This window comes from Lycium barbarum, chromosome 8 (assembly GCF_019175385.1).
Source record: "Lycium barbarum isolate Lr01 chromosome 8, ASM1917538v2, whole genome shotgun sequence".
Lineage (NCBI taxonomy): Eukaryota > Viridiplantae > Streptophyta > Magnoliopsida > Solanales > Solanaceae > Lycium > Lycium barbarum.
In genome coordinates this window covers 3,360,039-3,648,396 of record NC_083344.1, presented here as the reverse complement: position 1 = coordinate 3,648,396, position 288,358 = coordinate 3,360,039, and the positions used below count along the sequence as shown (strand labels likewise).

At 35.2% G+C, this 288,358-nt stretch overlaps 16 protein-coding genes, 1 long non-coding RNA gene, 3 other non-coding genes and 3 pseudogenes across 37 annotated transcripts; 7 read left to right on the top strand and 16 right to left on the bottom strand.

The window, feature by feature from the left end:
* Positions 1-67,129: 67,129 nt before the first annotated feature.
* On the bottom strand, positions 67,130-71,710 carry LOC132605729 (pentatricopeptide repeat-containing protein At3g22470, mitochondrial-like; annotated as a pseudogene).
* A 1,060-nt stretch (positions 71,711-72,770) lies between these two features.
* On the bottom strand, positions 72,771-76,935 carry LOC132605727 (pentatricopeptide repeat-containing protein At1g62670, mitochondrial-like). Of its 5 annotated transcripts, none has more exons than XM_060318925.1 (4): positions 74,933-76,935; positions 74,284-74,344; positions 74,091-74,191; positions 72,771-72,908 (listed from the first exon to the last, which is right to left on the bottom strand). In XM_060318925.1, exon 1 carries the CDS (start codon positions 76,869-76,871, stop codon positions 75,084-75,086), a length of 1,788 nt encoding a protein of 595 aa, XP_060174908.1. In that variant the 5' UTR covers positions 76,872-76,935; the 3' UTR covers positions 72,771-72,908; positions 74,091-74,191; positions 74,284-74,344; positions 74,933-75,083. The 5 variants fall into 5 exon arrangements, with proteins under 5 accessions (XP_060174908.1, XP_060174907.1, XP_060174909.1 ...); XM_060318924.1 differs by having other exon boundaries at positions 72,779-72,908; positions 73,846-74,191; XM_060318927.1 differs by lacking the exon at positions 72,771-72,908 and having other exon boundaries at positions 73,233-74,191; positions 74,933-76,753; positions 76,847-76,891.
* A 3,230-nt stretch (positions 76,936-80,165) lies between these two features.
* Positions 80,166-86,945, bottom strand: LOC132605725 (pentatricopeptide repeat-containing protein At1g62670, mitochondrial-like; annotated as a pseudogene).
* LOC132606088 (uncharacterized) lies at positions 83,947-85,013 on the bottom strand. The gene is made up of 2 exons (XM_060319421.1): positions 84,949-85,013; positions 83,947-84,316 (listed from the first exon to the last, which is right to left on the bottom strand). The coding sequence occupies exons 1-2, from the start codon at positions 85,011-85,013 to the stop codon at positions 83,947-83,949; spliced, it is 435 nt and encodes a 144-aa protein (XP_060175404.1).
* A 7,747-nt stretch (positions 86,946-94,692) lies between the features above and the next one.
* LOC132606087 (uncharacterized) lies at positions 94,693-111,660 on the bottom strand (annotated as a pseudogene).
* LOC132605724 (uncharacterized) lies at positions 104,658-109,752 on the bottom strand. Its single transcript, XR_009569417.1, has 2 exons — positions 105,267-109,752; positions 104,658-105,138 (listed from the first exon to the last, which is right to left on the bottom strand). It is a non-coding gene; the product is annotated as an uncharacterized LOC132605724 (long non-coding RNA).
* A 2,235-nt stretch (positions 111,661-113,895) lies between the features above and the next one.
* LOC132605723 (vacuolar protein sorting-associated protein 2 homolog 3) lies at positions 113,896-119,830 on the bottom strand. The gene is made up of 11 exons (XM_060318922.1): positions 119,711-119,830; positions 119,054-119,098; positions 117,341-117,375; positions 117,121-117,171; positions 116,874-116,978; positions 116,709-116,780; positions 115,932-116,003; positions 115,750-115,830; positions 115,076-115,111; positions 114,898-114,953; positions 113,896-114,154 (listed from the first exon to the last, which is right to left on the bottom strand). The coding sequence occupies exons 1-11, from the start codon at positions 119,742-119,744 to the stop codon at positions 114,103-114,105; spliced, it is 639 nt and encodes a 212-aa protein (XP_060174905.1). The 5' UTR covers positions 119,745-119,830; the 3' UTR covers positions 113,896-114,102.
* A 3,143-nt stretch (positions 119,831-122,973) lies between these two features.
* Positions 122,974-124,402, bottom strand: LOC132604944 (large ribosomal subunit protein eL14y-like). Its single transcript, XM_060318297.1, has 2 exons — positions 123,787-124,402; positions 122,974-123,475 (listed from the first exon to the last, which is right to left on the bottom strand). The coding sequence occupies exons 1-2, from the start codon at positions 123,893-123,895 to the stop codon at positions 123,345-123,347; spliced, it is 240 nt and encodes a 79-aa protein (XP_060174280.1). The 5' UTR covers positions 123,896-124,402; the 3' UTR covers positions 122,974-123,344.
* A 301-nt stretch (positions 124,403-124,703) lies between these two features.
* LOC132608533 (small nucleolar RNA SNORD34) lies at positions 124,704-124,784 on the bottom strand. Its single transcript, XR_009570444.1, has one exon. It is a non-coding gene; the product is annotated as a small nucleolar RNA SNORD34 (small nucleolar RNA).
* A 13,578-nt stretch (positions 124,785-138,362) lies between these two features.
* LOC132605722 (large ribosomal subunit protein eL14z) lies at positions 138,363-142,892 on the bottom strand. Its single transcript, XM_060318921.1, has 5 exons — positions 142,758-142,892; positions 141,733-141,834; positions 139,277-139,406; positions 139,031-139,143; positions 138,363-138,606 (listed from the first exon to the last, which is right to left on the bottom strand). Exons 1-5 carry the CDS (start codon positions 142,758-142,760, stop codon positions 138,550-138,552), a joined length of 405 nt encoding a protein of 134 aa, XP_060174904.1. The 5' UTR covers positions 142,761-142,892; the 3' UTR covers positions 138,363-138,549.
* Positions 140,025-140,105, bottom strand: LOC132608532 (small nucleolar RNA SNORD34). The gene has a single exon (XR_009570443.1). It is a non-coding gene; the product is annotated as a small nucleolar RNA SNORD34 (small nucleolar RNA).
* Positions 142,893-144,844: 1,952 nt separating the features above from the next.
* LOC132605721 (rab GTPase-activating protein 22-like) lies at positions 144,845-162,476 on the top strand. 3 transcript variants are annotated; one of them, XM_060318918.1, is made up of 12 exons: positions 144,845-145,101; positions 146,022-146,109; positions 147,397-147,492; positions 149,508-149,611; positions 150,871-151,088; positions 152,541-152,663; positions 152,746-152,834; positions 158,337-158,442; positions 159,614-159,711; positions 161,435-161,674; positions 161,756-161,839; positions 162,221-162,476. In XM_060318918.1, exons 1-12 carry the CDS (start codon positions 145,067-145,069, stop codon positions 162,233-162,235), a joined length of 1,296 nt encoding a protein of 431 aa, XP_060174901.1. In that variant the 5' UTR covers positions 144,845-145,066; the 3' UTR covers positions 162,236-162,476. The 3 variants fall into 3 exon arrangements, with proteins under 3 accessions (XP_060174901.1, XP_060174900.1, XP_060174902.1); XM_060318917.1 differs by having other exon boundaries at positions 144,846-145,100; positions 146,018-146,109; XM_060318919.1 differs by lacking the exon at positions 144,845-145,101 and adding an exon at positions 145,299-145,323 and having other exon boundaries at positions 146,018-146,109.
* Positions 162,477-164,114: 1,638 nt separating this feature from the next.
* Positions 164,115-166,728, top strand: LOC132604943 (CRIB domain-containing protein RIC6-like). The gene is made up of 4 exons (XM_060318296.1): positions 164,115-164,407; positions 164,575-164,678; positions 165,077-165,176; positions 166,135-166,728. The coding sequence occupies exons 1-4, from the start codon at positions 164,350-164,352 to the stop codon at positions 166,518-166,520; spliced, it is 648 nt and encodes a 215-aa protein (XP_060174279.1). The 5' UTR covers positions 164,115-164,349; the 3' UTR covers positions 166,521-166,728.
* A 6,264-nt stretch (positions 166,729-172,992) lies between these two features.
* On the top strand, positions 172,993-182,662 carry LOC132605719 (protein NPGR2-like). 3 transcript variants are annotated; one of them, XM_060318914.1, is made up of 7 exons: positions 172,993-173,537; positions 175,917-176,152; positions 176,815-177,067; positions 178,468-179,082; positions 179,458-180,056; positions 180,249-180,402; positions 182,012-182,662. In XM_060318914.1, the coding sequence occupies exons 2-7, from the start codon at positions 175,940-175,942 to the stop codon at positions 182,320-182,322; spliced, it is 2,145 nt and encodes a 714-aa protein (XP_060174897.1). In that variant the 5' UTR covers positions 172,993-173,537; positions 175,917-175,939; the 3' UTR covers positions 182,323-182,662. The 3 variants fall into 3 exon arrangements, with proteins under 3 accessions (XP_060174897.1, XP_060174899.1, XP_060174898.1); XM_060318916.1 differs by having other exon boundaries at positions 180,249-180,341; positions 182,012-182,195; XM_060318915.1 differs by lacking the exon at positions 172,993-173,537 and adding an exon at positions 174,492-175,266.
* A 5,520-nt stretch (positions 182,663-188,182) lies between these two features.
* LOC132605718 (BRCA1-associated RING domain protein 1) lies at positions 188,183-196,630 on the top strand. Of its 2 annotated transcripts, none has more exons than XM_060318913.1 (13): positions 188,183-188,335; positions 189,992-190,045; positions 190,180-190,250; positions 190,991-191,086; positions 191,185-191,489; positions 191,916-192,233; positions 192,993-193,093; positions 193,701-193,887; positions 193,972-194,081; positions 194,259-194,349; positions 195,058-195,223; positions 195,736-195,854; positions 195,961-196,630. In XM_060318913.1, the coding sequence occupies exons 1-13, from the start codon at positions 188,244-188,246 to the stop codon at positions 196,306-196,308; spliced, it is 2,058 nt and encodes a 685-aa protein (XP_060174896.1). In that variant the 5' UTR covers positions 188,183-188,243; the 3' UTR covers positions 196,309-196,630. The 2 variants fall into 2 exon arrangements, with proteins under 2 accessions (XP_060174896.1, XP_060174895.1); XM_060318912.1 differs by having other exon boundaries at positions 191,185-191,501.
* A 793-nt stretch (positions 196,631-197,423) lies between these two features.
* On the bottom strand, positions 197,424-208,100 carry LOC132605717 (protein PHOSPHATE STARVATION RESPONSE 1-like). Of its 4 annotated transcripts, none has more exons than XM_060318908.1 (8): positions 207,856-208,100; positions 203,193-203,849; positions 202,310-202,517; positions 202,154-202,230; positions 202,014-202,053; positions 200,500-200,557; positions 198,663-198,732; positions 197,424-197,980 (listed from the first exon to the last, which is right to left on the bottom strand). In XM_060318908.1, the coding sequence occupies exons 2-8, from the start codon at positions 203,760-203,762 to the stop codon at positions 197,660-197,662; spliced, it is 1,344 nt and encodes a 447-aa protein (XP_060174891.1). In that variant the 5' UTR covers positions 203,763-203,849; positions 207,856-208,100; the 3' UTR covers positions 197,424-197,659. The 4 variants fall into 4 exon arrangements, with proteins under 4 accessions (XP_060174891.1, XP_060174894.1, XP_060174892.1 ...); XM_060318911.1 differs by having other exon boundaries at positions 207,895-208,100; XM_060318909.1 differs by having other exon boundaries at positions 207,913-208,100.
* Positions 208,101-226,438: 18,338 nt separating this feature from the next.
* LOC132605716 (large ribosomal subunit protein uL14) lies at positions 226,439-230,150 on the bottom strand. Its single transcript, XM_060318906.1, has 4 exons — positions 230,012-230,150; positions 228,164-228,448; positions 227,343-227,384; positions 226,439-226,695 (listed from the first exon to the last, which is right to left on the bottom strand). The coding sequence occupies exons 1-4, from the start codon at positions 230,022-230,024 to the stop codon at positions 226,613-226,615; spliced, it is 423 nt and encodes a 140-aa protein (XP_060174889.1). The 5' UTR covers positions 230,025-230,150; the 3' UTR covers positions 226,439-226,612.
* Positions 230,151-241,722: 11,572 nt separating this feature from the next.
* Positions 241,723-242,513, bottom strand: LOC132606086 (uncharacterized). The gene is made up of 2 exons (XM_060319420.1): positions 242,052-242,513; positions 241,723-242,007 (listed from the first exon to the last, which is right to left on the bottom strand). The coding sequence occupies exons 1-2, from the start codon at positions 242,511-242,513 to the stop codon at positions 241,723-241,725; spliced, it is 747 nt and encodes a 248-aa protein (XP_060175403.1).
* Positions 242,514-248,114: 5,601 nt separating this feature from the next.
* On the top strand, positions 248,115-254,784 carry LOC132605715 (protein FLUORESCENT IN BLUE LIGHT, chloroplastic-like). The gene is made up of 4 exons (XM_060318905.1): positions 248,115-248,464; positions 250,335-250,503; positions 251,998-252,321; positions 254,440-254,784. Exons 1-4 carry the CDS (start codon positions 248,285-248,287, stop codon positions 254,640-254,642), a joined length of 876 nt encoding a protein of 291 aa, XP_060174888.1. The 5' UTR covers positions 248,115-248,284; the 3' UTR covers positions 254,643-254,784.
* A 1,854-nt stretch (positions 254,785-256,638) lies between these two features.
* LOC132605714 (uncharacterized) lies at positions 256,639-263,247 on the bottom strand. 2 transcript variants are annotated; one of them, XM_060318904.1, is made up of 6 exons: positions 262,720-263,247; positions 259,629-260,453; positions 258,962-259,231; positions 258,767-258,877; positions 257,350-258,217; positions 256,639-257,316 (listed from the first exon to the last, which is right to left on the bottom strand). In XM_060318904.1, the coding sequence occupies exons 1-6, from the start codon at positions 262,981-262,983 to the stop codon at positions 257,024-257,026; spliced, it is 2,631 nt and encodes an 876-aa protein (XP_060174887.1). In that variant the 5' UTR covers positions 262,984-263,247; the 3' UTR covers positions 256,639-257,023. The 2 variants fall into 2 exon arrangements, with proteins under 2 accessions (XP_060174887.1, XP_060174886.1); XM_060318903.1 differs by having other exon boundaries at positions 256,639-258,217; positions 262,720-263,246.
* Positions 263,248-264,739: 1,492 nt separating this feature from the next.
* LOC132605712 (probable inactive histone-lysine N-methyltransferase SUVR2) lies at positions 264,740-272,203 on the bottom strand. 5 transcript variants are annotated; one of them, XM_060318901.1, is made up of 7 exons: positions 272,055-272,203; positions 269,603-269,753; positions 269,400-269,471; positions 267,523-267,755; positions 267,151-267,186; positions 266,716-267,037; positions 264,740-265,455 (listed from the first exon to the last, which is right to left on the bottom strand). In XM_060318901.1, exons 4-7 carry the CDS (start codon positions 267,703-267,705, stop codon positions 265,049-265,051), a joined length of 948 nt encoding a protein of 315 aa, XP_060174884.1. In that variant the 5' UTR covers positions 267,706-267,755; positions 269,400-269,471; positions 269,603-269,753; positions 272,055-272,203; the 3' UTR covers positions 264,740-265,048. The 5 variants fall into 5 exon arrangements, with proteins under 5 accessions (XP_060174884.1, XP_060174881.1, XP_060174883.1 ...); XM_060318898.1 differs by lacking the exon at positions 269,400-269,471 and having other exon boundaries at positions 272,055-272,202; XM_060318900.1 differs by lacking the exon at positions 269,400-269,471 and having other exon boundaries at positions 272,031-272,116.
* On the top strand, positions 265,809-265,913 carry LOC132608406 (U6 spliceosomal RNA). Its single transcript, XR_009570330.1, has one exon. It is a non-coding gene; the product is annotated as a U6 spliceosomal RNA (small nuclear RNA).
* An 8,624-nt stretch (positions 272,204-280,827) lies between the features above and the next one.
* LOC132605711 (uncharacterized) lies at positions 280,828-288,192 on the top strand. Its single transcript, XM_060318897.1, has 9 exons — positions 280,828-281,319; positions 282,917-283,227; positions 284,385-284,597; positions 284,690-284,890; positions 285,569-285,676; positions 285,773-285,910; positions 286,002-286,253; positions 286,554-286,874; positions 287,799-288,192. Exons 1-9 carry the CDS (start codon positions 280,986-280,988, stop codon positions 287,964-287,966), a joined length of 2,046 nt encoding a protein of 681 aa, XP_060174880.1. The 5' UTR covers positions 280,828-280,985; the 3' UTR covers positions 287,967-288,192.
* The last annotated feature ends 166 nt before the right edge of the window (positions 288,193-288,358 follow it).

Sequence of the window (288,358 nt, the reverse complement as noted above, 5' to 3'; positions counted from 1 at the left end):
TAAACCTAGGAGGCTTAATACCCTTGGTGTATTAAGTTCATTAGTCAACCTTACCAAATGTCCAAAAGAGTCCATGACTCTAAGTGACACTACTCACTATCTATGTGCATTATTTGAAGGACAAATATGTGGAATATGTAGACCTAGTACTCTATAGATAAGTATTTCAAGAAAAACTGACCTTTTGTTGCAGGTTGACGTGGAGCATCTAAAATTAATGTCGGAGGTTGAAGACAATTAAAAGAAATTAGTGGAGATAAAGCGTTAGATATCCTAGATCAACTTTAGATTGTATTATTAAACTAGCATGTAATAAATTTTATTTTCTTGTAAATTAGTTGTAAGAAGAGTTATGGAATGATACATAAAAGACAGGTTTGTCCTTCAATGTTCGTTAGGCCTACCTCTGGCATAAAGAGGTCCCTTGCATTATAAAACGCGATGTATTATGTGCAATAATGTGTTTATATGCAATAATATTATCCTTACCGTATACTGACTCATTTTCCTTTTCTTTTTCTTGTTTTTATCTTTTTTCTTTTTAAACTTATTTTCAAAACAAAAAAGGTTGACTTGTGCTAAAAGGGAACTGGCGGAGCATCCATATTTCACACGGTCTAAAGCCAAGAAATCAGATTCTGACTCATCACTAATCACCTGGTTAACTAAAAGGACTCGTTCTAAAATGGAGCAAAGTTTGATCAATGCAACCACTTCATCTGAGCCATCTCTTAGTTTACCAATCACGAGTGATCCCACATCCTCTAATGAACCAGAAACACATTTGGAGACCATTGCTCGTCTGGAGCGACGAGTTGCCGAACTAAGTCATATGGTACTTCATAACCGGTCATTTTCTCAAACACCGCCACATATGACTCCGTCCCAGGGAGTTCGTCAAACTTTGCCTGTGCCACATCCATTCCCAAATTTAGACGAATTTAACCAAGCAAATTATTTCACCACTTCTCAGCCAGTTCGTTCCGAACACCTCACTCAAAATGCTCCCTTTTTATTTACAACCACCTCTTCAAAAGCTCAATTCATACCGCCAGCACATGACACACATCAAGTTCCGCCGGTGTATGCTTATACCACAGCTCCACCCATGACACATATTCAAGGACAATGTCGCACAGATGTTGATCATTATGTCGAAGTTGAAAATGAGGCACGGTCAGTTAATGATGAAATGATAAATAGAAAGCTCAAAAGTTTGGAAGATGCCATGAGAAGTTTGCGTGGACTTGGTAGTAACCAAAGCGTGAGATATGAAGAATTATGTGCATTTCCTGAGGTAGAATTGCCACCAGGTTACAAGATTCCAAAATTTGAGAAATTTGATGGGTCGGGGAACCCTTTCTTCCATTTGAAGGTCTATTGTGAAAAGTTGATTGGTGTGGGGAAGAATGAAGGGATAAGAGTCAAACTATTCAATCAGAGTTTGAGTGGAAAAGCCTTGGAGTGGTATTCTAAGCAAGATACAACCAAATGGCGTACTTGGGATGATTTGGCAAATGCTTTTGTGGATCACTACAAGTTTCATGTTGAGATCGCTCCTGACAGAATCTCAATTACAAAGTTGAAGAAGAAGTTCACCGAATCATTTCGAGAATATGCTATACGGTGGAGGGAAGAAGCATCTAGGGTACACTCACCCATGGAGGATACAGAAATGGTTACTTTCTTCATTCAAGCACTAGAACCGGAATACTATGAACGTTTGGTGACAATGAGTGGAAAAACTTTTGCAGAAGTGATCAAAGCTGGGGACATGATCGAAGATGGCATTAAGACAGGGAGAATAACAAGTCTAGCAGCTTTGCAGTCTACCAGTAGGTCTATACAAACTGGTACTCTCGGAAATGGAAAGAAAAAAGAGAAAGAAGCAGCATCGGTGATGGCTTTGGGAAACACCTCGTACCGCCATCAACAACCACCACGATACCAGCCTAACGCTCCTCACTCACAGTATTTCCAATATTCTCCATATCCATACGACCAAACTTTGTCATCTTACCAACCTCAATCACCACAAATATCTTACCCCGTTTACAACACACAACCAGCATATCGAGCTCCACGACCACCAACATATCCAGCTCCACCATCACAACCTCATCATCCAAACAATGCATCCGCACCTCGCCCAAATAAACCGTTTCGCAATTTCACACCATTGGGAGAACCACTGAGCGTTGTTTTCGAAAGGCTGCAAGCTTCAGGCTTAGTATATCCTGTGGAAGGTAGAATTCCAGATCCATTACCCAGAAGCTTTGATCCCACTAAGACATGTGCATATCATTCGGGGGTAAAAGGCCATTCCACTGATCGTTGTTACGCATTGAAGCATAAGGTTGAGGATCTTATTGAAGCAAAACAGATCACGGTCAAACCACCAACACCAAATGTGGTTAACAATCCACTCCCAACCCATGATGGGGCCACGATAAATATGATTGGAATAGATGAAAATGTTGACGACCCAGCCGAATTTATAGTGCCTGTGGATCGTGTGGAGGATCATGATTTTGTAGCCGTTGCTTCTCCGGCTGTAGTGATAAGGGGTTGTGTGCCTGTCGAGATATTAGGAGCTTCATCAACGCCTGTGGAAGTAGTTCAAGCACCAAATCAATTACCAGTGCTCGATACAAAAGCCGTACCATGGAATTATCAACAAACTGTGATGGAATGTCGAGGAAAGGACACGATCACTGACAAGGTTAAGACATCAGGAATGACAAGGTCTGGAAGATGCTATTCTCCAGAAGAGCTAGTTAGATTGGGGCAAGTTAAGGAAACCAATGTACCTCCCAAAAGGGTCGTGACTGAAACCGAAGCAGAAGAATTTTTGAGGAAGATCAAGGCTAGTGAGTACTCAGTTGTGGATCAGTTGAAAAAGACCAATGCTCAAATTCCTATTCTCTCTTTGCTTTTGAGTTCGGATATGCACAGGAATGCATTGTTGAAGATCTTGAATGAAGCGTATGTTCCAAGCGAAACAACTAGTGAGGCGTTAGCTGGGATGATTGAGCGCGTACTTGACAGCCATCGAATCAGCTTCGATAATGAAGAACTGCCGCCAGAAGGATGTATGCATAACAAAGCACTCTATATAACTGTCAAGTGTCGTAACATGTTTGTGGCTAAAGTATTGATTGATGGGGGTTCTGGACTCAACATCTGTCCATTAGCAAGTCTGAAGAAGATCGGATATAATGTTAGTGAGCTCAAGACCAGTGATATGAATATTCGAGCATTTGATGGGGCTCAAAGGCGCCCTATTGGGGAAATAGAGTTGAAAGTGTTGATTGGCCCTGTTGAATTCATTATGGATTTTCAAGTACTTGATATTTCCACGACATACAACATGCTGTTAGGTAGACCGTGGATCCATTTGGCTGGGGCCGTACCATCTACTTTGCACCAAACTGTCAAATTCGAGTGGGATCAGCAACAAATATGTATACACGGAGAAGGAGACACGTCTTTCTATCTAGAGCAATCCACCCCATTCGTCGAGGCAGAAGGAGGGTTCGACGGAGCAGCTTACCACGCTTGGGAGGTTGTGAATGTCACTAAGGAGAGTGAAGTATGTCAAACTCAAGAGTTCAAAAGATCATGTGCCGCAATTATGGTTGCAAAAGAAATGGTGAGAAATGGGTACCAACCTGGATTTGGGCTAGGGAAAACACTAAATGGGCGGGTTGAGCCAGTCGTTCTCCCTACGCAACAATTTACATTCGGTTTGGGATATGAGCCAACTGAGGAAGAAGTGAAGAAAGCACGAAAGAATAAAAGGAAGGAGATTGCATTGCCAAAACCTATTCCTACCATTGATCAAACTTTCTCAAAACCTTCAGATCTGATTGTTGAAGTTGCCTATGATTATATCGTGGAGGGAGTCAAGAACCTGTTCGTGGAAGATGAAAATGATCATGCTGCGATAATCAAAGACTTTGCTGAAATATTGACTTTATAGGCTGCTGAGCCAGGACCTGAGTTGCAAAATTGAACTTCTATCTTAGCCCCGGTTCGTCGGGAGTTTCAGTATTTTCAGTTTAAATTTCCTTTTGTAGTAGGCCGGAGGTATCAACTAGAACATTTAGTTCCTTTTGTCATGTTGCCTCTATGTTTTGTTACGGCCTTTTTAAATTAAGATTCTGTCATTTTGTTTGAACGAACTACGTTTGGCCTGACTTCCTGTTGGATACGTAGGCAGCCCACATCGGGTTCGGCCACTTTTTCAAAATATTTCAGTGTTTTGTTGTATGGGTGGAACTACGTGTGGCCTGATTTCCTTTTGGATACGTAGGCAACCCATATCGGGTTCGGCCCCCCCTTTATTAAAAAACAAAACAAACTCAAAAATCTTTATGTTCATCACGAACTACGTCTGGCCTGATTCCTTTGGGATACGTAGGCAACCCGAGGCGGGTTCGACCCTTCTATCTTAAAATTTTTATCTTCATTTTGTCCAAACATTTTGGTTCCTATAAAATACATAAGGATTTTTATACAAGACTTGGTCTTCCCACCGCTTAAATTCATGTGTCTTAGTATCTTGAAACTGGGACAAATTTTTGAAATCGGTCAAATCACTCTCAAAAAAATTTTCATTACAATTTTCTCACTTTTCGATCGTTTAGAACCAAGCGTTTCCAGGACTTGAAACTGGGACAAATTTCGAAGTCGGTCAAATCACTTTCGAAAACTTTCATTATAAGTTCTTATTTTTCAATTGTCCAGAATCAAGCATCTCTAAGACTGAAACTGGGACAAATTTTTAGAAGTAGCATAAAAGTGGTGTTAAACAAAAGTCCATCCATATTTCTAAAATGTGAGTAAATTCAAAAATCGAGTCTTCTTAATCATGTTACATATTAGAGCTACTAAGTATTTCCTTTCAAAGTCATCCAAATCTCATTACTTTTATTTTCAAAATACATTTTTTTATAACTGAAACTCCCCGGCAAAGCAAGATATGTGGTGAGACATCGAAGAACGTGGACGCGACCGAGACAAAAGTCAATTCAAGGGCCAAGTTCCCCGACATGCACAAGTCAACCAATTTTCTTTTAAACTCACAATTTTTCTTTGTTGAGACAGGTCCAATTAACATGAACACGGTGCATGTATTAAATTATGAGCGTGATCAAAAAGTTAACTTTCTTCAAAATGCAAATATTCTTCAACGTGGATGCAAAGGTAGCTTATGCCGAACGGCGGACATCGTTCCACTCATCACGAAATTTCGATTGCAACAGGGGACACAAGTTCATCTTTTCATCCAAGGGTTGTAAGTATAATTCTTTCAGACCCAACTATTTATTCTTATCACTAACAATTGTTTTAGCTCGTGACATTCATCGATGGGTCGAATACATATAATCATGGACACTGACCTTGATCACCTGTTATCGGTTACAATTCCTCAATTTCGACATCATTTCATACATATTCAAATCATTATCAAATTCTTTTAAAATGAGGTATTTTAATAAGATAGCAAGATCTAAATATTGCATCGTATATCAAATTGTGGGGTTAATTATAGATTTAATTTCCGTCACAACGGGACAGGGATTAAGATGTGGATATCTTTTTACAATACTATTTCTAAAGTGGACGTGGATTTACATTTACATTGTGGATGCGAGCATGGAAGTGAAAATAGAATTATATTACGGAAAATATACCTACAATTGTAGAAAGTGGATACAGATTTACGTTTTCGAAAGTAAAGTGGATTTATTTTGCGCCGTATAATACGGATGTGAAAGTAGATATAGGTTTGTTTTGCACCGTATAATACAGGCGTGAAAGTCGACGTGGATTTATATTTTGTACCGTGAAAAATGGGCATGGATTTACATTTTGCACCATGGGAAGTGGACATGATTAGGCGCCCACCTTAGAATGCGGGTATTTCGATTTTTAATTTAGGCGCCCACCTTAGAATGCGGGTATTTCGATTTTTAATTTAGGCACCCACCTTAGAATGCGGGTATTTCAAAATTTAATTTGGGCACCCACCTTAGAATGCGGGTATGTCAATTTCAATCTAGGCGCCCACCTTAGAATGCGGGTATTTCGATTTTTAATTTAGGCGCCCACCTTAGAATGCGGGTATTTCAAAATTTAATTTAGGCACCCACCTTAGAATGCGGGTATGTCAATTTTCAAATTAGGCACCCACCTTAGAATGCGGGTATTTCAATGTTCAATTCAGGCACCCACCTTAGAATGCGGGTATGTCAATTTCAATCCAGGCACCCACCTTAGAATGCGGGTATTTCAATATTCAATTCAGGCACCCACCTTAAAATGCGGGTATTTCAAAATTCAAATTAGGCACCCACCTTAGAATGCGGGTATGTCAATTTTCAATTTAGGCACCCACCTTAGAATGCGGGTATTTCAATGTTCAAATTAGGCACCCACCTTAGAATGCGGGTATTTCAATGTTCAATTCAGGCACCCACCTTAGAATGCGGGTATGTCAATTTCAATCTAGGCGCCCACCTTAGAATGCGGGTATGTCAATTTCAATCAAGGCACCCACCTTAGAATGCGGGTATTTCAATGTTCAATTCAGGCACCCACCTTAGAATGCGGGTATTTCAATGTTCAAATTAGGCACCCACCTTAGAATGCGGGTATGTCAATTTCCAATTTAGGCACCCACCTTAGAATGCGGGTATTTCAATGTTCAAATCAGGCACCCACCTTAGAATGCGGGTATGTCAATTTCAATCCAGACACCCACCTTAGAATGCGGGTATCTTATATTTCAAGTTCAGGCACCCACCTCCGAATGCGGGTATCTTATATTTCAGTTCAGGCACCCACCTCCGAATGCGGGTATCTTATATTTCAAGTTCAGGCACCCACCTCCGAATGCGGGTATCTTATATTTCAAGTTCAAGCGCCCACCTCCGAATGCGGGTATCTTATATTTCAAGTTCAGGCACCCACCTCCGAATGCGGGTATCTTATATTTCAAGTTCAGGCACCCACCTCCGAATGCGGGTATCTTATATTTCAGTTCAGGCGCCCACCTCCGAATGCGGGTATATTATATTTCAAGTTCAGGCACCCACCTCCGAATGCGGGTATCTTATATTTCAAGTTCAGGCACCCACCTCCGAATGCGGGAATTTTATATTTCAGTTCAGGCGCCCACCTCCGAATGCGGGTATCTTATATTTCAGTTCAGGCACCCACCTCCGAATGCGGGTATTTTATATTCAAGTTCAGGCACCCACCTCCGAATGCGGGAATCTTATATTTCAGTTCCGGCATCCACCTCCGAATGTGGATTCAACTTTCGAAGCAGGGGTTGCAAGTGTAACTTCTCCAACCCTGTCTTATTTACATATATTTCTTTATTGCTAACACTTGTTTTTAGCTGATGGCTTTTGACAATATCAAAGTTGGCATCACACATCAAATCGTGGAACTATTTCTTCAGCAGCGAACTGGGGCAATTTGTCGGGAAGGATAATCAGACTTCCCAACACGGGTCAAAGATCTACCTCGAACACTCGTCTCTAATTACAAGTATTCTCTTGCGTTCCAACAATTCAATTTTCAGAATTCTCAAGTTTCTATCACAATACCCAGTGTTATCATAATTCAGCACTGAGACAATATTTTGCAAGTTTCGCGCCAATTGGGGTTCAAGTGTCGTAATTGTCCCAGAACTACACTCGACCTGATTCTCGTATAGCCCGAGATATGTAGGCAACTCAGAGACCGGAGTCCGGTCATAATCCTCTCAAGTTTCCTTTAGCCGGGACAAAATAGGCTACTGAGTCAACGTCTTCGCCCGACAACTCTTTTCATCATTACCGGGCAAAGAGGGACAAGTTGTTGACACCCAATTTTGTCTCGTCTCTCCTCCGAAATACCTATTTGCGCTTCTAATATTTTTGGAAAAATAAAAAATATATATATTATGTTTACTATAATTATTAGCCCTTATCAATACCGCTATTACATTATTCTATCAATTATTCTTATTACTATTACCGCATTTATTATTATTATTATTATTATTATTATTATTATTATTATTATTATTATCATTATCATTATTTATTACTATTATTATAATTCATTATTTATTACTATTATTATAATTCACAATTTTTATCATTTCGGCATTTTACCAGCTTACGCGCACGCATCGCATTTATCTTTGCATAATTAAATAAAAAGTATTTATTTTAGTGCGGATTTTCGAAGAAAAAATAATACATATTATTACACGGCTATCATAACACCATATGATCTTATTACCCGAGTCTAATAATCACACATTTTTTGGTATTAAGTAATATTTTGTCACCCTCGGTATATTCATTAATTAAATGGGTCTTTTATTCAAATTTAAAGACAAACTATTTCTTGCACTCGGTCCGCATTTTGACTTACCGGACTCCAAATTAAAGCCCGATTGACTCTTGGTAATTTTAGGACTAGTCCGTATCCCTTGTCTCAATTTTTTAGAATAATCCATGTTTAATTTACTGGTCCGTTCTTTTAATACCCAGTCTAAAATTTGACCCGGTCCACAAATGGACCGGGTCCAATTCATTTTTCAGCTGAATAAGGAAACCCTTTTAGGGTTTCCCCATCACTTTCCTCCATACCACCGCCGCAACTCCCTCGTCTCCCTCCCCATTTTCATCGTCATCTCCACCATCGCTTCCCGCCTTCCTTCTCCGCACCACCACCTTCCACTCCGTCGCCTCCATCACCTACACCCATACCTCCTCTGTTCCCCACGTTACCCCTGACACCCCACGTTACCTCCATTATTCCTACACCCACTGCTCACCTGCCATCTCCCACGCTCACCTCCACTCTTCACTGCCGTTCCACTTCATTGTGTCGCCTCCACCATATCTCTGACACCACCCCCACTGCCACACCATTGATTCTCTCTCCACTCATCTGCCATCCCCACATTCGTCTTGTCCCCCCCGCTCCTCTCTCTCCTTCTTCAACACAAAATCCCTATAAATAGTTGTGGTCGGAAATAAAAAAGGGAGGGGATTGAAAACCCAAAAATCCCCTTACAAGAACAGATCTAAAACCCCGAAATTCTCTAAAAAATAACAAGTTTTTCCAGTAGTAAAATCACCTAAGCAATATCAGTTCGTCGGTCTTATTTCTGAATATCGAGTCGAAATCCAGTCGTTTTGTTTTCGTTTGCGTTGGTCGTGTTTTGAATTTGAATATTGCAAATTTGGATTTAGCGAGTATTCGAGGGTAAGATCGGAAACTCAAAGCTTCACTTCGCTGCACCCGAAGAAGGTAATCACACTCCTCTTCACTTCGTCTTTAATTTTGTAAAAGTAGAAAGGTAGTCGTTCAAGTATTTCTCGTCGTTTATTTGGTTTAGTCGGCTGGAATGTGTTCTCTCTTTGTTTGTTATAAACTAGTGCAAAACGACTAATTTCATCAAATATGTGTTTAACCTCGTCGCTTGGCTAATCCTCTGTTTTAGTCATTTTCTTTAGTGTACGATGTTCCTATTTCTAATGTAAATTAGTATGAAGGATGACCGATAGAAGCTATGAATTTAAAAGGAAGAATCTACTGATTTGTGAGAATATGATATGTGCTTATATGCAGATTTAGTATTTGTTTGTTGTTGTCTTTTGGTACGTTCAAGTAAACAAAAGTCCTGCTTCTTTTCCACAGAAATTTATAATGTATCATGTTTGAGGTGATGGGGTAATTCTTGTTGAGCATATTTTGAGTTGGAATCTGGACATGTATGAAAACTTCCCCTCGTTTCATTCTCAGTTTACAGAATTAAAATGTAGTTGTTTGCTTGTTCTTAGCAGTTGTAGAAGTTTGCTTGTTTGAATCTGCCTACACTTTATTTGCTATAAACAAGCATGAAATAGTTGTGGCAATCTATTAACATTTAAAGAAAAGATCGTTCACCTTGCTGAATACATAAATAGCAGTGCTTCTTGTTTAATATCTGTTTGTGGCACCCCTTAAGGGTTTGTTTTATCATGTAAAATCAGCATGTAAAAAAGTAAATAAATCATGAACGTCAAAAACAAATGTCCTGATTTGTTGATATTTAATACTAGTCTACATATAGGTTTGGATAATTGTTTTGCTTCTGTTGGTTTGAATCTGTCTGCATTCTGTAACTTTTTTTTTCCCCTTTTGCCATTAAGGATGTGACTATAGATGACTTTAATCATGTTTGATCCTTTGTTCAGGCCTTCAAAACTAATTCTAGTATGGATCAATATTAAAATGTCTGTGTCAAGTAGCTGTTTTAACTTTCATTTGGATATAAGCATGAAACATCATTTGTTTGAGGGCATTTAAAGGTTAATGTTGTCCCTGGTTTAGTTAGCTTGAACGAATATGGGAATTCCTGCATAAGTTGATAACTATTGGCATCTCAATATAACTAGCTACACCTCTATGTTTGTTGTAGGATTTTATGCCTTCCATGAACTAGTTCTCTAGCCTTGCTTTATTCAAAATTAATTGATGTAGAGGTTTTATTAACAGAAGGCTATTTGGTTCCCACTTTGTATGTTTGAAACTCTGTCTTGAAAAATTGATCTGTCATGTTATTTTAGTCACAGTTAAAATGATTCACTTTTGCTTACTAAATATTTGTAGTGTTTATTGAACATTTGTTTCAATTTGGGTTAAGGCCTATCTGAAATACTCTGAAATGAATCCAAGACATGTTCCCTTTGTGTTTGCTGTGATCTTATACACTTCGTGCTCTCTCTTTGAAATCTGCCCACGTTGACTTGTTTCCTTCTATTCCTCATCCATTTTTGTTTGTGGTGTGATATACCTCGAAGTATACATATTACATGAGCCTTAGTATACACTGAGTGTATACCAGGGTTGCACATTAATGTATACCTTTCAGGTATATCAAGTATACTCTGAATATTATAGGTATGCCAGCCTTTGCAGATGTCCAAATTCTATAAACGTCTAAGAACAATGAATGCCACACCATTTGATTTTGCCCATGTTTGAGTATTGCTTGTTTATATGTATGTAGTGGCTATTTTGCGTATGCATGGATTATACTTGAGTATATGTAATATATACATATGATCTATAGAGGTGTTTGAATTTATATTTCTACATGTTTAACCTTATTGATCATATGCTAATCCTTTTCCTTCATTTTCTTTTATGCATGAAACTCGTGTACGAGTCCGAGGACTCATTCCTCTTCCGCATTCGATGATGGGCCAAGGCCCAAAGGACAGAATATACAGCAGCATATATTCAAAAGAAATAAATGAATTTTGGGCCAAAGCCCAATAGCGTGAACGGATCACAACAGCCTGTCTTAAAAATGGGCTGGGCCCCATTTAAATTATCTCTTCTTCTATTTTTTCTTGTGCACTTAATTTATATCATGTAACTAACTCCCTTTTTTTTATTAGTTTGGATAAATCGTGATTAATTAGTAGGTTTAGTTTTAGTCGCGGGTAGTTAAATTTAAGTGAGGTATTAACATTAGTTTCATAAGTACCACTCCTTCCTTTTCACGTAAAATCCCTTACAATGTCTAATATTTATTATATTTAAAAAATCAATTTACAAAATAGGATGGTTATATATATATATATATATATATATATATATATATATATATATATATATATATATATGTATATATATATATATATGTATATATGTATATATGTATGTATGTATATCAAGTAAAGAGAATCATTTTATTCTTATTACCTAAACATTTCAAAACGTCGTCGATATATAAATATTAATCCAAGTATATTTTATAAACATTTTAGATTAATTTGATTATGCATATCTTGAGCTGAACATAGTGAAATAAAGTCCATAAGAGAGAGAGAAAACCCATGACCTTTTGCAATTCTATATATAAAATAGTTTTGATTAAGTAAGCATATCTAATCAATTGAATTTTAAAGCTTTATTTACATTATTTTGAAATCTTTTTGCATTCCATTCATAACAAGTCTAGATTTTCTATATCACTATACTCATATACTGTCATTTTATTCTAAGTTAAATTGGCTAGATTTTCTCTTAAAAGTCTATTTATATACAAATCATTATATTTTGCAAGTTTCACTTTAAAATAAAAATTATTATTTAAAGCTTAACAAAACATTTATGAGTCTCATTTTTGGTGGATTACTATATATTTCTTCAAGTTAGTTTAAATAACATCATTATGTTTTCTTTTCTTTCTTTAAAACCTTAATAACATTAACGACCTGTTTTTCTTACGATTTAAGCATTATATTTAATCTAAATTAATTAACCTAAATTTGGTCGGATAACCGTAAGTTAACGGATCCTAAAGGATGCCTAATCCCTTCCCTTTAGGATAATATAGAGCCCTTACCTAGAATCACACTGGTTAAGCAGACTATTAACTGAGGTTTAGTTTTAACTTTGCCTTAGTTAACCTCTAGGTGTCCTAATTCACCGTTAAATTAATTAGGTGGCGACTCCTTAAAACAAAATAAACGGGAATCACCAATACGTCATACTCCTTAAAACAACCCGGTTAAAATGGGGTGTGACACCTAACCCCCACATTTTCAAAAATTTAAGATAGGGGAATGATATTTTCATAACTCATAAGTATTACTAATTTCTTATAAGATATTATATTTTTAAATAAGAATCTATTAACATAACTTCACCCAAAAAACTATATAAAATATACACACTGCATCATCATCATCATCATCAACAACTAATTTTCAAAATGAATATGAGAAAAGTAAGTATTGATATTAATATTTTAGTCATTTATTTAAAAATATAATAAGCACAAATATATTATGGTTACAGTATTCATTGTTCACAAAAACATTATTTTGATTGACACAACCTTATCATTCACACCAATAAAACTTTCACTCCATATTTTATTTCAAATGTGAGTTTAAGAAGAACTTTTTCTTTTCAAGTACTATACTAGTTCTTGAATCACCAAGATAAATAAATCACTTTGTTTCTTCAATTTGGGTTTAAACCACAAAATTATTTGTTAGCACAAAGATGCTTAGTAGCACCAAAATTTTCTAACACCTAATGTCTCCCATTACTCGCAAGATTCACTTGAGAAATAACCACTACATTTACATCATCCGCTTCGTCAAATATATTTTTATTTAGCGGGATTATCTACACACAAAACAATAATTATTCTCATTGTAGATTTGAGTAGGTGTTTCTCAAGATGAATGAAAAAACTGCATACTAATATAGTACCCTCTTGCACATAACCACAATTTAGAAAAAGATGCATATGCCCCTCATATTACAACTAGTTATATCACAGTTTCAAACTTTTAAAGTTACCAAACAGTTAGACTTTCAGATCTTCTACTTATGAAAAACTTCTTTGTCTCTTCCTTCAATTTGCCTAACACAAAATATTTTAAACTAAAAGCAGCACGACTAAGAGTTTGACTTTCACATAAATATGTCAAGATTAAAATATTTTTTTTATCTAGATACCCAAGCAAAACAATTTTGAGAATCTAAAGTAGATGATCAAAGATCCATCAAGGTGCAAGAACACCACTCATACATCAACTTCAAACAGAGATCTCATGAGAGGGGTCTTTAATTTCTCACACAACCATTAATCCATTTAGAGAAATATTAATCCAAAGTCAGTTTTAACTTGGACACTCTAAAAAAAATTGATTATCCGCAATTTACAAATAAAAATAATACTTATTCTAAATGGGTAAAATGCAATATATGCTAAAAAATTGTCTTAACTTGGACACGAAGGAATGCAAAGGGTCATCCAATATCATATATGCACACTCTCCATAAGTGTAACGAGAAGCAGACTCGTGTAGGTATAAATAGATACTGTTTTGTTGGTGTACAACGAAAGATTAAGTAAGAGAAGATAAGAACTTTTTTACTCTTTTAACTTTCTCTACCAATAGGTTAACTATTACTTTCCAATATCCATACATCATTGACCGTTAAAGGTGACTAACGAAAAAATTACTTAAATACACCCCAAATGCACATGACGTGGTATAAGCAAAAACTAATTCATGCCAAAGTTTTCAAAATCAACTAAGACAACAACCATATCAACATACATATATCACGAGGCTTGAGCACATACCTTTACCTTTGAAAAGGAAATGAGTGAAAATCTTATACAGTAGAGTGGAATTACAGAAGTGATTGGGACAGCATCAACATCATTGTAATTAATTTTTGATAAAATCAAAGTGTGAATATCCTTAAGATTGTTGGAAATCTTACGGATAATAATTGATCACGAACCTTGTCGGAAGATACCTGATCACAAATCTTGTAGGAAATTCTTGAAAGCTTGAAGCATGTCAATTAAGACACTGTCCTCAAGAATATTTCACCCGGTGTGGATGTATCCCTCAGGATTCAACAAGCTCTTCTAGTACAAAACTAGGAGCTAGAATCTAATAAATATTTCACAAAGAAAAAACCCAGCACAACATAATATAGCAGAAATAATATTTACTAGTATATATAGTAGAAGAACTCAAAAATGGTTGCAGCCAAATAATTCCCCAAACGGTCACTTAGTGATAATAGCTATTAATGATTCAAATTAATAAATTAGTAAATACTCATTGTATACAAATCAGCAAACGTTAGAAAATATACAAATTAATGAATATTAATTATGATTAGTAAAGGGTAATAATTTGTTATAATAGCCATAGTTAATGTTTAGTAGTTGCATTAAAAAGATATTAATACCCATTAACATGACTCCAAAAATGCATCTAGATAGTACTTCTTTTTGAGATATTAATCTCATTTTTTTTCACAACAATTACATATGATTTATTTTATAAGGTACAACAATATCGTCTGATCGTATCCACTTAATACTTATCATTATCATTTATGCTTTTACCTACGTGGAAAACATGTTATGACTAAAATAAACCCAAGATTATGAATTGAGCTCGTGACCATATATTTTATTTATTCATTAAACTGAAAATTATTATATTACGCAAAATTAAAAGAATATCAATCATTTGTTTGCCGAAGAAGCTAAATATATTTTAATAAAATCAGTATACATGATAGCATGTTTGTTCACAAATAATTCACGTAGATCATAGGGACAAGAAGTATCACTCATAGGTGAAAACTAATAGTTTTTCTATCCCAATTTACCAAGTGATACAACATTCTAGTAGACCTAAAAAGAATAAAAATAACCTTTTAATCACAATACATGAGGGAAATTAATATCTCCGTAGACACTTTTATATTGTTGTTACAATTTATCCAACTTAAGAAATATGGTTGATCAATAAATTATCTTTTTAAAGGATATAAAAGTTGCTCAATATTTGAGGATATTTTTATCTAATATGCAATGCAGTTTATTTTAGTTTCCAAAGGGTATAATTTCTTTTTATGGATTGAACTTTTTTTTTCCTTTTTTTTTTTTACACTTTGGCCTAGGTCTAATCCCCAACTAATTTTTTAAGCCTGTTGAAAATTCCATTATATTATAAATTCCACGTTGCCTAGGCTATGTCGAGCCAGTGAATTGCACGTTAATATTCCCCTTCTTAATATATTCTTCTCTCAATTAGTTTTTTTAATTGGTTCTTTGTCATAATGTATATACCAATTCAAACTCATATTCTGTTATAATTCTACTGAGATAATAATGTGTCACTGACCCTCGGTTATTTTTCTGTTTCAAAAAGGTAATCTGTTTATAATAATAGAAAATAATAAATATGATAATTGAATTATTAAAATTTGAAAAGAAAATAAAAAATTTATTCTGAAATTACATAGACGAACGGACAGTTTGTTCTTGGTATTGCAAGCAATGCTTAGTCAAGCTTCTAAAAAAGTATTGATTCAAACAAAGATATGTGGTTCACAAGTGAGAACAACTTAGAGAGAAGAATACATGTTTCAATGCAATAAGAAAGGACGTGTTTATCTAGCTGTAAATTTATATGGCAAAATTGCAGTTGATTTCAAACTTCTAAAAACTAGGCAAGGCTAATTAGCAAAGCTTGAACCAAACGCTACGGAGTCCGTATATTTGCTAATGGATACACGCCGAAGGTAGAGACCAACACAACTCCTAGATAAACTCTATAAATTCTAACTAAATAGGATTGGACAATGTAGAGTTTGTGTTTACATCGATAACTGACTACGTTATGACCTCTTTTTAATGATAACTCTGTCCTTTTCTAGTAGAAGTTAAAGTTAACAGCTTAAGAACATAAAAGTCGTTCAATATTTGAAGGATAATGTGACCAACCAACATTTATATTCATGCTTATAAAATAAAAAATGATATATATAGATAGATAGATAGACAGATAGATAGATAGATTTGCTTATAAGCACTTCTAATATTTGCTAAAAACATGTGTAATAAATTGTATTTATAGTCTAATTTAACCAACTTATACACTTCCCAAACCTCCTCATAGCTATAACCTTCCCTGTTGCTTTACCAGACGGATCTTCCTTACCGGACCATGTGAATTTCTCGTTTAAACCTTTGACCCCCAATCTGAGACAGAATAAGTATTTCACTATATTCCTTTTAGGCTTCTACGTACAAGGAAACAGAATAAGTATTTCATTATATTCCTTTTAGGTTTGTACGTATAAGGAAACAATGTTATAAATAGATCAAAGCTTAACCCTATTCCACATAGCAGCATTATAATCTAGCAGTGTTATTTGAAAACCTCTTATTTTCTTCTCTATAATAGCCGTCGCTTATTATTCATTCTTCGTTTTGTCACGTCCCAAAATACCCGCTAGACGTGATTGACACCCAGCAAACACCACCGTCAGGTGAACCATATATCATACCCTTAATCATTTACGAACGCACTAAAAGAAAATAAGTGCAGGTCCAACAACGTTATTAATGATAAAAATGCGAAATAGTCGCCAACCAAATCCATAATCGATCTATGAAAATCAACCAACTCTAAGATAAAAAGAATCTCTAGCCCACATCCTACGCTAAGACCATGGAGCATCTAACAGAGTTACATGAGTTTGAGTGTCAGGCATGTAAACCCAAAATAAAAGAAATAACTAGAAATAAACTAGATAAAGCTGAAATGGCTGCCTCCACGAACAATGCGGTGGCTCACCTCAGCAATAGAATCCACTCACGAAGTCTTCAATTACCAGCCTCGTTCTCAATGACAGTATCTGCATGGACATGTAAGTAAGGAGTGAGTTATACATAAATATAACCCAGTAAGATCCTCGACCCGCCACTTCAAATACCCCTGGAACAAGTGTTAGAAATTACAAACACACAACAAGCACAAAAATATTGCACATGAATATATCATTATATAATAGCAACCAAGGTCCAAACCACTGTTTATCAAATATATTATATATCTCAACACAATGTACACTATGAACCGTCATAAGTGGCAGTTAAAGAATTAGTCAACACTATGAATCCACGGCAACATACACAAAGTGCTAAATATGTCAGGAAGCATACACAATGCTAAGGGAAGCATACACAATGCCCCAATATCATCAAGAAGCATACACAATGCTAAGGGAAGCATACACAATGCCCAAATATAATCAAGAAGAATACACAATGCTAAGGGAAACATACACAATGCCCCAATATCATGGCTCACAGCTATATCACATCACAAAATAATTTATAAAGAGAGTTTTGAATTATTTGAAAATAAAGTATATGCGGTTGGCCTTAAGGACCACCGATTCTGCCAAGCACACGCTCGCCCCAACACATGGACCAGACAGACAAAACATATTTTTATAATGGGTTTTGAAAAGCAAGTACCCAAAGCTTAAAGTCTCACTTACCTCAAATTCACAATTCAAGCACACTTCCCAATAAATCAAAAATGCGTTCTCGAGTTTCTAGATTGCCTCAAACTACACAAAAACAGATTTAGAATGGTCAAACCCTTAGGGTAAACCACTTCTATATTTTTAGAGGCTTAAACGGTTAAAGTCAAATTTTAAAGGACGAAAACGCCCTCTGGTCAATGTGTTCAAAACCCGACAAGGCATATGTTTTCGGGAAGGCCTTAACGAGAGGATTCCAACGATATATAGAAGTCTAAAATTCGATACTATTTGCCCTTTCAAATCAATTATTTTGATTGAAGAACCCTAGAGCTAAACTTTCTCCATTCCTCAAAATATTCCCATGTTTTCACCATAAAGATTCACCCATAATTATGTAATAAACTTAAATAGAAGATTAGAGTCATTACCTTGATGATTTGGGATGAAAGGTCTTATTTTTATACCCTCTTTTCCCTTTTTTTCTCCCTTTCTTTTCTTTTATTTTACTGTTTTTTCCCTTCTCTGTTGCTCGTCCTTTTTTTTTTGTTTCTTTCAGTTAGTTGTCACGTCTGATGGCTTAGATCATCAGACTTTTAAAGCCCCTATTTTTTTTTCCTTTTCCTTTTTGAGCTTGGCCCACTAAATTGCTTCTTTTTCTATTTTTTCTTTAATTCTAATTACGAATTTCTTTTCTTTTAAATTCCTTTTAGCTAAAATTACCAACTAAACCCTTATTTAAAAATTAGGTTATTACACGTTTCATTTCTCTTTATATATAATTAGTTTGGTGATGAGAACTCACATTCCAGAGGTGGAAATACTTATAGACATCCTCAGCAGACTTCCTGTAAAGTCTCTTTATCGTTTTAAATATGTTTTGGAATCTTGGAAGACGTTAACCGATGATCCTTACTTTAAGAAGAAGCATCACAATCATGCAAAGAACCAACCGAATTCCCAAAAACTGCTTCTTGGGGGATCCGCTACACGTACAACTAACTTTGACTGCTATTGCTCTTCTTTATCCCCAACTCGACTTGATAAAGATTTGCGGAGACTTGTTTGGCCTTCAGTTTATACACCATTTAATGGTTTCAAAATCTATTGTTGTTGTGATGCCTTGTTTCTGGTCGAGATTTGGACCCCAACACCTCATCAGACAGAGCCTGCAATGTTATTGCTATGGAACCCCTCCACGTCAGAATCGATAGTACTTCCCCGCTTAGAATCGCCATATCAGGTATCTACTTATGGATTGGGATATGACTCTATTAGTGATGATTATAAAGTCCTTAGGATTGACTAGGATGGTGAAGGACTAGATGAAATTCTCGCACTAAAAAGTGGTTCCTGGAGAAAAATTGATGAAACGTCAGGTAGAATCGATGGCGATGGCTCTTGGTTGCTTGGTTGGGAATATTTGCCATGTTGAGTAAGTCCCTCCGACATGTGGGGCCCACCAGAGTTGAATAGTAAATATGTGTGGTACTGTTCACGCGGATAAAACGCGGTTTACTATTTGCTACTGTTCACGCGGTTTACTGTTCACGCGGTGTTCTGAAGCTTATAAATAGCGTTCTAAGCTTTATTTGGAAAGCATCGCCAAAATAACTCAAGAACTCAAGTAGAGAAGAGTTAGAGAGAGCAACCAAGAAAAAAAAAACAGAGAGTATTCCATCACCTTATTAGCAGAATATTGTAGTGAGATTTGTATTGAGAGTATACCCAAGTTTTGTGATACTTGGAGATTGTATTGTGTACCGCTATTTTAATAGTGAAGCTGTTTTGGAGTTGTCCCGTGGTTTTTCCCGTCAAGGGTTTTTCACGTTAAAAAATCTCTGTGTCATTAACTTTCCGTTGTATTTTCGTATTGCCGTGTAAGTTACTATTTATATATACGGTACTATTCTAGTATACGACACTGTTCACTTATACGGTACTGTTCATCCGATGTCGAAAATACTGTCAGTAAACAGTATTGAAGCTGGAAAGATCCTGTGATATCCAAGTAGTGATATCTAAAGAATCCCAACAAATGGTATCAGAGCGAGGCTGGCTTGGAGTGACGTCAAAGTAAAAATGACAGGTGCAAAATACGAGATTGAAAAGTTTGCTGGTAATAACAATTTTACCCTCTGGCAGAGACGAATGAAGGATCTTCTCATTCAACAGAAGGTTCACAAGGCGTTGTCTGGCAGATCCAAAAAGCCAGAAACCATGACAGAAGACCAATGGGAAGATATGGATGAGACAGCTGCCAGTGCAATACGGCTCAACCTTTCAGACGAAGTTCTCAACAACATCAGTGTGGAGAACTGCACTACTGCACAGGAGATTTGGAAAAGGCTGGAGGAGCTGTACATGGCAAAGAACTTGTCAAACAAGTTGTATTTGAAAAAGGAGCTGTACAGTCTGCGCATGCAGGAAAATGCAGATCTGCTATAACACCTAAGTAAGTTCAATGGCCTTATCTCTCAGTTATTACAATTTCAAGTAACTTTTGATGATGAGGATAAAGCGATACTCTTATTGGCATCTCTACCTCCGTCATATAAAAATCTGGTGACTACCCTGTTACATGGGAAGGACACTATGAATTTTGAGCAGGTGTCAGGATCCCTACTGTCTTACAATAAGACCAGTAGAGTTGTTAGCAACGAGTTACAAGCACTCGTAACGGAGACCAGAGGCAGAAGCAAAGGGAGATCCTAAAGGTCTCAAAGTGATCTGTCCGGGGGAAGATCAAAAGCAAGAGGCAATGATTACTCTTGTTACCATTATGGCAAAGCAGGCCACATGAAGAAACATTGCCGTGTATGGAAGCGAGAACAAGCTGGAGGAAACCAGAAGAAAGAAGATGAGAAGAACACTGCTGCTGCAATCACAAGAGGTGATGAAGATGTTGCAGTCATTGTTGACGAGTGCCTACATGTTGGTGACCAGATGAGTGAGTGGGTGGTGGATACTGCAGCCTCATACCATGCTACACCAAACAAGGAGTTGTTCACCACATACAAAGCAGGAGACTTTGGTCATGTGAAGATGGGAAATACCACCAGTTCTAATATTGTGGGTATTGGAGATATATGCATCAAGACAAATGTAGGCTACCAGCTGACGCTGAAGAATGTGAGGCATGTTCCAAATCTACGCCTCAATTTGATGTCTGAAATCGCCCTAGATAGGGAAGTCTTCGAAAATCACTTTGGTGATGGCAAATGGAAACTCACCAAAGGAACGATGGTTGTTGCAAGGGGTCAAGTTTGTTGTACACTATACAAGACCCATGGACAGATTTACAAAAATGGGTTAAATATTGTAGCTGATTCTTCACCAAGTTTGTGGCACAAGAGACTAGGCCACATAAGTGAAAAGGGGCTACAGATTTTGGCAAAGAAGAACAGAGTTCCTTTTGCCAAAGGTATGTTACTTGATCAATGTGATTTCTGTTTATTTGGAAAGCAACATAGAGTTTCATTTAGCAGTAAATCCACACAAGAAAATCAGAATTGTTAGAAAGAGTGTATTCTGATGTATGTGGTCCTATAGAAGTTGAAAGTCTTGGAGGACATAAATATTTTGTAACTTTTATTGATGATGCCTCGAGAAAAACATGGGTGTATCTGTTGAAGTCAAAAGATCAAGTGTTCTAGATTTTTCAACAGTTTCACGCCATGGTGGAAAGAGAGACCGGAAAGTCTCTAAAATGCCTTCATACAGATAATGGAGGTGAATATATTTATCATGAGTTCAGAGATTACTGCTCCAGACATGGGATTCGACATGAGAAGACGGTCCCAGGGACTCCTCAACACAATGGAGTTGTAGAGAGGATGAATCGCACCATTGTGGAGAAAGTCAGATGTATGAGAAGAACTGCAAAACTTCCTAAGTTTTTCTGGGGAGCAGCTGTGCTTACTGCCTGTTACATTATCAATAGAAGTCCTTCGGCCCCACTCAATTTTGAAGTCCCGGAGAAGGTATGGACATGTAAAGACATTTCTTATAATCATCTGAAAGTATTTGGGTGCAAAGCATTTGTGCATGTGCCAAAGGAGCAGCGGTCAAAGCTTGATGATAAAGCCATACCATGCATCTTCATTGGTTACGGAGATGAAGAGTTTGGCTACAGATTTTAGGATCCAGAGGCAAGGAAAGTTATCAGAAGCAGGGATGTGGTCTTTCATGAAGATCAGACAATGAAAGATCCAGAAAAGGAAAAGCAGCAATCAGACAAAGTTACTACTGAAGTAATTGTTGATCTTCTCCCACAACCCACAAATGAAGATGATGCTCAAGATGAAGATGTACCATCACAAGAGCATGACGATCAGCGGGAGATGATTCCAGAACAGGAAACTGGAGAACTTCAGCTTAGGAGGTCAACACGACAACACCAACCAAGTAGCAGATATCCATCAGCAGAGTATGTCCTATTGACTGATGAGGGGGAGCCAGAAAGCTTCCAGGAGGTGCAGGCTCATGAAGATAGAAGCAGCTGGATGAAAGCTATGCAGGAGGAGATGGATTCCCTCAAGAAGAATCATACTTATGAGTTCGTGAAGTTACCAAAAGGAAGGAAGGTCTTTAGAAATAAATGGGTGTTCAGGCTGAAGAAAGATGGCAAAGGAAACTAGGTAAAACACAAAGACCGTCTAGTGGTGAAGGGCTTCACCCAGAAGAAATGTGTTGACTTTGATGAAATTTTTTCTCCTGTTGTAAAATTATCATCAATCAGAACAGTACTGGGGTTAGCAGCAAGTCAAGACCTTGAGATAGAGCAACTAGATGTGAAAACAGCATTTCTCCGTGGTGATTTGGAGGAAGAGATTTATATGCAGCAGCCAGAAGGGTTTGAAGTCAAAGGGAAAGAAGACAGGGTTTGCAGATTAAAGAAGAGCTTGTACGGGTTGAAGCAGGCTCCACGGCAGCGGTACAGGAAGTTTGACTCATTCATGGTGGGTCATGGGTACCAGAGAACTACAGCAGACTACTGTGTCTACTTCAAACAATTTCCTAGTAAGAAGTTTATAATCTTATTGCTATATGTAGATGATGTGCTGATTATTGGCCAGGACAGAGCACTGATCAACAAATTGAAGGGAGAGCTATCAGAATCCTTTGATATGAAGGATCTGGGACCAGCTAAATATATTTTAGGCATGGAGATCACACGTGACAGGAAGAGTGGAAGATTATACTTGTCACAAGAAGGTTACATTTAACTAATTCTTGATAGGTTCAACATGAGAGAGGCAAAGGCAGTCAGCACGCCTCTCGGGTCTGATTTCAAACTCAGTAAAAAGTCATGCCCTTCTACAGAAGAAGATAAGCAGAAGATGTCGGCTATTCCGTATTCGTCAGCTGTGGGAAGTCTCATGTATGCTATGGTTTGTAAGAGACCGGATATCGCTCATGCAGTAGGAGTTGTGAGCAGGTTTCTCTCTAATCCTGGTAGAGAACATTGGGAAGCAGTGAAGTGGATATTTAGATATCTGAGGGGAACTTCCAAGATATGTTTGAGCTTTGGAAAAGGAAAATAAGTCCTTGAAGAATATACAGATGCAGATATGGCCGGAGATCTTAATGGCAGGAAATCTACATCTGGTTATTTGTTTACTTTTGCAGAGGGAGCTGTATCTTGGCAGTCCAAGTTGCAAAAATGTGTAGCTCTATCCATAACCGAAGCTGAGTACATTGCCGCGACTGAATTTGGCAAAGAATTGCTGTGGATGAAGTCTTTTTTCAAGGAGCTGGGTATTAAGCAGGACGAGTATGTTGTATATTGCGACAGTCAGAGTGCAATAAACTTGAGCAAAAATGCCACATATCATTCAAGAACCAAGAATATTGATGTCAGATATCACTGGATTCGTGATGCTACGGAGACAAAAAGATTCCAGTTGAAGAAGATCCACATAGATGGAAATGCAGCTGATATGATGACAAAGGCGGTCTCAAGGCAAAAGCTTGAAGTTTGTTCCAAGCTAGCTGGTATGAGCTCTCGGTGATTCACAAGAACATTCTTCCCCATGTCGTCGGGAAGGGGAGAATTGTTGAGTAAGTCCCTCCGACATGTGGGGCCCACCAGAGTTGAATAGTAAATACGCGTGGTACTGTTCACGCGTATTTCTGAAGCTTATAAATAGCGTTCTAAGCTTCATTTGGAAAACATCGCCAAAATAACTCAAGAACTCAAGTAGAGAAGAGTTAGAGAGAGCAACCAAGAAAAAAAAACAAAGAGTATTCCCTCACCTTATTAGAAGAATATTGTGGTGAGATTTGTATTGAGAGTATACCCAAGTTTTGTGATACTTGGAGATTGTATTGTGTACCGCTATTTTAATAGTGAAGCTGTTTCGGAGTTGTCCCATGGTTTTTCCCGTCAAGGGTTTTCCACGTTAAAAAAATCTGTGTCTCATTTACTTTCCGTTGTATTTTCGTATTGCCGTGTAAGTTACTATTTATATATACAGCACTATTCTCGTATACGACACTGTTCACTTATACGGTACTGTTCATCCGACGTCGAAAATACTGTCAGTAAACAGTATTGAAGCTGGAAAGATCTTGTGATATCCAAGTAGTGATATCTAAAGAATCCCAACATGCCATATGTACATGGAGCATTTCACTGGCTTGGTTTTGGTTTCTCCACAAGGAACTCCATGGTTTCGTTATATATTTCAGATGAGAAATACAGGAAGATACCGTTACCAAAACAGAAGCGTTTCCCTGAACATGTGGTGGGCATATCGGTGTTGGGAAGGATGCTTTGTGTTTTTAGTAACGACAAGAAGACCACTTTCAATTTATGAATAATGAAAGTGTCACACCCCGACTTTACTAGGGTGTGATGGGCACCCGACCCCATATTCGGAGCCGAGCGAACCCACTGACTCTTATTACATATATAACCTTTTGAACCCCTAAATCAAGTACACATAATAAAATTTACTGAAATATTCTTTTTGTCGCTTACAAACCAAATAAAATCTGTAACTGTGTAAAACTGATATCGTAATTCAAACTGACTCCCGAAACCCCACGACTCTGTCTGCAAAGTCTCTAACTTTGAACAAAGCGTCATATCACACATACTCTGACTCAGCAGCACTCCAGGACAAGTGGAGCCTACCAACTCCGCTGGGACATCCTCTATGCTAACTTCGCATCGTCTGGGTGTACCTGCGCGGCATGAAACGCAGCCCCCGAAGAAGAGGGGGTCAGTACGAGCAATGTACTGAGTATGTAAGGCAGGAATAGTAACATAGTAAAAGATGTACGCATGAATAATAACTGTATGGAACATAGAACATATCATAAGATAAAAGAGTAACCTGTACATATGAGTGCCGCTTAGGCGGATGCCATGCATACTTATCTGGTCATATCATATCATATCATATATATCATATCATATCATGTCGTATCATATCATGTCATAGCGCCAAAATACGTCGGCTCGCCCATATATCCCGCGTCTGGGACGATATCATGTCATACAGTGCCAACTGATCAGGTGGATAGCGTCTATAGCGCTCTGCCCTTTTCCCATCTTCCCCATATACATATACATATGCTTATAACATATAACAACATGCATGAGAGCCCAAAGAAAGTCATATATCCATCAGAGTGACGTAAGGTCGGTAACCTCCGATTACATTATGAACTAACCATGGCCGCTTGTCTCACCTTGAAGGAACGATAGTTATAAGATGAGACTATCAATGAAGAGTGTCATCATGATAAAACATAAAATTGGATCATAAGGCATTGTTTCATATACTTGGAACCTTTAAAGTAGTCATTATCCATAATAGAGTTGAGATATCAAGAAATAGTTTAACATTTTCATATTGTCATATTCATGGTAGGAACATATCATCAACATATCTATCATAGACATTTTCTCATATTTGACTTCATCGTTGCCATTATAAGATCATATTCATCATCTTAGTCATAAGAGCTTCCTATCTCTTAAAACTTGGTTTTCGGAAAATATGGGCATTTTGAAGAAAAACAATTATGAACTTTTAGGAAAAAAACTTATACCTTGGAGTCATAGACTTATTGCTTTTGCAAGTAAAGAAGATATATAAAAAAAAGACATTTGAGACATTACGACTTGGGGATCATGCCTTTGGAAGAAAAGGGACGAGCCTTACATACCTGTGCCGCGCCTTACTAGCTACACTTATTCGTCCAACTTGTGAGTCTACATGCAAGAAGATTAACACTATCGTTAGATTCATCCACATACTTGCCTTAGCCTTTCAAGTACATTCACTTATGGTCTGCCGAAATTTCGGCAGCACCTCCCTTGTAAATACACTATCCCCGAGATTCTAACTCGGCCAATTTTAATCAACAACAATCCGGGAATTCAACCCGGCCAAACTATCAACAATACCAACAATTATTCTAGCAACACTTCAACATTCAATTCAATTCAATTCAATTCAACTCAATTCACATGACTTTCAAAACGATTCAATCAACATACTACTTCGTCCAACACTTTCCAAATTTAACAAAAACAATAACAACTTAATTCCTTCTTTCAATTTAATCACCACAACCCAACTTACAACCTTCCAAACAAATGTCTCACTTTCAAGTTCATGCATTATATTTATGTCCTACACATTATCACATATAAGAGACCATACCAATGTCACACTAACTTTTTCCATAATGCACAAACAATCACAACTTCACTGCTAGCCATTAAATTCTCATTTCACCTCATGGAATTCACAACGACATCAACTAGAATATCAAATGAAATCAATTCATCATAGCTTACCAAAACATCACCATTTTCGGCCACAACAGTACATACATATTTCCATGAATTTTCCATCTTTTTCTATACATGCAAGAACATCATATTCAATTTACATAAACTTCCAAAACAAGCCTCCAACTACTAAAACTTCACTAAGCTCATTAAGCTTTTATTTGCAACATAAAATCCACAACACAACAACCAAAATACTAAATAAAACTTGCTCACCATTCCTTCACAATTCAACATATATACACGGCTATACATATACTATACCACTCACGGCCACCACCCCTATATCCATATTCTTCATGAATTTCACTCATTTTTGTACACTACAACATGCACAAACATCCATAACATATAAATAAAGGATTAAACCTTACCTCTTTCCTTGATTCTTCACTTGGCTAAAACTTCCAACTTTCAAGAATATGAATTTTTCTTGCTCCAATGAACACTCCAACTTGCTAAGGACCCTTCAATTAGTAGGAAATGATTTTTAAAGAAAAAATTTCCCAAGTTTTGTTGATCTTGCCTTGGCCGAAATGGCCTAGGGGTTTTTCTCCCTTTTTCTCTTGTTCTTTGTTTTCTTGAAATGTCTAGAAAGTTTTAGGAATAAGATGACTAAGTCATCTTTTATTCTTATTGATTAAGTCCACTTGTGGGATAAAGCCCACCCCTTGGATGGCCAACATGGCCCAACAACACAAGCCCATTTTTTTTGTTTTGTTTTGCACTTCATGACAATTTTTAATTTTTCCAAATTTCAAATTTGCCCTTCGCCTTCCTCCATATTGCACGAGTCATATTACGAATTTACCTTTTTGCCCCTAACCTTTCTTAATATTTTCACTTCTAAATTCTTCATAAGCAACTCATATGCCAAACAAAATAAAAATAAGGCCTTGCTTGTTATCTTCCCGCAATTATCTTGAATTATCCGATCGCACAAAATGCGGGATATAATAGAAAGTCTATGGCGTTCAAGAATCTTGGACAAAATTGCTCACTATACCAAGTAATGGGGCTATTTTAATCATACCCATATATAGGTTTTTCGATGGTGAAGTGCTACTTCGCTACGAAGATGATCAGAGAAATCTATTTATAGGACTTCTGATGGATTAAGCAATCAAATATGGCCACTAGATTGTGATGATATTGATTCAGTTACCCTTTTTCAGGATGGTTTTGTTTACACGAAAAGTTTGATCTCTCCAAGATTGGATCATTAAATAGTGTGGTGTGTTGCTTTAGTTTTCCTCCCCCTTTTTCACGTACCTACTTCCATATTCTTTTTAATTTTTTGTTATTGTCTTTTTTCATAGCTATATCATTTTTGTTTATTATTGGTGATATCAAAATGAATGTATGGAAAATATTTTTCTACGAGAAATTGAAATTTGAAATTTTCGGCTAAACAATCCCCTTCCCCCCTCCCTCCTCTCTTTTTATGTGTGTATTTATCATTCCAAATATTGAGTAAACATAAATAATAAAATAAGTCAAAAAATATTTAGAGAGAGTGACTTAAAATTATGAGTAAAGGACTTAATAGTAATGTTTATTAAATTACAGTAAACAAACAATTGAATTTTCTCATACTTAGGAGGCTGCTCTGGTTGTCCCGGTTCATCAATTATCATATTGATCACATGACGCGGTCCAATTTGAACTTCATGTTTGATCTGATCCCTACTCTTTCCATAATTATCTTTGGCCTTGTCACTTAAAAAATCTCTTAAATGACCATCCCACAACAACCGTGCGACCTCATTTCTAAGGTGCCTACAATCTTCCGTTCGATGTCCATGAGTTCCATGATAAAGAACAAGCTCATATCCCGTTGGCTAGGGTCTGAACGCATCGGTCTAGGTTGGTTGGTCCCATCAATCTTGTCTATTGCTGCGACCAGTTCAACTAAACTAACATTAAAATTATACTCTGATATCCTCAGATTATGTATATTGCTAGTTATCGAATCCACTATTGCAGATTTAGGTTGCAACCCTTGCCTATTTTGTCCCGAATCGCCCCTTTTGTCGGGGTTCGGCCTATCATATTGATTATTATGGCTTCTAATACAATCCGAGTGGCATCAAGGCCTTTTACAAGGAGCCAAGCGATGGAACTTCAAGCTATGCAAGCATTTTTCATGAGGAGGGACATACTTAAAAACATTCTAGACCCTTCCCGGGGATCCCAAGTGTTCATGATAGCATTGGAGGATGGTTTTGAGAAAAGTGTTGAAGATGGCCATGCTTGCAATGTGGCCATTACTTGAAGATTTGCAATTTCAAGTTCTCTTGCCAAAAGAAGACACCCAAACAAGGCCCTTACTTCATTAAGGGTAGAAGTGTAATAATATAGTTGTCTTCTTTTGAGCTTTAGTATAAATAGTAGTTTCTTTCATTTAGAAGACTTAAACTATTTTGAATATTGACATTTGCTAAATGGTAAAACTCTTGAGAGTTGAGAGCTTGTGAAACCTTTGATTGAGTAATTGTTGAGAGGATTGGTTATTAGGGAATTCCAAATCCCTCTTGGTCATCCTAGGAATTTGGTGTTTCTTTTGTTCTTAATTTAGAGGTCTTAGTTTCCTATAACTTTGATTGCTAAATTAGGTCTTAATTGTGTCAAATTATCTCTTTTATTTCTTGCATTTTATTATTGTTGTCATTTCCGTTCTTGCATCAATTGGTATTAGAGCTTGGATTAGATTTGTTCTATCAAATCTAGCCTAGGGTTTGTTACTATAAAAAACATCTGGAAAATTTTCCACCAAAAACCCTAAAAATTTTGTGTTTGTTTTGTTGTTTTGTTATTAGATTCTTGTTCCTTAGTATGTTAGGGTTTCAAATCTTCAAATTTCGTGTCATTCGGGTCAATATTGAAGAATCTACCATTGTTGGGTTGAAGCTTTTGAAAAAAATTGAAGAACAACTTAGTGGGTTTTGATTTGTGACGAAATGGGAGTTGATAACCATTGGGCTTTGTTCTACCAGGTTAAGGGAGCCTAAATCCGAAATTTGGGGGTAAAATGAGTTGACTTGAAGGTAGTTAGAAATTTGAATGTTCATGTGTTCTTGAGCTATCTTCATAGATTCAAGTGGAGAAGAAGACTCAAAAGGAAAGTTAGATCCAAAAATTTGTTCCCAAGTTTTGGAAAAGTGTTTTTTTAGCCCCAAATGGAATGGTCCTAGGTTGAGTGGGTCCATTGTGTCAAAAAAAGTCAACAAACCCAGCCCAAGATCCAAGAAATCACGTGCTATACGTCGTTACTGAAGCAAAGATACGGTCCGAATTCATGGACCGTAAAAGAAGTACGGACCGTTAATCCAGTCTGTCAAATTGAAGCTTGGAAAAGTTGAACACTGTTGGATATCTACAGTTGCTATATACGGACCGTAAATAAGATACAGTTCGTATATTTGAGAGCAGTTCCCAACCGTAGATTGGAGTGAAATTTGCTACACTACTGTTGCTGATTTACGCTGACCATATACGGACCGTACATTTTATACGGACCGTATAATTGAAGAAGTCCCTTCCGTAAATCTAAAGTCCAAATTCGTAGATTCTGTTCCCTATTTACGGACTACATCTACGGTCCATCAAAAACATACGGACCGTATAACTACACCCAGTTCAGCCCGTAAATTCCAACAACGAAAAGGTACATTTGATTCAATTCCTTCACTTCTTTTCCAAAAATTTCCCTTGATCTTTGGTTAGTTGTTTGTCTCCTTATTTCTTAGGTAAGGAACAAAAAAAAAGTATAGAAATTTTTAAATTTTCGTTACTTCAAATTGATACCTTGGATCAATTAGGGCTTCAAGATCGCGTTTTCAAATTATCACCTACCCGAGGCCGAAATTTTATTTATTTCCCGATTTTTGCATTCCATTTTCTTGTGTCTCTGAACTAGTAGCCATTTAATAGTTGTTCCTATCCGCATTTCTTTCGTGCTTTCTTCGTTTTTGCTTCGTTGTTTATTTCTTGGTTCAAGTCCGTTAGATTGAATTGAGTCGTCCGTCTTTCTTAGTCTAACAAGAATCTATTCCAATCAAGAGTACAATTTGAACCTTTGTGACTAGTCGACATTAACAAACACGCAATCTTTGGCGGAAGCAATTTGTGAGGCAATTAAAGGTGCGCATACTTGAGCAATTGTGAGTTGATTTTACTAATCTAACGTGTTTGCTCATTTTGTTGAGTGTCTTTAATAGGTACCATGGCTACAGAGGATGAAACACAAGTTCCCACCGGGGAACTCACACTAGTTGATATAATGAGAGCCTTGCAAGCCTTGAACGATAAGGTTGGGAGTATGGGTGGTTGAATGGAAAACATAGATGGTCGAATGGAAAACTTGGGAAGTAGGGTGGAAGCAATTGAAGAAGGTAGTAGGGAGGTTTCATATTCGCCCCGAGTGTAATACCAAGGAGGCACAAGTGGAGCTACTCGAAGCACTTTACTTATATTGTCACCCGACACCTTCCATCATCTATATAACCCCACTCCCCAAAACACCCCTCAAAACACAACTCTCACCCCACCAAACAACATTCCCATAGGCCAACGGAACAACCCACCCCCACAAGATCAAACTCCAAATGACCCACATCCAAACGACCCACCCCTAAATGATCCACACCAAAATACACCAATGCCACCCCAAGACCGTCCAAACATCTCACAACCAAATGAGGAAGAGATAGAGGAAGCTATACTTGAGCACGAACGTTATGGTGACCAAGGTTGGAGACCACGAGGGCAAGCACAAGGAAGTTATCGAGGACGGGGTGGAAGGCATGGTCCTAACCCTCACATGGGTAGGCAAAGAGGGTACTAAGCTCGTGAAGGGTACCAAGGTCGTGACCATAGAGGTTATGATGATGATGGAGATTTGAATGGAAACCATGGTTATGGAGAAGGGTGAGACACGAGTCTCAATTCAATTAAAGTTACTCTCCCGACCTTCCAAGGAGGAAGTGACCCCGATACATTTCTTGATTGGATGATGCATTGGGATAGAATCTTCTTGACGAATGACATGTTCGAGGTGAAAAAGGCGTCTTATGCTATTACTCAATTCGAAGGGTACACCTCCACATGGTGGGAAACTCAAGTGAAAGCAAGAAGAATTATATGGCTTCCTCCCACACCTACTTGGGACGAATTGAAGGACGTCATGCGGCATAAGTATGTCACCGAACGCTACAAGCAAGAACAACTCAAGAAGGTGTATACCTTGAGGCAAAATAAAAAGAGTGTGGAAGAATACTATGATGAGTTCTAACTCGTAAAGATGAGAATTGACTTTGAAGAGGATGAGTTGAATGCTATGACTCGGTTCCGAGCCGGGTTAAATGGTGACATTGCCTCCAAAATGAGACTCCACAACTATGAGAGCATTGAAGAAACCCTTCAAGTGGCTATTGAAATAAAGGAGGGTCTCAAGGAAGATAAAATAAATAAGTCAAGGGGCTGTGTGAGTTCATGGAACAATAACAAAGAACGAGGAACCTCCTCCTCCAATTGGCAAAAGAATAAAGGCCCCATGCAAGAAGCCAAGAAACCCTTTGTGAAGAATACTCAAGTTGAGAAGCAAGTTGACAAATAACCTCCGAAGTTTGCTCCAAAAGAAGGAGGTACGAAAACTCCTATTCAATGCAATGTCATGGCTTCGGTCATAGAGCAAGTGAATGCCCCTAATCGTAGAGCATTTATTTTGAGAGACACTTGTAGTGAGGATGAGGAAGAATGTGAGGAAGGAGATGACGAGGGCGATCATGAGAATGAACAACTTGGTAGTGATGAAGGGTATATGGAGGGTGATGATAAGGGTATTGTCCCACTTTACTTATCTAGGAGAATCATGACATGTATGGCTAAGCCTCAAGAAAGGGAGGTCACTATTCCAAACAATGTGGTCCGGCGGACTATGATAAGCAAAGCCATGGATGATCCTAGTCAACGGGAGAACCTTTTTCATTCCAAGTGTATTATCAATCAAAATGTGTGTATCATGATCATTGATAGTGGGAGTTGTGCGAGTGTTGCAAGTACGACTCTTGTTGATTTCTTGAAACTCTCCACCACCCGTCATGAACACCCTTACAAACTTCAATGGCTCAATGAATGTGGTGAATTGAAGGTGACCCGACAAGCTATTATCAAATTCAAAGTTGGAAAGTATCAAGATGAGATCCTATGTGATGTAGTTCCTATGCAAGCTTGTCACCTTCTACTTGGGCGACCTTGGCAATATGATAGGTCAACCAAGCATGATGGTAGAACTAATCGATATACACTTGTCCACAATTGGGTCAAACATGTGATGTGCCCAATGTCTCATCTTCAAGTTGGTGAAGTCTATCACAAAATGAGAGAGTTGAAAGAGAAGGGCAAGGGAGCCTTGCAATCAAACGTGGTGGTACAAGGGAATATTGAAGAGAGTGGTTCTCAAGAAGGAAGTGCAAAGTCAAGAGAGTTAAGAGGAAAGGCCAAGGTGTCCCTCTTGACAAACTTTGGGGATATTAGGGAGGAATTGGAGGAGCGTCAACCGGTGATTCTCCTCATGCATAGGAACTATGCATTGCAGACTAATGAACTAACCCCTTCTTTTCCAAGTTCTATTTCTTCTCTTTTGCAGGATCTTGATGATGTGTTCCCAACGGAACTCCCACAAGGATTACCACCCTTGAAGGGAATTGAACACCAAGTTGACTTTGTCCCGGGGTCTCAATTGCCAAACAAACCGGCTTATAGAGCCAACCTGGATGATACTAAGGAGCTTCAAAGGAAAGTGGATGAGCTCCTTGAAAAGGGAGTTGTGCCAGAAAGTATGAGTCCATCTGCCGTTCCCGTGATCTTGGTGCAAATAAAGATGGATCATGGCGCATGTGTGTTAATTGCCGAGCCACCAACAAGATAACGGTAAAGTATCGCCATCTCATACCTCATCTTGATGACATGCTTGATAAGTTGAATGGTTCATGCATATTCTCTAAGATAGATCTTAGGAGTGGGTATCATCAAATTCGGATGAAACCCGGAGATGAGTGGAAAACCGCATTCAAGACCAAGTTTGGTCTATATGAATGGTTGGTGATGCCTTTTGGTCTCACTAACTCTCCTAGTACTTTCATGTGTTTGATGAATCATGTGATTAAACCTTTTATTGGCAAATTCGTGGTTGTTTACTTGGATGATATTTTGGTGTATAGTAAAACCATGAATGAGCATGTTATTCACTTGAAATGTGTGTTTGAAGTGCTTAGACAAGAACAACTTTATGCTAATATTGCTAAATGCTCTTTTTATGTTGATGAAGTTGTTTTCTTGGGTTTTATTGTGAGTTCAAGGGGCGTTGAGGTTGATGAATCCAAAATAGACGCTATTAAGAATTGGCCAACTCCTAAATCCATTGGTGATATTAGAAGTTTTCATGGATTGGCTAGTTTTTATAGGCGGTTTGTTAAGGGGTTTAGTACTATAGCTGCTCCTTTGACCGAGGTAATCCGAAAGGATAAACCTTTTTCTTGGGGTGTGGAGCAAGCAAAGGCTTTTGAAACTCTAAAACAAATGCTTAGCTCCGCACCGTTATTGCAATTACCCAATTTTGACAAAATCTTTGAAATTGAATGTGATGCTAGTAAAGTAGGTATTGGTGCCGTTTTGATGCAAGACCAAAAACCCATTGTCTATTTTAGTGAAAATCTTAAGGGTGCGACGTTGAATTACTCCACCTATGATCTTGAATTGTATGCTTTGATTAGAGCTTTGGGTAATTGGCAGCACTACTTGTGGCCTAAAGAGTTTGTGATTAGGACCGACCATGAGTCCTTAAAACACCTTAAGGCCCAAGGAAAGTTGAAAAAAAGGCATGCTAAATGGGTTGAATTCCTTAAAACCTTCCCTTATGTAATCCAATACAAAAAGGGAAAGGAGAATGTAGTAGCAGATGCCCTGTCAAGGAAACATGTTTTGATTAATACCTTGTCTTCCAAATTGATGGGTTTTGAAAGCTTGAAGACATTGTATCCCGAAGACCCCGTCTTTGCCAAAATCTTTCTAGATTGCGAAGAGTGGGAAAGGGAGAGGTGGATTAGGGATAGTTCTTCTACTCACTATTCTAGGTTTGATGGTTTCTTGTTAAAAACAAGCATTTGTGTGTGCCCATGAGCTCTTGGAGGGAATTATTTGTGAGGGAGGCACACAATGGGGGATTGATGGGACATTTTAGGATTGATAAGACTTTGGGGATTCTTGAGAAGAAATTTTATTGGCCTCATATGTGGAGGGATGTAGCTAAGATTTGTGGCCAATACATTGAGTGTCGTGGCGCCAAGTCTAGACTCCTTCCCATGGTTTGTATACCCCTTTCCCCACCCCTCAACAACCTTGGGTTGATTTTTCGATGGATGTTGTGTTGGGTTTGCCTAGAACCATAAGGGGTAAATATAGCATCTTTGTTGTGGTTGATCGATTTTCTAAAATGGCTCATTCCATTGCTTGTCATAAAGTTGATGATGCTCCTCATGTTGCATCTTTGTTTGTTGAACATGTGGTAAAGTTGCATGGTATTCCCAAAATCATAGTGAGCGATAGGGATCCCAAATTCCTTAGCCACTTTTGGAAAGAATTGTGGGGGCGACTTGGTACTAAATTGTTGTTTTCTACCTCGTGTCACCCACAAACCGATGGTCAAACCGAAGTTGTCAATAGGACATTGGGTTCTATGCTTAGGGTCATGGTTAAAGGGAAACTAGCATCTTGGGAAGATCAATTGCCTTTGGTTGAATTTGCTTACAACAGAGTCATTCATAGCACTATTGGCATGTCAACTTTTAAAGTGGTTTATGGTTTTAACCCCCTAACCCCTTTGTCTCAAGATGTTGTGTTGAGTTTAGATGGCAACAAACCAGCCGAGGCCATGATGAAGTTGCATGAGAAGGTGCGGCATCACCTTGAGAAGAAGAACCAAGAAACGGCCAAGAGAGCAAACAAGGGCCGCAAAATAGTTGTGCTTAAACCGGGTGATTGGGTTTGGGTACATTTCCAGAAAGAGAGGTTTCCCAACAAAAGAAAGACCAAGTTGATGCCTAGAGGAGATGGTCCATTTGAAGTACTTGAACGGCTCAATGATAATGCATATAAAATTAATCTTCCACCCGACTACCAAGTTCACAACACCTTCAATGTGGGTGATCTCTCTCCTATGGTTTTGCAAGATGATGATCCCTTAAATTTGAGGACAAATTCTCTTCAAGAAAGGGAGAGTGATACAATCCGAGTGGCATCAAGGCCTTTTACAAGGAGCCAAGCGATGAAACTTCAAGCTATGCAAGCATTGTTCATGAGGAGGGACATACTTGAATACATTCTAGAGCCTTTCGGGGATCCCAATTGTTCATGATAGCATGGGAGGATGGTTTTGAGAAAAGTGTTGAAGATGGCCATGCTTGCAATGTGGCCATTACTTGAATATTTGTAATTTCAAGTTCTCTTGCCAAAAGAAGACACCCAAACAAGGCACTTACTTCATTAAGGGTAGAAGTGTAATAATATAGTTGTCTTCTTTTGAGCTTTAGTATAAATAGTAGTTTCTTTCATTTAGAAGACTTAACTATTTTGAATATTGATATTTGCTAAATTGTAAAACTCTTGAGAGTTGAGAGCTTGTAAAACCTTTGATTGAGTAATTGTTGAGAGGATTGGTTATTAGGGAATTCCAAATCCCTCTTGGTCATCCTAGGAATTTGGTGTTTCTTTTGTTCTTAATTTAGAGGTCTTAGTTTCCTATAACTTTGGTTGCTAAATTAGGTCTTAAGTTGTGTCTTGTGTCAAATTATCTATCTCTTTTATTTCTTGCATTTTATTATTGTTTTCGTTTCTGTTCTTGCATCAGCTTCTTTCTGGCCTTGATCGGGACCTCTCATGTTGACCATATAGTTGATATCTTTCCTCTCTAAACTTGGAATCTAGATCGACGTTCCTTCTAGTTCTGTCATGATTTCGGCTTTAGCCAGTTGATCCGGCCGGCAATCCGAACTAGTCATCTTTCACCCGAATTTTTGACTCATACCTATTATTAACATCTACCCATGTTGTAGTGGGAAATTCTAATATATTTTCTTTTAACTTCAACGACGCATTTGAACTTTTGGGATTCAATGATCCCTTTGTGAAGGCCTCTGCTGCCCATTAATCCGGAACAGCCGGTAATAACATACGCTCCTTCTGGAATCGTAAAGAAGTTCGGGTAACGAAATAAAATTATCGGATGGCAAAAATTAGGTGTCAACAAGCGCTATCCTCCAAATTTAGGGGGCCAATTGAGCAACACACACTCGATAACGGTGACAAAACGCCTCGATCAGTTCATGAACGAACAAAGTGAAGCCGATGGTGAAGGGGTAAGTATAGATCATAGACATGTCGGTGGCATGGTGAGCAAAGCTAGCGTTCTCCGAGGTCGGTGCAATTTTCACCTCCGGGCCCCACTGACAGTCGAGGCAAACCTAGTCGAGGGAGGTTTCAGATATGAAGGAGCATATCCCCAGGACTGACCCCAGTTGCTGGCTTGAACAGAAATCCTTCTATAAATTGAGAGTTGAAGGAACGATATTTGCAGTGGCAGACCCCAGATCGATTTCTTGGGTAACGTCGGAGGAGGAGGAGTCGGTTCCACGGTCAGAAGGGGCGTTGAAAGCTCTGTCTAACGATTCCTCTAAAAGAATAAGGGCCAGATTCTGAGAGGGAGATGAAGAAAAAGAAGACATGGTTTTTTCTAGGTTGAAGGGAAAAGGAAGTGATGAGAGGAAGAGAAGTTAGAAGTTTATGGAGAAAATATGGGACATAAGTATTTTCGTGAGGATTGTGAAAGATCTCAGTGGGCGTGAAGACAACATAAATAGGAGGAAAGGTGATCATTAGCCTCAATTTACGAAGCGAGACGCGTGGTCCTGTAACCATCAATCGTAGCCTGTTGAAGCAGTGTCGCCAAATGGGTTGACAGGTGCATTAAATGTCTTCTTGAAAACGCATCTAATCATGGATGGCGTGGAGACATTAGAAAAAAAAGAGTAGTGAGTAGGGGAATTTGAAGAAAAGAAAAAAAAAACTTACGATTTAAATATATATTATAGAAAAAAGATTTATAATATGTAAATGATCTTTTTTTCCCTTGAGAACAGTTTCCTAATAAGGTAAAGTGATAATAAATATAGTTTAGATTTCTCTATGCAAGTAAGAATGTTATCTACTTGATCAAGTTTACGATTATATAGTTATAGTTTTTAAATAAAAAAAGCATAACTACTTTTGTGAGATAAACTGTATAGAAAATATCCTTAATACAATTTATGAAATATAAATTAGGAAAAATTTATAGGACTAACTTCGATTTCAAACATATATTACCTGATTGATCATGATAGCTTTCTCACACTGGTAGAAGATGGGTGGCAAAGGCAACTGGATAGAGACGAAATGAAGAATATCTGGCTTAAGCTTAAAAGGCTTAGAGAGGCTTTCCAAAAACTCAACACTGAAGAGTACAAAGGTATAAGTGATAAAATTGCTGCTGCTAGAAACACTTTGAAGGATATCCAACACAAGATGACTACAGACTACACTGATGATTTAGCTGATCAAGAGTAGACTACTCTGCAACAACTTGAACAGTGGCTCTTATTGAAGAAAAACTCTGCAACAGAAGTCTAGAGCTGCATGGATTAAATTAAGAGATGCCAACAACAAATACTTTCAGCAGTAATGAAGGAGAGGCACCAGAGAAAATAGATAGTGGAACTGACAAGTCTGGCTGGGAATAAATTGACTGATCCTAAAGATATCAGAGAGGAAATTATCATGTTTTATAAATCTTTAATGGGCAGTTCAACTTCTCATTTGACTGCCGTCAGCCAAGTTACTATGAACAAGGGTCCATCACTAACTCATTCTTAACAACTTGAGTTGTGTGCACTGGTGACTATTCAAGAGATTTACGATGCACTTAAAGATATAGGGGATGGTAAGGCACCTGGAGTCGATGGGTACACTGCTTTATTTTACAAGAAGTCATGGTTAGTGATCCAACATGAGGTGTGCATTGCAGTACAAGAATTCTTTACAACTGGGATCCTGCTACCAGCAATAAACTGCACTTCTATAACTCTATTGCCTAAAGTCCCAAACCCCTTTACTGTCAAAGAATATAGGCCAATAGCCTGTTGCACTGTCCTTTAAAAGATAATAGCTAAAATCATGATAAATAGGTTGTAAAAGGTTATGCCAGCTCTTATCTCTGATGCTCAGTCAGGGTTTGTGCCAGGAAGGAAAATAGCAGATAGTGTGATCTTGGCACATGAACTTGTCAAATCCTATACCAGAAAACATAGTGATCTTGGCACATGAACTTGTCAAATCCTATACCAGAAAACATACTTCAGCTAGATGCATGATTAAAGTGGACCAACAAAAGGCATATGATTCTCTAGAATGGCCATTTTTGAAGCAAGTCCTGGAGTGTTTAGGTTTCCCTGGCAGATTTATCCAATGGATTCTTGGTTGTGTCACTACTGTCAACTACTCCATTGCGATTAATGGGGATTCGTCCCCATCTTTTCCAGCAGCAAAAGGACTCAGGCAAGGAGATCCTATTTCTCCATACTTATTTGCCATTGCTATGGAACACCTAAGCAGGAGTTTGAATGAATTAAAGGAAGATAAATGCTTCAAGTATCATCCAAGATGTACAAAACTAGCTAGGAATCACTCACCTATGTTTTGCAGATGACCTATTACTATTTGCCAAAAGAGACTACACAACTGTTACTAAATTGCATGCTAAGTTTATGTGTTTCTTCAGCATCTGGCATACAGGCTAATTTAGATAAGAGTTCTGTGTATATGGGAGGTGTAGAACCAGCTGAAAGACATAAAATTCTACAGCATTTGGGTTATTCTGCAGGGGAATTACCATTTAAATACCTGGGAGTTCCTCTGGCAACTAAGAGGTTGACTATTAGCCAATGGCAGCCCTTGATTGAGAAAATAGTGGCAAAAATCTCATCTTGGACAGCAAAAAAATTGTCTTATGTTGGAAGAATTCAACTAGTTAAAACAGTAAAATTTGGAGCACAATCTTATTGGGAACAATTGTTTGTTTTGCCTGCCAGGGTAATGAAGGCTATCAATGCTTATTGTAGTAGTTATATTTGGTCTGGTGTCAATACCATAACCAAGAGAGCCTTAGTGGCATGGGATCAAGTGTGCTTACCCAAATCTGCTAGAGGTGTGAATTTACCGAACTTGAAGTTGTGGAATAAAGCAGCAACTACTAAGATATGTTGGGCTCTGGCAAACAAACAAGGCAAGCTGTGGATCAAGTGGATTCACAATTACTACATCAAATGGAGATCATTTGACCTCATTGAAATTCCAAAACAAGAAAGTTGGATGGTGAGGAAAATCATTGGTGCAAGGAGTGAGTTAATACATATTGTTGCTCTCAAACACACACGCAAGTATACGCGGTCGTACAAGTAATATAGGATCTAAAGTCCAGATATCGTACCGACAGGGACTTATGATTAACTATTTACTAAATTAAACTAATGCTAATTATCTAAACAAGAAAAAAAAAATCCAAATTTATATTTATAAACTAACTAAAAATAAAAGAAAACAAGTAATGAACTTCAAGCAAGAAAGAATAGATTTTTATCGGAGAAGAGATAGATCTAGGGCTATGATCACTAGCAATCCAGTTGAGTCTTCAAATTGTTCTACCTATGGGTTACTAGTTGACGGGTTAATTATAACTTATGAGTATCTTCCGTGTGCTCACAAGCCTGTAGATGCTACTATAACGCCTATATTCCTATGGTTGTCAGAGCTAACAAGAACGCATTTACTTCTCTGTATTCAACTAAGCAAGGCTAAAGGGTATATTCTTATCCTCATTAGCGAAACGATTAATCGAAACAAGCTCTATTTATTCTTATTACGCATGCAAATTTCCTATCTCTCGTTTAATTCACACGCCACAGATAATGTCTAATTAGTGATCAAGTAATTAAACAATGAAGCACAAGAATAAATAAGCAACCTAAAAATATGGAAATTGCATAGATAGAAACGATAATCAAACGTCAACTTTCATGTTTGTGTTAAAACCCTAAAACTAAGGAGTTTAGCTCCACATAGACATGGAGGAAAAATAACAACTCATCCGAATAAAAACGTAAAATAAGTATTACAGAGAAGAGAAGATAAAACCCTGTAACTACGGCCTCCACGGCGGCTCCAAGCTCTCTCTAGGTCCAAAGTTCTGAACTAAGGGTTTTAAGTTATCCAAAGTTAAGTGAAAACCCTGTAGAATATGTATTTATAGATTGCCAAAAGTCCTGGGCTTTTAAAAATCAAATCCAACTCGGACCGGGAAAAATTGCGAGTCACTGCACAAGGCAAAATAAAATTCAGATGCCTTATTTTGCGCGATACCCATGCGCTGGACTGATCATGGAACTGAAGCTGCTGGTTACGAAATTTTTTCACTTTCAATTGCTTTACGGTCTGTGCTTACTTCCAGTGCACATATTTAAGTGCTCCCAATCAGCCTCATCATGAGCCAATCATCACACCATATTATCTTGTCTCCCTTCTTTTGTTTCTTTTATTTCTCTTTCTTTTTAATCACATTTTGATCCAAATGTCTTCATCTTCACACTGTTTTATTCCTAAATTGTAAAAATACATTATTAAGTACAAAGCAATATAATTAATACTCAAAAGACGATTAAAAGAGCTAGAATGTGAGACAATAATGGCTAAATATATGCATTTTTGACCGAACATCACATATGCAGAACAGAAGGACAGACACTAGAAGTATAATCAAGTACATTTACTTACAGCTCATAGGGACTCTGCCTAGAGTATCATGGAGAACACTGCTATTTCGTAATCCAGCTAGGCTAAAGGCAGTTTTTCTGATGTGGTTGCAAGTGCGAAATCGGCTACTGACATGTGAAAGATTAAGTAACTAGGATATTCAGGAGGATCCCAAGTGTGTCAACTGCCTGATGCACAAAGAAACAAGAGATCACTTATTCCATGATTGCAGGTTTGCTAAGGAACTTTGGAACAGGCTAATGCAATGGTTGATTATTCAATGGCCTACCACTCAAACTTGGAACCAACATTATGTGACAATCCTAAAGTCAACAAGAGGGAAGTCCAAACAAGCAGCAATTCTCAAGTTGATATATGCATAATTTGTTTATGCCGTTTGGCCTGAGAGGAACTCATGAATATATGAAGGAAGAGCTAATCATTGGGAAAGTATAGCGAAGGAGATAGCAATCATACCACGAAAACAAGAATCCTAACCTGTAGATTCTGAGTGCTTGTAACAACCCAATATTTTCCGAGTAAATTTTAGAGTTATATTTTTAATTATAACTTACTAATTTTAATAGGTTTCATATCGTAGCTGCCTAGCGGGTAACTATGAAATATAGTCATTATATGCTTATATTTATTTTGTTAAAATATTATTAGTATGTATGTAAAGCCTGTTGGGTTTTAGTTAAGTTGAATGGGAAATATTTCTGAAAAGATGCAACTAAACCGAAAAGGTGCAACGCGAAGGTTGCAACTTTTCACTAACCAGACCAATGGCTATATAAATCTGTTCAATCCTTCAGATATTCCTTACGAATTTTCGGAACTTCAAAACTTCTTCTTCTTCTGCACAAATAAATTCTAGTGTAATTTACTGTCGTTGAGTGGTTCGCTGATACCGTGGTTTTAGGTACCGATACACCGGTGAGTAAGATCGTTCTATCCTGGGAGGATATATTCCATTAACCTCGGGTACTTGAGGGGAATAATTTCCTTAAGGACACACTGTGCATTCAGTGGGCTCGATTTTCTTCCTTAAAAATATTTTTCGGATACTGTTTTGATATTTTCCAGTTTCTGGTTTACACTTTCTGATTTTACAAAGTTTACTGTTTTCTGGAATTTTTACAAAGTTACTGTTTCAGAATATTTTCGTAATACGGATTAACAACAATCTTAAGGAAATTATATTCTTTTTATATTCTATATTCAAGAATTAAAATTTCTGGAAATTATATTACCGAATGGCTGTTAGAAGGAGGAAGTATTGTGATATGTTAAATATCTCAAGTACTCTGGATGCTAGTTACCCATTGTTGTCATATTAGTTGACGTCTTGTATATGACGTCATTTGAACTTGTATTTCTCAATCTGGCCTACCTTTCTTAATTAACAATGGTTGAGATTGAAAAGCTCTATTCCATGTGATGTCACCTCTTAATTTATGTCGTTTAAGCCATTCAGGAAACAACTTTTTTATTTAAAGATAAAATTGAAAGTTTTGCATTCGGCTTGAGCACATTGATATGTTTCAAAGGATTGAAAGTCAAGTATTTAAGAACTTTGAACCAAGTGCACTTTGTGATGCTAAAGAATTTTGCTGAGACTGTGTGTTTACAAAGCCGCTTCGTGACTGCTCATACTACGAGAAAGAGTCGTTGTGACTTATGAGCGTCAATTAAACCAACACACCTTTTCGATGTTATTTCTACTGTCTTTTCAAGCAGTTATTTTTTTGTTTTTTTTGTAAAGGATTTTTTTTTTTTTGTGTTGGATTCAATAAATTCTTTAGTGGAGTCTCGATCCTGGATCAATCACTTTAGACTTGGCACCTGTGTTCATCTCCTTTATGTTTTTGGAGATTATACTCTGTTCAGAAATAAATAAGTTACTTTTTTGGAGACTAAAACCTTTGTGGTTTTCTACTCTGCTTTTTGGAGATTAAAATCTGCGTGATTTTCTACTCCAAGTTACTACTCGGTTTAAGGAATATAAAAACTTTACCAATTTAGTAACGTTCGCTGGTTTGAAGATATAAAATCTTCGTTGGTTCTCATTGTTGTTATTCGGTTTGAAGATATAAAAACTTCACCGATTGATTTCAAATAATATTCGGTTTGAAGCTATAAAAACTTCGCCGTTTATTAAATTTGGTTAAGGGAAGAAAGCAACGTTTCTTCTAATTTGGTTAAGGAATTTAATGACTTTTTTGGTTGCCCAATAGAGGAAAATTTCAGAATCATGTATCCGTGATCATTTGTTGGATAGTCCTGAGGAAAATCTACCTTATGTATTCGCTAGCTTTGATATCCTTACAAATTCTCGATCTTGCATTTGAACAAAGACGTGGGTAGATTCAAATGTTGAGAAGGGAACTACTGGACTTGAATAGTTCTCTGTAATGTGCATATTGGTCAAAGACTAGAACATGAAAGGAATATGGTTAGCATAATAAATAAATGTTATGCAAAGTAAAGAACAAAGTTGGCAGTTCCTTTTCTGAAACACGAAGACTGAAGAAAGGTCTCAATGTTTGTGTGGTTCCACCAGTGAGCAAACAAGTCAGAGGGATTAAAAGGTTCCCCTACACCTCGTAATTAGAAATATCAGTGCAACTTTTTATTTCCTAACCAAAGTAAGTGTTTGCAGTGGTGATATTTCTTTTGGAAATTCGATTCCCTGTTTCTCAATATTGCTATTCTTGAGAAAGATAGAGGATCGGTACTGAGAAGAGTGGTACGTGAAGGATTAGCGATATTGTTGTTGTGTCCTACTCATGCACTTCTTTGGTCATTGTAACCGTTGCGATTGTTGAAATGGTCTATTCCATTCAAGAATAAATTAAATTGTGAAAGTCGACAACAAAATCTCAACTAATGCTCACAGTTGATGCTTCCTGGAGTCATTACTTTTTGTAAAGTAATCATGAGATAAGAAATCTTTTTCCTTGAAGAAATCTGTTGTCAGATTCATCCTAAGCAAACTCGAGTCGATCAACTTGGAAAGGAAAGGAAAAAAATTGCACCAGGGAGTATTTAATTTGTAGATTGAAGTCCAATATCATGGTTTTCTACTAACTAATTGAGTTATTCTAATGTTCTATTTACTTTGTGTTATCATCAAATGAATTATTCGCGAGAGATCCACGTTCCACTTCTAGATGTGAGAAGTGTTGCGACATTGGGAGTAAATAAATTTATATGAAAGATGGATCAACAAGAAAGTGACATAATCGGATTCTACTTTCTTAACTTTGCTTATTATTATTTATAAAATTTCTACCCTAGTGACTTTAATGAATTTTGTCTTCATAAATATTCGGGTAAATGGTTCATTTGTGATAATTCAAAATCATCTTTGAAATAGTGCATTTGGTAGGCTTAAGATGTGTTATTTGATATGGACATTACTTGTTTCCAGTATGACTGAAGTATTAACTCAAACGTGGCAGTACTAATTTTCTCACATATTTTATTGAGAAGCTTCATGGTTCGCATAAAGTGGTGATCAATGTTGACATGGCAGATGATTCCGAGTCAGTTCTCCTTTATATCTTGGCCATTGATTGAAGTAGGGAAATTTTTAAGATGAGAATCTAATTGCACCGTGTATGTAATGGTGGTGGTTATAGTTGTTTATATCACAAATCAGTTAATCAAAAAGTCTTTGTTAAGAATTAAAGACTTATCATCGTGACGTTTGGATAAAAATCACAGAGAGTAGTTTTCTTTGGCCTTATTTCTTGTGGAGAGAAAGTTATATATCCTATTCCATATCAAATGTTTAAAATGTGGGGGTTTTAGCTTGATATAAAATTTATGATTAGTTCATATTAGACTTACTGTCTAATTTGATTTGGAAAAATAAGAGATGTGAAAACTGACATTCTTGTATTATGCCAAACTCATAAAATCCTTAATGGATATTTGATATGCTGGTCGTTGGGATTAACTAGTATACCAAACTGATAATTGGTTATATACTTGTTCAGAAGAGTTATATTCCTTCATGAAATGGATGTTGGAGAAAGGCTATCCGCTATTTATTGGTTGATAAATATGACGATCAGTTAATCATTGATAATAATAAGTACTTGTTTCCCGTAGAACTTGTGGGGGAAAGCTATCCTTATGACTACCAGAATACTCAATCGAGTGCCTATAGAAAAACACAATTTATTCCATATGAAAAATGGAAAGGAAGAAAACCCAACTTGAATTACTTCAAAGTGTGGGAGGTGTTTGGCTAAAGTGCAAGTTCCTAAACCTAATAGGGTAAAAATAGGATTGATAACTGTTGATTGTGTTTTCATAGGATATGCCACCAATAGTAAAGGGTATTGATTCTAGTTCACAAATCACAAAATTTCGATACAATCAGAAAATGTTGACTTATTGACATTATTCTATTATATCAACTGCACGATATATGTCATTGGTGGTATTGACATGGTATGCCCTTGGTGGTATTGATATGGTAGTTAGTGAAATATTCACATAACTCGTTCCGTCTTGGTAAGGACTAGTTGATCGAACTACTAATTTGATGAGGTTGATCATATGTCTTTCATTATAGGTCATGTTCATTAATTTCGTGAACGGATGTCACTTGAAAGGTTGTGACTTTTCATGATAAAATGTGTCTGTTGAAAAACAACTCTTTGGAAAGACAAGACGGTTCATTGAATGTATAAATTCATTGGTTTATAAATTGAAGAACCAATTGATGATAATGATAAAATCGACAATAGCTTGGATTTTCACATCGGTGAATGTGCTATCAGTTGGATAATTGAAGAAGTAGACTTACAAGAAGTGGAATGGTTGAGAATATATATATTTAAGGTTGTGGCCACAACTGATGTTTCTCCATCCACGAGTGTCATGATGTCACTTTAAGTGTAGTCAGCAGTCTGCACAATATCCTATTGTATAAGCTTTGTTTTGCATTATAATAAAAATTATATCATCGGGTCGTTCGAAACAAAATCCACGAGTGGATGTGTTGTTACCATTGGTGGAGGAGCAGTGTCGTGAAAATCATCCAAACAGACTTGTATCGCTCGATCTACAATGGAGTCTGAGTTCATAGTTCTAGATAAAGCCGGTGAAGAAGCTGAATAGCTCCGGAATTTCTTAGAAGATATTCCATTCTGGCCCAAACCATTGGCACCAATATGCATACATTGCGATAGCCAAACGATCATAGGAAGGGCAGAGAGCGTTATGTATAACGGGAAATCTCCTCACATACGACGGAGAAATAATATCGTTCGAAAACTACTCTCTAGTGGAGTTATCACTATTGACTATGTAAAGTCTAGAGATAACGTCACAGATCCGCTTACAAAAGGCTTAACTAGAGAGGTAGTTGAAAGATCATCGAAGGGAATGGGTTTAAGGCTTAGGACAAATCATCATGGCTGTAACTCTACCTAGCAGACTGGAGATCCTAAGAGCTAGGTTCAAAGAGATCAAACAAAGTTATGAATGATGGTTCAACATTGTTAAATAACTCAATCCATTCTCGTGATGAAGACAATGTTCAGGAACAAGGATACAACATTAAGGCTTTTTAACGAGTTAATAAAGCTTAAGTTGTTTAATGGTTTTTAAGTTTGGCAGGTATGATCAAATAGTGTATCTACGTGATGACATGTTTTAGAAATCACCTATGTGAGTGTGAAGTGTAAGCGCTTCAAAGAGAATGATAGAAAAAGCCCATTCTCTATACACTCATGAAACCAGGCGGTGTTCATGGCTGAAACGAACACGACCGTGAGAACCATAGACGGTAAAGGGTTGATTGTATGACATGTGGTTGTCTAGGTATACACCAAAGCTCGACGGTTCAAAGATATCAAATCTACCAATTGACCGAGTATATCCGACATATGTTCACTACGGAAAGTTCAAAGGGAAACCTACTTATCCAGATACAATTAATCCTTGCTTGTAAATCACACACTCGTCTGTGCATTCCTTTTCCTTATAGTCATTCTCCATTCATGTGGGGGGTGGTTTTAGTTAAGTTGAATGGGAAATATTTCTGAAAAGATGCAACTAAACTGAAAAGGTGCAACTCAAAGGTTGCAACTTTTCACTAAACCAGACCAATGGCTATATAAATCTATTCAGTCCTTCAGATATTCCTTACGAATTTTCTGAATTTCAAAACTTCTTCTTCTGCACAAATAAATTCTAGTGTAATTTACTGTCGTTGAGTGGTTCATTGACACCGTGGTTTTAGGTACCGATACACCGGTGAGTAAGATCGTTCTATCTTGGGAGGATATATTCCATTAACCTCGGGTACTTGAGGGGAATAATTTCCTTAAGGACACACTGTGCATTCAGTGAGCTCGATTTTCTTCCTTAAAAATATTTTTCGGATACTGTTTTGATATTTTCCAGTTTCTGGTTTACACTTTCTGATTTTACAAAGTTTACTATTTTCTGGAATTTTTACAAAGTTACTGTTTCAGAATATTTTCGTAATACAAATTAACAACAAAGTCTGAGATAGTAAATTAACTTGTGGCTAATGGGCCATTGTCATTTTACATAGACTGAATAATCAACTTGGATATATTTTAAAAGGGAGGGAACGGGCTGAATAACCGCAATTGTAGTCACGTTGAGGTTATTAGGACATTAGAATATTACTTGTATTTGGACGAGAAAAGCGTACGGGAGAAATTGGCGTCGAAAGTCAGGAAAAGTGAAGTTCCATTAGCTGTACCCAGGAATTGTAAATTCATTCCTTAGTATGTTTGATGAATTGAAATAGAGTGGCTAGTACAATTAAGTCTTATGGAATAAAATAATGCCAAGAATCTATCTTTTGGGGACAAAATGATTTGTGTCTATAGGCCTCGGGAATAGAAATAGTATTTAATAATGGGCAATAACCTTTCTAGATTATAATTTTACTTTTCTTTTGGCATTAGCAAACATTGTGGAATTAGAATTATAACACTTGGACTTTGTAATTTACGCGTTAGTACATGAAAATTTATGTAACAGAACCTTTATCGTATGTTGCCGAGAACCGCTTTTGAGCCTTGGAATATGTTAGTGATTAAGGGATTAATCGGCTAATGACAGGACCATTAACGGACTTGGCATTCGAGGTGTCCTAGCGTTATGAGATTAGTTTCTTTAGACTAATTTGGACCAGTTATTTATGCTTTAAATAGATTGAGGCGATTGAATATCGTTTGAGGAGATATTGGCATTTCAAGAAAGGTTTGCGTTCCGTTTAGAAGACAAGTGAGACTTAAACTCTTAGTTTACTTGTTTTTCATAAAAAACATATAGTTTGTGTTGTATATATGCGTTTAAACCATTTAGTTCGTGTGAGTGGGCAAGCATGATCTAAATTGGGTAATTTTCAAGTGTCTAAAGTAATGACCGTATGAGTCCTTTAGCGTAATTTCGCTTAAGTAGATATTTGCTATAGATGTAAAGTTTAGAATTGGTATTGATTGGATGTTTGTTCCAGTTAATCATATCTTTAGAAGGGCATACTCCGACAAGCCCTATTGGGTTCGGTTGGAGGTAGATGCCAGAACTATAAGTGACCCGAGTAAGATGTGGGTAAATAATGCCCACTCCGGAAGACGGGGTAAGACATGGACAAATACGTACCGTGTCCTGTGACCATAGATTCAGATTCAGTGTATTTCATGTCTTTCTTGTTTATGCTTCATGATTTCAGCTTCAGCTTCAGCGTTTATATATATTTAATATACTTGTACTGTTTAAGTGCTTTTATGCATTATCAGGGGTTTCTAAGACTTGCCCCAGGGATAAGCTGAGAGTGTCGATGATCTTGCTGGGTCTTTTAGACTCACGTTTGTTGATGTTTGTATGTGTGCAGGTGTGGTCAACGGCGACCGGGTAGCCATACCTGATTATTCCAGCTTTCTTCAGTCCAGTTCAGTCAAGGTGAGCTACCATTAGATCATGGCGGCCTCTTCTTTTTTAGCTTACTTAGTAGTATTCTGAGTTGCTTCTTATACTTTTGTATTCAGACTAGTACTTCCATGACTTAGACATATTACCAGATTTATGGGCAGACTCAGCATTTGTATTACAGTTCCGCACTTATCATTATATTATAAGACTTTGAGTATTATTCTTCTTCATCTTTTAATTATACATAAAATTAGCGTAGAGGGTTCGCCTCATGGGTAGAAGCTCGTCAAGTGCCCTGTCGCGGCCTAAGTGTCAGATTTATGTCCCTGACAGTGCTGCATCTCACAAGTGTTACTAGAGCTGACTATAAGTTTCGTTAAATTTGTATCTGTAATAGCTTATAGTTTAATGCTTAGAGTTGTGGATAGGGGTGAACCGAGTCCGGAGCCAAAATGACATATTTTTACAGCAATTAGACCAAAATAGGCTGTCTTTTTTTTTTTATACCCAAATGGGTATTTCGTTGATCATTCAACGAAATACCCCAGTTACTGTTCATAGCAGCAACTCTTTTTTTTTTTTTTTTTTTTTTTTTTTTTTTTTTTTTTTTTTTTGCTATTTCGTGGATTGTTCCACGAAATAGCTTTTTTTTTAATTTTTTTTTGCATTTCGTGGAACAATCCACGAAATAGTTTTTTTTTTTTTTTTTTTTTTTTTTAATTTCGTGAAAAAAATGAATTTTGTTTTACATATCATGACACAATCCACGAAATAGATGTTTTTTTATTTTATTTCGTGAATAAAAAAAGAAATAGGAAATTATAATTTTTTTTTGTTTTTGCATTTCGTGTATTAAAAAACGAAATAGGATAATTTTTTTTCTAATTTCGTTCGTATAAAAAGGAAATTGGAAAATATATATATATATTATTTCGTGTATTAATGAAGGAAATTGATTTGTTTTTTTATTTTTTTTGCATTTCGTAATCTAATGAACGAAATAGGTTTTTTTTTTGTATTTAGTGAATAAAAAAACGAAATAGGAAATTATATACATATATATATATATATATATATATATATATATATATATATATATATTTTGCATTTCGTGTATTAAAAAACGAAATAGGAAAATAATTTTATTTTCATTTCGTTTATATAAAAATGAAATAGGAATATATATATATATATATATATATATATATATATATATATATATATATATATATATATATATATATATTATTTCGTGTATTAATGAAGGAAATTGATTTGTTTTTTTATTTTTTTTGCATTTCGTAATCTAATGAACGAAATAGGTTTTTTTTTTGTATTTAGTGAATAAAAAAACGAAATAGGAAATTATATACATATATATATATATATATATATATATATATATTTCATTCATGTACCAATGAAATATTTCGTGGATTGTTCCACGAAATGCAAAATAAAAAATAAAAATAAAAACATATTTCGTGGATTGTTCCACGAAATGCAAAAAAAAAAAAAAAAACAGTTTTATTTATATTAACGAAACTGTTTTATTTTTTAATTTAAAACTGTTTTTTTTTATTTTTTATTTTGCATTTCGTGGAACAATCCACGAAATATAAAAAAAAAAACAGTTTTTTTTATATATTTTTGAAATTGATCTTATATATATATATATATTCCAAATTGATTAAAAGCCATTTTTAAATTTTTTTAAAATATATTTTTCAAAAAAGTTAGTGTTTAACTGTAAGGTTATTTTAGTCAACTTTATATATCGAGAAAATTAGTCAGCTTTATTTTCAAAAATTGAAACCGCAGAAGTGAAATTGACATTCACAGATACATTATCCCTGGATTTTTACGTTGAAATCTATTGCGTATCATCATCTTATAAGTAAATAAAACTGAAAATTTCATGCCAATTTGGGGAAAAATTGAAATTGAATGTGATAAAAGGCGTTTTTTTAAAAATCGGCTCGGCCAAACCGCCTAGTGGTAGTTTGCGTGCAGAGATCTCGGAAAAATACCCAAAATAAAAAAAAAATCGCGTAAATCGGACGTCCGAGCGCAAAGTTATGACCATCTAAAGTTTGACGACTTTACAACTAGTTTTTCTCCCTATATTTTTTAGAATTATATTTATATTTAAAATAAAGTTATGTCTTGACTTTACAACTATTGTTTTTTTTCGTTTATTAAAAAACGAAATAAGATTTTTTTTTATTTCGTGAATATATAAATGTTTTTATAAATGAAACACAAAAATATATATATATTCATCCTATTTCATTGGTACATGAATGAAATATATATATATATATATATATATATATATATATATATATTCCTATTTTTTATTTTCCTATTTCGTTTTTTAATACACGAAATGCAAAATATATATATGTATATAATTTCCTATTTCGTTTTTTTATTCACTAAATACAAAAAAAATAAAAACCTATTTCGTTCATTAGATTACGAAATGCAAAAAAAATAAAAAAACAAATCAATTTCCTTCATTAATACACGAAATAATATATATATATATATATTTTCCAATTTCCTTTTTATACGAACGAAATTAGAAAAAAAATTATCCTATTTCGTTTTTTAATACACGAAATGCAAAAACAAAAAAAAAATTATAATTTCCTATTTCTTTTTTTATTCACGAAATAAAATAAAAAAACATCTATTTCGTGGATTGTGTCATGATATGTAAAAAAAAAATCATTTTTTTCACGAAATTAAAAAAAAAAAAAAAAAAAAAAAAAAAACTATTTCGTGGATTGTTCCACGAAATGCAAAAAAAAAATTAAAAAAAAAGCTATTTCGTGGAACAATCCACGAAATAGCAAAAAAAAAAAAAAAAAAAAAAAAAAGAGTTGCTGCTATGAACAGTAACTGGGGTATTTCGTTGAATGATCAACGAAATACCCATTTGGGTATAAAAAAAAAAAAACAGCCTATTTCGGTCTAATTGCTGTAAAAATATGCCATTTTGGCTCCGGACTGGGTGAACCCATTAAGTTTAGCAGGTTGTGTTAACGTTGCTGTTTTATATATATCACTTCGATAATTAATGAAAGAACTGTCAATTACAAAAGAAAAAAAAAATCAGAGCATTCAACCTCTTCGGCTGCAAATTAATGAACATTTAATTATAAACCAAAAGCCTAATCCTTTCATATTCAAAGGCTTTTTAAAAAAAAAAATCAACAAAATTAAACAAATAACAATTCATAGCAATAATTACCTAAGGTATGACACATCCTCATTTCTATACTATGTCAAGCCTTTCTTAATCCCCATCGCCATACATGTTGATAGTATTCCTGAAAAATAAAAGACTTATTGAAATAGTCAAAAGGATATAAAACCAACATAAATAAGAATGACAACCAAATTTAAATAGCAAGTAAAAATTACTATCTTTTTCTAGAATTTAGGGAACAATAAAACTTAAAATCAATAATTACCTAAGGTATGAAGACATTCGCATTTCTATACCATCTCAAACCTTTCATCATCCTTATCACTATACATGTCGAAATTATTTCTGCAAAATAAAAACTTTTCGAAATCGTCAAAATGATATAATGTTGGGATCGAAATAAAAGGGCATCATGAGGAAGCTAATAATTACAAATCTTGAACGACGATAAATCATATGACAAAGCAAAACATACTAAAAACGACATAATATTCTACTATGATTTGATCAATTGATCTACATATGAAAAACTAATATAGAAACGTAAAAACTACTGAGAGAATAATCTCCCCCTAAACAAGACTCTTTAAACGACTATATTGTGAATGTTATTTTGTGTTTTTATTGTATGAGAGGGATTCTTCAATATATAGAGGTTCAAAACATTTTCCTCCAAAAAAAGGACTAGCCAAATATGGAAGAGAATTATATTTTCCTTTTCAGGAAAAGTAAAGCAATAGGACAAAACCCTAACATATAAAACCAGCACAAATAACGAATAACAACCAAATTTAAATAGCAAGCAAATTTTTTTCCAGAATTTCACAATCAAATTAAGTACTGAATTAAAAAATAAGTAACAAAGCAAAACAAAGAAATATTATTTGTAGAAGTGAAAGAAGAAAAGATATATAGTACTATCCGTAGAAGCAAAAACAGAAAGATATATAACCATGGATTAGTGGTTTACCCGGTTAGATATTGAGATTAAGCGGGAATGGAAACCGTATATGTGTGTGTGAGTTAGTGGGTGTAATGGGGTTAAGGGACGTGGTTAGTTTCATTTAGTTCGTTTGTTTTTCTCTTTTTGTCTTCCTGTTCTTTCCCCTTTTTTCTCTTTTTTTTTTTCCAATTTCAGAAAGAAAAAATAAATTGGGCTCCTTTTCTTATTTTATCTGGTTTTTTTGTTTTGTTTTGTTTTTGTTTTTATAATTTACAAGTGTGTTTAACCTCTTTTTGACCCAAACATAAGTTTTTTTTTTTTTTAATATTTTCAAACTCCAATTTGTTTGGAGCTTTATTCTAAAATTGTACACATGTCTTAATCTGCTTATAACACTTGGCTTATTGTAGTGCTTCTGCCATTGCTTTTATAGATAGATAGATTTTAAGATGATCAAACTGTCACCCGAAAATCCTAATCTATATTTATATTTGTATGGTCAAACCTCTCTATAATATAGTATAATGACAACATTTGTTTGAAAATTTTTATAGCTCCTTTTATTGAGGTTCTGTTATATATGTATACTGATATTTGATGTTTAGATCTTATTTAGGCGTTACAAACAAAAGTATGTAAACAATTTATTTGTCTATACTTTTTCATAAACGAAAAGAAAATACTTGTTAATTCTAAAATTGAAAAGACTAATAAATTACTAATTAATACGTAACTACTTGCACTGTTTCAATAAAGAATTAAAATCTAAGGCACATATGCATTTAAAATTAATTAAAAAATTAAATATTTCAAGTTTGATGTAAGAATTCTACAATTATAGGCTGTTTCGTAAATTCCAGTCTCTTAATGATAATATAACGCTTGAATTGACAAAGATTTTTTACCAAACTTTCAGCAAAAGGAGATTCAATAACTTGTGCAATAATCTTTTCATCAGTGTAAGTTTCAAGGATTGAAGTGTTGTGTCAAACTCCATATAAGTGGTAGCATACATTGCTTGATTGGTGTTATGAGATGAGATTTGAGCTATAAGTGATGACACACTGTCAATATCCTCAACAATTTCTAAATTTCACTATAACATTGGGATTGTCATTTGTAGGTAAAATTCCGGTATTTCTCCAATAATGGAGAATGGTAGAGGTCTTAACATCATTCCATGCTTCTACAAGAATATTAATTGCTTGTCGTAAGTTTAATTTGTTGTCATTAGATAATGGATAACTTCCATTGCGCTCATATTCATCAATCAAATGCTTAATAAAATGACTTTTATACTTGACCTTAAATTTTGCAATAATGCCAGCATCTGTGAGCCGAAGATGTGATGTCGTATTAGGTGGTAGATAATGAACCTGAATTACTAATGCTAGCACAATATTACCATAAAAAGGATATGATTATTAAAAAAATGTTTTCTTACATAGTATTTGAGTATGGCTGTTATAAAAAAGTAACTTTACAAAGAGTGTACCGTTGTAATGAATATTATTATCGTTATAGGTAGAATGTTGTTATAGAGAAGTAAAATATAACATGAAAAATCGATTTTGGAGAAAATCAGATTGTTATAGTGAAATGTTATAACGAACGACAATTATAGGGAGATTTGACTGTAACTACTATCTAATACTATCTATGGTATTACAAGAGCATGAATACAATGTTATTTGACAAAAGAAAATTTTAGAACTCAAGTAAGTCCACAAGTTTTCTACGGTTATAGTTGATTTCCCAGATAGTCACTCAACTAACAAAAATTCTATAAGAAAATCACATTTCTTTAGTTTGTAACAGAAAAACACTCAACTATTATCATTTCACGTAAAAAGTCACTTTAACAAAAAAGTCACTTAACTCTTGTCATTTCACAAATCACTCAAAACATTATGATAATATTTTTGGAAACGTGGAGTCTTTTTTTTAAATCATAATATTTCAGGAGAAAGTCATTCCAATGACCCGACATGTTACCTTTTTTTTACATAACAGAAGCCCCACTAGAGGCTGCTTGCGACTTTGACCTATATAAAGTACTAGCATCCACAACCTCTAACTTCCGGATCCGCCTTTGGGGAAAAGGATGATGGATGAGGGTAGGCTTGTAATTATTATTATTATTATTTTTTGGCTCGAAACCTTTTTGACAAAGTCTTATGGGTTTTACTTCGTCTCGTAGGCACAATTGCATATTCCGACGACCAATAGGTCATGACTTCAATTGAAATGTCCAAATGAAAAATTCAAACAAGTTAGGAGTTGTCTATGTATTTGACCAAAAAAGAAATAGTGCAAAAAAATTATAATTAAAGAAATAGTTCCTCACTAGATGAAATGGAAGGAATAATATACTTCGGTTCCATATTCCAAGCCCGAGAGTTGTGAATGCAAAGTAATTTGGATTTAGTATGAAGCAATTTTAAAAATACGGAAAAGGGCCTAAAATACCCTTAAATTATTAGAATTGGTACAAAAATGTCTTTCATCCACCTTTCTGCCTCTAAATACCCTGCCGTTAATCTATGAGGTCTAAAATGCCCTTATTTTTAATGGCCCACATCTAATTTAAAAAAAAACAATAATTATTTAACACGTGGCATCACCTGATTGACCTAATTTTGATCCCACAATAAATTGAAAAAAAAAAAAAAAACTCTCCCCCCCCCCCCCCCCGCTAACACTCACCAGCCCACCCAACCTCTTTTGACCTACTTCTCCTTTCTCTTCCATTTTTAGTCTTCCTCCTCCCTATCAACTACCCTACGCACCCTATAAGTCAACACCAGCTTTCTTTGCTTCAAATTTCACAAAAAATTTATTTCTAAATAAGTCAAATGGATGCAATAAAAATTCTTATTATACTTTAGTAAATTATAATTGCTTATACTTAGTTATCTTTAATTGGGCAACAAATCTAATTACATTTTAATGATTATAATTTCTGATAGTTTAGTTATCTTTAACTGGGCAAAGTGGAGTGGATTATGGAGTTGGGGTTGGGATAAATAAAAGTTCTGTCCATTAAAATCAAGTATGATCAAATTAAAATTAACTATGATTTCGTCACAATACTCATTCAATTAAAGAATGCAAGGTGAAGGAGGAGGGTGGGGTTGATTGGGAGGAAGAAGACTAAAAATGGAAGAGAGTGGAGAAGTGGGTCAAAGGGGTTGGGTGGGCTGATGAATGTGTGTGTGGAGGGCAGGGGAGGGGGAGGTGGGGAAGAATTAAAAAAAAAAATGTGGGATCCAAAATTAGGCCAATGAGGTGATGCCACATGTTAATTAATTATTGATTTTTTAATTTAGACGTGAGCCATTAAAAATAAGGAGGCATGTTAGACCCCATAGGTTAACAACGAAGGTATTTGGGGGCGGAAAGATGGACGGAGGGTAATATTGTACCAATAAGAATATATGGCTTTTAGTATGAAGCATTTTTCATAAATAAATAAAGGGAAAAAACTCAAATATGTCATCGAGCTATCCGAAATGACTCATGTATGCTACTCGTTAATAGTTTGGATCATTTATAACATCTTCGTGATCGAAAGTGCACATTCATGCCACTTTCATTAACGGCTCAAATGACCGTTTTACAATACCAGATTTTACACGTGGCGCTTTTAGAGGTCCTCGCATCACCTTGATATTTTTCAATCTCAGCACCGAATTTTGATGCTTCTTCTTGATTTCATGGTGCATTATTTACCGACAAGAGTCGACATTCACTTTCGTTTGCTTACAATAATATGGAAGATTATCATACATAAATTTCTGCTCCACTGTTTCTCTCACTCCTTGTGGACATATTGAAGTCTCATACACTGCGGCAAAACTCGCTAACAAATAAGGTTCAACTTTAACTCTAGTTGTGTTAGGTCTCGATTTTTTCTCCGGCGGCAAATTAGAAAAAGAAATCCAAACAAACGCTTTTGACTTCTCTTCTTTAGGATTGAAACCAAGAGTTCATGGAAACACTCGAAATTGGTGTTGTATACCATTGTGTAATAGGTGGTTAACATACGATAACAATCAACCTAAGGAAACTCTAGGAATTAAACAAAAACAAAAGAAAATAAAAGGGATATGAGAAATTGGGGATGAGAAGATAGAAGGATAGATACTAGACCCAATTGATAATGAAATCTATAGGCAAACTTAGGTATATGAAACCTAAACCCTTCTAATTAGATTTCAATCAAAGAACCTAAGTAATTTGAATTCAAAAAAGAAGACTCAATTTGAATCCACAAATGAGCAATCTAAATGAATTCAATGGATAAGCAATCCACTTCACAACTTGGAAATCACACTTGAACAATAATCAAACAAACTATATTAAAATTCTCTCAAATTTGAGTTTTCACAATATGTAAGCTAAGTCTTTCAAATGGATGAAAACAATTATTTCTACTAATGCCTATTACACCAAAAAGACCTAAAGTGGCTCTTTTGAAAAATGTCCGCATAGGTCTTCAATTGCATCCAAAGTCTCACAACTTGCAATTATGACCTTCAATAGCCATTCTAACCTCATAACTTGCAAGTATGACCTCCAATTACAATCTTAGCCCCATAGTTGTATTTTTAGCCATTTTGCGCATCTAGCCACTTTGCAACTCTTCCAATGCCAACTCCCAAATGTTGTAAATCCGGGAGGTCTTCTCTCCAATCTCCTCCAAGGCTTCCTTCTTCATGAACAAGGCTTGCAACTCTTGAAGTTCTCTTGCTTGACTCCTAGTGAATGACCTTCTGCTTGTTGGGTTCATATCAACATATGTAGATGCAGCTAATACACAATCATCAGACCTATCAAGTCTAACCAAGATATGTCGATGCGTGAGGCATATAATAATGCATCGATCTTGAGTTCCCATTTATGTAGGCAGAGGGGTGCAAGGGAGTTCAATTTAACCCCATTCATCGGAAATTATACTATATAAATAGGGTAAAAATGAATTTGTTTGCATATATATAAGTTGTTGAATCCATCTAGTATAAGAAGTTCTCGGTTTTTGAATTCCTAGCTCCGCCAAGGCAGTAGCTTTCTCAACTAATACATATGATTTGTTCATGTGAAAACTTGATAAACAGAGCCTGATGCAAGCCTTCGTCCACTGCATATTGTTGTATCTCAACTGAACTGTAGGTTCTCCATGAATATACTCAGTTGGTTTTAGTGTTTTTTTTAGGTAAAATTGCTTCCGATATAAACGTGCAACATAAGATGCTTGTGAGTTGTGGATTAGGATTAGGATTTGGCGGTAGCCATGGATTTTCTTGATCATTAGATTCTAAATTTTGTAACACAATAATAGGAAAGGTTCTGTCAGAATTAACAATGGAAACGCTATTAGCTATTCAAGCCTAAATATTGCAGACGTGCTAATAAAAACAATGATATTAAATGCAGTATAATCATTTTTTTTTTTAATACCTTCCACCAGTACCATGCATGTCTAAGAAGTACTTGTAAATCTTGGGGTAGGAACTATCCATAACGCTAGTGCGTTGCCATCGATTGACGCCTTTAAAGAAAAATGGGCGCGGAGGCCTCTGCCATATTGAAGGTGATTGATGTCCATGATGTATTGATTTCCTGGCAACTCAAGCCGAGCATCATTGTCCAAATAGTATACAAAATTGGCTTTACATCCTGAAAATTTGGAAGCCAAAGCAGACATGGAACTATGGTTACACAAGAATAAGGCTTCATCTCCCAAGTTGTCCAACTCTCACCCAAAACCAACCCCTTAAACTCACGTCTCTCCCTCCTTATCCTCCAATCCCTTTTTTTATGCAACAAACACACACACACTCCCACGACACAGCACACACACATCCATATAAATATACACCCAGTAATACATATACGACACACACATCAGAGAAGCAGTAAAAAAAAACAGTAAGCAAAGAGAGCAAAAAATACCGAGAGATAAAGAATACCAGTATTTGAAAAGGTTTTTGTTTGAAAATTAAGTTGGAGTTGGAGGTTTCCGTTCGCGGTTTCGAGTTTGTGGACTTGAAGTTAGTCGTTATTAACTGGGAAATCGGTAGAATATTGTAGCTTCATATTATTATTTTTCAGCGAGATATTTACGCAAAAGATAACACTCAATCTTCATTGTATAATTTAATATCACGATTATATGAGGCCTGATTTCAATGTACGAAGTTTGCTCGGATTGTGTATCTATCTAACTTGTTATCGTTCTTTGACATCATAATATGAATCATGTTTAGATTTTTGCACCGTTAAAATAATTTAAAGTAAATCTCGTATATTTCATTAAGTTTTGCTTATCCGCTTTTATTTTGTTTGTTTAAACTTCGTTAAGATTACTTGTTAAGTATTCTGTTGTAATGTATCATTACATGTGGTTTCTGATGGTTTAATTCTAGTGTCCCTAACATGATAAACATTATAATTTATCCTAAGACACCTACACCATATCAGCCGTAAAAGACCTAAAAAAAAAAAAACTATAGCAGCTAGGAAAGACACATCCAGCACATTCATGAACTAAGTGATTTTCCTTCATCCATTCACGTTTCTTTTTTTGTACACAATACATGATTTATCTTTTCATTCTATTTTATTAAAATAGACAGAAAACCTGCATATACAAGCCATTAGAACCACTGGAAATATTTTTGCACTAGAAAAGATCCCTCCTTTCTTTCAAATCTCTATTTTTATCCGTATTGTCGCCATGATGCTTGATATTAGCCTAGATAATGCTTTGATAAATTATGAATATATTTTTTGTGTTTTATTTGTTTAGTTGTATATGTGAATGTATTGATCTATATCTTTAATGTTGCTGATGATTATATTAGGTGTTTTAATATTTATTATGATGTATGCCTTGTACGTTGAACATGCAAAAGAGGTTTCAATGATTAAATTTTCACTTTGATTTAAATGGATCATTAAAGTAATGGGTTGTAGGCTGATTTTGTAAGTAAATTGATTTGGGTCTGGACAAGAGTTTAGGCTCACTGTTTGATTCGATAAAAGAATTGAAAAAAAAAATCAACTGTAAGGGAGCGGGATGGGTTGCAAATTTATTCAAAACCCATTATCAAAGAGTGAAAAGGGACAAAATAATTGTCTTGGGTTAATTACACCTTTTGACCTAAGATTTTAAATAAAGATAATCACCATTGTTTAAGTAAGGCGAGTAGGTTAAAAATTCTAGGTGCGATACGCAAGTTAAGGTCGCATTTATGTGTCTAGTTGGCATAAGTCGAGGCTGAGGTCGCAACTACGCGTCTTAGTCAAGACTAGTAAAAGGTCAATAATATTTAAGCGAATCATAGGCATAGCTAAATAAATACATTTTATCCAAAATAATTTAAGACGAACACAAGTTGATAAAGCGACTGTGCTAGAACCACGGGACTTGGGGAATGCCTAATACGTTCTCCCCGATCAACAGAATTCCTTACCCGGACTTTTGTTTTCGCAGACCAATAAAAATAGAGCCATTTCCTTTTGATTAGGGATTCATAAGGTGACTTGGAACACCAAAACTCAATTCCAAGTGGGCACTCTATAACAAATAAAATAATCCCTTTTCAAAACGTCACTTTAATTGGAAAAACCCTTTTAAATAAATTTAAACCAATAAACTAATTTATTTTTATTTATTTTTCGTGAGAAAAAAAAGGGTGTGACAGATGGCGACTCCGCTGGGGATAACCAGAATTCGAGCTTTATATATTGACTTGTATTTGACTTTCTTTATTTCTTGGATATATATTCTGTGCTTGTTGGCCTAATGTTCTATTTGCTGCTTATTTACCGCTTTGATATTATGTGACTTCATATATAAATTGTCTTCTCTTGCGCACCCCTCTGAGTCTCTGAACACATTCACCACTGTTCGTTGTGTGTGCGGGTACGCTCCACAAAATTTTCTGTCTGGTTAGAAGTTACTATTTCGCTCTGCTCATGTGGAATCCCAAAGTTATGTCCAATAGGGCTGTGTTGTTCGCCATCCAATCCAACTGCAGAGATGTCTTCTTCATAAGCAATGCAGAGTTGTCTGTCAATTTCCTCAATGGTTTGTCCTTTTGTCATTAGGATAGATTCATTATGATGTTTTTGTAATGGGTTGTTCTCCGCATCAGCTAAATTGAACTCTAATATGAAACGGGAATTTCTGAAGTTGTCATTGTTGTTGAGCAGGTATAAGCAAGTGTGAAGATCAATGTCGTTTGTTACACGCATCCCTTTGGATGTTTTCTCACTGGTGTCAAACCATATGTTGGCCTCTTTTTGCTGAGTATCTTGTGTATGCCCCGCAAATATCTGTTGAGTGAATTATTGAAAATTTACACCATCATTGACAAGTATTAGCTTGGTTTCATGATTAACATAATTGTAGGCGGCGTCCCATTTGCTGTTAAAGGCTACGTAGATGCATCTTGGTGTCATTTTTTTTGTTAAACTTCCTGCATAAAGAGAGATTCACTTGAGAAAAAACCAAAATGAAATGTATTTAAGTTGTTAGTTTTGAAAATTTAAGTTCTGCCCTTCCCAGCAGGCTTTGTATGTAAAGTCATGAAGTATGCCTGAAACGGCATACTCTACCATTTTGTAAACAGAAGTTCTGCCGCTACCAACATTCTTAAAAAACAGAGTAACTGTTTCTGCAACAGTTATTCCAATGAAATTGCAACAGTTATTTTTATGAAACTGAAAAACCTCCTATGTCTTTATCCAATTTAAATCAAATCCATGCAACAGTTATTCCAATTTAAAACGGACTAATTTATACTTCTATATAAACCAACACAACTTTTGGAAGAAGGAAAAAAAAAACACTTTACTTCTGAAAATCAGATACAATCACATACAAAATGAACCAAAATCAACATATTGTACATGTTAATGGTGGCCACGGGCAAGCACATGAACATGCCCATCTTCATAACCAAATCCATCATAATATTGCAAATTTGCAAATTACTCATGAAATTGCTGATATCAAAAGAGACATAGATTTTCTGAGGGCTCTTTACGATGCTCTAAGTAGAGAAAATGATGATCTACGAAGAGAATTACGATTTGTAAGGCAGAGGTTATTCTAGCACACTGGCCAAATTGACGATGGGGCAATTGGAATGAGTACACATGAAATTAGAACTGATGATGGTAGTTTCGTACTTATGAAGTTAGGATTTTATGTTTTGTGGATATATATATATATATATATATATATATATATATATATACATTTAAATGTATGTTAATGAAGTGTAAGTTTCTTTAGGTTTGTAGAATTTTACTTTAATGGCTTCTAAACATATGTATTGCCTTCTACGGCATACTTGTTCAGAAGTTTGTTCAGAACTTTGCCTGTAACGGCATACTCAACTACTTTGTAAATTGTACTTTTGCCTCCTCCAGCATAAGTACTTTTTGTTTTGCTTAACTTAATGCAGTAACTGTTTTTGGTTAACTAATTTATACTTCTATATAAACCAGAACTTTTGCCTTCTCCGGCATACTTGTTATGAAATTGGTTCAGAACATTGCCGGTAACGGCATACTCTACTCTTTTGTAAATTGGACTTTTGTCTCATCCGGTATAAGCACTTTTTGTTTTGCTGATGATAATGCAGTAACTGTTTTTGGTTAAAAAAATAAAAAAAATGAAAGCCTCCTCTACCTTCATCCAATTTAAATCAAATGCCTGCAACAATTATTCCAATTAGAGGATTGACGCAACTGGACTAATTTATACTTCTATATAAATCAGAACTTTTGCCTTCTCCGGCATACTTGTTATGAAATTGGTTCAGAACATTGCCGGTAACGGCATACTCTACTCTTTTGTAATTGAACTTTTGCCTCCTCTGGCATAAGCACTTTTTGTTTTGCTGATGATAATGTAGTAATTGTTTTTGGTTAAAAAAAAAAAATGAAAACCTCCTCTACCTTCATCCAATTTAAATCAAATGTTTGCAACAGTTATTCCAATTAGAGGATTGACGCAACTGGACTAATTTATACTTCTATATAAACCAGAACTTTTGCCTTCTCCGGTATACTTGTTATGAAATTGGTTCAGAACATTGCCGGTAACGGCATACTCTACTCTTTTGTAAATTGAACTTTTGCCTCCTTCGGCATACTTGTTCTAAATTTGTACACAGTTTGCCTTAATTCAAGTTTAAATCGATAAGCATTGCATGATTTAAATTGAATTTACTATAATTACAATTTCAAGTAAATAAGCATTGTATACTAATTTAATTAAGGTATAAAGTAATTAAAATCAGAACAAAGCATTAAATCTAATCAATTCTATTTTACTGATTAATTTTATCATGCGCAATGTTCAATCTGAGCTGTATGTCATCTGTTTCTTAATAATCAGGTTGTGCAATGTGCAATCTAAATGAATTCAATGGATAAGCAATTCACTTCACAACTTGGAAATCACACTTGAACAATAATCAAACAAACTATATTAAAATTCTCTCAAATTTGAGTTTTCACAATATGTAAGCTAAGTCTTTCAAATGGATGAAAACAATTATTTCTACTAATGCCTATTACACCAAAAAGACCTAAAGTGGCTCTTTTGAAAAATGTCTGCATAGGTCTTCAATTGCATCCAAAGTCTCACAACTTTCAATTATGACCTTCAATTGTCATTCTAACCTCATAACTTGCAAGTATGACCTCCAATTACAATCTTAGCCCCATAGTTGTATTTTTAGCCATTTTGCGCATCTAGCCACTTTGCAACTCTTCCAATGCCAACTCCCAAATGTTGTAAATCCGGGAGGTCTTCTCTCCAATCTCCTCCAAGGCTTCCTTCTTCATGAATAAGGCTTGCAACTCTTGAAGTTCTCTTGCTTGACTCCTAGTGAATGACCTTCTGCTTGTTGGGTTCATATCAACATATGTAGATGCAGCTAATACACAATCATCAGACCTATCAAGTCTAACCAAGATATGTCGATGCGTGAGGCATATAATAATGCATCGATCTTGAGTTCCCATTTATGTAGGCAGAGGGGTGCAAGGGAGTTCAATTTAACCCCATTCATCGGAAATTATACTATATAAATAGGGTAAAAATGAATTTGTTTGCATATATATAAGTTGTTGAATCCATCTAGTATAAGAAGTTCTCGGTTTTTGAATTCCTAGCTCCGCCAAGGCAGTAGCTTTCTCAACTAATACATATGATTTGTTCATGTGAAAACTTGATAAACAGAGCCTGATGCAAGCCTTCGTCCACTGCATATTGTTGTATCTCAACTGAACTGTAGGTTCTCCATGAATATACTCAGTTGGTTTTAGTGTTTTTTTTGGGTAAGATTGCTTCCGATATAAACGTGCAACATAAGATGCTTGTGAGTTGTGGATTAGGATTAGGATTTGGCGGTAGCCATGGATTTTCTTGATCATTAGATTCTAAATTTTGTAACACAATAATAGGAAAGGTTCTGTCAGAATTAACAATGGAAACGCTATTAACTATTCAAGCTTAAATATTGCAGACGTGCTAATAAAAACAATGATATTAAATGCAGTATAATCATTTTTTTTTTAATACCTTCCACCAGTACCATGCATGTCTAAGAAGTACTTGTAAATCTTGGGGTAGGAACTATCCATAACGCTAGTGCGTTGCCATCGATTGACGCCTTTAAAGAAAAATGGGCGCGGAGGCCTCTACCATATTGAAGGTGATTGATGTCCATGATGTATTGATTTCCTGGCAACTCAAGCCGAGCATCATTGTCCAAATAGTATACAAAATTGGCTTTACATCCTGAAAATTTGGAAGCCAAAACAGACATGGAACTATGGTTACACAAGAATAAGGCTTCATCTCCCAAGTTGTCCAACTCTGCTAACATGGATTCTTGGGTCTCTAGGCTTGCAACCAACTTGGAAATCTCGACACTTGATGGCTTATCTCTTGGAAAATATATTTGAACCCTCAGCCGCTCGTTAGTTGTGGTTTTTACAAGATAAAATTTTATGGATGTACAAGGATATCTAATTGACGGTTCTCCAATAATCAGGTTTAACTCTAGAGTAGTGCTGTCAATAGATAAAATCTTACCGGTATATAAGTCACAATATAGCATCTCTCGTTGTAGTATATCATATCACAAACACCAACGTCTGAATGAGGGAAAATCCAGGCGTAACTATCCGGTTTTAGGAAAGCTAACTCAACAATCCGGTCCCCGACCCTCTTAGTCGTTGCTGCGACCTCAAAATTATAATTATATGGATATGTTGATGTAGTCCTGGTTATAATAATTTTATAGACAAAATATTTTAGCGGAGGTAGAGAGACTATCTCACGAGAGAAAGGATTGAAAAGCCGGATGAGTGAATCAAACTCTTGGAAAGCCAACCAACCATTAGAAGAGGCACAACATCTCGAAATCTCAGACATTGGTATTTTAGGGTCAGAGATTATTTTACTTTTGGCCGCATTATATAAGCTTGTATTAATGGTATGTTGTTCTCGATCAGTGCAGAACATTAGCAGAGGAGGTTCTTCAATGGAACAGGCGCCATAATTGTTGGATAGGAAGGAAAACTATGGCTTGCACACAGCGCCAAAGCATAAGCAATCAGAGAGGGAATGCAACTTATGCAAAATCAAGTCGAGTGCCAAATCAGGAAGCCCTGTCCAGTTTCTGGAATCCATGTGTATGATCAGTTGTTGAATGATAATTCTCCTTCATCGTTTTTTGTTGCCTTATATATAAGTAAATAATTGGTAGGGAATCCCAGTTCCGTTTGGTAAACGAAGCCATGCAATTATATGATTCCTACATTTAATAGGAGGAGAGTTTGCAACGTACCACGTATCTTCTATAATAATAACCTTTTTTCACGTGAAGTATTTTTCCTATAATCTAAATGATGTCATATCTTTTTATTTTTTTTCTTATACTGTGTTATTTTAATTCACTGTCATTTCTCTGCTTTTATGTTTTTTGCCCTTAAATATGTTTGTTTGTGTTTCTAAGCAGTTTAATCCCTTAAAACTGAAATAAACTGAAGAAGAGTAAAAGATTCACATTACAATTACCCTTATTAAACTAGAAAAATGATTTTAGATATTTATTATGAGACACTTTAATTATGTTTTTAAGTAACGTAAAAAATTTCTCGAAAGGCTAGTTTCCACCATGTTATTTAAATTCAGTTTTTTTCAAATTATTTATCATGTAGCCAATAACCAGCAAAGGTGGGCAGATGAATAGGGCATAAGGAAAGAAGAACAAAAAAGACAGACTGAAACAAAGAAAAGAGATCATAGAAGATGCCGGAGAAGAGAAACAGGGAGAAGAATATGGATGGTCTCGCATTTCCCCAGATAGAGAATATATCCCTGCATAACAGTTACTATAGAGAGGCAACCAAATTCTTTTTTGTTCAAAAAGGAAAACTTACTAGTTAATATAGTTAGGAATCTAAACCAGATCATTTCTGACTATGTTGGAACCTGTCTTAATCTTTCAAACAATGTAAAAGAACCACAAAATGCTCTCTTGAGAATATGTCAACATTAATCACTACAAGACAAGAAGAAACAACATCTGTTTTGTTCAAAGAAACGACCATATTAAACACCGGCGGTTAAAAGCACACGAAACTGGAAATGTAGTACAGTAGGTCACAGCTACAGGCGCATACCAATAACTAGAAGAACCTAGTAATGCAAATATTTACAAGATTAAGCGCTTGATCCATTTATTTATTGTCATCATCTAGTAAGCTATCCTTGTATAAGCATTTACGCGGTTCAGCTCGTTCCTATGCTCACTTGCAAACGGGCACCATCCTTATCATACCAGGGTGATCAATAAAAGGAATGTGTCTGATACAGTTATTTGGCAAGTGAAATGTTGCGTCAGAAAATAGAAAGACGTAATTGAATGAAAGCTTTAAAGTGTGGAATATCATTGGTCCGTAAAGAAATATTAGATGTATTACTATTTAACAGGATATAAACTAGTCTCTTAGGGATACGATAAAGCCAAAACTTGTAATGTCAGTCGAAAAGTCACTTTCAAGGAATTAAGTTCTGAATTAAACTAAGACCTATTATTTGAAGGTTCGGCTTGAACAGGCTTACAAGTCTGCTTGTGTTTGAAGCAAGTACACTAGAAAAAGAAATGAAGCAGAAGGTAGTACCTGTTATCAATTGCATCACTTCAGAAATTTAGTTTCTGGTGTGACCGTGATGAGCCTGTTCTGCAAACCCACACATAAACAAAATCGACGTCATGTAATATAACGCCTTGCGATCTGACTACAAACCTAACTACTAAAATAGATTACAGGAAGCCCATTTCAATGCTGCACATTTCTTTTAACAAGAGCCTTCAAAAGAAATAAACTATAGACATGGAAAATAAGTTCTAATAATCTGATTAATTCGCAAGCCCGGATAAAGGAGGAGGGTTGCCGAGGGTCAATCGGAAACAGCCTCCCTACCCAGGTAGGGGTAAGGCTGCGTACATCTTACCCTCCCCAGACCCCACTATTGTGGGATTACACTGGGTAGTGACCAATCTGATTAATTCGCAACAGTTTTCCTCATTTTACATACATAAAATTCAAATTTTCACAGCTAAATTCCCACTATCTTAATTATATTCCTATACTCCAGTAATCCTAAGGTCCGGTACAAAACCCAAACCAGGTCTGTTAAAAAACAACCGCATAGGACTGTTTAACCATTAACTGACACCAAAAACAAGATAACCTGCATTGAGGAAAAAAACTATAAATGAGAAAACAAGACCTCTACTTGGTTACTGAAACCAGAATTATGTAGATACAGTATTTTAAGTGTACATGGCCATAAATTCTTTTTTCTTGTGGACAGCCATAGAACATATCTCGGTCAAGTTATGCTAACTCTGAGATGAATTTAAATACAGAAACATGATCAATGCAATTCTTATAGCTGAACCCGGTTTGGGACTAAAGTGTAGTCGCTGAAAGTTGTGTTATTTGATTTTTGGCTAAGGGACCAATAGAATTTCTTAGTCAGAAAACAATAGTAGAAGATTAGGAGTTCCATGATTTCTTCAAAGTTTTGTGCAAGTATTCCACGATAGTGTATGATTTTAGTATGTGCATATATTTTTTATGACTTTCTGATAAGTGTCTAAAACATGATCAACTTAGAAAGATTAAACTCTTGCTTTAAAAATATGGTTGTGGTGAAAGTTCCATTTAGAGGGAACCCACTATTTTGTCTCTGAAAAGACAAATTGCCAATCTTTTCTTTCATCCCGGGGAGAGATACCATCGGGAGGAGCTAGTTCAAATGCCTCTGATAAAGTAAGAACAGCCCCACGACCCCCCCCCCCCCCCCCCCCCCATCCGCAACCCCACCATTAGCAAGAACAAGTTTCAGTTGCATATCACAAAAACATGGAACAACTGCTTCAATACTGCTTGTGAAACCTCAATCTCCGTTGGCTTATTAAAAGGGAAACTCAATGTAAGTAGCAGATTTATAGTAGGTTTCAATTTGAGTTCAGTTTTCTGAAAGGTCATTGACTAGTAATACAACCTTGAAGAGTAAGGAAGGACTAGTTGAATCTATATTTCCAATATTCCTAAGACAAGGAAAAAAAATCCATAAGAGCAATAAAAGCACACATATTCTGTGAGTGTGAGTTATAAAACAGAGTAGACCACTCATGCAAATGCAGAGTGAAGTCTTTGAATAAGAAAGAAAACTTTAGCTTGTTGGTAAAAAACAGTGGCAATTCGGAAGGTTATTCCCAACACATTACAGTGTATAAAAGCCTAAAGAATTCACAGGAACCTCAACCAGATCATTTCCTACTATGTTGGAACAAATCTTAATCGTTCAAAGTTCAAACAATGCAAGGGACTACAGAACACTCTTAAGAATATATTAATATTAATCCCTAAAAACAAGATGAAAAACCTTTGTAGGAATCTAGTAGTTCAGTTGGTTGGCTACCTGAACTTTCACCTTGTTGGTATTGGGTTCTAATCCCCACATTGTAATCTCCTCCCCCATTTTCCCTTCCCCTACTCCCTATGTAATTTAAAAAAAAAAAAGGGATGAAAAACCTTTTATTTTGTTTAAAGAAACTTGTCATCTCCAACACGCCAGTTATAAGCACACTAAACTGGAAAAAGTAGAGCAGTAGATCCAAGCATGTCGCTATTTACAAGATTAAAGGCATGATCCAACTATTTCTTGTCATCATCATCATCTAATAACCACCTTGTATGTAGGCATTTAACCATCTCAACTCATCCTTATGCTCGCTCACAACAGCCGGGACAACAGCTCCAATGGAGTCCAGATCAACAACTAGAATGTGCCTGATGTGGTAATCTGACAAGTGACATGTCGTGTCAGAAAAATAGAAAGACCGAACTGGAAGGAAGCTTTGAAGTGTGAAATATTATTGTTCTTGAAGAAATATTGCATGTATACTCTGTAGGGGAAAAAGGACAAATTTCTTCATGAGACAAGAAAGTCAAAATGTATACTGCACCATTTTTTCTAATATTGAGAGTGCAATAACATCTGATTTCAAAGAAAAAGAAGACTCAAAATATCAAAATTGATGTACCTCCTCAATAGGCCTGCCTGGAAAGCTCAAGCACGTTCTAATTGCCATCCGCTTCTGCAATTGCATTGGATGCCATTTCTTTTGCAGGAATGAAATTGTATAACAGTGATGGCACAGCCGAATAAACCAGGCAAAAGAAATGTTCGCTTCTTATTTTTCAAGTGAAGCTCTGGTATCATGTCAAGGGCAGAAGGATTCTCACTTATAGCCTTTACCAGTAACTCAACTGTAGTTGCATCAAATGAGAAGCCCCTTCCATCCATTTCCTTCATGAAAGATGCCATTTCACTAATTTTGCTCCACCTCAGAAATCCTTGCACAATAACATTGTAAGTGACATTGTTTGGAAAACAATTGTTGTCTTCCATTCTTCTTAGCATATCCTTAGCTTCATCTAACAACCCTTCAAGACAAAATCCATTTATCATTACAGTGTATGCTCTCACGTCCAGAAGCAATCCAATTGAAGAAAGCTTCTCAAGAATAGCACGAGCTTCGTCGACTTTACCATTTTTGCACAAACCACTAATGATAATATTGTAAAATATAATATTAGTATTTTCTCTCTTTCTTTCCAACTTATGAAAGAGTGACATAGCTTCTTCAACAAGTTCGTACTTAAAATAACCATTGAGCAAAATGCCGTGAGTGTATAAATCAGGTACCGGCCCTGTAGATAGCATCTCAGCAAAGAATTCTTTTGCATCTCCTATTCTTCCAACTTCAAATAGACCTTGCAAGATAGTAGTGTAGCCAACAATATTAGGTTTTGATCCCTTTTGAGAAATTCCACGAAACAATTACATGGCCTCATCCATTATCTTTTCCTTACAATGTCCATTTCTTAGTATGTTATAGTTAATAATGGTAGGTTCAATGTTTTTGTCTATCATGGAATCAAAAACTCTCCTCGCTCTATCCAATTGACCACACAAACAATGTCCATCCATTATCGCATTGTAGGTGATTATATCAGGCTCTACACCCTTTTCAATCATGTCTCTCATTACTTCCTCGGCATCTTCAACTTTTCCTTCTTTACATAGTCCGTCAACCACTATGTTGAAGGTGCACACATTTGGATAAATATAAAGGTTCACCATCTCAGAGAACAAAGTCTTAACTTTTTCCCATTGACCAAGCTTACACAAACCATCAATCAATGAACTGTAGGTGACTACATTAGGAGGTATGCCTTTCTTTTTTTTTGATAATGGTAACAGAGGAGGTATGCCTTTCTCCTTCATCTCGTTCAAAAGGTTGATAGAACTATCTAAGTTTCCATCTTTGCAAAAGGCATCTATGACAATGTTGTACATATATATGTTGGCCTTAGTGTTCCCTTGTCCCATTAACCGGAGCAAACTTAACGTTTTCTGAGTATGGCCCCTTTTACTAAGCCCATGACGGTTGCATACATGACTTCGTCGGGCTCACAAATCTTCTCTCTCACCAATTTTTTGAACAATTCAACTGCATTTTTTACCTTATTTTCAGCAAAGAGTCCCCTTATTAGAGCGGTAAAAGTGACAACATCAAATGGAATGCCATTCTTCAAATAAACGGGCAACACCGAAAGTGCACAATCATTTCTCGAAAAAGGAAAACAACAGAAGGATAATGCTTCATATTTAGGATAGTCTTAAATAATTTAGAGAAGTCGACACTAGAAGGAAGAGGCTGCATGCTGACCACTTGATGGAAGAGAGTGACAACATCATCTAGACACTTGACCTTCTCAAAATTGATGTTTAACCCAACTTTATCCTTAACTGAAATGGATGTATTAGTATGGCATGAAGAATAAGGTCTAATAACTGTTGTTGCCGAACCAGAATCGGTAGCATTGTGCAGAGAAATTCTCCTCATCTTCTTTGGTGGGGTAATTTTTAGTGGATGTGAAAGACCAGTGTGTTTGAAGGGAAATCTGTGCAAAAAAGTTATTTCCTTGGGATGAAAAACATTAGCCAAAAGAACAAGTTTATCCCATCCCCACCTCAGTCATAACTCATAATAGCCACTACACTTAATAGCACATTTACTAGCAAGTAGTGGTGGTTTTTATGTCATTTTTGTTAACAATTTAATGCACTTTAGAAGAACGACAAATCTGCCTGTAGAACATAAACAATAGGAAAATACTAAACAAATCCTGAGTTCAAGAGCAAATTAACTATTTCACCCTTAAAGACACAAAAGAGAATTAAGTATTAAAAGCTTCAGAAAGGACCCAACAGTTCATAATATAAATAACATGACAAGTCTTCTGCGCAATTGATGCTTAAAAATGATGGCATAAATCATATTCCCTTGTGTTGAGTTAAGGGGCACATAGTGAACCATCAATTTTGTACCATTAGATATGCCATGGACAAGTTTTTCGGTTCATCTGCAGTATATTATTAAGTCAAATATTGATTCTCTAGTTTGAAGAGTGTCGCAACCTTTTCGTAAGTGTGAAAAATAACAGGATACAAACTGAGTTGCTGTCGCACAGTTTTTCAGTATGAGTAATCTCAACAAGCCAGGAATCCACTTTGCAAACCACACCTGCAAAAGATAAAGCTTAAATTAGAGACGCAAAAGATAAAAAGATGTGTATCACACTCTATTCTGATGAATTGCACATTAGCACTTTTTTTTTTGGATAAGAAATTACAGCTTCAGTTCTATACAAGGACCATCTAAATAGAGCTTACCGATTAATTCCAAAATTAAGTGAATGGCTTGCAGTGAGACACTTCAAAATAAACATGGAGCATGAAATTCAACCAAGACATCATCTGGTCATATCTAACACAATATTTCAAAGTTATCTGGAGATAGTACCAAAACACTCGAGGGGATTTTGAAGTTCTATATAGAGGTAACCAGTTTCTTTTTTTTGAAATGGTAAAGGTATTATTAATAAAAGGTACCAAGATGGTACAAACAATACAGGACTCCAGACAATGCTGTATGACAACAAACATACAACTACTCTCTTCCTCCTAACGTTAATATGAAATCCATAATTCCAATTTGCCTGCTATTACACCAGAAAAAAAAAGATTATACAAACATATATTCTTAATACTAGAGATATGGCTTTTTTGTCTTCCAAAACAAGCAATATTCCTTTCCAACCATAGAGTGCAGAAAATGCATAGAGGAATAGTGAACCAGATTTGCTTCAAGTGTTCCCAACATGCCACTTTATGGGAGCTTTAGTCATCCAAATTATCTTCCATGACCAATTAAGTTCCAAACAGCTTGACTGTCTAGTCAATGTTTTATAGCAGTTATTAACTGAGAACTTTTTTATGCTTGCTAGCTGTCCATATTAGGGAATCCCTCCTATTCTGATCAATTTGAACTGAATCCAGCTGTTGCAACATTTGACAAAATCCATTTAGTTCCAGTCACTTAAGTTTCTTCCAAAATAACAAGTAGATTATACACTTAAAAGTTAAAATGCATAATCCAAAATACAGAAATAAACACTTACAGAGTTACAGTAGAGAATTGCAAACATACTTCTACATCTGAAAAAAGAAATCCCTTTCCCCCATCTTCTAAGTTAGTTGTCAATGATGATATGAAGTACAACGTTGTCAATGACGATATGAAGTACAACCCTTTTTTGGGATAAGAAATTACAGCTTTGGTGCTTTACCAGGATCATCTAACTAGAACTTAATGGTCAATTCTAGAATCGAGCGAAAGACTTGCCAGTGAGACGTTTTAAATTACCATGAGCATGAAATTCAACCAAGACATCACTTGCTCATCAAAGTTATCTGGAGATAGTACCAAAACACTCGAGGGGATTGAGGAAATCTCGATATTAGTCCCTAAAAGTAGAAGAACAAGAATCTCAGTATTGCCTATTTGATATCATCCAGTAAGTCTGCAAATGAATCAGTTCACCACAAATTTATCATACCTGATACTTATTCCTTCTCATCGTTGGCAAATAAATTTGAGAAAAGAGGAATCAAAGCATCCTAATAGATAAACACAAGTTAGGTAGAAATCGACGAACCGAGTAATATAATATTCTAAACTTCAAGTTGCAGTCTCATTACACTTAGAACAAATGCAAATGAGAAAGATTGAAAATATTACTCTGTTATTTATGGTCAACGGCAAAGAAGGGAAAAATCAGAATTGTTTTAGATATGGAAGTGTAAAGTAAGTCTTCTTTAACTTACATAGTAATAATAGTGGAAGAAATGAAAATACATCCCTTCAAAAGAGATCCATAATCTAATATTAGAAACAAACAATTACAGTAAAGAATTGCTAACAGATTTCTATGTCTTCAAAAGAAATCCCTTCCTTCTATCTTCGAAGTTAGTCAAAGGATCAATTAACTTATATTTGACAATTTTATTGTTCCATGAAAATGTAGATTCCCAATAAAGAATCCAGTACCCTTGGATCATATATAAACCTCCACAATATATTCCTAGACTTATAATGTGTACACATAAGGGAAACTCACATTATTTACCATATCAAGAGAGTAGTAATATCTGATCTCCAAGATAAAGAAGAGTCGAAAAACAATCAAAATATCAGAAGTGACGTACCTCCTCAATAAGCCTGTCTGGAAAGCCCAAGCAACGTTTTAATTGCCAGTTTTTCAGCTTCCACAATTGCATTGGAAACCATTTCTTTTGCAGTAATAAAAAACTGTATCAAAATGATAGTGCAGCCGAATAAACCAAGTGAAAGAAATATTCACTTCTTATTTTCCGAGTGAAGCTCTTGTACCATGTCAAGGACGGAAGGATTCTCCTTTATAACGTTTATTAATAACCCTATTGTAGTTGCGTCAAATGAGAAGCCCCTTCCAACCATTTCCTTCATGAATGTTGCCATTTCACTAATTTTGCTACACCTGAGAAAACCTTGCACAATAACATTGTAAGTGACAATGTTCGGCAAACAACCGTTGTCCCTCATTTTTCTTAGCATATCACTTGCTTCATCTAACAACCCTTCAAGACAAAATCCATTTATCATTATATTATATGTTCTTGTATCCGGAAGCAATCCAATTAAAGAAAGCTTCTCAAATATGGCACGAGCTTTGTCGAGTTTACCATTTTTGCACAAGCCATTAAGAATTATATTGTAAGATACTATATCAATATTTTCTCTCTTTCTTTCCAACTTATTAAAGAGCAACATAGCTTCTTCAACAAGTCCGTACTTAAAATAACCATTGAGCAAAGTGTGATCAGTGGATAAATTAGGTACGTAACCTGCAGAAAGCATTTCGGCATAAACTTTTTTCGCATCTCCAATTCTTCCAACTTCAAATAACCCTTGCAAGATAGTATTGTAGGTAAAGATATTAGGTTTTGATCCCCTTTGAGAAATTTCACCAAACAATTGCATGGCCTCATCCATTTTCTTTTCCTTGCAGTATCCATTTATTAGGGTGTTATAGCTAATAATGTCAGGTTCAATGTTCTTATCTATCATGGAATCAAAAACTCCCCTCACTCTAGCCAGTTGACCACACCAACAATGTCCATTCATTAAGGCATTATAGGTGAACACATTAGGCTCTACATCTTTATCGGTCATGTGTCTCATTACTTCCTCTGCATCTTCGACTTTTCCTTCTTTGCATAGTCCATCAATCACTATGGTGAAGGTGCACACATCTGGATAAATATTAAGGTTCACCATCTCAGAGAACAAAGTCTTAACTTTTTCCCACTGACCAAACTTACACAAACCATCAATCAATGAACTATATGTGACTATGTTTGAAGGAATGCCTTTCAGCTTCATCTCGTTCAAAAGGTTCACAGCAATATCTATGTTTCCATCTTTGCAAAAAGCATCTATAACAATGCTGTAAATATATGTGTTGGGCTTAGTACTTCCTTGTTCCATTAACCGGAGCAAACTTAAAGTTTTCTCGGTATGACCCCTTTTACTAAGCCCATTCATGACTGTTCCATACATGACTTCGTCAGGCTCACAAATCTTCTCTCTCACCAATTTTTTGAACAATTCAACCGCATCTTTAACCTTATTTTCGGCAAAGATTCCCCTTAATAGGGTGTTAAAGGTGACAACATCAAACGAAATGTCATTCTTCAAGTAAATGGGTAAGACCGAAAATGCACAATCAGCACGACGCATCAGACAATAACTGTTAATCAAAATATTCAAGATGAATCCATCAATTGGGATACCCAATTTCTGCATTTCTCGAAAAAGCAAAACAACAGAAGAATAATGCTTCATATTTAGTATAGTTTTAAATAATTTAGAGAAGCATATAACAGAAGGAAGAGGCTTCATTCTGACCATTTGATGGAAGAGAGTGAAAGCATCATCTAAACACTTGACCTTCTCAAAATTGATGTTTATCCCAAGTTTACCCTTTACTGAAATGGATTTATTAGTATTGCATGAAGAATAAGCTCTAATAACTGTAGTTGCCGAACCAGAATCGGTAGCAGCAAAGAAAGAGATAATACCATTTCGCAGAGAAATTCTCCTCATCTTCTTTGGTGGATGAGAAAGAGGTATTCTATTTCAGTGTGCCCTAATTTTGGACAAAATAGTAAGCAAAGGAGTGAGTTGGTCAAACTCATGTATATCAATTTATACGAACCTATTTGATTGATATGATATTTAAGAAAGATGAATACTTTTAAAATTTATAGTTTAAAATAAGTTTTAAAAATTTATGTGATCGTAAATTATTTATAATGTAAATTTATTTTTAAATTAAGAAAAAAATTATTTATTTTAATACGAACTAAAAAGAAATAACTTCAGACAAATTGAAACGACTAAATTGCAATTTCTGTGGATTATTATATGATGATTTTTACCTCTTTCGAGAGCCTCTTTTGTTAGGCTCGGCGGCCCCAATCGCAAGGCTAGATCCAGATCCTCATAGCCTGTTGAGCATGAGGAATGGCTGGCGGAGCATCAGGATTTCCTTGATTCATTCTCAAGATCTCTGGCCCCCTACCAACTCGCTCCCGATGACATTAGGCACTATCTCATTTGGGCTGGAAATAATATAATTGTCCATAAAGAAAGTCGGGCAAGAATCTCATGGTAGTACGAAAAGGGAGCAGAATCGTATCTGGGAGTGGTTCTTCGGATCGATCACAGATTCTCGACCCCATCCTTTGGCTTAAAATAACTTCAGACAAATTGAAACGGCGTTAAACTTGTACGGGTCAAAACACATCATATCAATGATAGGGTCGTACTTTCAATGTGGTCCAAAATTGTTTAATCCCGTACAAAAAGATCCAAAATTCCATCACTTTTTTATTTTGCTTTAAAAAAATTAGTGACTAATATCTTCTTTTATTTTACTAGTTTTTTTTACGTTCTTCTAAAATATATAATAATATTTTAATCGAAAAAGGGTTAGGTTTGTTATTGTACTCTCATAAGTAAGTTATATTTATCTTTCATTATACTTTTTTGATATATTTGTCCTTGTCATTCAATTTTAGGGGCATATTTGCCCTAAAGTTGAATGAGAAGGACAAATACTAACTCTAAAGTTGGATGAGATGGTCAAATATATCAAAAAACCATAACGAATGACAAATATAACTTATTTGTGAGAGTACAGGGACAAATCTAACCCTTTCCCGTATTTTAATCTCCAAATTTGATTTTGTATATTTTAAATTTTGAGTTTGACCAAATAATCTGATGGGTCATTATGAATTCAACATGTTGGATGTCGTCAACAAACTAGTCATAACCCAATTCATTTAAACTCAAACGGATTACGAAATAATTACTTCCTCCGTTTATTTTTAATTGTCACGTTTCACTTCTTGGCATTCAATTTGACTAATCTTTGGAGTTTAATTGAATTAGATTAATTTAATATTTTAAATTAAAATTTAGATGTTCAAAAACTATACAGAATATATTGTAAGTTGCAATTCTTCCAAATATTAATATGATGATGAAAAAATACATCTTAAAATGTTGATCAAAATCTATGTAATTTTACTCTCGAAAAGTAAAAACGTGATAAATAAAAGTGAACAGAGAGAATAGTTAGTTTTTCACCTACATGAGAATTAAAACAATAATAAATACTTTTAATCCACCGCAATCTCAAAAAGCCCCAAATTTTAGGTGATAGCTCATGCGGGATAATTCTAAGTTTGTAAATTTAGGTATTGATAGAAATGTTTATATTATTTAGTAAAAATTAGGTGGAATGGCCAGTTTTTGAGACGGCAATCAAAGTTTATTCACCATTTGAAATATAATTGAGAAAAATTTATATTTTAATGCGGAATAACATGTGGACAAAAATATAACTACCTAAAATACGAAATAGTTCCAGCATATGGTGCTCGAGTTCGAGATATTGACAAATAAAACTTCATAACACTAAACCGGAACTCGAAGATTCTCTATATGTGAAACTCCCACACAGTATGTTGGAGTTCCAAAAGTTTTTGTTGTGTGGTTTGCGAGCTATTGCACAGGAGCTGAATTTATGCTGTGCGCATCCGAAGAGTAATGACAGTAAGTTCCCATGTCATAAAAAAAAAAAAATATGCAATGAAACATTAAAAACCTTAGAAGTGATCTAACAGCAAACACGTTGCAAGCTTTGGCGTTTGATGTCTCCTTAAATGATTCCCTTCATAATTGATGTCTCCTTAAATGATTCCCTTCATAATTGATGTCTCCTTAAATGATTCCCTTCATAATTCTTGACCTACGTACATATAACACACAAGAAAACTTTTTAGCTTCCCTAATTGCACTGGATGCAACTTCTAATGCAGGGATAAAACGAAATTGTATCATTGTGATAGTAAAGCCGAACAAATCAAGCAAAAGAAATGTCCACGAGGACATAAAAATGTAACAGAACTTATACCGAACAAAACAGATCTGAATATTTTCATTAAATAAATAGTAGGGGCGAAAATTAAAGACCACATATATGAGGGACAAAAAATAAAGACCAGTGCGTTTGAAGGGAAATCTGTGCAAAAAAAGTTATTTCCGTGGGATGAAAAAAACATTAGCCAAAAGAACAAGTTTACCCTATCCCCACCTCAGTCGTAACTCATAATAGCCACTACCCTTAATAGCACATTTAATAGCAAGTAGTGGTGGTTTTTATGTCACTTTTGTTTAACAATTTAATGCACTTTAGAAGAACGACAAATCAAATCTGCCTGTACAACATAAACAATAGGAAAATACTAAAGAAATCCTGAGTTCAACAGCAAAATACTAAGGGGCACATAGTGAACCATCAATTTCGTACCATTAGATATGCCATGGACAAGTTTTTCAGTTCATCTGCAGTATATTATTAAGTCAAACATTGATTCTCTAGTTTGAACAGTGTCGCAATCTTTTCATAAGTATGAAAAATAACAGGATACAAACTAAGTTGCTGTTACACAGTTTTTCAGTATGAGTAATCTCAGCAAGCCAGGTATCCACTTTGCAAACCACACCTGCAAAAGATAAAGCATAAATTAGAGACGCGAAAGATAAAAAGATGTGTATCACACTCTATTCTGATGAATTGCACATTAGCACTGTTTTTTGGATAAGAAATTACAGCTTCAGTTCTATACAAGGACCATCTAAATAGAGCGTACTGATTAATTCCAAAATTAAGTGAATGGCTTGCGGTGAGACACTTCAAAATAACCATGGAGCATGAAATTCAACCAAGGCATCATTTGCTCATATATAAAACAATATTTCAAAGTTATCTGGAGATAGTACCAAAACACTACAGGGGATTTTGAAGTTCTATATAGAGGTAACCAGTTTCTTTTTCTGAAATGGTAAAGGTATTATTAATAAAAGGTACCAAGATGGTACAAACAGTACAGGACTCCAGACAATGTTGTATCACAACAAAGATACAACTACTCTCTTCCTCCTAACGTTTATATGAAATACATAATTCCAATTTGCCTGCTATTACACCAGAAAAAAGGATTATACAAACATATATTCTTAATACTAGAGATATAGATTTTTTGTCTTCCAAAACAAGTAATATTCCTTTCCAACCATAAGAGTGCAGAAAATCCATAGAGGAATAGTGAACCAGATTTGCTTCAAGTGTTCCCAACATGCCACTTTATGGGAGCTTTAGTCTTTATCTTTCATGACCAATTAAGTTCCAAACAGCCTGACTGCCTCGTCAATGTTTTATAACAGTTATTAACTGAGAACTTTTTATCCTTGCTAGCTGTCCATATTAGGGAATCCCTCCTATTCTGATCAATTTGAACTGAATCCAGCTGTTGCAACATTTGACAAAATCCATTTAGCTCCCAGTCACTTAAGCTTCTTCCAAAATAACAAGTAGAGTAGAGTATACACGTAAAAGTTAAAATGCATAATCCAAAATATAGAAATAAACACTTACAGTAGAGAATTGCAAACATATTTCTATATCTGAAAAAACAAATCCCTTTCCTCCATCTTCTAAGTTAGTTGTCAATGATGATATGAAGTACAGCCCTTTTTTTGGATAAGAAATTACAGCTTCGGTGCTTTACCAGGACCATCTAACTAGAACTTACTGTTCAATTCTAGAATCAAGTGAATGACTTGCCAGTGAGACATTATAAATTACCATGAGCATGAAATTCAACCAAGACATCACTTGCTCATCAAAGTTATCTGGAGATAGTACCAAAACACTCGAGGAGATTGAGGAAATCTCGATATTAGTCCCTAAAAGTAGAAGAACAAGAATCTCAGTATTGGCAAATGAAGTAAGTCTGCAAATGAATCAGTTCGCCACAAATTTATCATACCTGATACTTACTCCTTCTCACTGTTGGCAAATAAATTTGAGAAAAGAGGAATCAAAGCATCCTAATAGACAAACACAACAACAACAACAACAACAAGCCCAGTATAATCCCGCTATGTGGGTCTGAGGAGGGTAGAGTGTACGCAGACCTAACCCCCACCTTGAAAGGTAGGGCGGCTGTTTCCGAAAGACCCTCGGCTCAAGAGAGGAGAGAAAGAAAGACATGACAAGACAAAAGGTTAGATATGATCAAGCGTATCGAAAACAATATGAAAGTAAAGGATAACAAAGCAAGAAAGTCATGGTAAAAGGAGCATTAACTGCTATAAATAACTATGAAAATGAAAACAATGAAGGTAAATAAGCCATTATAAGCCAACAGATAATCGCAGAAACTCGCAGAAATCAAGAGACAAGAAACTATACAACATAACTACTCTCAAGGGAGGATAAACGTGACTAACTACTATCCTTCTACTCTAATATGAGTCCTTCATACCCTCCTATCTAAGGTCATGTCCTCCGTGAGCAGGAAATATGTCATGTCCTGTCTAATCACTTCTCCCCAATACTTCTTCGGCCTACCTCTACCTCTTCTGAAGCCGTCACTGGCCAACCTCTCGCACCTCTACACTGGGGCATTTTCATCTCCCCACATCACATGCCCAAACCATCTTAGCCTCGCTTTTCGCATCTTGTCTTCCACTGAAGCTATTCCAAGCTTGTCTCGAATGGCTTCATTCCTAATCCTATCACTCCTAGTGTGCTCACACAACCATCGCAGCATTCCCATTTCCGCCACTTTCATCTTCTGAACATGATATTTCTTCACTGGCCAACACTCCGCCCCATACAACATAGCTGGTCTAACCACCACTTTGTAGAACTTGCCTTTAAGTCTCGGTGACACCTTCTTGTCACACAACACTCCGGAGGCAAGCCTCCATTTCATCCATCCTGCATCAATATGACGTGTGACGTCATCATCAATCTCCCCATTTCCTTGTATAATAGACCCAAGATACTTGAAACTATCTTTCTTCTGTATGACCTGGGTGCCAAGCTTCACTTCCACGTCAGCCTCATGTACTATATCACTGAACTTGCACTCTAAGTACTCTGTCTTGGTCCTACTCAACTTGAACCCTTTAGACTCCAGAGTTTGTCTCCAAACCTCCAGCTTAGCGTTAACCCCGCTGCGAGACTCGTCAATCAGGACTATGTCATCTGCAAATAACATACACCATGGCACCTCACCTTGAATTTACCGCGTCAATCCATCGATCACCAAGGAGAATAAAAATGGGCTAAGAGCTGATCCCGGATGCAGCCCCATCACCACTGGGAAGTGCTCTGAGTCTCCTCCCAAAGTCCTTACCCTGGTGTTGGCCTTATCATACATGTCCTTGATCACCCTAATGTACGCCACAGGTACACCTCTAGCCTCCAAACATCTCCAAAGAACCTCTTTCGGCACTTTGTCGTATGCTTTTTCTAGGTCGATGAATACCATGTGCAAGTCCCTCTTCCTCTCCCTGTATTGCTTCACCAGTCTCCGTATAAGATGAATAGCTTCTATAGTTGAGCGCCCCGGCATGAATCCGAACTGTTCTCTGAGATAGACACGCCTCTCCTCACCCTCATCTCCACCACCCTTTCCCACACTTTCATAGTGTGGCTTAGCAACTTGATCCCTCTGTAGTTATTGTAATTTTGAATGTCGCCTTTGTTCTTGTACAATGGAACCATTGTACTGCATCGCCATTCTTCGGGCATCTTAGTCGTCTTAAAGATGACATTAAAGAGTCGAGTCAACCATTCTAAACCTGCCCTGCCTGCAGTCATCCAAAATTCCCCCGGAATCTCATCGGGCCCGATCGCTCTTCCCCTACTCATCTTACGAACAACACCCTTAACTTCTTCAACCTTTATATTCCTACAATATCCAAAATTACGACACCTCTCGGAGTACTCCAAATCTCCCAACGCAATATCTCTGTCCCCTCCATCGTTCAGGAGTTTGTGGAAGTACGACTGCCATCTCCGTCTAATGAGAGCGTCCTCCACTAGTACCTTACCATCCTCGTCCTTGATGCATTTCACCTGATTCAAGTCACGCGCTTTCCTCTCCCTCACCTTGGCTAGTCTGTACAACTTCTTATCCCTCCTTTGTCCTCTAGTTCTGCATACAAGCGTTCAAAAGCTGCTGTCTTTGTCGCTGTAACCGCTAGCTTTGCCTCCTTCCTCGCCATCTTGTACAATTCCCTATTCGTTCGCCTCTTTTCGTCATCCTTGTTGTCTACCAACTTCGCATACGCCACCTTTTTTGCTTCCACCTTCTCTTGAACTCCTCCACTCCACCACCAGTCCCCTCGGTGCCGACCACGGCTACCCTTCGAGACCCCCAGCACCTCTCTAGCTACTTCCCTAATGCAACTGGCCGTCATGTCCCACATATTGGTCGCCTCCCCACTACTCTCCCAAGCTCCCATAGATCTCAGCTTCTCCCCCATCTCCAGGGCACCTGTCATGGTCAAACTCCCCATTTGATCCTAGGCTTGTCGTCCACGACCCTCTTTCTCTTCCTCATCTTGATATCTAAATCCATCACCAAGAGCATATGGGTCGTTAGATTCTCACTCAGGATCACCTTGCAGTCTTTACAAAGACCTTTATCGTCCTTCCTAAGGAGTAAAAAGTCTATCTGCGTCTTAGCCACCGAACTACGAAAGGTTACCAAGTGCTCCTCCTTCTTCGGGAAACTCGAATTGGCCACCATCAGCCTAAAGGCTTTTGCAAAATCCAATAGTGCACCTCCTCCTCCGTTCCTGTCCCTGAAACCACAACCTCCATGCACATCGTCATATCCCCTGAAATTGACCCAATGTGCCCATTGAAATCTCCTCCGATGAATAGCTTCTCAGTGGACGGTATACTTCCCATCATCTCGTCCAAATCCTCCCAAAAACGTCTTTTCTCCTCCTCGCCCAAGCCCGCTTGCAGCGCGTAAGCACTAATAATGTGCAAAATAAACCCTCCAACAACCAGCTTAATCATCATCAACCTATCGCTAACTCTCTTAACCCCTACCACCTGTTCTCGTAAGTCATTATCTACTAAAATGCCTACCTCATTCCTATCCCTCGACCTACCTCAGAACCATAACTTATACTCACAAGTTAGACAAACACAAGTTAGGTAGAAATCGACGAACCCAGTAATATAATATTCTAAATTTCAAGTTGCAGTCTAGTTACACTTAGAACAAATGCAAATGAGAGAGATTGAAAATATTTATATGTTATTTACAGTCACAGCAAAGAAGGGAAAATTCAGAATTGATTTACATATGGAAGTGTAAAGTAAGTCTTCTTTAACTTACATAGTAATAATAGTGGAAGGAATGAAAATGCATCCCTTCAAAAGAGATCCATAATCTAATATTAGAAACAAACAATTACAGTAAAGAATTGCAAACAGATGTCTATGTCTTCAAAAGAAATCCCTTCCTTCCATCATCGAAGTTAGTCAAAGGACCAATGAACTTATATTTGACAATTTTATTATTCTATGAAAATGTAGATCCCCGATAAAGAATCCAGTACACTTGGATCATACATAAACCTCCACAATATATTTCTAGACTTATAATGTGTACACATAAGGGAAACCCACATTATTTACCATATCAAGAGAGTAGTAATATCTGATATCCAAGATAAAGAGGAGTAGAAAAACAATCAAAATATCAGAAGTGATGTACCTCCTCAATAAGCCTGCCTGGAAAGCCTAAGCAACGTTTTAGTTGCCAGTTTTTCAGTTTCCACAATTGCATTGGAAACCATTTCTTTTGCGGTAATAAAAAATTGTATCGCAATGATAGTGTAGCCGAATAAACCAAGCAAAAGAAATCACTTCTTATTTTCCGAGTGAAGCTCTTGTAATGTCAAGGACGGAAGGATTCTCCTTTGTAACGTTTATCAATAACTCTATTGTAGTTGCGTCAAATGAGAAGCCCCTTCCAACCATTTCCTTCATGAATGTTGCCATTTCACTAATTTTGCTACACCTGAGAAAACCTTGCACAATAACATTGTAAGTGACAATGTTCGGCAAACAACCGTTGTCCTTCATTTTTCTTAACATATCACTTGCTTCATCTAACAACCCTTCAAGACAAAATCCATTTATCATTATATTATACGTTCTTGTATCCGGAGGCAATCCAATTAAAGAAAGCTTCTCAAATATGGCACGAGCTTTGTCGAGTTAAACATTTTTGCACAAGCCATTAAGGATTATATTGTAAGATACTATATCAATATTTTCTCTCTTTCTTTCCAACTTATTAAAGAGCGACATAGCTTCTTCAACAAGTCCGTACTTAAAATAACCATTGAGCAAAGTGTGATCAGTGCATAAATTAGGTACGTAACCTGCAGAAAGCATTTCAACATAAACGTTTTTCGCATCTCCGATTCTTCCAACTTCAAATAACCCTTGCAAGATAGTATTGTAGGTAAAGATATCAGGTTTTAATTCCCTTTGAGAAATTTCACCAAACAATTGCATGGCCTCATCCATTTTCTTTTCCTTGCAGTATCCATTTATTAGGGTGTTATAGCTAATAATGTCAGGTTCAATGTTCTTATCTATCATGGAATCAAAAACTCCCCTCACTCTAGCCAGTTGACCACACCAACAATGTCCATTCATTATGGCATTATAGGTGAACACATTAGGCTCTACACCTTTATCGGTCATGTGTCTCATTACTTCCTCTGCATCTTCGATTTTTCCTTCTTTGCATAGTCCATCAATCACCATGGTGAAGGTGCACACATCTGGATAAATATTAAGGTTCACCATCTCAGAGAACAAAGTCTTAACTTTTTCCCACTGACCAAACTTACACAAACCATCAATCAATGAACTATATGTGACTATGTTTGAAGGAATGCCTTTCAGCTTCATCTCGTTCAAAAGGTTCACAGCAATATCTATGTTTCCATCTTTGCAAAAAGCATCTATAACAATGCTGTAAATATATGTGTTGGGCTTAGTACTTCCTTGTTCCATTAACCGGAGCAAACCTAAAGTTTTCTCGGTATGACCCCTTTTACTAAGCCCATTCATGACTGTTGCATACATGACTACGTCAGGCTCACAAATCTTCTCTCTCACCAATTTTTTGAACAATTCAACTGCATCTTTGACCTTATTTTCGGCAAAGATTCCCCTTAATAGGGTGTTAAAGGTGACAACATCAAACGAAATGTCATTCTTCAAGTAAATGGGTAAGACCGAAAATGCACAATCAGCACGACGCATCAGACAATAACTGTTAATCAAAATATTCAACATGAATCCATCAATTGGGATACCCAATTTCTGCATTTCTCGAAAAAGCAAAACAACAGAAGAATAATGCTTCATATTTAGTATAGTTTTACATAATTTAGAGAAGCATATAACAGAAGGAAGAGGCTTCATTCTGACCATTTGATGGAAGAGAGTGAAAGCATCATCTAAACACTTGACCTTCTCAAAATTGATGTTTATCCCAAGTTTACCCTTTACTGAAATGGATTTATTAGTATTGCATGAAGAATAAGCTCTAATAACTGTAGTTGCCGAACCAGAATCGGTAGCAGCAAAGAAAGAGATAATACCATTTCGCAGAGAAATTCTCCTCATCTTCTTTGGTGGATGTGAGAGAGGTATTCTATTTCATGTGTGCCCTAATTTTGGACAAAATAGTAAGCAAAGGAGGGAGTTCGTCAAACTTGTCTTTTATCAATTTATATGAACATATTTGATTCATAACATATTTAAGAAAGATGGAATACTTTTAAAACTTATAGTTTAAAATAAGTTTTAAAAATTTATGTGATCGTAAATTATTTATAATGTGAATTTATTTTTAAATTAGGAAAAAAAAATTTATTTTAATACGAACTAAAAAGAAATAACTTCAGACAAATTGAAACGACTAAATTGCAATTTCTATGAATTATTATATAATTGATTTTTACCTCTTTCGAGAGCCTCTTTTGTTAGGCTCGGCGGCCCCAATCGCAAGGCTAGATCCAGATCCCCATAGCCAATTTAGCATGAGGAATGGCTGGCGGAGCATCAAAATTTTCTTGATTCATTCTCAAGATCTCTGCCCACCTACCAACTCGCTCCCGGTGACATTAGGCACTGCCTCATTTAGGCTGGAAATAATATAATTGTCCATAAAAAAAAAGCCGGACAAGAATCTCATGGTAGTACGAAAGGGGAGCAGAATCGTATCTGGGAGTGGTTCTTCGGATCGATCACAGATTCTCAGCCCCATCCGTTGACTTAAAATAACTTCAGACAAATTGAAACGGCGTTAAACTTGTACGGGTCAAAACACATCATATCAATGATAGGGTCGTACTTTTTTATTTTGCTTTAAAAAAATTAGTGACTAATATCTTCTTTTATTTTACTAGTTTTTTTTTACGTTCTTCTAAAATATATAGTAATATTTTAATCGGAAAAGGGTTAGGTTTGTTATTGTACTCTCATAAGTAAGTTATATTTATCTTTCATTATACTTTTTTGATATATTTGTCCTTGTCATTCAATTTTAGGGTCATATTTGCCCTAAAGTTGAATGAGAAGGACAAATAAAGCTCTAAAGTTGGATGAGATAGTCAAATATATCAAAAAACTATAACGAATGACAAATATAACTTATTTATGAGAGTACAGGGACAAATCTAACCCTTTCTCGTATTTTAATCTCCAAATTTGATTTTGTATATTTTAAATTTTGAGTTTGACCAAATAATCTGATGGGTCATTATGAATTCAACATGTTGGATGTCGTCAACAAACTAGTCATAACCCAATTCATTTAAACTCAAACGGATTACGAAATAATTACTTCCTCCGTTTACTTTTAATTGTCACGTTTCACTTCTTGACATTCAATTTAACTAATCTTTGGAGTTTAATTGAATTAGATTAATTTAATATTTTAAATTAAAATTTAGATGTTCAAAAACTATACGGAATATATTGTAAGTTGCAATTCTTCAAATATTAATATGATGATGAAAAAATACATCTTAAAATGTTGATCAAAATTTATGTAATTTTACTCTCGAGAAGTAAAAACGTGATAAATAAAAGTGAACAGAGGGAATAGTTAGTTTTTCACTTACATGTGAATTAAACAATAATAAATACGTTTAATCCACCGCAATCTCAAAAGGCCCCAAATTTTAGGTGATAGCTCATGTGGGATAATTCTAAGTTTGTAAATTTAGGTATTGATAGAAATGTTTATATTATTTAGTAAAAATTAGGTGGAATGGCCGGTTTTTGAGACGGCAATCAAAGTTTATCCACCATTTGAAATATAATTGAGAAAAATCTATATTTTAATGCGGAATAACATGTGGACAAAAATATAACTACCTAAAATACGAATAGTTGTCACACCCTATTTTAATCGAGTTGAATTTAGAAGTATGGCATATTGGTGATTCCTATTTATTTTTGTTTTAAGGAGTCGCCACCTAATTAATTTAACGGTGAATTAGGACACCTAGAGTTTAACTAAGGCAAAGTCAAAACTAAACCTCAATTAATAGTCTGCTTAACCAGTATGATTCTAGGTAAGGGCTCTATATTACCCTAAAGGGAAGGGGTTAGGCATCCTTTAGAATCCGTTAACTTACGGTTATCCGATCAAACTTAGATTAATTAATTTAAATTGAATATAATGCTTTTAAGTCTTGAGAAAATAAGTTGTAAATGTTGTTGAGATCTTAAAGGGAAAACATAATGATGTTATTTAAACTAACTTGAAGAAATACGCAGTAATCCGCTTAAAAAAATAAAACTTATAAATGTTGTTAAGCTTGAAATAATAATTTTATTGTAAAAATGAAACTTATAAAATATAAATGATTTGTACATAAATAGAAGGTGTTAAGAAAAGACTTAACTAATTTAAACTTAGAGCAAAAATTACATCACATGAGTGCAATGGCGTAGCGAATCATAGACTTATTTTTATAAATAGAACGCAAAAGATGATGAGTTTTTTTTTCCCTCCTTTCTTACTAATTTACTTAATTACATTTTTTATCTTAAGATATGTGTAATTTGATGAATCTGAAAATATTTATAAAAATGTACTTGAGTTTATATTTTACATATTAATGACATTTTGAAATGTTTAGATAATAAGAATAAAATATGATTCTCTTCATTTAAAATATATATAATCACTCTATTTTGCAAATCGATTTTTTTTTTCAAATAAAATAAATATTAGACATTGTAAATGAATTTAACATGAAAAGAAAGGAGTGATACTTATGAAATTAATGTTAATATCTCTCTTAAATATACTACCCATTATACTAAAGCTAAACCCACCAGATTCACTAAGGTTCGTCTAACTTAAGAAAACAAAATAAAATAAAGGATTAGTCGTATAATACAAATTATCTGCACAAAATAAAACACAAAAAATAGAGGCATAAATAAGATCAAATGGGCTCAGCCCATCCTTTTCAGGACACTGCTGCAGATCTGCTCATTATTGGGCTTCGATCCAGTCATTTTAGACTGTTGCGGTTGTGCTTGGCTATTGGGCTTTGGCCCAGAACTTTGTGCTTCTTATTTTGGCTGCGGACAGGGGTGGGATATGTTTCGTTGGGCCTTGGCCCAGCACCGAATGTGGAAGGGGGACGCGTCCCTCGGACTCGTACGTGAATGATCATGCATAACAATGAGGCGAAAAGGATTAGTATCCAAACGACAAACAAGATTAAACATGTAACAATTAAACTCAAAACAAATCAGTAGATTATGTATATTATTTCATATTTAGATGTATCTTATGTATATACATTTCATTAGGATATATAGGAGAAACAATTCTAAAACTTAATGCCAGTGGGATAAAGGATTCGGAAACCCCAGGATGTAGAATATTACACGTACATATGAGATAAGGAATTCAGAAATTAAGCACAATATCAACAAAACAAAAAAAGTTGTGACCATATCCATTAAAACACATTTCAAACAGAAGGCAACACCTCTGTTAGTCAAGCCAAAAATGACCTTAACATAGCATTGCCAAACTGACTAGAGTAACTAATGATCGACATAGCCTTGACCATTAACATTTCAAACGCATCACAACTGAATCGGGATCGAGCCATGTTAACATACTCTTCAACCAACAATTCAAGGTAATGTTTTAGCAATTGACAAAATTGAAAATACCTCAGAGGTAAACATGTAAAAATACAAATTCAAAGAAATCAGTAAGTTATGTATATACTGCGCATATTGAAGTATACCTCATGTATACACATTCATAGGGATGTATAGCAGGTTAATATTAGAAAGCTTTCGCCCCCGCCTTCCCAATGTTGCACAAGTTCCAAGGGATTTCGCGAATCCCCGGCATGGCTAACACCGGGGAGGGTTCAAGCTTGACCAGAATTTCCAGAAATAATCAGAAACCAAAGACTTAGTAATTCTAAACACAAGAATCTGGAAATCCATTTACTTGAAATATAATAAACAATGCAGGGAAGAAAACTAACTGAAGGGACCAGGTTGACCACGATTTGAACACAACATAGAGAAGGCTACTGATTTTTTTTAACAAAGTCATTTTCCATTTTTTAATGCAAAAAAAAAATGACTTAATACGAAGGAAAATATTTTTTCCGCCCAGATTTGCAATGTGACTTTGATGTATTCCCAAGTGTGAAACTAAATGACATCTTTACTTCAAAACAAACAAACAGGCAGTCAGATGTTCAGGTTTGAGGATCTCCCAGGTTTGATGTAAATGCGATCACTCTATGACGCAACACACTGTAGGTTATGAAGGGTTAGCATATACATAAATTTTGGGCCAGCATATATCAAGAACACAACTATTAATACTCACATGTTTGGCACAACCAACATGGCAAAATTTATGATATCAGCTATCAACAATTACATCTTAAGCTAAAAGCATGCTAACATGAGAGCAGTCAACTATCAATACAAAACCCAACATCTCACAGGGAAAGAAATTTAAAATAAAGGAGTGAACCACCTCAACTTTATCCAATGGCTTTTGAAGTAAACAACTCCAAACATTTCATTCCTAATTTATTTCTCTCGAACAGAATTCTAAACAAGTGTAAGTAAAACTCTTAATAAAGCCAAATGAAATCATATGGATACCATTAGACATAACAACATGAACCAGAAAGAGGTTTTAAGCTATGTAAAGCAGTGGGCATATATCATGCTCAATAAGACGAAGACTCTTAATCATATGCAAGATGTATGGATTAATGAGTTCTCTTTGTGATGGTTTAAACTCAAACAAGGGTCAAGCAGGACAGAATATAACGTCATCTTTTCTCACACAAAGTTAAAACATAAGAATCCAGACTTTATATTTAGGCAGAATGGATCACGTTAACACATGAGGCATGTTTAGTCGAGATTAATCTTATCATTGGAACAAAGATTCAATATATATATATATAACATACTTTGACTATGTTGAATTAAACTAATCTGGACATACCAAAAGTAAGGGCAATACTGATCTATCTGGCATGCTTGATAATTAATTAGATCCCCTGATCTAAGACTAAACTAGGCACAAATATAACCTGCACATAGAACCGGACTATGCTAGCATATTCTAAACCTTGAACTACACGTACAAATTATACAAAAGCAGTGAACCCGAACTAACACAGAACAGATAAACTTCAAATACAACAAAAAAGAAAACAAAAGGGAAGGGAAAATTACCTTCGGGTGCAGCGAAGTGGGTACGGGTCTTCGATTCACCCTCGAAACACTTCAAATTCGACATTGCGAGACTCGAATTCGTGACGTACTCAGATTCACAGCAACGACAAGGCAAAGGAATATAAATTGAGATCTAGTATTTTTGACCCGAAAATAAGATTACGATTTGTTCAAGAAACTGATTTTTAGGGAGATTTCAAGGCGATTCTAGAACTCGTTTTTTTTCTTGTAAGAGAATTCTTGCGATTTTTTCCAAACTTAATTCTTTGGGGGTTTTTTGAATCCCAAAAAAATCTCAGTTTCCTTAGTGAATTTTCGAATCGAAAACCTATTGGTTCTTGGGGAATTTCCGAATCAAAAGTAAAACCAGTTCTTGGGGGGGAGGGGGGGTTTCACCGATCCGAAAAAAATCCCCCCTAACCATTCGAAACGCCCTTCTCTTATAGGTTTTTTTTTTTTTTTTTGCGTTGTGTTGAATGACGAGAGAGACGCGTGGGGAACAAAGGGTAGTGGAAACGTGGGGTGGGCAACAAGGAGAAATGGGGCGGCAGAGGTGTAGGGGAGACAAACGGAAGTGGGTGGGGGGGGGAGCGGCATGGTGGAGAGGAGAGAAGAGAGAGACGGAGAGGAGAGAGAGAAAAAAAAAGGGGGGGGGGGGGGGCGCCTGATGAAGGAGATGAAACCCTAGAGGGTTTCATCTTTTGTTAAAAGGAAATGGGCCGGTTGGGTCAAATTAAACGGGTATGGGCTGATCCGTTTGGGTAATTATTTGGGCTGGGGTGAATTACAATGTGGGCTGAGAATGAAATGTGGACTGGTCTGAAAATTGGGTTGGGGTGAATTAAAATGGGTAGTGTCCTATGAAAATTATTTTTGGGTTAATCCGAAAATATTTGGGGTGAATTGAGCTCGTATTTGAACTACTACTACTAATAATAATAACAATAATAGCTAATAACTGTAATAGAATAATGAAACACCGGTATTGAAAAGAAGCTAATAATTATAGTAAAATATATATATTTTTTTAATTTTTCAAAAATATTAGAAGCGTAAATAGATATTTCGGAGGAGAGGCGGGACAAAATTGGGTGTCAACAATAGTTCCAGCATATGGTGCTCGAGTTCGAGATATTGACAAATGAAACTTCATAACACTAAACCGGAACTCGAAGATTCTCTATATGTGAAACTCCCACACAGTATGTTGGAGTTCCAAAAGTTTTTGTTGTGTGGTTTGCGAGCTATTGCACAGGAGCTGAATTTATCCTGTGCGCATCCGAAGAGTAGTGACAGTAAGTTCCCGTGTCATAAAAAAAAATATACAATGAAACATTAAAAACCTTAGAAGTGATCTAACAGCAAACACGTTGCAAGCTTTGGCGTTTGATGTCTCCTTAAATGATTCCCTTCATAATTGATGTCTCCTTAAATGATTCCCTTCATAATTCTTGACCTACGTACATATAACACACAATATAACTTTTTAGCTTCCCTAATTGAACTGGATGCAACTTCTAATGCAGGGATAAAACGAAATTGTATCATTGTGATAGTAAAGCCAAACAAATCAAGCGAAAGAAATGTCCACGAGGACATAAAAATGTAACAGAACTTATACCGAACAAAGCAGATCTGAATATTTTCATTAAATAAACAGTAGGGGCGAAAATTAAAGATCACATATATAAGGGATAAAAATTAAAAACCAGTGCGTTTGAAGGGAACTCTGTGCAAAAAAGTTATTTCCGTGGGATGAAAAACATTAGCCAAAAGAACATGTTTACCCTATCCCCACCAGTCATAACTCATAATAGCCACTACACTTAATAGCACATTTAATAGCAAGTAGTGGTGGTTTTTATGTCATTTTTGTTAACAATTTAATGCACTTCAGAAGAACGACAAATCAAATCTGCCAGTAGAACATTAACAATAGGAAAATACTAAAGAAATCCTGAGTTCAACAGCAAATTAACTCTTTCACCCTTAAAGACCCAGAAGAGAATTAAGTATTAAAAATTCAGATACAGACTTCGTATCAGAAAGGACCCAACAGTTCATAAGATAAACAACATGACAAGTCTTCCGCGCAATTGATGCTTAAAAATGATGGCATAAATCATATTCCCTTGTGTTGAGTTAAGGGGCACATCACTAACCATCAATTTCGTACCATTAGATATGCCATGGACAAGTTTTTCAGTTCATCTGCAGTATATTATTAAGTCAAACATTGATTCTCTAGTTTGAACAGTGTCGCAACCTTTTCATAAGTATGAAAAATAACAGGATACAAACTAAGTTGCTGTTACACAGTTTTTCAGTATGAGTAATCTCAGCAAGCCAGGTATCCACTTTGCAAACCACACCTGCAAAAGATAAAGCATAAATTAGAGACGCGAAAGATAAAAAGATGTGTATCACACTCTATTCTGATGAATTGCACATTAGCACTTTTTTTTGGATAAGAAATTACAGCTTCAGTTCTATACAAGGACCATCTAAATAGAGCTTACCGATTAATTCCAAAATTAAGTGAATGGCTTGCGGTGAGACACTTCAAAATAACCATGGAGCATGAAATTCAACCAAGGCATCATTTGCTCATATATAAAACAATATTTCAAAGTTATCTGGAGATAGTACCAAAACACTGGAGGGGATTTTGAAGTTCTATATAGAGGTAACCAGTTTCTTTTTCTGAAATGGTAAAGGTATTATTAATAAAAGTTACCAAGATGGTACAAACAGTACAGGACTCCAGACAATGTTGTATCACAACAAAGATACAACTACTCTCTTCCTCCTAACGTTTATATGAAATACATAATTCCAATTTGCCTGCTATTACACCAGAAAAAAGGATTATACAAACATATATTCTTAATACTAGAGATATAGATTTTTTGTCTTCCAAAACAAGTAATATTCCTTTCCAACCATGGAGTGCAGAAAATCCATAGAGGAATAGAACCAGATTTGCTTCAAGTGTTCCCAACATGCCACTTTATGGGAGCTTTAGTCTTTATCTTCCATGACCAATTAAGTTCCAAACAGCCTGACTGTCTCGTCAATGTTTTATAACAGTTATTAACTGAGAACTTTTTATCCTTGCTAGCTGTCCATATTAGGGAATCCCTCCTATTCTGATCAATTTGAACTGAATCCAGCTGTTGCAACATTTGACAAAATCCATTTAGCTCCCAGTCACTTAAGTTTCTTCCAAAATAACAAGTAGAGTATACACGTAAAAGTTAAAATGCATAATCCAAAATACAGAAATAAACACTTACAGTAGAGAATTGCAAACATAATTCTATATCTGGAAAAAGAAATCCCTTTCCTCCATCTTCTAAGTTAGTTGTCAATGATGATATGAAGTACAGCCCTTTTTTTGGATAAGAAATTACAGCTTCGGTGCTTTACCAGGACCATCTAACTAGAACTTGCTGTTCAACTCTAGAATCAAGTGAATGACTTGCCAGTGAGACATTTTAAATTACCATGAGCATGAAATTCAACCAAGACATCACTTGCTCATCAAAGTTATCTGGAGATAGTACCAAAACACTCGAGGAGATTGAGGAAATCTCGATATTAGTCCCTAAAAGTAGAAGAACAAGAATCTCAGTATTGCCTATTTGATATCATGCAGTAAGTCTGAATGAATCAGTTCACCACAAATTTATCATACCTGATACTTATTCCTTCTCACTTTTGGCAAATAAATTTGAGAAAAGAGGAATCAAAGCATCCTAATAGACAAACACAACAACAACAACAACAACAAGCCCAGTATAATCCCACTATGTGAGGTCTGGGGAGGGTAGAGTGTACGCAGACCTAACCCTCACCTTGAAAGGTAGGGCGGCTGTTTCCGAAAGACCCTCGGCTCAATAGAGGAGAGAAAGAAAGACAATACAAGACAAAAGGTTAGATATGATCAAGCGTATCGAAAACAATATGAAAGCAAGGGATAACAAAGCAAGAAAGTCATGGTAAAAGGAGAATTAACTGCTATAAATAACTATGAAAATAAAAACAATGAAGGTAAATAAGCCATTATAAGCCAACAGATACTCGCAGAAATCAAGAGACACGAAACTATACAACAACATAACTACTCTCAAGGGAGGATAAACGCGACTAACTACTGTCCTTCAACCCTAATATGAGTCCTCCATACCCTCCTATCTAAGGTCATGTCCTCCGTAAGCAGGAAATGTGTCATGTCCTGTCTAATCACTTCCCCCCAATACTTCTTCAGCCTACCTCTACCTCTTCTGAAGCCGTCACTGGCCAACCTCTCGCATCTCCGCACTGGGGCATTTTCATCTCTCCGCATCACATGCCCAAACCATCTCAGCCTCGCTTCTCGCATCTTGTCTTCCACTGAGGCTATTCCAAGCTTGTCTCGGATGACTTCATTCCTAATCCTATCACTCCTAGTGTGCCCACACATCCATCGCAACATTCTCATTTCCGCCACTTTCATCTTCTGAACATGAGATTTCTTGACTGGCCAACACTCTGCCCCATACAACATAGTTGGTCTAACCACCACTTTGTAGAACTTGCCTTTAAATCTCGATGGCACCTTCTTGTCACACAACACTCCAGAGGCAAGCCTCCGTTTCATCCATCCTGCATCAATACGATGTGTGACGTCATCATCAATCTCCCCATTTCCTTGTATAATAGACCCAGGATACTTGAAACTATCTTTCTTCTGTATGACCTGGGTGCCAAGCTTCACTTCCACGTCAGCCTCATGTACTATATCACTGAACTTGCACTCCAAGTACTCTGTCTTGGTCCTACTCAACTTGAACCCTTTAGACTCCAGAGTTTGTCTCCAAACCTCCAGCTTAGCTTTAACCCCGCTGCGGAACTCGTCAATCAGGACTATTTCATCTGCAAATAGCATACACCATGGCACCTCACCTTGAATTTGCCGTGTCAATCCATCGATCACCAAGGAGAATAAAAATGGGCTAAGAGCTGATCCCTGATGCAGCCCCATCACCACTGGAAAATGCTCTGAGTCTCCTCCCAAAGTCCTTACCCTGGTCTTGGCCTCATCATACATATCCTTGATCACTCTAATGTACGCCACAGGTACACCTCTAGCCTCCAAACATCTCCATAGAACCTCTCTCGGCACTTTGTCGTATGCTTTTTCTAGGTCGATGAATACCATGTGCAAGTCCCTCTTCCTCTCCCTGTATTGCTCCACCAGTCTCCGTACAAGATGAATAGCTTCTATAGTTGAGCGCCCCGACATGAATCCGAACTGGTTCTCTGAGATAGACACGCCTCTCCTCACCCTCATCTCCATCACCCTTTCCCACACTTTCATAGTGTGGCTTAGCAACTTGATCCCTCTGTAGTTGTTACAACTTTGAATGTCGCCCTTGTTCTTGTACAATGGAATCATTGTACTGCATCGCCATTCTTCGGGCATCTTAGTCGTCTTAAAGATGACATTAAAGAGTCAAGTCAACCATTCTAAACCTGCCCTGCCTGCAGTCTTCCAAAATTCCCCCAGAATCTCATCGGGCCCGGTCGCTCTTCCCCTACTCATCTTACGAACAACACCCTTAACTTCTTCAACCTTTATATTCCTACAATATCCAAAATCACGACACCTCTCGGAGTACTCCAAATCTCCCAACGCAATATTTTTTGTCCCCTCCATCGTTCAAGAGTTTGTGGAAGTACGACTGTCATCTCCATCTAATGAGAGCGTCCTCCACTAGTACCCTACCATCCTCGTCCTTGATGCACTTCACCTGATTCAAGTCACGCGCTTTCCTCTCCCTCACCTTGGCTAGTCTGTACAACTTCTTATCCCTCCTTTGTCCTCTAGTTCTGCATACAGGCGTTCAAAAGCTGCTGTCTTTGCCGCCGTAACCGCTAGCTTTGCCTCCTTCCTCACCATCTTATACAATTCCCTATTCATTCGCCTCTCTTCGTCATCCTTGTTGTCTACCAACTTCGCATACGCCACCATTTTTGCTTCCACCTTCTTTTGAACTCCTCCATTCCACCACCAGTCCCCTCGGTGCCGACCATGGCTACCCTTCGAGACCCCCAGCACCTTTCTAGCTACTTCCCTAATGCAACTGGCCGTCCTATCCCACATATTGGTCGCCTCCCCACTACTCTCCCAGGCTCCCATAGATATCAGCTTCTCCCCCATCTCCAGGGCACCTGTCATGGTCAAACTCCCCCATTTGATACTAGGCCTGTCGTCCACGACCCTCTTTCTCTTCCTCATCTTGATTTCTAAATCCATCACCAAGAGCTTATGCTGGGTCATTAGATTCTCACTCGGGATCACCTTGCAGTCTTTACAAAGACCTTTATCGTCCTTCCTACGGAGTAAAAAGTCTATCTGCGTTTTAGCCACCGAACTACGAAAGGTTACCAAGTGCTCCTCCTTCTTCGGGAAACTCGAATTGGCCACCATCAGCCCAAAGGCTTTTGCAAAATCCAACAGTGCAACTCCTCCTCCGTTCCTGTCCCTGAAACCACAACCTCCATGCACATCGTCATATCCCCTGAAATTGACCCAATGTGCCCATTGAAATCTCCTCCGATGAATAGCTTCTCAGTGGACGATATACTTCCCATCATCTCGTCCAAATCCTCCCAAAAAAGTCTTTTCTCCTCCTCACCCAAGCCCGCTTGCGGCGCGTAAGCACTAATAATGTGCAAAATAAACCCTCCAACAACCAGCTTAATCGTCATCAACCTATCGCTAACTCTCTTAACCCCTACCACCTGTTCTCGTAAGTCATTATCTACTAAAATGCCTACCTCATTCCTATCCCTCGACCTACCTGAGAACCTTAACTTATACTCACAAGTTAGACAAACACAAGTTAGGTAGAAATCGACGAACCCAGTAATATAATATTCTAAATTTCAAGTTGCAGTCTAGTTACACTTAGAACAAATGCAAATGAGAAAGATTGAAAATATTAATCTGTTATTTACAGTCACAGCAAAGAAGGGAAAATTCAGAATTGATTTACATATGGAAGTGTAAAGTAAGTCTTCTTTAACTTACATAGTAATAATAGTGGAAGGAATGAAAATGCATCCCTTCAAAAGAGATCCATAACCTAATATTAGAAACAAACAATTACAGTAAAGAATTGCAAACAGATGTCTATGTCTTCAAAAGAAATCCCTTCCTTCCATCATCGAAGTTAGTCAAAGGACCAATGAACTTATATTTGACAATTTTATTATTCTATGAAAATGTAGATCCCCAATAAAGAATCCAGTACACTTGGATCATACATAAACCTCCACAATATATTTCTAGACTTATAATGTGTACACATAAGGGAAACCCACATTATTTACCATATCAAGAGAGTAGTAATATCTGATATCCAAGATAAAGAGGAGTAGAAAAACAATCAAAATATCAGAAGTGATGTACCTCCTCAATAAGCCTGTCTGGAAAGCCCAAGCAACGTTTTAGTTGCCAGTTTTTCAGTTTCCACAATTGCATTGGAAATCATTTCTTTTGCGGTAATAAAAAACTGTATCGCAATGATAGTGTAGCCAAATAAACCAAGCGAAAGAAATAATCACTTCTTATTTTCCGAGTGAAGCTCTTGTATCATGTCAAGGACGGAAGGATTCTCCTTTGTAACGTTTATCAATAACTCTATTGTAGTTGCGTCAAATGAGAAGCCCCTTCCAACCATTTCCTTCATGAATGTTGCCATTTCACTAATTTTGCTACACCTGAGAAAACCTTGCACAATAACATTGTAAGTGACAATGTTCGGCAAACAACCGTTGTCCTTCATTTTTCTTAACATATCACTTGCTTCATCTAACAACCCTTCAAGACAAAATCCATTTATCATTATATTATACGTTCTTGTATCCGGAAGCAGTCCAATTAAAGAAAGCTTCTCAAATATGGCACGAGCTTTGTCGAGTTTACCATTTTTGCACAAGCCATTAACGATTATATTGTAAGATACTATATCAATATTTTCTCTCTTTCTTTCCAACTTATTAAAGAGCGACATAGCTTCTTCAACAAGTCCGTACTTAAAATAACCATTGAGCAAAGTGTGATCAGTGCATAAATTAGGTACGTAACCTGCAGAAAGCATTTCGGCATAAACTTTTTTCGCATCTCCAATTCTTCCAACTTCAAATAACCCTTGCAAGATAGTATTGTAGGTAAAGATATCAGGTTTTAATCCCCTTTGAGAAATTTCACCAAACAATTGCATGGCCTCATCCATTTTCTTTTCCTTGCAGTATCCATTTATTAGGGTGTTATAGCTAATAATGTCAGGTTCAATGTTCTTATCTATCATGGAATCAAAAACTCCCCTCACTCTAGCCAGTTGACCACACCAACAATGTCCATTCATTATGGCATTATAGGTGAACACATTAGGCTCTACACCTTTATCGGTCATGTGTCTCATTACTTCCTCTGCATCTTCGACTTTTCCTTCTTTGCATAGTGCATCAATCACCATGGTGAAGGTGAGCACATCTGGATAAATATTAAGGTTCACCATCTCAGAGAACAAGTCTTAACTTTTTCCCACTGACCAAACTTACACAAACCATCAATCAATGAACTATATGTGACTATGTTTGAAGGAATGCCTTTCAGCTTCATCTCGTTCAAAAGGTTCACAGCAATATCTATGTTTCCATCTTTGCAAAAAGCATCTATAACAATGCTGTAAATATATGTGTTGGGCTTAGTACTTCCTTGTTCCATTAACCGGAGCAAACTTAAAGTTTTCTCGGTATGACCCCTTTTACTAAGCCCATTCATGACTGTTGCATACATGACTACGTCAGGCTCACAAATCTTCTCTCTCACCAATTTTTTGAACAATTCAACTGCATCTTTGACCTTATTTTCGGCAAAGATTCCCCTTAATAGGGTGTTAAAGGTGACAACATCAAACGAAATGTCATTCTTCAAGTAAATGGGTAAGACCGAAAATGCACAATCAGCACGATGCATCAGACAATAACTGTTAATCAAAATATTCAAGATGAATCCATCAATTGGGATACCCAATTTCTGCATTTCTCGAAAAAGCAAAATAACAGAAGAATAATGCTTCATATTTAGGATAGTTTTAAATAATTTAGAGAAGCATATAACAGAAGGAAGAGGCTTCATTCTGACCATTTGATGGAAGAGAGTGAAAGCATCATCTAAACACTTGACCTTCTCAAAATTGATGTTTATCCCAAGTTTACCCTTTACTGAAATGGATTTATTAGTATTGCATGAAGAATAAGCTCTAATAACTGTAGTTGCCGAACCAGAATTGGTAGCAACAAAGAAAGAGATAATTCCATTTCGCAGAGAAATTCTCCTCATCTTCTTTGGTGGATGAGAAAGAGGTATTCTATTTCAGTGTGCCCTAATTTTGGACAAAATAGTAAGCAAAGGAGGGAGTTGGTCAAACTCATCTATATCAATTTATACGAACCTATTTAATTGATATGATATTTAAGAAAGATGAATACTTTTAAAATTTATAGTTCAAAATAAGTTTTAAAAATTTATGTGATCGTAAATTATTTATAATGTGAATTTATTTTTAAATTAAGAAAAAAATTATTTATTTTAATACGAACTAAAAAGAAATAACTTCAGACAAATTGAAACGACTAAATTGCAATTTCTGTGGATTATTATATGATGATTTTTACCTCTTTCGAGAGCCTCTTTTGTTAGGCTCGGCGGCCCCAATCGCAAGGCTAGATCCAGATCCTCATAGCCTGTTGAGCATGAGGAATGGCTGGCGGAGCATCAGGATTTCCTTGATTCATTCTCAAGATCTCTGGCCCCCTACCAACTCGCTCCCGATGACATTAGGCACTATCTCATTTGGGCTGGAAATAATATAATTGTCCATAAAGAAAGTCGGGCAAGAATCTCATGGTAGTACGAAAAGGGAGCAGAATCGTATCTGGGAGTGGTTCTTCGGATCGATCACAGATTCTCGACCCCATCCTTTGGCTTAAAATAACTTCAGACAAATTGAAACGGCGTTAAACTTGTACGGGTCAAAACACATCATATCAATGATAGGGTCGTACTTTCAATGTGGTCCAAAATTGTTTAATCCCGTACAAAAAGATCCAAAATTCCATCACTTTTTTATTTTGCTTTAAAAAAATTAGTGACTAATATCTTCTTTTATTTTACTAGTTTTTTTTACGTTCTTCTAAAATATATAATAATATTTTAATCGAAAAAGGGTTAGGTTTGTTATTGTACTCTCATAAGTAAGTTATATTTATCTTTCATTATACTTTTTTGATATATTTGTCCTTGTCATTCAATTTTAGGGGCATATTTGCCCTAAAGTTGAATGAGAAGGACAAATACTAACTCTAAAGTTGGATGAGATGGTCAAATATATCAAAAAACCATAACGAATGACAAATATAACTTATTTGTGAGAGTACAGGGACAAATCTAACCCTTTCCCGTATTTTAGTCTCCAAATTTGATTTTGTATATTTTAAATTTTGAGTTTGACCAAATAATCTGATGGGTCATTATGAATTCAACATGTTGGATGTCGTCAACAAACTAGTCATAACCCAATTCATTTAAACTCAAACGGATTACGAAATAATTACTTCCTCCATTTATTTTTAATTGTCACGTTTCACTTCTTGGCATTCAATTTGACTAATCTTTGGAGTTTAATTGAATTAGATTAATTTAATATTTTAAATTAAAATTTAGATGTTCAAAAACTATACAAAATATATTGTAAGTTGCAATTCTTTCAAATATTAATATGATGATGAAAAAATACATCTTAAAATGTTGATCAAAATCTATGTAATTTTACTCTCGAAAAGTAAAAACGTGATAAATAAAAGTGAACAGAGAGAATAGTTAGTTTTTCACCTACATGAGAATTAAAACAATAATAAATACTTTTAATCCACCGCAATCTCAAAAAGCCCCAAATTTTAGGTGATAGCTCATGCGGGATAATTCTAAGTTTGTAAATTTAGGTATTGATAGAAATGTTTATATTATTTAGTAAAAATTAGGTGGAATGACCAGTTTTTGAGACGGCAATCAAAGTTTATTCACCATTTGAAATATAATTGAGAAAAATTTATATTTTAATGCGGAATAACATGTGGACAAAAATATAACTACCTAAAATACGAAATAGTTCCAGCATATGGTGCTCGAGTTCGAGATATTGACAAATAAAACTTCATAACACTAAACCGGAACTCGAAGATTCTCTATATGTGAAACTCCCACACAGTATGTTGGAGTTCCAAAAGTTTTTGTTGTGTGGTTTGCGAGCTATTGCACAGGAGCTGAATTTATCCTGTGCGCATCCGAAGAGTAGTGACAGTAAGTTCCCATGTCATAAAAAAAAAAAAAATACAATGAAACATTAAAAACCTTAGAAGTGATCTAACAGCAAACACGTTGCAAGCTTTGGCGTTTGATGTCTCCTTAAATGATTCCCTTCATAATTGATGTCTCCTTAAATGATTCCCTTCATAATTCTTGACCTACGTACATATAACACACAAGAAAACTTTTTAGCTTCCCTAATTGCACTGGATGCAACTTCTAATGCAGGGATAAAACGAAATTGTATCATTGTGATAGTAAAGCCGAACAAATCAAGCAAAAGAAATGTCCACGAGGACATAAAAATGTAACAGAACTTATACCGAACAAAACAGATCTGAATATTTTCATTAAATAAATAGTAGGGGCGAAAATTAAAGACCACATATATGAGGGACAAAAAATAAAGACCAGTGCGTTTGAAGGGAAATCTGTGCAAAAAAAGTTATTTCCGTGGGATGAAAAAAACATTAGCCAAAAGAACAAGTTTACCCTATCCCCACCTCAGTCGTAACTCATAATAGCCACTACCCTTAATAGCACATTTAATAGCAAGTAGTGGTGGTTTTTATGTCACTTTTGTTTAACAATTTAATGCACTTTAGAAGAACGACAAATCAAATCTGCCTGTACAACATAAACAATAGGAAAATACTAAAGAAATCCTGAGTTCAACAGCAAAATACTAAGGGGCACATAGTGAACCATCAATTTCGTACCATTAGATATGCCATGGACAAGTTTTTCAGTTCATCTGCAGTATATTATTAAGTCAAACATTGATTCTCTAGTTTGAACAGTGTCGCAACCTTTTCATAAGTATGAAAAATAACAGGATACAAACTAAGTTGCTGTTACACAGTTTTTCAGTATGAGTAATCTCAGCAAGCCAGGTATCCACTTTGCAAACCACACCTGCAAAAGATAAAGCATAAATTAGAGACGCGAAAGATAAAAAGATGTGTATCACACTCTATTCTGATGAATTGCACATTAGCACTGTTTTTTGGATAAGAAATTACAGCTTCAGTTCTATACAAGGACCATCTAAATAGAGCGTACTGATTAATTCCAAAATTAAGTGAATGGCTTGCGGTGAGACACTTCAAAATAACCATGGAGCATGAAATTCAACCAAGGCATCATTTGCTCATATATAAAACAATATTTCAAAGTTATCTGGAGATAGTACCAAAACACTACAGGGGATTTTGAAGTTCTATATAGAGGTAACCAGTTTCTTTTTCTGAAATGGTAAAGGTATTATTAATAAAAGGTACCAAGATGGTACAAACAGTACAGGACTCCAGACAATGTTGTATCACAACAAAGATACAACTACTCTCTTCCTCCTAACGTTTATATGAAATACATAATTCCAATTTGCCTGCTATTACACCAGAAAAAAGGATTATACAAACATATATTCTTAATACTAGAGATATAGATTTTTTGTCTTCCAAAACAAGTAATATTCCTTTCCAACCATAGAGTGCAGAAAATCCATAGAGGAATAGTGAACCAGATTTGCTTCAAGTGTTCCCAACATGCCACTTTATGGGAGCTTTAGTCTTTATCTTTCATGACCAATTAAGTTCCAAACAGCCTGACTGCCTCGTCAATGTTTTATAACAGTTATTAACTGAGAACTTTTTATCCTTGCTAGCTGTCCATATTAGGGAATCCCTCCTATTCTGATCAATTTGAACTGAATCGAGCTGTTGCAACATTTGACAAAATCCATTTAGCTCCCAGTCACTTAAGCTTCTTCCAAAATAACAAGTAGAGTAGAGTATACACGTAAAAGTTAAAATGCATAATCCAAAATATAGAAATAAACACTTACAGTAGAGAATTGCAAACATATTTCTATATCTGAAAAAACAAATCCCTTTCCTCCATCTTCTAAGTTAGTTGTCAATGATGATATGAAGTACAGCCCTTTTTTTGGATAAGAAATTACAGCTTCGGTGCTTTACCAGGACCATCTAACTAGAACTTACTGTTCAATTCTAGAATCAAGTGAATGACTTGCCAGTGAGACATTATAAATTACCATGAGCATGAAATTCAACCAAGACATCACTTGCTCATCAAAGTTATCTGGAGATAGTACCAAAACACTCGAGGAGATTGAGGAAATCTCGATATTAGTCCCTAAAAGTAGAAGAACAAGAATCTCAGTATTGGCAAATGAAGTAAGTCTGCAAATGAATCAGTTCACCACAAATTTATCATACCTGATACTTACTCCTTCTCACTGTTGGCAAATATATTTGAGAAAAGAGGAATCAAAGCATCCTAATAGACAAACACAACAACAACAACAACAACAAGCCCAGTATAATCCCACTATGTGGGTCTGAGGAGGGTAGAGTGTACGCAGACCTAACCCCCACCTTGAAAGGTAGGGCGGCTGTTTCCGAAAGACCCTCGGCTCAAGAGAGGAGAGAAAGAAAGACATGACAAGACAAAAGGTTAGATATGATCAAGCGTATCGAAAACAATATGAAAGCAAAGGATAACAAAGCAAGAAAGTCATGGTAAAAGGAGAATTAACTGCTATAAATAACTATGAAAATGAAAACAATGAAGGTAAATAAGCCATTATAAGCCAACAGATAATCGCAGAAACTCGCAGAAATCAAGAGACAAGAAACTATACAACATAACTACTCTCAAGGGAGGATAAACGTGACTAACTACTATCCTTCTACTCTAATATGAGTCCTTCATACCCTCCTATCTAAGGTCATGTCCTCCGTAAGCAGGAAATATGTCATGTCCTGTCTAATCACTTCTCCCCAATACTTCTTCGGCCTACCTCTACCTCTTCTGAAGCCGTCACTGGCCAACCTCTCGCACCTCTACACTGGGGCATTTTCATCTCCCCACATCACATGCCCAAACCATCTTAGCCTCGCTTTTCGCATCTTGTCTTCCACTGAAGCTATTCCAAGCTTGTCTCGAATGACTTCATTCCTAATCCTATCACTCCTAGTGTGCTCACACATCCATCGCAGCATTCCCATTTCCGCCACTTTCATCTTCTGAACATGATATTTCTTCACTGGCCAACACTCCGCCCCATACAACATAGCTGGTCTAACCACCACTTTGTAGAACTTGCCTTTAAGTCTCGGTGACACCTTCTTGTCACACAACACTCCGGAGGCAAGCCTCCATTTCATCCATCCTGCATCAATATGACGTGTGACGTCATCATCAATCTCCCCATTTCCTTGTATAATAGACCCAAGATACTTGAAACTATCTTTCTTCTGTATGACCTGGGTGCCAAGCTTCACTTCCACGTCAGCCTCATGTACTATATCACTGAACTTGCACTCCAAGTACTCTGTCTTGGTCCTACTCAACTTGAACCCTTTAGACTCCAGAGTTTGTCTCCAAACCTCCAGCTTAGCGTTAACCCCGCTGCGAGACTCGTCAATCAGGACTATGTCATCTGCAAATAACATACACCATGGCACCTCACCTTGAATTTACCGCGTCAATCCATCGATCACCAAGGAGAATAAAAATGGGCTAAGAGCTGATCCCGGATGCAGCCCCATCACCACTGGGAAGTGCTCTGAGTCTCCTCCCAAAGTCCTTACCCTGGTGTTGGCCTTATCATACATGTCCTTGATCACCCTAATGTACGCCACAGGTACACCTCTAGCCTCCAAACATCTCCAAAGAACCTCTTTCGGCACTTTGTCGTATGCTTTTTCTAGGTCGATGAATACCATGTGCAAGTCCCTCTTCCTCTCCCTGTATTGCTTCACCAGTCTCCGTATAAGATGAATAGCTTCTATAGTTGAGCGCCTCGGCATGAATCCGAACTGTTCTCTGAGATAGACACGCCTCTCCTCACCCTCATCTCCACCACCCTTTCCCACACTTTCATAGTGTGACTTAGCAACTTGATCCCTCTGTAGTTATTGCAATTTTGAATGTCGCCTTTGTTCTTGTACAATGGAACCATTGTACTGCATCGCCATTCTTCGGGCATCTTAGTCGTCTTAAAGATGACATTAAAGAGTCGAGTCAAGCATTCTAAACCTGCCCTGCCTGCAGTCATCCAAAATTCCCCCGGAATCTCATCGGGCCCGATCGCTCTTCCCCTACTCATCTTACGAACAGCACCCTTAACTTCTTCAACCTTTATATTCCTACAATATCCAAAATCACGACACCTCTCGGAGTACTCCAAATCTCCCAACGCAATATCTCTGTCCCCTCCATCGTTCAGGAGTTTGTGGAAGTACGACTGCCATCTCCGTCTAATGAGAGCGTCCTCCACTAGTACCCTACCATCCTCGTCCTTGATGCATTTCACCTGATTCAAGTCACGCGCTTTCCTCTCCCTCACCTTGGCTAGTCTGTACAACTTCTTATCCCTCCTTTGTCCTCTAGTTCTGCATACAAGCATTCAAAAGCTGCTGTCTTTGTCGCTGTAACCGCTAGCTTTGCCTCCTTCCTCGCCATCTTGTACAATTCCCTATTCGTTCGCCTCTTTTCGTCATCCTTGTTGTCTACCAACTTCGCATACGCCACCTTTTTTGCTTCCACCTTCTCTTGAACTCCTCCACTCCACCACCAGTCCCCTCGGTGCCGACCACGGCTACCCTTCGAGACCCCCAGCACCTCTCTAGCTACTTCCCTAATGCAACTGGCCGCCCTATCCCACATATTGGTCGCCTCCCCACTACTCTCCCAAGCTCCCATAGATCTCAGCTTCTCCCCCATCTCCAGGGCACCCGTCATGGTCAAACTCCCCCATTTGATCCTAGGCTTGTCGTCCACGACCCTCTTTCTCTTCCTCATCTTGATATCTAAATCCATCACCAAGAGCATATGGGTCGTTAGATTCTCACTCGGGATCACCTTGCAGTCTTTACAAAGACCTTTATCGTCCTTCCTAAGGAGTAAAAAGTCTATCTGCGTCTTAGCCACCGAACTACGAAAGGTTACCAAGTGCTCCTCCTTCTTCGGGAAACTCGAATTGGCCACCATCAGCCCAAAGGCTTTTGCAAAATCCAATAGTGCACCTTCTCCTCCGTTCCTGTCCCTGAAACCACAACCTCCATGCACATCGTCATATCCCCTGAAATTGACCCAATGTGCCCATTGAAATCTCCTCCGATGAATAGCTTCTCAGTGGACGGTATACTTCCCATCATCTCGTCCAAATCCTCCCAAAAACGTCTTTTCTCCTCCTCGCCCAAGCCCGCTTACAGCGCGTAAGCACTAATAATGTGCAAAATAAACCCTCCAACAACCAGCTTAATCATCATCAACCTATCGCTAACTCTCTTAACCCCTACCACCTGTTCTCGTAAGTCATTATCTACTAAAATGCCTACCTCATTCCTATCCCTCGACCTACCTCAGAACCATAACTTATACTCACAAGTTAGACAAACACAAGTTAGGTAGAAATCGACGAACCCAGTAATATAATATTCTAAATTTCAAGTTGCAGTCTAGTTACACTTAGAACAAATGCAAATGAGAAAGATTGAAAATATTTATATGTTATTTACAGTCACAGCAAAGAAGGGAAAATTCAGAATTGATTTACATATGGAAGTGTAAAGTAAGTCTTCTTTAACTTACATAGTAATAATAGTGGAAGGAATGAAAATGCATCCCTTCAAAAGAGATCCATAATCTAATATTAGAAACAAACAATTACAGTAAAGAATTGCAAACAGATGTCTATGTCTTCAAAAGAAATCCCTTCCTTCCATCATCGAAGTTAGTCAAAGGACCAATGAACTTATATTTGACAATTTTATTATTCTATGAAAATGTGGATCCCCGATAAAGAATCCAGTACACTTGGATCATACATAAACCTCCACAATATATTTCTAGACTTATAATGTGTACACATAAGGGAAACCCACATTATTTACCATATCAAGAGAGTAGTAATATCTGATATCCAAGATAAAGAGGAGTAGAAAAACAATCAAAATATCAGAAGTGATGTACCTCCTCAATAAGCCTGCCTGGAAAGCCCAAGCAACGTTTTAGTTGCCAGTTTTTCAGTTTCCACAATTGCATTGGAAACCATTTCTTTTGCGGTAATAAAAAACTGTATCGCAATGATAGTGTAGCCGAATAAACCAAGCAAAAGAAATCACTTCTTATTTTCCGAGTGAAGCTCTTGTAATGTCAAGGACGGAAGGATTCTCCTTTGTAACGTTTATCAATAACTCTATTGTAGTTGCGTCAAATGAGAAGCCCCTTCCAACCATTTCCTTCATGAATGTTGCCTTGGTCTTGGTCACTACCCAGTGTAATCCCACAATAGTGGGGTCTGGGGAGGGTAAGATGTATGCAGCCTTACCCCTACTTGGGTAGGGAGGCTGTTTCCGATTGACCCTCGGCAACCCTCCTCCTTTATCCGGGCTTGGGACCGGCAATGTGAGCGAGCTCACACAGGCGGAGTTTCCTTCATGAATGTTGCCATTTCACTAATTTTGCTACACCTGAGAAAACCTTGCACAATAACATTGTAAGTGACAATGTTCGGCAAACAACCGTTGTCCTTCATTTTTCTTAACATATCACTTGCTTCATCTAACAACCCTTCAAGACAAAATCCATTTATCATTATATTATACGTTCTTGTATCCGGAGGCAATCCAATTAAAGAAAGCTTCTCAAATATGGCACGAGCTTTGTCGAGTTAAACATTTTTGCACAAGCCATTAAGGATTATATTGTAAGATACTATATCAATATTTTCTCTCTTTCTTTCCAACTTATTAAAGAGCGACATAGCTTCTTCAACAAGTCCGTACTTAAAATAACCATTGAGCAAAGTGTGATCAGTGCATAAATTAGGTACGTAACCTGCAGAAAGCATTTCAACATAAACGTTTTTCGCATCTCCGATTCTTCCAACTTCAAATAACCCTTGCAAGATAGTATTGTAGGTAAAGATATCAGGTTTTAATTCCCTTTGAGAAATTTCACCAAACAATTGCATGGCCTCATCCATTTTCTTTTCCTTGCAGTATCCATTTATTAGGGTGTTATAGCTAATAATGTCAGGTTCAATGTTCTTATCTATCATGGAATCAAAAACTCCCCTCACTCTAGCCAGTTGACCACACCAACAATGTCCATTCATTATGGCATTATAGGTGAACACATTAGGCTCTACACCTTTATCGGTCATGTGTCTCATTACTTCCTCTGCATCTTCGACTTTTCCTTCTTTGCATAGTGCATCAATCACCATGGTGAAGGTGAGCACATCTGGATAAATATTAAGGTTCACCATCTCAGAGAACAAAGTCTTAACTTTTTCCCACTGACCAAACTTACACAAACCATCAATCAATGAACTATATGTGACTATGTTTGAAGGAATGCCTTTCAGCTTCATCTCGTTCAAAAGGTTCACAGCAATATCTATGTTTCCATCTTTGCAAAAAGCATTTATAACAATGCTGTAAATATATATGTTGGGCTTAGTACTTCCTTGTTCCATTAACCGGAGCAAACTTAAAGTCTTCTCTGTATGACCCCTTTTACTAAGCCCATTCATGACAGTTGCATACATGACTTCGTTAGGCTCACAAATCTTCCCTCTCACCATTTTTTTTGAACAATTCAACTGCAAGTTTGACCTTATTTTCAGCAAATAATCCCCTTATTAGGGTGGTAAAGGTAACATTATCAAACGGAATGCCAGTCTTCAAGTAAATGGGTAACACCGAAAATCCAAATTCAACACGATGCATCAGGCAATAACTGTTAATCACGATATTCAAGATGAAATCATTAATTGGGATGCCCAAATTCTGCATTTCTCGAAAAAGAGAAACAACAGCAGAATAATGCTTCATATTTAGTATAGTCTTAAATAATTTAGAAAAGCATACAACAGAAGGAAGAGGCTTCATTCTAACCATTTGATGGAAGAGAGTAACGGCATCATCTAAACACTTAACATTCTCAATCTTGCTATTTAACCCAAGTTTACCCTTTACTGAAACAGATGTATTACTATGATTTGAAGAATAAGCCCTTGATGTAATTGCTGAACAAGAATGGAAAGCAGAGATGAACGGAATAATATCATTGTGAGGGCAACGCACAAAAAATTTCTTCATTTTCGATGGCTAAGAAATCTCAGTGGAAAGTGGAAAGTGGTACGGTTTGCCCTAATTTTTTGCAAAAGTTGTCGTAGAAGCCAAACTAATTTCACGTTTAATCACGGTTTAAGTGCCGGCCCAACAGCAGGCACTTAAACTACTACAACATATATAAATATGTTGAATTTATACATACATTTTATATATAAGAATTATATAATTTATATACATATGTTAGAATTAATCATATATTTGTTATATATAAATTATACGCTAATTATACACATATTATATAATAATGATATGATATTTATTTTTAACATATACAATAATGACATATATTATATACCACAATAATACGATTTCTATAATACATTTTTTATATATATGGTACATTTTTTCTATACAAGACTGATACAGTTTATATACACATGCTGGAGTTATATATACACTTTCTATACAAAAATGATACATATTATATACAAAAATGATACAATTTTCTATTCTATACAGCTCAATTGCACAGTACTGACACATATTATATACATAAATGATACATATTATATACAAAAATGATACATCCCTTAGTGATTCATCTTTTATACAGTTTCTATACATTACAGATAGGTATTGATACATATTTTATATACAAATGACACATATTATATATAAAAATCGCCTCAAATATTTTTGTGTTTGGATTTTTATTTGAAAATTGTCTTATATAAATTTTAGCTAATGGATGGGATTAGTTTAGTGGGTATCATTTGGGTTTAGGAGAAGTTTGGCCATCCGGTGGAATTAGTTTCACCCGTCCGGCCATATATGTTCTTTCCCCAATTTTAATTGGATACCGAGTATGGGTATTGGATACCATTTATGGGTTTAATTTTAATTAATTAAGGGATAATTTAAGATAGACCAATAGGATGATGACACATGTATCTCTGTTAAAATGAGGGGTATATATATGTTAAAGTATAACACTATGGGTATATTCGGACCCAAAGTATAACGACAAGGGTATATTTAGACTCAAAGTATAACGAAGGGTATATTTGGCCCTTTTCCAATAGTACAAGGGTATATTTGGCCCTTTTCCGTTCAAATATTCTACACAAAGTCAGAATTTTTATTAAAGAAGTAAATACACATAGAAGCCAAGGAAGTTCAACATCTACTTATATACATAAAAAATTAATTTTAATCTTATATATACATAGTGATTTTTCATCGAAGGAGGTTCGGATGAACCCCTTGGCCTAACCTAGCTCCGCCCTTGATCCTATAAGACAAGTTTATAACCACAAGATTCAAAGGATATTTGAGTACATTACACACATCTTTAATTTAGAATTACAAGATTCAAATGTCTGTTTCTTAAATGTCGTGTTTAGTCAAACTAAGACACTTAGATTGGGACGAAGGGAGTACTAGTACAGTGGAGCACTAATAAATACTCCTATTGTACTATTTTTCTCTTCCACATTTTAAGAAGTTTAAACTTTCACCCAAAAATCCTAATCTATTTATCTCTATCTATCCATAACATTATTATAAAAGCATCAATACAATGTTAATGCACTTATCCAAATTATTTCTTCAAAAGACAAAAGGGTCATTTGCGCTTTTGCTCCTTTTCAGCCACCTGTCTGCTCGAGTTAAGTCATTTTTTTGTTCTAAGTTAATACATATATGACAGGAGTTCAAACATATTTTATCTGAAGTTAGATTTTATCAAGACTAATGTCAGAAACCATATGTATGAAGTTGTCTGAAGCGGATACACGTGTCCCAAAAAAAATGCACAAATTAAATGGTGACGACAAAATGAAGCACCCATGCACTAAGCCCATGGCTTTTGAATGGTTGATTTATGCAAATTTTCCTTTCTTACATCACCGTTTATATTTTGTTCTTATTTTAAAAGTTATCAAATATGCCCTTGCAAAATTACCATTTTGGACAACTTTAAACTCATGTCTACTGTTTGTTGATGTTTTGCTCGACATTATAGACAAAAAATTAGATAGTTGTCTAATGTTTGTCATAATTTACAAACTTTTAGACCATGATCTAAATAAGATTTTCAATTTGATCAAAAGAATCTTTTCAACCTACCTTAAAAGATCCAACAATTGCAAGAGAATTTAAAAAAAGGATCATTCATAGAATAACTATCCCCAGAAGAAACAACAGATGAAAATTTCTGCTTTTGCCTGAAATTGCCTTTCCCTTAAAATCAACTCCTAAAACAGCCGAGGTGTGCACAAGCTGGTCCAGTCACTACCGACATTAAAAAGAATGCATACACACTAGCACTTGAGAGAGAGTAAAGAATTTCATGACAAGAGATGAAAGAAGTCATGCCAAGATTTTATCAAACAACTAATCCATTGTTTGTAGCTTTGGGACAGCCATTTATGCATCACACCACCTCAAATAAGACCAAGGAGTGATGCATCACATCACACTTTGGAGAAATATTATGTACATACAACTTAAAGGAATCATGTTTAATGTGTGGTGAAACTTCATAAGGACCAGTCCAAGATATTGAGATCAAGGATTTCTAAGTGCAGCCAATCTCTTCTCCAGTTCATCGATCCCCGAACTGCCAACATGAAGACACAACAACAAATGTACGTGAGCGAGTTAATGAGATCAGAACTAGTAAGCTTCATTTCACAGAGCATGAAAATTGCAATTCATACTAATACAATACAACTATTTACAGGAAGCGAAGAAAAAATGAGAAGCAAATAAAGCACAGCATGAAAAATGCAATTCATACTAATACGATACAATTATGAACAGGAAGGAAGAAAACATGAGAAGCAAAAAACGCAACGGACTTGATCTGTCAGCGAGCAGTGCACTCAAGACGTCTAATAATTTGCTCGAGGATACAGTAGTACTTGAAGCGAAGAAACAAAGTGCGCTTAGCTTTCTTAAATGACTTACTAATATCCATGTTTACCAGATTTTTCTAGGCTTGCAATCTAGGAGGTAACAAGGCCAAGGCTATTTCTAGTGAAGGACGCATGATAGTGAAACCTGGCTCTGTATTTTTTTTTTATTTTTTTTTGAATAACCGAGAAATATGATGTTTCTATATATTTGAGCCCCTTCCCTCTATCATTCTCCATTTAAATAACAAACTTAATTCACCAATAGAATTCGAACTCATGATGTGCGCGTACAACACATCCTTCTACGTAACCTTTAGGCTTCTTTTTTTTTTCTTGTGTTTTTTTTTCCCGGGTACATAGGTTTATCTCTTGAAAAAGCATGTGAATGAAGGAAAAGGGAAATAACGTAAGAAGTTGACTATATCAAAAAGAAATGAGAATGAACCTGCTTGATTCCTCGGTCCTTTTTCCAGCAATTTTGCCCTTGGGAGCCGCCGACATCTGTCAAGATTAAAATATGGGATCTTAAATTTAACAAGGTAATTGCCAGCACCCAACTCCTTTTTCTTCTCGTAAGTAAGAAGACTAATTGTTCCACTGTGAACCAATAATAAAAAACTAACCTGTGAGGCAACATCGACTCCAATTTCATCAAGGACCTGAAATATAAGATCAAATTAACTTGCAAGAAAACAATAAGTAGGTGTGACCGTTTTGTTTTAGATATTTCCATGTAGATATACATTTAAATGCACTTCAATAATTGTTTGATTCCTAAAGGGAAAATTCCATATTCAATCTTAGTTCCATTTTCAATGAAGATCCATATACAATATATGGTGCAAAACTTCATCACGATTTGAATCTTGTATGCTGGGGTCCTAAATGGAGCCTACTGAAGAAAGCCCATACTGCAATTGAAAACGTCCAAACATACCCTGACGTGGATTCCACAGTTAGTGCGAGGGACATATTTGGGACCTTTTTAGTTTGAGGGGTATATTTGAGACAGAAGAAAACGTTGGAGGCTTCTACAAGCTGATATGTTAACAGACATAAAATTAGGGGCAATTTTTGCCCTTCTTCGTAAAAAGAATCCAGATTAATACATTCTAATATTCTATTAAGAAGAGAATGACCCCGAAGACACCCAGAATGACATCTGAGCAATCAAATGTGATAGATATTTTCAATTAAATCAACTACTACTAAGATAGCGTAAAGTAAAAAACACTTGCTAGGTGCACGTCCACTAACTATTTCCAGTCATTATTGAAAGGAGCTTTTGAAAAAATACCTGATTTGTCAAATCTTCAGTTTCCTCCTCCGCTTCATCATTATCTATAGCATCATCTATGGCGTCTGACATCATTTCAGTCTACAAATACGAACACCATATTATTGAGTTGACTTCTAATAATCTGACTCGACATGAAGGTGATATGATTTTATTTAAGATTCAACAGAAATCAGTCTTACCGACATATCCAACTGAGCTGATTGCCTCTGGAAATCTTGCATCACCTTCGCTTGCTTTGCAGGGGCCATTTGCTGCATAAAGTCAGCTGATAATTATGAGAAGGAATCAAGAAGATGACTTCGCATACAACACAAATGTCATGTTTCAGTGAGTACAAAGATCAAAGCAGTGATGGACAATATCAAAACAACCGAAATAACAGAGGAAAAAGGGTGAAGAGGAGTAAAGAAACACGCTAAATCAAACTGCTAGATCAAGAATTGTTTAATATCTCTGTGTTGGTAATCCGAAAATTGTCTAAACACTAAAATTTCACGGATAAAATAGATCCAAAAACAAGTTAAAAAGCAACACCACCCAGTGAAGAGCGGCAATGCCCTCTAACATTCATATTCATGTGTATCGTCAAAGACATTATTAAGTTGAAAGAATTTGTGTTCTCGAATGATTTAAGCTTTTATATGAGGTGATTACACAATGTAAAATGATTTGAGAAGCAGGTATTGGTCCTAGTTTCAAGTCTCACCACCACCCTTCGTCAAAAAATTGTCTTCACATGTTCAACCCATGAAAAATAAGCAGAGCCCCACATGTGAGGGGGCGTTTTTTTTTTGGACATATTTAAGTAAATAAAAAGTGTGCCTTCTCTAATAGTTGATGCTTTTAGATGATGCACTCACACAATTTAATATGTACGGAGTTCTTTATATTTCTTCCTCTTGTGTAATCAAAATGCACAAGTTAAATTGAGATGTCACAATCTTTGACCACCGAACCTTATTCATAGCGGTCATAGCCGTAGTGGCTCCTTTCATGCCTGCAGCAACCGAAGATTGGGCGGATATTGCCTGCAAAAAGGCAAAAAGCTTTTCAAATGCATCACTAGAAAGGGAAAGAATAACGGAAATCAGTAAGCATGTAACATGACTTGATAAGAGTACCTGCGTATGTGTCGCAATACCTCTCATTTGAGCCCGACTACCCTGCAAGTTGGCTATTTGCTGTCTAAGCCTGATTAACTGACGTGCTAGAACTTTTGTAGCTGTCTGAAAACGCGGAGGAAAAGCAGATGAAACATGAGTTCCAAACGATATTGGTACGATCTGAGTACCTTAACTGTTACTTAACAAGCAACATACTAAATTACAAGTGCTAAATAAGCCTCCAGAGCTGACGCTCAAGACCAACCTCATTTCCAGTTTTCGCGGTCCTTTTTATTTCAGCAACAAGTTTTTTCTCCTGTCCCAAAAAAGAAAAAAAAATGTAATATCATGTGCAGAACCATAAGTAAAGGAAGTGTGATATAAAGGAAAAGTTATATAAGCTCTAAAATAGCAAAAAATTATGTATCTCATGAAAACACATTGCACTTTCAAGAAAAGACATCAGAAAGAAGCTCTAGACATACCTCTGATTGCAAAGCAGAAATTTCCTTCTCAATACCTACATCACAATTTTAAAACTAAAATGAGTTACTTAACAATGCTGGTGACTTACTGTATTTACTCCCTAAGCTTTTAGACTCATTGTTTATCTCACATGTATACCTTAGGTCTTCATTAACATTACTTTCTATCAACTATCCAGACTAATATTGGCATAGCTCATAAAGCCCTGACAATATCATCTAGTACCAATACCTAACAATTTAATATCATATCAACTATCTCTCAACCAACTCCGCCTGTGTGAGCTCGCTCACATTGCCGGTCCCAAGCCCGGATAAAGGAGGAGGGTTGCCGAGGGTCAATCGGAAACAGCCTCCCTACCCAGGTAGGGGTAAGGCTGCGTACATCTTACCCTCCCCAGACTCCACTATTGTGGGATTACACTGGGTAGTGACCAAGACCATCAACTATCTCTCAACCCCCAACTAGTCAACGTACACTATGAATTCTTTGTATTTACGGTATTCGGATCAAAGTTTGACTATTCTTACACTGGCCATGCATCAACCTTATAATTTAATGTATTCCAATAAAATATTACTATGATAGTGAAATGCAAAGATCAAATATGCTAAATACACTTCAAATACAACCTCGCCCCTTGCATTTGCCCCATCATTCATTATGCTTATACATTGTCAAATAAAGTAAAGGTGAACAAAGGCCAGTGATAAATCTGCCAAATAATACAGAAAACCGGTCATGACACTTTTAACAATTGAGGTAGTTTATAGCTTCAGCCAGAAGTATTATGATTACAATGCGATCAAATGCTTGCTCGGTCACAGACAACATGTAAAGGCAGTGTGCACCTCTTAACATGTTTTAGAACTTCCCTTTTGAATTTTCTATAAACAAATATATAGAGTTGCGGATGTAGTTTATTAGCTACAGGTTGAAATTTTAGTTTCAAAAAAAAAGTTTATTAGCTACAGGTTAAACCAAACCAGCTATTTTGACACAGAACATGGAATATATGTGTTTTTCTTTTTTTTTTTGTGTGTGTGTGTGAAGCCACTAAAATTTTAACGAATATTATAACCATAATTTCATAAGTTGAACAAGTTATGTGCTAAGAACTTTAAAGATCAAACCCGTCAAGTTTATGAGTAATAGGTTAAAAAAACCCTAAACAATCAATGTTTTGCGAGTTTCATACCTAAATTATTGGGTATTCACAGAATCTCATTGAACTACCACGAATTCATATTAAAATACCCCTGGAGGAGTACGCGAGAACATTACGCTCCAAAGGCTCCTCTAAAGCATTCCAAGTGGCAGTACACGTGAATATTTTTTTTGAGTGAATAGGTTAAAAAACCTAAACTATCACCGTTTTGCGAGTTTCATACATAAACTAATGGGTGTTCACAGAGCCTCCTGAATACCATGAACTCAGTGTGCCAGGTGGACTCTTTTCCAAGACTTTTTGCATCTCCCACGTGCCTCTCAGCAAGTGATCCCACACATTTAACCACATATTCAATCTAAAGGGAGTTATAGTCCAGAGGGTAACAGGAACACCCAATAGTTTAGGTATGAAACTCGCAAAATGGTGATAGTTTAGGGGGTGTTTAACCTATTCACTCCAAGTTTATATATGTCAAATCCATCTATGAGCTCAATGTATCTTGTGCAAGGGGAAGGGGGAACAAAAGTGTAAAATTGTTTACCTCTCGTAGCATGGGTCAGTTCTCTTCTACTCTCCCGAAGCGCCTCTGTCAAAAAAATCATCACTTTAGCACTAAGTAAATAAAAATCACAGCTCAATTTTGTGAATGATTAAACACCAAGAAGAACTAATGTAAATTCCATGAAGAATCATAAAAGACTCAAAGTTTAGCACTAAGTAAACAAAATCACAGCTTAATTTTTATGAATGATCAAACACCAAGAAGAACTAATGTAAATTAAACAAAAAAAAATGTAAATTAAACAAAGAATCATAAAAGACTCAAGCTTTAGCACTAAGTAAACAAAATCACAGCTTAATTTTATGAATGATCAAACACCAAGAAGAACTAATGTAAATTAAACAAAGAATCATAAAAGACTCAAACTTTAGCACTAAGTAAACAAAATCACAGCTTAATTTTATGAATGATCAAACACCAAGAAGAACTAACATGAATTCCATCAAGAATCATAAAAACTCAATTTTTATTAGAGTTACCAACAATCAATCAACTACCCCTCAATCCCAGATCAGTCAGTTTTCAATAAATGATCATATATATATATATATTAATATAAGGTACCAATTACAAGAATAAACAAAAGGGGTTGTTCAAAAATTGAATTTGATGAAATCAAGAACTTAAAAATTGAACCTTTGGCATTGGGTTTCTTGGAGAAGATGTTCATGTTGATTGAGCCAACAGCAATAACAGATGAAAATTACAGGAAATTGGGATTTAGAGATTATATTTATATTTTTATACTTTATACTATGTACCTTCTTATTTTTTTTTTACCAGTCAACGCAAAGAGAGGAGACTTCTACATTTTTCTCAAAGACCCATAAGTTTTGGTTATTACATTAGTAGCCATAAAGTTCACGGTCTCTCCACTTAGGGGCTGTTTGGTAATAGTTTTGGATTATCATCATCGGGGTGTAGATCGTTAATGTAAAATCGGATTAATAGTTTTTAGACCATAGTAGATGCGTTCAGAGGCAGATCTAGGATTTGAAGGTGGCAGGTGCCATAATTTTCTTCAATGTACATCTTGTTAGGAACGTGTATTTGGGTTGAGTGCATTTCTTTTTAGTTTATTCGGGTCAACTAAATAAGCTTTTTTTTATTTGCAAATATGAAAATTACATCTCAAAAATCAAGAAACGAACATAATTAGCATCTTAAACAAGAAATCACACCCATTAACAACAGAAATAAAATCAACATTTTCACCAAGGGACTTGCATCTCTTATGTATATTAAAAAACGAATTTGTACAAGTAAAATACATCTTCAATAAGGAATTACACCAATCAAAATAAGAAAAATAATAGAAAAACTCTTCAATAGGTAAATACACCCCATAAGTAAATGTAGAATTAGATAAACTACAAGTTCTCAAAAATAAATCATAAATTTCATATTGTTTCTAAGCAGTGCTTACGAAATTTCCATCACAATTTAAGTAGTAAAGTGATTTAAATTGAATTTAACAACTATAGAATAGCATAAATTTTTATAATACATTCCCTCCGTCCATTTTTATTTGTCCATTATACTAAAAATATATGTCCACTTTTATTTGTAAGTTATATAGTTTGAAAAATCAAGACATAATTTACCATTTTAGACATTTTACCCTTATTATTAAGTACTCCAATTCATTTCTCATTTTATTTATTGCTTATTAAGAATGTTCCAAGTCAAATATAGACAAGTAAATATGGACGGAGGGAGTAATAAACAAAAGAAAGTATTAAAAAAAAATGAATTTTGATCTCAATTCAAAATTCCCATTGAGACCCAAGTTTTTCGATTTAAATACTCACAGATTTGAGATTAAGAGAAATGCTTAATTTATGGGATTTTGAAGTTTCTATTTGTGTGTTCTCTCTAGAGATCACAAATAAAATAATAGAAAAGAGGAAAGGCAATGTTAATAATAAAAAGATAAATAGAAAATTGGGAGAGCCGAAAAGGGAATTACTGGTATAAAGAAAGTAAAAAAGCACAAAGAAAAACAGGAGTCGGAAAATGTTCAAGATAAATTCAAACTTGTGTCTACCGGCCGTGGCACCTTTATCTAATTTACGACTGGAGGTGGCATGATCAAATATTTAACCTAATTTAAGCAAATTACAATATAAGTATATAAAAATTTATTATTCTAGGGGGTGCCATGCCACCCCACCCTAAAGGGTGGATCCGCCCCCGGATGCGTTATAAGTTCTATTTAAGATGAATCAGGTCTATAGCCTTTAAGTGATCGTTGATGATGGGTTATAGATGGATCATGTTGAGAGATTATGGATTATCGTTATTGGGTTATGTAGTACCTTACCTAAGATAAATCATATTGATAGCTTTCAAGTTGGTGGATTATAGAATTTCTACATAAGTGAATTATACTGACAGTTTCAGAAAGATCGTTATTGGGTTATAGTGTCGTACTTAAGATAAATTGTGTCACTATCCTTATGTGATCGATGGATTATAGTTCCTATCAGAGGGGATTTAATCTCCACTTCTCCATATAAAATTCAGCTTTAATTTGTTTCGTGCGGTTAGGTTTATGGAAATTTAATTTTCACATAAGAGTTAGTGTAAGTATACGGGAATATGTATATTATTTTATGCATGTGAGTATTAGCAATATATGAATTGATATTTTTAAATGACAAAATTAACCATCTTAAATAGCAAAATATGTAATGTTTATTTTATTTAATGCAAATTATGTGTTGTGTACAAATTCATAATATACGAATTGTTCAGCAACAGGTAATCCATGAATTGCTAATCTATGCATTACTAATTCAGGAATTTTTAATACCTACATTTCTAATCCGTGTGCATAATTTACCTCTGCACCAAACTTACCCTAATTATGACTAGTGAACAATGGTGGGAGTAATTATTTTACTGCAAAAAAAATAAGAAAATTTTGAGTTCAGGTGTAGTTGAATCTTAACCTTAATGAAGCCCCAGACTTGATTTACTTTTTTCTCCGGAGAGAAATGAAACAAAAACTAAAACGTGACAAATATTAAAAATGTCGTTGAACCTTAAATCTTAAACAAACTAGTTGAATATTAACCTAAGTTTCACAAAACTGATGTAGCTGAGTCCCTAAAAATATGAGTTGCAAGTAAATTTACATAAAAGCAATCATTGGTTTGGTTTTTTTATTGACACCTTCTAGTTATCAATGGCCAATAATTTCCTTTAAGGGAGAGTGCAAATACAAACTGAACAAGTAAAAACTATGGAGGGAGTAATAACCAAAACAAGGCAATATGAAATAATCACCTCAGCATTCCTTGAAACAAACAACTCACCATCATAGATCAGAAAAATAATTTCCCAGAACGTCTAAAAGAAGCAAAAAGGAAAAGAATAAAACACAGAACATTGGGGTTTTCTGTTTTGAGTAGATATGATCCTCAAGGCAAAATTTCAACTTCCAAAATTGCTTTAAATCAAGGTCACTAATAAGAACGTTCTTAAGCTGCAACCTCTTTTTTAAGCTTTGCCAGCTCCTGTCTCACCACACCAGCCCTCTGCAATGTCTACACGAATGAATCAGTTTCATATAAAATCAAAAGTGTAGAAAAACTATGCAACTAAGGTGTGTTTCGTATGCAGGCCCATGTATGCTTGGCCAGAAAGTTTGGAAAACATTTTCCTAGGAAAACAAGTTCCTTAAAAATGAGGAAAGTGGTTTCCTTAATGGAAGTAGGAAAAACAAGTTTCATAAATGACATTTCAACTTCATTGTCTCCTCCCCACCCACCCAACAGGCCAAACAAACCCACACCCCCCCCCCCCAAAAAAAAAAATCCCAACCCGCACCCTTGACCAGCCCACCAGCCGCCACGCAAGAACCCTCCCTCCCCACCCTCATAATGTTTTGCTAGATTACATACAAATGATCTTGGGATAATATTTTTTTTGCTTCCTACCAAACACTACAAAAAAAAGTAACAAACCCACTTGTTTTCCAAGAGAACATTGTCTAGGAAAATATTTTCCATGGATAACATTTTCCTTCATAGCAGTCACACCCTAAAAGTAAAGCCAGCTATATAAAGGACGCATAAAGATTATTTCAGGAGTACACGTTTGGCGCGAGTCAAGTTTGTAACGATAATTGGACCGTAATGCATTCTACCACAAGCATGCAATTTGCATTTTTCCTTTTTTATCAATGAAAAAACTTATTCTTTTAACTCTTCGAAGTAAACCACGTAAAGCAGTCTGGTTTACTGGGCTAAATGAACTGAGAATTTTACAAATGCAATCGCATCTTGATCTTTGCCAACATGAGCTTAAACCTGTCAAAATCGTTAAGTGAGGCCCTCCTCTTCTGCACTATCAACTTCCTTCCCCAGAAACTGGATTCCCACTTGCCCTTCACATCTGAGAGGACATCATAAAGCAATTGAGAGTAGTCAAGCTTACAATTTTTTCTTCCATTTAAGATACACAAAGAACTGCTAAATTAATATCTGCTCCAAATCGTCTAGAAGAGAAAATGTAGCCACTTACCGGCAGTGGCGAAGCCAGGATTTCCGCCGAGGGTTCAAAATATAAAAAAATAAACATACGAAGAAGCCTAATGGGGTTCAACATCTACTATATATACATAAAAAATAATTTTAACTTTGTAAAAACAGTATTTTTTTCCGCCGAGGGGTTCATCGGCATAGTGTGGCTCTGCCACTGCTTACCGGCAGCCTCCATATCAGCAATCAGGGTCTTCTTCTTTGGAATCCTTTTGATGTCGATTTTGATATCTGTAAGTGAAAGCCTCTTGAAGTTCATCTGGCTCCTCACCATGTCAGGGGCATCAACAAGAGCATATCAAAGATAAATAAAATTCATAATGTCATCCTTTTCCAACATTAACATATCTATCAATTCAGCACCGGCTACCATCTGTGCAATTAAAAGTAAACTCAACTAATCAAGTGCCATTGAGATTAAGCATGAAATAACAAAAAAATAGAAAGAAGCAGGAAGTCTCTTGAGTGGTCCCTTATGACAGTTTAGGACAAGTGAACAAAGCTATTTTCATATTTTGGACATGAACCTTTAAGAACCATGCCCCACATATCGAAATTTCACTCTTAGATTAACATAAAAACCTATCATAGTGGTCTACTAGCAAAGATGTGACAACCTCTATGGTATCCATACCAGATTGTAACAGAAAAACAGACCGAACATTACAATAATAAGTCTCGTTTTTAATGGACAGAACCTTATGAAACTAGTATGCGCTTGAATTGCTTTGGCAACAAAGACAGATATTCAATAATAATGAATGGTCTGGAGCAGCTAATTTCATAGAGCCCGTTTGGATTGGCTTATAAGTTGGCTTATAAGCTGTTTTCAGCTTTTTTGAGTGTTTGGCTGGCCAGCTTAAAGTCATTTTATGCTTAAAATAAGCTCAAAAAAATAATTGGACCCATTTGACTTAGTTTATCTAAAGCAGCTTATAAGCTGAAAACAGCTTATATGCCAAAAAAAATAAGTTGGACTACCCCAACTTATTTTTTTCAGCTTATAAGCTGCAAACAACTTTAAGCTGTAAGTCAATCCAAACGGGCTCATAGTCACAAATTATTCTTCTCGAATCCCTATACAAGGCCTCAGACAATACTATTGCTCAATCAAGTTATGTTCAGACAATGTCGGCATATATAATATTCCATCATAGGCCATACAAGGATCCTTCGTAAAGAGCAAAGTAATGAAAATCCAATCTTTTTTCTAAAAAATGACTAGCAGTCCCAGACCATATTTATCTTCAAAAAAAAACTTTAGCACTAAGTAAATAAAATCACAGCTCAATATTATGAATGATCAAACACCCATAAGAACTAACATGAACAAACAAAAGGGGTTCTTTAAAAAACTATTCTAAGATAGAAATTACATGATCAAACAAAAGGGGTTCTTTAAAAAACTATTCTAAGGTAGAAATTGCATGAACAAGCAAAAAGGGCTCTTTAAAAACTATTCTAAGGTAGAAATTACATGAACAAACAAAAGGGGCTCTTTAAAAAACTATTATAAGGTAGAAATTACATGAACAAACAAAAGGGGTTCTTTAAAAAACTATTATAAGGTAGAAATTACATGAACAAAAAAAGGGGCTCTTTAAAAAACTATTATAAGGTAGAAATTACATGAACAAACATAAGGGGTTCTTAAAAAAATTAGTCTGAGTTAGAAATTGCATGATCAAATAGAAGGGGTTCTTTAAAAAACTGAATTTGATGAAATCAAGAACTTAAAAATCAAACTTTTAGCATTTGGTTTCTTGGAGAAGATGTTCATGTTGATGAAGATCACGTAAGATTGGGATTGTGGGTCTAATAATGAATGAAATGTAACATGTCTTAAATATACTAAAGGGCATTTTCATCATTCTACCATTAAAATATAGAAGAATTATTAAAAAATTTAAATGGTAGACGAGACGTGGCGGCTTCTTTGAAAAAAACAAAACAAAAAAAATTCGAAAAAAAGAGACCTCTTAAACAAATATTTATTAGTAAGAGTTTATTACTTTTTATTACTACTATTCAAGAGTGAGTTGTTCACTTTCTCGTCGTCCGTCCCAATTTAATAAAAACAAATTATAAGCCCCATATATTATATATTAAATAATAATTAATATTAAAAAAATTATGAGCCCCATAATTCATTCTAATTTTTAAAAAAAATATGAGCCCCATATATATTAAACAACAACTAATATTAAAAACTAGTGCAAATTAATAATGTCAAAAAAAATGTCCTCCATATTAAAAAATCAAATAATATTTATATAATTTTCAAAGTATCTCATTAAGTCAATAATGATGGATTCATTGTCGCATGCGTATTCGTAGCAAACACTAATATAATAAAGTTTTAAATACGGAACACAAACTACAATGTTATATTAATCGTGTTTTGAACATAGTATCTCATATTAACAAACTTAAGCAATATATATATATATATAATCTCATATTAAAAAAACAAACATTGTAAAAAAAAAGAGCAAAAAAATTGTGATCCCCATAATTCTAATATATGCGTAAAAATAGTGCAAATTAATAATGTCAAAAAAAAAGTGCACCCCATATTATATATATATAGCCCAAATTAATAATATCCAAAAAAAAGTGCATCCCGTATTAAAAATCAAACAATATTCATGTAATTTCCAAAGTATCTTATTAAGTCAATAATGATGGATTCATTGTCACGTGCGTATTCGTAGCAAATACTAGTATAATAAAATTTTAAATACGGAGTACACACTACAATATTATATTAATTGTATTTTGAACATAGTATCTCATATTGACAAAATCAAGCAATATATATATAAAAAAAAAAGTGAATCTCATATTAAAAAATAAACAATATCAAAAAAATGCAGACTTTATATTCGTAGCAAGCACTAATATAATAAAGTTTTAGATACGGAGCACAAATTACAATGTTATATCAATCGTGTTTTGAACATAGTGTGTGTATGTATATATATATATATATATATATATTATATGCATAAAAATAGTGCAAACTAATAATGTCCAAAAGGTTGGGCCCCATACTAAGCAACACCAAGCAATATAAAAAATAAAAACAAAAAAAGAAGAAACTATATAAAGCATGGGTTTAGATTCATGCTTCGTCGTCCGTTGTCCCTTAAAAAAAAGGTGAGCCCCATACTAAATAACATCGAGCAATAAAAAAAAGAAAAAAAAAAGTGAAACTCACCATCTCCAAACTCATGGGAAAAAAAAGTGGACCTTATATTATCAAAATCAATCAATATAAAAAAAAATGAACCCCATATTAAAAAAAATATAATGTTAAAAAAAAAGTCTTGGCTTTGTATTCGTAGCAAGCACTAATATAATAAAATTTTAGATACCGAGCACAAACTGCAATGTCATATTACTCGTGTTTTGAACATAGTAAATGTATATATATTATATGCATAAAAAGGGTGGACCTCATACTAAACAACATTAAGCAATATATAAAAAAAAAAAAATGGAACCCACCATCTCCAAACTCACTATAAAAAAAAGTGGACTCCATATTAACAAAATCAAGCAATATAAAAAAAAAGTAAACCCCATATTAAATGTAAAAAAAAAGTGCAGACTTTGTATTCGTAGTAAACACTAATGTACTAAAGTTTTAGATACGGAGTACAAACTACAATGTTATATTAATCGATTTTGAACATAGTATATATATATATATACTATGTTCAAAATCGATTAATATAACATTGTAGTTTGTACTCCGTATATATATACAATGGATTTATATATATATAAATAGTGCAAATTAGTGCACTCCATATTAAAAAATCAAACAATATTCATCTAATTTCCAAAGTATCTCATTAAGTCAATAATGATGAATTCATTGCCATTAGTGAGAGCAAATGAAATTGTTTTTCTTCAAAAAGTTAAGTAGTCAAACCATACAATTTTTTTTTTTTTTATATTAGCCTGAGATCTAATCTAGATATTAAAGTGTTGTATTTGCTATTCCGCCATGTCATTTATTTGCTAGGTTCACTAAAATAAATATACTTAAAATATTTATATTTTAAAATAAGATAGAATTTAATTATTTTTTTATTTTTTTCTTACTCTAATAAATGTGATAAGAGATTAATGTCGTAAAAAAAATATCAAATAGAGATCAAATAATGAATAAGGTAAATTAGTCAAGTTATAATTCTAATCGACGTTTTCTTAAAAAACCATGCAAAAGACAACATGACAAGTAAAATGAGCTAAACCGAGAATATTTACCAAAAAATAAAAAATAGATTTCTTTGTTTAAATAGAAAATCAATTTCTACTTTGTTTCGTTTTAAACATGTAAAATTAATTTAATAATTTGAATTATAATTATCCAAATCAAAATTTGATAAAAATTAATACGTATTTTACACCTTTAAATTAATCGAATTAAAATTGAAAGTATCAACTGATGCGTAAATATTGCTATTGTTTTATCTCAAAGAGAGGAAAATAGTTTCCTTTTAAACAGACTTCTCTTTTAAAAAATATTAATAAATTTGCCGATTTTGTATTCGTAGTAAACATTAATATAATAAAATTTTAGATACGGAGCACAAACTACAATGTTATATTAATCGTGTTTTAAACATAATATATACTCTCTCTCTCTCTCTCTCTATCTATCTATCTTTATATATATATATATATATATATATATATATATATATATATATATATATATAATCACTATTCAAAGACAACTACATACACATAGATGCACTATAATCTAGAGTGTTGAGCCTGTGCGCAGCACGGACATAGGCCTTCTAGTTATATTATATTATTTTTTTAAGAGTGGAATTGGTCATCAACGCACTCTTCTATAATAGTTAAGTTAAAAATATTTTTAAAAAAAAATTAAGGTGGGATCCACATGAATAAGTAGGAGATAAAAAAAATAAGGTGGAGTCCACGTGAAGAAGTATGAGACAATTGCAAAAAAAAAATAAGGTGGGTTCCACGTGAAGAAATAGGAGACAATTACAGAAAAATAAAAAAACATAGGGCATTTAAATAATGATAATAAGTTCAGAAAATGGTAAGGTACGCTTAGAGAAAATTTAAAGAAGAGAAATTCAGGAAAAAAGAAATAACGGTTTAAATTGAACACAAAAACCGCTAAAGAAGTCATAAAATCAAAAAAATTTAAAACTTATACCTTTGGGTAAGGATAAAAATGCACTAAGGAGCCATTTGGACATGATTTCATCTCATGAGATAAAATCATGTTTGGACATATAATTTGAATTTCTTAAGTTGCAGTATTTTTTATAAACATAAAAACCCCACAAGTTGTGAAAACCATCAAAAAAATTCAATTATTTTACAATCTTACCAAATGAGTAAATCATAGTTCGGAATAAAATTAATACGCAACTAGAAGGTCTTTCTAAAAAATACAACGTCAATTGATCAAACTTTAGTTAAATAAAAAGGAAAATTTAGCATGAATAGTAATGTAACTACTCTTTAATATAATCCTTCCACATGGTAAATATATTTTACCAACTTGTAGATTAATATTTAATACAAATGTTTGGTAAACATGATTAGTAAATATATCTACCAACTTATGGGTCTTTTTTTATAAAACATAAATCTATGGATAAAATTTTACATTTTTATTGTTTGAAATCATGATTTCAAATCCCAAATCAAGCCTTTTTGGATGATTTGGGATTTCATCTTTTGGATGATTTGGATTTCATCTCATGAGATGAAATCGCATGTCCAAACGCCTACTAATTGTAGACACATACGTCTCATACAAATAATGAGGAATAACATCGAGAAGACGAAATATAAACGGTCAAGAAACGTATACACATATATACTTAAAAATTTAAGACTACAATAGATGCTAACACATGAAGCTGCTTTTCAGTGTTGTTGAGTAGAAAGAGATGATGGCATGAAACTAGGTAGGAGAAGGTATATTTCAAATCTTTCAATTGAAGAAATAAACCAGGAAAGCCATATATGGGAGAAAGAGATTAAGTAAAATAATTTATTGACATTTTCAATTAATTGAATTATAATACTTTCTATAATAAAAATTCCATAATTATATTACTAAAACGTACTCTCTCTATCCTATTATGTGACATAGTTTGACTAAGCACGAAGTTAAAAAAAAAAAAAACTTTGAAACTTGTGGTCTAAAACAAGTCATAGATATTTGTGTGGATTTAAATCATTTCATTAAAGGTAAAAGGGAAAGGTTCAAGTTAAACGATTTCTAAACATAAAAATATATCATTCTTTTTTACACAAACTAAAAAAAAATGTGATACTATTTGTGTTGAGCCTGTGTTAGCACGGACTTTCATCATCTAGTCTACTATATAGAACATGAGTTTCTATATAGTTTGGTATTCAGTCACTCATTTTAAAAAAAAATAAGGTGGGTCTCACTATTCTATAATAGTAAAAGAAGATTATTTTAAAAAAACTTAGGGTGGGGCCCAATCTTGTGAAAATGAAAGAAAAAAAATAAATTTAAGGTGGGGCCCACTCTTCTATATATAATAATAGAGATTAAAAAAATTAAGGTAGGGTCCGCGTAAAGAATTAGGATACAATTGTAAAAAAAAATTAAGGTTGGGGTCCGCGTGAAGAAGAATGAGACAATTGCAACAACAAAAAAAGGATATCTAAATAATGATAGTAAATTTAGAAAATGGAAAAGGTACGTTTAGAAAAAATGTAAAGAAGAGAAGTTTAGAAAAAAAAGAAATAACGATTTAAATTGAACACAAAAACTGCTAAAGACATCATAAAACCAAAAGATTTAAAACTTATACCTTTGGGTATAAGTTTAGACACATACATCTCACACCAATAATGAGAAGACGAAATATAAACAGTATAAGAAAAAAAAATTAAAAAATTAAGGTGGGGCCCAATCTTCTATAATAATAGAAATGAAAAAAAAAATTAAGATGGGTTCCACTCTTCTATAATAGTAGAGATTAAAAAAATTAAGGTGGGGTCCACGTGAAAAAGAAGGAGACAATTGCAACAAAAAAAAAGATATTTAAATAATGATAATCAGTTCAGAAAATGGTAAAGGTACGCTTAGAGAAAATGTAAAGAAAAGAAGTTTGGGAAAAAAGAAATAATGATTTAAATTGAACACAAAAATTGCTAAAGAAGTCATAAAACCAAAAGATTTAAAATTTATATTTTTGGGTATAATTTTAGACACGTACGTCTCACACTAATAATGAGGAATAACATTAAGAAGACGAAATATAAACGGTCTTTATTTTTATTTTTATTACTATAATAGAAGCATGAGTTGGGGATGGTTTCGTTGTCCACCTGCAACTCATGTAATTTTATTTTTTTTAAATGGACCCCACCATCTCCAAACTCATGTAAAAAAAAAGTGGACTGCTTATTAAAAAAATAAGCAATATAAAAAAAAAGTAGACCTCATATTAAAAAAACAAGCAATATAAAAAAAAAACGTGCACCCCATATTAAAAAATTAAATAATATTCATGTAATTTCCCAAAGTATTCCCATTAAATCAATAATGGTGGATTCATTGCCACATGCGTATCAACCCATTAGTGGGAGCAAATGAAATTATTGTACAACAAAAATCATGAACCCTATATTATTGCTTTTCTTCAAAAGATTAAGTAGTTAAACTATATAATTTTCTTTCTTTTCTTATATTAGCCTGAGATCTAATCTAGATATTTAACTGTTGCATTTGCTATTTCACCATGTCATTTATTCGTTATGTTTACTAATATAAATATAATTAAAATATGTATATTTTAAAATAAGGTAAAATTTAATTACTTTTTTATTTTTATTCTTACTCTAATAAATGTGAAAAGAGATTAATATCGTAAAAGAAAAAATAATATTAAATAGAGATCAAATAATAAATAAGTTAAATTAGTCAAATTATAGTTCTAATTGACGTTTCCTTAAAAAAGGTGCAAAAGGTAACATGACAAGTAAAATGAGCTCAACCAAGAATATTCACCAAAAATTAAAAAAAAATAGTGGTTCTTCATTTAAATAGAAAATCAAATTTCTACTTTGTTTCGTTTTAAACATGTAAAATTAATTTAATAATTAGAATTAGAACTAGAATTATCCAAATCAAAATTTGATAAAAAAATAATAAGTATTGAATCTACATACATTAATAATAGAATATTTTACACCTTTAAATTAATCGAATTAAAATTACAAGTATCAACTGTTGCTTAAATATTGTTATTATTTTATCTCAAAGGGAGAAAAATAATTTCCTTTTAAACAAGTCTTCTCTTTTAAAAAGTATTAATAAATTAACACTAATATAATAAAATTTTGGATACGGAACACAAATTATAATGTTATATTAATCGTGTTTTGAACATAGTATATATATATATATATGTGTGTGTGTGTGTGTGTGTGTGTGTGCGCGTGCGCGCGCGCGCGCATAAAAACAATGCAAACTTATATATGTTTATTATCAATATAAAATATATATATATATATATATTATCACTACTCAAACACAACTACATACACATAGATATCCTATAATCCAAAATGTTGGGCTCGTGCGAAGTACGGGCATACGCCATCTAGTATACTATATGTGTGGGGGTAAAGTGTACGACTGAAGAGAAGAAAGGAAGCTATTTGGGAATTGTGCCTTGGATAATTTTTACCAGTCAACTCATAGAGAGGAGAATTGGTTATTACTTTCTCCGTCCAAAATAATTAAGATTTTAGAGTTGGGCAAATGAATTAAGTCACTTACTCTTAAAAATTAAGGGGTCGTTTGGTACACGGTATTAATTGGGATATTCCAGCACTAATTGTGGGATTGATTTTGTACCATATTTGATAAAAGATATAAATTTATCCCAATAAATTTATACCTTATACCAAACAAAGTTTAAAGTGCATCCAAACTTAAAAATGAGATATCCCATTAATCCCAAGAGATAGGATAAATTAGTCTCAGGATTATAATCCTGGGATAATTGTGTCTACGTACCAAACCCCTAAGAGTTATATTGTTAAAAGACCCTTAATTAAGAGGGGCGTTAAAACTACTCCCTACATTCCATAATAAGTGGCTTTTTAGGCTTATGCACACCCCTTACGAAAGTGCTCACTCTTAGAAAATTATGAGTGTTTTTACTAACTTATCCCTAATTAAATGCCTAAAAAAAGAAAAACTTAATGATTATTGATTATATAAATGAGGGGTCATTTTGGAAGAAGAAGAAGACCAATTTCTTCTTGAAATCCTAAATCATAACTTATTTTGAAACAAAATGAAAAGCTTAAAAAGTCACTTATTATGGAATGGTGGGAGTATAACAAGCATTAATTTTATTTATTAAATTAAGAATGTGTCAAGAATAAATTTGAAGAACGAATAAAATATTTTGATAGACCTAAACCTTAATTATTTGGGGTTAATTTTTAGAGACTAAATCCTCAATTACTTTGAATAGGAGGGAGTCCATTAGTAGCCACAAAGTTCAAAGCTTTGTAGCATATGTTTCCCCACTTAAGGGCCGTTTGGTTTGGGTTAGAGGAGATTTTAATCTTCACATAAAATTCAGTATTGATTTGTATTATGTTTAGTTAAGGTTTATGAAAATTTTATTTTCATATAAAAATCAGCTTAAGTCCTCGTAAATAATAGTTGTATAAGTTATACGAAATTAAAGTATTATTTTATGTGAGGTAGAACGCGAAATAAAATAGGTAGGAGCAAAATATGGATTAATATTTTCGAATGATAAAATTAACTCTCATAATAGTAAGAACATTTATTTTAAATTTTATTTAAAGAATAAATGAACACTTCAATATATACTCCCTCTGCTCCAATTTATGTGATACTTTTTTTAAGCAGTCCCAAAAAGAATGATATATTTTTATATTTAGAAATAATTTAACTTAAAACTTCCCCTTTTACAGTCACACAAATAATTATGACTTGTTTTAGATCAGAAGTTTCAAAAGTCTTCTTTTCTTTGTTAAACTACATGTCCAGTCAAACTATGAGGGTGTTTGGATTGACTTATTTTAAGTGTTTATTGACTTTTAAACTCTTTTCTAAATTTTGTAGTCTGACAAAAATAAAAAGTGCTTTTTAGGCAAGAAAAGTACAAAAATAAGCCAAAAGTTGGGTATTATTTACTTATGATTTTTAGCTTATAAGCTACTTTCAAAAAGCCAATTCAAACACTCTCTATATCACATAAATTGAGACGAAGGGAGTAGTATTATGTACTAATATTAAATATATCAATCATTAAACAAGAAATAATCATTATATTATTAATACATGCATTACTTATTCATGTACTCCGTGCTTGCATTACTATCCCTGCATTACTAAACACATACATAACTTAGTCTCAGAACCAAACGAATCCCTGCATTACTAAACACATACATAACTTAGTCTCAGAACCAAACGACTCAAGAGGACAATAGTAGAAATTCTTTTCTGCAGAGAAATGAAATAACAAATTGAAACATCATAAATAGTTAAGACGTCGTTGAATGTTAACCTTTATGTAGCCATAAAGTTCAAGGTTGCACTTCTTCCCACTTAGATGATGATTAGAGAATAATGACTGGTAGAAGTGTTCTTTTTCTCGCACAACATATACATTGCCAGCAGGGGCGGATGTACATGGTTGTGACGGTGTTCACCCAAACACCCTCGGCAAAAAAAAAAATCGTGTTTACGTGCATATATTAACTTTTGAACACCCTGAACAAGTACAAAAGGTTAACTCAAGCGGTCCAGGGTGTCCAAAATTGTTTATAGCGTTTTAGGTTCGATCCCCAAGGACAATACAGTTTTTTATATTTAGCTTTTGTTATTTTTTTCGAACCCCTGAGTGAAAAAATCCTGAATCCGCCACTGACTGGGACCAACTTTCTATCTTCAACCGTTATATTACTTTTATCTATGGGCTGCATACAGTGGAGGATGGAAAACCTTTATGGCAAGAGTTGAGACTGATAAATGGGCATGCTCAGGGGCAATGGTTAACTTTAGGAGACTTTAACAGCATCCTCAATGTAGATGACAGAATCAATGAAGCACAGTTCATTCTAGGAGACAATTAATTTTCAATCATGTATTGACGACATTGGGGTTGGGCAACTTACAAAAAGGGGTAATCAATATTCTTAGAGTAACAAGATAGGAGCTGAAGAGACGTTCTACAGCCACATCGATTGGGTGTTTGGTAACCAATACTGGTTCTGAGATTACAACAATATTGAGACACTTTATATGCCGCCTGAATGGTCTAATCATACCCCAGTCCTTATCAACACCCTAACCACCAGAACTAAAGTTAAACCCCCATTTAGACTACTTAATGTCTTGATGACCCAACCAGAATACCAAGCTAAAATACAGTCTGTATGGGCACAAGAGATTAAGGGGTACCCCATGTATAGAATCTATTCAGACCCTGAGGGATACACTTCAACAGGTGCAAGCAGATCCAAATGAGGATCATTTCAACCCACTGCTCATTCTGGAAGAGAAAGATACTCTTCTCTTGATATAGAAGTGGAATACTGAGAAGATCCTCAGACAGAAATCTAGAGCCATATGGCAAATGCAGGAGACTCTTAACTCTAAATATTCCATGCTCAGTTGAGGTTTAGACAGGAAAGGAACAGAGTTGCTTGTATATACAATGAACTTAATGTCAAGCTGACTGATGCTGAACAAATTCAAGCTGAGTTCATAGACTTCTTTAAGAAACTTCTTGAAAAAGCTTTCCCAGTGTTCCCAGGTATAGATCTAAAAATTGCTAGAGATGGTACCTGCCTATCCTTAGAGAAATAACAACATATACTAAGGCCAGTAACAAGGGAAGAGATATGGCAAGTGGTAAAAGCATTGCCCCTAGACAAGGCACCTGGAATGGATGGATATCCTGCTGAATTTTTTAAAGAATTTTGGCCAAGTATAGGGAAGGAGGTCAGTTGTGCAATTCTTCAGCACTGGTAAGCTCCTAAAAGAAGTCAACAGGACCAATGTTACATTGGTCCCTAAAGTCACTAGTCCAACATTTGTTAAAGAATTCCTACCTATTACATGGTCCACTATGTACAAAATAATAGCTAAGCTTCTAACTGCTAGACAGTGGTAGATTACTTTGTTGATCCCTCCCGGTCAGCATTCATTGAAGGAAGGAATATATTGGATAATGTCATTCTTGCACATAAACTACTTAAAGGTTATATGCAGAAATCCATCTCTCCTAGATGCATGATAAAATAGACAGAAGAAAGGCATATGATTCAGTTAAGTGGGGATTTCTGAGGATGCTATTAATAGAGTTTGGATTTCCTTACAAAATGATTAATCTGATTATGGAGTTTGTGAGTACAATTAGCTATTCCTTAATAGTTAATGGTTTTCCATGGTGATGAAATATCTTAATAGATCATTGAAGCAACTTAGACTGAACCCCAATTTTAAATATCATTCAAGATGCTCTAAATTGGAGGTAGTTCACATATGCTTTGTTGATGACCTGCTAATGTGTTGTAGAGCATACGAATGGTTTATAGATCTGATGCTGCAAGCTTTTAAGCATTTATCTACTGTTTCGGGACTTCAAGAAAATATGGAAAGGGTTCCCTATATATAGATGGTGTCTCAAGGGAATTCAGGGATCAACTGATCACAGATCTTCAGTTCACACTTGGCTCACTACCTTTCAAATACCTAGGTGTGCCCTTATCATCTAGGAAGCTTACAATCAACCAATGTATGCAGCTAGTCAGTGGCGGACCCATGTGCAAATTTTGGGTGCTTCAACACCCATTAAACTCAGTCACGGAGTGTATAGCTGTATAGAAAATATAAAGGAAACAGATATAAATAGTTAATAGAGCACCCCCGAACTCAAAATTCCTGGGTCCAGCACCCCCGAACTCAAAATTCTGGGTCCGCCACTGCAGCTAGTGGAAAAGATTATAACAAGGATCAGATGTTGGTCTTCTAAATTCCGCTCATATTCAGGAAGATTACAACTGATCAATAGTGTGTAGTTTGAAATACAAACATATTGGGCACAAGTATTTCTATTGCCCAAAAAGGTTTACAAGGAGATGTTGTTTGCAGGAAATTTTATGGCATGGGACCAATGACAACAGCAACAAAGCTCTTGTAGTTTGGGACAGTTTATGTCAAATTAAATCCTCAGGTGGTCTGAATATTATTGATTCGGTGACTTGGAACAAAGCAGCTATCAGTAAACTTTGGTGGACTCTGACTAAGAAGAAAGACACTCTGTGGATACGCAACATATACATAAAGAATTAGGATATTCAAGGAATGAAGATTCCAAAGCGAGCAAGTTGGTTAGTGAGGAAGATATTTGATATCAAGAAATGGTTTTCATTAGGGACCCAGAATATAAATGCATATGTGACGGGCAATAAATTTAGCATCAAGAAAGCATATATGGCATTATTACCAGTTTGGCCTAAAGTCCCTTGGAAGTCTTTGGCAATGTTAAAAGGTGCTCTTCCTAGACATCACTTTATTATATGGCTGGCAATCCAAAGAAGGTTATCGACAGTAGACAGGCTGCTAAAATGGGGCATTCTAAGTCCCTACAAGTTGTATCCTATGTGGGGAGGATCAAGTAGAAACACATGACCGTTTGTTCTTTGAGTGTCACTACTCTAATCATATGGCAACAGATGCTTCCCTGGTTGAGAGTTAACAGACAGATAGATAGATGTTGAAGTGTTGTGGATATCTCAGAAAACAAAGACCAGGAACCAATTCCGGACAATTCTGGGAGTGGGTTTGCAGCCGTAGTCTATACCATCTGGAATGAAAGGAACAACAGGAGATTTCAACAGGGAGGCAGAGGCAAAGGCAAGGTGGATAGAGTAAAAGAGATCATCCTACTAATTCATATAGTTGGACAGAAACACTGTAAATGGTTACCAATACTTGACAAATTTAACAGTCCTTGTTAGGAATATGTAAAGTCAATTCACCCTTCCTAGAAGGTGGAATCGGACTAGTGAAGCTAATGTTTTCTTAAGAGGATATCTTTGCTTAGACCTGACTCTAGAGTACAAAAGAGCGGGTGTTGTAAATATTTCCAACTGGTTGAATAAAATTTATACTTTCAACCGTAAAAAAAAGTGTTCTTTTTCCTCATTGGAGAAGTGAAAGAAAAAACTAAGACATTACTAGAAATGAACAATGCAGTTCAACCATAACCTTGACACTAAGCAATTTAACTCTAAAAATTAAAAACTAATCTATGATTAAGTGATAGAAGTTATACATATCTTGTACTCGTGATTTCACATTGCAACGACACAAAATTAAATTCTTTCATAGGTACTGATATTGCCATGTTACGAACTGCATATAGAAAAGTTAACGCTGTTTTCGTATCGTTTGATTTTTCGGTTGAACACCTTCAATTTATCAATAACCAAACAACCAAGTTTCAGAGATTCCTATATCAATTCATCTAATAAAAAGTTTTCAGAAATTGAAAGTTCTCTAAAAGCACATTCTGTTTTTCAATAACAAATGGACAACCTCTCGGTAAAATGCTTCTTCACGTTCCTGGGCTAACTGACACTCATTGCCTGTAATAATCAAAACGAGAACATATGAAATAACCGAGCAAGCATTCTTGGAAACAAACAGTTCACACATCATAGATCAGAAAAATAATTTCCCACCACGTCTAAAACAAGCAAAAGGAAAAGAAAATACCAAACAGGGTTTTTCTTGTTTGAGTAGGTAGATATAATCCTCAAGGTAAAATTACAACTTCCAAAATTGCTTTAAATCAATCTCAACTACTTAGAAAGTTCCTAAGCTGCTACTTCCTTTTTAAGCTTTGCAAGCTCCTGTCTCACCACACCAGCCCTCTGCAATGTCAACACAAATGAGTCAGATTGATACACAACCACAAGGGTAAAAAGATGATGCAATTAAAAGTAAAGCCAGCTATGTTCAGTTTCGTGAAGGTTATTTCACAAGTACACATTTGGGCGCAAACTAGTTTGTAAGAATAATTGGGACCTTAACAAGTGGCATCTGCATTTTTCAATCAACGAAAGCCCATTCTTTTAACTCTTTCAAGTAATCCACGCAAAGTTGTTTGGATGAAAAAACTTTATTTTGTGCCTCATACGACTGACATTAGTTGTGTGACGCTTCTTTTTGTCTCACAAATTGGTGGACTAAAAGTTTGTGGAGCCAAAAGTGTAACATTGGGGTCCACTAACTAGTGAGAGACTAAATGAAGTGAGAATTGAATGCAGTTAAACTTGAATACAAACGCAATCATACCTTGATCTTTGCCAACATAAGCTTAAACCTGTCAAAGTCGTTAAGTGAGGCCCTCCTCTTCTGCACGATCAACTTCCTTCCCCAGGAACTGGACTCCCACTTGCCCTTCACATCTGGGAGGAGATCAAGCAAATGAAAGTTAGTCAAGCTACAAACTTTTCTTACATATAGTATAAGATACAGAAAGAGCTGGTATAGTAATATCCGCTCCAAATCATCTAGAAGAGGAAATGCATCCACACTTACCGGCAGCCTCCATCGCGGCAATCAGGGTCTTCTTCTTTGGAATCCTTTTGATGTCAATTTTGATATCTGTGAGTGAAAGCCTCTTGAAGTTCATCTGGCTCCTCACCATGTCAGGAGCATCAACAAGAGCCTATCAATTTAAAGAGATAGCAATATTGTTAGAATAGATAAGAAAATCATAATTCCAAGTAAACTAAAAAATTCAAGTAACCGTGAGATTGAGTAAGCATGAGATACATATAAGAAATAGAAAGAAGCCGAAACTCTCTTGAGTGGTCCCTCAAGAAAATAAGATGTGCCCTTGGTGGTATGATAAAATTCACCAGAAGACTAGTTTAGGAAAAGTGAACAAAGTTATTTTGACATTTTGGACATGATCACTTTAGAACTGTGCCCCACATATCAAAATTTCACTCTTAGATTAACAAAAAAACCGATAAAATCACTGGACCGGTCAATGGAGAGTACTACAACTGTGTAGAGGCAAATGTTCCTCATTCTGAGATACTTTATTTGAAAGGTAAATATTCGTTCTGCACAGAATATCAACATCTCAATCCGAAAAGAACACAGTACTCACTTTTAATGGACAGAATTACAACAATAAGGCTCACTTTTAATTGACAGAACTTTATGGAACCAGCATGCGCTAGAACTGCTTTGGTAAGAAAGACAAATATTCAACAATAATAAATGATGTGGAACTGCTAATTTCAAAATCACAAATTCCTTTTCTCGAATCCATATACAAGGCCTCAGACAAGTTTGCTCAATCAAGTTAATATGATCAGACAATGTAGGCATATATAATATTCCATCATAGGCCATGCATGGATCCTACGTTTAAAAAAACTAACAAAGTAAAAGAAATACTATCTTCTTCTTTTTTGTGAAAAAATGTGATAGCAGGTCCAGACCATAAAAATGCATCTGTGCTAAGACCAAGCAATCAAGTTATCAACTGCATCTCAACCCCAAGCTAGTGGGGATGCACTATATGAATCCTCTATGTATTCCACTGCAATCAATCATATTTACACATCATTTATAAACAGCTGGAAAGCTAAAAAAAAAATGAAAACCCAATTTTTCCTAGAAACATGTGACCAGCAGCTCCAAACCATAAAAGTTGCATCCACACTGAAATCAATCAATCAATTTACCAAGCCTAATCCAAACTAGTTTGAGATTAGCTATACGAATTCTATGTATCCATTCCACTCTATTCAAGCAAATTTATCTTCAATACTGAATAACATCTATCTTTTCAAGATGAATTAGGTGTCCTTTAAAACTAAGGTGCCATGTGCTTTCGAGTTTTTGCAAGGATTGAGTTTGCAGACTCAGTTTTCAAGTTTTCTGAACCATGTGTTTGATTGAGCTCCGTTTGGCAAAAAACAAAAGGAAATATTTGAAAATCTTGAAAAAGCTCAAAAAACACTTTTTTGGCAAAAATTCAGAACCTGAATCTGCAAACTAAAAAACAAAACCCCGCCTAAAGTTACTCTAAGCTAGCGTTTGGCCATAGATTTTCGATCAGATTTTGAAATTTTTTCTTCAAATATCCATTTGGCCATGAAAGTTGATCAGATTTTAAAATTTATCTTCAAAATATTTTCAAGTTCCAAATAATGGCTCAGGCCCCTTTTTTGGGAGAAACTTCACTTCCACTCACAAAAATTCAAATAATCAATTACTCAGGCTCTCCTAAAATGTCGTCAGGTGCGTGTCGGATCATGCAAAAGTAGTGTCTTTTGGAGGATCCAACACAGATGCAGCAACACTTTTGAAGAATCCGAGTAACTCAGGTAAAATGTATGTCCAAACACCACTTCAAAAACTCAAATTTTCAAGTTACAACTTCAAAATCTATGGTCAAACGGGAGCTTAATCACAAACATATGCTGCAACTAATTCTCTGGCAAAACTGAAAAGAAATCTCAAATGTAAATATTCAGCTAAAAGCAATAAAATAGTACCCTAGCTAGCGTTTGGCCATAGATTTTCAATCAGATTTTGAAATTTTTTCTTCAAATATCCGTTTGGCCATGAAAGTTGATCAGATTTTAAAATTCATCTTCAAAATATTTTCAAGTTCCAAAAAATGGCTCAGGCCCGTTTTTTGGGAGAAACTTCACTTCCACTCACAAAAATTCAAACAATCAATTTACTCGGGCTCTCCTAAAATGTCATCAGGTGCATGTCGGATCATGCAAAAGTAGTGTCTTTTTCGAGGATCCAACACGGATGCAGCAACACTTTTAAAGAGTCCAAGTAACTCAGGTAAAATGTATGTCCAAACACCACTTCAAAAACTCAAATTTTTCAAGTTACAACTTCAACATCTATGGTCAAACGGGAGCTTAATCACAAACATATGCTACAACTAATTCTCTAGCAAAACTAAAAAAGAAATCGCAAATGTAAATATTCAGCTAAAAGCAATAAAATAGTACCCTATTTTGGTCAATAACATCAACGATGACGACGAGCTTTCCATAGTCCTTCCCGTAATTAACGAGTGCAACTCTTCCTATCTCCACAAACCTCTTGAACGGCTAAATAATAAAATCAAACACATTTTTGTTCAAATTTCAATAAACAAAATCGTAAATAACTGTGAATTAGAGAAATTAGAAAAAGTGAAAATTCGTAAATTAAAATACATTTTTATTTTTTTCAAATTTCTGTAAACAAAATCGTAAATAACTGTGAATTAGAGAAATTAGAAAAAGTGAAAATTCGTAAATTAAAATACATTTTTATTTTTTTCAAATTTCTATAAACAAAATCGTAAATAACTGTGAATTAGAGAAATTAGAAAAAGTGAAAATTCGTAAATTAAAATACATTTTTATTTTTTTCAAATTTCTATAAACAAAATCGTAAATAACTGTGAATTAGAGAAATTAGAAAAAGTGAAAATTCGTAAATTAAAATACATTTTTATTTTTTTTCAAATTTCTATAAACAAAATCGTAAATAACTGTGAATTAGAGAAATTAGAAAAAGTGAAAATTCGTAAATTAAAATACATTTTTATTTTTTTTCAAATTTCTATAAACAAAATCGTAAATAACTGTGAATTAGAGAAATTAGAAAAAGTGAAAAATCGTAAATTAAAATACATTTTTATTTTTTTCAAATTTCTATAAACAAAATCGTTGTAGTAACAAACATACATAGTTACTGTGAAGAAATAAATTAGAGAATTAAAATACAATTTTTTTTTCAAATTTCTATAAACAAAATCGGAGTAGTAACAAACGTGCATTTTGTTAGAAAAGTGAAAATTCATATAAAAAAAATACATTTTGTTTCAAATGTCAATAAACAAAATCAGAATTAGAGAACTCAGCACATAAATTCACCATTTTTAAAATCAAATACATTATTTTTTTTTTCAAATTTGAATAAACAAAATTAACAGAATAACTGTGAATTAAAGAAATTATAAAAGGGAAAAATTACGGAATATTACCATTTTTAGTGGAGCTGCGAAAAAGAGTGAAACGAAAGAGAGAATGCTTTAGGGTTTACAATAAAGGGATATAGTGCTAGGGTTTTTGTTGCTTCGGGTAATGGGCTTGTATAGTCTGATATGGGCTTAGGCCCATATTGTTTTTGTTTTTTTAACTATGGAGTCAAATGGGCAATTCGCACTTCTTTTGGCATGATGGTATTCAAATTTTGCCCCTCATATTTACGGTCTTTAAATTTTACCCCTCATATTTGTGGTCTTTAAGTTTTGTCCTTAGCTTGGATATCTGAGATTCTGGGTTCGAACCCCGCTCAGACATAAAATAAAAAAATAATTTTGTAAGGCAGGGCTGGAGGGATTGTATGCCGGATCCGGCATAAAGTCTTTAAGGAAAACCTAAAGTTATGCCGGAGGGGGCATAACTTTTCCTCAAGGCATAGTTTAGTTATGTCTTATGGGGCAAAACTTTTCCTTAAGGAACTATGCCTTATGGGGCAGACTTTTAATTAAGGCATAACCAAAAGTATACCTTATAAGGCAGAACTTTTCAGGCAAACTTTTAGTTATGCCTTAAGGAAAAGTTCCACCTTATGGGGTATACTTTTAGTTATATTTTATGAGTCACACTTTTAGTTAAGGCATAACTAAAAGTATGCCACATAAGGCGGAACTTTTCCTTAAGGCATAATTAAAAGTTTGCCTTAAAAAGTAAAATATATATATATATATATATATATATATATATATATATGTGTGTGTGTGTGTGTGTGTCTCGAGGCAGAGTATGTCCCCTCCGGCATAACTTTAGTTTTTCCTTAAGGATTGTATGCCGAATCCGGCATACACTCCCCCAGCCCTGCCTTGCGATTTTTTTTTTATTTTATGTCTGAGCGGGGGTTCGAATCCAGAACCTCAGGTATCCAAGCGAAGGGCAAAACTTAAAGAACACAAATATGAGGGGCAAAATTTAAAGACCACCCTAAAAAAAGGACAATCCGTGCAAAAAAATGTTCAAATCCTAACTTACAACAATCGTACGTGAAATCTAGCTTCCCAAGGACTAATTACAAACATGCATGACTAGTTTCAGATATATAGTTAACAAAGTCTTAATATCATTAAGACGTTTATTCAAATTATTTTACAAAGATGACAGTGCAACAATTTCATCCATCAGCGCTACCGCCATACTTCATCATTATCAACTAGTGTCGTCGCTGCCCACTATTATCAACTATCATCACCCACCACCCACAACCATCATCCTCATCTCCGCCCACCACCAGCACCAATCACTACAATCCGCTGATACTGTCACTAGCCACTATTTACAATCATTGCTATAAAAACAGCTGATTGCGAACGACAATTACCACCATATATCGCCAATCACCGTCATCATTCACCATTATTGATTCATCAAACTATCAACTGTCACCACCAACCATTACCATCAACTTCTGCTGCCAACCTCTATTACCACTAGCTACTAACAACAAACCATCCTCAATCGACATTCACAACCATCACCGTTAGCCATCACCATTACCAACCATCATATATATTTTTTTTTGATTTTTTTATTAGTATAATATTAGATTAATTCCTTATATTAACAAATTTTATATTCATTAATTTTCAAATAAACACAAGTTTTACACATTTAGACGTTGAAAAAACAAACAACTCACAAATATTTAATATTCAAATCTTAATACAACATTTTACTATTCATATATGTATTCAAAATCAAACATCCAAATCTTAATATTCACATGTTAATTCAAATTCAAATTCTGACGTCTTAATTTTAATAAACACAAATAAGGCCTAAGAGTACCTATAAGTTGATGAGTCATAAGCTGGAGGACCAGTTTATGACGTTCCGCTGAATTTAACTTATAACCACTTGACTTATAAACACTTTATATATTTACCAAACGCGTAAAAAAAAAAGAAACTTATAATCTAGTTTTTATATTTTTATATTTATAAAGAAAAGAAGAAAAATAATAAAATTAGAAGAACAAGGTTAGCTGTTCAGGTAATACAGTTGGAAAAATGGAACCTTTACATATGGCCAACTATGATACATCTATAAAAAGAGCAATATTCTCCTAGCTGGCGCCCATTTATCATATTCTTAATAATCATTTCTTTATTCATTACTTTACCTCTTTTTTCCAACACTTTACTTTATAAAAATCAATTACAAAAAGTTATCTTTAGCTATAAGGTACTGAATCGGTTCTATCAAATTCTTAATGCATATGTAGTTGGAATCTATGCAAATTTTATAATTTGAAGACATGGGTAATTTTGTAATAGCTGCCTGCAAGAATGGTAATGATTTATAATTTTTTTTTTTTTTAATTATTTGGGTTTTCTTGGAATTATACTGTAATTGTAATAGGTATTTGGGGTTATTCAAACTGTAACTTGCCTGCAAGAATGTTACTAATTATTATGTTTTTTTTTTTTTGTTCTTGGATATTGGGTTTTCTTTGATTTTTGCTGTAATTGTAATGGGTAACTCTATAATGGCTGCCTGCAAAAATGGTAAAAGGTAAGAGCTTTATTGATTTTTTTTTTTAAAATTATATTTGGGGTTTTCATGCCTGGAAGAATGGTACTGATTGTTATGATTTTTACTTTTTTTTTTTTTTTTTTTTTCTCTGGGTTTTAGGCGGTGGTGAAACTAGTATTTTTACTAAGGGGTGTCAAAATATAAAAAAGTAAATATACGACGAAATTAAGGGGTTCAACACATAGTATATATACATAAAAAAGTTCTTTTTATGTATTTACACAGTGTATTTTTTCGACGACAGCCCTTGGATGCATGTGGCTCCGCCACTGGTTTTGGGTTTTCTTTGATTTTTTGCTTTAATTATAATGAGTATTTTTATTCAAACTGTAATGGGTATTTGAGGTTTTCATTGTCCTTGCCCGCAAAGTACTTACTCCCTCGACTTTTGAATCTTGTGGTTTTAAACTAAAGATGTTGTAATGTACTAAATGCTCTTTGAATCTTGTGGTCTTAAATATGTCATGTAGGATGTTGGATATAAAGGAGTTACTTAATATAGAAAGTTATGTTCTTTTTGAAACAGTCGAAAAAGGAAAGTAAGACAAACCGATTGAAACAGAGGGAGTACGAATTTTACTTTTTTTTTTTTCCTCCTTATTTTGGGTTTTGGGTTTTGTTTGATTTTTGCTGTAATTGTAATGGGTGTTTGGGTTTTATTATGTTTGAATAGCAAGGGATTCTTCATTGGAGGAGCTAGATTCTTTTTTTCCTGTTAGACCAGAATGCCAAGCTGATGTTCCCGATACTCGCTTCAGACCTAGGGTGAGTTGAAACTTCATTCATTTTCATCATTTTATTTAATTTCTTCTAAATTTTACTTATATACACCGCTTTGGTTGAAATTAGGAGGTTGCGGTTGGATAGGCGGATCCAGAATTTAGATTTGATGAGTTAAACCTTTTAAGTTTTTACCATTCAATTCATTACACATTTGAAGTTATGGGTTAAATAATTAATGTTTGTTGAAAGTTAGTACTAATTTATTGCATATACTTATGTTCTATGTCAAAATAGCTGGGTCCTGTAAACAAGGGTGCATCCCGCTCTGGTTTGCGGTAGGTTGACGGTCAGCGTTAATATAATCAAACCATGTTGATTTTTGTAATTCAAAGTTACAAAGAGTTCATAATGTCAACCTAAGTTATGAGGCATTTGGCCAAACTTTTAGGGCAAAATAAATGCTTTTGAGTAGTAGCAGAAGTTGTTTTTCTAAAGCTAAAAGAAAGAAAATAGTTTTTCCCCAGAAGCACTTTTGGAACCTTGGCCAAGCACAAATTCCTGTAAAATATTGGCAAAAGTGCTTTTCAAGTTTATTAGCCAAACACAAATTGCTACTCTCTAAAAGTACATTTCCGAAAAGCACTTATGACAAAAAACATTTTTTAAAATAAGAAGATTTTGGAAGCTTGCCAAAGAGGCTATTAGTTTGGGATTGCACATTGTTCAGTTGACTAGACAACAATTTAATATGTTACTCCCCCGATCAAAAAGAGTGTCCACTAACTAATTTGTGCACCCCTTAAGAAAATTGTAACTCCTAGGCAAAAATAGGTAATTTGACTAAATTGCCTCTAATTAAATAGGTATTGGGATTTGATCACATAACACTTAATAGGGGCAAATCTAGAAAAAGAAGGTTAATTGTTTTTTGATTTGATAAGTTGACACTCTTTTTGACCCAAGAAAAAAAGGCTAAGTGGACACTCTTTTCGATCCTGAGCGAGTACTAGTTAATGGTTTCTGCCCTTTGTTATTTTAGGTAAATATTCTTTAAATTCAACTACTTCAGTATTTTCTTTGATTGTTGATTTTAGTTTGCTACCCTTTGGTTGAGAGAAATCTAATTATAGTCTATTAATTTGGTGAATATACCCACACCTTGATCATATAAATGAGCTAAAACACTAGAATATGTCGTTGTAGATTTTTGTGCTTTCTTTTCAAAACCTTTTTAAGCAATGATTTATAATTATTTATAAAATGATCAAGACAGATTTATTCACTATGTTACTTTTGTGCACTTTCTTTTTTTGGGAAAGTGTTTGATAGGCAGGAAAAACTCTCAGTGAAAGAAGATGGATTGCTGCATTCTCTCAAGAAGGTTATTTGGATATAGCAGGTGTTCTTAAACGAATCCAACGAGGGGTACTTTTTTTTTCCTCTCTTGTACAATGCGTATTCTAAATAAATTTACTATGCCGCATTCATTTGTTTATGAACGCATACATGATCTTTTCAAATGGATTGCTTTAAGACTTAAAAGATTATACAAGTTGATGGTGGTCCTTTCACCTACAACACTATGGTTAACATATGTTTGTGTGGTAAAGAATTCAATTTCAGTTGTCCATTCTTCATTTTATCTCGTGATCTCTTAATTTGGGATATCCAACACCTAATGGACCGCCTTGCTTTAACGACTACTCCACTTTGGTAAAAAAAATTAAAAATAAAATAAAAAATTAAAAGTCTTCATTGATCATTGATGTGCAAAAAGTTACAATTTGAGTTTGGCACCTGAAACTTTGTACATGATCATTGAGTTGAGACTGCAATTTATGCCTTAACTGAGGCATACTACAAAAGAAAAGCTCAAGGGGCATCATATATAATATTAACAGGCTTAGTGGGCTTTGTTCTAAAAGAAGGCAAGCTCCATTGGTTCATATTTCCTAGTCCTCTAATGTTTTTAGGGAGGTCAGAGAAGAGGTTGAAGATCTTGATTCCATCAATACTGTGACTTAAATTTGCTAGACTGTCTGCTGGTCTGTTGGCTTCTCTGAAGCAATGATTGATGTTGAAGCTATGATCTTCAGCCATCTTTTGAATCTCATGGATCTGATTGGTGATTCTCCATGGTGGTTTCCACTCTCTTTTGACACACTTGCCCAGTAGAAGAGAGTCTATTTCACCAATGACCATGTGAAAACCTTTGCTAGCTCACCATTTCAATCCAAAAAGTAATGTTTCTGCTTTAGCAGTGTTGCTAGTTCCAATACCAAGAGAAATAGAGTAGGAAAAACTGAAATTTCCTTCTTGGTCTCTAATGATGCCTCCTCCTCCACATTGCTCATTTGAGCAACTACCATCACTGTTCAGCTTCTCTCTCTAGGGGAGGGGGTCTGATCCAAGCTACGGGAGTGCTGGTAGTGTGATGAATTGAAGCTTCACAGGCTTGACATATGCTGTTCCTTGTCTCCCCACTTTGGTACTTCATTCTGATAGTAGGTAGCCTTTTTGTTTTCCTAGATTTCATTCTAGCTCATATTATCAATTCCTTCTTGGTAACTCCCACTTTAGCTTAAATAGCAGTTTCCTAAGATGATATGCATTCTATTCTTGATCTGTTTCTCCCGACTAGCCCTTTCATGACTTTGTCCTGGTTGAACAACGCCGACCTTCATGCTACTTTCTGCCAACCTCGGTTTATATACTATTTGTTTAGTGTTTTTGCCACCAAGTGAGGTTTTAACTTGACTTGGAGTTGCTCACTTCCATTATATACTGTACATTCGTCTTGTAATCTTCAATTGCTGGACGATTGGAGCATAATAGACCCTCAATTTGTGCAAGTGCTGAACTGCTGAAGGTGAAAAACTTCATGGGAAACCAATTTCATCAATTACTCCCGCTCAGTCATCTGCACTTATAGAATGATTATTTCATTACCCATAACAAAATATAAGGATCATTCATTTGTGATTTTCCAGATATGTTATTTCCGTTGGGAGTCTTAATAAAAAGCATTTAAGATCCTCTTTTTGTGTTAATAGTAGAATTTCTTGATGATATAAGTTTTAACTGCTCTGCTACTAATAATAAAGGGGAAACAATCAGTTCTCTTATTCCGGAGCACCAATTGTTTTATCGACACTAATCCCTTGCTGGTTTGGATTTGGACAGTTTAGAAAAGTCTAAATGATACAAAAGTTTAGCTTGTAAAATTATTCATGATCTGGAATAACATTTCGCTTAGCATTGATTAGGCTTCTATAAACTATATATTAGGCAGATTATTTGATCCACCATTAGCACTTTCATTGAGTTCATTATAAAGAGTCATTGTCTATCACCAATACTCAATCTGCTTATTGCTGTTTAGATGTAAAACTTAAAGTCTTAAGATTTCTGATGCTTATTGATTATTCTGTGAATGCTAGGGGGTTCATCCATCAATTAAAGGGGCTGTCTGGGAGTTCTTGCTGGGTTGTTTTGATCCCAATAGCACTTTTGAGGAAAGAAATGAGCTTAGACAACGGCGGAGGTAATCTAACTCATTTCAACTATGGCCATTGGCCAAAGAGTTACACTTATTTAATACTCCCTCCGTCCCAATTTATGTGATGGTGTTTGACTGAGCACGAAGTTGAAGAGAAATAATTACTTTTGAGACTTGTGTTCTAAACCAAGCCATAGATATTTGTGTAGCTATAAATCATTTCATTAATGGTAAAATGGACATTTTAAAAGTTAACTTGTTACTAAATATAGAAATGTATCATTCTTTTTGGGACTGACTAACAAGGAAAGAGTGTCACATAGATTTGGACAGAAGGAGTATAGACTATAATAGTAGAGGTAAAATCAGAAATCATAACTCTAGGGACTCATTATGCATTGAATATGTAATGCATAAACCCATGCAGCTGTCAAAGGGTCCTCAGTGTAACTTACACAAAACTTTTCATGTTCATAGAGTGTATTCAAAGATCAACTTTCTGAATTATAATGTAGTTAGGACTGAGCACCAAGGTGAACCAACTTGGATTCAGCCGGGCGAGTCTGGTTTAATCGAGCTCTCCATAAGGGCCAAGCCAAGCTTGGGACAGTTCTGTTAGGTTAAGCTCGGTTTAGTTTTTCTTATCAGAAGGACCCCTTGGCAAAAGGTTGCCAATGAATTTGACGTATTGAGGTTCAAATACTTGCACCTTTAGTCTTAATTACAAAAGCTGGAAATTGTTGTTTTGCAATAGTTGACATTTTATAGTTACAAGCTTCCAACTATACTGAAAAAAGAATGCACAGACCTATAGTCAAATCCTTGAACATTAAATTCTCCAATATCTTGATTCTTGAGTCTCGGCATTCAATTGAGAACTAGTTGTGCAAGATAGTTAAACACATGTTTTTTATTTCTCACTTGACTCCAAGGAAAAAGGAAGAGCTAATTGTGTAACTACCGGGATAGAACAGATTAAATTATTGGTAAGGGGACTGCCAGAGATTGAGCTCACCAGTTGGGGACTTTGATCTCTCATGTGTGTCGGAATGTATTGGAGGACCAAAAAGAAGAATGGTCAGTCAAAGTTTGAAATTTTGCAAATAAAGACAGCAAAGACAACAGTAATAGTGATAACATGAAAAAATGTAATTTGCCTGGAGAACCAAATTATAAAAGTATACTGTGACTATCAGCTGAAAACACACCCGTGCCTTCTTTCATCCTTATAATATTCTTTTTCCTTAATGAATTTCATACAACTTATTTATGAGTCGCCTAAAAATTTGAATATGCATACTCAGAGAGCAATATGCTACATGGAAATCTGAATGCCAAAACATAGTACCTCTCGTTGGCAGTGGGAAATTTACCACAAAAGCTATAGTCACTGATGATGGCCAACCTATAGAGCTTGCGAACACTACCAGTAATGTACAGGATACTAACGATGCCATGCCAGTCGATAATGGTGTTTATGACAAGAAAGTGGTTCAGTGGAAGCTTAACTTGTCCCAAATTGGTCAGTGCTCATGCCACTACTTATTCTTTAGTTTTAATTTGCAACTTTATACATTCATATTTGCTGTGGAGCTCCCTGTGTTTATCTCTAATTCTATATCTGTGTCTGTTTCTTAGAAGAAGGGTGGGTGGTTGTTGGAAAAACTTGAATGTCAACTGTACATTCTCTTTCCAGTCCGTCTGTCACAATTATTTGCTCGTGTTCTCAAATACTTTCCAGTTTGAACAATTAATGCCCAGTAATAATCTATTTTTTCCCAACTTTGCTTTTCGTGAATTATACTTTTTCGACTTAACTTAATTAGTTAACATAGCTATAACTTTGAGGTAGTCTATATATACATATATTGATAACCGTAGTGTCTGGGCTAGCTTGCGCGCACCTCCACTAATTCCACGGGCACCTGCTACCTCCCACCAGCACAGGTACCAGATAACTCTATCTACCAAGGCTTGGATAGATGGGAAGAAATCACCTAGTGTTTTTGCCTGAGACCTCACGGTTCTCAACCCACTTCATTGACCACTAGGCCACACCCTTGGATACTTAGTTGTGCAGAATATAACCAACATTTGTTATTCTAAAGACGTTTGCTCCCTGCACCGCACCCCCGCGCGGGGGGGGGGACGCTTCATTTAAGGATGCGTGTCTCAACCTTTTGACATTTCTTTGAAGCTGGTCATTTGACAAGCTGCTATAAAATACAGAGAAAGACTATATAAAGGGTTTTGGTCAGAGAGCTGTGATATGTTCAACAAGTGATGAGACATTGGTATCTTTTTCTTCACTCTAGTTGGTGTATTCTAGATGCTGAGTTTAAGCGGGAACAAGTCACAGATAATAAGCGGCGAAAGAGTGAAAATTACGTCGAACAAGCCCGGAAAGGAAGATCATATAGAATATTCTATCTGATACAATAGGATTTTTTATTTTTAATTAAAGATATTTAATCACCTTATTAGTATAGGGATTGATCACCTACCATATTATACATTACCTAAGACTCCTAAATAAGGAACACCTTTTGTATATTGTTATCAAGTCTATCAAAAGTTCCTTTTCTATTTTCACAAAATCAATTTTTGGAGATAGTGTAAACTCGCTCCAGTATTTTCTCATTACATCTGCAAATGCTGCTAGATTCTAAGCTTCAAAATTTCACCGAAGTTCCAACTTAAGTTATTCAATCCACATACAGGTTTTCTCCAACACGGTACATGTAGTTTATTGTATTGAAGGCTGTTGACAAGGTTATCATAAGTTACGGGCAGTTTCGAATAACAGGGGGAGAATTTAATGAGCTTTAATTTCATGTGTCTATGTTCCATTATAATGGATGAATTTGAAACATCGAAATCCCATTCATTTTGCCTTTGTAAGGAAGATTATGCATCAGTATAGACTGATTTCCTGAAAATATCTAAAATTGTCATGGCTTATGATGTTGTATAGGTTTAGATGTTGTTCGCACGGATCGTTTTCTTTTATTTTATGAGAATCAAGCTAATCAGGCAAAACTCTGGGATGTGCTAGCTGTCTATGCATGGATGGATAAAGATATTGGTTATGTTCAAGGTATTATAGCAGTATTTAGAAACTAATTTTTTTTTTTAAATCAAGGCCAATTATAAACCTTTCTCTGATTTTGTCTGAACAGGAATGACTGATATTTGCTCCCCAATGGTTATTCTACTTGAGAATGAAGCAGATGCATTCTGGTGCTTTGAACGTGTAATGCGTAAATTGGTATGCCTCTCTTGTTTCCATTCATGCTTGTTGCAGACCTAAAATAAATAAATAAATAAATGTGTTTCTTCTTTAACATCTTAAGGTTTTATATGAGGTAATCACACAATTTATAAATTTAAGTTTTTGCACTACCCATTATAAAAACTAATTTTCACATGCTTGGCCGAGACAAAAAGAGTGAGGTCCGTATGTGAGATGACGTGTTGCAGACCTAAAATAAATTTGCCTCATTTCTGGCAACTTAAGATATTATATGAGGCACTTGTTCCTTATGGGTTGTGTAAGGGTCTCCAAAGAGGTTTATAAATTCTTGGGTCATTCCACCTGTTTCCCTAAGATTTTGGGTTGGATGCTCAAATTCTTTGAAATGACTTCAGAGTCAGACTTTGGTGAACTCGTTTGTGCAACCCCTTTCTCTCTTCATGTTCTATCATTCCGGCCTCTCTCTAAGACCACGGCGCTGCTTTGGGTTTCTCTCTCTATCTCAATTCAACCCATCGAGCCGTTAATTAACATGGCTCCAAGCCACTATTAGCCTGTTGAGCCTAATCTGTCTCCCTCCACTCCAAGCCCATTTCTATTGAGCCTCCTCCTCTCAACTTCAAAAAAAAAAGGGCAAAAAAAAAAACACAATTCAACTCTAAAATCGGGGTACACGTGCCAGAGGGTGTTAAGAAATACAGTTGTCCCTCATTCGTTGTATAAGAGTTTTCAAAGAGCTCTATGAATGTCCACTTTGCCTTAAGGTTTTGGGTTGGATGCTCACGTTTCTTCACATCAATAAGGGTGATTGGTTGACTACCTTCTTAACACCCGTTCACAAAAAAACAAAAGGAATAGAATAAAATAAAATCCACATTCCAGTCATACCTTTGTTTGAACTTTTACTGGATAATTTTCTTTGAGTTTCTCTTGTAATGATAAACCACGAGCTCCAGCGTTATGTTAATGTCTATCTGTTTCAGGTTTCAACTTCTAACTGTAGTTAGCTTTCATATGGTTATATTACCAGAATACTCAGGCAACAAATCTGTTGTCATGGAAAGTGGTGATAAACTTGTGCCTACATTTAGGTGCTCTTTAGTAACTTCTTATTTAAAGGGAGAATAACACTTTTGGTCCCTTAGTTATTGCTAAATTCTGATTTTGGTCCTTATGATATATGACTCATCACATTTAACCTTCAATTAATTAGAAAATGTGTGTTTTTGATCCCTTTATGTAGGAGATGTGTTATATTTGAGCTATTTTTAGAAGTATATTACCCTCAAATATGAAAGAACAGGACAATTTTAACATAACACGTGGATAATTAAACGGTGGAGCGGTTAATAAATCTAAAAGTTTGTGGGTATTATAAGCAAAAGGATCAAAAGCAACATCTCAAGTAATTGAAGGTTAAATATGCTTAGTCAGATATCACAACAACAACAACAACAACAACAACAACCCAGTGAAATCCCACAACGTGGGGTCTGGGGAGGGTAGAGTGTACGCAGACCTTATTCCTACCAAGGTAGGATGGCTGTTTCCGAGAGACCCTCGACTCAATAAAAACATAAAAAGAGGTCAGATACGGCTAAGAGATTCAAAGCGATATGGAAATGAAATGAAGTAACGCAAGCGACACAGATAACATAGAATAATCAAAGCACAGGAAATAACAGATAATAGCATAATAGTATAAATTAGAGCACAAGAAATTATACTACGATAATGCGACTATTAATAAGGCAGGGTAATGAGACTATCTACTAGCCTTCTACCCTAATATGGGTCCTCCAAACCCTCCTATCTAAGATCATGTCCTCGGTAAGTTGTAACTGCGCCATGTCGTGTCTAATTACCTCTCCCCAATACTTCTTTGGCCTACCCCTACCTCGTCTGAAACCATCCATGGCCAACCTCTCACACCTCCGCACTGGGGCATCCGTGTCTCTCCTCTTCACATGCCCAAACCATCTCAATCTCGCTTCTCGCATCTTGTCTTCCACCGAGGCCACTCCCACCTTGTCCCGAATATCCTCATTCCTAATCCTGTCACTCCTGGTGTGGCCACACATCCATCTCAACATTCTCATCTCAGCAACTTTCATCTTTTGAACGTGAGAAACCTTAACTGGCCAACACTCCGCCCCATACAACATAGTCGGTCTAACCACCACTTTGTAGAACTTTCCCTTAAGTTGTGGTGGCACCTTCTTGTCACATAGCACTCCGGAAGCAAGCCTCAATTTCATCCACCCTGCCCCAATACGATGTGTGACATCATCGTCAATCTCCCCGCTGCCTTGCATAATAGACCCAAGATACTTGAAACTACTTTTCTTCTGGATGACTTGGGTACCAAGCCTCACTTCCAAGCCGGCCTCCTGAGGTGCTTCACTAAACTTACACTCTAAGTACTCTGTCTTGGTCCTACTCAGCTTAAACCCTTTAGACTCCAGAGTTTGTCTCCAATCCTCCAGCTTAGCGTTAACTCCGCTACGCGTCTCATCGATCAGGACTATGTCATCCGCGAAAAGCATACACCATGGCACCTCACCTTGAATTTGCCGCGTCAATCCATCCATCACCAAGGCAAATAAGAACGGACTAAGAGCTGATCCTTGATGCAACCCCATCACAACTGGAAAGTGCTCTGAGTCTCCTCCTACTGTCCTTACCCTGGTTTTGGCTCCCTCATACATGTCCTTGATCACCCTAATGTACGCCACAGGTACACCTTTAGCCTCCAAGCATCTCCATAGGATTTCTCTTGGGACTTTGTCGTAAGCCTTTTCTAGGTCAATGAATACCATGTGTAAGTCCCTTTTCCTCTCCCTATACTGCTCCACCAGTCTTCTCACAAGATGGATGGCTTCTGTAGTTGAGCTTCCCGGCATGAATCCGAACTGATTCTCTGAAATAGACACGCCTTTCCTCACCCTCATCTCCACCACCCTTTCCCACACTTTCATAGTATGGCTTAGTAGCTTGATACCTCTATAGTTGTTGCAACTCTGGATATCTCCCTTGTTCTTGTATAGAGGGACCATTACACTCGACCTCCATTCTTCAGGCATCATTGCCGTCTTAAAGATGACATTAAACAACCTAGTCAGCCACTCCAAACCTGTCGGGCCCGCACTCTTCCAAAATTCCCCAGGAATCTCGTCAGGTCCGGTCGCTCTTCCCCTGCGCATCCTACGAACAGCACCCTTAACCTCCTCAACCTTAATACTCCTGCAATACCCAAAATCTTGACGCCTTCCAGTATGTTCTAGATCTCCCAACACAATGTCTCTGTCCCCTTCTTCATTTAAGAGTTTGGAGAAGTATGACTGCCATCTCCGTCTAATGAGAGTCTCCTCTACCAATACTTTGCCATGCTCGTCCTTGATGCACTTCACTTGAACCACATCACGTGCCTTTCTCTCCCTCGCCTTGGCTAGCTTGAACAATTTTTGATCCCCTCCTTTCTCTTCTAGTTCAGCATAAAGGCGTTCAAAAGCTGCCGTTTTTGCCGTCGAAACCGCCAACTTCGCCTCCTTCCTCGCCATCTTATAAAGTTTCCTATTCGTCCACTGCTCCACCTCATCCTTGCTTTCTATCAACTTCGCATACGCCACCTTCTTTGCTTCCACCTTCCCTTGAACTTCTCCATTCCACCACCAGTCCCCTCGATGCTGGCCACGACTACCTGTCGAGACCCCCAACACTTCCCTTGCTACCGCCCTAATGCAACTAGCCGTCCTATCCCACATACTTGTCGCATCCCCACTGCTATCCCAGGCGCCCATAACCTTCAATTTCTCTCCCATCTCCACGGCACTAGTCGTGGTCAAACTCCCCCATCTGATCCTAGGTCGGTCATCCACGACCCTCTTCTTCCTCGGCATCTTGATCCCTAGATCCATCACCAAGAGCTTATGTCGGGTTGTAAGATAGTCGCTCGGAATGACCTTACAGTCTTTGCACAGACCTTTATCGTCCTTCCTAAGGAGTAAAAAGTCAATTTGGGTCTTAGCCACTGAACTACGGAAGGTTACCAAGTGCTCCTCTTTCTTTGGGAAACTCGAATTGGCTATCACCAACCCGAAAGCTCTTGCAAAATCCAAAAGTGAGACTCCTCCTCCATTCCTGTCCTCGAAGCCAAAGCCTCCATGCACATCATCATAACCTCCCGAAATAAGCCCAATGTGCCCATTGAAATCACCTCCCACGAATAACTTCTCAGTAGGCGGTATGCCTCCCACTAATTCGTCCAAATCCTCCCAAAAGCGCCTCTTCTCCTCCTCGCCTAACCCCGCTTGCGGCGCATAAGCACTAATAATGTTCAAAGTGAGTCCTTCAACGACCACTTTAATCGACATCATCCTATCAGTGACTCTCCTAACCTCTACCACCTGGTCTCTTAAATCACTATCTACTAAAATGCCCACCCCATTTCTATACTTCGACCTACCAGAGAACCACAGCTTATACTCGTCTACCTCTTTAGCTTTAGGACCTACCCATTTAGTCTCTTGGACACAAGCTATATTAATTTTCCTCTTCTTAAGAATCTTAACTAGCTCTATGGACTTTCCCGTTAACGTCCCAATGTTCCAAGACCCTACTCTCAACCTAGAGGCTCCTTTAACCCACTTACCCCTCCTAACCCTCGCCCCCGTCCCCGAACGAGAACATGACCCTAGTCTACCATCACTAACCAAAGCCACGAAAATAAGTATGAACTAATAAATTATTCAAAGGTCTAAAGTCAGCAAAATATAACTACAAGTGTATAGACAAATAGTGAATATGGCAACCGGAGGTACCAACTCCAGTTGAACTAAACCTGGTTGTCACCGGAAAACACTGTTCACGGTCGAGTACTGTTCACTGCCGGAAAAATGTTCACAAATACCTGAAAGGGAGAAGAGAATAGGAGGGAAAAAGAAGAAAAGAAAAATAAAAGAAAAAGGGAAAAGGAGAGAGAAAGAGGGGGCTGGCCGGAAAAATTCGCCGGAAAAACTCGCCGGCGATGGCGCAGCGGCGTACTGGCAGCGCCAGGAGCAGATTAAAAAAGGAAAAAAAGGAGAAGAGAAGAAGAAGAAAAGGAAATCTAGCCGGAAAAGTGGCCGGCGTTACCTGGTCGCCGGCGTCACCTGAACAGTGGTGACGTATGGTCGCCGGACGGAGTAATGGGTGGGCAGATCTGGGAGAGAGCAGAGGAGAGAGAAAGTGCAGAGGAGAGAGAAAGAACAAAAAACAAGAAAAAAAAAAAAAAAAAAAAGATACTTTACGAATCGAAAAGCACTTCTAATAAAAAGATACTTTACGAAATATGCAGATTTCGGAAGTTCGGCTAAACATGCTTAGTCAGATATCACAAGGACTAAAATTAGAATTACCAATAAATGAGGGATCAAAAGTGTTGTTAACCTTTATTTAAACTTGTGCAATCTTGTGCTAATTATTTCTTATGTTTATGCCATTACTGCATATATAATAACTCCATATTCGCTTCAACAGCGAGAAAATTTCAAGTCCAGCGCAAATTCTATGGGAGTGCAGTCTCAACTGAGTACCCTTGCACAAATTGTTAAAACTGTTGATCCAAAGCTTCATCGACACCTCGGTAAGGGGTGGCTGTTCTCCATATATTTTTCATTAGTTATTGCCATGAAAGAAGTAAAGAACGCAAGATCTTGTCAGTGTTGTTGATTTTCCTTGCATGCCATATCGTATAGTTCTGACTGATTAGCCCACATCTAACATAGGCTTTAGAAAAGTTTCTGGATTTTTTGTGAGTTAGCAAGTTATTATAAGTTGCTACTGGTTTATAAAATCAAAAGTTTTATGCAGAAAGCCTTGTATGTTAAAGAAATTTAAGTTATGCTATATGCTTCAGCTTGTGCTTTTTATCCTATCTATTGACTTAATTTACTTAATTGTTTCCTCAAGAAAGTTTCAATTCGAAAGCAGTATTGCAATTTCATATGGTTGAATAGTTCTTAATATTTCAAGTTCCATAGAAAAAATTGCAAAGATCTTATTGCATTTCAGGCTTTTATGATTTGGAAATGACATGCAATATACATTCATTGTATCTTCCTGATGTTATCTTCTACGAGTCCAAGCTTTTTGAATCTTCAACGTTCATTATTTTAACATAGGTTAAAACTTTGGTAAGCAGCGACCAAAGAAAGGAAAAGATAAACCTAGGTTCTGTAAACGGGTATTTAGAACATAGATTTTTGGAGGGACATATGATCTAAACCGGAATCTCTCTTCCAGACAAGTCCAAATTGTAGTCCTAGATAAACCTATTGTTTTCTGTTAGATATTTTGGTCTTATTCTGTGGTAGTCTTGATTGGCCTTACACATTAAGTATTATGTTGGGCTATCATGATTCATGAGTGAATTTAAGGCCTGTAATATGTTCTGATGATATGTTCCATAAAATCATGATTTATCTTGTGAACTTTTAATGCATGCAGTCCAAGTTTGTTATTGACTATCATAAGATAAATATTATCTTGAAATGATGCAGGCAAAGACTAACAAATCATAAGTTAATCATTGCGAAGAATGGACATCCATGTTAAAAACGTCTCTCATATATGTTGTTTGGGACGTTGGTAATATAACATGAGATTTTTTCATGGAGATATCATGGAAATCTGCATTTGTTAAGAAAGCCACAAACTGCATGTTTGACCATCTAAAAGTAGAGAGGAGAAATTCCAGACATAGAGTTTACTCTCTCTTGTTCTCCCTCACCAACTTCTTCAATTGTAATTGGCAGAGGAGATAGATGGCGGAGAATATCTGTTCGCTTTACGCATGTTGATGGTACTTTTCCGGAGAGAGCTCTCATTTGTCGATGCACTCTATCTCTGGGAGGTGAGAAGCCCAAACTTCTTTTCACATTATTGTTTTGTGGATCGAAAAAATATTGCACAATGGTTTTTCCCGGTCTTTGGTGTCTCACATCAGTTAATTACATTTTGCCCGGCTAGGCGGCTACATTGGCTATTAAGAGACATGGCAGTTTTACTTGGCAAATTTTTAGTTTCATGAGAGAAACGGTTGTTCTACTTCTATGTTTTTTGTGTTTCAAAAGATCACGTCTAGGGGTGGCAAAATCAGCCCATAAAATCATGACCCCGCCCAACCCGCTTAGGTCTGGGCGGGTTAATGACCCGTTTATTTTGTTAACTCAGCCTACTTTGACCTGCTCTATTCAGCCCATTCAAAATCTGGGTTGATATTCAGCTCAAATTGACCCATGAGAAACTGCCTAAATATTTTTAAGAACACATTCTTTATTTGATATGTTATATAGCCATATTATAAGGAAAAAAGTTTTATTAGGTGTTAAACAAATTGGGATAAGGCACTATTACCCCCCTGAACTATACCCGAAGTTCCTACGACACACCTTACCTTTCCCTGGGTCTTATTACCCCCCTAAACTTATTTAAAACGGAATAAATACCCCCCTAAACACTGATGCCCACTCTCATATGGGAGAGTGACATACACTCTCCTTGCCACATGTGTTTTTATTTGTTTTAATTTTTTTCCAGCTTACGTGTCATTTTTTTTAAATAAAATTAAAAAAAAACTAAATTTTCTTTTAAAAAAATGATTTTTAAAACCCGTTTTAAAAAAAAAAAATTGAAAATTTGATTTTTTAAAACCCATTTTTTTTAAAAAAAGTCTGAAAATATGGATTAAAAAACTGAATTTTCTTTAAAAAAATGATTTTTAAAACTCTTTTTAAAAAACAATAATTGAAAAGTTGATTTTTTAAAAAACCCGTTTGTTTTTTTTTCTGAAAACATGAATTTTTTTAAAATATGGAAAAGTGGATTTGTTAAAAATATGGAAAACTTGATTATTTTTTTAAAATGTCTTAAAAAATCTTGATTTTCATGATTTCATTTTCTTAGGACACTTTTATTTTTCAAATAAAATAATCCGTAAAAAGTGTTTTTCTTGTCAAAATGTGAAAAAACTGAATTTTTATAAAATTTTGGAAAAATTAATTATTTTTTTAAAATGTGGAAAACCCATTTTTTAAAACTAAATTTGGAAAACTAGATTTATTTTCATATTTTAAAAAAATAAATATTTTTAAGAAAAAAAATAAGTTTTCCCGTTTTTTATGTTTCTAACTCTCTCAAAGAGTGTGAAACACACTCTCCTTGCCACATCAGCGTTTAAGGGGGTAATTATTCCATTTTAAATAAGTTTAGGGGGGTAATAGGACCTAGGGAAAATTAAGGTGTGTCGTAGCAAATTCGGGTATAGTTCAAGGGGGTAATAGTGCCTTATGCCTAAACAAATTATAAATAAAGAATTAAAAATTTAGTAAGAGTTGGGCGGGTTGGGTCATGTCCTGATTTTTAGACCATTTCAGCTCCACCCATTTCAACCCATTGACCCGCCTATTTATTAGCTCAGCCCATTTGACACCCATAAGCATGTCACTTAAAGGTCGAGTGGAAGGACAAGGATATTTATATTTTCAACTACAAAAGGAGGACGGATGATGAGCAAATGTAGGTCAGAGTTATCATAATCTTCTGATTGATGCTACTTTTGTTCATACTTCATTTAGGTGATGTGGGCCATGGAGTACAACCCAAACATATATTCATTGTATGACAAGACACTGGAACAACTTCCCGATAAGTTAAATTATAAGCAGCTAAAGCAATATGGGAAATTTGAAAGAAGAATAGTGACTGGCGCGATGAAACAGAACGATGCACTTGCCATTTTCCTAGTTGCAAGTGTTCTTGAGACGAAGAAAAAACGGCTTATGAAAGAGGCAAAGGGCCTAGATGATGTTGTCCAGGTCTTCTTAAAATGTCTCTCCTTGTCTGTATATTCCACATTATTGTATCTCTTTTGGTCGTGAGAATAACTTCTTTTCCAGATCTTGGGTGAGATAACTGGCAATTTGGATGCAAAGAAAGCACTAAATAAGGCTCTAAAGGTTCATAAGAAGTACCTGAGCAAGGCAAGTCTCTTTGTTCCCTGCTTCTCCCAATAAAGGATTTAAGTTCTATATACTGACAACATTTTAACCTATTGTAATTGGTTATTGTTTAATTTTTCAAGTTACGAATCCTGGTTATTATGAACAGTTACCTATAGTATGTAAAAAAGAAAAATTATACTGTCAGTTAAACTCAAGGCCTCTCTACCTCACAAAGGTAGAGGTAAGGTCTGCGTGCATCCTATCCTCCCTAGACCCCACTTGTGGGATCACACTGGGTTTGTTGTTGTCGCTGTAGTTAAACTCAAGAAAGAAAATCCCATCCCCTCCCCTCCCCCTTTTGTTCGGGTACTTGAGCATAATTTCAGCATTTTAGTTGGCTCATAAGATAACTCAATGCAGGTCAAAAGATCCTAGTTGGAGTTGCTATTCATCACTGCAGCAAGTACCCATTTTGCTCAAAGCTTTGTTGTATTTTCATTCTTTCCTGTGGGAGTGATTTCTCCCTCCTTTACTGATGAGTGGTTTCTTTCTTCTTGTTTTTTGGTGTGTAATTGTTTCTATTTCTACTAAGAAAGGAACTTGTACATAATAGTGGTGATATGAGATATACATGGTGTGTTTTGGTGGTTGAAATATATGGAGTTAATTCTTTGAATGGTCATCCAAGTTATAGAAACGACTCAGCAAAGTCACATTTTCTTGTTTTGTACCAATAAAATCACTTGTATTTTAGCCATTATCTCACAGAATAACTTTTAAAGGAAAAGTTCGAGAAAAATGGTACAAAATTTGAGATCATAAATGGTTCTTTAAATTTGAGAGTAGGTATAAAATTGTCCTATAAAATATACCTTTGTGTAGATTTTCCTTTAAATTAATTAGAAAATAAGCATTTTTGGTCTCCTGTTAACGCCGGTAGTTAAAACTAACTGACAATTACCAGAGTAAAGGGGCTTTGAAGCAAGGACCAATTTTGCACAAAAAATATGCATTGTTCTAGTACAATAAAAAGAAAGTTTCCATATTTAATTAGGAGAGATATCTTGTGGCTATAGTACAATAAAGTTTCTCCTTGGAAAAAAATTAAATCTAAATTAATCAATAAAAATACTGCCAATCCTAACACTCGCAATAATTTTAAAATAAAATATCAAAACTAAATCTCCTAGAACAACCAAATCAAAGATTGTTCTCTATCAAATGCCACCAATGATTTTGCATGTTCTTCTATTTATTATACTATATATCTCCATAGGAAACTAATATTCTTGGAAACTTGTCTTGTATCCAAATCTATATATAATTTACATATAGCTAGCTAGTATTGGCAGACACGTTATATAATCCTTTTATTAGTCGATCTTTCTTAATTGTCAAGGAATGTCAAGGAATTCTTGTTAACTATATTAAATGCTTTAAATAAACTGAAAATATTAGTTATCCTTTTTAAAGATTATGTATGCAGTAGCAGTGCTACATCATTGAAAAATAACAAAAAGGATATTATGTTCATTCTTTTAAAAATGAGTATAAAATTGTCTTAAGGTTCTAAAAGAGGATGAGTTATACTCAATAATCACTTAAAATTTAGTTGTCTAGATAAATACACAATTTCTTGAAATAATGCAAACTTAGTGAAAGCACAACAACACTAGTACTAAAATAAAAGATACAAATAGACGAAATTAACTACTTACTGGAATTGCGTGTTAGTCACGTGACAATATGTATACACTAAGTTCCACCATTGTTAAGGAATCTTTTTAATTAGTATGTTTAGAAATACGTATTAGTTGAATTTATACATAAGTTCTTGTGTTAGAAAACATTTACGTTGTTGAATGTTGTAACAAAATGAGTTGCGATGGAGCAAAACATGTGTTGATAATTTGTACAAGATAGCCAGACTAATTTGCGATTAAAGCGTGTTATAATCGTTGTCATCAAGCTTAAATGATTTTTGTACAGATGAGTTTTTCTTTTCTTTTTTTTCATTTGCACCTATAGAAAATGTCCTAAATAAGAAAGTGCCACATTACGTTTTAGTGGCTACCATCTTAGGCTTAAAAAAGAAGTCAACTGTGAAAAAGTCAGAAGACAGAGATTCTAAAGGCAAATACATAAAATACTCTCCTTATAATAATAATAAACATTAAACCAAAAAAAAAAAAGCAAAATGAATTTACATTCCTAAAATTGTGGTAGGCTTCTGGTTAAGAATGGCCTGCAATTCATTGCCATTGAATTGATGAACATGTTGCTTTAACATCTTTTTTCTTTGTGAAAATTAGAGAGGAGTCAAACCTAAATTTCTTCTTTAAGGTTTGAATCCATTTAGTTACTTGAAATGTTTTTGCTTCCAAATTCAACAAAAAACATTTGTTCACTTGAAATAAAATCCAAAATTCCCATTTGCATGCATTTGCTCTACACATTTATAAAAGCAAATGACTGATTTTAGGTGAAAATATCATCTTCTTGATTAATAGCCTTTTGGAAGAAGAAAATTTTGCACCTAAGTTGAGATCATGACCACAAAGGTGAAAGGCCTTCTTAAAGGCCTTAGGTACATTTCTCAAGTTTTTGGTGAGTGAATGATCTTTTAGTTGCATTAACTTTCAATTATTTCACATTTTCCTTTGTGGGTAATTTAAGATTCTTGAAAATGATTTGGCAATCGAGTATGAGTCAATTTTGAATTAGTTGAGTTCGACTGTATGAATTGTTCGTATTTATTCCGTTCTATGGTGCAGATGAGGATAAAGAAAAAGATATGCAAATTGGTTTTCCAACAGATGTAAAGCATGTTGCACATATAGGATGGGATGGTCCATCGTCTGTTGATAATCCAAGCTGGGTAATATTTTTCTTCCCTTTTTCTTTTACTTGTTGCATTTTTTTTTTTTTTTTGCGTTAGTCTATCTTCATCTTATTCTACTACTCGATTCACCAAAAGAAATGTATTGAGTCAGTATTTTAATGAATAGTGCCGATTTCAAATTTCATCTTAGCTTACTACTTGACTCACCATAGTCACCACAAGAAACATATTGAATCGCTTCTTTATTAATGAATAGATCCGATTCCGCTTTTTCATCTTATTCTACTACTTGATTCACCATAGTCGCTACGAGAAATATACTGAATCGATTCTTTTTAATGAATAGATCCAATTTCAATCTTTCAAATATAAAGAAATAGTACCTAACATGGTTTTTGTTTTGTTATCACCAAGTTTTATTTTATTTTTCGCAGATGAAAGAATTTAAATCACCAGGAGCATTTCAATCAGCACCTTTGCTTCCTCCTCCAGCAGAGCCTAAAGAAAATCCTGATATTAAATGGGTTTCTGAAGGTGTGTTACTTTTTCATCATAACACATTGTTCTTTTCTTCCTTATTTCTTTCTTTCTTTCTTATGACTCAAAACTTCTATACTCTTCTCGTCCTAATTTATGTGATACTCTTTCATTTTGGAATGTTTCGGTGCTCGAAATGCTTGAGATTATTATGCTAATAATATCACGCCATACAATTTTCAAGACTTCAAACCAATTAAATAATCAAATAGCGCCGCAGAATGGGACACTCAAATAGTTAGCTATCATAATGGCGGTGGGAAGAAAACTTACATACGTCTAGTGTTTACACAAAATCAATTAATACATGATGTGTGTCTTTCATATACACTTCTATCACTAACCCTTGTTAATTAGTATGTACTCTCGCCTCAATCCAGCACTTAACAATAGTAAACCAACGCAGTTTTGTGTAGACACCTAGTGTGGGTAAAAAAGAATTCCAAATGTTATGACCATTTTAGATCCGAGATTGAGACACCTAAGACGAGTCTAGACAATATTGACCTATATAACCTGCTAATGGTTACTATAAGCTAGGAGCCCCCAGAGCATTGGTCTAGTGATAAGAGCGCAATTTGTGATTTGTGTATTAGATGCACATTATGGGTTCGAACCAGCCACAAACAAAAGCCAGATATTTAAGTGGAGAAAGGTAAAGGGTCGGGCTCATTATTCATCGAGTTCTGAACCGTGTGCCAGTAGCTCTCGTGGATCTCTCGGTTATAAATAACTAATAAAATATTGTTACTATAAGCTAGGAGCATAGATGGATATATATAGTCCATCAACAGCATGTATGGTCACATAAAAACATATATATGAAAAAAAGATAAATCTCATATAAATATACACCAAGTTAAGCTTTAAATCCTAGATTCGCCTATTACTCTGAAAGGATCAATGTTGTGTCCTGTTTTTCATTCTTTTTGCACAATATGTCATGGAATTGCAGATTCAAACAGAAGGTCAAGAAATGCAAATTCATCCTCACCAACCAAAGACAAACCAGAGAAGCCAAGAACATCCAGGAGACATTCTACTACAGAAAATGGTAGCAATGAGAACTCTACAAGCAAAGAGCCTGGTGCCAAATCCAGGAGTTCTAGGCGACACCATAACAAGGACACGTCCGATGGCCACAAATCGAGTGAATCTTCGGGCAAAAACAACCCCGATATCCCTAAAAAATCACGACGAAAGAAGTCCAAGGAGGATGGTGGCTCGACCCGAGCATCAAGATCCAAAGGCACTTCTTCTAGTACAGCACAAACTACAGAATCAGGCCCCGGACAAGAATGTGAGAGTAGTGGCATATCTAAAGAAAAACAAGAGGAGTGAAAAAAAACAAGAATGTACTTTGAAAAGTTTTCATTTTTTTTGGCAGCTTAATTAGTGAATTTCACAACTATTTTGAGACCACAGAAAAGTTTTCATTCACAATTGTAGAATATGCATCGTAGAATGTGTGTACAATCTTACTTTTTGATACCGAGTTCATTATGTAGATTCATTTCCCATTTTTCTAGTCTTTTTTTCCGTGCCTTGCAATTTCTATGAGCCGATAGGTCAACAAAGAGCATATATTTTAGACAGAAGATAACATTGAGAACAATTATGATCCAATAAGTTAACAAAGGGCATATATATATAAGACAACTCACAAACGTTAGAGGCATCATTATCTTTTTCTGTTGAAAAAAATAGTTCAACCTTTGGCTCGACCGGCCATCAAGATCCAAAGGCACTTCTTCTAGTAAGAGCACAAACTACAGAATCAGGGGCCAAACAAGAAAGTGAGAGTAGTAGCATTTCTAAAGAAAAACAAGGGGAGTGAAAAAAAACAAGAATGTACTTGAAAAGTTTTCATTTTTTTTTTTTTTTTTGGTAGCTTAATGAATTCCACAACTATTTTGGGACCACACAAAAGTTTTCAATCACTATAGTAGAATGTGTACAAATCTAACTTTTTGATACCATGTTTATCGTTGTAGATTCATTTCCCATTTTCCTAGTCTTCTTTTTTGGGCCTTGCAACTTCTATGAGCCATAGGTCAACAAAGGATATATATTTGAGACAGAAGATAATGTAAGGGACAACTATGAGCCGGCATGTTAATGTTCATATATAATACAAATGGCATAAGCCACTATTATCTCCCGAACTATACCCGAATTTGCTACGATACACCTTAACTTTTTTTAGGTCCTATTACCCCCTAAACTTATTTAAAACGAAATAATTATCCCCCTAAACGCTGATGTGGCAAGGAGAAACATAAAAAACGGGAAACTTATTTTTTTTTCTTAAAAATCTTTATTTTTTTAAAATATGAAAATAAATCTAGTTTTCCAAATTTAGTTTTAAAAAATGGGTTTTCCACATTTTAAAAAAATAATTAATTTTTATAAAAATTTAGTTTTTTCACATTTTGACAAGAAAAACACTTTTTCCGGATTTTATTTGAAAAATAAAAGTGTCCTAAGAAAATGAAATCATGAAAATCAAGATTTTTTAAGACATTTTAAAAAAATAATCAAGTTTTCCATATTTTTAAAAAATCCATTTTTCCATATTTTAAAAAAATTCATGTTTTCAGTAAAAAAAAAACGGGTTTTTAAAAAAATCAACTTTTCAATTTTTTTTTTAAAAAGAGGGGAAAATACATTAAACCCCCCCCCCCCCCAACGTATAGCCGGATTGATTATGACGCACCCAACCTTTGCGGGCGACCTATTACCCCTCAGTCTTAATTTTTCAGTATTTTAATAGCATTTTTTGGCTGACGTGGCAAAAAAAATTGAATCCCAGTTGCACAGTGGAGAGTGTTGCACACTCTCCGCCACTTTTTTTTTCATTTAATAATTCAAATTAAAATAACACATTAATAATTAAATTAACACATTAATAATTAAAATAACACATTAATAATTAAATTAACACATTAAAATAACACATTAATAATATCTCACCCACCCCCACGTCACCGCCACGTCTCCGCCCGTTGCTACTGCTGTTGCTGCTGGCGGCGGCGTGGCGGCGGCAACGGCATGGCGGCGGCGGTGTGGCAGCGGTGGTTGAGGAGAAAGAAGAAGAAAGAGAGGGAGGGTGGGGGTGGGTGAGGAGAAAGAAGAAGAAAGAGAAAAAGGAGAAAGAAGAAGAAAGAGAGGGAGGGTGGGGGTGGGTGAGATATTTTAATATAAATAAATTTTTAAAGATTAATTTTTATTAAAATATCACATTTGGTTCATTTTCACTCGCCAGTTTTTTTTTTTTTTGTCACGTCAGCCGAAAATGCTACTAAAATACTGAAAAATTAAGACTAGGGGGGGGGGGGTAATAGGTCGCCCGCAAAGGTTGGGTGCGTCATAATTAATCCGACTATAGGTTGGGGGGTTTTAATGTATTTTCCCTAAAAAGGGTTTTAAAAATCATTTTTTTAAAAGAAAATTCAGTTTTTTAATCCATATTTTCAGTCCTTTTTTTTTAAAACGGGTTTTAAAAATCATTTTTTTTAAAGAAAATTTAGTTTTTTTTAATTTTTTTTTTTTAAATGACACATAAGCTGAAAAAAATTAAAACAAATAAATACACATGTGGCAAGGAGAATGTATGTCACTCTCCCATATGAGAGTGGGCATCAGCGTTTAGGGGGGTAATTATTCCGTTTTAAATAAGTTTAGGGGGGTAATAAGACCCAGGGAAAGGTAAGGTGTGTCGTACGAACTTCGGGTATAGTTCAGGGGTAATAGTGTCTTATCCCTAATACAAATCACAAATGTTAGGGGCATTTTTGGTCCTTTTATGTTGAAAAATGGTTCAGGCTCTGGCTCGATTCGGCCATCAAGATCCAAAGGCACTTCTTTTACTACAAGTTTACAACACAAACTACAGAGTCAGGCCCTGGACAGGGATGCACTTGAAAAGTTTTAGTTTTATTTTTTTTTAGTTAATTTCGCAACTATTTTGAAAGCACCCAAAAGTTTTAATTCACAATTCTAGAATGTCTATACAATCTAACTTTTTGATACCATGTTCATAATTGTAGATTCATTTCCCATTTTCCTAGTTACTCTTTTTTCTCTGACAATAGCAACTTTATTGCTGTGAATCTATGAATGGTCCTTGCCTCTTTGAGAGCACATCATTGCCCCGTATCCAATTCAAATGAAAAGGCAGATTCAAGATTGCGAATTCAAGATTTTAAATCAGCAAGTGTGGAATATCATATATAGCACTCGTTATTCTTATATAACAATTCAAGGGGATTTAGTATTTGAACTGAGGTTTAATTCTAGGACAACGATCTCAAGTGTTAGTAATGAGTTCTGAATTTAATTTTCATGAATATTTAGTGGATTTCTTAACACATATACATGATTGATGATTGAGGTCAAACCTAGAACCCCATATGCTAAAGCCTACCTCCGCCCCTAATGAGAACAATGGGTGTGATTTAGTACAAACATACATAAAATCTCAATTTGAAAAATTGTTACTTGATATTTTTAGTTCTTAAAATCTAACACTATTGGCAATTTACTCGGCAAAACAAAGGAAGAGATGTTGGATGTATAAGAAAAACAAGTCTTAGACTCTAATAACGCGTTTTAAAGTCGTTCGGGTCTGCGCCTGAAGCTAACGATATCACTAGTGGATTGAGTTGTTACAATCTAGCCCTAATTCTGATAGCTACATTAACGATCATTGAAGGCTCAAGAGAAGCCATATCTAAAGGTTAAATTTTTATACATTTGATCAGGCCCTACTGAATTAGAACTACGTGCCACTAACCTTGGGAATTTATTGGTTATGAAAACAAAAACAATTTGGGATGATATTATGCTCTTAAAATCAAGAGATTGTGTCAACTCATATTCCTTGGATCTTGCAGTTTACTTTTAGTAGCTTTCCTTTTATATGTTGTATATGGATTGTGTATAATAGTGTATCCATGTAAAATTGAAATTATAATGATTATTATAGTTTTGAAACTCTGAAAGTACATTATTGTTAGAGTAACTGTGTTAATTAAATTAGAAATGGTAATATTATAAATGATGATATTGTCTAGTCATAAAGCACCCTGTTATATTCTGACTAGAAACTTCTTCATATTGAAACTAATAATAATTAGTTACTATTACTCTTAGTACAACACAAAACCGGAAACTTCTTCATATTGAAACTATATTCTGACCAGAAACTTCTTCATTTATGCCATTGATGTGAACCTCTAATTGGAGGCCACGTGTCATATATGATATTGTAAAACCGGCGTTAATGAAAAATGGCATGGATGGATGAGCCATTTTGGTAAGGACGATCACATAAATGAGCCAAACTATTGACGAATTGCATAAATAAGTCATTTCTGATAGTTCAATGATATATTTAAACCTTTTCCGATTAAAAAATAACTCAACTATCACTATCGATCCCTATCTTTTGTGAGAGATAAAAGTAGCCTGAAAGGAGTAAAAATTGTATTGAAAATAACTACTGATCAACTGCCACATAAACAAAACTTTAATCAATTTATGCCAAATCACACGACATACTACATGCAACATGGCAACTTTCAAAGTCAGATTGATATTGATATGATATTGTGGCTTTCTTGACACTCCCATATTCAATTAAACATGCATTTTTGCTTGAAGTTCAGGCAGAAATTGTTGGACTTTATTTATTTTTGCCTGAACTTCGGCTATGGATCATTGAAGTTCATTCATTTTCACTTGACTTCATCATTTTTTGCTTGAATTGAATCTCATGTGCATGAACTTCGGTTATAAATGACTTAAATTCGCAAAAACGGCTATTTCAGGCATATGTGTCTAAAGTAAGATGAAAATTCAAACAAAAATAATTGAACTGAGGCAAAAATAGTTGAACATTAGCCACATGAAACTTCAGACATTATGTCACATGTCCGCAGTAGGTAAACATGCAAAGAGAAAAAAAATTAGCACGAATTAAATGGCGTCAAATTAAGGTATTCGTGCACTTTTCCCCTTTTAATTATCTCTGGAGGATTGATTTGATAAATGGTTCATTAAACATAAGTGATTTCTCCTATTACACAAAAATTAAAACACTGAATTTCATAATAAAAAAATAACTCAACTATCCCTATCTTTTGCGAAAGATACAGCTTACAAGTAGCCTAAAAGACGAAAAAAAATGCACTGAAAATAACTAGTGAACTGCCACATAAACAAAACTTATAATTAGTTTTTGCCAAATCAAACCACATACTACATGTCACTATCAATTTGTCAAAGTCAGATTGATATTCATACGATATTGTGGCTTTCTTGAACATTCCCATATTCAATTCATTCCTTAATTTTGTTTATATGCTGAATGAGAAAAAGATACCATATTCAATTCATTCCCATTAACTAATATTTGAAACAGAGTATATTCACATTTTAAGCTTAAAGAAAATATTTCTAAGTTGAAGTTGCGTATGAACATGAAAACATAATCTAAATTTTAGGAATGAAAACTTAAAACTTGTAAAACATATTTTTCAAACGGTCAAACTCTATATTTTAAGTTTAAAATTGAAATAATGGACCAATTTAATAAATTAATATTTATTTTGAATAATCTTCAAATATTTGAAACACATGAACACACGCCTTTGTCTTCTACTTATTATTGTGCACCGGAAAGAATGCAGCCCTTTATTATCACGTTTATTCGGTCGAACTCAGTAAATTTAACTCAAAGCATATTATACATGAATGTGTGTGTGTCAAGATATACTACACTTTTAACAAATAGTACTAATATATGACTTCATAATTATAAAAGTACAAAAATACCAGTGTTAAAAAAAAGTATTAAAGATCGAACATATCAAATTTCAAATCTCGATATAGTGTCATATGACGAGAGAAAAAAAGATTAGTTCAATTAAAGTAAATCAGCAAATAAAAGTTCTGATGGTATGGTAAGTAATCTTCCTTAACCACAAACCTCACATTGAGTTTAATCGAGTATGAAATCACATTTCTTAAGGAGTGATTTACACTTAAAAGTGCGATTTCTCGGCATGCTTTCGAATTTAACCAAGCCTATGATACATGTACCGAACACCGAAAAAAATAAAGGGATAAATTACAAGAGTATTTTATTTTTTACTACTACAGCAGTATTATTTTACTCTTCAAAAGACAAAATGCATTCCAAATTTGTCAGTCACTCTTTTTTAAAAGAAAAGTTTGTCAGTTACTTCTTGAAATATGTGGAAAAAAAGTACGTACAAATAACTGCATGTAAAAAATAATTCCATGTGGCAGAAATATGGCCTTTAGAAAGTTTATTAAATTCCAGATTGGTCCCACTTACAAGTCTTCTTTTCCAAATCCCACCACTACTTTTACTTTATTCCTTTCCCATATCTTTCCTTATACTCCTTGAGTCCCAATTTATGCAATAATATTTGCCGACACAAAATTTAACAAAAATATAAAAATATCTTTGATAGGAATCGCTATTCTCAAAATGGGGCTATTAGGCGCGAATTTAAATATAGTCGAACTTTAATACTATTAGCGGACACGGAGTGTGAAACAATTTTTTTTATTTTTTAAATATATATAATAAAAGAATATCTTAAATATTTGTGTATCTATAAATTATTTTATTAAAAATAAAAGCAAAATTTAAAAGAAAAACTTTAAATATTATTTTGAATATAATAAAGTAATATTTTTTTTAAAGATTAAAAGGGAGTATCGTATAAATTGGGACCGAGTTTGTAATAATATTAAATAAAATCTTCTCCTTCACGATTTCTATTCTTTTTTGTTGGATTCCACGCAAAACCCATTTACACAAGACAGCCAAAAATCACAATTCAATTATAACAAACTTTCGTTAATTACAAAGCACACAAAAAAATTTCCCAATAAAGACAAGATTTTTGGGATTCTTGATTGACAATATTTAAAGATTCTGTCAATTATATAATTGAGAATTTTCAGGCAAAAGAAAAGGGTATTTGTTTTTGTTGTTTTTGGGTTATAATTTTGTTGGATTCTTGGTTGATCATTGAGTTTTCACACAAACTAATAAGAAGAAGAAAAAAAAGTGAGAAAAAAGTTCAAATTTTTGGTTGATCAGAGAATTTACAGAGACCCAAATCACTAATTTAATTTAGGGACTCTGTGAATTTTAAGAAGTTGGAAAAATTTACCAAAAAAAAGAGAAGAAAGATTTTTTTGGGATTATTGGTTGATCAAAATGGAATTTTGATTTAAAAAAAAAAAAAAAGGAAGAAAGAACAAGAAGAAGATGGGAATTGCTATGGGTATGTTGTGTTGTTTTCACCACAGTGAAAAGTAAGATTCTTTAACCCTTTCTTTCTTTTACTTGTACATTTTTTAGTTTGTATATGATGATATAGACTCTGTGAAAATTTACAAAGTTGAAAAAAGTTACTCAAAAAGAGAAGAAAGTGATGTTTTTTTGCTATGGCGGTTTACGAGGAAATTAGTTAAATGGGGTCTTTACGAAATGAATAGAGTTATATGACCCCGTGTATACATGGGCCGATTCTGAAATAACACACAGGCGATCTGTGTTATTTTGTAGATGGTCATTTAATGTGTTGTTTTCACCACTGTTTCATTTATTCTTCAAACAGTAAAAAAGTAAGATTCTTTAACCCCTTTTTTCTTTACTTGTACATTGGTAGTTGGTATATGATGATGGGTCCTGATATGGCTTAAAAGTTCTAACTGAATCTTTTTAGTTATGAGTTCATTAACTTTCATCATTATTGTGTTGTTTGGAGTTCAGTTTCATGAATATGATGGTGGTTTATCAGAATTGGGTCCTGAATTTGTTCGTTCTTATTTGAGGCTTCTAATTATCGTGTAATAGTCGGTTCTGGTTGAATCATTTTAGTTATGAGTTCATTAAGTTTCAGCATTGGTGTGTTGTTTGGAGTTCAGTTTCATGAATATGATGATGGTTTATCAGAATTGAGTCCTGAATTTGTTCGTTCTTATTTTAGGCTTCTAAGGATCGCGTAATAGTTAGTTTTAGTTGAATCTTTTTAGTTACGATGTCATTAACTTTCAGCATTGGTGTGTTGTTTGGAGTTCAATTTCATGAATATGATGGTGGTTTATCAGAATTGCACAGATTCAACTAGTTAAGTTCTAGTACTATTTTTGGCCTAAAGCTTTTTTTTTTTTTTTTTTTGAGGGGGTGGAGGTGGGGTATGATTTCCTTTGAAGTTGGATCATTCAGTACTAAAAATAGAAGAAAGTGATGTTTTGGGGGATTTTCGGTTGATCAAAGAATACCCTTTCGATCAAAATGGAATTTTGATTTTGCAAAAAAAAAAAAAAAAAAAAGGATGGGAATTGATATGGCTGTGTTCTATTGTTTTCATCACTGTTTTATTTATTCTTCAAACAGTGAAAAGTAAGTAAGATTCCTTAACTCATTCTTTCTTTTACTTGTACATTGTAAGTTGGTATATGATGATGGGCCCTGAATTTGTTCATTCTTTCGTTCAGGCTTCTAATTATCGCGTAAAAGTCGGTTCTAGTTGAATGGTTTTAGTTACGATTTCATTAACTTTCAGCACTGTTGTGTTGTTTGGAGTTCAATTTATGATCTGTGAATTTACAAAGTTGCCCAAAAGGAGGTGAAAAGAGACCAAAGTGATGTTTTATTGAAGTTTTTTGGTATTATTGGTTGATCAGAGAATACCCTTTTGATCAAAATGGAATTTTGATTTTCCAAAATAAAAAGATGGGAACTCTGCTAGCTGTGTTATGTTGTTATTCTTTAAACAGTGAAAAGTAAGATTCTGAAGAGTAAGATTCTTAAACCCCTTATTTCTTTTACTTGTCCATTGTTAGTTGGTATATTATGATGGGTCCTGAGTTTGTTTATCCTTCTTTTAGGCTTCTAACTATCGCGTAAAAGTCGGTTGTGGTTGAATTTTCTTAGTTATGAGTTCCTTAACTTTCATGATTATTTTGTTGTTTGGAGTCAGAGGCGGAGCCAGAATTTGAACTCTATATATTCTATATTCTATGGTAGCAACATCAGGTATTAGTAACTGGGTTTTTGAATTTAATGTTTGCACATATTTAGTGGATTTTTTTAATGCAAATACAGGGTTGTTTCGTGAATATGATGGTGTTAATATCTGTAACGGGCACTGGCTCAACTAGTTAATATATCGGATGTTGAAAAGCCATTTTTTCTTTTGTTTCTTTTCCTTTGTTGTTATGTAAAAGTGGAACGGGGATTTCATGATCATTAGGAGCACTAAGGGACAGAGAAAGAGTGGGAGGGACTCTCCCATTTCGAGCTATTTTAGAATTGTGTGTTATTTTAGGTTTAAGTTCTAGTACTATTTTTTGGCCTAAAGCTTCTTTTTTCTTTTGAATTTTTTTTTTTTTTTTTTTTTGGGGGGGGGGGGGGGGGGGTGTTTGATCTAATGAAGTTGGGTTGTTCAGGACTAATTCTGGGTTTCAACAGAAATATGATCCTTCAGACTACAATCTACTAGTAGTAAACAGGTGGTGTTTTCAAATTATGATGTACTTGATCTGAATGTCATTATCCTTTTAGATTGATTATTTTCCATGGTGTGAATCATATTAATTATCACAATTCAAGAGCACTTAAAGTTCTAGTGATCTTTTGGTTAAACAAGTTAAATTCATTGTTGTTTGTGCTGCTGACTGTTGAAGCATTGTGAGAGAGCAAGTACAATATGAAGAATGATAATTGGGTCAACAAGCCGCGGAAGATGATGAAGTGCTTCTGCTCGGGCGAACAATTGCAGGTAGATGAATCCCTTGCCACTAAGGATTACACATCAAGTGTTCGTTCATCAAGAGACGGAAAATCTGAACAAACGTCAGATACTGGTAATATTGAAGAAGCTGAATCATCTTTGCGCGAGAGTGGTGCTTTGAATTATGAGGTACCAGTCAAAAAATATTTGCTCTTATTACTTCTGAATCACTTCCAGTTTCAATAGGCATGTATTAGGTGTTGTGTGGACATGCCATTTCAAATCATGATTTCAGATCTGTGTTTGTCTATCCTATTTTGAATAAAACTTCAATTTTAACTTGAAATCTTCAAGTCCCAAAATTCACCTCAAAGGTAGAACTTCAAATTTGCGATTTCAAATTTTCTAAAATTTTAAATTTGGCCCATAATTTTAAATTTTGCAAAACAAAGACCCAGATTTATTGCAAAATTTTATTATCCAAGCCTACTTTACGCCATACTTTACCAATCCATATTTATTAAAAACGTAATTCTTACATAAAACCACCGCTTCCCTCTCCAAACCCAAAAACCAGCTGCTTCTCCAAACGGCCACACCTGCTCAACCCTATATTTGGGGAAGTTTTGATAGCTTTCACAAATTGTGGGGTTTCCATGTTTATGAGAAGAAGTACAACTTTTGATATCGAAATTGCATGTCCAAACAAAATTTCAACTTCAAATCAACCTCCACCCAAATCAATGATTTCAAGTTCGTGCCCTCCACCCAAATCAATGATTTCAAGTTCGTGGCCAAACGCCCGCTTACAATTATCCATCTGTGACAGTTAAACTATATCTACTTTATAGGAAGCAAGGGCATTGCTTGGAAGATATGAGTACCAAAAGGGCAATATAGAGGCTGCTCTACATGTGTTTGAAGGGATAGATATTTCCTCAGTGACCACTAAAATGAAAGTCACCCTTGCCAATAGAGCTCGAACTCAAAAGAGACGTTCGCAGAAGTATGATACACCACCAATGTCCATACATGCTGTGAGTTTGCTCCTGGAAGCAGTCTTTCTTAAAGCACAATCATTGCAAGCTCTTGGGAGGTGTAAAGGTTAGACTATACATGGTAGTCTTCAGTTCATTTTTTGTAATAAATAATACTCCCTCCGTTTCAATTTGTTTGTCTTACTTTTCTATATTTAGTAATTCTTAACCCAACATCCTACATAACATTTTTAGGTCTTTAACATTACCATTCTCAAAAGAACATAACATATTTAGGACCACAAGGATCATAGGGCATTTTGGTGCATTATACACATATTTAGTTTAACACCACAAGATTCAAAAGTCTTCTTTATTTTCTTAAACGCTGTCACCTTCACATTAATTGGGACGGAGGGAGTATTTTTTTACATGAGTCCAAATAGAGCAAATTGAATTATGGCAATTCATATAGTTGAACCCAACAAGCTTCGCATTGAGGCGTAGTAGTTGTTGTTGTAACATCTTCGTTTACGTGTTTCAATTTGACATTCATTTTCAGTTAGGACAACTTCGTTCAGTATGCACACGTTTTATATGTAAGAGTTTTGTTCAATTTTTTTAAAGTTTGTGCTGGCTCTCTTACATTACTGTATCCATCCCCGGGGCCTTCCATGGGACAATGTGAAATATTTTCTGTTTTGTTGATTGCTAGTGCTTGTTAATTTCACTATTTGGTCTTATTTATTCTTTTAAATCACATGTTAATTTTTCCAAAATGATCTGGTTAAATTCATAATTTGGCTTTTTAGTTAGATATCTCACATGTGGGGTAGTATGAGAATATTTTTCCTTGCTTCTTAGCGACCTTACAAACACACATCTCTCCTGAAGAAGCTTTTGTGCATTTTTCCTAGGGATAATTCAGTGTTGTCAAAGGCGCGATTAAGCGCTGAAACGAGGCTCAAAAAATGTTGGGCGCTTCGCCTCGCTTATTTTGCTCTTTAGTGTCATCATCAAGGCTCTAAGACAAACTTTTCCTTGCGAATTATCGTAATAAAAATCAATTCTTTGTCCATATATTTCTTATTCATGCTTATAAGTACTAGTCTTGGACTAGACATATATGTTTGTATTATTTCTACATATGCACCTTTTTGCATTAAAACCCACACTTTATTTGCGCTGGATAATTACATTTTTGGACCGCTCAAAAAAATTATAGCCAGCAAATGTATAGGTTTTATATATTAAGAGTGTGTGTGTGTGTGTATATATATATATTATACATATTGTACACATAAATATACATATAATATACATAATCCGTGTATATTTTGTCTATTTTGGCTAGCGCCCGTAAATAATTTCGGCCGATGGGAAAAAAATGAAAAAAGCCCTTTTTACTATGGCATTTCTATAGTGATTGTGTACACAGCATGATAAGGAATTACGTGAACCTGAAAGCTCAGAAACTGCAAGTTTTCGACGTCTTTTATCTGATGCATTCTCCAAATATTTTTGCAGAAGCTGCCCAATCATGCAATGTTATTCTGGACATTGTTGAATATGCATTACCAGAAGGCTTGCCTGAAGACTTTGGTGCTGATTGTAAATTGCAGGAGATTCTCAGCCAGGCTGTCGGGCTGCTTCCACAATTATGGATACTCGCAGATGCTCCTAAAGATGCAATTATGTCATACCGCCGAGCTCTTCTTTGTCAGTGGAATCTTGATGTCCAAACTAATGCCAAGATTCAGAAAGAGTTTGCCATTTTTCTTCTATACAGCGGAAATGAATACACTCCCCCTAGTTTCAGATTCCAAATGGACAGTTCTTTTGTTCCCAGAACCAATACCGAGGAGGCCATTCTTCTCTTGATGATCTTATTGAGAAAGGTTACTCTACGAATTATAGAGTGGGACCGGTCGATTCTTGACCATCTCTCATATGCATTATCTATCTCAGGTAGCCTACGGGCTCTGGCTAACCAAGTAGAAGAGTTGCTTCCTAGGAATATTGATAGCCGTGAAAGGTATCATATCTTAGCTCTCTGTTATTACGGAGAAGGAGATAACTTCGCCGCCTTGAACTTGTTGCGAAAACTATTGAGTAGTACCGAGGATCCCACTTGTGTTCCAGGTTTGTAGTGGTGTCAAATGGGCTGAAATGGCTTGGGCTAAAATGTGCTAAAAAGCGGGTCATAACCCAACCCGCCCAATTCTTACTAAGAATTAATTCCTTTATCTGTTCTTTTATATTTTTTTGTTACCTAATAAAACTATTTTTTTTTCTCTTTATTATGTCTATATATTAACATATCAAATAAAAAAAATGTCCTTTTGAAAATATTTTGACAAGATTTCTTATGGGTCAATTTGGGCTATATATCAGCCCAATCTTTTGATGGGCTGAAATGGGTTGGGTGGAATGAATAAATGGGCGGTTCAATGACCAGCCCAAACTTGGGCGGGTTTGGCGTGTTGTTTTCATGGGCTGATTTTGCCAACCCTGCAGGTTTGTTACTGGCTTCAAAAGTCTGTGCTGAAAGCTTAGAATGTGTAGGAGACGGCATAAACTTTGCTCGTAGGGCTATTGAAAGCTTGCAAGGAAGATGCGATCAGCTGATGGGCGTTGCACACTATGTCTTAGGTCTTTCACTTTCAGCACATTCTAGAGCTGTGTTGACAGATTCCGAGAGGATTAGGATGCAATCGGAAGCACTTCAATCCTTGGAATCTGCTGGGAGACTGACGAAGATGAACGACTCCAATGTCATGTACCATCTTTGTTTAGAAAATGCGGAGCAAAGGAAGTTGGATATTGCGCTCTGTTATGCAAGGTGCTTTCATGAATTGGAAGGTGGGTCTGCTCTGAAGGGGTGGATGCTGTTGGCTCGGGTTTTAACAGCTCAAAAGCAGTTTCCGGAAGCTGAAACTGTCATTGATGCAGCTGTAGATCAGAGCGGAAAGTGGGATCAGGGAGTATTGTTGAGAACCAAAGCTAAGCTCCAAATTGCACAAGGCCAAGTGAAAAATGCTTTAGGAACATATAGTCAGCTTCTTGCTGTTCTTCAGTTCCGGAGGAAAAGCTTCGGAGTGGCGGAAAATCTCAAGGTAAGTCAATCACCCTTACGAGGTGAATTGTAAGAGATTTCTTTCTTACAAATCTCTCTGTTGTCTTTTGTGCTTCCCCTTTCTACCCCCCTCATGAAATTACTACTATTACTATTATTATTATTATTATTATTGGTATTTTATTTTTCTGGAAAAGAAATATATAACGCTTGATTTTCATATATGTAACAGAAGGAAAGAGACGACAATATAACTATGGAGCTGGAAACCTGGCATGATCTTGCTTCCATCTACATTAAATCATCTCAGTGGCAAGATGCAGAGGTCTGCCTTTCCAAATCCAAGGCCATTAGTTGTTATTCCGCTTCGAGATTGTATATTGCTGGTAGATATATTTCACGCTCATTATCTCCTCATGCATTGCTTAGTGCTTACTATTCTGAACATATCCATCTATCTCAGATGTTACAGTTTTACTGTTTTAATATTCATGAAAAAGCAAGCTAAAAGGTTATTAAAGTCTGTATGCAATATGGAGTCAATTTGACTATACCTAAATGTGAAAGCCAAGGGAGAAAACGTCCGTGGCAGATATGATAGTTTTAGCTTTGTGATACCATAGGCTTTGACTTTTGTTAGTGGTGTCCTGGAAAATTTCATGTCTCAAGAGTTTTGCAATAGCTCTAGCAGTATTGTATTCCTGTCTGATACACACATATATTTTGCAATATCTTCAGTGATCCATTCTTTCCTTAAAATCCCTCCTCCCCCCCCCCCCCCCCCCCCCCAACCCCCCAAAACCCCCAACCAAACAACCACCCCACCACCCAAAAGGAAAAGGGTTACCCACTAATTTTCAAGGAATCAGATTAACCCTGTGGTTTTATTTGTTCCCTATTAAATTGACATAATCTGGTAGTGATAGTAACTGGGGTCGTATCTTTAGGGGAGCGGAAGAGTATTCATCTGAATCCCGTTCGCCGGAGAATTACATTGTATATACAAGGTTAAAATTATTTTTTATGTATATATAATAGATATTATATCTCCGGGGATTCTTCGTGTGTTTACTTCTTTATATTGTGAATCCCTTTAGTAAAAATCCCGACTCCGTCACTGTTATTAGTAACTCCTTTAATTCCATAAGACCTTGTCAGACCCAAAGGCTGAGGGAGTGACTCTTTTTATTGGCTCAATTTTTTCTCAGTGTGGATAATCTGTCTATTAGCGATGCTCGGTTTTTCATTGTTACTGTCAGATAATCTATACCAGATCTCTGATTCTTTGGAGAAGTATGAATAGAATGTCGGATGATTTTTCTCCATGTCACCAGTCAACCCTAGTTGTGCATAGATGAGTGTTGGAGGATGAACCAACGTGTTCTCCTGCATTCTTATGGCGCTCTTCACCAACTTTTTGTACATAATTAGTTCTTGCTTCAGACATCAGGAGTCATCTTTGAAGTTACACAAGGTTTATGTTACATAACAATCACATTCTTCTCATGTGCGCTAGCTACCGGCTTTATCAGAGGCGGAGCTAGGATTTTGAGTTTATGGGTTCTGGATTATAGAAACGCATTTTACTGGGTTCTCGATAAATTACTTATATGAGTGGATTTTTGAACACAAAAACAAAGTTAAGTCAAAGCTACTGGGTTCTGCCAAACCTGTAGCCGAAGTTATAGCTCCGCCCCTGGGCTTTATGGTGTACTTACTCCCTCCTTAGTATTCAGCTTAATGTAATTTTTCAATAGTACCAGTTTCACAAAAAGTCTTCCAACTATAGTTCCTCTTTCTCCAATAGAGAAAAAAGAAAAAGAAAAAAACTTCCAATTCTAGTTTCTATCATGCATCAAAACTTTTACAATGTTATTGGGCCAACAAACTATAATGTTTATTCTATGTTGTAGCATGATGAACATGCTTCTGCACACTTTATGTGTAGCTCTTTGTATCAAATAGCATGCGATTTTGATGGAGTATATTGCGCAGGTTTGCTTCATCAGTCAAAGGGCCATTACAAAGCTGCACTAGAGGATTACACAAACGCTCTTGCCGTTGATCCATCTCATGTGCCAAGTCTAATATCAACCGCGATGGTAATTAGGCAGATAGGTAACTATTGTCCTGGAACTGTTATAAGTTATCTGAGAGAAGCACTGCGACTTGATCGGATGAATGCTTCTGCATGGCATAATCTTGGCCTGATTTACAAAGAGGAAGGTTCAGTAACGGAAGCAGCTGAGTGTTTTCAAGCAGCTAATTCACTGGAGGAGACTCAGCCTATTGAACCCTTCAGATGACTACTTGTTTATACATAGCTAAGGTCTTGTCGTTTTATGACACGAGGGAAAGATAAGTGATTTTGCTTGTATTTCTTGAGCATGCTTCTGACGCTCAAGTCCAGGTGCTTCCAAATGATTTAGAATGGAGAGATTTTGGTCAAAAGAGGAAGTTTATTCTTTCATAGATCTAATAAGAGAGGAGGAAGATAGAGTCGGAACGTTAGGCTCTTACTGACTTCCTCTAGTACATGGTCTTATGTAAAATTTTCTTGCCTTCGGATGTACAGGTAGTCCTGAAACACACAAGTTCATGATACATAGAGCGGGATCTTTAGAATTCTCACTGCTTAACTTTCAATTTGAATCTGAACATGAAATTAAACAATTAAACACAAGTACTCAGATAGAGAGGGGTTTCTTCTCCTCTGTGATAAGAAAATCTGAAGCTTCTGGGCTTGTTTTTACGTGCAGAAACACAGTACGTCATCATTAAGCAGCCTACTATTTTCATTGCTTTTGGGGAAACAATAGGTTTTTTAACATGCGTAGAATTCCAATAATAAAGGTAACAAAGTTGATGAATTACATTCGTAGTTTAATTTTCTCCTTTGCGATCATTGATACTATTGTTTACATAAATCTTTTCGTACATGTATTCTTATGTTTCAATTTTTAACGGTTTCATTTTTGGTTACGATTCTACTTTTTTCATTATGTTGTTGTTTCAGGCATGCTTTTGGGGAAGCAATAGGTTTTTGAACGTGCTTAGAATTTTCAATAATAAAGTTAACAAAGTTGATGAATTACATTTGTAGTTTAATTCTCTCCTTTGAGGTCATTGACACTATTGTTCGATTTTTAACGCTTTCATTTTTTGGTATGATTCTGCCTTTTGTTTTTTTTAAGAAAAATATTTCCTCTGGTGTACATGTATAGTGTCGCACGAATATTTTCTTTTTCTCTTCATTTTATTTTATTATTTATAGGAATGATGAGAGGAACTAATGGAGGAAATAACATTTTTTTTAATTTCTTGAATTTGCAGAAGCATGAGAATTTTGCAAAAGAAATTAAGAAGGAAAACTCAAAATTTGATTAGTGTGGAGAGGAGAGTAAGGTAAAGTGGAGATTTATTTTTATTTTTTATAAGTTTGATATTTTGATAAAGAGAAAAAGGCGCATGCCTTTTTGAATATATATTTTTCAGTGTGTTTATGAAGACACAAGAGTACCAGAATTAGAATAAAATTCAAGGAATGTGTATAATAGAATAAAATTCAAGGAATGTGTATAACATTGACAATATTTTGAAAAGAAGACTTGACGCTATTTTCTTAATGGTCTTAAGAAGTTTGTTGTGCATAATACAAGTGAGATTGATTGATATTTGTAATAATTTTAATTAGAATTAATAGTTAAAATGACCGTCACATATTTGTTCCTCAAGGATGCCACCATTGAGTAACTACAAAAGTAATGCCTTAATCCATATTTGATTTTCTGTCTTAATCATTTTTTCCTTATAATTTATTTTAAGATTTTTTTATATATAACTACTTATATATTTTTATTTTTTGTTATGTTTTTCGTATTTATGATAATTTAATCTCTTACGTGTCTACTAAATTTACAGAAGACCATTTCATAAATTTGTTGAAGGTTTATAATGTACGCTGCAAAGTGGAAGAATTCATATCTGGGACAAATTCTACAATCAGAGAACATATAGAAGATAAAAAAAAATGATTAAAGAGTAATATTTTTATATCATTCATTATCTTTCAATTTAAAATGAAATATCCTCAACATTTATAGTTTTTACTAGAATTTGCCTTTTATTACTTTTAAAGTATTAACTTTAAGTTGAGGTATTCTAAACATTTCTAATTTTTACAACAATATGTCATTTATTATTTTTAATATTCAAATATTGGAGAACGATATTTCGCAAGTTCAATAAGGTTATTCATGACCGCGCTAAGCGCGGACATATTTACTGGTGTTTGTATGTAACAATCAATCATCTCCTGCTTAGTAGCACCTTCACCTCCAGGTTTATCAATGACGATAAGCCAATGTTCATAATCACACCCCGGAAATAGCGGAGCCATCTCAATAGGTATCCAGTCTCAGTAGTTCGACCCGAAATTCAAGGGCGAGTATGAGGACCGGCTAGCTTTGCATAGAATGGAGACTTGGCCCGGATGGAATTGTATTGCATACGACCTGTCAGTTAGCTTTGCATGTGATAGTGTCGATTCGACCCGAATTTGGGGACTCGCCTCAGAATGAATGGGGATTCGAGTGACGGCGGAAGATTGCCGAAAGGACGGCGGCGAGAGATATGGTGGTCAGCGGGAAGGGAGTGGCAGAGCAGGCCATTGTTGCAACTTTTGTAGTGAGCATTGTGGTGGGAGAAAGAGGATAAGGGGAGGGTATATGGGTAAGTGTCAAATATTTAGACTGTATTTACGGTACGTAGGTATAGTTTTTAAAAATTTATGAAATAAAATAATTGTATTTATTAAAGTAACTTCTGGTATACCTCTTTCACGCGATTTCAAATGATACAAACTGATAGCCATTTGATACCATACTTGCTCGATATCCGATAGAACTGAGTTGTGATACATGCCTAGTATAACTCTTTCACTGATACAATTAATACCCACATGATACAACTCTTTCGCTTATACGACGAATAGTATTCTCCTAAAATCTAATAAACAAAGTATGTTAAAACAGAATAAAAAATGCTCACTTTTAGTGAATTTAAGGGACCAAAATTGTTTAGAAGTATATTTAAGAGACAACTTTGAACTTACCTTAAACATAAAAAGGGCAAGCTAGGTCAAGACCTGCTTAAATGGATCATATTCCATTCGTCTGGTCGAGAAGGGAGGAGAATTGAATTTTGCCTTTTTATTATATTTATGTTATATTATGAAAAAGTCCTATCTCATCATGATCGATAATGTTCTAGCGTAGTGCCTGCCTTACTTAGCAAACTAAAGCTAGCATACTAAGGAAGTTTACTTTCTCATTTTGAAAGAAGAAGGCAAATGCATTTTTTCTCGATTACACGATCTAGCCAGTAAGCTAGCAAACCCCCTTACTCACCTCAACATCTATTTTAAAAAAAAAATCTCTCTCTCTTTTTCATTTTATAGTGTAATAAGGTAAGTATCGAGCTCTCGATCCAGAACTATTGCTTGAAGAGTCAACTGAGTTCAGAAAGTCATGTTAAGATGTTGGGGTATTTTTTAAAAAAACAAAAACTTTAAACCTAAAATTCTTCTACAGTGAAAGTTGAGAAAATTGTAAAAAATGATCCTTATGTTTGAGATAGGTTTAAGATAGTTCTTAAATATACTTCTGAGCATTTTTGGTCCTTTAAATTTAGCGAAAACGTGAATATTTTTAGTCTTGACCAAATATTTTACGAATTTTGACAATTAAATTTAACGACAACTGCAAATGTTTTATTTGTGTTGAAATACTATTAAAGTCCTGTTAAATCTCAAAAATTACAAAACCAAAAACTATATTAGGCACCTCAAAAATAGTAGACACTGCAACTATACCTCCAAATAAGTTCCCGTTAGATCTAGCAATTAGAGTTTGCATTTGATGGAGACTTACCAGTATTACTTTGCTAACTTAAGTACATCTTCACACTTACTCCAAACTTAAGTGACCATTTCTGTAATTTTCCCATGGCAATTTGCAGGATTGTCCTTCACTGGTGGTGGTCTTTAATTTTTATCCCTCAAAATGATGGTCTTTAAATTTTGCCCTTCATGCAGAAATTCTGTCTTGCATGGTCAGATTTGCAAAATTTTGGGCTGTGATTTTTTTTTTTTTAAACTGAGTTGGAGTTCGAACCCACAACCTCGGGTATTAGGCGAAGGACAAAAATTAAAGACCACCAATTTGAAGGGAAAATATTAAAGACCATCCCAAATGAAGGACAATCACCACAAAAAAAAAAAAATATTCCCATTCAAAGATATATTAATTGGGCCAGGTTAAAACAGCCCATACAAAAAATGCAGGAGTCAAATTACTGAGTACCACAGAGAAGTTGTTGCAAAATATATTGTCTCCTTAAAATACAAGCATTTTTTTGCGCGGATTGCCCTTCTTTTGGGGTGGTCTTTAAATTTTGCCCCTCATATTTGTAGTTTTTAAATTATGCCCCTCATATTGCTGGTCTTTAATTTTTGCCCTTCGCATTGCAACCTTGAGCGTTGACGCAAAAATCATAAGGTTTTGGGTTCGAACCCCCGCTCAAGCATAAATTAAAAAAAAAATTGCAAGGCAAGGTCTAGCTCGCGTGTATGCCGGACCCGACATACACTTGTTGAGGAATTACCAAAGTTATGCCGGACCCGGCATACTCATGCCTTGTGGGCAGACTTGGCATAAGTATGTCGAGTCCAGCATAACTTTGGTAATTCCTTAACAAGTTTATGCTGGTGGGGGCAAACTTTTAGTTAAGTCTTAACTAAAAGTCTTTTCCTAGTTATGCCTTATGGGGCAGACTTTTAGTTAAAGCACAACTAAAAGTATGCCTCATAAGTATGCCGAGTCTGGCACTTTGGTAATTCCTTCACAGGTGTACGCCGGTGGGGGCATAGCGAAATTTAAACTCTGCCTTGCGATTTTTTTTTAAATTTTGACTGTGTGGGGGTTCGAACCTGGAACCCATGGGTTTTAGCTGAAGGGCGAAATTCAAAGATTTCAAATATGAGGGACAAAATTTAAAGGCCACCCCAAAAGAAGGGCAATTCGCATAAGTTGAAACTTTGAATACTTTATCTTAATTTAAATGTTTTTTGTGTGTAATTGGCTTACGAAATGGATTGCTTGTACTTTCTTTTGAATATTTTTACATGTGTAAGGTGTTTAGTACATAAAAATTGAGACATTTCTTAAGTAGAGGAAGTCATAATTCTTCGCGATATGAGTATATTTAAGTCGAATCAGACAAATTATGGTACCGATTTACCATACCGAACTGAACTTTAAGATACTGAACCATACCGAATTAATTTGGTACAGTAATGGTATATTATTTTTAGAAATCAAAAACCTAAATTACCGTACTGAAGTTTCAAATATCGTACCACGACCGCCCCTATACTGAAGAACGAAGCGACCAGAAGCGCTCACTGTGGTAACATAAAGGACTAGAATTCCTCAGGAAAAAAAAATTAGAAACTAGTTTAAACTTACTGTTAGGATCGGGAGTCCGGAATTAGACAAAGCAGCCAATTAAAGACAACAACAAAGATAATATGAGACAAAGATTTAATGTGGTTCGGTCAAATTGACCTACATCCACAATCAAAAGAGGAGAAAAATTACTAACACCAACGGATACAAAAGAGAGTACAAAATTAGAGTAATTAAATACTCTAATATCCAAAAACCCCAAGAGAATAACCTCACAAGATCACTCCAATAAAGAATTCCACAAGTGTTTCCTAACACAACTCTCTATAGAAGAACACAAACTCAACTAAGTTCTTCTCAAATTAGCCTCCTTTTATAGGGGCCAAACTTGGATGTAAGTTGTGGAAAAAGAAAATGAGAAATGATAAAAAATTCATCATCCACATAAAGCAAACTTTGGCTCCGAGCGTAATATTTCACTCGAGAATATTTAAAATAAGGCCATGTTACACATATCTCAAACTTAAGTGACCATTTCTGTAAGTTTTCTCATTCAAAGATTATATTAATTTGGCCAGGCTAAAACAGGCCATACAAAAAAAAGCGGGAGTCAAAGTACTGAATATGATAGAGAGCGCGAAAGTTCAAACTTTATACCGCCAAATGTCCGTAGCTTATTATATATACATAATAATACTAAATTATATTTCACCATTCTATTTTCTCTCAAATTTTCGTCTCTGTAAAAAATTGTTGAAAGAATGGCAGTGGAGACTCAAAATATTGCTCGGTTTCTAAATCCATTGGCTTTCCATATACAGAAATTGGGTCTTGAACTTAAATGCCCTCTTTGGTATTTTCTCTTTTCTCTCTAAATTCAATGCATAACTTTTTTTTTCTTTCTTTTTTTCATTTGGGTCGTTTATTTTATTTTTTCTGTTAGAGACTCGTTAAAAAAAAAAAAAAATTGTTAAGAGACTCGTAAACCAAACCCCACTTGTGGAATTATACTGGCTATGTTGTTGTTGGTGTTAGAGATTCGTAAGAAAAATATGTTAAGAGACTCATAAACCGGACCCCATTTGTGGAATTATACTGGTTATGTTGTTGTTGGTGTTAGAGATTCGTAAGAAAAATCTATTAAGAGACTCGTAAACCAGACCCCATTTGTGGAATTATACTAGCTAGAGATTCGTAAAGGGAAGGTAACACTCTATTTATGACTATTTGGAGAAAATATTTACCCTTAAAATGGCCCATATTTTTAATATTACCCAAAATGACCCTTTTATAGATTAAAGTGTATAATGTTGTAGAACCTTTAGTTTTCAAGAACTAATTTACCTATAAGATGAAATTTTCTGGAATAAAATGGACTCAACTGTAATTTTTTTTTTTGAAGAAAATGGATCCAACTGTAAAAGTATACACTTCTATTTCTTAAAAATTGAATACAATGGACCCAATAAAGGGAAAATAACACCCTATGTCTATTTGGAGAAAATATTTACTCGAAATGGCCCATATTTTAATATTATCTGAAATGACCTTTTTATACATTATTATACATTTTTATGCAGGTTTATATATTATTTATGGTAAGTGTATAATGTTGTATATCATGTGTACAAACACAGTTGGAAAACAAAAGTTGGCTATGCGGATGTAAATTAAAAATATGGCTAACTTTCAAGAATGGCAGGAGTACCTTTTATTCCATTTGTGTCATTTTAATTGTTTTTTAGAGATTCGTAGAAATTTTTATGAAAAGAAATGGACCAAACTGTAAAAGATAGTAATTTTTTGTATTGAATAAAATGGACCAATGGAGGAAATGAATGTAAATTGTTTCATATGGGTTATTTTTTTTTCTTGTTGAAGATTTATAGAACCTTTAGTTTTAAAGAACTGATTTGCCTAAAAGATGAAATTGTTATGGAATAAAATGGATACAACTGTAAAAGTTAATTATTAAATTGAATAAAATGGACCAATAGAGGAAATGAATGTAGATTGTTGTATTTGGGTCATTTTCTTTTTGTTGAACCTTTAGTTTTAAAGAACTAATGTACCTAAAAGATGAATTTTTTATGGAATAAAGTGGACCCAACTGTAAAAATTGAACTCTTTTTATTGATAAAATGGACATAATAGAGGAAATGAAGTAGTTTGTTTCATTTGGGTCATTTTCTTTTTGTTGAACCTTTAGTTTTAAAGAACTAATTTATTTAAAACATGAAATTTTTATGGAATGAAATGTACCCAACTGTATAAGATTTAACATTTGTTATTGAGTAAAATGGACCAATAGAGGAAATGGATGTAGATTGTTTTATTTGGGTAGTTTTCTTTTAATTTGCCTAAAACATGAAATTTTAATGGAATAAAATGGACCCAACTATAATTTTTTTTTTTATTGAATAAAATGGACCCAATAGAGGATTTGATTCATTGATGGATATTTTTCTTTTGTTTACTGATATGGGGTTTTTTTCTTCTGATTTTACAGCTTAAACTTGCTGACAAAACCTACATTGCTTCCTTGTGACCATATTTTCTGCAAGTAAGTTGTCATTTTTGGGCTTCTTGGAATTGAATTTTCTGTGTGGTATTTCATATTTGCTTGAAATTTGGGTTCAATTTTTTTTTTTTTTTTTTGATTGCCTAAAGATTTTAAATTTAATGGTTTTGGTGCAGCTTTTGTGTTCCAAGATCAACCCAAGTTCAATGTGAATGCCCTGTATGCAAACATCAATATGTTGATCAAGGTATTGTTATATGGTTTTGTAACATTGTTTTTGTTGCCCATTTTATGTTTTCAAGTTCTGCTGTAAGATACTCATTATAAAGAAGAATTACTCCCTCAATGTTGTTACTCATGTAAACTGTTGCAGACCAAACATAAATTTATGACAAAATGTTTCTGTTGTAATTGCTTAAGTTTTAGGATGTGTTTGGTATGAAGTAAAATGTTTTTTCTCAAAAATATTTTCTCGAAAAATAAGTGTTTTTCTTACTTATTTTATGGTGTTTGGTAAGTAAGCAGAAAATACTGTTTCAAAAGCATTAATATAAATTCTAGTCAAATGCTATAGAGATGGGGTAGGGGGTAGGAGCGTGGGGGCAGTGGATGTGGGGGCTATGGGTGGTTGGGGTGGAATTGGATGTGTTTGATGATAGAGAGGAATGAATTTCAACTTATGGAGCTTGTTTTCCCAACTTCTGTTAGGGAAGTCATTTTCCTCATTTTAGGGAACTAATTTTCCTAGAGAATATTTTCCAACAATTTTCACTCACCAAACATAGGAAAATGGGAAAATAGTTTCTGGAACATGTTTTCCTCCATACCAAACACAACCTTAGATGAGGTGTTCAACACAAAGAAAGCTGTATAAATTTAAAATGCTATGTATTTTTCTTGAATGAATCATGATTTTAGCACGTGAAGAGATAAGTTCTTTCTGTGAAGGAAATGATTTAATGTTTTGGGTTTGTTGCGATGGTGCAGAAATAAGGGCAGTGCCTCATATGGAGAGCATGATAGCCATATTCAGAAGCTTAGATGCTACTTTCAATGCTAAAGTCTTTCAGTTGCAATCTCCCGGTAATCTATCTCAATACATCAACATTTTTTTTTTGTTTTTTTATTGCTAATTAAGTACAGTACTACTCACACACAAAATAATTGGCTTAATGCACCAGATGCTGGAAGATCACTAGAGCAGTCTCCCGTTTCTGTTAACGCTGATGACAAATCAAGAAATGAGCGATCTGTCAAAGCCATAGTAAGCAGCAATGATCCAAACAAGGAAATTAATAGGCACAATGGACATGGAATGCCTTGGAATGTTGTGAATCATTTGAGTCACTTTCCTTCTTCTGACATGAAGGCAGACTTTAAAAGTGCAGAGGAAATAGATTTGAATCAATTGCAACAGCAGTCACCCGGCAGCTCTCATTCATCCGATAACAACAAAGAGATAGTTAAAGAGATCAGTGAACTGAGAGTAAGAAATACTGTAAGTTTCATAAATGTCTGTAATTTTGTATTGTAGAGATGATATCTTTTTACCTTTACTCATCGTTGTGTTTCATCCTTTCCAAATGGAATATTAAGTGCCTTCTAACTATAGTTTCTTTTTATTCTTGGGGTTGCTGAATATTTGCCTGAGGTTAGACTTAAATTAGAAAGGGCTTCCTGTAAAAAAGATGCACATCCTTCCTATAAAAGTTCTTAAACATATAGATATAGTAAACAGTTTCTCCAAATAGCTAGATATATTTTTGCTTGGATAAATCCAGGGAAGTAGAGTAGCTAGTTATATATGATATTACGGTGAAACATTATGGAAATGAATGCCTAAGGATTAGCACAACAAAATTAAGTTTCTTTATCAATTCTTATTGAATTAAACGAGCCTGTTTGTTTTCAGGATATAAAAAGTCATACTGCAAAGAGGCCTGTAGAAGGTAGCTCAGATGCGGTTCCATTTCTGAAAAAAGAAGATAGCTCAGATGTGGTTGAAGAAAGGGATGTGAAGAGGCAAAAGAAACTAAACTATGGATTGCCAGAGATGGCCTTGCAGAGTTATGATCATAATCACCAAAGAGAAATTATTGCTGACTCCGACCGCAACTTGATATGTAAATGGAGTGAATCTTCTGTTGTTGCTCATCCAAAAGAAGTTTCAGATCAACATCTTTTGGAAGGAAGTGTTTGTGCTTTCTGCCACAAATCTAAGATAACAGAGGTCAGATATCTGCTTTATACTATTCTAAAGGACAAACTGAAAATAGAATTTGCAAGCGTCTTGACAATATTTGGTTGAAGTTGAAAGAAAAAGAGTATTTGAAGTTGAAAAAGAATATCTGAAAGTTGGTTATATGAATATCCCTTGGGAAAAAAAGCTGAAGTTTTGTGAGCAAAAACTATTACTCCTGCTATCCCAATTTATGTGGCACTTTTCGGATTTCAAGAGTCAAACTTCTTAATTTTGACCATGAATTTAGACATAGAATATTTGAATTTTTCGACATAAAATTTACATATTTGGAAAGTATGTAAAAAATACTGTTAGTCACAAATGATTAGCAATTTAAAATATTTAAAAAGCATATGAAAAATTGCGGTAAAAAAATTTGCCACATAAACTTGGACGGAGGGAGTATTTCATTTGAAAAACTTTGAACATTTCACTAGTATTTCAAATGTTGAGGTTCAGTGTTTACAAGTAATGATGACCAAACCATTATTTGCAAATACTGAACATTAGTATTTGCAGAAATATTGAAACATTATTTATTTCCCAACATCAAATTTAATTTTTATTGAAACATGTTTATGCTCTTGATATAATCATTTCATGTCATCTTCTACTGCTATCATTCAGTAAATTTTCCATTCATATCCCCTAATATAATTGTCTTCCATTTATATACGTGGAAGTCATATTTGGGTACCATACTAATTCTGAGAATTTAACTTGTCTGCATCTGATTAATACCTGCAGGGAACTGGACCAATGCTGCACTATGCAAATGGAAGGGAGGTGGTGGGAGATGCTACTTCACTTTCAAAAGCCTTACCTGTGCATATGAAATGTATTGACTGGTATGCAGTTGACAATTTAGCTTTGATATTCCATTATCAGTAATGTTTATGGCACTGCAGCTCATAAAGAAAGCTCTAATTATGTGAGTAGATAGCGTTCTAATGGTTTGATTTCAGAACCATTCTTGAATTTCATCCTTTTTATAGAATGGTACTAGCCTTATTGATGGTTATCCATATTGAACGGGGGGTTTTATCCTTGCCAGCTTGCAACTGTTCAGTTAGAACCTAGAACTATATTGCCCTCTGTTAGTAATGATTGAACATCATTCTCTTTTGCTTATGGAGCTAGTTCTTTTAAATGAAAGTATAATTCAAGTACTCCAAAGTTTCGGATTAAGCTTCCTAGGAACCACCTAGGTTACATCTGAAGGTTGTTTCTTTTACGCATATATCTATCAGTATACTAGATGTATTTTTAGTATTCACCTGAGATACATCCTGCAAATTTCTTCCATAGTTACTTAGTTCTCCCCTAATTGTATTGCCTTCCAAAATTTAAAACTAGCCAGATTTCCATTAAATATTTGGATTTCTACAGTATTTAGTGCTCTAGACTACTCTCTTTTGCTTACAGGTCCGATTTCATGTTTAATTTCATTTGTAGGGCACCTCAAGTATATTATGATGGAGAGATCATAAAAAATTTGGAGGCTGAATTGGCAAGAGCTTCAAAACTCAAGTGTAGTGGCTGTGGCCTAAAGGGTGCAGCACTTGGCTGCCTCGTAAAGTCTTGCCGGAGAAGTTATCATTTGCCCTGTGCATATGAAATTCAGGATTGCCGTTGGGATTGTGTACGTAAAGAGTTTTATCAAATTGAGCTCTATAACGATTGTTTTTTTCTTGCTCTCCGTCAAAGTCTACATCTTTAATTGCAGGACAACTTTGTAATGTTGTGCCCGAGTCATAAATCTGTTAAATTTCCAAGTGAAAAGTCAAAGTCTAAGAAGCGTGCCAGTGTTGAAGCATGTCCAGAACCGGCTCCCATGTAAGAATATTCAATATTGATTTTTATCACCTAAACATCATCTTGGATCATTTTAAGATTTCTGATTAAAATAACGTAGAAGACAGTTCCCTCCATGTCTCGGGCTCCTTTGTTTAAAGCTTATAAGATAAACACATGATTTTCATTATTTAAATATAATGTTAAATGTGCATGCAGAACATCTGAGCGATTGAATTTTTGGGCAACATCGTCAAATGGACCCAAAGAATGGGTTCTATGTGGATCTGCTCTATCATCAGAAGAGAAGGTTGGTCTCCTTCCTACTGTAAGAATGTTTTGTGCTTAGTTTCTTTCATATGCATGCAAAGTACAATGCATATATTTTATCAGAGGCAGAGGGATTTGAACTTTTTGAGTTTTAGGATAGCTACATCAGGTGCTAGTAATTGAGTTCTGAATTTAGTTTTTCTACATATTTAGTGAATTTTCTTAATACAAATACATAGTTTGAACTGAAGCTACTGGGTTCCGCCGAACTTGTACGTCTGCTTCTAGCTCCGCCCTGTATTTTATGACAGTTTGGTCAGTTATCTGAATATGGATCAGATTACAATTATAATGATTAATGACATTTTATGAGCCATTATTACCATTAGCAAGTTACCATGCAAAATCAACTTGTCTATGATAGCTCTGTCATTACTATATATAAGCAAACAACTTTATTTTGATTATTACCAAATGCTGTTGACTTGATTTCTGTCAATTTAGCTTATTCTTCAGTCTTCTGTTAACTTTCACCCCTTCCATTTGCTGAATTAGCTAATTATCTATTTATTTCTTGCAATTTGGCTTTGTTATTTGTCCTTCCATCTGGGAGTTATACCTGTGGTGGAGTAAACTAATCCAATAAGTTTAGCTCTTTCAGTTTGGGAACTTGTTGGCTGAAAAACAAGATTAGAGTAGTCTACACAACAATATTGATTATCCTAACTGTTCTTTGATCTTATTTCAGTATATGTTGGTCAAGTTTGCTAATATGTGCGGTGCAACTGTATGCAAGTCTTGGAACCCAAGTGTCACTCATGTCATTGCAGCAACAGATGAAAAGGGTGCATGCACCAGAACACTGAAGGTTCTCATGGCAATTTTGAGTGGAAAATGGATCCTAACAATTGATTGTAAGCTCTTTCTTCTTTTCGTCCTACATGGTTAAGTAGCTTTTTAGTTCATTTGATTCTCCATTGTGGGAGAGGCATGTTGAATGGTCACAGAAGCACGATATGCAATAAAGTAAAACCAAGTGACACAAAATAAACGATGAAATAAATAAATTTAGCGCGACAACACAAAAACAGCAGTGTCTGGTATTTAGAGACTGAAGACTGCAAGAGGAAATGGGACTTTTTATGCATGTTCCAGATATTCATAAGAATGCCAAGTTACTGAAATGGTGCTCTACAGCATGAGCAGCATTAAATATGCCGTGTAGTTTCGGAATACAGTAATTCACATGGTTAGCAAGACGAATAATAAACTTAAGTAATTCTTACATTCTATTAGGGGAAGAACATGTCTTTATCGATGAATCATCCAACATGAACAGAGACAAGACCAAAAAAAAAAAAAAATTTCCAACAATGGACAACTAGCACAATTTTCATGATGCTAATACAACTTTGCGTATTTGCAGGGATAAAAGCCTCCATTCAAGAAAATTGTCATGTGAATGAAGAACCTTATGAAGTTAGCCTGGACAATCATGGCTGTTTTGGGGGTCCCAAAGCTGGTAGACTTAGAGCTTCATCAAGTGTAAGCATTTTTTTTTTTTAACCCTTCTGGGACAAGAAATGCATTTATAATGCTGCTTGTGAACATGCTTTAGGCTGAAACTATTTTGCCTGATTTTCTTATGCAGGCACCTAAGCTCTTTGATGGTATCAAGTTTTATCTGAGTGGAGATTACGTCCCAGCTTACAAAGATGACCTGTTAGATCTAATTGAAAAGGCCGGAGGTTCCATTATTCACACTAAGGAACAGTTGATATGCCAGACCGGTGCTACGCAAGCAACTAACTCAGCTTGTCTAGTTGTTTATAACAGCGATCCTCCACGCAGTTGTGCATTTGGGGAAGAAAGCAACATTTTGCTGCAACGAAAAGCTAAGGCTGAAGAGCTGGCTAAACAAATCAGTTGTCAGGTCATTATTCAACATACATGGATTCTGGAGTCTATTGCTACGTGTAAATTGGTGCCTTTCTGCTGATCAACGGATTACTGAAAGGTTTACTGATATATTAGGAATGATCCTGCTACTTAACTTTATTCATTTGATAGATGAGGCTGTTATATTGAATAGTGACACATCAAAAGTCCAGGATTTTACTTCCTAGAGCTTTTGTGCTTTAAAGTACCAAAACCAAAAGAGTAAAAAGTTATTTGATTGTAAGGTATAAACTTGTTTAGCTTGTGATGAGTTTAGAGAGTAACATTGTCAATGAGGATTCATGTAGTTGACTTAAACTTGTTATGGATTGAAGCGTAGTTGTTGAGTTGTAACCTTCTGTACCTGGAAATTTATTTTTCTTCTTCGGTTGTGGACTCATCTTGCAAGCGCATACTCTTGCAACCAGGAGAAAAGTTGAAAAACTTCAAGACAAGAAAATGCATAGTAGTAGTTGAAATAAGACTATGAGACGGATTGGTATTGTCCAAATCCAACACTTACTTTCTAGTTTTCTTGTACATTTCCATCAGAGATGAAAGCAGAAGATTGTATAAGGAAATTGCCAATTCCCAAGCTTAAGGTATGCAGTTTGGCAGTTCCGAAGTTTTTCATGTATTCTGGTTCATGATCACAGAAAAAACTCTAGTTTTACAATAACGATGCTTCAGTTCCAGACAGGTTGGAGCTAGCTATATGAATTCTTATTGATCACGTTACATCATATAAATTCATTTCATGTCAATATTATGCAGATACAAACAAGTATTAAACAAATAACAAGTATTTCAGTCAAGTTTTACTTGCAATATTTATCAGAAAGAGTAGAATGGGGAAATTTGAGAAGGAGAGAGATTAGGTGTGTTTAGTATGAAGGAAAATCTTTTCTAGAAAATATTTTCCAGATATTTTTTGTTTGCTTATCCTTTTCTCCAAGAGTTCATTTCAAATAGTTTCTAAAGATTATTGGAAAATGAAATAAAGTTTCTTTTGGAAAACATGTTTTCAGAAAATTTCACGAGTATAGCTGTACAGGTATCAAATAATTCTTACCACCAAAGCTTAAACAGATGGGAAAAATATCATCTCACGAGTAATATTGTTTGCCTCTGCTGATATATGGGTGCATAATCTTTACTAGCTCAAACAATTAGACATCAGGAGTGCTACAAATGCAGCTTCAAAATCCTCATTTCTTTCAAGAGTTGCTCTAAAATTCCATATATTAACAACTTTATCATGTATGTTGAAATAAAGGACAATCCATTGCCCATCTGAATAATCTATGGAAGGGATACTAAAAATGTTAAAGCTGGTCTACTCAAAGGATTTGTTGTTCCCAGCATCAAATAGAACTTAATATCCTACCGAAAGGTTTGTGAATTGTAAAAGATTATTCATATACTTTAGCACGCTTTAACGGTGGCGCGCTTGATGAGCTGGTAATATTTGTCTCAGGATTTCCAAGATCTTCTCTTTCCTGCTCTTTCTGTTTCTCCCCCACCTTTTGAGTCGTAAGATTTCCTGCTTCGTGATTATCGACCACTGACACTCCAGGATCATTTTTGTTTGAGGAACTTTGAACTGCATCCTCTGCCACGGATGATGAGCCCTTTGCCAAGTCAATACCGGGCATCGACTTGCATTGCTTCTCAAACATCATTTGGAGGGTTCTCCCTTGTTCTTCTATACGCAGCTGCAGATTTCTTTGAATCTGTAAAAGGTCGTGATCACATAAGTACTCATTAGATACAATACCATGCAAATTTGTTTCGATTGGACAAGCTGCCGATTCTTTCATCTGTTAACATTAGAGAGCTGCATAATGTTCTTATCCATGATAGAGTGGATTACAAGCCCTGACGTCAAATTTAGTAATTTAACCCAAGAAAATTTATAACCTATTAAAAAAAAGGGCCTGGACAACCAAACCCAACTAAATTTCTTAATGGGTAGGGAGCTGGGCCGAACACCCTATTTTCCCCAACCCGCCCCCCTAAAAGTGAGCCGGCCCGACCCGTTGACAGGCTTGAGCTAAACAATGAGGAGTTCAAGTATCAATGATAACTCAACGATAATCAAAGAGAGGAAACCCCGATCAACTGCTTAATTTATACAGGACTTATATAGAGATTCCAAAACATCACCTTTTAACTTCAGATTTATTTACAATGACTTGAAGATCAGAAAGGGCAGAAAAAAGCCATGCGATGCAATCATTTCATACCAAAAAGGCAGCAGCCAGAAGCAATCTCTAACAAATTAATGCATGACAAGGAAGTCTTATTATATGCTCGTATTAAAAACATGGTCCCTTGCATATGATGCAAGCAGTAATAACCAGTTAAACTGAAGCTAGAATCACAACATCCTGTTGCTAAGACAAGAATTTATACCTCAAGCTGCTCATGCAGCTGTTTCTGAACTTCCATCTGTAACCTTAATGCTTCAGTGATCTCAATACCCCTGCATTGAAACCCAGACACCTCAAAAAACAAAGACAGCACGAGATGACGACAGTATAGATTACAATTAGTTACGAAGGAAAATTTAATAGTGCCTTTAATAGAGCCCTCCAAACCATTCTATCAAAAGTACCTGTTCTACATAACATGTGCACACAGATTTATTCCAGCTGTCTTACCTCCGTGTATCAAAAGCCTCAACTTAACTTATTTTTCTTTTTCTCATCTTCCAATTTGGTTAGAACTTGAATTACCCCCCCCCCCCCCCCCCCCCCCCTTTCCAAACGAAAAAAGAAGAATTTCAATAAAACCCCTATTTTAACAAATAGATCCTTCAACCAGGGTTGTGGCGAACCTGGTATTTTTGAGTTTTGACATGGAACATAAACTTATGTGTAAAAATTATACTAACAAATAGTAGATATAACTTTAAGAATACAATGAGTTAATGCTAAGAACCTTGAAGGTTGAACCCATAAAGTTCAAATCCTGGACTGCCTCTGCCTTCAACGAAGTTTCATCCTATTATCATTTTCATTGTGGGTTTACCTCGAGATTGTGGTGGGATTACGTGGTTCAACATTTCTTGGGCAATGCCAAGAACTGTGAAAGAGTTGATGGTCAGTTCGAAGAGCGAGAGGAGGAGGATAAGACGAAGGGCTTGGAACGTGGTTCCGCTTGCTGTGATGTGGGTAGTTTGGAGTGAGAGTAACTAAGAGAGCTTTTGAATGAATAGTCAAGTTTTTCTCAGTTGAGGAGTAGTCTCCGCTCCCTTATTTTCTTTTAGTGTAATTCGAAAGTTGTAGAGAGGACTGGCTGGAGTTTATAGAGAATCATATTTTGTAGATTCTTTATCCTTTGGTATATCCCTTGTATACGGCCGTTTTCTTTTTAGCCATGATTATAACTGAAAATACTTTTACTTGATAAAAATAAACAAATCCTTTTTTTTAAATCATTTTCATCCTTTTCTTTTAGGAATCCCTTATACATGTATGGACTAAATGAAATCCATTTCAAACAATAAGTTCACGCAACACCAATCTAAGGTAATAAAATTAGTGAAGTCAATATATCTCGATATCTAATTTATGTTTTCAGTCTACAGGCATATGGAAGGAATACCTATACTGTCAACAAAATCCATTATGAAGTAATATCGAATAAACAAATCATGCCCCAATATGTGCCGTTCAAATTAGTTAATCTACTCATTTAGTGAATGCACAAGTGAATATCAAATGTTACTCCCTCCATCGCAATTTATACGGCACTCTTTCCTTTTTAGTCAGTTCCAAAAAGAATGACATCTTTCATATTTAGTACTCCCTCTGTCCCAATTAATGTGGCACACTTTCCTTTTTAGTCTGTCCCTGAAAGAATGTCACCTTTCTAAATTTAGAAACAATTTAATTTTATGAGATGATTTACGGCCACACAAATATCTAAGAAGTTGTGGACCACAAATTTCATAAGTCTTCCTTTTTCTCAGACTCCGTGCCTAGTCAAATGGTGCCACATATATTGGGACGGTGGGAGTAACAATTTAACTTCAAATTTCCATTTTACCTTTAATGAAATGATTTATAGCCACACAAAAAAAATGTGGCTTATTTTAGACCACAAGTTTCAACAGTCTTATTTTTTTCTGTTAAACTCCGTGCCCAGTCAAACACCTTCACATAAATTGCGACGGAGGGAGTATATAAATTCGAAATAATGCATATAATTAAGCAAGAAACCAGAAGCAAGGGGCCCAGCTACTTACGTTTTTAAGTCCAGAGCTGACAAATCACCAATGGATGAATCTTTCTTCTCAGAGGAACCTGTAATTAGAAGGGAAAAGAACAGGAGGACCCCAGCAAGAAGAATATCATCAGAAGACAATAATAGGCCAGGAGCAGCTACATTTGAATAAAAGGAACGATAAAATCCTGACAAATATAGGATTCCACAATAGCATTCTCCAAGCATCAAACATCTCTTATCAGTTATCACCATGCCAAAATAGAAAATGTATATTTTACGGACAAATCAATTTGGCTATAAAAAGAAGAAACATAGAAAGTTGTGACATTTGGCAGTGGTGTATGAAGTCTGCTTGTTCCAGTTAAATAGTGCAAAATTTTAACCACTCTTTAATGATCCTGGATTGTGCATGAAGGTTGAGAATTCCAGTTAAAGTCCCAAAATTTTACCAATTTGCGATGTTATACCTTTCACGCAAGTATTATTTCATGTCCGTGACACGTCTCCAAAAAGTAATTTCTTTGAGGTATGTTGACATTGCCACGTCACATTAATATTATATATTTCTTAATGCACAGATTGATCCACAGACTAGAGGACCTGACTTAAGTAGAGCAGTAATACACAGCTTGGCACCTAATCAAGAATTCAGATAGGCATATACTTAAGCACCAAAAGACGACAAAACATCTTAAAAATCATCACTTGCAGGCCTGTGCACATGCAAGTATACTATAATAATTAAGAAAACAGAAATGAGGGAACATTAGCTTAATTATAAATTAACCCTATGTTGCTCGGACTCTTCAAAAGGGATGTCTAGTGCGTGTTGATTCTCCAAAAATAGTGCATTTTTGAAGGATACGACATGGGTGCAGCAACATTTTTGGAGAGTCCGGGCAACTTTAACTTATATTATAGATTCAACAAAATAGGATTGCAATCAACATATTTGCATATCCTAATAGCAAAAAAGATGAAAGTCTCCACATCATCAGCTTTTGCCTTTTATTTCATTTTTGGGGCTCTGCATCCTCTTTTTTGAGAAGGAAATTTTCTAAAAGGAAAAAAATATATAGGGAATTTGTACCATAGCTTGTATTTAGTACGATTTAACAACAAAAAGAAGCTCCTATATTTACCCAAAAGACAATAACCGTACAGATGATAAACTGTTGACCTTTACTATTTAAAATATTATCTTCATCATCTGCTACTATTCAAAAACTAAGACTGAAGAGTGTCTGTGTATTTAACATATACATTCTATTAATCTCTTGTGATTCAATGATGATATATGAAATAGCACGAAAAAAAAAAAAACCAATAACTCCACATAACATAAAACACACATACACACACAATAGACTATTTTTTTAATAATGAAAAACTAAAAAAGAAATTAGACATCTACTCAAGTAACATGCACTGGCTCTAAACTAGACTTTTTTTTAAGAAATGAATTCTGAAAAGGGATACAAAATTAAGAAACATTTAAGAAATCACACAAGGGAAAAAGAAATTGGCACATACCCTCTGATGCTTCTGGTTTATATCTAGCTGTTCGATATTTCTGCATTTTAAGAAATTGTATCACATACAATCAGTTAAACAATACAATATGTCTATCTGTGAAAATATCTAACTTTGAGAATACAAAGAGAAGAACAAACCTGCAAGTGACTTTTTACATGATAGATTGTCAAACTTTCAACTTTCATTGACTTTAGCACACCCTTGGGAGTAGCTCCTGTATTTCAAAGTAGAATTATTGAATTAGACAACAGTCTAATACTTATTTAAGAAGCAAAGTAAGGAGAGCATATTACTTTCACTTCCACCAAGCTTGTTGACTGCTTCCACAAAGGCTTCATGAAGCTCTGGTGTCCAACGCATCCGTTGCTTCGATGAAGAACCACTTGCAGTGGATGATGCAGGAACAGCAGATGTTTCTAGAGATGCAGTAGGAATCTGCTGCAATGGTTGGACTTGGTGTACAGGGAAATTTGAAGGTTGGTTTTTTTCCTGATATTGCATCTTTAATCACACAACAAAGAATGTTAGAGCTGTCTCCTTTTTGATCATTGAAAGGAGAGTAAGAAAACAAAGGGTGTGTTTGGTATGGAGGAAAACATTTTCCCGAAAATGTTTCCAATTTTCCCACGTTTGGTTGCTCAGAGAAGATGAGTTCTTTAAAGATAAGGAAAATGACTTCCCTAGTGAAGTAAGGAAAACAAGTTCCAAAGTGGCATTCCACATTGATTCTCCTCCCACCTCCAAGATATTCCATCCCCACCCCTACTCCTAGCCGCCACAATCCATCCTCACCACCCCTACCCCAGTGGCGGAGCCACAACCCAGCAAGGGTGTTCAACCGAACACCCTTCGCCGAAAAACATGTCAATTATTAAATATATATTACATATTGAACACCCTTAACATATATATTTTCTATTACTTCTTCGAAATTCGAACACCTTTGACAAAATTTCTGCGCCACTGCCCTTACCCCAGCCCCATCATCCATACTTTTTGCCTAGATTATATACAAATGCTTTTACGACAATGTGTTTTGCTTACTTACCAAACACCAGAAAATCAGTAAGAAACCTACTTAGTTTCCAGGAAAACATTTTCCTTCATACCAAACACACCCAAAAAAGTAAATTAAGATGAATAAAAACCCAGCAGTTGGTATAGAACGAAACTGACCTTTGGCTCTGCATCAGCAATACTAGTATCAACCATGATCTCATTCCAATTAGAAGTCAGAGCATCATCATCATTCATTACAAGGTTAGCCCATTCCGGCCAATCACTTTGTTTACTCAGATCCTCATGTGGGATGTGACAATTATCTGTATTTCTACAATCTAGCTGAGTGTTGTGGACAGGGGTATCTATCGAGTAATCAAGGTAATCAGGCAATGGTTCTGTACACCAGGGTTCAATATTTTCATTAACATACTGGCTTGATGCTGCAGATTGAAGAACTCCGTAATTAGCTATGGGGATTGATGCCTCATTATTTGTTGGCTGAGAAATGAAAGGTGCAGGTGCTGAATGCTCTTCATGAGGCAGAACAGATGAAAAGTGAAGATTGGTGGAGAATCCTGATGACGAGGAAAACAAATGACCAACAGCCCCACTGTTTGAAGGCAATGAAGAAACTTCCGCGCTTGCTGGATGTACAGGTAATGAAGAATGAGCTCCTGATGCTCTAAAAGTACTGAGTTGGTGTGCGCCCACCCTCTGGACGGATAAAGCAGGACGCGCCTCCATAACCTTTTTTAAGAATATCAAACACTACTAAATTCACCTCAAAAAGAATATTCTAGTATTTTTGTTGCTTACGACAAGGGCTGATTCCTGCATCAAAAAGAAAGGAAATAAAAAACTGAGAGAGCTAGTAAGCACAAAACCAAACAGCAGTCTAACAAGTTTTCTCATAAGATTGTAGAAAACCAATGGTGCTTAGAACTAAATTCAATCCTTCAGGAAAAAAGAAAACGTTACTATATTAATGATTAGAAAAACCGAATAGATGATACAGTGGAATTGAAATATGAGAACACAGATGACTAAAACTGAAAAACATTGTACAAGAAAAGATCAGTATTCCCCAACAAGAATCAAATTTGACGGTGAAAAGTAGTTCTTCAGTAGGAAATATTAAGCACATGGTTGCATGACAGCTACAGGCTAAAACCAAAAAATAAATTTTATATTTCAAGCATATGATAGCTAACTTCACCAAACAAGCAAAAAATCAAGCATAATTTATTGCTAAACAATTAGCACCAACATGTAGAATATCTTGTACAGCTGTAATCATTCTGTGAACAAGATACTCTTAATGAAACTTGATGCTGATTTTCATTCTAGGCTTCTTAACCAACAGAGAGAAACTCATTATTGTCATAATTTAAAGGCATAGCACGTCTTTAAAAATAGCTATGAACTGCAGCATCATCGCCAATACAATAATAACAGCAACAACAACATACCCAGTGTAACCCCACAAGTGGGGTCTGGGGAGGGTAGGATGTATGCAGACCTTACCTCGCAAATACAATGATCTGCCATATAAATGCCAACAAAAAGGAAGTACTGTGAGTTCTATGTTGACACTCAATCCTTTCATAATATAGGACGGATTTAAACCATGTCGGCGCAAACCTATTCTTAAGGAGGTTATATCATAAAAAGAAGATGCTATCAACTCGAAGCATGAGTATAGTTTGCAGTTTGGTAGGAAAAAGGAATTAAGCTAGACATTATCAGATCAATAGCCCATGTACTACTGATGTACTGCTGTTGTTACGCCTCAACACTTGCTTTTATATTTGGACGAGTCTTTCTTCAGTTATTTTAAGCTTCAGTTTTGTATTAGCTTTATTTTGTCATTAAGTTAGTTTGTTGCCCATCAAACACTTAATCCAATTCCATCATCTCAGTTGCCCATCAAACTGTCTGGCAGTCACAATTTCACCACCTGGAATGCCAGATTGCCATGTTGCTCCATGGTCACGATGGTCATCTCGATGGCTTTATGCTGTTCCCTCCTGAAACAGTCTCCACCAACAACTGTGACACACCCAGCTACGAGTATAAGGATTGATTTCGTCAAGACAAACTAATTTAAAATGCTCTAATGGTCTCTGTTGATGCTACCATTGCATCCACCGCTGCTTCGCAGCAAACTCCAAATCAGCCTGAGATTAATATTACACCTCCGGTGTGAACAAATCACAAACTGGCATCCTCAATCTCCGTCACCATCTCAGTCGGTTCACCAAAGACACCAAATCAATTGTTGAATACCTGCAAGAAATTCGATCTCTCTCTGACGAACTCATAACAACAGGTTCTCCCATCACTAATGAAAAGCTTGTGGCGAAAAAACTGAGTGGCCTCGGCCAAAGTTTCGTGAGATCTCAGCAGCTATACGGGCATGAGACCTTCGAATCATGATCATGAACTATTCCTCAAACATGAGGACCTTAAGAAGACTACCACACAGGTCACAGACAATTGTTGCTCAACAAGGCGCGAACCTCCGCTGGCTCCCGAAACACTCGACGCCCACCCAACAACAACAATGGGGGTCCACCAAATAGGCATTCAATAAAAACACCAATCCCTAACGTAACTTCCCCAACCAAAACCCACGAGTTCACTGTCAACTCTACAACCACTTTGGACATATAATAAATGTTTGCTGCTCACAGTCCCATAACCACTTTGAAGCAAATTGCTCAAGCAACACCAAATGACTCCTGAATTCTGGATACAAGCGCCTCTCACTATATTACCTTATTCTAACTCCCTCCACAATGTTCAAGACTTCAAAGGGACCGAGGAAGTGATAATGGGTAATGGTAATGTGATTCCAATTATTCAAATTGGTACAACTCATTTACATGCATAAAATAATGCATTCAAACTCCCTAATATTTTGTGCTCCACAAGCTTATTTCCGTTTCTCAATTTTGCAAAGACAACTTAATCTGTAACCTGATTTTTCCTCTTGATTCTCTTGTGAAGAATCTGACTGTGCGAACAACTCTCTGTGAGGCCCCAAAAAAGCAGGACTCTACGAATGGCCGTCACTGTCTCGGCCAACCATCGACATTGTCATTGCCGTCCCTTCCTTACATATGTGGCTTCGTAGATTGGGCCACCCCATTCTCGAGTTCATTTCCATTCTAAATAATTCTTCTTCGACAGACAAATTTATTTATTGTAATTCTGGTGTTCTCGTAAGCTACCGTTGTCTCCCGCTTTTCAATTGAGGCTGAGTATTGTGCAGTTGCTTCTGCCTTGTCTGAAATGAACTGAATCCCAAGTTAGTGGCTGTCTCTTCACATCTAACTTGAAGAGGTCTAATATTGCATGTACAACTGTTGTTACATCAGCACTTGTTGTTGGATTTGGATGAGTCTTTCTTCAGCTCATTTTTAGGCTTCAATTTTGTATTAGCTATATTTTATCATGCAGTTAGTTTGTTTTCTGTACCGGCTATCTGTTCGTACTGTCTAAGAGTTAACTTAGCGCAATTGGTTTATTTCCTTTGTATATTAAACTCTATTGGAGGCTACTGTTACCTTTAAAAAAAAAACCTCTATTGGAGGCTCATCAACCCAGTTCCTTCGTACAACATGTCCATTCAAGACCACATCCTTTCTTCACAGATTTCCTTTTGTGATCAGTATGAAGTTGATATCAAAAATAAGGTACCAAGAGAATATCTACAATACCCTAAAGCTCCCGCCTTTACTTCAATGAGTAAATATCTCAAAGGGTCACTCAACTACAGGGGCAGAGCTAGGTAGGCTCCAGGGGTTCATCCGAACACCTCGGTAAAAAATTACAGAGTATATACGAGATTTTTTTATTTATTTATATATAGTAAATGTTGAACTCCCTTGGCTTCTTCGTGTATTTACTTCTTCATATTTTTTAATCCCCTAGGTGAAAATCCTGGCTCCGCCACTGCTCAACTATGAGGAATTATACAGCAAAATCATTCAACTTTGTTTTATATCAATAAAATCACTCAACTTAGGGCTTTTCTCTTATAACTCAACCCAATTTGTCATCAAAAAAATTCTGACATGGCAAAATAAATTAATTTCACAGGATTTCAAACATCAAAGTCAAAGATCAAAATTTTCAAATTTCAATTCAACAATTCTACACAATAATCCAACGCTATAAACAAAAATCAACACAGTATGCAATTGAATTAGATAATCAAAAAACTCAATTTAGTCCGTTCAATGAGTAAATATCTCAAAGAGTCACTCAACTATGAGGAATTATACAGCAAAGTCATTCAACTTTGTTCTGTATCAATAAAATCACTCAACTTTGTTCTGTATCAATAAAATCACTCAACTTAGGGCTTTTCTCTTATAACTCAACCCAATTTGTCATCAAAAAAATTCTGACATGGCAAAATAAATTAATTTCACAGGATTTCGAACATCAAAGTCAAAGATCAAAATTTTCAAATTTCAATTCAACAATTCTACACAATAATCCAACGCTATAAACAAAAATCATCACAGTATACAATTGAATTAGATAATCAAAAAACTCAATTTAGTCCCTTCAAATTAAATAACAGTAACAACTCAAAAAATATACAGTTATGCATGGAAACATTTTAATTCATAGCTCACATCAAATGATATAAGAAATAACAATCAAACTTCGATGAATATAATAAATTAATACCTAAAAACTCCAATTAGGCGCTGAAAATAATAATTCAAATCAAATAAAAAAAAAAACTACAGTTACGCAAATTAAACAATCAAAATTCGATAAAAACTGACGAAAAAAAGCGTATAAAAAATTTAATTAATACCTAAAATATAAAAAAAACGTATACGAATTAAATATATACGTATAGTCGAAATCGTACTTCACCGGAATTCTCGGTTTCCGTGCCGTCGCCGGCAAATCGTCGGAGAGGAAAATGAACGGTCACGATTGAAACTATTTTTTTAGTGGCTTTGTTTTATTTGGTTTTTTTTTTTTTTTTTTATTTTGGATGCTACTAATATAATTTGTAGTACAGAATAAAGTACTACATCTGATTGTATCAATCTGTAAGTAAATTATGCATATAATAGGAGTCTTATTCAATAAAAATACCAAAAAGAAAAAAAAAATTAGAAAAGTATAATACATAAATAGACACTTTAATTAGAGTTTGGATTGACTTAAAAAGTAATTAGTGGCTATTAATTTTTTTTTGTTTTTTTTACTTTTTGTGGTATTTGAAAAAAATAAGCAAGCGTTTGGCCATAAGAATTATTCACTTTATTCCGAATTTTTTTTCCACTTTTCAGTGTTTGGCCATAAGAATTCCGAATACAACTTGAAGTTGTATTCCGGAATACCAAAAATTCCAAAAATTTATTTTTTAAATTTTTTTACTTTTTTACAACTACATTTCACCATAGAAGGTTAGTAAGTATTAGGGCGTTGTTTCATTTGTCCTTCCATACTAATAGTCGTAGTATTTCTCTTGTAGTCTCTTGTCCTTTGTCAGTTATTACCTATGTTTCTGATACTCCAATTATTGTATTATTTTGTTGTAGTTGCTTTTTTTTTTTTTTTTTGAATGTTTTGTCTTGTTTTCTATAGTTCTTTGCCATGAAAATTACATCGAACACATAGTGTAAATAAAAATAGCATTCTCTTAGATAAAATTATTTAATTTATTGAGCAATAAATTATTCGGTGAGTATTGGGGGAAAATGTGAAGAAAGAAAAGAAAAAAACAAAGAAAAAAAAAACAAAGTGGCAACATGATATTGGACTGTGAAGGATCCCACTTTATAAAAGGCAATGCAATTTGATAGATAGTGAATGAACAGCTTTATGGGTGCACGTGTGGTTAAAAACTAAATAAAGATCATCATGGATTTCAATTATTTTAAATGTAGTGAATGATCTGCTGTTTGTGAATTTCAATAATTTAATTATTACAAAATCTTTAAGATATACTCCTTTACATCGCTATTATTAGTTATTTTGCCAAAGATTTATTTCAAAATATTTACGTTTAAGAAAACATGAAGTTACCAATCAATTTTTCCCATAAATTTTACGGAACTGCTCATATTAACAGAGTGTTAATTAGGTGAGACGTTTAAAAAAGAGATAAATTATAATTTAGATAAATGTTGTTGTGCCCTTCTTTTATTTGCTATTTTTAACCGGAGGGAGTGCTTATTTACTCGTATCGGGTTTTAATATTAAATTAACGGAAAAGGCTCAAATATACCCCTAGTTGTACTTTGGATCCAAATATACCCTGCCGTTATACTTTGGGTTCAAATATACCTCTGTCATTATACTTTGGCTCAAATATACCCCTCGTTTTAATGAAGGGACACGTGTCATCATCCTATTGATCTATTTTAAATTATCTCTTAATTAATTAAAATTCAACCCATAACCTGGTATCCATTAAAAAATTCATATCCACACTCGGTATCCAATTAAAATGAAAGTTTTGCTCCCCCTTCTTCTTCTTTGCAGATTAAATGCCTTGGAGCAGATTAAATATGGTAATAGTGGGACCATCCAATTCACCATTGAAATTGAATTCAATATTGATTGAGAATAATTAACATAATAGCATAGTAAATGCAGAAAGCTAAGAACTTTGTCGCAATGAAGAAAAGAAACCAATTTTGATGGAGGATAAAGAAAATAATAGCATAGTAAATACATAAAGTTGAAAATTTTGTTCAAGCTGAAAATATTGAATAGGAAAAAAGTCCATCCGATTGATAATAAACAACACAGTAGCATAGTAAAAGCAGAGAGCTGAAAGATTTGCTGAAGTGGAAGAAGAATTAGATTTTGATTGATGGAAAAAAAGCAAAAGTATAGCAAAATGCAAATGCATAAAGATGAAAGCTTTGATGAAATGGACCGGCGGCGAAGGAGGAGCAAAGATTTCATTTTAATTGGATACCGGGTTATGAGTTGAATTTTTATTGATTAAGGGACATTTAAAAAAAAAAAAAAAAAAAGACCAATAGGATGATGACACGTGTCTCTCCGTTAAAATGAGGGGTATATCTGACCCAAAGTATAACAGCAGGGGTATATTTGGACCCAAACTATAACGAGGGGTATATTTGACCCTTTTCCGATAGTACAGGGGTATATTTGGCCCTTTTCCGTTAAATTAATTCATCTTATTATGGTTTAATAATTTAGTAAAGTGAAATATTCATTAAATTATAAAGATTAAGTGATGAAATTATATGTATAAATACATATCGTATATTTATTAATTTGGGATATGTCCGTTTTAACCTAGTAGATAAAAAAGTTCAAGAAATAATGGCCTTTCCATATGCATTTTTGCAAAGGCCATTTTCCTATGCATTTTTGCATGGAATAATTAGATTCGAATATTTAAATGGACAGCGACCGGTCTTTACTAAAGCAAAAGATCGTATCCAAATTGGAAGCGCAGTAAATCTGTGGGGCATTATTATGGTGCGGTGGAATAATTAAAATTTCTTGGCGTTTAATTATAGATTTTAGTTTCGCGATTGGAAAGACGGTTTACCTCCTTAGTGAGTCTATTTAGTGTAAATTTGAATTAGTTAAGCTCATAAATTTCAGATAGAAGATTTGCGAAGCGAGGCTGAGATGGTTCGGGCAGTGGCGGATTCAGGATTTTCATTCAGGGTGTTCGGAAAAAAAAAGAAGCTAAATATACACTGTAATTTTTTGCTGAGGGTGTTCAAAAGTTAATATATGCACATAAATACAGAAAATTTACCTTATATATACACTGTAATTTTTTGCCGAGGGTGTTCGGGTGAACACCCTTGGCTCTTGGTGCATCCGCCCCTGGGTTCGGGCATGTGAAGAGGAGATGCATGGATGCCTCAGTACGGAGGTGTGAGAGGTTTAAGGAGAGGTAGAGGTAGGTCAAATAAGTATTAGGAGAGGTAATTAGATGGGACATGCCACAGCTTCAACTTACTAAGGACATGAGGAGGCTTGAGGATACGGATTATGATAGAAGGCTAGTCGGAAGTTAAGCAATGTCTCGTATCCTTTAATACTAGTAGTCATAGTATTATTCTTGTAGTTTCTTATTCTTCGATTTCTGTTACTATCTGTTGCGTCTTGCACCTCGATTGTAGCAGTATTTTGTTATAGTTACCGTTTCTCTTTTCAGAATGTTTTGTACTGTTACTTTTTTTTTTATTTTGCCTTGGCTTCTTCACTCCCGTGATTTCTTTTCTATACTGCTTTGATATGCCTTTTATTGAGTCGAAGGTTTACCAAAAACAACGTATCTACGTCTCTCAAGGTAGAAATAAGACATGTGTATACATCACCTTTCCCAAATCTCATTTGTGGAATTACACTGAGTATGTTATTGTTATTTGAGCTAATAAATTTTAGACCGGATGATTAAACAAAAAATTCTGAACCCAGGGTCGAAGGCACTTTTAGCGGACGATGTCATCAACCTCACTTTGTCAACAAAACGTACTTTCTGCAGTCCATTTTACTTGTCTTTTTTTTTTTTTTTTGGTAAGCTTATCCCTTAAGAAACAATAACTAAATGGGTGATCTCAATTTAATACTAATCACTTTTTCACCACATTAATCTCTCTCCACATTTATTAAGTAAGGTAAATATGAAAATTAATAGTTAATTATATCTTGACTTTCTAAAATGATAGCTATTTTAGACCTTCTATTTTTAGTAAGGGCGACAAATAAAGTGGATCAGAAGGATTATTAAATATCCATCTATATATAAATGATATGAGAAAAGCTTACACTCCCTCTGTTCACTTTTTACTTGTCCACTTTTATTTTTGTAGGTCCTTTAAGAATTAATAAATGAAATATATATTTTATCATAATATTCATATTAATTAGTGCACAATCTCACTAGACTTGAAAAATGATTTAAAAATAAGTAATTAATGTTAGGAGTAAAACAAGTAAAAAAAAAAATTTGTCTTCTCTTGATATGCTAAAGGGGACCAGTAAAAAAAAAATATAGTAGATAAATAAAAGTGAACGGAGGGAGTATAAAATATCAATTGACACTACTTAATAAATTTACACTGCTAATTCAGCAGTTGTGTTGAATTCTAGCTTTGGACAGAAAACATTTAATTTATACCTCATAATCACAAGTCTGAATCTCTTATACAAAACATTAGTTATGTTAAACTTCTTCCCTTGACTTCTTCATGTATCTGCTTCTTTATATTTTTGAACCTGTAAATTTTTTAATTCCGCTACTACTTCTTCATCGTGACAAATGAAAAAGTATGCCACACAGTATAGATTTATATAAATTTATGAATCTCATACCTTTTTTTTCTTTTCTAATTGTATGTTTGTTTCTCTTTTGGCTCTCTTGCTCTCTCCCAGAGACATGGCACCCTTGGCCAACCAAAGCCTCAAGTCCAATCAGTGGCCGAGCCACAATGCTAGTTACAAATTTGACAATTTAGTAACTTTGAGTCAAATTTTATATTAATCTCTGTAAGTGTTTTGAGCATTTTAATATTAGATATCAATATATTAAATTACAGCCACAAAGAGACAGATTTGGTATCATCAGTTAATGGCAATAATGCCATGTAACTCTTTTTCTGTTGGGCAGCCACAAAGAGACAGAATTTGATATCAAATTCTCACTTTTATTTTGGTATAAAGTGACTAAAATGTGACCATTATTTTTCTTGTACATTATATAAGTTAAATATCCCACAAAATCATATCTTTTCATCTATTATTATAAGGATGATATTATTCACCTATTCACCTATAAATAGCTATCAATTCTTTACTTGTGGGTGGAGAGAAGAAAATATATATCCTTTGGAGAGTTCATAAAAAGTGAGGAAGGTAAAAAAAATAAAAGAGTTTATTAGTTGAAGAAAGGTATTCTTCTTTTTGGTGGAGCTTTGGACTCAACATCTTGTTCAGAGTTTGTTGAGTTATACGACGTGATCGGGCTGTTGTATCCTGGAGGGGACAAGTCAGAAAGACTTACTGCTGGACCGGTAAATTTGCTGCAGTGGACTTGAATCTCCTTAAAGAGAGCGAGATATCCGCGCCTCAGCCGAAGAAATTTTTATTTCTTCATTTTTATTTTTCAATTGTAACTGTAATTTCATTGTAATATCACCATCAACTTTAAGGAGATTCAAATGGCTACAATTGAAAAATCGGCGGATGTCAAAGTAGGAGATCTTAACAAGCCATTTCGGTTCAACGGTACTCATTTTAAGAGATGGAAGGGTAAAGTACTTTTCTACTTAAGCCTTCTCAATGTTTCTTATGTGTTAACTGAGAAGAATCCAAATAAAATAGACAACGCTTCCATGAATGATGAAGAAATTATTTCTCTTCAAGAAAAAACTGAAAAGTACGATGAAGATTCATACAAGTGTCGGTATTATTTACTTAATTGTCTATCAGATAATTTTTATGATTATTATGATAGAAATTACTCTACTGCAAAGAAAATTTGGAAAGCGTTGCAGAGTAAATATGATACCGAGGAAGCTGGAGCGAAAAAATATGTTGCTAGTAGATTTTTTCGTTTCCAAATGGCGGACAACAAATCAGTTGTAGACCAAGCCCAAGATTTTATAATGATCGTTGGAGAGGTCAGGTCCGAGGAGATCAAAAATTGGAGATAACCTTATTGTTTGTGGCATAATAGATAAACTTCCACCTTCATGGAAGGAATTTAAAAAAACTATGCGCCGCAAACAAAAGGAAACCTCTCTTGAGACGTTGATTATGCGAATCCGCATGGAGGAAGAAGCAAGGGGCCAAGATGCACTTTTGCAAACGGAAGAGAGCAACTTACAACCCGTCACAAATAAGGTAAATTTAATTACTTCAAATAATGTTGCTCCTAATGTTAACAAAAATACCTCTATGAAGCCTAAGAAGAAAATATTCAAGAAAAATAATGGTAGACCTCCCAAGAAAAATAATGGTGGTAACAACCAAGCACAAAATCAACAAGCACAAAATGGAGGACCATGCTTTGTCTGTGGCAAGAGTGGGCATATTGCTCGATTTTGCAAGTTTCGGAAACGTGGTCCTACACCTCAGGCGAACGTTACCGAAGAGCCACTGGTGGCGATGATAACAGACATAAATATGGTTGAAAATGTTGATGGATGGTGGGCTGATTCTGGTGCAAACCGTCATGTCTGCTATGACAAAGATTGGTTCAAAGTGTATACTACATTTGAGGAGCCCAAAACCATCATGCTTGGTGATTCTCACACTACTCAAGTGCTTGGAAAGGGAGATGTCTAGTTGAGCTTTACCTCAGGAAGGGTGTTAACTCTAAAAGATGTACTTTTTACTCCTTCCATGAGAAAAAATTTGATGTCTAGTTTTCTTCTTAACAAAGTAGGCTTCAAACAAATTATTGAGTCTGATCAATATGTAATAGTGAAAAAAGGTATTTTTGTGGGAAAGGGGTATGCTTGTGATGGGATGTTTAAGTTGAATGTTGAGATGAATAAAGTTACTAATTCTGTTTACATGCTTTCTTCCACTAATTTTTGGCATGCTCATTTGTGTCATATTAATAATCGTTATGTGGGAATCATGAGTAATTTAGGATTAATCCCAATGATTCAAAAGGATTTTGAAAAATGTGAAGCTTGTAGTAAAGCCAAAATCACAAAAAGGCCTCATTTTCAAGTTGAAAGAAAAACTGAATTATTAGAGTTAATTCATACTGATACTTGTGAACTTGGAGGAATTTTAACTCGTGGAGGAAATAGATATTTTATTACTTTTATTGATGATTTTTTCAAGTATACATATGTTCTCTTGATGAAAAATAAAAGTGATGCTTTTGAAAATTTTAAAATTTATCTCCATGAAGTTGAAAATCAGTTTGGTAGAAAAATAAAAAGAATTAGAAGTGATAGAGGCCGTGAATATGAGTCTAACGAGTTTAATTCTTTTGTTAGATCATTGGGAATAATTCATGAAACTACTCCACCTTTCCTCGATTTTGTGCTTGTTGATTTTGTGCTTGATTGTTACCACCATTATTTTTCTTGGGAGGTCTACCATTATTTTTCTTGAATATTTTCTTCTTAGGCTTCATAGAGGTATTTTTGTTAGCATTAGGAGAAACATTATTTGAAGTAATTAAATTTACCTTATTTGTGACGGGTTGTAAGTTGCTCTCTTCCGTTTGCAAAAGTGCATCTTGGCCCCTTGCTTCTTCCTCCATGCGGATTCGCATAATCAACGTCTCAAGAGAGGTTTCCTTTTGTTTGTGGCGCATAGTTTTTTTGAAATTCCTTCCATGAAGGTGGAAGTTTATCTATTATGCCACAAACAATAAGGTTATCTCCAATTTTTGATCTCCTCGGACCTGAGCTCTCCAACGATCATTATAAAATCTTGGGCTTGGTCTACAACTGATTTGTTGTCCACCATTTGGAAACGAAAAAAATCTACTAGCAGCATATTTTTTCGCTCCAGCTTCCTCGGTATCATATTTACTCTGCAACGCTTTCCAAATTTTCTTTGCAGTAGAGTAAGTTTTATCATAATAATCATAAAAATTATCTGATAGACAATAAAGTAAATAATACCGACACTTGTATGAATCTTCATCGTACTTTTCAGTTTTTTCTTGAAGAGAAATAAGTTCTTTATCATTCATGGAAGCGTTGTCTATTTTATTTGGATTCTTCTCAGTTAACACATAAGAAACATTGAGAAGGCTTAAGTAGAAAAGTACTTTATCCTTCCATCTCTTAAAATGAGTACCGTTGAACCGAAATGGCTTGTTAAGATCTCCTACTTTGACATCTGCCGATTTTTCAATTGTAGCCATTTGAATCTCCTTAAAGTTGATGGTGATATTACAATGAAATTACAGTTACAATTGAAAAATAAAAATGAAGAAATAAAAATTTCTTCGGCTGAGGCGCGGATATCTCGCTCTCTTTAAGGAGGTTCAAGCCCACTGCAGCAAATTTACCGGTCCAGCAGTAAGTCTTTCTGACTTGTCCCCTCCAGGATACAACAGCCCGATCACGTCATATAACTCAACAAACTCTGGACAAGATGTTGAGTCCAAAGCTCCACCAAAAAGAAGAACACCTTCCTTCAACTAATAAACTCTTTTATTTTTTTTACCTTCCTCACTTTTTATGAACTCTCCAAAGGATATATATTTTCTTTTCTCCACCCACAAGTAAAGGATTGATAGCTATTTATAGGTGAATAGGTGAATAATATCATCCTTATAATAATAGATGAAAAGGTATGATTTTGTGGGATATTTAACTTATATAATGTACAAGAAAAATAATGGTCACATTTTAGTCACTTTATACCAAAAAAAAAACGTGAGAATTTGATATCAAATTCTGTCTCTTTGTGGCTGCCCAACAGAAAAAGAGTTACATGGCATTATTGCCATTAAATGATGATACCAAATCTGTCTCTTTGTGGCTGCAATTTAATATATTGATATCTAATATTAAAATGATCAAAACACTTACAATCCCCCACTCATTTTAATATTAATTTAAGAGAGCTTATTAGTTGAAGGTAGACTAGTATGCATAATGAAGGTGTGCTCTGCATTGAACCTTCACTTAGTAAAACAATAATCTTTACTCCAGAGCCGTAGTGGTCTCAGACTTAAACTATGACTGCTTTAGGGAAATAAAGAGTTACTGCTTACACATAATAATCAAGGTGTTGACATGAGCTTTAATAGCCAGCACATTACGGCCTTGTGCTATCCTAGTTTTCATGAGTGCTTTTGAGAACTAACCCAATGCTCATAGGAAGCGGCCTACTTCCACACTCACATAGGTGAAATCTGTCAAGAGTGCTTCTGTAACTTAACACCCCACTCATACGAGCTACAGAGTTTTATTAAGATTTTATAAACTCAACCTCCACAGATTGTTACAGAATAATGCACTTACACCATAGGGAGGGAATAAATAAAATAGTGCATTTTGCTCAACAAGTCATCATATGAATCGTTTTTCCCATTGAACCTGGTTATAGGATCTCTAGTCCGCAGGTTGGGTTTCCTCATATATGATTCATAACCATATTTATGTCTGTTATCACCGCCACCAGTGGCTCTTCGGTAACGTTCGCCTGAGGTGTAGGACCACGTTTCCGAAACTTGCAAAATCGAGCAATATGCCCACTCTTGCCACAGCTTAATGATTTAATTTGGGGGGAATGGGCAGAGAAGCACTCTTCTACCATTTTATTATTGGAAGCATAACTTAAGAAAACGGCTCAATGGTTTAATTAGGGGGAAAGTAATGGGTGATCTAACGAGTTTAATTCTTTTGTTAGATCATTGAGAATAATTCATGAAACTACTCCACCTTACTCTCCTGCATCTAATGGTGTAGCGAAGAGAAAAAAAAAGAACTTTGGTTGAGTTGACAAATGTCATGCTTATTGAGTCTAGTGCACCTTTAAATTTTTTGGGTAAAGCTATTTTAACTACTTGTTATGTCAAAATCAAAAGGAATATTCAACACATAACAAGTAGTTAAAATAGCTTCACCCCAAAAATTTAAAGGTGCACTAGACTCAATAAGCATGGCATTTGTCAACTCAACCAAAGTTTTATTTTTTCTCTCCGCTACACCATTAGATGCAGGAGACTAAGGTGGAGTAGTTTCATGAATTATTCGCAATGATCTAACAAAAGAATTAAACTCGTTAGACTCATATTCAAGGCCTCTATCACTTCTAATTCTTTTTATTTTTCTACCAAACTGATTTTCAACTTCATGGAGATAAATTTTAAAATTTTCAAAAGCATCACTTTTATTTTTCATCAAGAGAACATATGTATACTTGGAAAAATCATCAATAAAAGTAAATTTTTCCTCCGCTACACCATTAGATGCAGGAGAGTAAGGTGGAGTAGTTTCATGAATTATTCCCAATGATCTAACAAAAGAATTAAACTCGTTAGACTCATATTCACGGCCTCTATCACTTCTAATTCTTTTTATTTTTCTACCAAACTGATTTTCAACTTCATGGAGATAAATTTTAAAATTTTCAAAAGCATCACTTTTATTTTTCATCAAGAGAACATATGTATACTTGAAAAAATCATCAATAAAAGTAATAAAATATCTATTTCCTCCACGAGTTAAAATTCCTCCAAGTTCACAAATATCAGTATGAATTAACTCTAATAATTCAGTTTTTCTTTCAACTTGAAAATGAGACCTTTTTGTGATTTTGGCTTTACTACAAGCTTCACATTTTTCAAAATCCTTTTTAATCATTGGAATTAATCCTAAACTACTCATGATTCCCACATAATGATTATTAATATGACACAAATGAGCATGCCAAAAATTAGTGGAAGAAAGCATGTAAACAGAATTAGTAACTTTATTCATCTCAACATTCAACTTAAACATCTCATCACAAGCATACCCCTTTCCCACAAAAATATCTTTTTTCACTATTACATATTGATGAGACTCAATAATTTGTTTGAAGCCTACTTTGTTAAGAAGAAAACTAGACATCAAATTTTTTCTCATGGAAGGAATAAAAAGTACATCTTTTAGAGTTAACACCCTTCCTGAGGTAAAGCTCAACTCGACATCTCCCTTTTCAAGCACTGGAGTAGTGTGAGAATCACCAAGCATGATGGTTTTGGGCTCCTCAAATGTATTATACACTTTGAACCAATCTTTGTCATAGCAGACATGGCGGTTTGCACCAGAATCAGCCCACCATCCATCAACATTTTCAACCATATTTATGTCTGTTATCATCGCCACCAGTGGCTCTTCGGTAACGTTCGCCTGAGGTGTAGGACCACGTTTCCAAAACTTGCAAAATCGAGCAATATGCCCACTCTTGCCACAGACAAAGCATGGTCCTCCATTTTGTGCTTGTTGATTTTGTGCTTGGTTGTTACCACCATTATTTTTCTTGGGAGGTCTACCATTATTTTTCTTGAATATTTTCTTCTTAGGCTTCATAGATGTATTTTTGTTAGCATTAGGAGCAACATTATTTGAAGTAATTAAATTTACCTTATTTGTGACGGGTTGTAAGTTTCTCTTTTCCGTTTGCAAAAGTGCATCTTGGCCCCTTGCTTCTTCCACCATGCAGATTCGCATAATCAACGTCTCAAGAGAGGTTTCCTTTTGTTTGTGGCGCATAGTTTTTTGAAATTCCTTCCATGAAGGTGGAAGTTTATCTATTATGCCACAAACAATAAGGTTATCTCCAATTTTTATCTCCTCGGACCTGAGCTCTCCAACGATCATTATAAAATTTTGGGCTTGGTCTACAACTGATTTGTTGTCCGCCATTTGAAAACGAAAAAATCTACTAGCAACATATTTTTTCGCTCCAGCTTCCTCGGTATCATATTTACTCTGCAACGCTTTCCAAATTTTCTTTGCAGTAGAGTAAGTTCTATCATAATAATCATAAAAATTATCTGATAGACAATTAAGTAAATAATACCGACACTTGTATGAATCTTCATCGTACTTTTCAGATTTTTCTTGAAGAGAAATAAGTTTTTCATCATTCATGGAAGCGTTGTCTATTTTATTTGGATTCTTCTCAGTTAACACATAAGAAACATTGAGAAGGCTTAAGTAGAAAAGTACTTTACCCTTCCATCTCTTAAAATGAGTATCGTTGAACCGAAATGGCTTGTTAAGATCTCCTACTTTGACATCCGTCGATTTTTCAATTGTAGCCATATGAATCTCCTTAAAAAGATTGTTTTCAATTGTGATAAAAATGCACTAATTGGTTTTATTTTTCTCACGTTTGAAAAATAAAACCAATTCCTCCTATTTTAATTCATTGTGATAGCACCGCTGCAATTGGTAGAGTTCAAAATCGTTATTATAACGGTAAATCCAGACCTATAAGGAGAAAACACAGTACTGTGAGATCATATTTGACAAGTGGTACAATTAATGTTGATTATGTCAAATCTTGTGATAATCTTGCAGATCCACTAACCAAGGCCTTGGCAAGAGAAAGGTCTGGAGCACATCGAGGGGGATGGGATTGAAGCCCATAAATTCATGAGTCATATATGAGGAAACCCAACCTAGGGACTAGAGATCATATAACCAGGTTCAATGGAAAAAACGAATCATATGATGACTTGTTGAGAAAAATGCACTATTTTATTTATTCTCTCCCTATGGTGTAAGTGCATTATTCTGTAACAATTTCTTACTCTCCTGCATCTAATGGTGTAGCGGAGAGAAAAAATAGAACTTTGGTTGAGTTGACAAATGTCATGCTTATTGAGTCTAGTGCACCTTTAAATTTTTAGGGTGAAGCTATTTTAACTGCTTGTTATGTGTTGAATCGTGTGCCTCATAAAAAGACTAAATTAACACCATTTGAGAGTTGGAGAAATCATGAGTAGTTTAGGATTAATCCCAATGATTAAAAAGGATTTTGAAAATAATATAATGAAAATATTTTGTCACTACCTAGCTCTTCTACTTCTGTTTTGAAAAATAAAGAAAGTGATGATTTTGAGTTAAGAAGAAGTAAAAGAGCTAGAGTAGAAAAAGATTTTGGTCCTGATTTTTATGTTTTTAATGTTGGAAATGGCCCTCTCAATTTACAAGAAGCTTTATCTTCACATGATGCTATTTTTTGGAAAGAGGCTGTAAATGATGAAATGGAATCACTTATTTCCAATCAAACTTGGAAGTTAGTTGATTTACCACCGGGTTGTAAAACAATTGGGTGTAAATGGGTCCTTAGAAAAAAGTTAAAATCGGATGGCTCTGTTGATAAATATAAGGCTAGACTAGTTGCTAAAGGTTTTAAACAACTAGAAGGCCTAGAATTCTTTGATACCTTTTCTCCGGTAACTAGAATTACATCCATAAGGCTTTTAATTGCTATTGCTGCAATTTTTGATTTGCACATTCACCAAATGGATGTAAAAACTGCTTTTTTAAATGGGGACCTAAATGAGGAAATTTATATGGAACAACCCGAAGGTTTTATTGAAGCAGGCCAAGAAAGCAAAGTGTGTAAACTTACTAAATCCCTATATGGCTTGAAACAGGCACCAAAGCAATGGCATGAGAAATTTGATTCCTGCATGATTGAAAATGGTTTTAAAACAAACGAATGTGATAAGTGCATCTATCACAAGTCTTGGAATAATTCACATGTTATTGTTTGCCTCTATGTTGATGATTTATTGATCTTTGGCTCTAACATGAATGGTATTGATGAAACTAAAAATATTCTTAGAAACCATTTTGACATGAAAGATCTTGGTGAGGCAAATTTAATTCTTGGAATAAAAATTACTAAAACATGTGATGGAATATTCCTTGACCAGTCACATTATGTTGAGAAAATCTTGAAAAAATATAACTTTCTTGATTGCAAGCATGTTATAACTCCTTTTGATTCAAGTGTTCACTTGTTTCCTGTTCAAAGTGACAATGATGTGATAAATCAAAAGGAATATGCTAGCTTAATTGGAAGTTTGAGATATGTGACTGATTGCACCAGGCCTGATATTGCGTATGCAGTTGGAGTACTTAGCAGGTTTACAAGCAAGCCAGGTAGTGAACATTGGCATGCCATAACGAGTGTTATGAAATATTTAGTTGGTACAAAAACCTATGGCTTGTTTTATAAAAAATATCCTGTTGTACTTGAAGGCTTTTCTGATGCAGATTGAAACACTTTATCTGGTGATTCCTGTTCTACCACCGGTTATATTTTTACGTTGGCAGGTGGTGCTATTTGTTGGAAATCAAAAAAGCAAACTATTATTGCTAACTCTACCATGGAGGCTGAACTAATTGCTTTAGCTTCAACTAGTGAAGAAGCGAATTGGTTAAGAGATTTATTATTTCAAATTCCTTATTTTGAAAAACCAATTCCTCCTATTTTAATTCATTGTGATAGCACCGCTGCAATTGGTAGAGTTCAAAATCGTTATTATAACGGTAAATCCAGACCTATAAGGAGAAAACACAGTACTGTGAGATCATATTTGACAAGTGGTACAATTAATGTTGATTATGTCAAATCTTGTGATAATCTTGTAGATCCACTAACCAAGGCTTTGGCAAGAGAAAAGGTCTGGAGCACATCGAGGGAGATGGGATTGAAGCCCATAAATTCATGAGTCATATATGAGGAAACCCAACCTGGGGACTAGAGATCCTATAACCAGGTTCAATGGTAAAACGAATCATATGATGACTTGTTGAGAAAAATGCACTATTTTATTTATTCTCTCCCTATGGTGTAAGTGCATTATTCTGTAACAATTTGTGGAGGTTGAGTTTATAAACTCTTAATGAAACTCTGTAGCTCGTATGAGTGGGGTGTTAAGTTACAGAAGCACTCTTGACAGATTTCACCTATGTGAGTGTGGAAGTAGGCCGCTTCCTATGAGAATTGGGCTAGTTCTCAAAAGCACTCATGAAAACTGGGATAGCACAAGGCCGTAATGTGCTGGCTATTAAAGCTCATGTCAACACCTTGATTATTATGTGTAAGCAGTAACTCTTTATTTCCCTAAAGCAGTCATAGTTTAAGTCTGAGACCACTACGGCTCTGGAGTAAAGATTATTGTTTTACTAAGTGAAGGTTCAATGCTGAGCACATCTTCATTATGCATACTAGTCTACCTTCAACTAATAAGCTCTCTTAGATTAATATTAAAATGAGTGAGGGATTGTAAGTGTTTTGAGCATTTTAATATTAGATATCAATATATTAAATTGCAGCCACAAAGAGACAAATTTGGTATCATCAGTTAATGGCAATAATGCCATGTAACTCTTTTTCTGTTGGGCAGCCACAAAGAAACAGAATTTGATATCAAATTCTCACGTTTTTTTTTGGTATAAAGTGACTAAAATGTGACCATTATTTTTCTTGTACATTATATAAGTTAAATATCCCACAAAACCATACCTTTTTATCTATTATTATAAGGATGATATTATTCATCTATTCACCTATAAATAGCTATCAATCCTTTACTAATGGGTGTAGAGAAGAAAATATATATCCTTTGGAGAGTTCATAAAAAGTGAGGAAAGTAAAAAAAATAAAAGAGTTTATTAGTTGAAGGAAGGTGTTCTTCTTTTTGGTGGAGCTTTGGACTCAACATCTTGTCCAGAATTTGTTGAGTTATTCGACGTGATCGGGCTGTTGTATCCTGGAGGGGACAGGTCAGAAAGACTTACTGCTGGACCGGTAAATTTGCTACAGTGGGCTTGAATCTCCTTAAAGAGAGCGAGATATCCGCGCCTCAGCCGAAGAAATTTTTATTTCTTCATTTTTATTTTTCAATTGTAACTGTAATTTCATTGTAATATCACCAACAATCTCTATTATAGTCTTATTGAGATGAAGTGATGATTTTTAGTTTATGATTTTTTGGATCACAATTGTTTTGCTTTTTGGGTTCTGAATATATTATCAAGGCGTGTGATGTATTTTGCTTTAGTCCCCAGAATTTTGAGATCCCAAAAAATTTAAATAGTAAATTTTATTTTTGTCTAGACATTATCGAAATTTGTAAAAATAAAAATAGAACAAAGAAGGGTGACATACTTTTTAACAATAGAAATAATTTAGAACTTTGAATTATATATATATATATATATATATTTGGTCAATAAACTATATATATATATATAAAAAATCTAGTTAGCAAAGATAGTGCAAATTGCACCATTCGTGCTACACCAGGTAGCATTATAGTTTACAAGTTTCTCAAAAACATTACAACTCGGAATAAATCATTTAGAAGGTAGTTCCTAGAATGTCTGCCCAAAATACTTCATTTGCAAACACTGGAGGAACTATCAAAAAACTTCAGGTGATCAAAAACTTCATCTTTCATTCCTTGTTTTGCTAAGGCATCCGCCACTCTATTCTATTCCCGGTATATGTGCTGTGCCAATGGCTTCCTCAGCTTCATTAGCAATGACCTGTAGTAAAAATAAGGGGGTTAAAATTTCGTGCCCATTGTTGAGCATATTGATTACTTCACTTGAGTCAACTTCCACCAGTAGTGGCATAAGATTGTTATCTACTGCCATTTGCAGTCCATGTCGAAGGGTAATAATTTCATTCATGTTATTTGGTCATGCTGATGGAACTTTTAAAGAAGCCCATGACCCAGTCTCCATTTGAGTTTCTAATAGTGCCCCAATCCCCCAATACCGTTAGCTGAACCATCAGTATTAAGCTTAAAGTGGCCCTTAGCAGGGGGTTCCCATTTTAAGGTGACTTCATTCCTGGCTAACTTACAGGCATTCTTTCTAGCACAAAAGAGAGATTCAGTCGCTTGACTGATGATTTTGCTCACAGGGATGTTGTCTCTCTTGTTGTTAAAGAGGTTATTAATCTTGCTTAGTCAAATATCCCAAAAACAAAAAAGGAGGAACTTTTCATGCGTTAGTTTTTATCCAAGTGTCAGGCCAATCAGTGTTGGTGAAGAGCATGTCATTATAACAATCAGAATTAGTGCAACGGTGGCTAAGGTTATTAGTAGGGCAATCAAAGAAGATATAGGGAGTACTTTCAGCACCCCATTATAGTAGCGACAAAGAGGATTGATTTTCAAGCCCATGTGATAGAGATAGGCACTTGTGAGCAGTCTTCTATGGTGAAGTAGCTAGAGGAAGTATTTAATCTTGTTTGGGATTTGAAGTTTCTAGATAAAGGAGAAAGATTTTGTAGTTTGGCTTTGGTTCTTTGAGCAGTCTGAATGGATAGAGAGGTAAGCTTGCTTCATAGAGAAATTCCCATCAGAAGTGTTTTTTCAAACTAGCTTGTCTTCAGAAGTGGTGGAGTGAGGTATCAAGGTATATTAATTAGTAAATAAAGTTTTTTACAACAACATCCAAGGTAATGTGTGTGTATAATACATAATTATCATGTGAAGTTAAAAGCTTTATATCTTGTAAAAACACTGCAGTATGAATAACAATTATGAAAAGAGAAAGGTAACATCAAATATGGGTTAGACTCGAGCATATTGTTTATACACTACGGAGGAAATAACAAACAAATTGAGAGGGTGATTCTTGTTGGGAATTGACCGTACGTTAAACCGATATAGAATAAACAAATAAATTATACTAAGGTCCTTGAGAGAATTAACACGATCAAGGTTTCCACCCGTGTTCGGTACTTATATTGAGGCCCGACTAGTTTCGAGTTCACATCGAAAAGTCCCACATTGGAATAAAACGCTTCCTAACAAAGGCGATTCGATACTCAGGGCTCGAACTCGAGACCTCTGGTCAAGGATGAAGGAGTTCTTACCACTCCACCATAATTCTTGTTTGTTTGAAGTATGGGTTTTACGATTATATAACTATAGAATAAGTTTTACGGCAAGTTACACATACAGCTCGTAGGCCAAAATTAATGATATTCAATCATATAATTACATATATTATACAAAAAATATATAATTGCCGGCTATTATTTTGATGGGCGGATATACAACATAAAAAATTCATAGTTTTAGAGGAGTGATAGATTATGACAGTTAGCCGACAGAGGAAAAAGATGAAAAGAGAGAATTGTTTGAGCAACAAAAAACAAAAACAAAAACAAAAATATGCCATTCAACGCATCTTCTTTTTAACCCGCTATCTCTATTTGACTTTTCCATTTTTGGAGGAAATTGTTTTTTCTTTTCTCTCTTGCTATATGGGGACTTCAATTGCAAATTGTCTTTGTTTCCCTTTTTATTGGAATAATGAACCATGATCTGAAAAAGATCAAATTCTACTCAAAAAGTTGTGACAACCAAGTATTAGAACAGCACAATTTTTTATTTTTTTTAATGACATGAAAACCCATACAGGATAAACTCAACTCTTTTACAATAGCTTACAAACCACACAGGAGAAATAACCCGCACTAGACAAGCCCGTGCGACGAGCAACCCAAAAGGCAAATCTCCTACTATCATAGGCAAAGATTTCGAACCTAAAACCTCCCTTATGAAAACCTGAGTACAAACCTCATACTCAACCAACCGAACTAAACTTTCAGGTGCAGTACAACTTGTTTTTTTCTTGAACGACCAAATTTTAATGTGAATGTGTAACTCAGTTTTGTCATAGTAATGCAAATAGTGTTGCAAATCTTTTTAACATAACAAAAAATAGAAAATGTAACTTTTACTTGGTCAATTCCGCCATTTTAAGTTTATTTTCAAAGTAAAATTCACTTCCAAATACTTTGTTTCAACTCCAACCACATATTGCCAATGCCACTTGATCTCTTGGCTTCAAAAGCTTCGTACTTTGTTTCGTATAAGCCTGTCAAAGTGTTGGAAGATCATCGTATCTCAACTAAACTTGTCCTAATAAAAGCACCAATTAATTATCGAAAATGAAACGGTCGATGTCCTACATGGATGACAAATTTTGGAGTACAGCAAAACTCTCATAGCCAGATGTAGTAATAAATCTTGCCAAGACAAAATCCGTAGATATCCAAATATTCAAATGAACAATCGGAAAAACACCAATTTAACACTACACGATAGCGTTAGCAGCACTTGCAATCCTTGGCCACAGATCAGCACACTCTTTTCCAATGGGGCCTGTAATGGCAGATCCTACAAAACAGAATAAGAGTACATGGTAAGAATTAACATTTGACAAGCTCAAAAATTGTAGTTCCTAATAGATGTTGATCGTCATGCCAACTTTTTTCAAGTGTCAGATAAATCATGTAGGCTACTATACTAGCCTGATTCCATTGGAGAACAGGTTCAACATTAGTATGGACTCATCGCTCTACAGTCCTTCCAACTTAAATATGGGATTTAGTCCCCAATCCGCAGTAACCCTTTATTATCCACACATCACGTGATGTGTCCTAACCACAATTACATTGATTGACAAGTTATGAGGAGACTTATCACAGATGAAAAAAATCCATTGTTCTCTTCTGCCCTATGAAATAACAATATGTTTTTTTTTTTTTGATGATATGGGAACCAGCAGCCGCTACCCTTTGAGTGCGCACAGGGTAAACCCAGCTCCTGTGCAATAGCTCGCAAACCACACAGGAGAGGTAACCCGCACTAGGCAAGCCCCGTGCGACGAACTCGACCCAGAAGGCAAATCCCCTAATCCCCTGATTTCGTAGGCAGGGGGTTTCGAACCTGAGACCTCCATTATGAAAGCCCATGCTCAACCAACTGAGCCACCCTTGAGGGTAAAATAACAATATGCTTTGCTCAAGGTTAAAATAACTTACCCTTCATTTCACCCTTGGGATTCACAATTACACCAGCATTATCTGCAAACAAAAAAAAAATCAAAGCATCAGAAGACGGGTTTTCATATATTGTGATTAGGTATATAAGTAATAGTAGAATGAACTAATATACAACCAGAGAATAATACAGGTAATGTAACAAACAAGACAACAGGAAGCAAATAATAGATATATGAATCCAGTAATTTATAGTAATCACGGATATATACAGCTATCCTCCATCACAAAACAGAACATGTGCTATTTACCCATATAATCAGACCTTTATTTTTAGGTTTCAGAACTTCAGGGAAGAAGATTTACCATTCTGTTCTTTTGCCACAAAGAAGTTACCACTCCCGATAAATGTTTCACAAGTCATTCAAGATAAAAACTAAAGCGCAATAATGATCAAACTTCATGATAAATTCCATATTACAATATCCATGCTATAGTCCAAAATTAACACGATCAATCAATCAACCATGCCTCAATTTCAAACTAGTCAAAGATCGGCTTTATGAGTCTCTATATGCATTCAACTCTATCCATGTTCATTTTATTTCAACATTCAATATTTTTTATTCCAAGGCAAATGAAGATTTCTCTAACACTAACACATATATCTACACAAATACAAAACAAGTCAATAACTGGGTTAAAAAGACTTCTGAGAAGTACAGGACGTCTGGACCTAATGAAAGACGAACACGTAAACCATGGTGATTTTCTAAAAGTATAGGTTAAACAAAAGCAACTGCCCGTTATGTGGAAAGCGAAGCAACTTCATAACAAAAGCAATTAAGGACATCTAAATATACCTTCGAAGTACATGAAAACACCATCCTTTCGGCGCCAAGGCTTGCGCTGACGAACAACAACAGCAGGCATAACCTTCTTCCTCAGTTCGGGCTTACCTTTCTTGACAGTGGCCATGACCATGTCACCCACACAAGCTGAAGGCAACCTGTTAAGCCTTCCCTTAATACCCTTCACCGAAATGATGTAGAGGTTCTTCGCACCAGTGTTATCAGCACAGTTAATAGTTGCTGCCACTGGCAAACCCAATGACATCCTGAACTTGTTCCCAGCGGAACCTCCGCGTCCTAAAATTAAATTTAAATAATAAATAAATCAATCAATCAACTTTAAATCTCAAACTCGTCTGGGTTCAATTACATGAAACATTTTCACATCTTACACTCTATTAGGCTCATTGCAAATTTGAACAAGTTCTATTCTGTAATTGTAATAACGATAAATATTTTGTTTTCTAAGATAAATTAGGTGTCATATGGCTTAAAAGTTCTCTAAATCTCACATTTAAGTTACATTTTTTAATATTGAAAAAATACATAGTTATCAAACAATAAAAATACAGATGGAATTTCTAAATAATGTAAAGCGTTTGAACCAGTTCTACTCCATTTGCCTTCTCATTTCATTCTAATAATGCTACAACAACAACATACCCAGTGTAATACATGTTCCACTCTATTACGCTCGTTTCAGTATACTACAATTAACTAATCAATCAGCAATTATAGATACATGAAACATTTGAACATGTTCTACTCTATAAGGCTTCTCATTTTATTCTAATAACAATATACAATATGTTCTGTAAGGTAAATAGAGAGTTATATGACTTAAAAAGTTTCTTTCAGTCTCACAGATACAGTTACATTTTCATAAACTGAAGAATTACATGAGATGAAACAACAAAAATACATGCATCAAACATTTGAACAAGTTCTAACAGCATTAAGCTTCTCATTTCACTCTAATAATGATAATTATTTGCTTTCTAAGGTAAATGAAGAGTTACATGACTAAGAGCCTGTTTGGATGGGCTTATGCCTATAAGCGGCAAACAGCTTATAAGCTAAAAAAAAAAAGTTGGGGTAGTCTAACTTATTTTTTTTTGGCTTATAAATTGTTTTCAGCTTATAAGTTGTTTTAGATAAGCTAAGTCAAATGGGACCAATTATTTTTTTGAGCTTATTTTAAGCACAAAATGACTTTAAGCTGGCCAGCCAAACACTCAAAAAAGCTGAAAACAGCTTATAAGCAACTTATAAGCAACTTATAAGTCAATCCAAACGGGCTCTTAAAACTTCTCTAAACCTCACATTTGAGATACATTTAAGGCATAATACATAAACAGACTCTTAAACTTGGTCTCATCTGGCAAGTATGCCCTCCAACTTTAAGTGTGCACAAGTAGGCACCTCAACTTGTCCCAGAGTTGAACAGGTTAACACAAATGCTGACGTGGCAGATAAATTTCAGAGGGCCACGTCATTGCCACGTAAGCATTTGTGTTTACTTTGATTAGGCTTCTCATTCATTGTAATAACAATAATAAATAATTAATTTTCTAAGGTTAATTAGGAGTTTGACGGCTTAAAAGTTCGCTAAATCTCAAAACTTACACTACATTTTCAAAAACTGAAAAATACAGATGGATTCACTAATCAATCAACAAAGTCACAATACACAAAACATTAGAACAAGTTCTACTCGATTAGGCTTCCTAATTTCACTGTAATTACAAAAAAAAAAAAAAAAAAATCTGTTACGTTTAATTACGAGTTGTCTGGCTTAAAATTTTCCTAAATCTAACACTTAAGTTACATTTAATCGAAAGAAAAATATAAGAGTTGTACCTCGCTTCGACATTGTTGGACGGCGTTGTTATTCGAGATTAATGACAAAAGAGGAGGCGGTTAGGGTTTTATATGCTAGGGTTTTGTTACAGTAGTGGGCTTTTGGCCCATTGCAGCAGTTGACCGGCCCAATATAATCGATATATCTATATATATATATATATATATATATATATAAAACAAGTGTATAAATAGTTAGACCTCTCTATAACGGCATTCGCATATAATAACACCTCTCTATAATAGCTAAGATTTTAAAGATTTTTTATGTTATATTTTACTTCTCTATAACAGTATTTTACCTATAACAACAACAACAAACTTTATAAAAGTACGCTCTTTGTAATTACCTTCGGTATAACAGCTATCTGCATTTTTTTGGTAATATAATTATTAACCATCTTTATAAAAATAGACAATCTATGATTACCAATAATAAGTAGTATAGATTTTGACCAAATGTTTAATATGATACTTTAGTATATATATTTATGATAGAATATTACATATGAATACATATGTGGAGCTTGATGTAGCATTTCCTGTCATTGAAGCTTTCGCCGATGAAGAGATTATTGCCTATGCATTGGAGTGGAAGAACAAGAGCCGAAGACGATAATGAAAGTGCTGACGAAGAACCTCAACCTATTGTTACTTAGACTGGGTTAGAAGATTCAACGGTTCAACTCTTAGATTCCCTTTAAGGGAAAGCAATTGGATACCCGTTTATTGAAAGTTTAGACGCAAATCTTCGTAAATTCAAGTATTATATCACCACTAAGAGATTGGATTCTACGAAACAAGCTACAATTGTAAATTTCTCGTATCAATCTTGAAAGAATTTAATTTCACGTACTGTAGATTTAAAATGTGTGCCTCAGAGCTTAAAACTTTATACATTCAGTAATGAATTTATTGAAATTGTATTAACCTTCTTTACTGTTTAGTTAGCGAAGCATTCATATCTTTGAGATTTAAAATTTAAATAATTTTTATTTCTTTACAACATTAAAAAATAAAAATAGATTATATGCATCTTTTTTGCCTATAACAGCCAGCTATTATTTAAATGACAAATGTTGTTATGGATGTATAACAACAATTCTCTATAACAGTAAAAAAAATTAAGACCCAACGATGTTGTTATAGAGAGATTTGACTGCATACGCGATATATAACAGGGTGTGTATAATAAATATATGTAATAATTGTATAATTAATGTATAATGTACACTATATATATACATGCTTATTATGTTGGATAAATTTCTTTGAAAATTAAAATTAAGGTTATCTTTTTCAAATGAGTTATTTGGGTTGCTCTGTAGTATAAAAATTCTAAAATAATTTCGTATTTGTCTCAAAACTAACAAGTAATAATTTAACGGGCACATTATTGGGACATCATTGTTTAACACATACCAATTCTGGTATTTTTTTTTTTTTTAATATCTATTCATTTCAAAACAACTTCAAATACAAAGCGTAACTTCATACATTTTGTCTAAAGTTATATACACCTAAAGTTCAAGCAGAATTGCTTGAACTTTGTCGTACTGTGTGAATTTCAGACAAAAAAGCTTGAACTTCGAGCAAAAATGGTATCTTAGCATATTCTTAGGTTCAACTGTATGAAACTTCCATCACAGCATGTTTGAAGTTGTTCTGATGTAGGTAGATTTATAAATTTTTATACACTGTAACTCTGTAAGTATAACTTAAATTGTGCTCCCAAAATCTGGTCAGAAAGGAAGTTATTCATTGATTAAAAATGGCATAAATAATTCCATGTTTGGTAGGTTTTAAGTTACTTTATATAAAATTCAACACATTAAATACGATGTTTGGTTATCATTTTACAATCCACATAAATAAAATAAGTATAACTTACAAGTCAATTTTATGTATTATCTTCTATGTGATTGAAGATGTAATAACTAAATTTTGCATAACCTATTTAATCCATGCTTATTTTTTTTTGTTCTGAATGCCCTTCAAAGGCATTGGTCTTTAATTTTTGCTCCTCAAATTTGAAATCTTTTTTTTTGTCCTTCGCCTAAAAATCCATGGGTTCTGGGTTCGAACCCCCATTCAGTTAAATATTAAAAAAAAAAATCGCAAGTCAAAAATTTGTAGAAAAATTAGGCCTATTCGGGAGAAGTTTACCTTAAGACAAAAAATTGCCTTAAGGCAAACCTCTGCATGAATAGGCATAATTTTGGGTAAAAGTTTGCTTTGAGGCAAACCTATATTTGAATAGGCATAATTTTGCTACAAACATCTGCCTTGCCTTTTTTTTTTTTTTTTTACTGAGCCAAGGTTCGAACCCAGAACCCCAGAGTATTAGGCAAAGAGCAAAAATTAAAGATTAACAATTTGAGGGACAAAAATTAAAGAACAGTGCCTTTGAAGGGCATCGTGCAAATGACCCTGCATAATTTAGGGATCATTTGCACGAATGCTCCTATCTTGGGGAGTTGGGGTGGTGTTTAGTTTTTGGCCCTCAAAATATGTGGTCTTTAATTTTTGGCGTTCGACACTTTTAAGTAACAAAAAAGTGGTCGAAAATACCCTGACATCAAAAAATAAAGGTCGACATAAGTTTATATTTTCGTATCATAATATAAAACAAGTTGTGCTTACACGACATAATAAATTATGTTGGTTAATTCCTATAGAACTTATGCCGATAGAGGCATATGTTCAGTTTAGAACCCACAAGTTATGCCTTACAAGCTAAATTTATGCCGAGCAAATTAGATACTACACAATTTATGCTGGACAAGATAAAAGTTCTCTAAACTTATGTCAAGCAAAATTAGATCATAATTAAAGTTATTTTGACTCACAAATTTTTATTAAATGAGAAGCAGTGACATAAATTAAAGATCACGATAAAAATTAAAGGCCGCCCCGAAATAGGCTCAACCGGTGCAAAATTTACTTAATTAAGCTAAGTTGATTGGAATGAAACCAAAAGGGGTCGTTTGGTTCATGGGCAGGATATCTCAAGATTATCAAATTTATTTTGTTTAGTTTTAGATTTAATCTCAAACTTTATTTTGAATATCCATCTTATCCCATCAAATTTAATATTATTATTTTATCTCACTTTTTAAATGAAATAATTTAACTCGAATAACTTAGTCCGCGAATCAAAAGACTTAAATTATCAAATTACAAGCTATTATATTTCTGCTAGTTAGAAACAGACATACAAGCTTATTCTAGCAAAAAGTACAGAAAAATAAAAGAAGAATGTTATCTTGAACCGTTTGAGACAAAAAAAAAAAAAAAAAAAGAAGAAGAAGAAGAAGAAGAAGATAATCCATAACAGAGAGGCAAATTTAGTTAAATTAGAATATTTGAATACGAAAACTATTATACGTTGTAATTTTTCTCATATTATTATGGCGAAAAATATATGTTAAAATTTATATAGTTTGACTCTCGCAAAACGAAACACGACAAGTAATCTGAGATGGAGGAACTACAAATTATGTGTCAACCTCATATACTCTCTTTGTTTTAATTTATGTGTACCTTTTCAAAGTACGGGGGTCAAAATTTATAAATTTGATCGTAAATTTTGACATAAATTATTCAAGTATGTAAATTAAAAATTTACATATTTAGAAACTACATGAAAAGTATAATTTATAATTCAAATAATTTAGAAAAAATGTAAGGATAATGTGGTCAAAGAATTACCTCGTAGACTCCGCAAATAATAATAGGTTCACGTAAATTGAAAAACAGAAAGTATTATTTATGTAATAACTAAATTTTGCATAACTGATCTCAATAGATTACAGAGTTGGTGGGTTTTCTAGGATGAGAGGAAATGGGATGAAATGGCCACTTACAATTTCAAATTGGGTAAATGACCCTCTTAGTTTTAGCATTTTTATTTTTTATTTTTCTATACATTTTCCTACATGGCATTTTACATGGCAAAAAAGGGTATGTTTTTATAAAACTGAATTTAAAAAGGGTATCTCTGCAAAAGTATAAAATTTTGTATTAATATCAAAGCAATACAAATGTCATTCTGTGCAAAACATTTGGGTCGTGTTTTCCCCAAAACCCTAAAGAAACGTTTCTTAACTCCTCTTAACATCAAAAACGAGTTTCTCCATTGATTTTCAATTAGCTGCAAATTGAGCTACATTCTCCATTGATTATCAAAGTAAAGTTCTTCAATCTCCATTTATTTTCTTCAATTTTATTGGGTTACAAATTGTTCCTTTGTATTGGATGTAAATTGTTCTCTTAGCTTCTACTCTCCAAGTGTTGCTGATACAAGCCGAGTTGCCTCAAAGATGTTGTCATGGGCTGTCCCGGGAAGTCTAAGAGTGGATGATAGCATGGGAGGACAAATTGGAGATGGATGCACATTAAAGGGGCCAAACGAGCAAGGAGGACTATGTTTACAAGAGGCCACATTCGCAAATTCAAGATTTCCATCTCCACAAGACTAGCCGAACAAGGCCCTTGCCTCATTAATGGCATTTATGTAATAATAGGGTCTTTTATTAGTTAGTTAGTATAAATAGCTAGTCTTTTATTTCATTTGGGAGCTTCTGATGAATTGATGAATATTTTGAGTGTTTTAGGGTTATCTCTAGAGAGAGAAACTTGTGAGAGGCCTTTGGTAGGCTCTTGTTGAATCTTATGTTGTTGAGAGGTTGGTTGCTCGGGAATTCAATTCCCTTAAGGTCAACTTAAGAATTTGGTGTTTCTTTTGATGATAATTTAAAGGTCTTAGTTTTATATAACTTTGGTTGCTAAATTGAATCTTAAGTTGTGTCAAATTATCTATCTTTTCCTTTCCTTTCATTTATCTTCTTAATTTCTCATTTTCCCGTATCCGTTATTGTATCAGTTGCTCTTTTCACTTTTTCATTGCATTTGATCTTTAAGAGATGACCAAAAAAGCTCTTTCATCTAAATCTATTGGGTCGGAGTCCCATGGAAATGACGCTGAATTAGAAGAAGTTTTCAATGAAACAAACGAGAAGGAGAGAGACGAAGAGCAGGCAATTGATGAGGAGAGAACAATAGAAGAAAGTGATGGGAATGAGTCAGAGAAGGATGAATCTGCTGCTAAGGAAGAGAGTGAGCATGAATCTTCTGATCAAAACGGAGAGAATGTCAAAGTTGGGGAAAACGAGGCAATTCTATTTTGTTGTTCGGCTCTCCCATGATAATGGAGGAAAATTGTCATTTCCATAATTTTTTCAATGAATTAGTCAATACTTTGTGGGTTCAAGAGCCTTGGTATTTTCATAGGTGGTGTTGTTTACTTTTATGAGGAATTGATATGTGACTATTATGATCATCTTTTACGAATTAGTTCCAGTGCAAACAAAAAAAAACATGTATTTTCTAACTTCTAATTTAGTTTATAATTTTTGCAATTTTTGTAGTTAATAATCTTCTGTTTACAATCTCTTTGAAGTTAACAATCTCTTACAATTTTTAAAGTTAATAATCTTTTGTTTACAATATCTTTAAGTTTATAATTCAGTTAAATTTATGTTTAAATCAGTCATCTCTTGTGTTTTGTTATATAATCTCTTGTGTTTAAAGTAATATCTCTCCTGTATTGTTCAAATATCTCTTATGTTTGTCTGATGATCTCTTGGGTTTAAAGTAATATCTCCCATGTATTGTTCAAAGATCTCTTATGTTTGTTTGATTATCTCTTGTGTTTAAAGTAATATCTCTCATGTATTGTTCAAAAATCTCTTATGTTTGTCTGATGATCTCTTGTGTTTAAAGTAATATCTCTCCTGTATTGTTCAAATATCTTTTATGTTTGTTTGATTATCTCTTGTGTTTAAAGTAATATCTCTCCTCTATTGTTCAAAGATCTCTTATGTTTGTATGATTATCTCTTGTATTTAAAGTTAAATATCTTATGTTTTGTTCTGAAATCTCTTGTATAACTAGTTGAAGGTCTTGCTACTGTATCTACTCTATAGTTTGTACCATAACTAGTTAATAGTCTTTACTGATGTGTGATTGAATATGCAGGAAAACTAGTAATTCAGTTAATAGCCATTGTGTTTAAATAGGTGATCTCTTATGTTTTGTTTTATTATCTCTTGTGTTTAAGATCTTTTGTATAACTAGTTGAAGTTCTTACAATTGTGGTTACTATACAGTTTGTACAATACTAGTTAAAAGTCTTTACTGATGTGTGCTTAAATATACAGGAAAACTTGCATGGCGATCCACCCCCTACACCTATGAAGTTGAAATTCATTTTTAAAACAGTTCAAGGTGAAACTAGCTATTTCCCCGGTAGAGTGATAGTTAGGTGTAGAATGGGATTTGCTATAGAAAATTTGAGAAATTCCCTTGAAAGGATAGAACCCGACGAAGTAGTTCGTCCCTTTTTGCGTAAGGCCTGCCTAGATCAATTCCTTGACATAAATGTTGATTGTTGGAAAAATAGCTTTCACGGTCTCTTGTGTCATTATTTGTTGCTGAGGGAAATCAAGACAAAGAAAAAGAATGAAATATCATTTTTGATTCGCAACAAACTTGTCCGCTTTGGAATGAAAGAATTTTTTCTTGTTACTGAATTGAATTGTGGTCCTTTTCCAAGTGAAAGCGAGTGCTATCAAGTATATCAGTGTGGTTTGAGTTTTGTGAGCAGAGTGAAGGAATATTGTTTCTCATTAAAGGGGGACGATGATGATAAAAAGAATAGTTTGGTGGGTGAAGATCTATTACAATTTTTGAATGCGACAACAAGGTTATTCAAAAGAGCCGAGAAAAATTATTGCCTTATACATAATTCATTCAGTCTTATTAGCTGCAAAGGATACTAAGCAAGTGTCTGAAGAATACCTAGCGTGGGTGACAAATCCAACATTCTTTGCGGCATATCCTTGGGGTCGAGTGTGCTTTGAGTTCACACTTAATAGTATAAGGAAGGACCTTCACGAAAAGGCAAACAAATGGAAGCAAAAGTCAGAAACAACATAGAAGAAGAAACCACAATCATACACTATAGGAGGCTTCACTGATGCTTTTCTGGTAAGTTTAATTATTAGCTAATATTTTTTTTTTATAACATTGTATAGTTAAATGAAATATATACATTTGTTTCCCTGAATAGGTATAGGCTTATGAAGCGATAGATGTGTTTGGAGCCAATCTTGGAAAGAAGTCTTTGATTTTGAATAATGCAATACCCCGAATACTTCGATGGCATTCAGAAAAAACTCCACAACACTTGCGTTACGATTGGTATGATAAGTTGATAAGTGAAAATGAGGTATGATTTTGTTATTGATAAGTTATTACTGGTATTAATAAGTTGGCGAAAAGATACTTTATTACTAGTATTAATAATACGTGTTGTTGTCTTACAGGTGCATTGTATACCAATAATGAAACCATCTAAGAAGGAAGCTAAAAGTAAATGGGTGAAGCTCTTCGAAGAATTGGTGGATGAGAAGGATGAAACTATTAATGAGTTAGTAAGCGAGCTGGATAAAATAGATGTTTTAGGTCCTCTTGATGGCATAGATGAGCAGCAGCAGCAACAACAACAACAACAACAACAACAACAAGGACATGACCAACAACATGAGATTGAACAAATGCATGTGGTTAACAAAGAAGCTGGTGTTGAGCAGATGCAAGTGGTTAATGAAGAGGATCGTCTTAATCAAAGTCCTACACATGAGACGCCTTGACGAGCGCAAAACACAATATAAATTAAGCGCTTTGCTAGTCAAAGATAGTATAGTTTAAGATCGTCTCCACAGGGATTGGTACAATAATTACTCAAACAGAATCTTGCTCAGTATTATTCAGGAAATAAAAACTTGAGTTTGTTGTGGTTCTAAACCACGATTATCGACTACAACGTAATTAAAGACAATTGACAACGAAAGAAAAGGTTACTATTAATATGAGAAGTAAGGGTCATAGACAAGACAAATGCAAGATTTTAGCAATTATCTTCGATTCGTTTTATCATTCTTCTCTAAATTTTGTTGAGTCTCTCGAATTCACTAAGTAATTAGTTTACTCTAGAATCTAATAAACATCTTCCGATTATTTATACAGATTTCACAAATTAAACTAATGCAAGCCCTGAGAATGTTCAAAAATTATGGATAGAAATAGATCTTCACACGACTTCTCACGAATATCGTCAGCTTATAACCCAAGATAAATTATTTAAGAGTCTCTTCCGATTACTCAATAAAATCATTCAATCATGAGCTAAATCAGATTTATATTAAGATAATTCATAAAACACTTTCTCTTCCGATTAAAGCATAAAAAAAATCTCAATAATCAAATAAAACTACTATCCACGAGTTCAAGACTGATGGAAAGCCCGTGAACATATGCAAGAAAACATTAAGGGTTTAGTTAAAGGAAAACGTCTCTCGACTATTTTCCTATCTTGCTTCAACCAATAATTCAAGAAGCTCTTTCGATTACTTAGAAGAATCACCAATTAAAACCAAACAAAATAATGCAAAGATATTCACCAAACTATTCCTCTTTGGATTAAATAAAATGGTAGATAACTTTGCAATTCAATTCAAAACCCTGTTAACTAATTCAAGCAATAAAACAAGAATTGAATCTAAAAACGTCAATCAATACATCATGTCTGTCAGAACTCTATAAGAAACTACTCCATAATAGAATAAAAGAACATAGAAGAAATAGAATTAGAAAACATTACAACCGACGATTGATCCAAACTCTTGTATTGAATCGAATCGTGATGGAAAGTAATGAATTCGGCCGTCAAATCCTCTTCTACGCTCCTCCAATGCCTCCTAGGTCCAAAGTTCCTTCAAAAACGTGTGTTTTAGGTATTTAAACCTTCCAAAAATAGGTCCGGGCCGAAATACCCTTTTAAAAGTTCAGAATAAAATCACTGGTAGTGAAAAACACTGCCGCGACGCGGGCTGCCCCGCCCCATGCGCCGCGACCGTGTTACTTTTCTGCAGTTGTGCCTTTAATTTTGCTGCTTATCTTCGTCTAATTGCTGCTCTTGATCACTCAATGCCACATAGACAATAATGTGGCCTCCATTTTGATTGGCTGCCAACTATATAACTTCATATCAGTTGCCATTTTATACGTTCTTTAATATCAATTGTTACTTCATCCACTCGTTGGCATCATAATGATTAGAATCATTAGCTAATCATTGTAACTCTTTACTTCCTCCTTAATTTTGGTGATTTTCTTATTCGTTCAATCTTCGATTTAGCTCGTTTGCTCGGGAACAAGTCCTACAAAATAAACTCACGTAATAAATATAAAAATACTAACATTATGGCTCAAACACGATTAAAGTATAGTAAATAAGAGACGAAATACAACTAAAAATTCGTGTTTCTAGCCTATCATCACGCCTATGACGAATTATGTTGTAAATGAATTTGGTGTTTCTGATATTGCTGCTTCTGGTTTTGATCGGTTGAACTCTAATTTTGATGGAATGGGTTATGGTAGTAAAGTTGATGACCCTAAAGAAACTATTGAGAAGCGGTTAGACAAAATTGAAAGTTGTTTGGGAAAAATGCAAGCATCTTTGGATCAGATTGTAAAAAAAAAATGGAATTTTTGATACAGATACATGATCCTAAAGTTCCCAGGAATATCAGACGTCCAGCTAAGTATAGGATCCCCTCTTGGACAGGTGATGGACGCCCAAAAAGGAAACATAAAGTAGCTGAATTGATAATGCAATCGTGCAAGCGTCGATGATCCAGAAAAGGTGCAGTAGAAGTAGTTACTCCAATTGCCTTGCATGATGATTGTGTAGAATGAGCAAAGGATGTCAAATGAACACGAGCAAAAGAATTGATGATAGTTTCATGCTTTGTTCCTTTTTGCTTTCAAGACTCAACTAGCACAACCTAAAAATATAAATATTTTAAATTTCTAATTGTCTCTCGTGTTTGTTTAAACTGTCTCTTCTATTGAATGCTTTCATGCTTTGTGTAGTTGGTTGCGGATAAAATATCAATTAGTGTTATTGACATTGGCTTGGCAGTTTATTTTCTTGAGAAGTTATTGGGTGTTTACAATAGGTTGCTACTGAAAAGCTTCTATATGGTGGATCTCTTATGCTTTGTTCCATAATCTCTTGTTTTAAGTCATAATCTTTTGCAGGTTAAGCATCATTTCTCTTGAGAAGTTATTGGGTGTTTACAACAGTACTTTTGTATGCATCTTTGGATCATATTGCTCGGATTTGGGATACCAATATTTCTAGTTATTTCTACATACGTTCAGTTTGCTGCACTTGCTATTTCCCCAGCTATTATAAGTTGAGCTTGAATTAAGTAATAAAACGTGAGAGATCTAAGCCATGATCTTAAGAGATTATTGTAAGTTGAGCTTGAATTAAGAAATAATAAAGTTTATAAAATGCGATCACTAAATATAACGCGAGAGATATAAGCCATGGTCTTAAGAGATGTTTAATTGTGCATAAGAGATGATTGTATGTGCACAAGAGATTATTGTATGTGCATAAAAGATTAAGATTGCAAGTTGATAGTTAGGACGAGTGATAGCCCAATAAAATAATCTCGCTTATTATTTCACGAGAGACTAAGAAGTGTTATGATATAATTTGAGCTTGAATTAAGAAATAATAAAGTTTATAAAATGCGATCACTAAATATAACGCGAGAGATATAAGCCATGGTCTTAAGAGATGTTTAATTGTGCATAAGAGATGATTGTATGTGCACAAGAGATTATTGTATGCGCATAAGAGATTAAGATTGCAAGTTGATAGTTCGGACGAGTGATAGCCCAATAAAATAATCCCGCTTATTATTTCACGAGAGATTAAGGAGTGTTATGATATAAGTTGAGCTTGAATTAAGAAATAATAAAGTTTATAAAATGCTATCTCTAAATATAACGCGAGAGATTTAAGCCATGGTCTTAAGAGATGCTTAATTGTGCATAAGAGATTATTGTATGTGCATAAGAGATTAAGATTGTAAGTTGATAGCTAGGAGGAGTGATAGCTCAACAAAAGAATCCCGCTTATTTTTCACGGGAGATTAAGAAGTGTTATGATATAAGTTAAGCTTGAATTAAGAAATAATAAAGTTTATAAAATGCGATCACTAAATATAACGCGAGAGATATAAGCCATGGTCTTAAGGGATGTTTAATTGTGCATAAGAGATTATTGTATGTGCATAAGAGATTAAGATTGCAAGTTGATAGTTAGGACGAGTGATAGCCCAATAAAATAATCCCGCTTATTATTTCACGAGAGATTGAGAAGTGTTATGATATAAGTTGAGCTTGGATTAAAAAATAATAAAGTTTATAAAATGCGATCACTAAATATAACGCGAGAGATATAAGCCATGGTCTTAAGAGATAATTAATTGTGCATAAGAGATCAAACAGTAAACTGCAAGAGATCTAAGTTGAGATTGAATTAAGATTAATAAAATTTAACATAAGAGATAAAACAGTAAAATGCAAGAGATATAGACCCTAAGAGATATATATCCATGCTGCAAGAGATTAAAATCATATAACAAAAGAGATAGAATCCTTATAACATAAGAGATAAGTAAACCACAAAAGAGATCAGTCTTCAGATTACAATGTATCATCAGTTATCTTCTAGGGCACTTTGTCTTATAGTGACCCATTTGCCTGCATATTGACCAACTTCTTCATTGCTTCTTCCTCTTTGGATTATCGCCAATTGAAGGAGCACAATTCTCTCTCTTGCGACCTTTAGGCAATTTTATGGAAGGATGATGAACCACTCTTTGTTCCTCTGATTGTCTCATCCATATTTTTGGGTGAGGAACAGGATAAATTGTTCTATCCCCAGCTTTTTTCCACGTCTCATTCAGGTATTTAGAATCACACAATTTATATATCTCCTCCCATATGTCTTGGCCTGGGGTTAGTTTCAAAACTGCTATCGCGTGCTTACACGGGAGTTTATCCATCTGAAAAAAACCTTACAAGTACATGTTTTATGCTCCAGATTAACCAAACAATCTATGTCACCATGTACATGAAACTCATGTTCGTTTAAACCGGTAGGAGCTAGCAAACAAGAGGCAACATAATGATCTCGAACCAACCCCTCAGCTTTAGAGGTTAAGAAATGAATGCTATTTTGAGCTCTGCCGCTGCGTTCAACGTACCACTTGATCATATTATCTTGGATAGCTTTGAGTACAGAAACAATAGGCCAACTTCTTTGAACCTTTAAAACTGCGTTGAGTGATTTTGAAATATTTGTTGTCATCAAATTGTATCTATTTCCAGGAAAACAGGCTCTCGCCCATTTCTCAAACCCAATATCATTTTCAAGATACCAACCAGCTTCCACATTTGATTCCATTATTGCATCAAAATAAACAGAGAACTCATCTGATGTGTATGCTTTTGCAGCTTCTTGAAAATTATAAAGAATGTTACAATCACCATACTTGGACCGCAAATTCATAGTAATATGATACATGCAAAATCTGTGATGTTCAGGCTTGTACACATCAACAACACTTTATGCTTACATGTCTGTCTGATAAAATGCACAAATCATCACTATCAGGAATACATTCAGCAAGCTTTGTGAAAAAATACGTCTATGAGTTATCATTCTCCGAGTCAACAATAGCAAATGCAATTGGAAAAATATGATGATTACCATCTTGTGCACATGCTGAGATAAGTACACCACCATATCTTCCAGTCAAGAATGTCCCATCTACAGAAATTACTTTCCTCATATGAGAAAATCCTTCTATAGTTGTTCCATAAGCAAGAAAGCAATATTTGAAGTTGTTATCCTCATCTAACTTTAAGTCTGTCCTTGAACCTGAATATGTTTGCTCCAATATATGCAAGTACCCTGGTAACAATGAATAACCTTCTTCTGGGGTACCTCTTATGATAGCCAAGGCCTTTTGTCTTGCTTTCCAAGCTTTCCAGTAACTTACTTCACATCCGATTTCATTATATACCAAAGTTTTTATCTCGTTTGGTGTTGGCCCGTGTCCTGATGTATCAAAATTTTTGTGCATCATGTTTGCAATCAAGTCAGATGTAGCTTGTTTATGGTATTTTGGCGCACTTTTGATACCACAATTATGTTCACCACAATACATTTTGACAACAAAGCACGTCGAATTTGCCAACTTTATAACACGTACGCGCCAAGTGCACTTTTCAACAATGCATTTTACAAAAACCAACTTAGGATTAGACTTCGTTGTCTTTGAAACTTAACAGTAAGAGCAATTTTTCTTAACTTCCCCAAAACTGTCTTTTTGTCTTCAAATATTTGCCCAAAATGAAGGTCGGAAAGATCACTAAATTTACCTTCATTGCGACACTCGTCGCTCGGCATGGTTGTAAAGTTTTCCTCCCAACCCACATCTGCCATAGGATAGCCCCCTTCCGTATACACTGTTTCATCATCAACAACTTGATAATCGGAGGTTACATTCTGCTCTAATTGACGTTCGACAAACTTATCAATTGGTTGTTCTTCTTCCACAAAAATAGGACTATAATGCTCTTGGATCGCATACTGCTCCAATTGACGTTCGGCAAACTTATCAATTGGTTGTTCTTCTTCTTCCACAAAAATTGGACTATAATACTCTTGAATCACATTCTGCTCCAAGTGAAGTTCAGCAAACTTATCAACTGGTTGTTCTTCTTCCACAAATATAGGACTATAATGCTCTTGGATCACGTTACACCCATTACTTCCCACAAGAACCTGTATTTCACCACTTTCACAACTTACTGCACTTGTCTTTTCTATTCTCTTCCCATCCTCAAGTAAACACACTTTCAGTGTGGGTCTAGCACCTCGTTCATCAACAATCATAAAATAGGATTTTTAAGTTGTTACGTCCCGTATTTTTATACATTGAGACAACCCGGATTAACTATGATAATTTAAGGCCAAGACTAATCCGGGATTTGAAGTCGGGACTTTTGACCATTTGATTTTATTTTAAGACATAAGTTATATATGAAATTGATGGCATTGAACACTTAGGGAAAATTGGGACCACAATTCATAAAAAAAAAAATGGAATTAAAAATGTTGTACAAAAATGCCATGGTGGCCATGTAAATGGGATTGGTCCCACACGTTGTGTGGCCAATTTTAAATGGTCCAACACATTGTGTGGGCCAAATACAATATAGATATTGTGTGGACTTAAAAGATGAAGACTTAAGTCATCTCCTCTCATTTCACCACACTTAGAAAATATCAAGGAGTTGAAGACCACTTCAACTCCCTTTCTTTCTCCCTCTCGGCTGAAGACCAAGGAAACCAAGTCCATTTTCTAGCCTTCCCAAAATTATTTCTTTGGTACAAACCCACTATATTGAGGTCCCTAAGTAGCGTGGAAGAGTTGTTTGGGTCATCCAACCATTAGTTGTGTCATTTGCAAACCCTAGCTATTGGTGGAATTGAAGAAGAAAGGTATGTTTTGCTCTCGTGGTTTGTGTTGTGAACGTTTATTTCATGTTGTAGTATGTTAATATGGAATAAAATCATGAAATATGGAATGTTGAAGTTGGGTCTTGAGTTTGGTATGTGGGTCGTGTGAGGGGTATATGTGTGTTGTGTGATTGAGATGATAAATTAGTTCCTTGTAGCTTGTTGAATGTTGTAGGGTGAAGAGATAGATTAGAATCATCTAAATGTGTATATGTATAGATGTGGGTGTGGCCGTATATATGGTCCCAATGTGTGGCAAAGAATGAATTAATATCGCTTAGCGTCGTAATGGTTGTTGTGATGACTTGTAGGTTGGAAATGAGAATTTAATGTCCCAAATTGACATAGTAAGCGTTGCGGACTGATTTGGAGAACTTTGTGCATCTAATGCAATCCTTATATATGAGAACCATTAATATATATGTATGTGTAGTGTGGACGAATGTGGGTCATATAATATGTCGAAGATCGCATAAATATCGCTTAACGTTCCAAGTGTCGTCGTTATGAATTCTAGTTGGAAATGAGCAACTAATAACTCAAGATTGATGTTGAGAATTTGTGGGCTGTTTTGAGGCTAGTTGTGTGTTTGACGTAAATTTGTATATTTTATGAAAATCATATCGTTATATTGTGGATTGTGACGCAAAACATGACTTGAAAATGAGGAAAAATGAAAAGAGGGCTGCTCGGCTAAAGGGGACTGTTTTCAGCCAACAGTGGAAAAATTTTTGGATCGTTGGAAATATTATGTGAATTGTTTAGAATGTTCTTGAATGTTGTTAGTATGGGCTTGGGTTAATAATCGAATGTATGAGCGATAATGTGGCTTGAATGTAAGCCGTCGAAACGAATATTTGGATAGTTGTTGAAAGATGTAAAAGAAAGCTATTAATGTTGTTTTGCCTTTCGAATTGGTTATCAATGTTACTAGGTTGGTTATTGTGGTTGTTGTTGTTGATTTTGAGCGAGATAAATTCTCGGGATGACCTATTTACAGGGGAAGTGCTGCCGAATTTTCTGTAGAATTTAATGATTAGTTTGGAATGAATGGCTTAAGTGCCCTTAGCTAATGTTTGGTATTCGTTGGCGTAATTGTAGACCTTGGGGAGCCCGAGGCGTAGATTTGGATTAGCTTTAGATTGGCTATCCTGGAAGTGCGTTCGAGGTATGTAAGGCAACTTCCTTTCTTTTTGGCATGTCTTAGTTTTCATAGGCTAAATTAGAGCCTTAAGGAAAATTCCAAATCCGAAATCCGAGCATGTTATGATCCGCATATGTTCTTTGGCACTCTTATGTATGATTTGATGAAATATGAACCTTTATGTATTTGAAAAATCGCTTTTCGAACTTTGCGCAAAAAGGTTTCACTTTAAAGAACTTCGAAATTTCTAAATGCCATATCTTTCACATAAATGCTCGGATTGCTCCAATATATTTTTATAAAAGTTTGCATTACGTATAACGAGTATGTTTTCCATAAGCGGGCCCGACTTGGGTAAATTCCCGTCCGTGGGTCCCGCGACTTCCCTTTATGAAATTCGGGAGCTTTTGAAAGAATTTGTTAAGACTATTATTTCGATTTTCAAATATGATCACTTTGCTTATGTTTGAATTATGATATTGATTTTATGCATATGACTACTCACGACTCTATTCGTGCATTCTGTTATTCCTTTCGCCGAGTCCCGGGCCGGTTCTGTTATCGTGCACGCTTTGATATACTCCGGAGTTATGCTGTGTTTATGGTCCTCCGAGCTACTCGCTAATGAGGGTCGAGTTCCACTTATGTTTGGTGTTATACTGTATATGGCGTTATGTTGGGTTATGATATGTGACGGGGATTCGGAGAATTTAAACTTACATCTGGAGTTATGTTGTGTATTGGCGCCATTGACAGGCGGGCGACCATATTCTTCTGTACCCTATGCATTACTTACATATTTTTGAAAGTAAACAAATTTTGATATGTTGGATTTGCGCTTATGTTTGATACTCCCCTTTTATTTAAAGTCTCATATATGTTTTCTGTATATTCTGCTTTGCATACTCAGTACATATTTCGTACTGACCCCCCTTTCTTCGGGGGGCTGCGTTTCATGCCCGCAGGTACTGACGCACAGTTTGGTGATCCACCGCTTTAGGACACCCCTTTTTGCTGTTGGAGTGCTCTTCTCCTTTCAGAGCATATCTTTTGGTATATCTTTTGTTCGCTATGTTTGTATATATTCGTTCAGGGGTACGGCGGGGCCCTGTCCCGCCATATGATTCGTTTGGTCTGTATAGAGGTCTGTAGACGTATTTGTGGGTGTGTGTGCCTACTTTTGTACAATTGGGTTTGTATGATCTCATTTGTTATGGCCGCCTTGTCGGCGTGCATTTTGTATACGTGTTTTGGGCCATTGTGCCATTTGATAGCCTTGTCGGCTTTTTGACATCTTTGATAGCCTTGTTGGCTCTTGATACATTTGACAGCCTTGCCGACTTTTTGATATATATATATATATATATGTCCGCACATGGTTGCGTTGAAATGCGTCTGATGCAGTTTGATATAGTTTGAGACGGCATATAGCATTTTAGCCGCATATACTATTTGGATGTGATTCGATACGTACATGTATGTCAGGGTGCCCAAGTAGGGCACTAGTCACGGCCTACGGGGTTGGGTCGTGACATAAGTCAAAATCATCCTCTAATGGAACATATGGTGTCTCTTGCCAAGTTTTATCCAAAATCATTGGCTTGTAACTCAAACTAATGTTGCCTGGATCACATGTTATCTTGCCTCGTTGACATATTACTTCTACCAACTCATTATAACATATTCTTTGACAACAATTAATCACCCTAAAATATTTTTCCTCCTTGAGTTCAAGCTCAATGTAAATAATCAGATCACCTGCAAAAAAAAAAAATAAAAAAAATAATAATAATAAAAAAATAATACCAATATCTTGCATTTTATAAAAAAGTTCTAAGTATTGATATAAAACTCTTGCTTAAGTCATTAATTCTCTTTTCTTGTTCATCTTCAACTTCAACACCCAAATATCTTGTGTTTTGACTTCAGATCTCCTACATTATTACACAAATCTCCTGCTTCAATAATCAAATCTCTTATCTTGTTTATCTTGTTTTGCAAGATATCTATTTTTTTAACACCATGAGAGTTTGAGAAGTTTGATACAATCACAAAACAAAATTTGAAAGAATATAATACTTACCCAGAAATCTATCAAACTAAAACAAGAATCTTTTGCAAGCACTATTTTTCACACCATCTTGTTTGAGAAGCTTGATCAGATGGAGGGAAAAGAATCAACTGGCTCCAAATATGTGCTTGTTTTTTCAATATTTGTTTTAACAATCTTTTAATTGCAATAAGGCCCTTCTATTTTGCAAGGGAATCACAAATGCTAAGTTGGCAAGTTCTTTTGAATATGTAGGTCCCATAAGGGTCATAAATTTTAAAAAAAATTATAGAGTTCCACAAAGCCAAAAGATCTTTTGTAAGGGATCAAATAACCACTTGACAACCAAATTAATTACTTATGAAAAGAAAAAAGGAAAAAAAAAAAAAAACTCAATAGATTAGATTACAAGCCATTTTATTTCTGCTAGTTAGAAGCAGACATACAAGCTTATTCTTGCAAAAGTACATAAAAAATAAAAGAAGAATGTTATCTTGAACCGTTTGAGACAAAAAAACATAATCCTAAACAGAGAGGCAAAAGTAAAGAAGAAGAAATATGGTGATGATGATGAAGCAAGGACTTCTTCTAGGGAGTACTTGCACTCATTTTCTCTCATCAAAAACTCCCTCTTTCAAACAACACATTTTTCAGCTCAGTAACAAATTGAAAGAAGAAAAAGAAGCTCTGTTAAACATCAAGAAAGCTACTGAATGTGTCCCCATTGATGATTTCAAGGTAAAAAAACTGAAAATTTTGGCTTGTGGGTTTTGTTTATTTCTAGTTCTTGATTATTGGGTCTGCTTCAAAATTGTTTTTTTTTTCTTTTCTTTTCTGTTTTGTTATAATTTCGTCAGAGTAATGTCATGATCATGGTCCTTTTTTTTTTTTTGTTTCTTGCACTCAGAGGCGGAGTCATGATTTTTAGTTTATGAGTTCCGGATCACAACTCTTGTTTGCTTAATGGGTTTTGGATAAATCATTTATAGGGAAAATTACAGTCAAATACCAATCGGCCATCTAGTTTACAAGATATGTACACAGTGCATAGGTAGTGTATAGTTTATATTAAATATACATATACTATACATCCTATACATATAATATACATACTTATACAGCCGAAGTGTATAGGCAGTGTATACTTCAGCCATGTTTGGCAAAACTAGATGGCCGAACTCTACATATTTGTAACTTTTCCTTATTTATACATATTAAATGAATTACTTAACGCAAATAGAGGATTTGAGCATTTCTACTGAACCCGTAACTGTTCCTTGATGTCAATAAGAGCATTTTAGGTAATGGTATTTGGCTGAATACAGAGTGTTAGGATGACATTAATTTGACTTATTCTATTTGTAACAGTTTAACTTATATACAGTACTAACGGTGTAATGAGATTTTTATATTATCAGATTACCTGAAATATAACTACATGTAACATTTCATAATAAGTTGAATTAGCAACTCAGAATATAAAGCGGGCAACCTGCTGCAATGGGAAAGATTCTTTACGCTATCAGTATACACAACTTAAATCCTATTAGTAATACTGGAAGAAAATATTAAATTAAAGTCTCAAAGTTTTTAACTTTGAATTGTTTAATTAGTTTAATAAGTTTGAATTCTTGATAGTAGTGAAAGTTACATAGAAGCTATGTATGTTGGATTGAAATGACGTTCTTACAACTTTGACATTACAGGAGAAAGTGAAGAACTAGCTTTAGTTGTAATGTACTTCAGAGAATTCTGAATTTTGAACTAATCTGTTGTATATGTTAAAAACCAGGCCTTGACTATACCTGTGAGAAGAGAAAAACGGCTTGACTAGGAATCATGTTCAATGAGCAATATAATTGATGAGTATTGTTGTCGTCACACTAATATCAGAAGAAATATTATACTTTGTGTAAATGTCTGTCGAGAAAAAGTATCTCTTGTTTTCATTCCTATTCCCATAAGAATGAATATTATGATTTGCATTTCGAACCGGCATGAATACAACATTTATAGGATAACTTCCATCTTGAAAGTTATGTGGCTTTTTCATAAGATATCCATGATTTCTCTCTATTTGTAATCCAGTACAAAAATCAAATTGTTCCCCTTTTCTTTTTTGATAACCGTGGTGTCCGGTCCAGCTTGCGCGCACCTCGACTAATTCCACGTGATACCTGCTGTCTCCCACCAATAATAGTTACCAGGCAACTCTGTCCACCAAGGCTTAGACAGTTTGGACAAAAACCCTAGTGTTTTTGTCTCCACTGGGTTGAACCTGAGACCTCATGATTCTCCTCCTACTTCATTGACCATTAGGCCACACCCTTGGCTGTAAGATCAATTGGTTCCGTTAAACTAGCTATATGTTGTGTATTAACTATTTCTACATAAGGAGGCAAGAAAATCTCTTGAGCAGTTTCATATCTAGGACCTCGACACAAATGGACGCGTCAGAAGTTCCATATAGATTACTTCTCTATACAATTTCTTTCAAATTAATTCAATGTGTTGATTCTCAATCCGGTAAATATGGCAAAAAAAGTTGCTTGTTGATCAGATTTCCCGGCTTCTCTTCATGTTGAATTTCAATTTATACATATGGCAGGAAATCCTGCAGTTTAGGCACACCGCAACAACAGTAATTGTGGCTAATGCATTGATGATGACTTCACCCTTAGATGCCTTGGCTGAAACATGTGAAGCTGATAATTCTCTCTTTAATATGAATATGCCCTTACTGCTGCTGGTTGCGCTTATTGGGGCCACCGTCGGAGGTAAGGTGCTTAAATATGTGTAGTGCCCATGAGCCCATCATTTTCTTCCTTTGCGGTCTGTCAACTTTGAAAAGAAAAAGGTGTTGTGGATGGCTGTGAGCCTGTAACTCTTTAAGTCATAGCGCTAAATAAATTCTAATGTTATTATGAAGCGAAAATGATAAAAATGGCCCTTATGTTTGAGGGTAGGTTTGTAATAGTCCCTTAAGTTTGCATTTAATGGTTTTGGCCAAAAGTTAACACATTTAGTCTCCGCTGAATATTTACCGAACTCTGTCCGTTAGATTTGACGGGACAGTGAAAACTAAAATCAGCGGGAACTCTCATTTAGAGGTACAATTTCTGTACTTTCTACCATCTTTGATTTATTTGTAATGTCTGATGCAACTTTTTGAGGTATAATTTTTGCTATTTTTTACGGTCTTTTTAGTGTCTACTGCAGTTTTTTGTGTTGCGTATATTAGGTTTTGATAGGACTTTCTTGGTATTTATGTTTAAATCTTCTTGCCCCACTATTTCCGTCTTTCCTCAAATCTAACGAACACAAATTTTTAATATTGTAGGAGACTGTAAGTGTTAACTTTTGGCCTAACAGCAGCAACAACAACAACAACAACATACCCAGTGTAATCCCACAAGTGGTGATTAACTGAAGGGGCCAAAATTATTAAGTGCATACTTAAAGGATTATTCTGAACCTATCCTCAAACATAAGGGACCATTTTGTCATTTGTTCTAATTACGAACATAAGCATTACATGTATGAGAGTATGTTGCATATGATGTTACAAACTACTCTGTTCCAGAAAGGCATTTGTAAGGTTGCATGGGGATTCAAAATTCAATCTTAAGAACTTAATAGTTTTTCATATCCAGCATGATACATTTTGAGATCTGTTTAGAACCACTTCATTCATCATTTCACTGCCAAAATACTGGATGAACTTCCTATTTACAAAGTTCTGTTAACGAGATTTACGACTGGTCAAAATTTTCTATATCTGTTCATGGAAATGGCTTCCTAAGGTAAAAGGTTAATGAGTCTTCTATTTAGTTCATGAAGTTTCGCACATCAAGTGTATGCTGACATCCTGTCTTAGCAGGAGCATGGTTTTACTTGTTCCTATTCTGTGATTCCCTTGTTTTAGATATTTGTTAGTTGTCTGCGCATTCTACAACAACAACAACAACATACCTAGTGTAATCCCATGAGGTGGGTTCTGGGGAGGGTAGAGTGTACGCAGACCTTACCCCTACCATGGAGGTAGGGAGGTTGTTTCCGAAAGACCCTCGGCTCAAAGAAAACTGTCGGCTCAAAGAAAAGAAAGAAAAGCAATCACATCAGTCCGGAAAAAGAAATAACAGTCTGGAGAAATACTAAATAAAGCATGACAAAGCAGTCTGGAGGAAAAGAAAAAAATACCGTAACTAACACAAAATCATATGTCAATCGGGGAATTGCGTTCTACATGTTCTCTAAATTTGTATTTGCAGGACTAGTTGCACGTCAGCGAAAAGCGGAATTGCAGCGGTTGAATGAACAGCTCCGTCAGATCAATGCTGCTCTAAGAAGGCAAGCCAAAATTGAGTCTTATGCACCCAACTTAACTTATGCTCCTGCTGGTAGTAGCAGGGTTGCAGAAAGTGAAGTAATTGTTGATCCAAGAAGGGAAGAATTAATATCTCGCTTGAAAAATGGGAAGAAATTTCTTAGAAACCAAGCGCCCGAAAAGGCGCTATTGGAGTTTAAAACTGCTCTTGACCTTGCACAGGATTTAAAAGAACCTTTAAAGGAAAAGAAAGCAGCTCGGGGCTTAGGTACTCCTGTTTCAATTTGCTTGTCTTACTTTCCTTTTAGTCTATTTAAAAAAGGATGCCGCTTTCTATATTTAGTAACTCCTTACGCCCTAAATCCTGACATATTTAAGACCACAAGATTCAAAGAGTATTTTGGTACATTACACACATCTTTAGTTTAAGACCACAAGACTCAAAAGTCTGCTTTATTTACTTGGACTCCGGGCAGACTCAAACTAAGACAAACAAATCGAAACGGAGAGAAGGTCTAGAAATCACTTACTGCATAGTATATTTGTTAGTTTCCGTATGTTAGCATTTATTCGAATTAGCCATGCAACCGCTCTTTCTTTGCTCTCACTAGAACTTACTCCCTGAATTCACTTTTACTTGTCTACAGTGACTACTCATTCCCAAATCTCTTTTTTTTTTTTTTTGACAATGTTAACATTCCATATATCCACAGGTATACTATACCATAAAAGTATAGTCCCCCAACCAAACTATTACAGATTATAGCAAAAAAGCGTCTTCCTATATTGCTAGTTACATATTATCCAAAACATCAAAGATATCTTCTGTTTCAACTAGACATTCCTGCTTACACCAAAAATAGTAGAGAGCTAAACAATTCATCTTCAGCTTCTGTATGTCGCTATGTTTACCTTCAAAGCATCTCTGATTTCTCTCTTTCCATACAGTCCACCATATACATGCAGGGACAACCCTCCATCTCTCCTTCTGATTTGACAAAAGACCTTCACTGTCCCAACTGCTAAGGGCCCCCTTTGTATTACCTGGCATCACCCGTCTGATTCCCCTCAGGTTAATGAAGATCTTCCAGATTTGGTATGTCCATTTGCAATGTAAAAAGAGATGGTTGGCTGTCTGTGATTGTTCCCCACATAAATAACATCTAGAACATAGATCAAAACCCATTCTTCTCAGTTTCTCCTGTGTCAATACTGCTTCTTTGGCCACCAACCAAGAGAAGCAAGCTACTTTCAGAGGTATCTTTTTGAAATGCTATCTTTGGCCACCCATTCCCAAATCATTTTGAAATGCTAATAATCATGGTTATTATGGTAAAATATGCTCTTTATTTTATTATTTCTTCAGGGGAGTGCAAAGTCCATTGTGAACTTTGGTGAACAGAGGGATTGGGAGAAATGATTGGTATAAGTACTAGTCAGAGTATAATCAATTTAAACGAATGTGTTTCCTAGAATTGAGTCCCTTAAGCTGTATATACCTTCTTTTATCTGTCATATGGTGGCTGTTTGGTTCGTGTTGATAGTGCATGTTTTCAACTAGTTTGCACTCGCTTCGTTTTAATTTGAGTGTCTTACTTTCCCTTTTAGTCTGTTTTAATATAATGCATCTTCCTATATTTGCTAACTGGCATATTTAAGACTACAAGATTCAAACAACATTTTGATACATAGCATACATCTTTAATTTAAGACCGCAAGATTCAAAAGTCTTCCTTCTTTTCTTAAACCCCGTGCCTGATCAAACTAAGACACTTGCATTGAAATGGTGGGAATAATATATATGAAGTGGATTGTCCCCATAGGAAGGCTATATATATTAAAGGACTTGGTATTTTCGGTTCTTATTTGAAACCTGAATTTAAATATAAATGTAAATTTAAAAGGACGGTCTTTCCATGAAATAAGATAACTATTTTCTATAGTCTTCTTTCAACCTTATAATTTCAAATAGCAGTATAAAGTAGCCTTGTCGTATCCTGAAGGGACTTGCCTGTATTTCCTCAAACAGTATACGGGCAATATCTCTTTAAAGATAGTGATAGTGATTCTTTCATGCTTCAAAGCGTTTTTTCTTACCTTCTCTCATTATATTTTTCTAACATATGTTTCCCCCTGGTTGATTTCTGTTTTAATCTGCTTTCGAAAATGTAGATTTCACTTCTACTTTCGACTCCAGTAACTCTTGGTCCTTATGGTATAGAGAGAGAGAGAGAGAGAGAGAGAGAGAGAGAGAGCTCTTTTATCTCTGGATGATTTCCTCGTGTTTGTGTGTTTATTGATACATGCAAACATGGCCACATCCGCAATGCTGTCATTCCCTAGTGTAACGTGATATACGAGTGAATTTCTTTATTGCATTTTCCAGGGGCATCATTACAACGGCAGGGCAAGTACCGGGAAGCTATTAAGTACCACTCTTTGGTTCTTGAAATATCAGCAAAACATGGAGAGGATTCGGGTAGCACAGAAGCTTATGGAGCAATAGCTGATTGTTATACTGAGCTTGGAGATTTGGAACAAGCTGCAAAATACTATGATCAATATATTGCAAGGTTAGAAACTGATTGAGCTGCTAGTGGTGAGGATTTTTGTAACTATAAGTCATCTACTATGGATATCTGTTTATCTTCATACATTCCAAGTAGAATACTTAGATCCTGAGATCCTTTTTGTATAACCATACTTTATTAAGTCGTCTCTTCCATTTTTACTTTTGGATTACTCTTTTCCAATATATCTATCTGGAAAAGACTTACTCTTTTTTTTTTTTAATGACATGGGAACCCATTGCCGCTACCCTTCGGGTACGCACAGGGTAAACCCAGCTCTCCTGTGCAATAGCTCGCAAACCACACAGAATAGGTAACCAGCACTAGGCAAGCCCGGTACGACGAGCTCAACCCAGAAGGCAAATCTCCTGCTGTCGTAAGCAGGGGGTTTCCAACCTGAGGCCTCTACTATGAAAGCCCCATGCTCAATCAACTAAGCCACCCTTGCGGGTGGAAAAGACTTACTTTCACCCGGTGTTTACATCAAACTACATTAGTTTACCATGATTGCTATAAAAATGAGGCGAGAATGTGTATCAATAACTATGGCTAACTGATGACAATTTATATGAACGCACATGTCATGTATTTGTTGTGATATTGTAAGCACCAGGTATGTGAAATTTTTCCTATCCATGGGCTTCCCACCAGATGCAACGGAAGACAGTCAACAAATAGAAGTACATCTTGTTCCTTACAACAACATACTTAGTGTACTCCCACAAGTGGGTCTGGAAAGCGTAGAGTGTACGCTGACTTTGCCCCTACCTCGGGAGGTAGAGAGTATATCTTGTTCCTTATCTCGAAATATTCCGCCATAGTTAGAACAATCAAATCAAATCTCATACGAGTTTCCGATCATTTAATTATATAATTGTAAATCGTAAACTACGGCTGCTTTTGATTCTGTAATATTTTCTACATTAGTCACCCCAAGTTTTTTCATGGTAAGGTCAGCTCCTTTCCAAGTTCACCTAATCCGCCGAATAGAATACACCCATGTGAGCTATATTTTTAGTGCAATTGGTGTTTAGAATTTCTATCAAGTGAATTTACGTCAAAATTTTCCAATGAACCTGGTTTCTTACACAGCCATCACTTCTCTCTCAAATCTGAAGTATGTTAAATATTGTTTTCAGCTCTGAAATATTATAATATGATGAAGTAATCAAAGATCAGAAGAGATATCCACCTTTAGAAACTAGAAACTGCGGATACTGAATGCTTCTTATTTTGTTTTTGTTTGTAAAACTCCATATGGATGTAGCTGAGGTCTATTCAAGTTATTCAACCTCGCTGCATTATAATAGAGATGTCAACAAAAGAAACATAGTAAAGCAAGTATGCGAAAACTTGGTCCAAATAACATGTCAAAGCCAATGTGCATATATCAAATAGTAGTACACAAGCAACATAGTAATTTCACTATAGGATGATGACTTTAGGGAGCCGCCTTTTACCCCAGCTATGCCTAAGATGTGAAATGGGTGCATAAGGATGTTGTGCTCAATGTCATCTTGCTTAGGAAAGACACATCTCCGTCAAGACAAGATCCTTAGATGATCCTTTCTGTACCGTCTTGAAGAACGTTTTCGATTTTGTTAATGGTGAATGCCTATTTAGCGCCTTTCCAATCGTAACCGGTTAGGTTGACTTTGGAAAGGCTACTAAGGACCGGGTGAAGAATGAAAAATGTTCACTAAAGCCCACGGGATAAGATTTGCAAAGGAACCTGGCCTAAGAGTGGTTTTCAAGATAAAAACTGGTCATTCTATGAATTCGAGATAAAACTCCGATCCTGCAACTCCTTCCTTTGATAGCCTTGAGTTGTTGGTTACACGGACCGGAAAGCAACAACCCTTTCATTTGATATTTTGATGTTGTTAATGAGCGAAACAATAACGACCCCAAGCAAGAGAATGCAACAATACTTTCATTTAATATTGATCTCGTAAATGAGTAGAAAATCGTTCGTTCTCTTGTTATCATTGTTGTTGAAATATGAAGGAAAGGTATCAAAGAAAACAAAGATTTCTCAATTGCAATGTAGAAGATACAAAGAATAAGAAGTACAAACTCAAACTGCACTTTAATCACAAATGAATTTAGTAACCAAGTCTCCTGTTTGGTAGCCTTAATACTGGAGGAACCTTTGTCAGGGAGGGAAATGTTAGCTCTACGTTTTGTCAAAACGAGATTATCATCATAGGTTCACCTAACATAATACACTTTTTTCGACCTTTTCTTCCTACGATAAAACAAAGAAGGTTCTTAACAGCGTCAACAGCAATAAGAAGGATGCATAAATAATAGCAGAATAACAGAAAAGCCACCACAAAATACTAATTCCTCCCTCTCGATGCTTCATAGGTAGCAAAAAGTGAAAGAGTCATATCTGTACTACCTTTGTTTCTTCATCCCTTCACCAACCCACTTATCAAACTCGGTCAACAAACTATAATCAACATTATCAACAATATTGCTCGACTTCTTGGAAGAATCTTCAACACCGGTGTCACCTTGGTTTTCAGGAACTGGTTCGGGATGGCTTGGTTTTGTCAGCTGTTCCGGTGTGATGTGATCTGACACCTCACATGTATCGGGAAGAATCTGAGACTTGGATACGTCCATCCTTTCGACCTCCTCCACAGGATCTCCAGGTGTCTCCCCCACCTCAACATCACCGGTAGCACCTTCATTCGCTTTCTCAACATCACCCATAGCACCTTCATTCGCTTTCTCATTATTGTTCTTGTCACCCATAGCACCTTCATTCGCTTTCTCAACATCACCCATAGCAACGTCATTCGCTTTCTCGACATCATGCCTAGCACCTTCATTCGCTTCCTCAACATCAACCATAGCACCTTCATTCGCTTTCTCATTATTTTCCTGGTCACCCATAGCAACTTCATTCGTTTTCTGAACATCACCTACAGCATCTTCATTCGCTTTCTCGACATCATCCCTAGCACCTTCATTCGCTTCCTCAACATCACCCATAGCACCTTCATTCTCTTTCTCATTATTTTCCTTGTCACCCATAGCAACTTCATTCGTTTTCTCAACATCACCCATAGCACCTTCATTTGCTTTCTCAACATCACCCATAGCAACGTCATTCGCTTTCTCGACATAATCCCTAGCACCTTCATTTGCATCCTCAACATCACCCATAGCACCGTCATTCGCTTTCTCATTATTTTCCTTGTCACCCATAGCAACTTCATTCGCTTTCTCAACATCACCCATAGCACCTTCATTCGCTTTCTCAATATCACCCATAGCAACTTCATTCGCTTTCTCAACATCACCCATAGCAACTTCATTCGCTTTATCAACATCGCCCATAGCAACTTCATTCGCTTTCTCCACATCGCCCATAGCACTTTCATTCGCTTTCTCCACATCGCCCATAGCACCTTCATTCGCTTTCTCAACATCACCCATAGCACCTTCATTCGCTTTCTCATTATTGTCCTTGTTGCCCATAGAGTCCTTGCCATCCTCTTGCCCTTCACTAGCACTGAACTCACTAGAATCGCTATCGCCATGTCTGTCATGGGGGTCATTTCCTTCATCAAGCTGTTCAAACTAGAAAAATGAAAAACACTGTTTATTTTTCAAGTATATACTAAAAAAAGAGCACATAATATGTGCAATCCAGTGAAAAATAAGGGCAAGTTACACATTTGGCCAGTCAGCCAAAAATAATTACATTCACTAGCCAAATATACAAAAAAAGGTACACTACTATGTATAAAATATGTATATTTTACGTACATTACACATTACTATACAAAAAATATACATAATAGGGTACATTTTTGTATTTTGGCTAGCGAACACGGTTGTTGAAACACACTAAGCAGTCATGTAATAAATAGATGTCATCTGTGTGAAGGATATTGAGATAGCTTCTTCCTTCCATGTACGTGGGTTAGCCCTTGATCGGATAATTATTCTTACTTGAAGTAAAACAATAGAAATCTTTTCACTTTAACAAGGAGGGGATTCGTTATGTTTCAAAGGCAATAAAGGATATTAATATACAAAGAATATACATTTGTTGGTTATTATTTTGGAGGACGGCTATTTATGTCAATTTCCTCAAAATAAAAGGATTCCTACGTTGCGCATTACCTCGTAAGCAGTCTTTTCTCCTTGTTTCTTCGACAGAGACTCGATGGCTTTAAAAATATTTGCAAAGGATGCCGTCATGCAGTCCTTGAGCGATGCAAACTCCTTGTTGACCTAGTGAAAGAAACAAGGTAAGGTTAAAAAGTAGTTGTGTATGAAAATTCAAATGTTAAACTAAAATAGCTCAAGTGTCCATACCATCTGAATCTCATTCTTCAACTCCGACTGTCCGTCAGACAGTCTTTTGAACTCGGTCCTCCAGTTAACATGTTTCAAGAGGGGGTCAGGTTTGGTTTTAGGCAGCTTCCAACTTGCTAGAGGAAGTGCACTGATAACGTCTTCATCACTAATATGAACTTCAGCACCATCTCCAGATGCTACCTCGTTAACCCTCTCAATTTCAACTGATTCGGGCAAACCAAGTGTTGTTTTCTCAAATTCTGTTGGAGATATATTCCTCAGCTTCAACTACATAAAAATATTAGCATCAGTAGAGAAGAAACAATGACTTTGAGTACACCACTTATATAACCGTCTAGATCGTATATTACATATTACATGTATAACAAAACATTACAATATATATACCCTAAATTTTATTTTATTTTAAAAAAAAAAAAACATTAGCACGAGTAGAAAATAAAAATGATTCATAATTAATGATGCTAACTAAACTTTGAATACACCATAGATATAACATTCTAAGCCGGTATATTACATGTATAAACATTATGACATACTAGAAATATACCATTAGTATACAATTTTAAACTGAGAAAGTATCCCACAATGGTGAGTACATGAATGGTATATCAAATTTATATGTTAACACAGTCAAAAATAAATGACTATACTTTCCAATTACCTGATCATCCCGCCTCTTCTTGAAAATCCCACGCGACAATTCCCTAAAACTTGGCTGCTTTGTAACTTTCCAACTAAGTATGCGGGGCACTTTGTCATCAATTCGGAAAGCAATCTTATTATTAACATAAGGGCAACACTCATAAAACCAACACTGGAATGCCAATGGTAATCCACCAAGCCTGTACATCGAAGGCTTCCCCTGCAACTTACCCTTCATAGACTCCAACGTGGCTTTAAAGACAACTTTCCCCCAAGGATACGTTTCATACGCACCGCTCTCAACAAGCTCAATTTCATCCCTCGAGATCTGTTTACGATTCACAGTGGAGAACAAAAATGTGTGTATGAAATATAGGACAGCAATCTTGACTGCATCCTCATCGGATTTCCATCTCTTTTTAAGGAAGCAGTCAATTAAGGATTGCTTAGGTACCCTGGTAAGCTCCGAAAAGTCAGAAAAGTACGTATCAACTAACCGGCCTGCCCCATCAGAATCATAGCACTTATCAGCATCGCCGGTACACTTTAACCCGGTGATAAGACCAAACTCAACAAGCCCAAAACGCAGACTGACATCTTTAATTGATATCCACAACGCATCCTCTTCCTCCTCAACCACCTCCTTCAGCAATAGGTGGTGTATCAACTGATGCTGAACCACTACATGGGGCAAATCAAGAAAATGCCCGAAGCAGGTTTCCCTGAACATCTGAATCTGCTTAGCGTCCAACTTCTCATTTAACAAGTTAACGATATCAACATTAGTGTGTGCCCCAACCCTTGGGTTGTAACGCTTCTTCGGTTTAACATAAAAATCCCCAATCTACATAACAGCAATGATAAAGTAAAGATATATGTTAATACACAAGAAATTGTCAAACATGCTATAATCCTAATGTACAATTCAAAAGCACAGCAAATAGAACCAGAACATATATACGGTTTTGTATCCAGTTTGTACACTGTATACTATCAGTGGCGGAGGCAGGACTTTTGCCAAGGGGGCCCAAAAAATCAATGGAACGAGAAAATGTTGTAAGAAAGACTCGAATCTGCATGCTCTTTGAAAATTTGAACCCCCTTTACCACTTACCACTGAGCTAAGTCTTTGATTTGTGTTAAGGGGGTTCAACATTTCATATATACACATAAAACATAAATTTGACCCTATATGCACAGTGTAACTTTTCGACGAAGGGGGTTCAGATGAACCCTTGCCTCCGTGTACATCCGCCCTTGTATACTGTATAGGCTAAAGTAATACGCGTCCCCATAAACTTGTCAATATCTTTTATTTTGATGCTAGACTTCAGACTTGTTACTGTTGAACACTTCAATCTTAACAAATGTGTACCTATTAGACACACACATCATGTACACAAATGAATTTTTTCCATATATACTGGATTTTTTACTGAGAAAATTTAGGGGTTTTTTGAAACTAGAACTTGGACTTGTTCCTATTGAACACTTCAATCTTAACAAATGTGTATCATATACACAAAATATATATACACACACAGATATACGGTCTTATATCCAGCCTGTACACTGTATCATATACCATATATGCGGTCTTGTATCCAGCATGTACACTGTATACTATCAGTGGCGGAGGAGGGATTTTTTCCAAGGGGGTTCAAAAAATCAAAGAAATGAGAAAATGTTGTAAGAAATACTTGAACCTGCATGCTCTATGAAAATTTGAACCCTCTTTGCCACTGAGCTAAGTCTTTCATTTGTGTTAAGGGGGTTCAACATTTAATATATAGACATAAAACATAAATGTGACTCTATATACACAGTGTAACTTTCCGACTGCCTCCGTGTCAATCCGCCCTTGTATACTATATAGGCTAAAGTCATAGGCATTCCCATAAACTTGTCAGCATCTTTTATTTTGATGCTAGAATTCGGACTTGTTCAGGTTGAACACTTCAATCTTGACACTTGTCTACCTATTAGACACACACATCATATCCACAAATATATATACTAGATTTTTTACTAAGAAAATTTAGGGTTTTTTTGACACTAGAACACTTCAATCTGAACAAATGTGTATCATATACACAAATTATATATACACATACATTATATACACATCATATACATTTCATATATACACATAATGCATGTATACTTTGTATATACACACAAAGAGTATACTAAATATATACTTCAATTATATGTATAACCACATCATGCATACAAATCTATACCAGACCCTACTTGTGGGGTTATGTTGTTACATACAAATATACATCACATATATACACCTAATATACAACATAAGAAGATGGAAAGTAACTCCAAATCCTCGCTTTTCTCCTTCTCTTCATCATAAACTTTTGTCCTTTAGCAACAATAACACGCAAATTACTACTATTCCTCAGCCTCTTCCTCTTTTTAGATTTTTTCACATAAATTTTTTCATACACTCGCGATTTTTTACTGAAAAACTTAAGGGTTTCCCCTTTTTTGGAATCCTCAAAAGTACAACAAATAGTACATATTTATGATTTCTATTCTGTTCGTACGCTGTATTCTACACACACACACACACACACACGCGCACATCATATACACTATATATAGACACATAATATACTATACATCTACACATCATACATACAAATATATACACATCATATATCACAATAACATGTCCAGTATAGTCCGACAAGTATACACATCATATACATTTCATAGATACACACAGAGTATACTAAATGTATACTTCAATTATACATATAACCACATCATACATACAAATCTATACCAGACCCCACTTGTGGGATTACACTAGATATGTTGTTGTGGTTGTTGTTACATACAAATACATCGGATATATACACATGATATAGTCCGACAAGTCTACATATCATATACATTTCATATATACACACAGAGTAAACTAAATGTATACTTCAATTATACGTATAACCACATCATACATACAAATCTATACCAGACCCCACTTATGGGATTACACTAGATATGTTGTTGTGGTTGTTGTTACATACAAATACATCGGATATATACACATGATATACACATAATATACAATAAAAGAAGATGAAATATACCTCCAAATCTTCGCTTTTCTCCTTCTCTTCATCATAAACTTTTCTCCTTTTAGCAACAACAACACCCAAATTACTACTATTCTTTAACCTTTTCCTCTTTTTACTTTTTTTCACATGGTTTTTTCCATATACTTTGTTTTTTTTCAAGAACAAACTTAGGGTTTTTTTGGGTTCTTTTAGAACAGCAAGTGTTTGAGATCGAGTTCTTCTATCACTTGAAATTTGTACTTTTTTTGAATCATCAGAATTAGGAGAATTCTCCATTTCTGCAACACAAAAAAAGAGTCAAAAATTGCAGTAATAAACCACTTTTTCTTCGAATTCACTATGAAAACTGAGTTTTTGTGGCCAATTCTGTAAAAAGAAAAAAAAATGAGAAAATGGAATGGGGTTTTAAGTTATCATAGCTAATTATTATTATTATTAGTGTTATGAAGAGTAAGAGAAGATTAATAATAATGGAGGAAAAGAGAGGGTTTGTGAAAAAACCTGGTTTTTCTGTTTTTGCGGAGTAATGAGAGAGTCTAGTGAAAAAGAAAAAGAAAAAAAGGAGGAAAATAAAAATTAGAAAAACGTTTTGATAAACATGAGTAAATAATGGTAATTTGTTAAGATTTGGGCAAATTGATGACCCGATCATTTATCATTAAATTTATTTTGATTTCAAATTCAATTTAGCTAAAAGTTATGATTGATTTAGATTAAAAAAGTAGTTTATATAGATTTATAATAATCTTGTTAATATTTTTAAAAAATTATATTTGGATTTTAATATATAGCATTTAGCAATAATAAGTAAAAAATTATTGCTTTTATTTAGTAATAAAACTAAGCAAATTATTAGTAGAAAAGAAAAATTCTACCTCCAGGTAGAGTTTGATTATTGCTTTCATTTAGTAATAAAACTAAGCAAATTATTAGTAGAAAAGAAAAATTCTACCTCCAGGTAAAGTTTGAAGTTTTGCATTCAAAATTCTGCCTGAGGCCTAATTTTGAATGCAAATTCTACCTGCAGGCACACAGGTAGAGTTTTGCTACAAACTCTGCCTTGCGAATTTTTTTATATTTTTGAATGAGCCAAAATTCGAATCTCAAATCTCATGATATTAGACGAAAAACAAATATTAAAGACCATTAATTTAATGGGCAAAAATTAAAGAACACCCAAAAGAAGGGCATTCCGGCGAATTGCCCTTTTCTAGCTCCCGCACACTACAAAGAATTTGATGCCATTTGTATGCTACTGCATGATACGATTTTATTTGTGGAATTATAATATTGAAGATGGACTATGCTTGTGATGGTTGTACCTCGTGCAGTTCGAGAACAGTGAGAGTTGGTTTACAGAAAGACAACACAAGTTCCATTATTTACATTCAGACCCCTTAAGTTTAGTTTTCATAATTACGCATTTACCTCATGTCCATTAGTTACGCTTTCTTCCTTTATATTCTGTTCTTGTAACCCTGTTGAAGTTCATCAACGCAAAATCATATTTTAGCTCACAGTATAGTTTTAGATTAGCTTGGTTACTAGCTAGATTTCTTCCCAAATTCAAACTTGTATCACTGCAAGCAGGGGCGGAGCCAAGTGTAACCGAGGGGGTTCAAACCCTCTCGGCAGAAAATTACAGTGTATATTGAAGGTTAAAGTTATTTTTTTATGTATATATGGTAGATATTGAACCCCCTTGGCTTCTTCGTATGTTTACTTCTTCGTATTTTTTAACCCCCTTACAGAAAATCCTGACTCTGCCACTGACTGCAAGAAAGGTTTTGATAGGAAATATAATTCAGGAGGTAACAACATCACTCCATAATTTAACTATTAAATTGACAAAACGTAAACAGTTTAAGAGTTATTTTTAGGTATTACTCGACAAAAAGAAGACAAAAGTCACAATCTCTACCTGAAGTAAAGGTATAAAAGAAAACAAAGATTTTCTCGACTGTGATGTGCTTAAATAAAGCAGAGAAAACACAAAAGGCAACAAACTCAACTGCCAATTCACAAAGGAATATAGTTGCAACACTCCGTTTGTTAACCTTATATTGGAAGAAGGGAAATACCTCTTCATTTTCAAGAACACAGGTTCACTAACATATTACACATTTTCCTCCTCTGAAAAGCAAACTTCTTAACAGTAACAACAGCGAGTTCATGCCAGATAGATACATAAAAGAACACGGGAAAGAAAAATAACAGAAATCGGGAAGATGTTATTAAGCTCAATTTGAGCTTAACACAAAATGTTGTTAGCTCAATCTAAGTCTGCTAAGTTAAACCTGTCTCATTCCTCCCACTCCATGCTTCTTAGGACATATGTCGTTCATTTGGCGGATGATTTATTTGTTGATTCACTGCCCATCTCCCAGAAGCACTGACAAACATCGGTCATGACCTTCATCACGGAAAAATTAGGATCAAGTTCTTTGTATTCTTTGAGACATTTATCATCCATTAACTTCACCACTGCATCAAGAGTAGGCATTTGGAAACCTGATTTTCCAAGAACCGAGTCATAATTCAACATAATTTTCACCTCTCCAGATTGTGAAGAAGCTATCTCAAGGCCGGAAGGAGATTTAACCCTGTTTGTTTCAGGCTTGCCATTAGCTACTCCTGGACAAGGTGGATCTCCATCATTTTTATCTGATTCGACTACAGTTGCCAATGTGTTATCTTGTCTGCCTATTGAACCACTTGCAACTGGAGACTTCCCTTTACCTGATGAACCTGCAAATTCAGATCACATACTCTCAAAGAAGCAAAAGACACTCCACGTAGTTCTTGTACCAAAGTTAAAAGACAGACAGAAAGAATACTGATAGACTAATAGTAATACGGGTGGCAACATTAGCCCATGTAAATATGACCCGCCAACCCGTTTAAGTTTGGGCAGGTGGGTCATTATTGGCTCAAACATTTTGACTCGCTCAACTGAACTCATCTAAAAAGTGGGCTGATGTGTAGCCCAATTTGACCCATGAGAAATCTTGTCAAAATATTTTAAAAAGACTTTTGTTTTGTTTTGTTTTGTTTTGATATGTTATATAATAGTGATCAAGGATACAACCATCATAATGTCCTTCAGAGACATCCCGTAAAATTGTAAAATTGGAATGATAGAGAAAAGATTAGCATGGCCCTAACGCAAGGATGACATGCATAAAAAGGATACTGCCTTCATAATCACAACTAGCAACTTTTCATGTTTCTTCAACATTCCTGTATAGATTGGAATACTTTCTGTACAGTTGGCTACAAGAACAAATGGAAATGGATAATCTTGCCAAATCTGAAGTTGGATATACGAATAGGAAATTTGAAATTCAGTGGAAGAATTGGGAAAAGCTTAATTAAATTTGACTCTAAAGGCATCATATAGTATTAAGCTGGTGCCTTGAAAACAAAATTTTCAGAGCAAAGCAATCTTGTTGTAGAAGAAGGTATCAAACTAATCATCAACCTAACATGTTATTCCATAACTTTGCCAATCTCAACAGCACACATAAAAGAGTGCCTTCCAACACTTAGGGTGTGTTTGGTATGGAGGAAATAGAAAATGTTTTCCAGTTTTCTCATGTTTGGTTGGTCAAAATATTTTGGAAAACATTTTCTCTAGGAAACAAGTTCCATAATAATGAGGAAAATGACTTCCCTGATGGAAGTAAGGAAAACAAGTTCCATAAGTAACATTGCAAGTTCATTGTCTCCTCCTCACACACCCAATGCCCCCAAGCCCCCACCCATTGACCATCCCACCTCGCGTCACCACCAAACCCCCACTCCCCACCCCATCCCAGCCCCATAGTGTTTTGCTAGATTACATGTAATTGGTCTTGAGATAAATTTTTTTTTGCGTATTTACCAAACACTAGAAAATAAAAAGAAATCCACTTATTTTTCAAGAAAATATTTTCCTTTGTGCCAAACACACCCTTATTCTAATATCATAAGATTGAATTATAAGAACGGGGATGAGAGAGCCTCTACCTGGGCGGATGACGGAAAGTGGAACTGCATTATGTGGCAGGTCATCAGTGATTGGCTCATCCTTAGGTTTGATAAAAGTGTGATTAGCAACAGCATTCTTCTTGGGTGACAGTGGGATGCCAGAACCAGAAGTAGAACCAATGGGTTGCTTTCCTTTGTTTCTACTAAGTGATTCGTTGCCCATGGACTGAGGGGAATCAAAAACACCTGGTGACTGGTTTTGCAAATGAGATTCAAGAGGCTCATTTGGTTGACTTGAATGATTTTTTAAGCGCTGCTTTTTCAGAGGTGGTTCAGGCTCATCTTGCACCAGAGCCTCTTGCTGAAGGAAACCGAAAAACGGAAGGAAGTAAAGGTGAGTAGAGAGACTTGAGGAAAATGACAAATCAGGAAATACAGTAGCAACAATGCAAGAACATTAAAGTAGTTCAATACTTCGGCAATCTCGGGTGACTTTTTACTTTCTGCATCCTGAAATGAAAGAAAGAATGTCAGCAAAAAATAAGCTTACATGAAAGAGATGGCAGAAAACTGAACAAAGTACTCCCTATGCTCCATTTTATGTGACCCTCTTTCCTTTTTAGTATGTTCCAAAAAGACTCGAACTTTTCGTATTTGAAAACAATTTTACATGCTTTTATAGCTGTAGAAATGACATGCCACGTTTAAGAACACAAATTCCAAGTCTTCTTTTCCTTCCTAAACTCCATGCTCAGCCAAACATCCTCATGTAAAATGAAACGGAGGGAGTACTCATTGGAAAGGAAGAGAAACAAAAGTGAATTGAATAATGAAGGAAACTAGCACCTTTGCTTCCTCGTTATCAAATATTGCATCTGCAAGGACCCTATAGTTCTCCTCTTCTATAAGGTCCCAATTTTTGTTATACAATTTTAAAAGATTCTTCAACACTGGCTTCACTTTCTCTCCAGAAATCCCGAGAGCTTTCATAGCACGAAAGGCATTATCGACCCTAGGGTTCGGAGGCATTGCTGATCAAAGCTGATCTAAGATAGCAGGTTTGAAATTAGTCACTGAGCCTGCATTGACATCATCTGCTTCAGACGGGGATAAGAATACAAATACAAGATAGCCAACAGAATCACACAGCCATAACACCAAAGACATATAAATGAGGCCATGTATACCCAATTATAATAACTAATCTAAACATCCACACTATGATTTTGATTAAAAAAAATTAAATTATTTTGCAAGGTAAGTCAGTAAGAAAGTCACATAAAGCTGATAGGGGTGTCTTCTACTGGCATATAAAGATGGCTGAATATTCTAAGAGTAGGAAACCAAAATAGGACTTTTTAAAAATAGGATTTGTTTATTTTCTATTTAAATATGTTATATATATAATGTCATTTTTTCCCCTTCCTTGAAAGGGTAAGACACAGGTACTTGGTTCGCTCTATTTCTTTTTCTCCCCATGAATAAATAACACTGAAAGCTTCTCTTACCATCTTAAGAAAGCGGTTATGAGCACAAGCAGACAAGAATAAGAATATAAACAAATCTATTATATAGTTCATTCTCTTCTAACAATGTTGAACCCAGTCTAAACTTTATTCATCCAATGAGAAGTCTATACACGTCAAAGGACAGGTATTTTATAGATGTTTCAGGTTGTACTTCAGTTGTATACAAATATCCCTCTGCATAGTAGGTATCTTTCCTCTTCCATTAGCTAAAAGCTCATTCTGAATTATCAACTAACTGGAGATGCCAACAAGATATTTGAGAACAGATACACATGTTAGAAGGTCACTCAAATACTTGAGCGTCATATAGCTGTCAGGTGGCACTTATGTTACATGTAATTGCCGTTGCCATTTATGATGAAAATACATGCTTGTCAGAGTTTAGCCAAGACTGGTATGACACGAGGAACATGCTACTGGAAAGCGTCCTTATAAGAGTTTTATTTTGCATGTAGAACCTAGCCATGCTTGATGGTAGTACTCATTCAGCCAATGGTTCTTTTTATAAAACAGGAGCTATTTCCCAGTATATCCCACCGCAGATTGCAGGCACTCTAATTAGGGATGTAAGACGAAAACATAGGATAGTAACTAATAAGTAGATTTGATAGTGGATAATAAGTATGCATGTAACTGGAATAGTAGCCTTAAGAAGAATACAGAGTTACAACCTTGGCACACACAAATTCTCATTTCATTATCAAAAAGAGTTCCAAGAATTTATGATCAAACTATCAACTAACAGTCTAACACAACCATTATATCACTAAGGGTGTGTTTGTTAGGAGGGAAAGCATTTTCTAATTTTCTCATGTTTGGTTGTTGAAAAATATTTTCTCGAAGAAAACAAGTTTCTAGAAAATCAGAAAAATGAATTCCCTAATGAGTGTAGGAATAAGTTCCATAAGTGGTACTTCATGGGGATTTTGTTTTTGTTTTTGTTTTTATTCTTATCAAAAAAAAAATCCCCAACACCCCCACCTACACAACCATACTCACCCCCTATTCTAACCTACCCCACCAGCAACCCATAATGTTTGCCTAGATTATATACAAAATCTCTTGGGACAATATTTTTTACTTACTTAGCAAACATCCAAAAAATAAGGAAAACATTTTCCTAGGAGACCATAAATAAACCCTAAATCATGAATAATCATAAAAACTGATATGCTCTAAAATTAACATTATTACCAACATGGAAGACCATAAGAAAAATATAAAAATCTTTATGAGCATCTCCTCTAACTGAAACCAAAATTCCATCTACACGTAGCAAAAAGCAACTTCAGTTAGAAATTTTATAAGAACAATTGAATTGCCACAACTGAAAATACTGTACAATATTAAAGAAGAAGAACCCAGTCGCCTAGTGGTCTCAAAGCTAGAGTAACGACCTTGATTGTACGAATCCCAGCAGAGTCAGCGGGTGAATTCTTTCAATCTGCCTAAGTCTTGGCGAGCAAGGTTACCCTTACCTCTCTTGATGGGAGGCAGCAGGTAACCCGTGGATTAGCGGAGGTGCAGGCAAGTTCGCTCCAACATCACCTTTATCCAAAAAAAGCAAATGTACTGTCAAAGGAGAACAAAAACGTGGTAATTCATGCCTAAAGCACCATAGCAGATAGAAACAGAATGCAGCACCAAAAACACTTGACACTTCTACGAAATAAAACTCAAAGCTGTTCTTATACTTGTTAAACTGAGAAAATTCACCCAAACTGTAAAACTGAAGGGGCATTGAAGAATAGCAAGTCAACGATCCTCATTTCTACCTAAATAAATTTTTTTAAAATTAATGTCAAAGGAGAACAAAAACATGGTAATTCATGCACAAGAATACTCCTAAGCATATAGAAACACAATGCAGCAATAAACCTGGGAAAATAAAATTCAAATCTGTTCTCATAAGTCATAAGTGTTAAATTGGGCAACTTCAGCCAAACTATAAAACTGTAGGGACATTGAAGAACAGTAAGTCAGCGAAATTCATTTCTACCAAAATTAAGAAACAAAGTACTATCAAATAAGAACAAAACATGGTAATTCATGCACAAGTATACTCCTAAAGCACTACAGCAGATAGAAATACAATGCAGCCACAAAATCACTTGACACTTCTGGAAAATAAAATTCAAAGCATTTCTTATAGTTGTTAAACTGGGCAAATTCACCCAAACAGTAAAACTGTTGGGACATTGAAGAATATCAACTCAGCGAAGTTCATTTCTACCTAAATAAATAAAAGTACTATCAAAGCAGAACAAAAACATGGTAATTCATGCACAAGAATTCTCCTAAAGCACCACAACAGACAGAAACAGAATGCAGCAACAAAGGGTGTGTTTGGTATGGAGGAACATATTTGGTTGGTCTAAACTTTTGAAGAACAATTTCTCTAGGAAAACAAGTTCCTTAAAAACTGAGAAAAATCTAACGGAAACAAGTTCCACAAGTGTCATTCCACATTGATCGTCTCCTCCCCACCCTCCAACACATCCCATCCCCACCCCCATCCCCAACTCCAACCCCCACCTCCCATAGTGTTTGGGTAAACTATATGCAATTTTTTTTTTTTTTAATAATCATAGTATCCGAGCCAGCTTGCGCGCCATCGACTAATTCCACAGGTTACCTGCCACCTCCCACCAGCACAACAGCAACAATAGATACCAGATAACTCTGTCCACCAACGCTAAAACATGTGGGAAGAAATCACCTAGTGTTTTAGTCTATGCTGGAATTTGAACCCGAGACCTCATGGCACTCAACCCACTTCATTGACCATTAGGCCACATTCTGGGGTGCCTATATACAAATATTTTTGATATAATTTATTTTTATTTTTTTTGAAACTGGTAAAGTTAAAAGATAATAATATTTTATGCTTACGTACCAAACACAAGAAAATAAGTAAATCAACCACTTATTTTCCAAGAAAATATTTTCCTTCATACCAAACACACCCAAATCAATACAGTCTGCACAATAGTGCTCTCAATTTGAATCAACTATAATATAATTGATTATACTACATTTGTACTCACTGTAACAAAATAATAATAATTTAGGGGCCGTTTGGTTTAAGGTATAAGGTGGGTTATCTCAGCACTAATTTTTATACCATGTTTGGTATAAGGTATAAATTAGTGCTGGGATAAATTTATACCTTGTACCAAACATGGTATAAAAATTAGTGCTGGGATAACCCAGCTTATATCTTCTTAACCCACTTATACTGGGATTATTTTATACCATCTTTTTAGATGGTATAAAATAATCCCAATAGATGAGATAAATTAGTCCCGGGATTGTAATCCGGGACTAATGAGTCCTTAAACCAAACGACCCCTTACAGTTTTGGGCTAAAGCTAACCTTTAGCTCCACAAAACCCACTAACCTTTAAAAAAAAAAAAAAAAAAATCCACTTAATATGAACAAATAATTTATCAAAAACCCAATAATATTTTTTTCAAGAATCTAAAACCCATAAACTCAAAATCCTATCTCTCCTCCACAAAACCAAGTAGCTTAATAAAATTCACTTTATATGTATAAATAATTTATCAAAAACCCAATAATATTTTTTTCAAGAATCTAAAACCCATAAACTCAAAATCCTATCTCTGCTCCACAAAACCAAGTAGCTTAATAAAATTCACTTTATATGTATAAATATAAATCAAGAACCCTGTAAAAAATAAAAATTCAAGAATCTATAATCCTATAGCTGCTTCTAAAAAATTCATAAACAAAAAGTATTATATCTGCTTCTATATATATATATATATAATTGTGAAAATGAGAATGTGTTTGGTACTAACATGGAAAAATAACCTTAAATTTACCTGCAGCAATGGGTAAATGTGAAGTGAAAGAGCACGGCGGAGAAATATATATATGAGGAGCACGAGAAAAAAAAAAATGGACTTGTTTGACGTGTTGGGCGTTTGTATTATCGAGTTTTTTTCACTCAAATAGTCCCTTAATTTTAGGGGTAAATCTAACTTTATTATTTGTAATTGCGGAAAAGGTTAAAAACACCCTTTTAAGCGTTTGCAAAATTTATCTGAATGACAAAAATGATCCCTTATATTTAGTAGGCGTTTGGCCAAAGAAATCAAGAACTTTTTCACTTTTTTTTTTGGGAATTTTGGAGTTGGAGTTGTGTTTGGTCATAGTTTTTATAAATAGTATTTTTTTTGTTGAAATGTACTTTTTCAATAAGGTTTTGGTTGTGAAAAAAGTGAAAAAATATAACTTCAAGTTGTATTTGGAATTTTCATGACCAAACACTAATTTTTGAAAAAAGTGAATAATTCTTATGGCCAAACGGGTCCTAAGGGTTGGTTTATAATTGATCCTTACGGTTCTACGCACTTAACAATTTTAGTTCTTTAAATTTTTCAAATGTCCAATATTGTAAGTCCTTGTTAAATATTTACTGAATGTGTTCTGTTAAATAATTAAATTTGATGGGAACTATGAAGGAAAAAAATGTAACTATATAAATATCAATGAAGTCTCATCAAATCTTGAAATATGCGTGTGGACGTTTAAATTGTATCAAATTAATCCATAAAGTTATTTGGATTACATTTCAAATACATGATATATTGCTCCGAATAAATATTATGGATTAATACAATTGGGTTAATTATTTAAGTCAATAAATATGGATTTAAGTAATGGCCCAATTTCATTGGGCTACATATGATGAACCCCAAGATGTCATCTTATTCAAGAGGCCCAAATTGATGTCACATGTCAAATGACGTGGCACGCCAAGTCAAATAAAGGAGCCTATAGGGTCATGCCACGTGTCAACATGATGCAGCATGCCTAGTCAAATCAAAGGCCAATGAAGATGCGCCATGTGTACAAGTGACATGTTCCGGCCAATCAAATATCGGCATGTCAGTTTAATTCTGATCGGTCGAAAGAAGCCTGTCATTGTCACAACTCCTTCATCATACAACTATAAATAAGGGTCTCATAATTCAGAAAAAGGACAAAAGTTCTAACAAGAAACAAGAGAGAGCTCGTGGATTAAACGCTGCAGATTTCTCTACAAGCTAAAAGCATTCAAGCATTCAAGTATTTCTCTAAAAGTTCTAGAGATCCAGACGAAGATTCAAGATTAAGCTCAAAAGCCCTTGAATTCAAGTACAAGTTAAGATCAAATCCATCAAGTTCAAGATCAAGCTCAAAAGCCCTTGAATTTATTGTTGAAAAGACGAATCAGAGGAATCATAGAGATTGTAACACTCATATTCTGAAATCAAATACAGTAATTGTTGCGATATTTTTCTGTCTTGATTATTACTTTCTCGACGCGAAAAAATGCCGAACATGGTCCCTTATATTTAAGAGTTGGTTCGTAATAGTAGTTCGTTACATATACACTTAATAATTTTGATTCTTTTATTTAGAAATGTCTTCTCAATTATTACTGAAATCAAAAGCGATTACATCATATATAAAAGATAGTGGGGCAGATTCTCATTCCATCGAACCAGATGTCGAAACAGCCGCCCTAGCTAAAGCCTGAGTAACTTGATTCGCTGATTTTCTAACTAGAAAAACAGACACTAATTGAAAACCCTTCATTAGTACCTTACAATCCTAAACAATTTTGATCTTTTAAATTTTCCAAAAGTTAATATTGGTAGTTCTAGTAAAAAATTTATTGAACACCGTCTATTAAATTTGACGGGAATTATAAAAATAAGATTTAACTATAAATACCAAGAAAATCTCATCAAGCTCTAAATATAAAACAACAAAAACCATACTGGACAATAAAAAAATATAAAAATCGCAAAAATTACAAATCAAAAACTGCACCACGCTCTAGAAATAAATTTTAAAAACTAGAAACTACGAAAAAATTATACCTCTAAATATGAGTTCCCGCTAGTTTTTTACCCATAGTTTTCATCACATCTAATAGACAGAATTCAACATAATTTTGACGAAGACTAAAAGTGTTCACTTTTTACAAACTTAAAGGACCAAAATCATTAAATGCATACTTAAGGGACTATCTGAACCTACTCTCAAACATAAAGGGACCATTTTTGTTATTTTCTTTGATTTATCTCATATTTTTCCTTTGTTAAATTATCAGCTCATAGATGTCTCTAACGTTATTTTTTGTCTCAAATATATCCCTATACACTTGAACAATTAAAAAGTTCCAAAATATGCGCTGGTGGCTTCATCCCAGGTGCTAGTGGAATATTTAAACCTTTATAATTGTTAAGGGTATATTTGGGACAAACAATAAAGTTAGAGACATTGCTTCACGAAGAACAAATATGAGAATCACAAATGTTAAGGATATTTTAACCCTTTTCCATCCTTGTACTATTACTTTGAACACTAGCGGTCTATTTACATTTTAACCTTACCATTTACATGAATTTAGTAATTTTTGTAAGACATTGTGTATAATTTAAAATTTTCATTAAATAAATATATACATATTTTATTATAACTCAGTTATAATTTATACATTCCCTCCATTTTAATTTATGTGAATCCATTTGACTGAGCACATAGTTTTAAGGAAGAAGAGAAGACTTTTAAACTTGTGGTGTTAAATGAGTCACATATATCTTGTGTGACTATAGATCATTACATAAAAGAACTGTTTCCAAATATTAAAAAAAATCATTCTTTTTAGCACGAATCAATAAAAAAATAAATTCATATAAATTGAAACAGATGGAATATTAATTTAAAGTTGTTATGGAAATCTATAAACTTCAATTTTAGATCTGCATTTGTTGAGCAGGTAAGGTCCTTTGTTGGAGCTTTACGTAGGGTCCTTTGTTTTAGCTCACATATGGTCTTTTCATTTGTGAAAATTGGGTACATCGTTCGGTTGACGGAACTTTATAAGGAGAAAATAAGATCTCTTAGCCTCCTACAATTTGAATTAAAAAAATGACTTTTTTCAGATTTATGATGTTTTTAACTTTAAGTGGATCATTTAAAATTAACAGAAATGTCACATGTCCACATCCGTGTTACTAAGCTAAATAAAATCGCTTCGAAGTCTTTCTACACATTTAATTTTTCCTCAATCATGATTTATATTCGTTTAAGAACTTTTTTATGTTTTGCGATGATCCATCCTATTAACAATTCTATTTTTGCTTTTGCTATGGTTAGTATTGAAATTGGAGGAAAGATAAAACAGGAAAGAAAATTTCTATAGGGTTTGTTTTCTCCATTCAGCCACATTTCTAATAATCTGAGACTTTGAGTGACTTGTTTATATATTCAATTAATTGGACCAAAAGGGTTCACTTTTTGGAAATTTAAAGAATGCAATCAAGATAATATAATGGAAATTGGAAGGAAATTGCCCTCAAACTTAAGGGACCATTTGAGTAAAAAATTCAACAAATAAAAGGGTGCAACTTCTGATTTTGCATAATCTACAATTTTCGGAAAAATAGCAATGCGTTAAAAGTAAACTTTATTATAAGAGATATTTGACTAAATTTATACCAAAACCAACAATTTTGTTAGGATAAATCCTAACAATTAGTTCAATCAGCTCGAACGATTTTCAAAGAACCATTATCACTTCATTTAAGAGGTATGAACGCGTTGTTCTTAAGGATATTTCATCTTCATAGTGAATGATTAAGCCCCTGTTTGGCCATAAAATTATTCACTTTATTCCGAATTTTTTTTCACTTTTTTCCGGAATCAGCGTTTGGCCATGAAAATTCCGAATACAACTTGAAGTTGTATTCCGGAATACCAAAAACTCAAAAAAGTTGTTTTTAAAAAAAAATCACTTTTTTACAACTACATTTCACCAAAAACTACAATTTGAAAAACTATGGCCAAACACAACTCCAACTCCAAAATTTCAAAAAAAAAAAGTGATTTTTTTTTTGGTATCTATGGACAAACAGGGCCTAAATCAAATATATCCCTCAGAGTCGACAAGCTCTTCCAGAAGTTAAATGGGAGCAAAAACACCATATTTCTAATAAGGTAAACCCAACTATTAGAAGACAGAAGATAGTAGAAAGGGAATGTAAAAAATAATTTTCCGAAAAATGGCTTGAACTAAAATTCTTGATAAACAGAAAAAGAAACTTATCCCAACAGACATTTCCTTTTGAGATGCCACACTAGTTTTCCAACAGAAATAGTGTTAGTAAACGTATCAAACACCAGAATTTATAAGCACACTAGCCAAAAATTAAACTTCATTATGCCTCATGATATGGAAATATAGCAAACAGCAGAACATCACATTAAAAAACATCTTTATCCAGGAAATGAAAGATTTTGCGTCCATTAGAAACAACTGATTCTGATATCACCAACCTTGGAGCCTACTCTTTTCTGAGAAGTATAACCTAACCAACTCTTGTCAACATGTTCTCTGTTTTCCTAGATATGGACAAGTAATCATATATTCATTTGAAAGTTGCACTCACCAACAATGATAGTTCAGAAAAGATTCAGTCCATGAACTCCTAGAGAACTCAGAGAATCTACCAAAGTCTCAGACTACTTCCTTGGCATCTAAGGAGAACTTGAACAAAAAGTTAGCAAGTGCTACAAATAGCTGTCCATTGAAAAATACTACTATATGCAAATTGGCTCTAAGATTATTTTTACAAGTTCAACAAACCAAGCAGCTGATGAAAAAGGAACCATGGCTGCACTGATCAGCCTCGGTGCGACTAGGAAAGTGAAACTATTGAAGAGAACATCCTCAGTGTTAAGTCTTGTTTATGTTTGTACACCTTAGACACCGCCCTATCTCACCAATGATTACTCATCTACTAGCAAAGGACTCAAACTTAGCAGAGAATACCCGAATGATCAAAGTTTCGAGACTTGACTCTTTTCGGGTTACCATAACTGTTGAATACTATACTGAAAAGTGCATCTAATGCCATTAGGTGTAGGAAAACCATCACATGCCCCTTTAACTGTGACTACCTTGTTCTTTAAGATGCTTGGTGAACACTGAAAGGGACTTGGGGAAACGATGAAACTAAATCTGGTTGACTAATGCTGCTAACTGTTTTTCCTGATACTCATACCTTTTTTCTCCCTTATAAGTCTGTCTTTCTTTAAAGTTATGTTGCTCGGACTCTTCAAAAATGTCAACGGGTGCGTGTGGATACTCCAAAAGTAGTGTATTTTTGGAGTATCCGACACGGGTGCGGCATCTAAAGTGAAGAGCCCGCGCAACTTAGCTTTAAAGTGTCCGAACTGGAAACATTAGCCTTCTGCCTTCTTTATCACCCCCTAAGTTGCTATGCTTATGATCCGACTTATTGCACTGTTGTTCTCAATGTTTCCAACTACTACCTGTTCCTTTGCTCATCATTTTTCTCAGCGCATTTCGGCAAATGCACAAAAGCTGATAAGTCAGTACCACATTAACCTCATACTAATCAAACCACCAGACAGATGACCTGACTAACCAGCTTCTAGGAAATTTATCCATAATTTCTCTTCCAATGGGTACCTGCGATTCAGCTCAAATCTCACCTTTTATGTCTTCATTAAAGGATTAGCATCAGCAGATGCTTCTAAAATCAATTTTTTTAATAAACGTGGCGTGAGGGCTTATCTTGCGCGCACCTCGAGTAATTCCACGGGTAACTGTTACCTCCCACCAGCATAGGCACCAGGCCACCAGATACCTCTGTCCACCAAGACTTTGAACAAATAGGAAGAAATCACCTGGTGCTTTTAACTTGACAGGGATTTGAACCTGAGACCTCTTAGTTCTCAACCCACTTCTATGACAACTAGGCCACACACCCTTGGGTGCGCCTCTCAGACTATCTATTATGATATTGATAAACGCAAATCTAATCCACGGCTATTTCTTGTAAAAACCAATTCTTAGTAACTATGATGGTTTGAGAAAGTAGTTTGCAAAAGAAAGAAACCTACTGATGCATGAAACACTTTATTTCCAGATAGAATAATCAGGGACTAGCACTTCTACAAGATTGAGGGAAGTTACAATCATCATCTTGATTCAGGAGGAGGCAAAAATAACCGAGACACTAGTGCTGGCCATAATTTACAAGTATGAAATCAGCAAATAGTGAAGCCAAATTGTCGCATTAAAGCAAGTACAGGCCAGTGGGCTAGATGTGACATACTCCTCGCGCTTGACACAGGCGTAAATCTATCTATACCTACACCGTCTTAAGTTCACACCACAATCTTCATATAATAAACAAAATACAAAAAAATGAATCAATCAAGTGCATCTCAATCCCAAATTGGCTGGGGTCAGCCAAATGAATCCTCTTATCCGTTCCACTCTATTCACACAATATAAAAATAAATCGGGTGCCAAAACCCTAAATTTGAAAATTTGACAGCATCATATTGAACACTAAATAGTTGTGACATCATGAACACTAATAGATTAAATCCAGCACATTAAACGAATCGGATACCATAAACCCTAAAATTGAGAATTCCATTACATCGTATTATTGTAAGGTCCTTAAAACACTAATACTTGCCAAAAGAAAACCGTAATCATAAAGCTCACTAACAAGCTAGCTTGTTGCATCTCAAGCTCAGTAAGCTGAGCATCCCAATCCATCTCAATAATAAGCGGAACAATAAGTATCAGAAAAGTAGTTCCGGCTATCCACGCAGCTTTACCGGTGTTTTTGAGAAGTTTTTTGGCCACAAAGGCGGATCCAGGAATTAAGTTTTATGGTTCAACCTTTAAAGTTTGGAGCATCGAACTCATTATATTTTTTAAAGTTATGTGTTCATATCTACTATTTATTGAATTTTTACACATAAACCGAAAAAGTAACAATAAGTCGTATACCTACCATTGAACATAGTAATAGAGAAAGTAATTGCCAAAATAAGATTCATTACTCAAAGATTATAAATCCATCACATTAAAGAAATTGCAAAACCCTAAAATTGAAGAAATTTCATAACATCATCTTATTGTAAGGTCTTTAAAACCCTAAATTTTGAAAAATCCACAGCATCATACTATTGCAAAACCCTAAAAATTTGAACTCACTTTGCAGCTGCAGGAGGAGGAGGTGTACCCAACAAGCTAGCTTGTTGCATGTCAAGCTCAGTTAACTGGGCATCCCTATCCATTTCGATAATTAGCGGAACTACGAGTATGAGGAAAGTAGTTCCGGCAATCCAAGCAGCTTTACCGGTGCTTTTGAAGAGTTTTTTGGCTACGAAGGCGGCATCGGATGCGGCGCGTTTTCCTTGGTAGATGATTGGTGATGATGAAACCCTAGATAGGATCCCGTCTCCGGCGCCGGCGCCGGCGCCGGGACGGTCTGGTAGTGATACTCCGCCTTTTTTGGAAGACATTCGTGTTAAGGAGGAGAAAGAGGAAGGGAAAAAAGAGGATTTTAGGGGAGAGATTTCCTTGTACAGTATATTGTGGTTATTAGCTTTTGAGTTAAAAAGGGTCAAAAATTGATTGTGGGTGGTGTATTTTGTAAATCAATTGATGATAGTTTAGGAAGGAAATTAAAAAAAAAAAAAGAAATTGACACTTAGGAGCCTGTTTGGATTGACTTATAAGTTGCTTATAAATTGCTTATAAGCTGTTTTCAACTTTTTTGAGTGTTTGGCTGGTCAGTTTAAAGTCATTTTGTGCTTAAAATAAGCTCAAAAAAATAATTAGACCTATTTGACTTAGCTTATCTAAAATAACTTATAAGCCTAAAAAAATAAGTTAGACTACCCCAACTTATTTTTTTTAGCTTATAATCTACAATCAGTTTATAGGCATAAGCCCATCCAAATAGGCTCTAGGTGTGTTTTTTGTCTATTATATCCTTTTAATTGGTATCTAACTGGTTAATAGTTTGACTTAAAAAAAAATGTTACAGCCATTATGTCTTTGAGTCATATATGTCATTATTCACTAACAGAATTCTATTATTATCAGATTTTGTCACGTGGCATTATGTAAAATCCTTCATATACGAGTGGCATATATGAGTCATTTTGTTAATTTTAGTGGCATATTTGAGCCAAAAAATAAACCTTAAAGGATATTTTTAGACTCAAAGAGGAAAGGAGCGTATTTATGAGTCTTTTTTCATGGGTTGGAGATATTTATGAGCTTTTTTTAATAGGTTAGGAATATTTCTGAGCCTCGTCCATAAAGCCTAACTTTTTTTGCACGGATTGTCCTTCTTTTGTTGTGGTCTTTAATTTTTTTTCCTTCAAATTTATGGTTTTTAAGTTTTGTCCTTCGCCTAATACCCGAGATTGTGAGTTCGAACCTCAGCTTAGTAAAAAATAAAATAAAATCACAAGATAGAATTTGCAGAATTATGGCCATGCAAATTCTACCTTAAGGCAGAATTTTGCAAAGTCTTAAGGCAGAAATTTGTGAATTTTGGGCGTGTGTAAATTCTATCTTTAAGGGCCAAATTTTTTCTTAATTCTGTAAAATTCAGCCCGAAGGCCAAAAGTTAAAAGACCGCCATTTTGATGGACTGAAGATCACTCCCAGCGAAGGCTAATCCTGCAAATTAACCAAGCCTAAAATCCAGCATTTGTGGCCCAAAGTAGGTCCAAACATAACAATTCTCTTTTGGGTCGGACCCCGGCATGACCCGGAATGATCCACTTCCCTCCACTCTCTTTCCAGCAAACAATCTCCAATGGCGGCAAACAAACAAATCCCAAATCTATAAATTCACAACAAATGAAAAATTAGTTTCAGAAATCTAAAACACAGTGATAACAACAATAATATGGCCGATGAAGCAGAGATATACGATGGAGTTAGGGCACAATTCCCATTATCATTCGGTAAACAAGCTAAATCCCAAACAAATCTCGAACAAGTCCACAACGCTACTCGCCGGACCACAACCACCGCCACCGACGTTAAACTCGAGGCATCACCTTTTCCTTCTCTGTCTTCCTCTTCCAAATCATGGCTTAATTCACTCAAAAACCCTAAACCTAATCACGAACATAAATCTAGTTCGAAAATTATCGGGCCGACCCGTCCAGCTGGCTTCGGCCCGAGAAATGACAACGAAGAGCAGGACCAGGACGACAAGGGCGGATCTAGCTCTTCAGGTACGGGTTCCCGGCAACCCAATAACTTTTCCTCTGTCCCAATTTGTGTGACACCATTTCTTTTATAGTCTGTTTCAAAAGACATGTCACCCTTCTATAATTAGAAACAATTTAGTAGGCGGTTGGCCAGAGGCGGATTCAGGATTTAAACTTGTTCAACCTTTTAAGATTCTTAGTTGAACTCATTGTATTTTAAAAGTTATGGGTTCATATCTACTATTTATTATAATTTTAATAATTTTTTACATACGCCCCTGCGGTTGGCCATAGAAACCAAAAAAAAAAAATTCACTTTTTTTTGGAATTTTGGAGTTGGAGTTGTGTTTTGCCATAGTTTTTGCAAATAGTATTTTTTTTTTTGAAATGTACTTATTGTATTTGGTATTTTCATGGCCAAACACTAAATTTTGAAAAAAGTGAAAAAAATTTCCAGAAAAAAGTGAATAATTCTTATGGCCAAACGGGTCCTTAACTTTAAAATTTCCTTTTTACCCTTGATGAAATGATTTATAGTCACATAAATGTGTATGGTTTGTTTTAGACCACACATTTCAAAAGTCAATCTTTCTTTCTTAAATTTTGTGCCAAGTCAAACAGTGCCACATAAATTAGGACGGAGGGAGTAAAAGATTCTACTTCCCCTCCCAATTTAAGTGTGTTAATTTCCCTTTTGGTCTGTGTGTCCCAAAAAGAGTGTTTATTTCTATATTTAGTAAGTTGATCATTCAAACGCCATACACGGCAAGTTCAAAAAATAGGTTTCCGGGAACTCAATAGCTTTTGCCATACCCTGTATATGTATTTGAGTAATGGGAAAATTATGCTCTATGTTTACTGGGAGAAAATATTTACGTTACGTAGCCCATATTCTGAGTTTGTTATCCGGTTTAGCCTATATTTTGTATAATATGCATAAACTGAAAATATGGCTATGTGGCGTAATATTTTATGTAGCTTCACTGTATATGTATCCCAGTAGGTTTTGCTCATACAATATATATGCATTAAAAATTGGGAAAATTATCTGTGTTTACTGGGAGAAAATATTCACGCCACGTAGGCCGTATTTTGAGTTTGTTACCCGGTTTAGCCCATATTTGTATATAAACACCTTTTAAACCGGGTTGATGCATTATGTATATTGCTTTCCCCCAGGTATAATGTTTTATAATACTCCCTTCGGTTCAAAATAAGTGTCCACTTAACCTTTTTATTTTAGTTCAAAATAAGTGACTACTTACATTACCAAGAAGGAATTAATTATTTTTTTCCTAATTTACCTTGTTTAGATAAGTGACTTTTTTTTTTAATCAAGAAACACATCAATTAGGTAGTATTTAATTAAGGGTAGTTTAGTCCAAATATTTTTTTTCTAGGAGTTAGTATTTTCTTAAGGTGTGTGCAAAAGACAAAGTGGACACTTGTTTTGCACCGGAGGGAGTATTGTATATTGGGCTATGTGGCATAATTTTTGATGTTGGGCTGTATGTTTTTGAAAATTTCCCTACCCTATTAACTTTTGCTCTGTATATGTATTAAAATTTCTATTTGATTGTGAACCCAGTTATCATTGTATATTAATTTGAGATTACTGTAGGAAACCATAAACTTCAAATTCCGCCTCTGGATGAGGAGGATGGTGCTATGATTGGGCCACCTCGGCCCGCCGTTGAAGCAAAGACGGAGGAGGATGAGTATGGTGAAATGATTGGGCCTCCACGACCGCCGTTAGAAGAAGAGGATGGGCTGATGATTGGGCCACCACCGCCACCATCAGGTTCAATGGGGTCAGATTCGGAGGATGATATGGAAGAAGAAGAAGAAGAAGAAGAAGAAGAAGAAGAAGATGAACAAAATAAGTATCGGATACCTTTGAGTAATGAAATTGTACTGAAAGGACATACAAAGGTGCCATTTGTTGTTTTTTTGTGCTTTACTTAATGTACATGGATAGTTTCTTTTAACTATTACATTTTCAGCTCTTTCAACTTCGCCTGTGTGAGCTTAGCTTAGTCAGTCCTAACTCTTAAGTACTGGATAATCTATGGACAGCTTACAAATAGTGATAATATGATGAAGCCTCTAAACATTTAGGGGTCGTTTGGTTACTGCTTAGAGTTATGCTTATATAGGGTTTTAATTATTCATGCATTACTATTCATTATTAGTTATTCCATCTTCTAACCTGCATGAAACAATACATAAGTTGACTCATAACTTATACATGTTCTAGTTATGCGGGATAAACTGGTAACCAGACACCATTCTTGGTGTGCTGAATTTTATACATAGAAACTAAAATGCTACCAAACATGATACTAGTTATGCTGGTTTTAATACATGAGCTAAACAGCTACCAAACGTTCCCTTAATTCATCTGGACGTGGATATAGAGAATTCGTAGGTTGAGTCCAACTACTTTGGGGTTGAGATATAGTTGATTGGTTGTTCCATTTGAACAAGACACTATAGTTAATTGGTTGGTAACTTTTGTTTTGGACTCTTGATTTCTTCCTAAAAGATTGAAGTTCAGCTCTCCCCTTGATTGTATTCAGTGTTCCACCTAATCTTACTTGAATGCATACAACAACAACAACAACAGCAACAACAACATACCCAGTTGAATCCCACAGTGTGGGGTGTGGGGTCTGGGGAGGGTTAAGTGTACGCAGACCTTACCCCCACCTTGGAAGGTAGGGAGGCTGTTTCCGAAAGACCCTCGGCTCAAAAGAAAGCAAGGGAAAAAAGTCAGATACCAACAAGCAAATCAAAGCAATGCGAAAATGAGAAATAACAAGAGCAAAGAAGTCATGATAAAACAGCATGGAAAGACAAGACCCAACACATAAAAGCAGGAATCAAAGGGCAATAAAAAGTAGAGCAAAACTACGCCTACTAGTGCGACAGAAAAGCGAGACTACCTACTAGCCTTCTATCCTAATCTGAGCCCTCCACAACCTCCTATCTAAGGGTGTGTCTGCGTGGAGTCTTTTCTCAGCTTAAATTGTCCTTTTTATCTTCCTACAGGGTCTTTCTAAAGAGATCCTTTCTGATGCTTTTGGCAGGTTGTTTCTGCTCTTGCTGTGGATCATTCAGGATCAAGGGTTCTCTCTGGTAGCTATGACTATACTGTTCGGATGTATGACTTTCAAGGAATGAATGCTCGGTTACAGTCGTTTAGACAGCTGGAACCATCTGAAGGGCATCAAGTTCGTAGTTTGAGTTGGAGCCCGACAGCAGACCGTTTCTTATGCGTTACTGGGTCAGCCCAAGCAAAGGTACTTGTCTAATGGTGGTTCTGTACTCTCATTAATAATAGAGGATATGCCTGTGTGTGGTTTAACGTGATTTATCTTTTTTCGTATTTCAGATCTATGATCGTGATGGACTAACACTTGGGGAATTTGTTAGAGGAGACATGTATATACGTGATCTTAAGAATACGAAAGGTCATATATCTGGATTGACATGTGGAGAGTGGCACCCCAAAACAAAGGAGACAATTTTAACATCCTCAGAGGATGGTTCGTTGCGCCTGTGGGATGTTAATGACTTTAAGAGTCAAAAGCAGGTTTGTGTTCTGCAGTAAATAGACAATATTGCATAGCATGGTGGACAACTGGGTATCTTTCTGGTACAGCATGCGCTATTGAGTGACTGAAGGAAAGACCATTTTTTGTCTTTTCCAGATAATGTGACCTATAGTGGAATCCTCATCTCTACTGTAATACCGAGTAGAAGATAAAGGCAACGTATTCAGATTGGAGGCATTTTGTCATTTTCTTTATTTAGGGTCATTCAGATATAATTATATTTAGTTTTTCTTTATGGAGGAGGAATCTCCTTTTTACATATATGCTGAAAAAAGAGGCACTGGGATCGGAGAGGTTTGATGAATTGTTGAGCAGGATGATAACTTGTTAATCTCTTAATAAAGCTGCTAAATATGGGGATGGGCTATGGCCTACAGCAAAGAAACCATGGTTACCTACAGCAAAGCAACTATGGTTAAATCAAACACTAGGGTAAATACCTTACCGCCTCTAGAACGTAACACCATTTTTCCGTTCGTTTTAACCTCTTTTGGGGTCATTTTACCTCCTGACTCCATTTTCCCCTTTGGGGCCTGGAACACTTCATTGACCAAAACAACATCGATGTACTTGTTGCTGTTATTGTAATTGCTTTCTTGAAGCTAACAGTTTCCGGCCTGAACCTAAGTCTGATTTGGACTAGCTTCACTGTGTAGGTTATTAAACCAAAACTTGCTCGGCCTGGGAGAGTTCCTGTAACGACATGTGCTTGGGACCGGGAAGGAAAAAGCATTGCAGGTGGTGTAGGAGATGGTTCTATACAGGTATTTCCCCTACAAACAGAATATAAGAATGGTCCTATTTGAATTTTCTTTGTTTGTCTCAGCTCATCCTGCTCATATGAACTTCTATTCTTAAAGATATGGAATCTTAAGCCTGGATGGGGAAGCAGACCAGATATATATGTAGCAAATGCCCACTCAGATGATATTACCGGAGTCAAATTTTCAAGTGATGGCCGGATACTATTGTCAAGAAGTTTTGATGGTTCCTTAAAGGTATTAGTAACGTCGAAAGTGAGCCTGCTTTGTAGTTTAACACTTGCATTCATTCTCTCTGATGTATAATAATCTTAACTTGGCTTCACAGGTTTGGGACTTGCGCCAGATGAAAGAACCCTTGAAAGTGTTCGATGATCTCCCAAATAATTATGCTCAAACTAACATAGCATTTAGTCCTGATGAGCAACTGTTCATAACCGGGACATCTGTTGAAAAAGATGGGACTACTGGAGGAATGCTATGCTTCTTTGATCGAGGAAAGCTAGAGCTAGTGTCAAGAGTTGGAATATCTCCTACTTACAGTGTTGTGCAGTGTGGCTGGCACCCTAGGCTGAATCAGGTATTTTTTGATGACTCCTAATCTAGCAAATATTCCATCATGTCACTTGATTACTACACATGTTTTAACCGCCTTGCATATCATGAAGTGGGAAATATATTTTTTTATAACAATACTGGAATGTGTTTTCTTGAACCTGTTTCCCACAAAAATCTTCATCCTTGGAATGAAAGAATAGGTATGTGTAGTTTTACAAGGTTGTTTCCCTGTGCACTAACTGCCCCTACTCTCTGTTTTTACTTCCCACCTTAGCATGCACGAAGGTTGAGATTTTGGTCTAAAATTTTCCCTTTATCTTAGATCTTTGCGACAGTTGGGGATAAACGTGAAGGTGGAACACACATTTTATATGATCCAACACTGAGTGAAAGAGGAGCGCTAGTTTGTGTTGCTCGTGCACCCAGGAAAAAGTCGGTGGATGATTTCCAGGCAGAGCCAGTTATTCATAATCCACATGCATTACCCTTATTTAGAGATCAACCTAGCCGCAAGCGTCAGCGAGAGAAAGTATTGAACGATCCACTGAAGTCTCATAAACCTGAGCAGCCAATATCAGGACCAGGTTTTGGTGGTAAAATTGGTTCAACCAAGGGAAGCTTGTTGACACAATACCTTCTTAAGGTAATATCCTTATTAGCAATGTCTTATATCAGTTATATTTTTTTGAATGGAGAAAAAAGAACCAGCATCTGTGGTTGTGGTAAATCTGGTCTTTTCTTTGTTCTTTGCTTTATTTTCTTTTCTTATCTACTCTAGACGTTTGGTTTCTAGAAGAGATAAAGTGGAGTAACATAGATTTGACAGCATGCCTCCATTTTTGTTGAAAGTCAATGCTAGCTCGCGTATGTTGAGTCCTAAGTTATCCATCTGTCAGTAACTGTATCCCCTCATCGCAGATATATAATCAACCCGCTACCTTCAACTCAATATTATGGAGAGAATGTTCGTTTGATTCTTATTGTTTCTTATTTGGATTTTAAGTACGATCACGTTAGTAGCTTACTTCAGCCTCATTTTGCCAGTGTGTTTTGTTACAACGCAACAACCGCGACTTTTATCCCCAGGAAAAGAAAATAAGATAACAAGTCAAAAAGAGAGAGAACCCCAAGAACGTGAAAAATGCAACTGCTGTATCAAGGAAATAATAGCCAACTGCACCTGGTGGCGTGTAGGAAATTATCTCTGTGTATGCTATTTACATTCATGTGTATTTTGAGAGCTGGTTTCTGCACGTTTAGACCATGATTTGTGTTTTAAGTTTGTGCTTCAATAAAATTCCGTTTTTACCTGAACAAGTGGGGATGGATGCTCTTTGAGAATTTTATCTTTCGTCCGTTTCGCAATTGAGAAGGAAAAAGTTTCCTCTCGGGGCGTTCCTTTGAATTGCTGTAGAATCAATAGATCTTTGTATTTCTCCCCTCTTCCCAAACAAAACAAAACTACAGTCTACTTTATTTCAGTTGTTACTCTTCACTCCCTTTTATCTTCTCTTCTGTACATATTAATGCTGGCTAAATTGACCTAACTTTTTGCATGATTTTGCAGCAAGGTGGCTTGATAAAGGAGACCTGGATGGAGGAAGATCCTAGAGAAGCAATCTTGAAGCATGCTGATGCTGCTGCAAAAGATCCAAAATTTATTGCCCCAGCATATGCTGATACACAGCCTGAGACACTCTTTGCGGAGCCGGATGCTGAAGAAGAAGATAAGTAATCTTCATGCTTCCAAATGGTTCTCTGGAGCTGCTGTTGCAATTTGTGTAATAGTAATTTTTCTTGCTGTAAAATGTATGGAGAGTAATTCTCGTCTGTAATTTGTCGTTTACCTGCTCTCATTCCATAAAATGATAATGAATCAGACTACAATCAAACGTTTCTATAATGGCAGCGTTTGTCCGAGAATTTCATGACTGCTATAGTGAGGTGCCGTTATGTATGTATACTGACATTTCATATTCAGATCTCATTTAGTTGTTATAAACAAAAATACGCAAAAAACTATTTTTCTATATCTTTTATCTTATAAATGAAAAGAAATGCTTGTTAATTTTAAAATCTTAAGCGATTTTTCATATTTCATTAATTAAAAATTAAAAGACTAATAAA

Bases quoted from the DNA above. Each gene is read 5' to 3' on its own strand.
- LOC132604944 (XM_060318297.1), bottom strand. From the start codon at position 123,895: ATGGTGAGGAGCCAGATGAACTTCAAGAGGCTTTCACTTACAGATATC. The intron at 123,476-123,786 runs GTAAGCAGTGGC...ATGTCCTCTCAG, and splicing joins TGCTGATATGGAGGCTGCCG to ATGTGAAGGGCAAGTGGGAA.
- LOC132605717 (XM_060318908.1), bottom strand. From the start codon at position 203,762: ATGGAGGCGCGTCCTGCTTTATCCGTCCAGAGGGTGGGCGCACACCAA. The intron at 202,518-203,192 runs GTCAGTTTCGTT...GTGTGATTAAAG, and splicing joins TTGCTGATGCAGAGCCAAAG to ATGCAATATCAGGAAAAAAA. The intron at 198,733-200,499 runs GTAAGTAGCTGG...GTTTCAATGCAG, and splicing joins TCAGCTCTGGACTTAAAAAC to GGGTATTGAGATCACTGAAG.
- LOC132604943 (XM_060318296.1), top strand. From the start codon at position 164,350: ATGACCACAAAGGTGAAAGGCCTTCTTAAAGGCCTTAGGTACATTTCT. The intron at 164,408-164,574 runs GTGAGTGAATGA...TCTATGGTGCAG, and splicing joins GTACATTTCTCAAGTTTTTG to ATGAGGATAAAGAAAAAGAT. The intron at 164,679-165,076 runs GTAATATTTTTC...TATTTTTCGCAG, and splicing joins CTGTTGATAATCCAAGCTGG to ATGAAAGAATTTAAATCACC.
- LOC132606088 (XM_060319421.1), bottom strand. From the start codon at position 85,013: ATGGTTTCCAATGCAATTGTGGAAACTGAAAAACTGGCAACTAAAACG. The intron at 84,317-84,948 runs GCAGGCTTATTG...GTTCTGAGGTAG, and splicing joins ACGTTGCTTAGGCTTTCCAG to GTCGAGGGATAGGAATGAGG.
- LOC132606086 (XM_060319420.1), bottom strand. From the start codon at position 242,513: ATGAATTTGCGGTCCAAGTATGGTGATTGTAACATTCTTTATAATTTT. The intron at 242,008-242,051 runs GTTAATCTGGAG...GGTTTTTTTCAG, and splicing joins ATGGTGACATAGATTGTTTG to ATGGATAAACTCCCGTGTAA.
- LOC132605711 (XM_060318897.1), top strand. From the start codon at position 280,986: ATGGCCGATGAAGCAGAGATATACGATGGAGTTAGGGCACAATTCCCA. The intron at 284,891-285,568 runs GTTTGTGTTCTG...TTCACTGTGTAG, and splicing joins ACTTTAAGAGTCAAAAGCAG to GTTATTAAACCAAAACTTGC. The intron at 285,911-286,001 runs GTATTAGTAACG...TTGGCTTCACAG, and splicing joins GTTTTGATGGTTCCTTAAAG to GTTTGGGACTTGCGCCAGAT.
- LOC132605721 (XM_060318917.1), top strand. From the start codon at position 145,067: ATGGGTAATTTTGTAATAGCTGCCTGCAAGAATG. The intron at 151,089-152,540 runs GTCAGTGCTCAT...GATGTTGTATAG, and splicing joins GCTTAACTTGTCCCAAATTG to GTTTAGATGTTGTTCGCACG. The intron at 159,712-161,434 runs GTGAGAAGCCCA...TACTTCATTTAG, and splicing joins ATGCACTCTATCTCTGGGAG to GTGATGTGGGCCATGGAGTA.
- LOC132605716 (XM_060318906.1), bottom strand. The intron at 227,385-228,163 runs GTATATTTAGAT...TTTTGTTTGCAG, and splicing joins TGTTTTCATGTACTTCGAAG to ATAATGCTGGTGTAATTGTG. The intron at 226,696-227,342 runs GTAAGTTATTTT...TCTGTTTTGTAG, and splicing joins TCCCAAGGGTGAAATGAAGG to GATCTGCCATTACAGGCCCC.
- LOC132605718 (XM_060318912.1), top strand. From the start codon at position 188,244: ATGGCAGTGGAGACTCAAAATATTGCTCGGTTTCTAAATCCATTGGCT. The intron at 191,502-191,915 runs GTAAGTTTCATA...GTTTGTTTTCAG, and splicing joins AACTGAGAGTAAGAAATACT to GATATAAAAAGTCATACTGC. The intron at 195,224-195,735 runs GTAAGCTCTTTC...GCGTATTTGCAG, and splicing joins ATGGATCCTAACAATTGATT to GGATAAAAGCCTCCATTCAA.
- LOC132605719 (XM_060318914.1), top strand. From the start codon at position 175,940: ATGAAGAATGATAATTGGGTCAACAAGCCGCGGAAGATGATGAAGTGC. The intron at 176,153-176,814 runs GTACCAGTCAAA...TCTACTTTATAG, and splicing joins GTGGTGCTTTGAATTATGAG to GAAGCAAGGGCATTGCTTGG. The intron at 180,057-180,248 runs GTAAGTCAATCA...TATATGTAACAG, and splicing joins GAGTGGCGGAAAATCTCAAG to AAGGAAAGAGACGACAATAT.
- LOC132605714 (XM_060318903.1), bottom strand. From the start codon at position 262,983: ATGGAGAATTCTCCTAATTCTGATGATTCAAAAAAAGTACAAATTTCA. The intron at 259,232-259,628 runs GTAATTGGAAAG...ATTTTTATGTAG, and splicing joins AGAAGAGGCGGGATGATCAG to TTGAAGCTGAGGAATATATC. The intron at 258,878-258,961 runs GTATGGACACTT...TTCTTTCACTAG, and splicing joins TGAAGAATGAGATTCAGATG to GTCAACAAGGAGTTTGCATC.
- LOC132605712 (XM_060318901.1), bottom strand. From the start codon at position 267,705: ATGCCTCCGAACCCTAGGGTCGATAATGCCTTTCGTGCTATGAAAGCT. The intron at 267,187-267,522 runs GTGCTAGTTTCC...CTTTCATTTCAG, and splicing joins TTGATAACGAGGAAGCAAAG to GATGCAGAAAGTAAAAAGTC. The intron at 265,456-266,715 runs GTAGAGGCTCTC...CTGAATTTGCAG, and splicing joins ACTTTCCGTCATCCGCCCAG to GTTCATCAGGTAAAGGGAAG.
- LOC132605715 (XM_060318905.1), top strand. From the start codon at position 248,285: ATGGTGATGATGATGAAGCAAGGACTTCTTCTAGGGAGTACTTGCACT. The intron at 248,465-250,334 runs GTAAAAAAACTG...TACATATGGCAG, and splicing joins TCCCCATTGATGATTTCAAG to GAAATCCTGCAGTTTAGGCA. The intron at 252,322-254,439 runs GTACTCCTGTTT...TGCATTTTCCAG, and splicing joins GAAAGCAGCTCGGGGCTTAG to GGGCATCATTACAACGGCAG.
- LOC132605723 (XM_060318922.1), bottom strand. From the start codon at position 119,744: ATGAACATCTTCTCCAAGAAACCCAATGCCAAAG. The intron at 117,172-117,340 runs GTATGTCTAGAG...TTTTTGGGACAG, and splicing joins TTTCTGCTTTGCAATCAGAG to GAGAAAAAACTTGTTGCTGA. The intron at 114,954-115,075 runs GTTAGTTTTTTA...TAATCTTGACAG, and splicing joins GAGTCGATGTTGCCTCACAG to ATGTCGGCGGCTCCCAAGGG.
- LOC132605722 (XM_060318921.1), bottom strand. The intron at 139,407-141,732 runs GTACTATTTTAT...TTAAATTGATAG, and splicing joins ATGTTATTGACCAAAATAGG to GCTCTTGTTGATGCTCCTGA. The intron at 139,144-139,276 runs GTAAGTGTGGAT...ATCTCCTCCCAG, and splicing joins TGCCGCGATGGAGGCTGCCG to ATGTGAAGGGCAAGTGGGAG.
- LOC132605727 (XM_060318925.1), bottom strand. From the start codon at position 76,871: ATGAGGAGAATTTCTCTGCGAAATGGTATTATCTCTTTCTTTGCTGCT.